At 39.4% G+C, this 288,358-nt stretch overlaps 4 protein-coding genes across 7 annotated transcripts in view; 2 read left to right on the top strand and 2 right to left on the bottom strand.

Moving 5' to 3' along the window:
- The first annotated feature begins 5,004 nt into the window (after positions 1 to 5,004).
- itga2.2 (integrin, alpha 2 (CD49B, alpha 2 subunit of VLA-2 receptor), tandem duplicate 2) lies at positions 5,005 to 110,361 on the top strand. 3 transcript variants are annotated; one of them, XM_052010335.1, is made up of 31 exons: positions 5,029 to 5,302; positions 33,548 to 33,668; positions 52,832 to 52,941; positions 57,202 to 57,293; positions 60,083 to 60,197; positions 64,131 to 64,258; positions 65,357 to 65,505; positions 67,056 to 67,206; positions 70,429 to 70,594; positions 73,274 to 73,353; positions 73,998 to 74,136; positions 75,580 to 75,725; positions 77,000 to 77,143; positions 77,900 to 78,106; positions 79,443 to 79,573; positions 82,228 to 82,391; positions 85,309 to 85,460; positions 86,073 to 86,183; positions 86,277 to 86,362; positions 90,124 to 90,253; positions 91,689 to 91,778; positions 92,618 to 92,694; positions 92,798 to 92,887; positions 95,412 to 95,514; positions 98,056 to 98,166; positions 99,691 to 99,801; positions 102,199 to 102,312; positions 104,418 to 104,504; positions 107,942 to 108,058; positions 108,525 to 108,619; positions 108,967 to 110,361. In XM_052010335.1, the coding sequence occupies exons 1-30, from the start codon at positions 5,254 to 5,256 to the stop codon at positions 108,609 to 108,611; spliced, it is 3,558 nt and encodes a 1,185-aa protein (XP_051866295.1). In that variant the 5' UTR covers positions 5,029 to 5,253; the 3' UTR covers positions 108,612 to 108,619; positions 108,967 to 110,361. The 3 variants fall into 3 exon arrangements, with proteins under 3 accessions (XP_051866296.1, XP_051866295.1, XP_051866294.1); XM_052010336.1 differs by having other exon boundaries at positions 5,005 to 5,302; positions 77,903 to 78,106; positions 108,525 to 110,361; XM_052010334.1 differs by having other exon boundaries at positions 108,525 to 110,361.
- A 2,691-nt stretch (positions 110,362 to 113,052) lies between these two features.
- Positions 113,053 to 138,142, bottom strand: LOC127582750 (molybdopterin synthase catalytic subunit). Its single transcript, XM_052038322.1, has 4 exons — positions 138,022 to 138,142; positions 121,281 to 121,434; positions 118,597 to 118,720; positions 113,053 to 115,897 (listed from the first exon to the last, which is right to left on the bottom strand). Exons 1-4 carry the CDS (start codon positions 138,140 to 138,142, stop codon positions 115,823 to 115,825), a joined length of 474 nt encoding a protein of 157 aa, XP_051894282.1. The 3' UTR covers positions 113,053 to 115,822.
- LOC127582756 (molybdopterin synthase sulfur carrier subunit) lies at positions 121,294 to 149,578 on the bottom strand. Of its 2 annotated transcripts, XM_052038332.1 has the most exons (4): positions 149,435 to 149,578; positions 146,109 to 146,230; positions 142,589 to 142,735; positions 121,294 to 121,434 (listed from the first exon to the last, which is right to left on the bottom strand). In XM_052038332.1, exons 1-3 carry the CDS (start codon positions 149,450 to 149,452, stop codon positions 142,609 to 142,611), a joined length of 267 nt encoding a protein of 88 aa, XP_051894292.1. In that variant the 5' UTR covers positions 149,453 to 149,578; the 3' UTR covers positions 121,294 to 121,434; positions 142,589 to 142,608. The 2 variants fall into 2 exon arrangements, with proteins under 2 accessions (XP_051894292.1, XP_051894299.1); XM_052038339.1 differs by lacking the exon at positions 121,294 to 121,434 and having other exon boundaries at positions 142,590 to 142,735; positions 149,345 to 149,492.
- Positions 149,579 to 165,045: 15,467 nt separating this feature from the next.
- The window catches only part of LOC127580705 (sodium channel protein para-like), a 135,207-nt gene continuing 11,894 nt past the window's right edge, over positions 165,046 to 288,358 (top strand). Inside the window, exons 1-20 of the mRNA XM_052034476.1 lie at positions 165,046 to 165,050; positions 166,717 to 166,845; positions 176,005 to 176,090; positions 176,727 to 176,930; positions 181,056 to 181,116; positions 184,010 to 184,154; positions 185,822 to 186,010; positions 196,294 to 196,425; positions 204,352 to 204,473; positions 213,330 to 213,432; positions 214,516 to 214,683; positions 222,725 to 222,980; positions 223,965 to 224,137; positions 229,178 to 229,549; positions 238,869 to 239,042; positions 241,132 to 241,248; positions 252,984 to 253,256; positions 261,064 to 261,117; positions 263,773 to 263,914; positions 269,096 to 269,199. Of these exons, the coding sequence (XP_051890436.1) occupies positions 165,046 to 165,050; positions 166,717 to 166,845; positions 176,005 to 176,090; positions 176,727 to 176,930; positions 181,056 to 181,116; positions 184,010 to 184,154; positions 185,822 to 186,010; positions 196,294 to 196,425; positions 204,352 to 204,473; positions 213,330 to 213,432; positions 214,516 to 214,683; positions 222,725 to 222,980; positions 223,965 to 224,137; positions 229,178 to 229,549; positions 238,869 to 239,042; positions 241,132 to 241,248; positions 252,984 to 253,256; positions 261,064 to 261,117; positions 263,773 to 263,914; positions 269,096 to 269,199 (3,009 nt within the window). The remainder of the gene's footprint in view (positions 165,051 to 166,716; positions 166,846 to 176,004; positions 176,091 to 176,726; positions 176,931 to 181,055; positions 181,117 to 184,009; positions 184,155 to 185,821; positions 186,011 to 196,293; positions 196,426 to 204,351; positions 204,474 to 213,329; positions 213,433 to 214,515; positions 214,684 to 222,724; positions 222,981 to 223,964; positions 224,138 to 229,177; positions 229,550 to 238,868; positions 239,043 to 241,131; positions 241,249 to 252,983; positions 253,257 to 261,063; positions 261,118 to 263,772; positions 263,915 to 269,095; positions 269,200 to 288,358) is intronic.

Genomic DNA, 288,358 nt, shown 5'->3' on the forward strand with positions numbered 1-288,358 from the left:
CACATAACCCTTTGTATATGGAATGAGTTGCTAGAGGAAGTAGTGGAGGCAAGTATATTAACAATATTTAAAAGTACATGGATAGGAAGGGCTTAGGGATATGGGCCAAACATGGGCAAATGGACAAACTTGGTGGGTACCACGGTCGACATGGACAAGTTGGGCCAGGGGGCCTGCTTTCATGCTGTATTACTCTATGACTATAATCCCTGAAAAAAAACACAAATATTCATAAAATCATAGCAACAGGCAGTATAAATACTACTTAACCTGCAAGAAGTAAATGATTCCTTCATAGAGGATAGTAGGAGGGTCTTTCATGGTGTTGGATATGTGTTTGTGGGGGGGGGGGGGGGGGGGATGTCAATCCAGCCAGCATGGATGAGCATCTCTGCATTTAAAAAAAGGAAGAACTTTACCCCACCTCCACTTCACCACCACCACTGGTTAGTCAATATCATGCAGGTTTATTTGTGGTTGATAAGAAGGATTCATTGCAGATTTGTTTACCATGGAAATCTTAGAAAACGTGAGGGAGTGCCATGATTTGGTGTAGAATTTCACTTGAGCCTACTTTAGTTATGCCAGGCTAGTTATGGTGGTTTTGATGGCTGTGCCCTGGGCCTTTCAACATGGCAATGAGGTCTGGTAGAAGAATGGCAGAGAATCATGAAATGATTAAGGAGGGCATTCAGCCCCAGTCCGCGCCAGCTCCTTATACAGCAATCTAGTCAGCCCTAGCCCACATCCCCCACGTCTTGCAGCTGTGCTTCTTTCTTTGTAGCAGGCAAAAGGGATCAGCTTAGATGGGCATCTTAGTCAGCATGGATGAGTTGGGCTGAAGGGCCTGTTTCCTTGCTGTATGACTGTATGACTCTATTTTCCCTCAACTACAGATCCACTTCCTTTTTGAAAGCCCTGATTGATTCTGTTCTGTTTCTAACAGTTTTTTGAGGGAACAATTCCCAGATATATCCTCTGGATACCACACCAGAAGAGGAAAGGAGGGTGAGAAGGGATCTGTGCAGAAGGCTCTCAGTTTTTTTTGGGAGCAAATGACTTCACAGAAGCCACTTTTCACAAGATTGCACATAACCAAGCAGGTCCTCACAGATATCTGACACACCTACAACTGTGAAGCCAGAACTACATTGGTCATTGCCATCGAAGCAACAATTACGCTGAAATGTTTTGCCTCTGGCTCTTTCCGGGCAGGTTGGAGACTTAATTAATATGTAGAAATTTGCTTTGTTCTGCTAGTCAAGATCATCCTCTGCTTCTTGGGTAGAGAACAACAGAACCCTCAGTTGCTCATGAACCATGAGGAATACTGGTGCATTCATCATAGAGGTTATTAAGTCATAATATACAGAAGCAGGCCACTTGGCACACCAAGTCTGAGCTGACCATCAAGCACCCACTTACTCTAATCTGATTTTATTCTTCAAACATTCCCATCAGTTCCCCACAGAGTCTGCTACTCACCTACACACTTAGGTCAATTGAGAGTAGCCAATAAACCTACCAACCTGTACATGTCCGTGTGAGAAAACTGGAGTAACTGGGGAAACCCACATGGTCACAAGGAGAACATGCAAACTCCACACAGACAGCACCGAAGGTAAGGATTGAACCCAGGTAGCTGGTTGCCCTACTCCACTACCCCAAACAGAAGTTGAAGAAGACGATGCATAGTGGCTGATGATATTTTTCTTGGAATTGTTGCATGGTGAAGCTCATGTCCACTGTGTCCCATTTACATTTGGTCCATTGTCTTCTATGCCAAGGCAACTCAATGTCTAGATGTTTCTTAAATGTTCTGAGAGTATCTGCCTCTACTACCTCTTCACATAGTGCACAATGCATTCCAGACTCCAACTACCCTCTATGTAAAGAAACTTATCCCCTCTAAACCTCCTGCCTCTCACCTTAAACCTACTAGCCACTATGCACTGCCTTCTTCGGCTATCATTCTAGGCCACTCAAAGGGTCAACTAGTGGAGCTGCTACCTCACAGTTCCAGCGACCCAGGTTCAATCCTGACCTCCAGTTTGTCTATATGGAGTTTGTACATTCTCCCTGAAACTCCTTGGGTTTCCTCTGGGTATTCTGGTTTCCTCCAACATCCATGTGGGTTAGTAGGTTAATTAACCACTGTAAATTGCCTCTGTGTGTAGGTGAGTGGTAGAGTCTGTGGGTATTCGTATTGGTTTATTATTGTCACTTGTACTGAGGTACAGTGAAAAGCTTGTCTTACAAACCGATCGTACAGGTCAATTCATTACACAGTGCAGTTACATTGAATTGAGGACAATGTGAAAAGATTAAAATAGAATGATGTAGAATTAATGTAAAATGGATGGTTTATGGTTGACGCAGACTTGGTAGGCTGGAGGGCCTGCTTCCATGCTATAAGACTCTTTGACTCACTGAAGCCCTCCAGCAATTAGTAGGGATGACCAAACACTCTCCTCAAATTGGGCTGCTCACAGAAATTCCTCTCCATCTTACGTTTGCTTCAGTGGATTACAGTGAGGACGGGCAAGTAGTGGAAGTGTCTGTAGAGGAACCCTTTGGAAACAACCATAGCTTCATAAGTTTCAAGGTAGTAATGAAAAAAGATAGGGTTGGTCCTCGAGTTAAAGTCTTAAATTGGAAGAGGGCTGATTTCAACAGACAAAGACAGCTGGCGAAAGTAGCTTGGGAGAAGCTGCTGGAGGGAAAAACAATATCCAATAAGTGGGAAGTGTGTAAAGGCAAGATAGTAAGAGTCAGCATCTAAGGGTAAGAAGCAAAGATAGTAAGAATAGAGAACCTTGGTTAACAAAAGAAATTGGAGGTTTGAAATGACAAGGAAACAGATACAGGCATTTGATATCAAGTGAGTCCTTTGAGGTTTATCCAGGATGAAGCAGAAATTAGAAGGGAAAAAGAGGTACATGAAATGGCCTTGGCAAGTAGGTTTAATACCAAAATACCAAAAGTTTATATTAGAAGCAAGAGAATAGTTAGGGAAAAAGAGGTCCCTTCAGGAGCTAAAAGGGAAATCTATGTGTGGAGCCAGAGGTTATGAATGGGGTCCTAAATGGATACTTTAATTGATACTCACCAGGAAGAAGAATGTGGAGGATAAAAAGTTGAGGGAGGGATACGCTGATATTCTGAAACATGTCTGTGTCAGGAAGGAGAAAGTGGATGTGGATAAATCCCCAGGGCCTGATGAGATCTATCCCAGGATGCCATGGGAAGCAAGAGAGGAGACTGCTGGGGCTCTAATGAAGATTCTTGCATATTCATCAGCCACAGGTGAGGTACCAGAAAACCGGAGGGGAGCTAAGTCAGGAAAGTATGGCTGGAGAGCCTTGCATCAATAATACAAAAATTATCGGAAAAATTTCGAAGGGACAGAATTTATGTTCGCTTGGAAAGGCAGGGACTGATTCGAAGGATTCAACATAGTTTTGTACAAAGAAAATCCTGTCTCACAAATGTGGCTGCATTTTTTGAAGAGGTAACTAAGAAAATTGAAGGCGGCTGGGTGGTAGATGTAGTTTACATTGACTTTAGCAAGGCTTTTGACAAAGTCCAGCATTGTACACTGATCCGGAAAGTTAGGGTACTTAGGATCCAAGGTGTGTTGGCAAATTGGATGCAAAATTAGCTTGGTGACAGGAGGCAGAGGGTAGTGATTGAAGGGCGTTTTACTGACTGAAAGTCTGTAACCGGTGCTGTTTGACAGGGATCGTTGCTGGGACCATTGTTGTATGCAACATATATAAATGACTTAATGACTTGAACAAGAATATGGGTGAACTGATTAGTAAGTTTGCTGATGAGACAACAATTGGTGGAGTCATAGATAACAAAAAAGGTTGTGAAAGGATAGAGGGACACAGATCAGTTGGAAAGTTGGGCAGAATGATGGAAGATGGAATTTAATCCAGACAAGTGTGAGGTAATGCATTTTGGTACATCAAATACTAACAGGACATGTACATAAGGGGCATCTGGAACGTTAATGTCTGGGGTGCAAGTTCATAGCTCCCTGAAAATGGTCACACAGATGTACAGAGGAGTCAAGAAGGCATTCAGCATGCATGCCTTCATAGGCCGAGGCATTGAGCATAACAGTTAGGATGTCAATATTGCAGATGTACAAAACAGTGGTCTGGCCACACTTGGGCATTTTGTACAATTCTGGTCACCACACTACAGGAAGGATGTGGTAGAAAAAGTGCAGAAGAGATTCACAAGGATGTTGCTTGGAATGGAAGGTTTTACTTATAAGGAGAGATTGGATAGTCTAGGTTTATTCTCACTGCAATGTTGGAGCCTGAAGGGTAACATTATAGAGGTTTATACAATTATGAGAAGCATAGGGTAGATAGTCAGAGTCTCTTTCCTCAGGTAGAGGAGTCTAAAACTAGAGGGCACAGGTTTAAGGTGAGAGGGGAAAGAGTTAAAGTGGACCTGAGGAGGATGTTTTTCACACAGAGGGTTGTGGGTATATGGAATGAGCTGGTAGAGGCAGGAACAATTACAACATCTGAAAGACATTTGGACAGGTACGTGGATGGGAAATATTTAGAGGAATGTGGGTCAAATGCAGGCAAATATTGACTAGTTCAGGGAGATGCCTTAGTTGGCATGGATAAATTGGGCTGAAGGGTCTGTTTCTGTGCTGTATGACTCTATGACTGCTCAAGGTAGAGAAGGAAGATTTGGACTGGTAATGAGAGCCTCAAGGTCATCAGAAGCACACAAAAGCCCTGCATAATCAGTGAAAGGAATGCATGACCTCACAAACTGCCCACATTCCTTACCCTGTCAACCAACCCCTGCCTGATGAGTTCCCACAATTTCTTCATTAGCCACCTTGGAACACACAACAGCTGAACGGAAGCAAGTCATCCTTGATCGTTAAGAAAGGACAAATAAGTTTATTTGTGCCAGAAGATGGCGTTACAGTCTGGACAGAGTTAATAAATTTCAGTGGGAGGGGTTAGCTAACAGCCTGGATTTCAGATATTTAATGCTATGGTTTCTCAGTTCTTTTTGGAAGGTGTGGCTCTGACTCAAAAAGTAGATTCATGGCAGAGTAATAAACACTGACGTTCAAGACAGTAGCTGATTAAGGTGAACAGGCAGAGAGACTGAGAATAACTGCTAACAGCAGTCAGAAAGAGTGCAAGTAATCACTTCTGATCTTTAGAGCCGGAGAGGATTTGAAGTTGAGTGAATTCACAGCCAGTAATGGGTCTCAATACACGAGGAATTGTTTCTTTCTTACTCCTTGCCCAAGGTAGGAACATTATAAGCCTAATAATGTTTTTCAATTTTGTTCAAACCTTTGAATTATGAAAGTAATTGAGAAAGAATTAATCTTGCATTAAATATAACAGATAAAACCTGTGTCTAGTATAATGTTTGTTTTTCTTTAGTTCAGGCTTCTGCTACTTTTGTGGATTTTTGTTTTTGTTTAAATTGCTCCTCATTTTTAAATTGTTTGTTGAGAAGATGGTGCCTGTGTGCATGTGTAATGTTGCTACATTTGAGTCAGCTTCATTGTCTGCTCTCCCAACTCCAGCACTATTGATAAAAGCAAGTAACCTTTTGCTTCCCAAAAAGTAACTCTTGTTTGTGTTTTAATGCATTTTAACTGTATTCAAATTGGTCACTGCAAATTGATATTTTATGGATATCCCAAAAGTAAAATATCCAGCAACGAATTATGCATTCTTAAAAGATGGTGGCAACAGTTTCAGTAAGATTTCACTTCTTAGAGTGAAATGGTAACACAGAGCTCTAAGATGGAAACATGTCTTATTTTGAATCTTTCAGTGATTTCTCTCAAGGTCGACAACTGACAAACTTAGTACATGGACTTAAAACAAAGTTTGTGAAGTTGCCTCTTCTGCTATTGTTTCTGTGAGTTCTTTTCTGTAAGATTTGAACATAGAAAACAAATTACATATAGTTTTAAACGCTCTAAACTGTATGTGCACCATTGTATAAAGTCATGTTCTGTAACCTAATCCTGCACATTTACCAATGAACAATCCTTTTACATTTGTTAGCTGAACCTGAATTAATAGGAGGCACCCAGGGTACGGCAGAGCCACTGGCTTATAGCCTAAAGTCATGTTTGTTCGTGTTTCACATAGGCGTGTTACTAAAAGTTTCAGTCATTTGTTTACCTTCAGGCATTATACTGTTTGCAATGTTTGTTAAGAAGTTGAGTGTATTGGATAGTGGTGGCTGTGTTATTAGTTCCACAGTAATCCATTTGTTTGAGCTAATGATTCATTGAATGTGAGTTCAAATCTAACATCAGCAGTTTGAGAACTTGATTTCAGTTTATAAAATTTGAAGGTTACACAATACGAATACAGCAGTACCAATAAAGATCACTGTAAATCGTCGGAGTACAATGAAAATCCTACCCGTTAACTAATGTCCACGGGAGAAGGAAATTTTACTTTCAATTCCACATTAACATAAGTGAACCTTTATTGTCTTGTGAAGTTACACACTGCCCCCCCCCCCCCCCCCGTCTAAAAGCACTGGCAGAGTGCCTTCAACTACAAGCAGTGCAAAGAGTCATGAAATCCATGAACGGGTGTGCGGGGCAGGTTTTTTTACACAGAGAGTGGTGGATGCCTGGAATGCGCTGCCTGGGGTGGTGGTGGAGGCAAATACGATAGGGACATTCAAGAAGCTCTTAGATAGGCACAAGAATGTGAGGGAAATGGAGGGATATACACATTGTGTAGGCAGAAGGGATTAGTTTAGTTGGGCATTTTATAACTAATGTAATTTGTTTGGCACAACATTGTGGGATGAAGGGCCTGTTCCTGTGCTGTGCTGTTCTATGTTCTATGTTTTTTATCTATGGGAGATAAAAAAATCCTGCCGGAAATGCCTACACATAAACAATGTTCACATTCCGAGAATGAATAAAATAATTAGTGAAGTAGGAAATTCTTTGTGATACAAATCATTTTACTTTACCTACATCTCTCCTGGGGAAAGTGCAATGGACCAAACAAAGCTGATTGTGGTCAGTGGCTGCGAAGGGACCTGCAGGCACTCAGCTGCTCGGAAGGAATGAAGTGTGATGAACCCCTGGTATGGAGTGTAAAACACTCACAGAATAACACAAAAACACACTAAAATGGCCAAAAACACACTAAAGCTGACAGAAACGCAGAATAACACAAAAACACACTAAAACGGCCAAAAACACACTGTATGAGTATGGAGTGACAGTTGTCACTCCTCTCCATCACTACACTGCACATGAGGTCCAGTAACACGCTGGGATTCAGCGATTTTATAACTTGGAGTAGGATTGAAATCTCCATCATTTGCATAGGGGTTCCCAACCTGGAGATTGAGGAAGTGCAAAATGTTCTTTATTTAACTGCTTTAATTGGTTGCTACAGCATAATGCCATTTGTGCATCAGATTATCTCCCAGTCTATCCTTCCTTCTAACAGCCTCCTAATTCCCGCCACTCCTTTTCATTCATCCTTTCTGAAGCCCGAATGAAACTCTGGTCTCCTTTGAATTGAATCGGCAAGTTTAGGGTGACGACTTTGCACCAGGTGTTTCAGACCACAGGCAGCTCCCGAGCAGGCGAGTTCAGGCCAGCCACCTTTAAATTGTTTCCCTGCCCTGTTCTTGAGCAGCCTCAGGCTACCTCTTTAGGAGCTGCAGGTGACGCCTCTCAAGATCTGGCTGGGTGGAGATTGATCTGCACGCGATCCAACCATTCTCACACACATTTCAATTAGCATCTTGCGACTGGGTTTCACGCCCTGATTTACATATGCAAATAGGGACCCACAGACAATTGAAAAAGCGCTCAATTCTAATAGGGATCTGCTCAGTTGTCTCTCAGATTGGGCCAGGTAGATTGTCACTAGTAATTTTTAGGATCAGAGCCTTCCTGTCAAAGTTGAGTTTATTGTCATATGCACAAGTACATTTATGCACAGGTGCAATGAAAAACTTACTTGCAGCAGCATCACAGGCACATGGCATCACATACACAACACTCACAAGGGAAACATAAATTACCATCATAATTAATGCAAGAAAGAACACAATTAGAACAAAAAAAACGAAGTCCATTATCATGCGAAAAGTGTCATAGTGTTCAATACTGAGGTAATGATTAGGGTTGTTCAGGTTGGTTTAAGAACCAAATTGTTGAAGGGAAGTAGCTGTTCTTGAACCCGATGGTCTGGGACTTCAGGCTTTCAGTGCCTCCTCTTCTTTTTTTTCCAGATGTGTTTTCTAGGGAAGCATGCCTTTAATCTTCATCTTCTTTCACAGCTATCTTACTGCTAAGATGTTGTAGCTGTTTTAAGGTTCTGTATACATTCTACATCATGACCTGTCTCCTGTGCATTTCCATACAAATTGTCCCATTTCTGTCCAAAACAACAAATCAAACAAAATCCAGTGAGTTCTTTGACGCTGTCACAGAAAACACTGCAAGAACTTTACAAGTATGTGAAAGATAAGCACCAGCAAATTGAAATGTATGTGAGTTTATAGCTCTTAATGTTTATTCCACCAATCAAGGAAACAATGATTTTCTTGTGCTGACATTTCCAGGCACCCGCATACATACCGTCAACCATCCAAACTTCTGTAAATGTACATACTCATTTATCAATGCTGTATCCTATTCCCTGTCTGTCAAGATAAAGTTTCCTTTGTCACTCTTGGCCAACCATCATGAATGTGGATGAATACAGACTTGACTGTCTTACAGAAATAGTCCTAAGAGACCGATTCTGGGGGAAGGAATCAAACAAAAGACTTTTACTGTTTGCGATTTCCACAGCAGAAAAAATGCTTTGTTTCTTCTTCAGGCATTGGTATTCAATCAAGAATACTGCAAATTATAGCAGTACTATAAAACAAATTCTGATTTTGTTTTTTTTTGCATATAGTGTATTGCTAGAACCCAAGTCTTTTGATCATCATTCTCTTTTCCCTGTAGACTAATCATTAAAATTTAGTTATTATGGGTTTGGTGCAATGACTTCATCCCACCCAGTGTTGACGTGCAGTGAACCAGACATGTAGGAGTAGATTCTTCAACTGTAAAGTGGATTGATCAATGGGGTGGCTGACGAAGACATAATGTCTTACCTCAAGAGAAAATCCACTTCCGTTGCCACACATCTATGACATCACATCCTCACTGATAAAGGACATAACAATATTGACCTTCAAGTTGCATTGAAACTCACAATTCTCTTCTCTGCCAGAGCACAAGGAAAATTCATAAAAAAATATAATGAGAGGGATTTAAATTTGAAGAATCATTTTAAGATAATTTTACATCTAAGTGAACTAAAAGAAAAGAAACACGAGACTGCAGATGCTGGAATCTGGAGCAACAAACAATCTGCTGGAGGAACTCAGGGGGTTGAACAGCGTCTGTCGAAGGAGAGGAATTGTCAACATTTCAGGTCCTGCTGCAGGGTTTCAGCCCATAACATCGACAATTCCTTTCCTCCCACAGATGCTGCTCGACCTGCTGAGTTCCTTCAGCAGATTGTTGCTGAAAGAAAGAAAGCATGCCTTTCACTAACTAAAGACATCTCAAAATGCTTTCCAGCTAAGTACTTTAAAACTGGAATTTGTATTGTAAGTATCTGGATCTGAAAATCAGGAATAACAATTCTTCTGTCTTTGATTTGAACCACAAATCTAGCTCACAAGCCAACAGTACCTTTGCTCTCACTGGCCACTATCAGAGACAAATCAAATTGTTTGCAACCTTGACATTCTACTTTAACCTGAATTGAACTTCTGACCCCGTATCTCTCCATCACGCAAACCTTCTACTTCCATCCCATTTCCTCCAGCTCTACAGCCTTGCAACAGCTCTGTGCTTCTCCAATATCCTGCTGCTCATCCATAATTTTAATCACTCCACTGTTGATTGTAATTTCTTCAGTTGCCTAGATCCTGTCAGTGGAATCCCCTCCTTAAATGGCTCCACTTCTACACATCCCAATCCTCTTTAAGTCGCTACTTAAAATTTGCTTGTTCTGTTATTTCTTAAATTGCATATATCTGTGAGACACCTTGGAATAATACACTATGTTAAAGGTGTTGCATAAACAGTAGTTGTGGTTGTAATATAGAAAATGAGGCTGTCAATTTGAATGTAGTAATATCCCACAAGTATCAATGTGATGTGACCAGATAATCTGTTGCTTAGTAATGGTGATTTGTGTTGATTGAGGAACAAATGTTGGCCAACACACTGGAGAAAGTTTCTCTTTGCCTCTTCAAATTAGTTTCATTGCGATCCTTTAAAACCCATCTGAGAGGCAGATATGACATCAGATTAACACCTCACTTGAAAAGTAACACCTTCCATAGGTGAAGTACACCGAAGGCCAGATTACATGCTGAACTCTCGAGAGTTCATATAAGAATCACAGATGAGAGTGCTGATGAAATGACAACTAATAGTGTCTATCATATTTTGTAAGTTTGTGATTACCATCAAAGGATCTGTGAATTTTATTATGTTACGCCTGAACCAAACCAGCTACTTGCATTTTGGAGTTTTATTAAATCTGCTGCGGTGTGCCCAGAGGGAAGGGAATGCAGGGACATGAGCCGCCCCAATTGTTATCCGCATGTTAAAGAGATAAATACATACATATGTGCATTTAATGTGATCTTCCAAGAACAATCAACGTTAAATTCCTGCACACACCCTTTTACATGTTTAATCATGTGCTTGCAATGATATGATACAGTTTCGCTGGGGTTTAGTCTGAAATTATCTTTTGGAATAATGAGCTGGTACTGCTGATCTGTTCTGCAGATGTTGCTTTTTAGCCAGGCATTCAGAATTCTACTCATGTCAGTGAGCATGCATAGGTACAATAGCCCTGTGACTCTAGCACTGATGTGGTAAATCCTAGCTTGGCACACCAAGAAATTGAGAGATATGACCAAATAAATGGCAATGTAATTCCAGATGACTTACCAATCTTCAGCAACATGAACCTTTATTCTGCCTAGCCTGCACATAGTTCCACAGCCACAATTTTCAAACAACTTTTACTGTCTTCTTAAAATGATTTTTTTAAATCCACTCAGTGACAAAGTAATTGCCATAGAAGAGAACAATTATCATACTGACCCATAATAACTTAAGCAGTCCCATTCTGGTTAATGATGTAAAGTGTAATAGATATCCATCAGATTATTTATTTTTCCAAGCATTTTCCCCGCCTCAAAGGAGAAATTAGCCTAGAAGTTTCCAGTGAATTTCCTAAAAGAAGTTAGAGGGATAGAATTAATATTTCAGGTCAATGAACTTTCATGAGGTGACTTTTGCAACAGAATGCATTAGATTGGCTGAACATTTCCAGTATTTTCTGTCTCTGACAATCTGCAGTATCTTGCTTTGTAGAGGAAGGCCATTTGACCAGTACAATTTACTACTCTTAGTAACTAGAGAAGGTCTGTTATACTATTAATTAATTGAATTGTTAACTTTACTTACTTAATAAATTATCTATTTTCAAGTGCGTCTCTGAATCTTTTCTCCACACACACAGTTAATGATTAGCAGAGGATACTTGCTGCCAGATTTGTGTGTTGCTGCTTCAACCATTTCACTTAAGATTAGTCATTGTTAGATTAATTGGTAGCTCCCAGTGGAATTCACATTTCCAAGTACCCTTCATACCTCACAAGTGCCAGGCAATGATGATATCCAACAAGGATAGGTCCAGCTATCACCCCTGACATTCAATGGCATTACCATCACTGGAGGCCCGCAACTAGTGGTGTTCCCCAGGGATCAGTGCAAGGTCCATTACTATTTGTCATCTATATCAATGATTTGGATGAGAATGGTTAGTAAGTATGCAAATGACACTAAAATGGATGGTGTTGTGGCAGTGAAGATGGTTATCAGGATTTACAGAGGGATCTTGATCCGCTGGATAAATGTGCCAAGGAATGGCAAATGGAGTTTAATTCGGATAAGTGGGAGGTGTTGCATTTTGGGAGGACAAATGAGGGTAGGACTTTCACAGAGAACAGTAGGGCCCTGGGTAGTGTTGTAGAACAGAGGCATCTAGAAGTACAAGTACATTGTTCCCTGAAGGTGGCATCACAGGTAGACAGGGTGGTGAAGAAAGCTTTTGGCATGGTAGCCTTCATCAGACAGGGCATTGAGTACAGAAGTTGGGATGTTATGTTGCAGTTGTACATGACGTTGGTGAGGCCACATTTGGAATATTGTGTTCAGTTTTGGTCACCCTGCCATAGGAAAGATGCCATTAAGCTGGAAAGAGTGCAGAGGAGATTTACAACGATGTTGCCAGGACTCAAGGTTCTGACTTATGGAGAGAGTTTGAGCAGGTTGGGACTTTTTTAGTGGAGCATAGGAGAATGAGGGGTGATGTTAGAGAGGTGTATAAAATCATGAGGGGCATAGATAGGATTAATGCACATAGTCTTTTTCTCAGGGTTGGGGAATCAAGAACTAGAGGGCATAGGATTAAAGTGAGAGGGGAGAGATTTAATAGGAACCTGAGGAGCAACTTTTTCACCCAGAGGGTGGTCAGTATATGGAATGAGTTGTCAGAGGAGGTACATTAACAACATTTAAAAGGTACTTGGACAGGTACATGGATAAGAAAGGTTTAGAGGTAAATGGGCCAAACGCAGGCAAATTGGACTAGCTTAGATGGGAATCTTGGTTGGCATGGACCATTTGGGCTGAAGGACCCATTTCCATGCTGTATGAGTCTATGACCACCACTTGGAAGTTGCCCTCCAAGCCACACACCGTCCTGAATTGGAAATATATCGCTGTTCCTTCACTGTTACTGGGTCGAAATCTTGGAACTCCCTCCCTAGCAGCATTGTGAGTATAGCCACACCTCAATGAATGCAGCTTCTCAAGGGCAATTCAGGACTGGCAATTGGTATTGGTTTATTATTGTCACTTGTACCGAGGTACAGTGAAAAGCTTGTCTTACAAACCGATTGTACAGGTCAATTCATTACACAGTGCAGTTACATTGAGTTAGTACAGAGTGCATTGATGCAGTACAGGTAAAAAATCAATAATAGTATAAAGTGTCACAGCTACAGAGAAAGTGCAGTGCAATAAGGTGCAAGGTCACAACAAGGTAGATCATGAGGTCATAGTCCATTTCATGGCATAAGGGAACCGTTCAATAGTCTTATCACAGTGGGGTAGAAGCTGTCCTTGAGTCTGGTGGTACGTGCCCTCAGGCTCCTGTATCTTAAACCCGATGGAAGAGGAGAGAAGAGAGAATGTCCCGGATGGGTGGGGTCTTTGATTATGCTGGCTGCTACACCAAGACAACGAGAGGTAAGGACAGAATCCAAGGAGGGGAGGCTGGTGTCCATGATGCACTGGGCTGTGACCACAACTCTCTGAAGCTTCTTGCGGTCTTGGGCAGAGCAGTTGCCGTACCAAGCCGTGATACATCCAGATAGGATGCCTTCTATGGTAAATGCTGGTTCAGCCTGTGAAGCCCACAGCCCTTGAATGAATAAAAAAGAGTTACTAAGTGTTGCTTGCAAATCAGGAACGACTGAAATATCAAGTAGTACATTACACTGCAGTATCTTCTGATAATCATCCAAATGCAAATTTAAAAAAGCACTTTAGCTACTCGCAGGTTTTGTCAAATTCAACTCAAAAAGCTACTTCTAGTGAAATAAAACAAAATTATTTTATTTTATTCTCACCTATCTTAAGGTATTGTAATAAAAATAAATATATCAACTAAACTTTTCTTAAACTGCAAACCAATTCTAACCGAGCAAATTTTATAATATTTCTTAACTACAAGTATAATGTAACCTTGGGTCAGTGAAAGACACTCTTGCCTTTCAGTCAAGACTTTTGAGTTCAAAGCTAAGTTCAGAACTTAACCTAAGTCGGCACTTCGGTAGAGCACTGAAGGAATACAACTCATGAAAGTCTATCACACAGTGCAGTGTTTCTGTGTGCCATTTAACAAATTTTACCTCAGTCCTTTTGCAAAATGTGGTTAGGCATTTTATGTGTCAGTAAAAGCACTTTCAGAGTTTCAGAGTATATGACATACATATACATGAAGGCTACTGGCCATGCATTTTGATGTCAAACAACGTGCAACATGGCTTTTGATGTCACCTGTGCAACATTGGTCTACATATTCAAGGGGTACCATGGCATATCTTCCACACTGAAGAAGACTACCCACCAGTCTCATCTCCTGATTTCAACTGACCCCAACTCCCTGATCACCCATTCATCCTCCTTTGAAGGTCCAAGATCAATGATTCAACTGCCTCAGCCTTGACTCTCCAATCCAACAAAGCCCTGACTTCCCAATTCCCCCCAACCACCTCTGGTCCCGATCCTCCAATCAAACCCTTACTGGGGTTCAACTGCTCCTCTCAGGAGTCAGATCAGGCAGCTGGCTGTGAAGCCCCCAATGGACCCTTAACTTAGACAGTGATCCAAACCCTGGCCCTTGACCAGCAGTCCTCTCTTTGCTGCAAACATCCATAGCTGTTCCCGCTTCTGGATTTACTTGAGACTTCCATTCTTAGCTCCATAATAGTGCAGCACATGAAGGGAAGTATACACAGGCCATTCAATAACTTTGGGCCTCAGGTGTCATTGGATTTTTATGTGTCTGGCCCATGACCAAAAGAGCTGTTGATATGCCACATAATGACTGTTTTATAAGTCTCTCCCAACACCGATAAATTTCTAGGTCAAAGTACTTCAGAATGCACTGAGGAGTTGAAATGTGCTTTTGTTATATCTCTGAATTTTTGAAATAATCATGAAGTGCCTGCTTGTGTTTCAGGAATGGAAATCAAGAACAAATCAATCTATCTCTGTTTTGGGAAGTTATTTTATCTGTCTCATACCTTTCTGTTAATTTATCCTTCCTATATAGAATTGCAGTAATGTACAGTTGGCCAATAGATGTGAAACATGTCAAGACTCATGTGCAAGTCATGTTGTTATAGCTTAACTATGGGGAGCTACAATATAGTCAAATACCAGACATTGCATTGTCTCATCACAGATGTATTTAAATGATAAGAAAAGTCAAGTCTACCTCTGCCATGTACAGTCCCTATTTTTTTAAACTGTCCAGGTACATAGCAAGATAAGATATCTTTTATTAGTCACATGTGCATTGAAACATACAGTGAAATGTATCTTTTGTGCAGAGTGTTCTGGGGGCAGCCCGCAAACATGAGTGAAGCTCAGTAAAAGAAAAAAGAATTTAAGATTTACCAGGAGGATACGAAGGATAAGGTGGTGTGGCTGTGAGGAGAAACTGGAGATGATGGAAATACCATAAGTATTTTACTAAAGACAGAAGCTGAAAGGAGATTTAACATTGTGAATGATTTTTGAATGAGGGAATGAATTAATTAATAAAGAAAGATTATTTCTTCTGGTTGGGAAGTCATTGATGAATCAATTGCCAATTCTGAATAATCACCAATGACCAGAATTTGAAATGCACTATCTTTATAGCTTTTAGGAGGGGTGCTACAGGTGTTGCTGGCCTGAAGTTTAGGAAAGAGCTAAAGAATCAGGACCTCAAAGATAGGAATGCCTCTAGAATATTCTTGGTGCCATACAGAAATGTGTACAGAAATAAGAGGGTGGTACAGATAAATGAATACCTCAAGAGATGTTGCAGGCAGGAACACTTTAGATCTCTAGGCAGTTTGTCAAATGTAGGGCCTATATCTCAGATTAGTTGCCAGGATCAATATCCTTGTGGGCACATTTGCTGGTGCTATTGTATTGGTTTGAATGGGCTTGGCAGAGAACAGTAAACGGACCATAGATTCAGTAGGGGATAAAGCAAATCAGGGAATGGAAGGCAGAAAATTAGTGAAAGAGTTTCGAAGGCAGAGCAGCCAAAGTGGTAAAAAGGACTCTTGTACTTAATGCTAAGTATCTAGATGCAGAGAGTATAGTGAATAAGGCAGATACATTTCCAGGCTCAGATGAGATTTTTTTCAGATTTTTAAGGAATTAAAGGAAGAAATTACAGACCTTCATTTTTCAGTCCTCTCTGGTGATAGGACGGTGTCAAAGTATTGGAGAACTGTTCATGTGGTACTGTTGTTTAAACAGGGAGGAAGGGATAAGCCGAGTAATTACATGCCATTAATTTAACTTCATTGGTGGGTGGGAAAATTATTAGAATGAATTCTAAAGGGCAGCATAAACCTTCATTTAGAAAGACACAGATTACTCAAGAACAGTTATCATGGATTTGTTAACTTGATTGAGTTTTCTGAAGAGGTAACAAGTAGGGCTGATAAGGGCAAATAGATTTTGGAAGGTTTTTTATAAGTTCCCACAAGGCAGATGGTCAAAGAAGTAAAAGCTATCGGATCCAAGGAAAAGTGGTTAATTGGACCCAAAACTGGTTTAATGATAAGAAGCACAGTGTATTGTAAATGGAAGGCTTTACTTTTAGGGTTCCAAAGGGCTCAGTATTTGGTACATTGTGTTTTGTAGAATGTAAAAAAGAATGTAATAGTTAGGAGCACAATAAAGAAATTTTCAGGTTGTTCCAACATTGTCCGTCTGATCAGCAGAACAAAGGAAAGCTTTAAATTGCCAGAAGAAGTAGAAGGTCCAATCAGCTGGGCAGAAAAGCAACAAATGGAATTTAGTTCAGTAGAAGGATCAAAAACCAGGGGGCATAGATTGGTGGAAGAATTAGAGAGGAGATGTGGGATAACTTTTGCAGCCAGAACGTGGTAGAGCCAGAAGCTGCCATCATATTTAGAAAGTACTGAGATGTGCACTTGAAAATCGGTGACTGTAGGACCACAAGACATTATTCTGAAGAACAATGAAGGTCAAATTTTAGTTAAAATTATGATCAGGGAGTGGGATTATTTTAGGCATTAGCATGATATTGATCAGCTGGAAAGTTGGGCAGAGCAATGACAGAAGAAATTCAATCCTGACAAGTGTAAAGTGATGTATTTTGAAACATCAAATAAGGGTAGGACATGCATAGCAAGTGGTTAAAGCCCCAGGGAATGTTGATGAGCAGACAGATTCTGGGGTACAAGTCCATAGATCTTGAAAGTGGCAAAGAAGGTAGTGAAGAAGGCATATGAGATGCTTGCCTTCATCAGTCATGACATAGGTCATAAGTGTTGGGACATGATGTTACATACTTATAAAGCATTCGTTAGGCCATACCTGCAGTATTGTGGTGCAGTTCTGGTCACCACACCATAGGAAGGATGTGATTGAGCAAGAGAGGGTGTAGAGCAAATTCACCAGGATGTTGCCTGGATTAGAGTATATCAGTTATAAGGAGGCATTGGATAAACTGGGTCCGTTTTCCCTGGAGGGGCAGAGACTGTGGGGTGGCCTGGTAGAGGTATACAAACTTGTGAGGGGAATACATAGGATAGATAGTAAGAATCTTTTCCCCTTGGTAGAAATATCCAAAACCTGAAGACATGGGTATTAGATGAGAGTAGGAAGTATAGAGGGGATCTGAGGGGCATTTTTTTCACACAACAGGTGGCTGGAATCTGGAAAGTGCTGCCTGAAGAGATTGTGGAGGCAGGTAATCTCATAACATTTAAAAAGCATCTAGACAAGTATTGAATTGCTAAGGCATGCAAGGCTACAGACTTAATGTGAGAAAATGGGACTAGTAAAGATAAGTATAATGGCCGGCATGGACATGGTGGGCCGAAGGGCCTATTTTGGTTGTCCAATTCTATGAGCCCATGACAGCAGTAGGAGATGGTTGGTCGAATGGTCTATATCTGTGCCATATATTCTGTGTACAGTAAATCTGTGTAATAACATGGGGAAACAAAATGCTCTTCCAAAGAGTGGAAGTGGATTCAACCATAAATGATGCACATATATTAGATCTCTGCTACCTTTACCCACCACAAAGTGTGGAGCAGATACCAGTATAGACCACTGGGCTGAATGAACTGTTTCAGTGCTATACATTCTGTGCCTCCCTGAACAAGTCCAGCCATAATACCACTGAGGCAGAACAATGCTAGAGAGCATTTTATCTCCAAATGTGTTTGTCCCCCACACCATGTGCCATTGTCACAGCATCACTTACTGCAAATATAAGCATTCATAACTGTCGTGCTAGGCACAGTGGGACTGCATTTCTTTTCTAGACAGACAGACAGGTTTACCACTGGGTCCATCCCAGATCTCATATTCTTAGCCCGTATGTCTTCCCCAGCCAGCAATAATTGCTGTCTTTACAGCTTTCTATGCACACGGTTATTTTGTGTTCCTACTTATCCTCTGAAATCTACAGCAGTTTCTAGAGAATCAGAAGATAAGCTAAACAAATACTTATGTTTGGAATAGCGTTTTACAATACGAACCATAACAGGCATCACCCTGCAGATCTTTTTGCCAGTAAGGCTTAATAGCCCCTGAACAAGCAGAACCACGGCAACACCACTTCACCTGTGACCAATATAGAGTAAAATTAGTATTATATTGAACCAAACACATTCGGAGTCAAGTAAGGTCATGATCAAACGGGACAGTGATCTGGTCAGACTGAAGCTTAAACACAGCAGCCAGTTCTGGATCTAATTGCATAGCCCAGTGCTGGAGGTAGGGAGACTGAGCCTTGTGTCGGGTTAACGATATATTCCTTTGGAATGCTGCAGGAACCAAGTTAATGCAGCTTTGCTGGGAAGCCAGTCTAGTTGTGACTTGTTTCTCATTGCTGTGAAGCCATTAACAAACATATTTTACCAAACTCTCACAGCAGATTATTTGGTAAATAAAAAATAATGAAAACACGTTGCTATCTTTATGCCCATGCTTGATCTGTTTTTATATATAGTTAGACAAAACAAATTTATTTAGCTTTCTGTGTTAATCATTAATGCAATGAATCATCATGGGGTTGCAATCTCAAGGAGAAAAGCAATTCCGACAGTGAAAAGAACTGTTCTAATTGTAATCTACCACAATTATTTTTCCCACTATGCCTCTTATAGTCTTCAACTTCCACTTGCCTGGTTAAAAATTTAATTACTTCTTCAGTCATTGCATACAGGTTGCTTCAATTGCTTTTCCTGATAACTAATTTACAGGTCACAGCCTCTTAAGTGAAAAGGATGTTTTGGTATTTGATATCAGCAACAACAACCTGCATTTACACAGCAACTCTAATGTAGTTTCTGAGACATTTAATAATGGCATAATAAGATTTTTTTTAAAAAATCACAATGCTGTACACCTAATGATAGAAGGGTATTCAGGACAGGTTTCCAAAGGCGCACAAAGAAAGATACATTAAGCTAGTGAAGTGTGATGGGCACACCACTGCAAGATCTTGTACAAGAATCTCAAGGCACACCTGTAATAGATCAAGCATTGCACGATTGAGTACGCAGAAAGATTTTCAGGTTGCAGGGTAGGGTCCCCATTAAGAATGGCCCAGGACTGGATGGAGGATTGGAGCTTCACCAAGTAGGCAATGGGGATTTTGGGGGATGAGGGAAGGGTTGCCATTGGAACGTGGGCATGCTGTTGGAGTCCTAATGGACTTGTACTCCATGGCCTCAGACCTGATCAGGTAGGTCTCCTATAAGCTGCACTGAAGAAGACCTCATGTCTTTTATGAAGGTCTTTTGCATGAGCATCTTTTGCTGTTAATCTGCCATGGATATATGAATGAATTAAGCAAGAAGCAAAACATGCATTTTATGTCATTTAATGTCACTGAGCATGTTCAGATGCTTCTGTACATGTAAATCAAATACAACAAGGATCCCAAACCAACTTAACATCCTATGGGAGCAGTGAGCTTTCAGTTTAATTCTCTCATAGTGGAAAAACTTGGAAGAAAGCTGGGGCATTGGGGTGCAAGGTGTAGATTGTGTGGGTGGGATGTTGAAGGCCATGCAGGAAATGAGAATAAGAATGTAGAGTGAGGCAAGGACAAGCTCATGAAGGGCAGAAAATGGGATACAGCAATGAGAGCAACTGAAAAGTCAAGTTTACAGTGAGAAAAGTAAAAGTGGATGAGAGTTTCAGCAAGACATCTGAATCAGGAAAAGAGCCATACCATGTGCCAGACATGGTGACTTTAATGATGGAGGAAATACGTGGTGAAAAGTTCAGCTCTGTGTTTAAAAACACCAAAGGTGCAAACCCTCTGGCCAACAGAATGAGAGATTCAGTAATATAGTAACCAGCAGTGCTCTGCTTTTGGAATGCAGAGAACAATTTGCTTGCAAGAATTCTGTAATTCCCCTCCACAGAATCAGAGAAAGGATGCACCACAGAAGGGAGCTATTCAGTCCTTCAAACCTCTGCTGGCTCTATGCAAGAGCAATTCCACTAGATTAACTACTCTTTCCTCTCTGCAAAGCCCTGCAACATTTTTTTCTCTTCAAGTGCTTAGACAGCCCCCTTTTGAATGTTATGATTGAGCCTACCTCCACTACTCCCATCAGCATCACTCCCTGCACCCCACTGGCAATCATTCCAGATCCTAGGCAATCACTGCTTAAAAAAAGTATTTTTTTTATGTCACTTTTGCCAAGTTCTTTAACTATAAGTCCCTTGGCTTTTGATCCTTTTAACAACTGGAACAATTAAATCCTTCCTTATTTTTGAAAGCCTTTGTCAGATCCCTTTGCAAGATACTCTTTTCCAGTATATCTACATAACAGAAGTCTCTCATCCCTGAAAAGTTTCTAATAAATCTCTTCTGTACAAATTCTGAAGCTGTCATATCTTTCCTAAAATATGGTGTCCATAACTGACACCATACCAAAGCTGTAACTAAACAAATGATTTTAAATAGGCTCATTCGACTTCCTTGCTTTTGTACTTCATGCCTGCAAACTTGGAAATTTCAAATGAGGAATGTAAATAAATTAGTATCAGTGAAGAGATACTACCAGAGTACCTAATGAGCCTGAAAGCTGTTAAATCCCAATAACCTGATGGCCTTCATCCCAGAGTTTCGGAAGAGGTGGCTATGGAAGATATTGGCTGCTCTGGTTATAATCTTCCAAAATTTGATGGATTCTGGAATGATTCCTGCTGATTAGAGGAATGTAATTGCACTAATTAGGTGAGGATTAAGAGAGAAAACAAGGAACTACTGACCTGTTATCTTTACATTGATCATAGAGTCATAGAGAGATACAGCACAGAAATGGGCCCTTTGGCCCAGCAAGTCCATGCCAACTATCAACCACCCACTTACCCTCGAGGTCAGGATTGAACTTGGGACTCTGGTGCTGTGAGGTAGCGATTACTGTGTCCCCCTATTTGGTATTTGGGAAATGTTTCAATCTATAATAAAGGATGTGTTATCAAGTCACACAGAAAATAACAATATCATTGAGCAGAGTCAATATAGGTTTATAAAGAGGATATCATGTTTGACTTATCTTCTGGAGTTCTTTGAGGAGGTATCTGTTGGCATAGATGATGGGGAACCAGTAGAAATGGTGCATCGGTACATTGATGCAATCACACAGGCATGCCAGGCACTTCGTTAGCAGTTTGAGGAGATTTGGTATGTCACCAAAGACCCTTACAAATTTCTATAGATGTACGGTGGAGAGCATTCTGACTGGTTGCATCACAGCCTGGTATGGAGGCTCCAATGCACAGGATTTCAAGAAGCTGCAGAGGGTTGTAGATTCAGCCAGCTCCATCACGGGCACAACCTTCCCCACCATTGAGGACATGTTCAAGAGGTGGTGCCTCAAGAAGGCGGCATCCATCACTAAGGTCCTTCACCATTGGAGACATGTCTCTTCTCGTTACTACCATTGGGGAGGAGGTACAGGAGTCTGAATACCCTCACTTAATGATTTAGGTACAGTTTCTTCCCCTCTGCCATCAGATTTCTGAATGGCCCATGCACACTACTTCATTATTCCTTTTTTTTGCACTGTTTATTTATTTTGTACTTTATAGTAATTTTATGTCTTTGCTCCGTACTGCTGCTACAAAACAACAAATTTCACATTATGTATGTCAGTGATAATAAACCTGATTCTGATTCAGATTTGGATTTTCAGAAGATCTTTGGAAAGGACCCACTACCGTGAACTCATGCACATAGAGCTGAAGGGTCACCTACTAGCATGAGTTGTGAGTTGGTTAACAGATAGAGAATGGGTGGAGTCTATTTTTGTCTTAGCAGGCTGTGGCTCGCGGGGATCAAGAGGAATCGGTGCTTGGAACCAACTATTCACAATCTATATCAACGATTTGGCTGATGCGACCAAATGTAACAATTTCAAGCTGATTGATGGCACAAAATTAAGTGAGAATGTAACTAGTGATAAGGATGCAAAGAGACTTCAACAGGATGTAGAAAAGCTGAGTGGGTGGCTAACAACATGGCAGAGTGAGTACAATGTGGTATATGTAAGGTTATCAACTTAGATAGAAAGAACAGAATTGCTGACTACTTTCTAAATGGTGAAAGATGTTCAAAGGGACCTGGGCACCCTTGTACCCAAGTCTCTGAAAGCTATCATTCAGGTTCAGCAAGCAATTAGGAGAGCAAATAGTACATTGGCCTTTATTGCTAAAGGATTTGAGTGCAAGAACAAAGATATATTACTGCAATTATGTAGGGCCTAGCTGAGACCACACCTCAAGTATTGTGTACAATTTTGGTTCCTTAGCAATAAAAAGACAGATATCATTATAGGGCATGCAGCGAGGGCTTATCAGACAGATTTTGCGGTGGCAATGTCATACGAGGAAAGATTGAATAGCCTAAGCCTCCATTTTTTTTTATAGTTTAGAAGAATGAGAAGTGCTCTCATTGGAACATATAGATTTTTTAGAGGGCTCAACAGGGTAGATGTGGGGAGAATGTTTCCCTCAGCTGAGATGACTAGATCTAGGAGTTGCAATCTCAAAGTGTCTTCACTCAGACGGTGGTGAATCTTTGGAATTCCCTACCCTGGAGACCAGTGGAAGCTTAGTTATTGATTTCATTCAAAACTGCACTCTAGATATTGGAGGAATTGAGGGACATGGGAAAGGGCAGGAAGATTGTGTTGAGGTATATGATCAGTCATGATCTCATTGAATGGCAGAGCAGGCTCAAAGGACCAAATGTCTTCCTCTTGCTCCTATTCCTTATGTTCTTAATTTCTTGTGTTCCCTAGACACCAAATTCCAGGTCATTAATTTCTATTAAGAAAAATAAGTGTCCTGGTACCTGCTTCTCATCAGACCAAAAAGAACTTTCACTTCTACTCCAATTTTCTATCCATGCTACTACTGTCTTATTGCATTGATTTCAATCTTTCTGTCAAGCTTGTTATGTGTTATCTTATCAACTGTTTTTTGAAAGTTCATATACAGCACATCAAACGTATTATTTCTCATCAATCCTGTACCTCCATGAAAAAAAAACTACCAAGTTAGTCAAACATGATTTGTCGTTAACACATTCATACAGGCTTTCCCTTCTCAATCCACACTTGTCCAAATGACTGTTAATTCTGTCTCTGATTATCATTTCTAAAAGGTTCCTTGCCATTCAGGTTAAACTCAGTTTACCATTGAATTTAAACTGAATATCCCATAGTTGTTGGATTTATCCTTGTACTCTTTCTTGAATAAAGGTGTAATATTTGCAAATTTCAGTTTTCCATTCTTCAGGTAGCACACTAACTTCTACAGATGTCTGGAAGTTTATGGCCAATATCTCTGCCTTCAGCACCCTTGAATTCATCCCATTTGGACTGAGTGATTTATTCATCAAGTTCAGTTAGCCTTTGCAGTGCCTCGTCATTATTAATTTTTAATCAATCTGGTATCACAACCAAATCTTCCTGTGCTGAGCATCATTTGTTTCCTTGGTAAAGAACATAGAACACAGACTGGTGTAAAGACCGGTGTAAATTAAACATTCAGTATCTTGGCCATGCGTTATACTTTCATGAGTAGAAGTCCTTTTTGGTCCTTGAATAGCTTCCAAGTTTACTGTTCGCTTACTTACAGGGGATTTTTGAATTCTGCCAATCTTTTCTCATCCTAACCCTTTGCTCATATTTTTGCTCATATTTGCTCAGTTTTACTTCCCCTCTGTACTTTATCCTGTATCTTATTACAGCGCCAGAGACCCATGTTCAATTCTAGCCACTGTCTGTAAGGAGGTTGTACGTTCTCCCTGTGTCTGCATGGGTTTCCTCTGGGTGCTCTGATTTCCTCCCACATTCCAAAGACATACGGGTTCGGAAGTTGTGGGCATGCTATGTTGGCGCCAGAAGCATGGCGACACTTGTGGCCTGCCCCCTGAACACTACGCAGTAGATGCATTTCACTGTGTGTTTTGATGTACATGTGACTAACAAAGATATCTTGTCTTGTCTTAACTTTGTTTTAATCTTGTAATTTTTAATCTTGTCATCTGGAAAAGACAAAAGCCAAACTTCCTTCACCTGTCTTCTTATATCCTCAAGAAAAGGTTTAAAATTACTAGTTGTTTTGAATTTGTAATCTGTGGAAAAGGCCAACAGTCAGAAACTTAAAGTAAATGAAACTTTTAAACAGGCAGCTTCATACCCCCACCAAGCAGGTGGGTTTCAGCATATAAGCAGTCATGACAACAGTACCAATATTGTTTGAAACAGTTCTGTTAAATACCAGTAGATTATTAACTGAAAAACAAAATAACTATACATGCTAGAAACATGAATACAAAAAGCAAATGAATGAAGCACTTCAGCGGGTCAGGCAGCATCTTGTTCTAAGAGAAAAGGGGTGAACATTTCAAGTCAGTGTCGCTTCATCAGAGCTTGAGAAGTGAGAAAGCAAACATATTTTAAATTTCAGAGAGGGGGGAAGGGTGAAGGGAACAAAGGGAACACCTGTGATAGGGTGGAGACCAAGGTTGTCCAGGTGACAAAATGCCTTTGGAGCCATCTAATTTAATAGATGAATAAGAGAAGTTAGATCATTAAAAAAAATTCTGGAATGAGAGAGGTTAGATAATAAAAAAACATGCTGGAACTGGGCAACCTTGATCATCATTCTCTCACAGACAGTTTACTGTTTACATACTTCTCCAGTCCTTCTGCTCTCTGCAACCTTAATACACTTGGTTTCTCACTGCTATCATGCATATGAAGGAGAATTAACGATAAATGTTAACTTTGTTTCTCTCTCCACTGTAGGATATCAATGTTCCTTTCACAGATTCAAATGAAATTCAGATTACTGCTATCTTTCTATTTGTGTATTGTTCCTACTGCCCACCCCTTCCATGAACAAACATTATTAACAAATCATTCATCAACAAGGACTTTGGTCCTTGAGCTAGAGGTTGCTAGAGTATATCTTAATGACTAACAATTTCTGAAGAGTTATGCCTAACTTTTATTAAAGGGTATAAATAAAAAGTAGTTTACCGCATCTCATGATCAAAGAATAATCACAATCCATTGCAATGTATGACATTATTAAAAACTGAACTCTTAAAATTTTACCATTAAATTCCATTCGCAAAAACATAAGAAATAAAAAAAGAATCAGATGAATGGGTAAAGTTTCCCTAGGCAGAGATGATACAGTTAGCCAAAAGATTATCTGTTCCAATTGAATCACTTTCATGATCATGTAAGTTGTGTTCTACTTGATTTTTCACAAATGTTACTCACAATTTGCCTGTAAATAGTTTGAGATTGGGCACATGTAACACAAGAAATGAGAAGTAATTAAAATGATCAGTTTCAGAACTTAAATTTTGCTTCTGGAAATCGTAATGCACAATCATAAACATGTATTTAATGAAAGTTAATTAGAATATCATCACAATTTATTAGCCTCTCTAATCCTTAGCTAACATTTAATGGTATTCCACAATGAAGTCGTAATTCAAGTAGGGTGTGTAGGGATGGGCAAAAATGCAAAGTCAGGTTCCAGGTTCATTTCAATTCAGATCCCTTTCTTTAGAGGAGGAGGAAAAAGTATCCCATGGGCAAGAAAGGAACCAAAGAATTTGGCCTTGTCTTCTTCTATTGCCTGTGGTGTTTAGTCTGAACTGAATATACCTCAGTGTATTTGAACTTGGCTTCATTTGTTTAAAAGCAGTGCTTCTCTTGAGAGGAGAGCAGGGACTGGATGGAGTTGGTGAAGTTGATCTTATAGGTGGGAAATATTTTTAGCTTCTATTCTTGCAAATACAGAAAATGGAAACTTTCTAAAAATAATGCCACAAATGCTGGACGTAAAAACAAAAAGGTTGGAAAAAAAACAGCAGGCTGATGAACATTTGAAGACAAAGGTGGAATAACATGTGTGATGCATATCTCATCCAAAATCAGCTACTTTCTTGTTATGTGAAATGAAATAAATGTCAGTACAACAGTAGTTTGATAAAGCTGTAGTTTTACATCTCACAGTAGAAAAATAACCCCACTGAAATCAGACAGCAGTACTTCAAGTAATGTGAACATTTGGTTCACTGTTGCACACACTGGTACCCAATGAATTATAAAAATTATGAAATGGAAACAGACTTTACCCCAGGTTAGTTCTGATACTTACATGATTCTAAGCATCTACCCTGACTCCATATCTCTTCATTACAACTCCTCTGCTAATCTATCACAAATAAAATATGCTTCATATTTGCCTGTTGCTAACTGACACTGGATATCCCTTTTTTTTAAATAAACACCTGGTAGCAATTTTACTCCTGCTTGTTTGACTTGTCTATATTATATTGCAGACTCCCCTCACCTCACATACAACCTCACTTTGTATCATCAATAAACTTGGATATGTTATATTCCAGGGCTGCACACCATATCTTGAGGCACGGACAGCCCATTAGATATTTCCAGCCAACCCATCCAAGTGAACAGCAACCGCCTTGCACTTGTTGCTTTCCTTTCCATACTTGCCTACAATGACAACATGGTTCCTGAAGCCCAGTCCTGATTGGCAAGGCCCTCTTGAGCTGTAATCAGCAAGCTCCACCTCCAGAAATACTTTCCCACCAATGCCCAATACTCTCTGGCTGTCAAAACTGCCAAAAACAGTTGCCGCCTTCTCTCAGCCAGTACCACCATCACGAGTATCACACAACCTCTCCAAGTTTCCACACTGCCACAAGCATTTCCATCCATTCTCTCCTCAATTTAAATTTTGTTTTATCAAAACTGTGGAAATTTAGAAATGAAACATCATGAATCCCATTTCTCCCTTAACAGATGCTGGCTGACTTGCTGACTATTCCCAGCATTTGCTGTTTTGATTAAAAAAAAGTGAAGCGTAGGGCCTAATAGAAGTCAAAAATGTAACTGACCCATTGTGCAAACCAGATCTAGCCAGTTAGTTCCACTCAGAGCTCTTTTCTTCCAGGTATCTATCCATTTGGAAAGTTAGTGATAAATATGTTTCCACCATCCTTGCATTCAGTGCAGTCCAGATCATAATACATCATTACTGCAGTGATTATTTCTTATGATTTACAAATGTGATTTGGCAAGGAGTAAAAATCCACTTAGTTGCATGGAATACCTCACAACCTATAAAAGATCTTTCAATCATATACAATGGGAAGAATCCAGGAGAAGCATGTAATAAATATGGTGCTATCTGGGTGAAGCTATGAAACAAAGCTTTATGCACGGTAAACAGTAAAGCAGCATGATATGGACAGGGTAAGATCCACTCATAAAATGAGGATTGACAATTAAACAGCAAATGGGAGGAGAAGGCTTCATAATGGGCAGGCACGGTAGTGTAGCAGTGTAATGTTATTACAGCACCAGCAACCCGGGTTCAATTCCCGCCGCTGTCTGTAAGGAGTTTGTACGTTCTCCCTGTGTCTGCGTGGGTTTCCTCCGGGTGTTCTGGTTTCCTCCCACATTCCAAAGACATACTGGTTAGGAAGTTGTGGGCATGCTATGTTGGTGCCTGAAATGTAGTGAAACTTGCCGGCTGCCCCCAGAGCACTCGACGCAAAAGATGCATTTCACAGTGTGTTGTGATGTACATGTGACTAATAAAGATATTTTTTTTAAAAAAAGTCCCCATTCTCAAAAACTGAGGAGACCAACATAATGACTTAGGTGAAGCATTTGTAACCATCTTCAGCCAGATCTGTATATCTCAGCCTCCTTCTGTGGTCCCAGCCATTTCAGATGTCAGTCTTCAGTCAATTTAGTTTGTTCCATATAATCTCAAGAAATGGCTGATCAGGCCAGTGGTGTATCACAGGGACCCCCATTGTTTGTTATACACTTTATTGATCTGGACATGAATTCACGATGTATGATTAGTAAACTTGCAGGTGGCACAAATATTGGCAGTGTTATTTATAGAGAGGAGGGTAGTGTTCAGCTACAAAGCAATATTAGTCAATTGGTAACACAAGCAGAGAAAATGACAATTGAATTTTCTCCTGAAAAATGTGAGATGATGCATTTTGGGAGGACTAGAAAGGCTAGGACATACAGAATGAATGGTAGGCCCTAAGGAAGTACAGAGAACCTTGGTGTTCTGTCCAAGGGTCCCTGAAGAGCAGATAAGGTCGTTAAGAAGGCATAAGGGATACTTGCCTTCATTAGCTGGGGGATATGATGTAAAAGCAGGGAGTTTATGGTAGAACTATAGAACAATACAGCACAATACAGGCCCTTCGGCCCACAGTGTTGTGCTGACCTTTAAACCATGCCTAAGACTATCTAACCCCTTCCTCCCACATATTCCCCTATTTTAAATTCCTCCATATGCTTATCTAACAATTTCTTGAATTTGACCAATGTGTCTGCCTCCACCACCACCCCAGGCAGCACATTCCATGCACTAACCACTCTCTGGGTGAAAAACCTCCCTCTGATATTTCCCTTGAACTTCCCACCCATTACCTTAAAGCCATGCCCTCTTGTATTGAGCATTAGTGCCCTGGGAAAGAGGTACTGGCTGTCCACTCTATCTATTCCTTTTAATATTTTGTATACCTCTATCATGTCTCCCCTCATCCTCCTCCTCTCCAACAAGTAGAGCCCCAGCTCCCTTAGTCTATCCTCATAATCCATACTCTCCAATCCAGGCAGCATCCTGGTAAATCTCCTCTGCACCCTTTCCAACGCTTCCACATCCTTCCTATAATGAGGCAACCAGAACTGGACACAGTACTCTAAGTGTGGTCTAACCAGAATTTTGTAAAGCTGCATCATTACTTCGCGGCTCTTAAACTCGATCCCATGACTTATGAAAGCTAACATCCCATAAGCTTTCTTAACTACCCTATCCACCTGCAAGGCAACTTTCAGTGATCAGTGGATATGAACTCCCAGATCCCTCTGCTCCTCCACACGCCCCAGAATCCTGCCATTAACCTTGTAGTCTGCCATAGAGTTAGTCCTTCCAAAGTGTACTACCTCACACTTCTCTGGATTGAACTCCATCTGCTACTTCTCAGCCCAGCTCTGCATCCTGTCAATACCCCTCTGTAAGCTTCGACAGCCCTCCACACTATCCACAACACCACCGACCCTTGTGTCATCTGCAAACTTGCTAACCCACCCTTCCACCTCCTCATCCAAGTCATTAATAAATATCACAACAAGTAGAGGTCCCAGAACCGATCCTTGTGGGACACCACTAGTCACAGCCCTCCAATCTGAATGCACTCCCTCCACCACAACCCTCTGCTTTCTACAGGCAAGCCAATTCTGAATCCACATGGCCAAGCCTCCCTGGATCCCTTGCCCTCTCTTCTAAAGAAGCCTACCATGTGGAACCTTGTCAAATGCCTTACTAAAAACCACATAGGCCACATCTACTGCACTACCCTCATCAATCTTCCTGGTCACCTCCTCAAAAAACCCTATCAGGCTTGTGAGGCAAGATCTTCCCTTCACAAAGCCATGCTGGCAGTCCCTAATCAGTCCATGATTCTCTAAATGTTCATAGATCCTATCTCTTAGAATCCTTTCCAACAGCTTGCCCACCACAGACGCAAGGCTCACCAGTCTGTAATTCCCTGGACTATCCCTACTACCTTTTTTGAATAAGGGGACAACATTTGCCACCCTCCAGTCCTCCAGTACCATTCCCGTGGACAACAAGGACTCAAAGATCCTAGCCAACAGTTCAAAAAAATTGAAGGGCTCAAAGATCCTAGCCAACTATATAAAACATTGGTTACACAAGAGACTGCAGATGCTGGAATCTGGAGCAACACACAGAAAGCTTGAGAAACTCAGTGGGTCAGGCAGCATCTATAGAGCGAAATGGACAGTCGATGTTTCAGGTTGAGATCCTCCATCTGGACTGAGGTAGATAACCTAAAATGTTAACTATCCATTTCCCTCCATAAGACATTGGTTAGTCCACAGCTGGAGTTCTGTATGCAGATTTGGTCATCACGCTATAGGAAGGGTGTGTTTGCACAAGAGAGGACACAGAGGTTCACCAGGGTGTAGACTGGAATAGAGTGTTTCAGGTATGAGAAGAGACTAGAGTTGTTTTCCTTGGAGCGGGGAAGGCTGAGATGGGACCCGAATGAGATATTTTTAAAAAATGAGGTTATAGATAGAGAGTAACTTTCCCCTCAGTGAATGTACCGAAAACCAGAGAGCCTAATTTTAAGGTAAGGTGTCATAGATTTAGAACAACTTAAGAAAGATTTTTTTCACTCAGAGAATAGTTGAAACCTGAAACACACTGCCTGAAGGGATGGTGGAATCAGGCAGTGTGTTTCAGATTTCAACTATCCTCTGAGCTGTTGAAAAAGGAAATCTCCTCTGCGCTTCTTAGATGTTGTAAACATTCAAGAAGTACAGAGGAGATTCAACAGAGCTTTAGTTATAAGGACAGATTGGATAGACTGGGTTTGTTTTCTCTGGAGCAAAGGAGGCTGAGGGGTAAACTGACAGAAGTGTAGAAAATTATGAGAGGCATACATAGGGTAGATAGATTACTTTCCCCTGATGTAGGTGTCCAAAACAAAAGGGCAATGGTTTAAGATGAGAGGGAGGATGTTTAGAGGCCATCTGAGAGGAAAGGTTTTCACACAGAGAGTGGTTGATATCTGAAACATTCTGTCAGAGGAAGTGGTAGAGGCAAATACAACCACATTTAACAGGAACCTGAATAGCCAAAGCATCGAGGGATATGGTTCTAATGTGGGCGAATGGAATTAGTATAGATAGGTACAATGGTTCGTATGAACCTGGTAAGCCAAAGAGACCATTTCTGTGCTGTACAGGCCTTAAGTACTTAGAGAAATAAATGACTGCAGATGCTGGAATCTAGATCAAAAACACAATGATGCTGGAGGAACTCAGCAGGCCAGGCAGCATCCGTGGAGAAAAGCAGGCAGTCAACGTTTCAGGTCAGGACCCTTCTTCGGGACTTAGATGAGCATATGTAGGCCAAAAGGCATGTTTCCATTCTCTGTACTCTTTGACTCCAGGCCAGATACAGCAAAGGTTTTGGGCTCTGACAACATTCCTACTGTAGTGTAGGAGGAAAATACTTCAGTAGTTGCACGTCGAGTCAAGCTGTTCTACATGCGTGATGTTGGAAGGTTGTTCAGCTGTTTTCTTTCCAAAATAAACAAGTAGGAATAATCCTATCAACTAATTACCTATCTATGAGTCTACTCTTGATCATCACTGTGAAGTAAGGAGTCATCATCAGTGGTCCTAATTGTGCATTTGCTCACTACTGTTGATGGGTTTGGGTTCCACTAGGAGCACTCAGCTCCATTCCTCTTGATCCCAACATGGTGATTGGTAATTGGTTTATTATTGTCACATGTACTGAGATACAGTGAAAGGCTTTTGTTTGCATGCCATCCAGACAGATCATTCCATACGTAAGTACATCAAAGTTGTACAAAAGGAAAAAAACAGCTTAGACTTCAGATTTAAAAGAGTAGGGCAGTTAGAGTAAATATAATGAATAGATCTGCTGTGAGCAGCTTGCAAAGAGCTTGCATCCTGAAACGAACCAAATTCCCGAGATGAAAGGAAATGACTTCCTTTGCCATCCAGGCAACATGGCATCAAAACAAATTGAAAGAATTAGCAAACGAGGAGACAACATTCACCAGCACAAAACTAGCACAGTTGTGTTGCAAGAAGTCAGTCAGCTCAGCCCCAGCAAATGGATATGTGAGTTTCTCAGGACTTTGGCCTAGAACCAATCATCTTCAGCCATTTTAATCAAAGCCTTCCATCCTTCACCACATTAGAGATGGGGATGTTTGTGCTGTTTAATTCTGTTTAGAACTCTTCAGATAAACAGAAGTAGAGCAAAACCCAGATAATTTCTGGGCTTGGGCTGATAAGTGATGAGTAACATTCAGAACATGTAAATACCTAGCCATGACCAAATCGGACAGGAAAGACTCGAACCATCTCAACTTGAAATTCAATGCTTTTTTAAAAAAATATTGGAGCATCTCCTACAATGAACGTACTGACAATTACCACTGAAACTTAGCCAGTGTTCAAGAACGCAGCTCACACGTTGAGGACACCTGGAGTTATATATTAGGAATTGGCCTTGTCACTTGGCTGACATCTCATGTACAAAATGATCACTTTATAACACACTGTTATTAAGCAAGAAGTGATAGTAAGGAGATGCACAATAAATATTCTGCTGTTGGAAATAAATCATGAGATTTAACATAGCCTACAGTTGGATATTTCTGAAAATCTAATTATTAAACCTCAGAATGTTAAACATAGGCACTAAACAATACAATATATATATAAACAACTGGGTCCTAAGAAAAGTTCAAGCATTTTATATTCCATATTCCAATATACTGATATGTCTAATGAAAAATATTTGAGAAAACTTGCTCAATTTTTAATGTAGCTCTTCCTGATTACAGAAAAATGCGTTGAAAGATTCAGGACTTACAGTGCAGGTTTGTGTGAGCAGAAATAAAAATGCCTCTTAAAAATTCTTCATAAAACCCAGGTCCCACAGTGTCTAAAGGTTATGCCCTTCCCAACCCAATGTAAATGCAGGACACTCACATTTCATGGACTTTTGTATGTGGGGACCCAATTATATTAATGACAGTTTCAGCAGAAGCTTTACTGAATCAATGGAGAAATGTGAAGTGGGATGAGCCCAAGTAGCTTATTATTGCAGGCATGGACATAAAAGGCTGAATGCCTAAATCAAGATATTGGGAGTAGCATAGCATTGAGTGGAATCCTACCTCTGAGCTTCTTTGATTCTTTCCTTGGAATTCATTTAATCCATGAAAAAACCTTTAAGGTCAATTCCATCAGGTGGAAATGGAAAGGGACAACAGAGATTTTAAAATAAAAATGCTGCATATTAAAATAATAACCTAGTTGGATTATCATTACTCATTTATAGAGTATAGAATTACTTAATATTACAGCAATCATTCTCAATTACTTCCTTAATGCTGATTCACAGATTGATATTGTTTTTGCCTTTTTATAGGTCTTCTTCAAGCATCCCAAGCATTTAATGTCGATGTGATGAAAGCCAAAACATTTTCAGGCCCACCAGATGTTCTCTTTGGCACCTCCATTCAGCAGTTCTCAAACCCAGATGGTCAATGGTAAGGCAGAGATTACTCTGTAATTTATTTTGAGAAGAAAAACAATAGGATGCAGTTCACTGTGTGTTAAATGCTGAGAGACTGCTTCTATTGGCTGCACAGACTGTAACTGTGAGATAAAATTTCAGTGTAAGAGATTAATCATTCAGAATTGAGAAACAGATTGAGAGTCCTTGGAATTCCTTCCCTCAAAGGGTTAAGGTTGTTCAGTGGTTTAACATATCCAAGGTTAAGATTGATAGATGTTTTGGACACTAAAAGAGTAAAGAGATACAACTATCAGATAGAAGCCTGGACTTGAGGTACAGGAACAAGTGTTGAATGGCAGAGCAGGCTCAAGGGGCTGTACAGCCTTTTTGTGGTTCTATTAAGTGTCTTCTTATCTTTGACCTAGTTATGTCTATTGTACCACCTAGAATGATAAAGTGAATGAAAATGCATGACCAGTACAATTTTCAATTTGGGCAGTATGAAGATAAAAGTGGAATGCATGACTTGCCCTCCTTGTTTATTCATTTTGGAATGATGTTAAGATGCCAGCTTCGTGATAATTAAGTGAAGTGTAAATTGTAGGTCTATTATTCATAGCATTTTAATGTGAAACTTTGGAGAGAAAGTGTTATTGAACAAAGAAAATAGTCAGTATTGAAATAAGCAAAGGTTGAAAGAAAACTTTGCTAGATTGAAAAAAAAATTATAGTAAGTTGTTCTCCATGCAAAGAAATAATAGAACTGATGAATGATTACTTTAAATCTATCTTTACCAATAGACAGGGTGTGTAGTAAAAAGTAGACACAAGAGAGACTGCAGATGCTGGAAATCTGGAGCAAATCGAAGCAAATCCCGACAATTTCAAAGCTGTTACTTGGCTGGTCCGTGGGACAGCTCTCCCAGTAAATGTTATTGCCATGTCTGAATCTGATGACTATGTTGATGCCCAGGTGGTCAATGTGATTTTACTCTTATTACATTTGTCAGTAGTGGTTTGCTCCAATTTCAGACAGTGGTTAAGAGTAAACCACAGTGCTGTAGGATTTGGAGTCACACATTAGTCAAAGCAGGTCAACTAGCAAGTTTCATTCCTGAAAGAAAAATAAAACATGTTTTTCTTTCAGTTTTGTAATCACCATGACTAATTTTTCTTTCAAATTACAGATTAATTTAATTAACTGCATTAAATTTTATTTGAATTCATGTCATTGCATCATTAATCTAGCTCAGTGGATTTCAGAAATAAAAACAGAAAACACTCAGCAGGCTAGGCAGCATCTGGGGAAAGAGAAAATGATTTAATGTGTCAAGCCAAAGACCCTTTGTCAGAACAGGGGAAGAAAGGAAAACAAGTTAGTTTTAAATTACAGAGAAAGGTCAGGTATCAGACATGCAATAGGTGGGCATCATCACTTCAACAATGAGATGGCCTAGAAGGTTGGGGGGGAGTAATGGGTTTTGGCAGGTGGGGTATACTTCAGGATCTCAAAGATTGGTGTGCTCTCCTAATTCATTGGTGCAGGCTACACTCCCCTTGAATTGGGATCTTTCTTACACAATTGTATTTCTCTGCAGTATTCCAGTTTTCAGACACATAACTTACTTTTTGTTCCTTTGCATAAACTTTGCATTGCTATTTCAAGTGTCTGAAGAAACCTGGTCAGGTTGCCAAGTATTTCTACTTGTATACACTTGATTCCTGGATAGAACTAGAACTATTTGTTGAGAGAGTCATCTGCAAATAGGTATCCCTTCTTTCTCATAACACAAGGTATCTGCATTGCATCATATAGCACAGAAAGATGATATTATGTGGTTGGTGGTGGCATGTCCTCTTTGGGGAAAAAAGGATTCTTATTATCATTCCTCTGTTCTTTTTATGCAATGCTGTTAATTTACCTTTTACAAGCGTATATTCAATTCTCTTTTTGCAAAGTTACAACTGAATCTACTTTCACCTGCATTGCTGTCAATTCTTCTGAAATTATAACAAATCATTGCTTAAAAAAGATTATTCTTAATTTACTCTCAGTACTTCTTAAATCTGAGTCTTCTGGTTACTATCACTTCTCAGTGAAAATGTCCTACTAAACCATAAATAATTTTGAACAGTTCTATACCTCTCATAACCTCTTCTGATCCAACAATCTCAACTTCCCAGTCTCTTCACATAACTCAGCTCCCTCACCCTTAGTACCATCAGTAATTCTCTTACGCATCCTCTCCAAATTTTTTAACGGCTCTTGTATCAGATTGCTATAAACACAATATTACTGATGCTGGAGCATAACTCTATGGATAGTAAAGTATGGCATTTACAAAAATTATTTACATTTATATAGCAATTTTAAACATATAAAAATGCTTCATAGATGGGGGATAAATAATATGGAGCCAAGCAGGAGATATAACAAAGGGTAACTAGGACCCACTCAAACTCATCTCTAAACTCCTAGACCAAGGACTCTGCAGCCCCTTCTGCAACTGGATCCTTGACTTTCTGACCAACAGACTACAATCAGTAATGATAGGCAACAACACCTCTTCCACAATTACCCCTCAACATCAATGCCCTGTAAGGTTGCATCCTCAGCCCCTTACTAAGGGCCCTATATACTCACAGCTGTATGGCCAGATTCCACTCTAACTCCATGAATGACACCACTGTAGTGGGACGGATCTCAAACAGCAATGAGACGTAGTACAGGAAGGAGATAGAGAATTTAGTGGCATTGTGTCAAGACAACATTTCCCTCAATGTCAGCAAAATGAAGGAGCTGGTCATTGACTTGAGGAAGCGGAGTGGAGTACGTGGCCCTGTCCGTATCAGTGGTGTTGAGGTGAAAATGGTTGAAAGCTTCAAGTTCCTAGGTGTGAATATCACCAATAATTTGTCCTGGTCCAGCCACTTTGATGCTACACACCAACGCTTCTACTTCCTCAAAAGGCAAAGGAAATTCGGCATGTTCCTGATGACTTTTACCAGTTTTTATAGATGCACCGTAGAAAGCATCATAACTTAGTATGACAACTGCTCTGCCCAAGACCGCAAGAAATTCCAGAGAGCAAACACAGGCCAGACCATCACGCAAATCAGGCTCCCCTCCATTGACTTCATCTACACTTCCCGATATCTCAGGAAAGCAGCCAACGTAATCAAAGACTCCTCCCACCCCGGACATTCTCTCTCCTTCCCCCTCCCACTGGGTAGAAGATACAAAAGCCTTAGAGTACAAACCAGCAGACTTCTATCCTACTGTTATCAGACTCTTGAATGGACCTCTCATAGGCTAAAAGTTGAACTCCTGATCTCCCAATCTACATTGTTGTGTCCTTTACACTTTATCCTCTACCTGAACTGCACTTTCTCTGTAACTGCAACATTATTTTCTACATTCTGTTTGATTTTCACTACCTCAGTATATTCATGTATGCCATGATCTGTCTGGATGGCACAAAAAACAAAAGCTTTTCACTGTATCTAGGTACATGTGACAATAATAAACCAACAACAATACCAGTATCAACCTACCACTTAGGTACTGCCATTTAGCCAGACACCTGCTATTGTGCAACATGGAAATTGATCATAACTACAAAGGTTAAATATTATCTCACCAAGGTAATGGCAGGTTTTCATTATTCATTTACGGGACCATTGACAAGGCCAATATTTATTGCTCATTACTCATTGTTCTTGAAGTGGTGGAGGTAAGCTGCCTTCTTGCACTGCAGTCATCTTTTTGGAGAAGGTACTCCCATGGTGTGATTGAATAGCGAACTCCAGGATTTGGATCCAGTTTCAATAAGGGAAAAACAATATATTTCCAAGTCCAGATTGTATGTGATCGGAAGAAGAATTTGCAATTTGTAGTGTTCCCTTGTTCGTCTTGATGACAGGAATTACAGGTTGTGAGGTACTGTCAGTGCATCCTAGGCAAAAAAAGTGCAGTGCATTTTAAATTAATTTCTTAAATCACTTCATAAAAGACAGTCAGAATGGAATTTTCAATCTTATCCATTTCATCTGACAAGCAGAAGAAATGCCCTTTCAGCTGAGATATAAACATACCTAAAAAAATTTCACAAATTTTCGCTGGCTCTGGAATATATTCTTTAAATCTGAAAAATGAGAAAATGCAATTCCAGATATCTGATTGTGAAGTTCCTTCTGTTTCAAAAAGACCATGATTTTCTTTACATTGGATTTTCCATTGTTAGATTATTGAAGGGAGGACATTTTGACCTGTAATTGAACACCAATATCTTGACTGACATTGCCTTTATTGTTAACTTCATTTAATGCATACAGCCACTAGTGCAGATAAATTGGTTGAAAATCAAATGTAATGACTTGCTTCCTGTTGCTATTCTTTTAAAACAGAATGTGAGCGATTCATTGAACAAAGAGAGATGCCTGTTCATGGTCTTGGATCGCAATCTGGATCATGGTCCATATTTATAATGTCCTTTGATCTCATTCCTCAAATGTACACATTTCTGCATACTGTAATTTTAGAAGTGGTTTTCACACAATCATTAGCGCTGTTCCATGATCTGTCTCCATTTTGCAATTGGTCTTGAAGATTGACTTATTTGATATCATTGAAAAGGATTGTTCAAAGTTAAGCTTTACAAATTCGCATGCAAAATTGTATTCTTCAAATTAGCCATGAGAAAACATCTTCCAACCTTCTCTGCCATACTCCATAACATAGATCCAAGTTAATTTGACTGCTATATACTTAAGTATAAGTTTTTGCAGCAATGGTATACAAGGTAAGGAAATTCTTCTTTCAGTGTCAGAATGCACAAAGTTGTTCTTTGTTCATTACTCTTATCTCCTCATAGACCGCAATAAATTAACTAAACTATTTGTGCCCTATCTTTAGCACCCAGTTGCAGAAACACATTCTCCTGAGATAGATAGACTACACACAAAAGGCAAAATAGAATGCCAGTCTGAATTTTTTTGAGGCAGAAGTTCTAATCAATTGCTTAAAGTGGAACATTAAAGTTTTATTTTCTATAAAAATGGATTATGTATGCCCCAATATAATGCCCTTAGGTCAGTATAGTAATCTGTACAGGGTAGTTGTTGGTTAACCAACGTCTTCCTGCTACTTTTTGTTTTTCTTTACAAAGCAACAAATCCTAAATTGAGTGTTTCAGCACTGCAGATGTGGTCATCCATATTTTTGGAAGATTGCTTAATATTTCCAGTGATTGTTAATTCCACACAAGTTATGACCACTTACTTTAACATGAAACTTTGTTGATATGTGTTGCTGCAAATATTTCCCTTTTATGTAAAGCTGCCATTTATATAAAAGTTTTATTTATCTGCAAAAAATAACTTGAAGAAAATGTTCTCAAACAGGTAACACAAAAGATCCTTATGTAATAAAAACATTTGGTGAAGTTTGCATACCACAAATGCTCTGAAACAGGTACTGGATAGATGCACAGAGTGGACAGTAAAACTTGGGACCCTCAAATAAAATCTACACCCAGAAATCTGGGTGTGGCATGATCCATCTGCACATGATTATCCTTTTGCAGCTTTCAATAAGTGAGACTCTGTAGTGGAATCTTACAGCCTCAAGATTTGTAAATTATAGTAGATTCAGGCCAGTTCATTTATTGCGACATAATAATTCAGTCTCATGGGAAATTTTTGAGCCTTTACAACTTAGATTGTGCAAACAAAATTAAATGTAATGCTTTTAGCTCCAAAGCCAGCTACTCCAATAAGTTAAAGCTGGACGTTATTACAATTTTCAAAATGCCTGTCTTTTTTTTATGCAGGAATTTTCAGACAAGGACAAACAGGCCTTAGGATTTGCAAGGAATTACAAGATTCTACATAGTGGCACTAGGCAGATCTCATGAAATATATAGACTAATTCTTAGAGCAACTGGTCTGGGCAGAGGCCTTGAAGTCAGCAATGTCTATCTGTATCTGCCCCACCATTCCCCATAGACCTCAGCTACTTTAACTACAGAAAACATTCAACATGGTTACAAGTGAAGCATAAGTGTAGCATTTCCTTCAGGAAGAATGGTGAACAGTATCTACAATATAGGAGCTGTGTGGTATTGGAATGGCTGTGCAGGTGGCAGTAGAGGAGCAAGTTTGTGCTCTGCAGTCCTAGAGATGGACCAAAAGTGTTTATCCCATTCAAGCTCTGAAAGAACCAAGGCTCTGTGAAATTCACAAGCTGTGTACTTGCACAGCTCCTAAAGTTACCATGCAAGCTTTGGTGAGGTCATGAGTGTGCCTCACAAGCACAACTTGGGTAATGCCGTGGGATGACAGAGAAAACTAATAATTAACTCAGTGAAAAAAATATAATCTCTCCCTTCCTTCAAAGTATAGGTTCTATCTCGCAAGTTATTCTGGGCAAGATCATAAAAGTCATAACATTGTTTAAACTTCAAAAATTGCTGTCCTAAACAAACAGAGCTCCTTTTCTCTGAATTTGCTCTATGATACTATTTGTTTATTTCAGCCTTCCTCTCTCTCTGTAAATTATTCAGAAGTAAATGCTGTATGACCTTTCAACCAACACAGACTCAAACAATTTCTGTCTCCATGCATCGCAATTCTAGAAAGACTTTAAATTGTTATATTGAGGGTGGGGAAAGGAAATGATCAACTTCAGGAGCAATTTGACTTGGACATGTTTTCACTCTGCTGTTATGCCATGCAATGCCAGCTCTTTGTTATTGTAACAGGCATTCCTACTTTGGGGTTCATGAGAGGAAATAAACATGTGGCTACAGGAAGCAAATTAGGATGGCAAATAATAATATAGCCTTTAATACAAGGAGTATAAGAGTGAGGAAGTCTTTTGAGACTGTACAAGGATTTGGAGAAATCAAATTTAAAGTAATGCGTGAAGTTTTCTGTTCAGTGCCTAAAGCAGGATATACTTTTGGATCAGTGCATTGTAGTTTCACCAGATGGATCAATGGGATGAAAAGATTGTACCAGAAAAAGAAATTGACAATTAGCCTATTATCACTAGAATTTGGAAGAATATGAGAGGCAACCTCTTTGAGATAGAAGGTTTCGAAAGGGACTGACAAGATAGATGTGAAGATATTGCTTCCTTCGGCTGGTGAGCTGGGATCAAGGACAGCCCATTAAGATATGCCTGGGGTGCTGAGGAATTCCTTCATGGAGAGCGCTCTGAATCTTTCAAATTCTGTGCCTCAGAGGTCTGTGGATGCTTATTTGTTGAGTATATTCAACAACAAAATCAAAAGGTTTTTGGTCACTGAGGAAATCAGAGGATATGAAATCAGACAACATGAAGTATAGGATGGTACACAATTTTATTAATTGTAAGTTTGGCTTGAGGGGCTGCATGTCCTGGAGTCGTAGGGTTACACGGCATGGAAACAGGTTCTTTGGCCCAACTCATTCATGCTGACAAAGTTTCCTACCTCAGGTAGTCCCATTTGCCTGCATTTGGTCCACATTCCTCCTAAACATTTCCTAACCTGTCTAAATCCTTTTAAATGTTGTAATTGTACCTACCTCTACGACTTCCACTCGGAGCTCATTCCACGTACCCACCACACTCTGTGTGAAAAAATTGCCCCTCAGATCCCCTCTAAATTTTTCCCCTCTCACCTTAAATCTATGCCCTCTAGTTTTAGACTCCCCTACCTTGGGAAAAAGATTGTGACCATTCACTTATCTATACCCTTCATGATCTTATATACCTCTATAAGTTCACCCCTCAGTCTTCAATGCTCCAAGGAAAAAAGCCCCTGCCTATCCAATCTCTTCCTATAACTCAATCCCTCCAGTCCCAGCAATATCCTTGTGAATCACTTCTACATCCTTTCAAGCTGAATGACACCCTCCCTGTAGCTAGGCGACCAGAACTGCACACAATATTCTCAAGTATGGTCTTACGAACATCTTGTACAGTTGTAACATGACATTCCAACTCTTGTACTCCATGCCCTGACTGATGAAGGCAAGCTTGCCAAACACTTTCTTCACCATCCTGTCTACCTGTGTCACCACTTTCAGGAAGATATGGACTTGTACCCCTAGGTCCCTCTGTTCTACAATACTCTCTAGCGCCCTGCCATTTATCGTGCAAGTCCTGCCCTAGTTTAACTTAACAAAATGAAACACTTGTTGCACTTGTCTGAGTTAAATTCCATCTGCCATTCCTTGGCCCAGCTGATCTAGATCCTGCTGTAATCTTAGACAACCTTCTTCCCTGTCCACTATACCACCAATTTTTGTGTCATCCGCAAACTTACTAACCATGCCAACTACATTCTCATCCAAATAGTTACTATAAATGATGAACAACAGTGAACCCAGCACCGATCCCTGTGGCACGTTGCTGGTCACAGGCCTCCAATCTGAAAAACAGCCCTCCACTTCCACCTTCTGACTCCTACCATCAAGCTAATTTTGTATCCAATTGGCTAGCTCACCCTGGATCCCTTGCAATCAAATTTCTGTACCAGTCAACTATGTAGGTCATTGTCAAAGGCCTTGATAAAGTCCATGCAGACAATGTCCACTGCCCTGCTCATGTCAATCTTCTGGATCACCTCTTCAAAAAACTCAAACAAATTTGTGAGACAGAATTTCCCATGCATGAAGCCATGCTGACTATCCCTAATCAATCCTTGCCTTTCCAACTGCAGATAGATCCTGCCTCTCAGAATCCTCTCCAGTATCTTTCCCATCGAAGCAAAACCCCCTGAAAAGAAGCAACCATCATCAAAAAGTAAATATTTTGATAAAATGTAGTTCAGGACAATAGAGACAGGAATAAAATGGAAGTTCCTCCTCTCTCCATAGCACTTCTGATTGGCTCCTCCAACAGTGGTCCATTGTTGCCCAGCTCTATTTGAGGCCCACTAATGGTTAGCAAATATCTTTCCCACCCCGCATCTGTTCTTATGTTCTTATTCTTGCCCTGTTAACAGTGGTTAATGCCAAGTTAAAATTAACCCCAGAGAAAAGAGGTCAGATGTGGTTTTTATCCAAGAAAAGCGGGCAAGAGAGATAATTGACTTGGTCTAAGAATTGAAGGGGCCAACGGGTGCATGCAAGATGAATAGGGGAGAGATAATGCAAGGAGAACAAGGATGCAGAAATAAAGAGAAACAAGGATGTAAAAGTGGGAGAATAGAGGAGAGGAAGGAATCAGGAAGGATGAAGAATAACATTGCCAAACATGTTAAATCACAGTGGGATCTCCCAGAATTGGAGGGAGAGAGACGGAGATAAGAAGGAGGGAGAAAAGAGATTATTGGACCTGGGTTAGCAATGGTCATTGAGAGAGAGAGAGAAGGTTATTATGCTCACTCAAGATGCTGGATTTCATTCATCTTAACAGCTTCTATCCCACTGTGATAAGACTATTGAACGGTTCCCTTATATGATGAGGTGGACTCTTGACCTCACAATCTACCTTGTTTGACCTTGCGCCTTATTGTCTACGTGCAATGCACTTCCCTGTAGCTGTGACTCTTTATTCTGTATTCTGTTATTGTTTTTACCCTGTACTACCTCAATGCACTATGTAATGAATTGATCTGCATGAACGGTATGCAAGACAAGTTTTTCACTGTATCTCGGTACAAGTCACAATAATAAACCAATACCCAAATGGTAGAAAGCACATTTTATTTGATGCAAAGTTAAGAAAACAAGCCCAACCTCAGGGACCAAAGATTTGCCTAAAACAGGTATTAAGTCCTTTGTTCGTGTAAATAATGGGTTTAATATTTAGTTGTATGACTTCTCTGACAAGTTGGGCTGATCCTGAGTAAAGAAGGTGTCAGGCCTGCACTTTTGAGGATTTTCAGGCATGGATTTGAAGCAGCCAGCAGCCAACTTCAAAAATATAGTGACTTCTTATAGTCGGAAGAGCAGAGGTAGGAAATAAAAGGAAAGTTCCTCCTCTCTCCATGGCACTTCTGATTGGCTCTTCCAACTGAGGTCCCAGAACTATTGGAGGGCCATATACTAGTTAGCAAATAATCCAAAATGAACTGAAATTGAGATGGACCAGTTCTGTTAATCTGCCATATTCCCTGGAAGTTCTCCTGAGTGCAGAGGGATTGTGGGTTTGTGGTTCTACTTTGGAATGTTTGTTCAGAAGCGCTGGGGGAAAGGAAACCATTGGGTCCTGCTCTTCAGGTCCGGATTCTTCTAGTCATCTGGGCATTGAGTTATTTTCTGAATAGATTTTCTTTCACTGGCTTCATTTTCTTTTCTGAGGGTGGAGTTTGAGGGGATGTGATACATTTCTTTTTATAGTCAGGAGGTTTCATTTAGTGTCACATTTTTTTTCCCTGCACAGTGACATGCTGTGGGGTTGTTAATTGTGCTTTTCATTTGTGCTTTTGGATATTCTCGTTAATGGCTGTCACATGGAGTCACAAGAGACTGCAGATGCTGGAATCTGGAGCAATACACAAAATGCTGGAGGAACTCAGCAAGCCAGGCAGCATCTATGGATGGAAACGAACAGTCAACGAACAGTCAATGTTTCGGGTTTGGGCCCCTACATCTGGATTCAGATGAAGAGTCTCAACCCAAAATGTCGACTGTCCATTTCCCTCCATTGATGCTGCCTGACTCGCCTAGTTCCTCCAGCATTTTGTGTATTGCTATTGTCAATGGTTGTGTTGGTCCTGGGAATGGTAGAAAAGATTTTTGGTGGAGAAAACTCCAAGGTGGTTGTTTTTCTGATCTTTGTTTTCTGTAGACATTTATACATTGACTTTCTTCACAGCAGCACTTAAAGAGCATATCTGTTTGCTTGCCAGTTGGGATCTTGTTGGGTAGCAGCATCCTTCTGTACTTAAACAACTGGACAGTTTCTTCAGACTTCCAGTATCCTGCTAGTTAGTGTCTCCAATACATCAGGCACCCAATGGGCAATGTCCAATTGATTTGTTTCTGTCTTGTATTATGGCAAATAATTGCATCCTCAATGCAGATAGATTCCACTTCTTCTTGTGTGTGTATCATGATCTTTTTGTGGTGTTTCTGATTTTAGTGCTGGTAGCTTTTGCCAGCCTATCTGACCAATGTTCACCTCTCAAACTACAGTGCTGTGAATGGAATTTCACTCTGCACAAACTGGCTGATGAAATGCCCAAATTATGACTGTCAATGCATACTTCATGAGTTCTAAAGCAATTTGGAATGTTCTGTGGCGATGAATGACACCCATCAAATTGAAAGTTCTTCTTTGTGTATCTGCCATCCAGTGGGTAAAGTTAGGAATCACGCTGATATTTGACGAACACTTTGAAAGATATGTTCAAAGGTAATGCAATGTCCTTCAATAAATGAGTCATGTCATACAATGGCCATGTAATACAACTTTGACAATGTCACCTAGCACCTAGCACTTCCTCTGTAGCTGTGACACTTTACGTTGTATTCCGTTATTGTTTTTACCCTGTACTGCCTCAATGCACTGTGTAATGAATTGATCTGTACCAATGGTATGCAAGACAAGTTCTTACTGTACCTCGGTGCAAGTGACAATAATAAACCAATACCAAGTCAATTTTTGTTTCATAGCAATTCAATTTTTGAGGCCCTCAATGAACTAAGTAGTACATTTACCACCATAGACCAACAATAGGAACAATGAAAGATTCTATTATTATTGAAGTGCTAACACTCAGAAGATAATAGGAAGAAGATTGGGTAGAGTCAACATGGATGTGTGACAAATCTGTTACTTTTTTGAGGATGTAACTAGCAGAATGAATAAAGGGAAACCAACCGATGTGGTAAAGTTGGACTTTCAGAAGGCCTTTGATAAGGTGACAGATAAAATTTAGAGCACACGGCATTAGGGGTTACATACTGGCATGGATTGAGGATAGGTTAATGGAAGAAAACAGAGAAGGAGTAAGCAGTTTAGAAGGCTGCGACCACAGGGGTGCCACAGCTGTTCACAATCCATATCAATGATTTGAATGAGGGAATCAAGTGCAATATATCCTTATTTACTAATGACACCAGGCTGGTTGGCAGAATGAGTTATGAAGTGAATGCAGAGAAACTTCAAGGGAATATAGACTGGCTATCTGAATGGGAAAGGACAGGGTAAATGGAAAAGAATGAGGAAAAACATGAAGTTGTCCACTCTGAGAGATAAAGGAAATGTATTTTTTAAATGTTGAGATATTGAAAAGTTTTGGTGTTTGGAGAAACCTTCGGCATCCTTGCACATGAACCATTGAAAGTTAACCTGCAGATACAGGAAGCAATTAGAACATAGAACACTACAGCACAGTACAGGCCCCTCGGCCCATAATGTCATGCCGACATTTTATCCTGCTCTAAGATCTATCTAACCCTTCCCTCCCACAAATCTCCCCCATTTCTCTATCATTCATGTGGCTATCTAATTAGAAAGGCAACCTGTTTAGATACTTCACTTGTTAAAGAATTTCAGTACAGAAGTAAAGACATCTTACAGCAGTTATTTAGAGCCCTGGTGAGACTGCTCCCAGAATATTATGTTCAGGTATTTTCCCCAATCAAAGGAAGAGTATACTTGTGACAGAGGGAGTGGAACAAAGATTCACCAGATTGATTCTGGCATGAGAACGTTGTCTGATGAGGAGAAGGTAAGCAGACATGCCTGTACTCTCCAGAGTTTAGAAAAATGTAAGGTGATCTCATTCAAATGTAAAAAATTCTGAAATGAATAAAAATATCTTCACCAACAAGGTAGTGAATCTTCGGGATTCTCTCCACAAAAGGGCTATGGAGGCTTAGTTGAAGGCAGAGATTGATAGGTTTTTGGATATTAAGGGAAACAAGGAATTTGGAGTTAGTGTTAGAAATTGGTGTGAAAGTTTGATCATGGCCTTGTTGAATGGTGCAACAGATGCAAGGGACCGGATGGCCTACTCTTACTTATATTTCTTACTTACTAATGACCAAGGATAGATTTCTATTAATATGATCATTAGTATTTGGGTTGCATTGTTGCAAGAATTAAAGATCTACATTGTTATGGATGCAACCATATGATGCATACTTATTACTGAATCACTTACTGGGGGAGTAATATAGACATCACAAATTGAAGCACATGGCCTTTAGTCTGACAATATGAGTCATCTTCTTAGGCAGTTTCTCAGGATCTGTGGGTTCTGAAATGACTGATGAAGCTAAAGTGGAACCTGCAGACTCTGTCAAGGTGGGGTCAGAAGTACTTAATGGATTGGGTGGGTGGGTAGTTTGGAAGGCAATATGATCCTTCCTGCCATTTTCATTGGGTTTCAGTGGGTTCCCAAATCAGAGACTTAAGGTACTCAATGCCATCTCAAATACTACTGCTCCAATTGCAACAGTCAGGGACTTGGACATTGTGAGCCAAAGAGCCTTTTTCAGTGCTGTATGAACTTATAATTCTATGACTCTTTTTCTTTGACTCTCTTCATCTGTCTGCCGGGTAACATCTCCTCTGAGATGGTATAGAGTTTACTTCCGGAGTTAGCATGCGAGTAAATGGGCCTGTCCTTCAGAGACTCTTAGCAGTGTGGAGGAACAGAGGGATCTTGGGGTCCACATTCATAGATCCCTCAAGGTTGCCACGCAGGTTGATAGGGCTGTTAAGAATATGTATGGTGTGTTGGCCTTCAGTCAGGGTATTGAGTTCAAGAGCTGCAAGGTACTATTGCAGCTCTATAGAACTCTGGTTAGACCGCACATGGAGTATTATGTTCGGTTCTGGTCACTTCATTATAGGAAGGATGTGGAAACTTTAGAAAGGGTGCAGAGGAGATCTACCAGGAGGCTGCCTGGATTGAAGAGCATGTCTTATGAGGATAGGTTGACAGGTGACTTGGTAGAGGTGTACAAGACAATAAGAGGCATGGATCAAGTGGATAGTCAGAGACTTTTTCCCAGGGCAAAAATTGCTAACATGAGGGTGCATAATTTTAAGGTGATGGGAGGAAGGTATAAGGGGGATGTCAGAGGTCAGTTTTTACACAGAGAATGTTGAGTACGTAAAACGCATTGCCAGCAGAGGTTGTGGGGGCAGATACATTAGGGACATTTAAGAGATTCTTAGATAGCCACATGAATGACAGAAAAATGGAGGACTATGTGGGAGGAAAGAGTTAGATAGATCTTAGAGCAGGATAAAATGTTGGTACAACATCATAGGCCGAAGGGCCTGTACTGTGCTGTAATGTTCTACGTTCCATATTCTAATCAATTGTAATTGGTGTTTCAATGCTAGGGAAACTGATAGAGGATTCTCATGTTGGTTTGCTTATCCTTCCAGTGGATTTGTACGATGTTGCAGAAATAGCATTGGTGTTACCTCTTTATGTTACCTCTCCAGGACTTTGAGATAGCTGCTGTAGGTAATCCTTTTCTCAAAAGTTAACAGTATGACAGGGATCACTGCTGCCCAGTAGACCATTGGGATGCCAGGCTTCATATTTTGACTGTCAAGTTATTTTTTTTATGAGACTGCCAAAGGTTGTGCTGGCACACTAAAGAGTTTCACCATGGATGTCTGCACTTGCTGAGTGTTGGCTCCTGAGATGTAGGAAGTGGTTCATGTTTCTCAGGGTCCTGTCACAGATCATTATATTTTAGGACAGGTTGTTAGAGGACCTTTGTTTCACGAACATTCATTGTTTGCCTAGTGAATGAATCAACAATGACTTGGAGCTTGGCTTCCAGACTTGTGCATACACAAGCGTCATCTGGTGAGTGCATCTCTGACAGAAGTTGTGATAGGTTTGAAACAATTTAGAAACAGAACAACCCATAACAATTAGTATTTGTCAATGACTAATTTACACAAATCAAAATGGTTATACATTTAAAATAGATCAATTGTGGTTAATAGAATTAATCCAGATCAACTGATGCTGATGATAAACGCCTATCATTCTTTGCACCCACCATTCTGTGTTGATCGCAAAGACTCCTGGCTTTTCTGACTGCTTCTGTAACCCTGACCCACTTCATTCCACCTGTGACTGAATCTCTCATTATGGACATTGTCATTTCTATGCTTAGGTACCTTAGTGCTCCCACATATCATACCCAGTATCTGCCATTTTTCTGATCTCAAGATACATGATCTTTTCCCAACACATCTAATTATTAAACACAAAATTGAGCATAAATCATCAAAAGCAATAATAGGACCTGGGAAAATGCTAAATTAACTTTCCTTATTGGCAAATTAAATGTTTGATTCAATCAGTCAGCTGAGGCACACATATTTAAGCCCTTGCAACAGATAAGATAAGATACCTTAATTAGTCACATGTACATCAAAACACAGACTCATCTTTTGCATAGAGTGTTCTGGAGGCAGCCCGCAAGTGTCGCCACGCTTCCGGCGCCAACATAGCAAGCCGACAACTTCCTAACCCCCACGTCTTTGGAATGTGGGAGGAAACCGGAGGAAACCCACACAGTCGCGGGGAGAATGTACAAACTCCTTACAGACAGCGGCCGGAATTGAACCTGGGTCACTAGCGCTGTAACAGTGTTACGCTAATTGGTCAGCCTTTCCATTTGTTATAAAGTCATACAGCATAGAAACAGGTCATTCAGTCAACTGTCTGCACTGACCATCAAGCACCCATTTACACTCATCCCATCTTATTTTCCCCACATTTCCATCAACTTCCCCCATTTTCTACCACTCACTAACACCCTAAGTACAATTTACGGTACCCACTCAACTTAACACCCTGCATGTCTGCTGGTTGTGGGAGGAAGCTGGAACACCCAGGGGAGACCCACACAGTTATAGGGAGAACAGCACCAGAGATCAGGATTGAACCCAGGTCACTGGAGCTGGAAGGCAGCAGCTCTACTAGCTTGAACCACAGTGTCACCTGTCATTAGACTACAGTTAGCTAATGGCTGAGATATGGATTTCTGCAGTTGGGATGATGACTTTGTGTCCCATTTGGGCTGAACTTGGTTTTAAATAATTTTTGGGTCAAGGTTTGAAAATGATCCAACTTGCCTCTGGGTGTGCTGTGAGTTTCTCTGATTCTCCACGTATACCATGAAAATGTATCGGGACATAGAGATTATAGCGCAGATCTCAGAGATTAGATATTTTTGAATAAAACACTCAAATTTGTAATTACCGTGTTTTTTGCTGTGCCTGAAAATGTGGAAGTGAGTTTAGGAGAGTCTCTGACTAGGGAGAATAACTGGTTTTATTGACAGAAGTGTCCTGGGCAGAATAATAAATGGACAGCTATAAAAGTTCAAGGCAATTGGGTAATATTGAACCTATCGGTGTAAATTACTTACATTAAGCTTGGATACCACCAAAATGGTTTACACTCTGGTTATGTGTATCCTTGACTATTAAAATAGTGGAAATTAAAGTACATTTACACTACTTCTGCACTATAGTGCAACTTTTTTTGCCTCATGTATTTGTGGTAATTTTATGGTATATGTGATGTTAAAAAGAATATAAATTAACTTTTCGGCAATATTTAGGAAGCAAATCTGTCCATTTACATTGTCCAGATACAAAAAGGTTTGAGTGAAGAATAAGAAAAGTTGCCTTACACTAACTTTTCAATTTTAAAGCAAATCTTTAAAAGAGAGAAGGAAGAGACTGATATTTAGGCTGTTGAAGATTCCCTGCCCGAGGCTGCTGACTGTAACCAATAATGTCTAATTTGATTGATCAGCTACTTCATAGTAGATTATTAGTTTCTCATTTGTGGTTGAACTCGATTGCTGCCACCACCAGTTCTGTCAAGGAACATCTTTATGAGAAGCAGTGTAGCTCAGCCAGTCACAACCCACAATACTTCCTTCCAGGATATCAGCTGTGCCTATCCACAGAACAGCTGCTCAGTACAGGGTTTTTAAACACTGCATCTACTCAAGAGAAGTTGGTAGAAGAAGCAAGATACATGGCACGCCAGCGGCTCTATCTTGTTAGGAGTTTGAGGAGATTCGGTATGTCACCAAAGACTCTTGCAAATTTCTACAGATGTACGGTGGAGAGCATTCTGACTGGTTGCATCACAGCCTGTTATGGAGGCTCCAATGCACAGGATCGCAAGGGGCTGCAAAGGGTACTCAGCCAGCTCCATCACGGCACAACCCTCCCCACCATCGAGGACATCTTGAAGAGGCAGTGCCTTAAGAAGACAGCATCCATCACTAAGGACCCTCACCATCCAGGACATGCCCTCTTCTCATTACTACCATCGAGGAGGAGGTACAGAGGAGCCTGATGACCCACACGCAACAATTCAGAAACAGCTTCTTCCCCTCCGCCATCAGATTTCTGGATGATCCATGAACCCATGAACACTACCTCATTATTCCTTTTTTATCACACTATTTTTTAATTTAATTTATCACAATTTTATGTCTTTGCGCTGTACTGCTGCCACAAAACAAAGAATTTCATGTCATATAAATCAGTGATAATAAATCTGATTCTGATTCCGGTACCAACAATTGCTGCCTCCAGAAAATGAGCATAATGATGCCAGTGGACAATTAACCAGTGATCATTCACTATACTGAGCCAGTACATCAACTTCATGTTGCCAGCTCATATCATATCCTGCCCAGTGAGAATTGCACTGCTTATTGGCTAGAAACTTCAGCACTTCGGTCATGCAGCTTGAACGTTTAAAAACCAATTAAGGAAAGCCTACACTGCTTGAAGCTAGCATACTCCTCTTAAAAGACTGATCTTATGTGGTTGGATTAGACATAAGCAAGAATTTTATAAATGAATTTAAACTGGAATAGTAGGTATTATTAGAAATATTATATGATATTAGGAAAAGAGTGCAAAAAATATACTTTGTTTCTACAGTTACCTTAATGTTAATACTTGATTACACACTAATTAAAAGAAAAAAATCACTCAGAAAGAAAAGCACAGAAAAACTTAATAGATGCCCGAGAATTCTTGTGTACCATTAGGGCTTGCAAGGTCATCAGGTACCGACAAGAAAGACCATCGACTGCCCTGATCAAGTCTCACACCGTGAGTGGGTCTAGCACACAATGAAATGCAGAGCGGACAATGAGGCATGTAGCTCTGATCTGCAAAGTTAGAGATCATTGATGGAATGGAAGGTCTTAATGATTTCAGCTTGATATAGTTTTATTGAGAGTGTCCAACAAAGGTCATATATTTGGACCCATTAGCTTCAATTTATGCTGGACGGGAGGAAACATACAGGGAATGACGTGACATCACCAGGTGTGCAATTGACACCAGAAAAACGTTAGACACACTCAGCTGAATTGCATATGTTTTATCTGGTCCATTTTCTCAATGGGTGTAATTTTGACCAGAGTAATTGCCAGCATGATCCAATCCTGGATAATTCGCTGTGATACGCAATTTGTGCTTGAAAATAAGCAATGATGGATATAATGTCTCAAGTCGTTTTCACTGCAGCTTTTCAATTGCAGCCAATGATTAAGTGTTGAAATACAGTGATTCTAAAATTCCACTGCAGTTTTCTCAGTCCCATCTCCACAAAAGTGATAGTGGGAAAAATGCAGATTTGTGGTGTGCAGATTTTTACTTCATTTTAAGTAAGTCAATGTCTGTATAATAAAAAGAAATGTAGTTCTTGAATATGAATGAAGTATTACTGTTTCTATAAAGTATGGTGAAGCTGTCAGCATCATTAGAACAATCTTGGCAGGCACGGTAGTGTAACGGTTACCATAACGCTATTACAACACCAGCAACCCGGGTTCAATTCCAGCCACTGTCTGTAAGGGGTTTGTACATTCTTCCCGTGTCTGCATGGGTTTCCTCCAGGTGCTCCAGTTTCCTCCCACATTCCAAAGATGTACGGGTTAAGAAGTCGTGGGCACGCTATGTTGGCGCCGGAAGTGTGGCGACACTTGCGGGCTGCCCCCAGAACAATCTGCGTAAAAGATGCATTTCACTGTGCGTTTCGATGTACATGTGACTAATAAAGGTATCTCAATTTCCCACCATAGATTAGAGTTCAAGATAGGCTAGATTAAAGTTTAAAAAAATTAAGATTGAGTTAAATCCTGCTGCCATTGAATTAGATGAATACACTTTGATGTGGTGCTACATTTTCTGAATATTAAGCTTTGAATTTCCATTTCACACTATAGGTTGCTAGTAGGATCTCCATGGAATGGGTTTCCAAAGAATCGTATGGGAGATGTCTACAAATGTCCCATCAGTGGCAGCAGTGCAAATTGTGAGAAACTTAACTTGGGAGGTAAGTTTGACAGCATAAGACAGATCTAAAGCACTTACTTGGTGACATATCCCAGTAACGTGGCCTATTCTTTCTCCTCACCACCTGGCTCATTCTCGTCAGGCATTGTACGATATCTGTTCCTTGTCATTTGCTGGCTCCTCCCATTTCTCTGACCTACGCCCAGCCTTGTGTGATCTACTGGCACATGTGTAGGCTGTATTTTTCACTTGTATAAGAATCAGCTAAACATATTATCTGACAAAAATTTCAATGATGGTCCTCTTTGAACACTGAGCATAGGGGTAAAAACAGAAATTGCTGGAAACACTCAGCAGGTCAGGCAGCATCTATGTAAAGAGAAACAAGTGTTAACGTTTCAGGTCTGAGACCCTTCATCAGAATAAAGAAATAGAAAACAAGTTAGTTTTCAGTAGCAGAGAAGGTGGGGGAAGGAGAGTAGAATTAAGGGACATCTCTGAGAGGGTGAGTCCAAAGGAGTTAATGTCTCAGCTGGAACCAGATTATGTTTCTTTGTGGTATGTGTTGCTAATAACGGGAATGTGGTACATGCCAAGTAGGCCAGGCTATACTAATGGAGGGAGAAAAACTGAGACAAGACCACAGAAGGTTGACTGGCAGAAATGGACAGCTCTAAAATGGAGAGAAAACAAGAGCAAATTACCTAACACTGGAGACTTGATATGGAGTCCAGAGCCCTGGACATAGGGACTTGCCTGTTCAGCCGAAGAATTCATCAATCTCCTTAATCACCAATGTTCCTGAAGTTATTTTCTGATATCTGAACCTGTGAAAGCAGCGAGCAACTGTGATCTTGTGTATGATGATAAGAATGTCCCTTACCTTTTGAAAGTTAGCTTTGGAGTAATTGGTTCCATTCCTCCAACCTTGAACATTTTTTACAGTTAAATGTTGTTCCTGAGTAAACATCAGATGGGCCACCTCATATTATTTAAATAGTCTTGGGACTAGAAAGACAACCAAGGTCAAGGGTTTATCTCTATGGCAAGGAAGAATTATGCCTCATTGGGAGATATAAGGAAGATAAAGTTATCTGCAGTGCTTCACTGGATTGCCATGTCATTTACAATTTCTTTCCAAGAAAATAATTTGACTGGAGGGCAGTGCAAGGCCAATGACATTGATACATCTCTATTGATTTTGCTGTGCAACATTTCATTGTTATTCTTCCTTGACTAATCCAACAAAAGTTGTCTTTATTCATTACATTTCATAATATGCTATGTTACCAAGGGATGAGTGAATGCTTTGATAACTATAAAGAGCTTAAGAATACTCTTAAAAAGGAAATCAGGAAGGCAAAGACAGGGTGTGAGATGGATCTGGCAGGTAAGATTAAGGAAAATCCCAAGAGGTTCTACAGCTATATTAAGAGTAAGAAGGTGGCTAAGGAGAGAGTAGGTCCCCTTAGAGATCATCAGGGCTACCTGTGTCTCAAGCCACAGGAGATGGTGGGGATTTTTAACAAATATTTCTCCTCGGTGTTTACTGATGGGAAAATCATGGTTGCCTAAGAGACAAGGGAAACAAGTGGAGATGTTTTGGAGGACAGTCATGTTACAAGGGAGGAGGCCTTTGCAGCCCTGCAGCACATTAAGGTGGATAAATCCCCACGACCTGACTGTGTGCATCTTCAGACTTTGTGGGAGGCTAGAGAAGAAATTGCAGAGGCCCTTGCGGAGACACTTGCTTCATCGTTAGCCACTGGTGAAATTCCCAAAGACTAGAAAGTGGCTACTGTTCTGTTGTTTAAGAAGGATAACAAGGACAAATCAGGGAACTGCAAGCCAGTCAACCTGACATCAGTAGTGGGTAAGTTACTGGAGGAAATTCTGATGGGCACGATCTACCAGTATTTGAATAGACAGAGTCTGATTAGGAGGAGTCAGCATGGCTTTGTGCGTGGAAAGTCATGCTTGACGAACCTTTTAGAGTTTTTTGAAGATGTAACCAAAAAGGTAGACGAGGGTAGGGCAGTGGATGTTGTCTATTTGGACTTTAGCAAGGCCTTCGACAAGGTGCCTCATGGTAGGCTGCTCTGGAACATTAGGGTCCCATGGAATCCAGGGAGAGCTAGTTAGGTGGATTCAAAATTGGCTCAGAGGTAGTAAGTAGAGGGCGGTGGTTGAAAGTTGTTTCTTGGAATGGAGGTTGGTGACTAGTGGTGTGCCGCAGGGGTCGGTGTTGGGACCCTTGTTATTCATTATTTATATAAATGATTTGGACATGAATGCATAAAGTTTGATCAGTAAGTTTGCGGATGACATGAAATTAGAGGTGTTATTGATAGTGAAAAAGGTTATCGTAGATTGCAGAGGGATCTTGATCAGTTAGGGAAGTGGACCAAGGAGTGGCAAATGGATTTCAATACAGATAAGTGTGAGGCGATGCATTTTGAAAAGTCAAACCAGTGTAGGACTTATACTATGAATGGTAGGGCACAAGGGAGTGTAATGGAACAGAAGGACCTAGGAGTACAAGTGCATAGTTCATTGAAAGCGGCGTCACAGAAGTAGACAGGGTGGTGAAAAGGGCATTTAGCATGCTGGCCTTCATTAGTCAGGGCACTGAGTATAGGAGTTGGGACATTATGTTGCAGCTGTATAAGACGTTAGTGGCTGCACTTGGAGTATTATGTACAGTTTTGGTCACCCTGTTATAGGAAAGATGTGGTTAAACTGGGAAGAGTGCAGAAAAGATTTACGAGGATGTTGTCAGGACTAGAGGGCTTAAGTTACAGGGAGAAGTTGGCCAGGCTAGGTCTTTATTCTTTGGAATGTAGGAGAATGAGGCGCAACCTTATAGAAATGTTTAAAATTATGAGAGGCATAGGTAAGGTGGATGGTATCAGTCTTTTCCCCAGGGTAGGGGAGTCCAAAACTAGGGGCATGGTTTGAGGGTGAGAGGGAAAAGATTTAAAAGGGACCTGAGGGGCAACTTTATCACGCAGAGGGTGGTGAGTATATGGAACAAGCTACCAGATAAAGTGGTTGAGGGAGGTACAATAGTGTCATTTAAGAAGCACTTGGATAAGTACATGCAGGGGCGAGGCTTGGAGGGATATGTGCCAATCACAGGAAATTGGGACTAGCTGGGTAGACACTGTGGTCGTCATGGACTCGTTGGGCCAAAGAGCCTGTGTCCATGCTGTATTGCTCTATAAATCTGTGACTCTATGTTGGATTTGAGCTGAATTGCTAGTTCAATACCAGAACCATTGGGCTACAAGATCCACAATTAGCAAAAGAGAAGGATTGGCTCCTTGAAGTGACAACAGAGATTTATGAGGATAGAAAAAGTAATTTAATTGGGCTACATCAATACAGACTGGGAAAACCTAATTGTCCCTTCAAAGAGCAAACTCTTCACTTTTGCTAATATCGAGAGCTATGTAGCCCAGTGGTTATAGCATTGAAGCTATGGCATATGGTAAATGTAATCGTAAATCTAAGCATTTGTGACCAGATCAGGAAAAATAATAATGAAAGCCACAAAGTCAAACAAGCTGGCTGTTTCACTAATATATTCAGGAAAGGGAGACATCACTTCTACCCAACTTGACTTATATGTGACTTTTGTCTCATACATTTTGACACGACAAACATTGCTTTGACTTTATTTAAATACCACAGATGAATAAAAGTGACCACCATAGAGTTGGTGTGGAATCTTTTCATGAGGGTTATCTAACTGGAGTAGTTCAATTCGACAGATTGTACAAATGGCAGATTCTGTGCTCTGACCATTCACTAACCACAAAAATTTACTTCCTAATACATCAGTATGCTATCTTTATTTCCGTCTTCTGAATTTGAACCATTTCTGATGCTCTCACCACACTTTGGAGATCTAATGCCCCAAAAAACCTTCAGTTCCAGCATTCTGGTTCCAAGGTTTCCTCCTTCATCCAGTCCTTTTATCTCTTCCACTCTTTCTCACTCTTTTCTTTCTCCTGAATAAAGGATGAATATTAGGATTGTTTTCTACAAACACCTCAGTTTTAAATTAACGAATATGCAAAGGTTTTCTTGTTCCATGTCCTTCTGATAATGCTATTTAATTTGTTCAACTGATTGACTATTATTCTGTCAAGTGGCATTTAACACACTAAGTATTTATTCTTGTTGACTCGCATATTGATATTTCCCTGTATTACTGACAACTACAAAGTGTGACTTGGACTGTACAAATGTATTACTAAAATATATTATTTCTGCTGTTGTTCTGCTGATCTTTCAGATAAAATGAATTTTCCAAATGTGACAGAGGTCAAACAGAACATGAGTGCTGGTGCAACACTTGTCAGGAACGATGAAACTGGTGGATTTTTGGTAATTACAAAATTTTCAAACTAAAGAGCTATAAGTAAGATAATTTTATACTATTTCTGCAGATTGTGAATGTTGCTGAATTTTAGTAACAAGTGAAGATTATTTTTCAGAACTTGACCTAATGAATCAGTTTAAGGAAAATGATTTTCAATCAGAAGTTTTTACAATAGGTTTAAAAATGCTACTTGGTATTAAGAATCTCCAGAGAATTGTCATTGAATGGTTTGAATTCATGGCACACAATGTTCCATACAGTCATTGCTGAAGTTAATCACTTGCTGGGTAATTTGTAATTGGTTTATTATTGTCACATGTACTGAGATACAGTGAAAAAGTTTGTTTTGCATACCACCCAGACAGATCATTCCAAAACATATGTACATCAAGGTAGTACAAAGGGAAGAGCAGTAACAGAATGCAGAATGTGGTGTTACAGTTACAGATAAAGTGCAGTGCAAGTAGACAAATAAGGTGCAATGGCCATGACGAGGTAGACTGAGAGATCAAGAGTTCATACAAGAGTTTATCACACAAGAGGTCCATTCAAGAGTCTTATAACAGCGGCTTAAAAGCTGTCCTTGAGCCTGGTGGTGTGTGTTTTCAAGCTTTTGTACCTTCTGCCTGATGGAAGGGGGAATAGAGACCTTGCACTCTTCCTCTAATCCTACCTACTACATGGCACAACAATGCCTTAAAGAAGGGAATGCTGCCTTTTCCTCTAAATAAAATGGATTAGCCAAACTGTTGAACTAAATGTTGAATGTGATTTCAGCTTCCTATGGAACATCATTTGAAGGAACATTGGAAATCCGCCACATTTACTGTTACAATAATTTATTGTTACAACATTTACAGAAATTTTGGGATGATTTCCTCTATATTATGAGACTGTAAACCTGCTCTTTACTGCACAGAACATACAATGACAATCTTCTCACGTTATGGAAAGATATTTAAGGAAAGGATGTGATAATATCCCAAGAGGAATGAATATCACTTGATTGGTCATCAACCCTGAAGCATGCCAGTTTCTTAATGGCAGTCAATCCACTTAAGATCTTTCATCATTTGAAACAATGTAGGCTCCCACTTATAGTTGTTTGGACTTATGTTTGACCTGGTCACACTTGCTGTTGGCTTATGCATTGGAGTAAAGAGGTGGAATTTCAAAGGGAGCCCACTATTCCATTAATCCTGTCCCCTGGTCTGATCAGGTCCAAACAGGAAAAGCTGGATAAAAAAAAGCTTCAGTTAAGTACTATCCATTTTATCATTTAATTATTTCTGTGCTCTGTTTGTTCATTCCTCTCAATACACCTCCTCTTACTTGCTAAACAATGGTACACTTTAACTGTGACAAGATAAGATATCTTTATTAATCACATGTACATCAAAACACACAGTGAAATGCATCTTTTGTGCAGTGTTCTGGGGAGAGCCCCACAAGTATCACCACGCTTCCGGTGCCAACATACCATACCCACAACTTGCTAACCCAAACGTTTTTGGAATGTGGGAGGAAACCGGAGCACCCGGAGGAAACCCACATAGACACGGGGAGAACATACAAACTTCTTACAGCCAATGGCCAGAATTGAACCAGGGTCACTTGCACTGTAATAGCATTGTGCTAACCACTACACTACCAGTAGGCCATAGATAACTGTTAACCACTAAACAAGATAAGGGCCCATGATGTTAGAGGCAAGCTACTAGCATGGATAGACTGGTAGAAGGCATTGAGTGGGGAGAAAGGGGTGCTTTACAGGATATTCCCCAGGTTAACCGTCTGGATGGAGAGCAGAGAATAGATGGAGGCAAGGATTTAACAAGAAGTCCCAACAACTCCTTGCCATTTACTGCCAATTTGGGGATAATCTAGGATTATCAAGGATCCTTTTCTTCTGCATTGCATCTCACTCTGCTATTTTAGGAAGGTTAAAAAAAAGAATTTTAGAGTTATTAATCATTTTCTCTATTAATTCTATTCTAAAATTATCTACTTACATGTTTCTATAATCTCTTTACATTGAAATTATTTCACCTTTATCACTAAGACTATTCTCCCCCATTTTCCCTTTTTCCCTGTGTACCTGATTTACTTTCCAGTCTGAACAGTCTTTCAGCCAAATCTGATTAATGGCCACATGTCATGTCAATTTGCCTGCATTTTACTTTTCTTGTTCCTTTCAATCAAAGCAATTGTACAACGGACAATTGGTACCTCAAAGGCAAAAAAAATTCCAATTTCACCATGCAATGGGAGCATATTTGCTATAACATCATTAAGTAAATTTTGTTAGTTGTGCCCAATAATACAGCTGGGTTTTTAAGTCAAGTTTGACATATTTTACAGTTCAAGAGATTTTCTTTCTGCAATGTTGCAGTTCATGCTATATAGCTAAATGTTTGGATGGAATTTATATGAAATCACTCCAGTCCTCTGATAATTATTCTGAAGTTACATTTGCTCTATCCTTTGTTTCCAAATTTCACTGTCTTCCTGTTTGCACTTTCAACTCTTTTGTTCACTAATCCCTCCCACCTTTCATCCTATCATAAATCCTCCCTTTTATCCTCTCCTTCCTCCTTCCCTTTTTCTGAATCTTCAAATCTGTTTTATCTTGATTTCCAGATATAGTGACAGGTATCATCAACTTGAAGTAATATTTTTATTTCTTTCTCCACAGATGCTGCCTGAACTATTGAGTATTTGCAATAATAACCTCCTACATATTTTGTATTGATGCTGTTGGCAAAATTTGTTTATTTTTATTTTCTTCTTTCAGGTTTGTGCTCCATTATGGGCACAGGAGTGTGGCAAGCAGTATTATCCAACAGGATTGTGCGTAGATGTAAATTCAAATTTCCAAATATCAAAAACCTTCTCTCCTGCAATTCAATGTAAGTTTTTCATGTCAGATCTTTTGAATTCATTGAGATATTGTGGTCAATATATTGTACCAACATGACTGGAAGATATCAACTTTTCTGAAGAGAATTTTACAATTCATCTTACAAGCTTTAAACTCTTTTTTTTTAAACGAAGAATGTTCTTTGATTAAACACCACTGCCAAACAACTGCAGGCAGTCTGATTAGGACAGAAAAAGAGTGGGAAAAAAAAACTGTTTTACTTTACTGAGCCTTTTTTTCCCTGACTACCTCATGGTAATGCCATTTGGATTTCCTCAGTTGCTTCCGTCAGATCCTCATACTGGATGATAATCTTTAAAAAATGGTTAAAAAAAGAAATGTACATCACCCTGTGACTACCAATTATGTGAGCCAAACTTCTCTGCTACTGCTCCAGCATTGCTGCACGCTCTTCAGCTGTACCGGGTTTCTTCAAAGCTCTGACTCCCTAGCACCTGACATAGAATTAACAGCACAGAATCCACAGTTAGGTAAACTGACCCTGCTTTCTGTGGCAGGGTTCAGTGGACACAGGCCCTGGCTCACAGATGCAAAACTGACACATTTGTCGCTTTGACATTTCAGGACCACTGGGGAGAAATTTGCTTCTGGTCTCTGGTACTAAACACATGCAAAGGTTTAGGTCACCAGAGCTACTTATCTCCACATATCCAGTTCCATTGATCTCTGTAACTAGCAACCAATATGAATTTCTCTCTCATTATCAGTTACTATAGATTTTGAAGCTTTGGCCTTTCCTTTGCTGTTTAATTTGATACTTGGTGCTGCTATTATGATCTGTCTGCATGCGACTTCTGTCCTCCCTGCCTTTTGGGTCGCTCTAATCATGTATCTCATGATATCTACTCTCATTGCTGTCAGCCTGCTTCACACATGCAATAATATTCCACTCACTTTTCACCGCTTGATCAGTATCAGAACCTATCAGTTCTCCCTGAATAATGTAAAACAGCTTTACGGAAGCGGCTACTTAGTTTTTACCAAATTTGAGGCAGGCAAACTTTGTTTGACAGTGACAAACATCAGCCGAATGGGTCTTCCACAGATTACAGTGGAAAGTAAGGTTGTATTAATTTTTATGTCTTGCATTCTACTGCTACTGCAAAACAACAAATTTCATGACATATGTCAGTGATAATAAACCTGACTGACTCTGTATAGAAAGCCCTGATTAGCTGAGCTAAATAAGAGAGGTGCTATAAATGCATACAGGAACAGGCCCTTATGTCCACCTTGTCAATGATAACAATCGACTACCTACCGATACTAATCCCATTACCAGTACTTGGTCCAGAGCCTACTGTGCCTTGGTGATTCAAGTGATCATCTAGATACTTTTCAAATGCTGTGAGAGTCTCTTCCCCCACTATTTCCTCAGGCAATATATTCCAAACTCCAATCACTCCCTGGGTGAAAAAGTTCTTCATCAGGTCCCCTCCAAATCTCTTACACCTCACCCTAAGCTTGTGCAATCTAGTTTTAGATATGGGGAAAAGTTTCTTAATATCTACCCTATCTATGCCTCTCATAATTTAGTATACATCTATCAGATCACCCCCCTCAGGCTCCTCCACTCCAAGGAAAACAAGCGCAGCCTATTCAGTCTCTCTCCATAAGTGAGACACTCCATCCCAGGCAACAGCCCAGTGAATCTCCTCGGCATGCTCTCTAGTGCAATCACGTTCTTCCCATCATGTGATGAGCAGAACTGCACACAGTACTCCAGCTGTAGCTTGACCAACGATTTATAAATGGTACCATAAACTCCCTTCTCTTATATTCTATGCCTCAGCTAATGAAATCAAGTATCCCATATACTTTCTTCATTTTCTTCATCACTTATGTACCTGTGCTGCCATCTTCAGGAACCATTAAACTTGTGTACTGAGGTCCCTGCATTCCTAAATACCCTCCAGGGCCCTACTATTTATTGTGTATGTCTTGCCCTTATTAGAATTCCCAAAGTGATCATCTCACACGAATCAGGATTAAATTCCCTCTGTCATTGCTCTGTCCATCAATGAATGGTTAACCTGTAACCTACAACTATCTTTCTCACTGCCAACAATACTACTGATTTGCATGTCATCTGTAAACCTACAAGCCATATTTCCTATATTCCCATTCAAGTCATTAATGTACACATCAAACAGTTAAGGGTCACAGCACTGCTCATGGGCTTCCAATTACAAAAGCAACCCTCTACCATCACCTTTGCTTCCTATTACCAATCCAATTTTGGAAAATGCCTTAGGATTTTCCTTAATAATGTCCACCAGTGATATTTTATGCCCCCTCTTGATTCTCCAAATTTCTTTTTTAAGTACCCCCTAAATTTTCTGTACTCCAGATAGAGTCTCCTATGTTTTCAGTTCTCTATACTTGCCATATGCTTCCTTCATTTCTTTACCCAGCCCTCAGTATCACAGGAACATGCTGGCTCTCATTATTTTACTTTTGGATGACCCCCACTTGTCTGATGTGGACTTATCTGCAAATGGCAAATATCCCTATCTTATGATAGTGAAATCAGCCTTCCCCCAACAATTCAGGGACTTAATTTATCCTCATCCTTTTCCATAATTACCTTGAAATTTACAGAGTTGAGGTCACTATCTCCAAAATGCTCTAATATACTTGCCCAGCTACATTACCTAGGATTAATTCCAGAACTGCCCTTTCACTAGTAGGACAATCTATGCACTGGCTCAAAAAGCTCTCCTGGATGCACTTTAAAAACTCCACCCTCTCTACACCATTCACATTAAAATGATCCTAGTTAATATTGAGAAGTTGAAATACCCTATTACTGTAAATCTATTCCTCATACACCCCACTGCGATTTTTCTACATATGTTCTTCTATCTCCCACTGACTATTAGGAGGCTTGTAGTAGACCCCTTTAAAGTAATTGCCTCTTTTCTGTTTGTAAGCTTTTCCTATAATGGCCTCATTGAAGAGCCTTCGAGGACATTCTCCTTCATTACCACAGTAATGGATTCCTTCATTAATATTGCAATGCCACCTCATCTCATGCATGACCCTCATCATGTCTTTAGATTCTATTCCCTGGAATGCTGGGTTGCCAGTCCTGCCCTTCTTTCAACCACGTTTCTGTGAAGGTAACAATATGACATCCTCATCTGATCAGTGCTCTAAGTTTGTCTTACTAGTCAGACTCCTTGCAATAAAGTAGGCACAATTTAGCCATGTATTCCTCCCATGTGCCTTAACGTACCCATGGCAGCTCTGCCCACTAGACTTATTTAGTTTTACTTCGACATTAGAATGCACCTCCCCCTCAACTTTACATCTACACTGTGTCCCATTGCCTTGTCAAGTTAGTCTAAACCCTTCCCATAAACACTGACAAAACTCCCTACGAAGAGGTTGGACTTAGTCCAGCTCAGAAATCATACAACTACTTCTAAATTTTTGCTCTAAAATTGCATGAGAATGAGACCATGTTTCATCCTACTACAGATCTCTAAGACAATTTGGGGAAAGAAAGAAATATCCAAAACTTATTAAACATTTTATCTTAAGTAACTCGGGTCCTTCCTCTGGCTTGGGAGACCTGAATATTTAAGGTGACTTGTTATTTCGTGAACCCCTTTCAAAGCCCCTTCGTATACTTTCAGGATAGTGGGCGTTGAATTTCTCAGCTTCTATTCTATAAGCAAAAAAATTCCCTATGTCAACAAATATCTGTATTCATTAGCTTTAACAACCAGAGGAACTCTATCCAGTATGTATTAGCATAACTGAGGTTGCTGACCAGGCAACACATTGTACTGTCTATATAGATTCATGCAATGCAAACAGACAGTTCTATTGAATGAGTGAAAATAACACTAATAAGGCATCACAATTAACACTATTGAATTTATTATTTTTATAGCCTGTGCATCCGCCATGGATCTTGTAATAGTGTTGGATGGATCCAACAGTATATGGCCATGGGAACCAGTCCAACATTTCCTTAAAAAATTAACAGGAAGCTTAGACATAGGTCCTAAGAAAACTCAGGTAACTGCATTTTTTTTCAATTTTGCCTCAGCAGCAAATTTTCTTTAATAATCCAAAATAAAATATAAGAAATTGAAGCAGGAGTAGTAGACACAAGAGACTGCAGATGCTGGAATATAGAGCAACAAACAAACTGCTGGAGGAACTCAGCGGGTTGAGCAGCATCTGTGGGGGGAAAGGAATTGTGACTCAATAAGATCATGGCTAATTGTCCTTTCACTACTTTCCTCCCTAATCCTTTGATTCCTGTAATGTCCAAAAATCTATCCACCTCTGTCTTGAATTTACTCACCAAGCCTCGGCAGCCATCATAGACAGAGAATTTCAAAGAGTCATCACCACCTAGTTGAAGAAATTTCTGGATATCTCAGTTCTGAATGGCCAATCCTCACTAATACTGTGACTTAGACAGCCCAAACAGGGGAAACTTCATCCCTACATCCACCCTGTCAAATCCTGAAAGAATGTTGTATATTTCAATGAGCTCACCTTTAATCCTTCTAAACTCTGGAGACCATAGACCCAGTCTGTTAATCTCTTCTAATAGGGCAAAATTCCATTCCAGATTACTGTAGAATGACTGAGATATTTCAATTTATTAAAAGCATTTCATTAATACAAGTCATTCTTGTTGTTCTTATTTTATCTGAAATAACTTTATTCAGATGTTTGGTTTTGAATGGAATGGCCTTCAAAGGGGCATAAACTCAAGAGAAGTGAAAGAATTTGTAGAAATTTGACAGAAGAATATAGTGTTTTGTAAAATAAAAATAGAAAATGCTGGTTACACTCAGCACTCAGATATCACCCGGGAAAAAGAGAAACAGAGTTAACGGAAATGTTAACATCTTCTCTCCACAGATGTTGCCTAACCTGCTGAGTGCTTCTAATAATTGCTGGTTTTGTTTCAAATTTCCGGCATCTGCATTTTTTCTGCTTTTGTGTTATTGTTGTATTCATAATGGCTGAATTTCCTGTCAATGATCTTCTGCCAATGACCTGAAGTTGCCATAGTTTTAGAGTAGGTCATCGTACCCATATCAGAAATAGTCTTCTGTGTTAAGCTGCTGAGGTAATTGTACGATTTTGATCCAAAAGGTGTCCATTGTACAATATGGTGAAAATGCAAGAATTGATTTCAAGTTGAATGCTTACAAAACAACAGCTGAAGTTGAAAAGATTGCTGCGAATATTGTTCAAAAGCAAGGACAAGAAACAAACACTGCTGGTGGAATTGAGTTCGCAAGGTAATTCATGTCTTGAGATAACTTGTAATTGCTTCTGGAAGGGTATCTATTAACTGCATTGTCAACATGGACTTGGTGAGCCAAAGAACCAGCTTCCATGCTGCATGGCTCTGCGTCTCTGTCTACATTTCCTAGAAATTCAAAGCAGGGCCTCCCACATGTAAAAAGAGCAATGACAAGGCTAGGATAGTGATGATGCTCTTTCCTCACAACCATCCTTCAACCTCTACTGTGGTGAAGTATTAGATTCTGGCACAAGATGCAGATTTAGGATCTTTTATTCTTTGTTAGTGTTTACAAATAATGTACTTTTTTTTACATTTTTATGCCAAACTTTTATCAGATCTACTGTTATTTTATCTGCACTTTAATTCCTTTGAACACTTCTAATTCTCATGATGCACTTGGACCCCATGAGGCAGCTAGAAACATTTTCACATTTAAACATTAAGATAAGATATCTTTATTAGTCACATGTACACCAAAACACACGGTGAAATGCATCTTTTGCGTAGAGTGTTCTGGGGGGGCAGCCTGCAAGTGTCGCCACACTTCCAGCGCCAACATAGCATGCCCATAACTTCCTAACCCGTACATCTTTGGAATATGGGAGAAAACCGGAGCACTAGCATCTTGGGAATTTCACCATTAACTGTAAACTTAATTGAACCAACCATATAAACACTGTAGCTACAAAAGCAGGTTAGAGGCTGGTGTCCTGTGATGAGCAACTCACCCTCTGACTGCCCAAAGCCTTTACACCATCTAAAGGCACAGGTTAACAGTATGGTGGAATACTCTCCACTTGCCTGGATGATGCAGCTCCAACACTACTTAAGAAGATCAATATCATTTAGAATAAAGCAGCCTGCTTGATTGACTCCCCATTCACCACTCCAAATATTCATTCCCACCTGCAGTGCAGTAACTCATCTAGGCTACTCTGACAGGACCTCCCAAACCCACCAAGAAATACAAAGACAGGAGGCTCATCTCTGCGTCGCACCATTTCCTGCCTTGGAAATGTATCAGCATTCCTTCATTGTTGCTGGCTCTCAATCCTAGAACTTCCTACTTGACAGCACTTCACCATTAGGACATCTGTGGTTCAAGGAGGTGGCACACCACCACTTTCTCAAGGGCAATTAGGGGCAGGCATTAAGCAAAGTCAGCATCCCTAAAAATGATGAAATCCACCAAAAATCTCATAAGAAAGAGCTTTAAAAAGGTCTGCCACTTCATGTACATTTTATTGAACCGATTTATGATGTTAACAGTGATACTCAGTATATTTGGTCGAGGTGAAAATGCACATTTGTGTGCTCTTCTCCATTTTTTGTTAATAATTGAAATGCAAGTTCATAATTTTCTACAAACTACATGACGTTTTAACTTCAGGTTAAGTGAAAGGGTTGTACATTGCTGTGTAAATATAGCCAAGTTATGGAATTCACTGAACTAGCTTACATTGGTATGTTTGCAGCTTTGTGTTTGAAAGTTTAACTGTTTTGTTTTCTTTGTAATTTGGCATATTGTTTGTCATATTTCAGGAAATATGCATTCTCGCCTGAAAATGGTGGAAGACCAACAGCAACAAAGGTCATGGTTGTTGTAACTGATGGCGAATCTCATGACAGTGCCAGGTTACCTGAAGTGATAGCTCAATGTGAAGAAGAACGAATAATCAGATTTGGGATTGCTGTAAGTAAATGTCAAATGTATTTTGTAGCCCATCAAATATTCACAGTCTAACAGAAGTTGTGAACTATTTATTTTTATACAAGGGAATCTGCATCAATTCTTGCATTAAAATCTCCAAGAAGGAATAATTACTCAGTTGATCGTAATACTTTATTAAGTTGATGCAGAGTATTGTGATGATTTTTCTTCAATAAAGGTTTGGAATTGAATGTTTGTGTATACTGTAAGCACTGAATGTGTTTAGAGAAACAGTGGTCTTTCCAAGAAAGATGAACCATTCTGATGTGATTTTCATTTTGGCTGTGATGAAATGAGATAATGTGCTCTGACTTCCCTCTGGATATTTCAGTAACCTTTACCAATTTGCTGGTCAAAGCAAAGATGACACCACACAGACAAGTGTCTTCAGAAACTGTTAACCACAGCAAGAAAGACTCTCTCAAGAGTTATCTTGGTGTGTTTCCACATGTTTATTCTGATTCTCAGCATAGATTCAGGGCTGGAAGATCAACTATAGATATTTTCCATGTGTCAATTTCAAGATTGATGCAGGAAGAAAAATTGACCATTGTACATCATTTTCAAGGCATTCAACAACTCCAGTAGTCCTGTCATATTTGCTGTTTTAGAAAAGAAAGGATGACCACCAATCCTGTTAAATCTTAAATGCTCTTCCCACAACAACAAAACAATTTTGGACAATTACGAGGTGAAAAGTGGTATGAAGCAAGGATATGCTCATATCCCCACACTCTTGGAATGCCCTTGGTGATCCTGAACTGCACATTTAAAGGCATGAAATGTGAAGACCAGACAAGATTTCTTTATTAGTCATACGTACATCGAAACATACAGTGAAATGCATCTTTTGCGTAGAGTGTTCTGGGGGCAGCCCACAAGTGTTGCCACTCTTCCGGCGCCAACATAGCCTGCCCACAACTTCTTAACCCGTACATCTTTGGAATGTGGGAGGAAACCAGAGCACCCGGAGGAAACCCATGCAGACACACAGGGAGAACGTACAAACTCCTTACAGAAGTTGGCCAGAATTGAATCGGGCCTCTGGCGCTGTAACAGTGTTACGCTAACCGCCATGCCTACAAGACGATTGAAGGGAAAATTTCTGAACCTGTTGCATCTTAAGGCCAACACTAAAATCAGGAGGGTGTTATTGGGGAGCTTTTATCCATTGATGACACTGCCCTTATAACCCACAATGACAATCTGCTACAATAACTTATGGATCACTTTCCAAGAGGTTTTCAGGTATTTGCTCTCACCATCGGCATAAAGAAAGCAGATCTTTCAGCAAGATCTGTTAATCACCCTGAATGAGAACCCAGTTGGAAGTAGTTCAGAAGTTTAGCTACCTGGGTCCTGCAGTGATAACCAATCTTTCACTGGATGATGAACTCAGTGTCCACATCAGAAAAGCTGTTAGGGTGTTCAGCAGACTAATAAAGAACATGGAACAAATCCAAGCTCATCACCAAGACCACATGAGTGTACAAAATCTGTTCACTTAACACTCATATATGTCAGGGAAACATAGACAACTTACATACACCAAGAGCAAAGGTCAAACAACATCTATCCACCCTGCTTATGCCATGTATTCAATATCAAATAGCAAGATAGTGCATTAATTTCAAATATACCACGCCTGGCACGGTAGTGTAGCGGTTAGGGTGACGCTTTACAGTGCTAGCGACCCGGGTTCAATTCCCACCGCTGTCTGTAAGGAGTTTATACGTTCTCACCGTGTCTGCGTGGGTTTCCTCCGGGTGCTCTGGTTTCCTCCCACATTCCAAAGATATACAGGTTAGGAAGTTGAGGGCATGCTATGTTGGTGCTGGAAGCGTGGCGACACTTGCGGGCTGCCCCCAGAACACTCTACACAAAAGATGCATTTCACTGTGTTTTTCGATGTACGTGTGACTAATAAAGATCTGATCTGATCTGATCTTATCTTATCTGACAGCCCCTATTCAAGCAGAGATGAGTGAGCTATTTAGAGCATCTGAGCAGACTGATTGCATATCCAAAGACATTTCCATAGCAACAAACAATCTGCTGGAGGAACTCAGTGGGGTGAGCAGTATCTGTGGGGGGGAAGGAATCGTCGATGTTTTGGGTTGAAACCCTGCATCATCCTGGACTGCTGCAGGGTTTTGACCCGAAACATCGACAATTCCTTCTCCCCCGCAGATGTTACTCAACTCACTGAGTTCCTCCAGCAGATTGTTGCTCCAGATTCCAGCATCTGCAGTCTCTCGTGTCTCTGTGATGTAGAAAGAAACCATTCAGCCCATTGAATCTAAACTGACTGTTGACCCCTGACCAATGTGACCCACAAAGTAATCCCATTCCTGCACTAATTTTCCCTGTAATTTATTCTCCCACCTTCTCATTAAACCATCCAGATAATGCCACCCATCTATACTAGGGGCAAGTTACAGTGGCCAATTAATTTATCAAACTGCACATCTTTAGGACATGGGAGGAAACTGGAATGCTTGGAGGAAACATGCAATCTCAGGGAGAAGGTGTGAACTCCACACAGACAGTACCAGAAGTCAGGATTGAAATGGGTCACTGGAACAATGAGGCAACAGCTCTACTTGCTGCAACACTGTGCTGCTGTGCAGGGAATTACTGGAGGAACAAGCATAATAGGAAGCCTCAAGCTCTGCTCTAAAGATGCATGCAAGTGAGATGTAAGGGAATTTGGAATTGATCCTGACCAGTTGGAAACCTTTGGAAATGATCAGAACAAAAGGTGTTCTCTCAAACATGGTATCAAAGCTTTTGACTGGAATTGGCTCTAATATCTCAAAGTGAAAGAAGCCCAAATGAAGCATGCAGCTTCTGAACTATACATTTGCAAGCACTGCTGTAGATTATGGAAATGTTGAATTAAACTATTTAGTTAAGAGTCACTTCAAGCCACCTATGTACCCATCTTCTTCCATAGATAAAGAACGCCAACAAAAATATACAATAAATATTGACACACTGTACAAAAAATCTCTTTAAAAATATATTTCTGAAATTCATTATTTCAGAGTTCATTTCAGAAATTAGTGTTGGCTGTGGTAGCAGACAAGTGCTAAGCAGTATTTACTGGGACATTTATATTCATATTCATTAATTGTAAAAATGTATTGTTAATTAAAACAGTTGATAAAAAATATTTTGATGATTTTTTTAAATTTTTCATAGGTTCTTGGTTATTACAACAGAGAAGGGATAAACCCAGACAACCTAATCAAGGAAATCAAGTCTATTGCAAGTGTTCCAATAGACAAACATTTTTTCAATGTATCCTCAGAAGCTGCCTTGATAGAAATAGCTGGTGCGCTCAAAGAACGAATCTTTAGTATTGAAGGTAAAGTGTTCTTTGTGCTTTCTTCCATTTTAAGTCCTTAGGTTTTTTATATAGCAAATTGGGAAATTTCTATCAAATAATCCATTTCAAAGCCTCACAAAGTGCAGCTTCAAAGAGTAGGAAGCATGCTAAGGCAATAGTGGAGGTAAACCACAGGTTCAGTAAGATACAGCTCATATGGAAGAATTACATGAAAAAAGAAAGAAAACCTAAGCTCTTTACATTAGAGTAGGAGATGTTCCAGGGGAATTTGGTTTAAGTGTTTAAAATTATGAAGGATGGGGCAGAAGAAATCAGAATAAAGGGTTCCTTAAGGCAGCAGTGACAGGGCAATTACCGATTCTCTCACGGGCCCATGGCTGCTAGTTTCATGTGTTATGAAAGAACGTTGTATATTCTTGCTAGTAAAGGTGTGCTACCCAACATCAGGTTCCAGGCAAAATGCTCAGCAGTCATAAACCCTACTGGGGCCTGGAATAGATTCGGCAATCAGATAGGGGCATATAGGGTGGTGTTAGCAAGATTAGGAGCTGGTAGTTGGGGAGGGGATGGTGTGGTGTTGGCAATAAGTAGGTGGCTAAAATTAGCGGGTGGGGATCAAGGATTAAGAGGCCTTTATCTCTAATTCCCCGGGATGTGGGGGTTAGAGTTTAGCGACTCCCATTGTAAATCTGGGGTGATTCAGGTTATATGCCTCAATAGATTGGAGGATGGAAGTTGGGGTTGGTTGGAGAGGCAGGGTGAGATCAGTGGGTAAGGAGATGGAACTGGAATTGGTTTATTATTGTCACTTGTACCAAGGTACAGTGAAAAACTTGTCTTGCAAACCGTTCATACAGATCAATTCATTACACAGTGCATTAAGGTAGTACAAGGAAAAACAATGCAGAATAAAGTGTCGCAGCTACAGGGAAAATGCAGTGCAGGTAGACAATAAGGTGCAAGGTCATAACAAGGTAGATTGTGAGGTCAAGATTTCATCTTATCATACTAGGGAACCGTTCAATAGTCTTATAACAGCAGGTTAAAGCTGTCCTTGAGCCTGGTGGTATGTGCTTTCAGGCTTTTGTATCTTTTGCCTAATGGAAGAGGGAGAAGAGAAAATGTCCGGGGTGGGTGGGGTCTTTGATTATGCTGGCTGCTTTACCGAGGCAGTGAGAAGTATAGACAGAGTCCATGGAGGGGAGGCTGGTTTCTGTGATGTGCTGAGCTGTGTCCACAACTCTCTGAAGTTCCTTGCAGTCCTGGGAAGAGCAGTTGCTATACCAAGCCATGATGCATCCAGATAGGATGCTTTCTATGGTGCATAAATAAAAATCAGTGAATGTCAAAGGGGACATGCCAAATTTCTTTAGCCTCCTGAGGAAGAAGAGACACTGGTGAGTTTTCTTAGCCATGGCGTCTACGTGGTTGAACCAGGACAGGCTATTGGTGATGTTCACTCCTAGGAACTTAAAGGTCTCAACCCTCTCGACCTCAATACCATTGATGTAGACAGGAGCATATGCACCGCCCCCCTTCCTGAAGTCAATGAGCAGCTCTTTTGTTTTGCTGACAGTGAGGGAAAGGTTGTTGTTATGACACCATGTCACTAAGTTGGTAACATTTGGTGGTATTGGAAGTTTGGGCGTAAAGAATGGGAGAAAAGTGTGTGACTTATTTTAGTGAGGTCCCAATCCAGTGCTGTGCTGTAAAAATATAATTGTCACAGAAGTGTCCAACAGTGTTTTCTCTTGAATTACATTTCCAATACTGAAAAAGAAGCTCTGCACAGGAAATTACATAATTAGATGTACATTGGATGTGGAAATTGCAATAGACATTCTAGCCTGAATAAGTGTCCAGTCAAATTTCCAAAGGGATGTGATCCAGCCCATAAATGACAGTTATGGCATATCATGTAATTAGTACATTCTAATCCCATGGTTAAAATAAATAGCACTATAATAACTAATTTGTTAGGTAACATCTAGATCAAGGGAACATGTATTCATAGCAAATAAAAGTAAATTAAGGCAACGTGGAAAATATTTTTTGGATTGTGAGGCAGTGTAAGTCTGTACTGGAGTTGGTGACTAAAACAGAGATCATATCAACGTTTATATATAGTGTAGGTATCTGGCTGAAGGAAAAAGGGGTAAGGGAAATTGGGTTCACCATGGGTACCTAGGATTAAAACTTCTGCATACGCTGAAGATGACCACCAAGGTAAATTGATTGGATCAAATGATCTGTTTCTGTCTACCTCAATTCTGGAATGTAGAAATGATGTTATGAAGTAATGTAATCAAGTCTCCTACACAGTGCTGAAGTTGATGATAAAGAGAGGTGAGGTCATAATATCAGGGACTTCAAACTTGTGGTGAGCAGGTGCTATACTTGTTCCATGAAGGTCATGGTTTCTTTGCTGTGTTTTCCAAACAAGACCTGCTCAGAGCTTTTGAACCTGCTTGCTACCTGACCAGAGATTCTGTATCCAGAAACAGAGATTCACACCATCCTGTCACTGTCCATGACCTTTTCATCTTAACTTAGACCATGGTCCCAGTATTAATGTACAAGGAAGACATGATTTATTGGTTCAGGTTGACCAAACACATGTGACAGAGATAACTTATATGATGTTTCTGTGAATATAATGCTTAAAAACCTTATACCTTACTGTTTTAAATCCACAAGGCACCAGCAATAAGAATGAAGATACCTTCCTGTTGGAAATGGCACAAGTAGGATTCAGTGCACACATTGTACCTAGCCAGGTTTGAACCTTTCTTGTGTGACTTTCATTATATCTGTCATAATTATCACAGTGGAGAACTGTTTATTTCCATTCCATGATACTTAGAGCATAAAAGCCATTTTCTGCACCAACAATGTCTTCGATAGGATTGGTTAGTTTCACCATCTGGGTCTGAATTTCCAAAAGTGCTGTAAAAGCAGCCAAATGTTTAAGAACATTGGAATGATTGGGAAGTGTAGAGATGTTTTATGTTGATCTTTCATTTTGGACCTGAACTTAATCTGAAAAACAGAATGAAAGTTTTCTTGTGGGTTGCAAATTAAATTTCCACAAACTCAAACCAGTTTTTAGTGGTTACGTAGCAGATTTGGCTCCTTATAAAATGTTTGGCATTGGTCTGCAAAACCCACTCATGAAGGTTAAACAATAGCTTGTGAAAATAGTGATGCAATTGGGGTTTGCTTCCAAATTTGAGATAAAGGAAACTTCACTCTGCAATAGCTGTCCTGGACATGATCAATACTACCTCTGGGGGCCGAAAACAAGGTGGAGTTCCATTTTTCACCTGTAGTATCCATTAATTTGATGAGCACAACTTTTAAAAATCCATTGCAACACCTTTTGAAAAATATGACAATTGAAGATAAACATCCTTTTTTTCAGGACTTACTGATACTGGGAGCAGTAGGAGCTTATGATTGGTCAGGCACAACTGTCCATAAATCATCTACCAACACTATTATATTTTCCAAGAAAATCTTTCAGGACATTCTGCAAGATAGAAATGACAGTACATACTTGGGTAAGCCTCAATTTTAATCCCATTTGTTCTAAACCGATGTTGTGTTCAGCTTCTGATTTATTAATTCACCTTTAAAACAAACAAGAGCAGAGGTGAAAATTTTAAGATGTTATAAAGAGCAAACAAAATTTCCAGTATAGCCATAAACGTCCTTTATCACAGCCAATAATGAATAGGACAACAATCAACATCAATATGCTACACCATGCGGCAGTGGATTGCAGTATATATGCACTTCCTAATCTCTGCTGAGCTGCCATGGATTGTTGCTCACTGGAGAAAAAAGAGACAGGCAAAGGCATTCCCATACGTTTTATAATGTACCCTCTAGCAGCTTAATTTAAGGGTATATTTTGTTGTAGCAGTCAGTGTAATGCTATTACAGCACCATCGACCCGGGTTCAATTCCGGCCGCTGTCTGTAAGGACTTTGTATGTTCTCCCCGTGTCTGCGTGGGTTTCCTCTGAGTGCTCCAGTTTCCTCCCACATTCGAAAGATGTATGGGTTAGGAAGTTGTGTGCATGCTATGTTGGCGCTGGAAGTGTGGCAACATTTGCGGGCTGCTCACAGAACACTCTACACAAAAGATGCATTTCACTGTGTGTTTCGATGTACATGTGACTAATAAAGATATCTTATTTATCTTAATGTTTTGAAGTGTGAAGAAGGAAAGGGGGAAGATAACCATAATCGCTAACTTTATCCCTTTATATTACCCAATACATTCTAGGGTTACTGCTCATCCTGAAGTCAGGGTCTTGAGTGTTGAGTGATCTTGCTCACCAAGATGCGGAGAATGGCAAGGTCCAAACATCCTTCTCTTATCCCCAACAATCCCCTCCTCTCCCCCCACCCCCCCACAGCTTGCTTACAGATTCTTATTTTGCAAGATCACAGAAGAATCAGGCCTGTACCAAGGCCCTCTCATATTATAGGATCAAGTGGCAATATACAGCAAAGGCGAGAAACTAAATAAGTTAATTTCCCCTAACCTAGGAGGTCAGTATTGAAGTCTTAAGGCTGAGTCTGAGACATGATTCATAGGATAGAAGCCATTGTCATTGCTTTCTAAGTTTCTTAGTCTACAACGGTTGCATATCCATGTATCCATGTATAAGCAAGGAGCAGCATCCGCCTGGAATAATAATCCAAATCTGCAGCAATGCATGGATTCTGTTCAAAGCACACTGAGGATGCTTGAAGTAATCTCAACCTAATTAGTGCCAAAACTCCAGGAGGAAAAGGAAGCAATCCAAATGCTTGTCAAACCAGGCGAGGCTTATTCTTGTCACTAGGCAAATCTAGGAGATAGGTTTTACAATATGGAATATATTAACCATTTAAAACTCATGCATTTAAAATATATATTTTACATTTGGAAAATCAATACTAATGATTTAATATCACCTTCACTGATATAGTATTTATATTTTTCATTCACAGGCTACGCTGTGACATCAATAGTAACACCAGATTCTGTGCTCTATGTTGCCGGAGCACCACGCTTCCAACACACTGGCCAAATAGTTATTTATGCAGTTGGCTTAAATGACAAAGTGCTGATTAAGCAGACACAAAAAGGAGAACAGGTATGAACATTACTAAACCAGCTTTTGCTTTTAGCTACTAATTGTTTTGGTATACAATTCCATTGCTTTCTTCTTTTGTTCGAAAAAATAAGGATGATGTTATTGCAACATAACCAAACCTGTTTTTGAAGGAAGGGTTATCAATTTATTAGCGACCAATAATGTTGAATTCAAATTGCTAAGAAAATTATAATAGTCAATTTTTATCACTAAATTACATGTATATCCCAAACCCCTGCTCATTTACTAAAGTAACATTTCACTACATGTGGAACAGTCACCTGCCCAGTCCCTTATATAGTTGTTCCCGTGGTTGAATAAATATAGGGAACATTTTCTCTACAGGTGCCTAAAGGGTATTTGAAAGGCAGTTTTTGTTTAATTTTACGTAGGCCATTTAGAAAGATTGGATGGACTTGAGGCACTAGGTTCACCTTGTGGTTTCACTGTGCGCTTGGGTGCAGTCCAAAATGAAGCAGAAATTCCTTATTTGCATCCATATTTTTAGGCTGTCTCAGAACACCAGGGAATCCTCCCACCTGTGCAGATCTAAAGCAAGTTTCAGTGTCATTTTTTTCATTGAAAACATTCTGCAGAGACATCCAGCAAGAATGTCACAGGATAAGGAATGTCATCATCCATATTTCATTACAATCTAGGCAAAGATACCACCTACATAACACAGGAAGGGATTTTTTCCCCTCCTTCCTCCACATCATGTCAAAGGATGTCATTACAATACAGGCAGGAAGTGCCTCTCCTGCCTCCACTCCCCAGTGACATCAGAATACAAATAGGAAAATGATACCCATCCTCCCTGAAATTAAGGAGAAAATGCCCTCAACCCTCCCTCCACAATAAAGGCTGAAAATTCCTCTTCCCTCATCTTGTTACAAGTACAAGCAGGAAATTCGTCATCTCACTTCATTATCATTCACACACTGGGCCTGGGTCTATCTGGGCCTGGGTCTAACACAAGCAGTCATATTATGGAAACATCCCAGGAAGTCCCAGAATAATGAAGTGAGACCCAATGCTCTTCTTTGCCCTTTTTACCACTGCCGTGTATGTTCTCCAATACAGAGGGAAATGCAGGATAATGCAGAAATCATTATTATAGTGTTGATGGAGAACATACAAGGTTTCATTGCAAAAGAGGGAAAATAGGGTGTATGTATGGTAGAGACTTTGTAACATGAAGTTCCAATATTAACCAACAAATGTATAATTGAAATATTCAAATGAATGGCATCATTTGATTCATTTTTTTGCAGCTTGGCTCATATTTTGGCAGCGTACTATGCTCTATGGATGTTAACCAAGACTCACTGACGGATGTACTATTAGTTGGGTCCCCCATGTTTATGGGTCGCCATAAAAATGAGGAAGGAAGAGTGTATGTGTTCTCTGTCAATAAGGTAAAAGATCTTTTGACTCGATTTTTATACCTATTTGACCATTTGAACAGTAGTTTCTCAGTGGGAACACACCTTGTGCCAACTTCAATTTATCCTAATTAAGTACTCATTGGATTGCTGATAGTAAATATCACCCCCATCATTACACAGCTATTCCATTTGTACTTCCACGCATAACAGCAACACACTTGCGACACAGCAGCAATGTAATACTTGTTCTCAGTGTATTTCGGTGCAATAAATTTAATTTTCTGTCACTCAAGAGCATTGGATCTATTAATACTTGAAGATAGTTAATTGACTCATAATTATAGGACCAAGAGTGAACAGTAGAGGCTCAAACTGAAATGTAAAATCTGTCAAATGATATTTATCCTGTCAAGAAAAGCAATTCAGTGCACAACAGTTTTTTAAACCAAAGAAATTAAATGGCTGGTGATTCATTCTAAAATAATACATACTGTATAGGTAGTTCTGCTATAACACAATAGTTACGTTCCTAAGAAAGTCATTCACAGAAAGTCGTGTTATAGCAGAACATGCTGTAGTGCCTTCAAAGCACAAATTTAAGCAGGTTTTCTCGATCACCATCGCGCTATAACCAGTTCAGCCAGCATAATGCAAGTAGTGTTCCCTAATCCATCGACCGTGTTATAACCAATTCTTGTTATGGAAACACATGTTATAACAGAGCTATTATTTATTTGTGGAATGCATCATCATCAATCTAGCCTAAAACTGGAATTTGTGATTCAGCAGGGTAATCTGGAAAAGAATGGCATCTTAGAAGGACCAGATAATGGAAGGAACAATCGATTTGGAGCTGCTATTGCTGCCATCTCCGATATCAATCTAGATGGTTACCATGATGTGGCAGTCGGTGCACCTGTAGAAGATGACAACCGTGGCGTTGTTTACATTTACAATGGCTACCAAAAATCAATCAAACCAAAACATACACAAGTAAGAGCTTCCTGATATTTCCAAAGGAATTGCAGGCTAAATATTTAAGATGTAACATTCTGTTGTATTAAGTAGCTAGCTGCAATCCTTACTTTTGTTATTTTCCAGAAACTGGTTAAAGCAGAATGTGTTTCATTCCACAGGACAAAAAATACTTAGAAACAAACCATTCTGTCTCTATAACAATCACCCATAAGTTGGATGTAGTAAGTCAGCCATGAGTCAGTGATGGCAATCTTTTCTCTGAATTAAAAAGAAAGATTTACATTTATATAGAGCCTTTAATGACATCCCAAACCTCAATCAACAAAGGAATTTTGAAGTCTGGTCACTGTTGTAAGCTAGGAAATGTGATAGGTAATTTGTGCACAGTGAGATCCCACAAATAATAATGAATAGATAGCCTGTTTCAGTGATATTAACTGAGGAATAAACATTGACCAGGAGAATGTGGATAACTCCTTTTGGACTTCATTGAAATATGGCCATGAAATGTGTTATACCCATCTGAAAAAGCAGAATGGGCCACAGTTTTAACTACACACCTGGAGGGCACTGCTTTGATAGTGTGGCACTCGATCAGTACCGTACTGAATTGTCAAGCTAGACTGTTTCCTTTTCTCTAGAATGGGACCTGTATGCACATCCTTCTAACTCAGTGGTAAGATTGCTACCAACTGAACCATAGCTGACATTAACCCCTACCTAGGACTCTTGTTGCAGTCTCATTTTAGAGATCAATGCACAAAATCTCAACGTACAGTATATCCTTGTTCAGCACTGACAGACTGTGGGTTGATATCATTTTCCTAACCCCACAGGAGAACGTTAAAAAATACAGGGCATTATTTTGGAGAAAAGCATGGGATATCTACATGGTGCCCTGGGCAAAATTTATACTTCAAATTATAATCTGTTTATTATTGCATTACTCTTCCTGGCACACTGTTGCATAGAAATTATCTGGTGTATTTCACACATCACCCAACAACAACAATTTTTCAGGTGATCACTGTTGATAAAATTCTTCTTCAGAAGCAAACTCCTTTGAAAGTCTTGTGGCCATGAAAAGTAGGGAGTAATTGGAAGTTCTTTTTTTACCTCAGTACAATTTAATCCATTTCAAAAGGTATCCTTCAATTCACTAGCATTATGAGTTAACTAAACGTCATAATTTGCACTAAAATCTTACAGGTTGGAGATCAAAAAGACCTTTGAAAATTTAATCTATGCCCAGGTTTAACCTAGGCCAGCTAGAGGTTTTAATCAAAATTGACACTTTATTTTACATCAGAATAAATTAACATTCTATATCTATTTTGATTTTTTTTCCCAGAAAATACAAGCTTCAAAAATCAGCTCACAATTGCAATATTTTGGGCTCTCTATTGATGGACAGAAAGATTTGAATGGCGATTCTATCACAGATCTGTCAATTGGATCCATTGGGAATGTTGTGCAACTTTGGTAGGAGAAGATAATTCTTTCTGGTTTCTGAAATGTTACGGTAAATCTGCAGCTGAATTGTACCTTGTAGTCTGGGACCTGGAGTGTGGTTTTTAATGTTTGCATACTCTGCTGCAGCTTGAATGCAATAGTGTTCATTTTCTACATTGTATTGGTTACATAAATTGGGTATTTGCTGGGATAAAAGGAGAAGACTGGGAATTTATGACATATTATTAAAGGTACTAAGTCATATTGAGCACTACAAATTACTTCATCTCATTGAACGGCAGATGCCAGAATCTGGAGCAAAAAATAAACCACTCAAAGAATTCAGCAGGTTGAGCAGCATATGTGGAGGCAAAGGGATGGAATTATTTCATCTTACCCAGCAGAGTTAAAGTAGAGGACACAGTCAACACTTGAAGGGAAATAAAATCAAAAACAACTTGTAGAAATGAAGAGAGTAAATTTAACATTGTCAAAATGCTTTTGATCCCTCCTCTGTCATGGTTTTGCAGTGCTTACTTGAGATGTCTGTGTGTGCTTTTCCTCCCCTCCTCATAAAGCTGCCCAGTTCCGTCTACATAATATCTGCAGATAAAATCTTCATGCCCTTTACTAACTCTAGACTTGACTGCTCCAACAAATTCTGAGTTGGCCTTTCTCCTTCTTCTCTCCATGAGTTTGCCCAACAATCTACTGCTTGTGTTCTAACCTATACCAAATCCACACCCATCAGCCCTCTGCTTGCTGACCTATAACAGTTTCTTGTTAACATTCTTAAGTTGATTTAAGAATTCTCATCCTTTTTTTATAATCTCTATATAGTCTCCTTATCTCTGCACTCTTCACCATCCCTATAAGCTACTGAGCCAATAAGCCTCTCCACCAGCCTTCTTCCAATTCCGGCTTCCAAGCACCCCCAAATTTGATCTCTTCACTAATGGAAACCAACTGTTCAGCTACCAAGGCCCTTAGCTCTAGAATACTTCGAGCCATAGCCATGGAGTCATAGAGCTGTACAGCACAGAAATGAGCCCTTCAGTCCACAACGTCCATTCCACCCTTCTTGCCCATCTATGTTAATCCCATTTGCCCACATCCGGTCCATATCCTTCTATGCCTTGTCTATTTAAGTGCCTGTCTAAAGGTAGTCCAAATATAATGATAGTATCTGACTCCACCACCTCTGCTGGCAGTGAGTTCCAGATATCAACCACTCTCTGTGTAAGAAGACTTTTCCCTCAAATCCCCTTTAAAATTCCTTCCTTTCTCCTTAAACTTTTGCCTTCTTGTTTTTGATACCCCTTCCATGGGAAAAAAGCTTCTGACCGTCTGCCTCTTATAATATTATATACCTCTATCAGGTTATCCCCCAGTGTCTTGTAAAGTTGCAATATAACGTCCCAACTTTTACATTCTATACCTCAACCTATGAAAACAAGTACATTATGCCATACACTTTCTTCACCACCCTGTCCACCTGTGTTGCCACCTTCAGGGATCAATAGACTTGAACCCCAAGGTCTCTCAGTTCTTTCATATTCCTTAGCACACTACCATTTACTGTATGTCCTACCCCCATTTGACTTCCCAAAATGTTTCGCCTCACACTCATCAGGATTAAATTCCATCTGCCAAATGCTCTTCACCTCTGTACCTCTCTTTAATCTTTTTTTGGATGTTCCTTATAATATCATTTTTTTACCAGGTCAACTGCCCAAACATCTCCTTATGTGGGTAGGCATCACTATTTTGTTTGATAATGCTCCTAGGAAGTACCTTGTAATGTTTATGCCACATAATCCACACAATATAAATAGAAGATATTGTTGTTCCTAATAATCACATGCTTTGTTTCTTGATTGTTTACATCATTATAAGAAAATATCCATACTTACCCTAATTGGGGATCTTTAAATCAAGTACAAAGGGGAGCTCAATAGGCTATCTCTGACTGAATGAGCTAAGTTCTGAAGGGTACAGCTGCCAGACTGAGCCAGCAGTGAAGGAAACCAATGGAATCCAATGTCTATAACCCTGAATATAACTATGGAGATGCCAGCCTGTAATAGCATTAGTAGAAATTCCACCACACTGCCTTGTGAAGATGAATTCAGTCTACAAGTAGAAACTATTGAAGATTAATTCAACAAAATTCCTGAGTCCTACAATCTCATAAGAACAAGAGTAAAATAGGTCAAGTATCCCACCATATCACACACCATCCGCACAGCAGATATATGTCACAACACCTTTAATGTGACTGGGTCAATATCCCGAAATACCACTCCCTAATGCCACTGTGGAAAGAACATCATCACAAGGAGCACAGGATTGCAAGGTGGAAGCACAAACACACTATCTGGGGTACTCGGGAATATTTTTGCGAGATTGGCCTTACTAATGCTGCCCAGAACCAGAGAGCAAATGTGCAAAATTTTTTAGGTGCAATATTTCATCATCCTTCTGTAACCATGCCTTGTTGATAAATTGTGTGATGACCAAGTTCTATTCCCATAGTATGTGGTCAATGCATTTAGGATAAGATGGAACCTATCCCATAGATTGATGTTTTAGCTTTCATAATGTGCTAACTGCACTTGCTTTAATTTAATTAGTGCTTTGCTAAACACAACATATAACAACAGAGCTTTTATTACTTTCTTCAGGTCACGAAGCATTGCAAATGTAAGTGTTACAGTGATGTTTGAACCAACAAAACTCTACATTTTGAACAAATCTTGCATAATCAATGGAAATAATCAAATTTGTGACAAAATCAAAATATGCTTCCGAGCTACAATTAAACCTGAAAAACCTGGATCATCAATTGGTAAGGGTTATCTGATTTTGTTTTTATTTTGCAGATCAAATATTTTATGCAGTGTGAACATCAGTAGTATCATTTAATGTTACCAAATGTACATTAAGAAGCAAAATCTGAATGACCCTGAATATCCTTTAAAGTCAACCCAATCTCAAGTCACCACCTCCAACATGATTCCACTATCAAACACATAGTCATTGAGAGATACAGCACTGAAACAGGCTCTCCAGCCCCAATCCAGCATCCTTTCTTTTTACACTACTCCTACCCTAATCCACTTTATCCTTCCTAAGTTCTTATAAATGCTGACACCCACCCCCCCCCGCCAAATTCTACTTCTCACCTACACATTCGGGGCAATTTACTGTACCCAATTGGGTGGAACGTACCAAGTCTGCACATTATTGGAACATGAGAAGGAACCAAAGCATCCGGAAGAAACCCATGTGGTCACAGGGAGAACATGCAAACTCTACCCAGACAGCACCAGAGGTCAGGATTGAACCTGGATCACTGGAGCTGTGAGGTAACAGCTCCACCAGTTGTGCCACTGTTCCACCCCAAATCGTTCCCTCATTTCTTCATTCAGCATTTCTGAGCAATCAGTCCCCTTTGCTTTCTTTAAATTATGCCCATAAAAATCTACTCTCCCGTGCCACTTCCCATTGTAAGAGCAGAGGATGCATCTTGTACTCATTTTATCTCCTTTCTTCCCACCATTTGACCAGCCAACATTTTTAATATAGAATAAAAACCAAAATTGTTGAAAACACTCAGGCAGCACCCATGGAAAGAGAAACCGTTAATGTTTCAGAACTGGAATCTTTCATCAGAATTGGGAAAGAGAAAAAAAAACAGTTTTAAGTAGCAGAGAAGGTGGAGGAAGGATGGGAGTATCTTTGATAGGATGGGTCCAAATTAGTTAATGGGGATATTTACAAACACATTAAGCTTTCTGTGTAATGTGTTGAGAAACTGTGGGACGTGTTGAGCAAGCCAGGCTATATGAATAGAATAAGAAATACTGAGCCAAAATGATGCAGAAATGACCAGTTCTAATATAGACAAAAAGAAAGAGTGCGCTACGTAAAGTTGGAGAATTTGATATTAAGCCCAGCAGGCTGCAACGTGCCCTGACAGAAGGTATAAAGTTGTTCCTCAAGCTTGCATTGGACTTCATTATAACATTGCAGAAGGCCACAGAGAGTGAGAGTAGGATGGTGAATTGAAGCGACGGGCAACTAGAAGTTCCTGTAGACTGAATGCAGGTGTTCCACAAAGTGATCTCCCAATCTGCATTTCATTTCCTCAGTGTAGTGGAGGCCATATTGTGAATACCAAATGTAGTACAGTGGATTGGAAGAAGTATAAGTGAATCAATGCTTCACCTGGAAGAACTGCTTGGGTCAAACAGGTTTCTAGCACCTGTGTTTTTTTTATTTTCTGCAAAGAATTTTTGCAGATAAGACAGTAAGTTAGGTGTACTTTATCCAATTCAGTGCACTGTACACACTGCTCATGATGCATTCTCCTTACTACAACATTTTCTAGTCTCAAACCATTTAAATAATAATGTTTTTAATCCTTCCATTTAAAGTAGATAATCTCACATTTTCCCATGTTATGCTCCTTCAGCTAAATTCTAACCCACTCACCTAACCTATTGATGTTCCTTTGTAGCTCACAACTTTATCAGCAAATTTGGCTGCAGTACACTCAGTCCCTCCACTGAGGCCACAATATTGATCCTTCCAACATCCTGTGATTACTGATTGCCAATCCAAAAATTACCCACTTAGCATGACTCAGATAAGACAGTTATCTGTCTATCCATGGCAATAAGTTACTTCCAAACCTGAGCACTCCTGTTATACGCAGTAACCTTTTGTATGGCACCTACACACTACATCTACAGTTCCCCTTTATCCACCCTGTTTGTTGCTAGCTCAAGGAACTCTAACAAATTTGCCAAATACAATTTCACTTTCATAAAACTATGTTGACTTTGCTTGATTGTCTTTTGATTTTCTGAATATCCTGCTATTCCCTCTGTACAGCATTTTCCCAACAACAGATGTTCAGCTAACTGGTTGAAGTTTTCCTATTTCTAATGAGATTCAATGGATGTTTAAGGAATGGTATCTCATCATTCAATCGTAAACATTGCAACCTTCTGGACTCAACAAAGTGTTTAACAATTGCATATCATTGCCATAATTCTCATTTTTAGACAGGGATTTGTGGTAATGTTCTGAATTGGTCATTTTCAGCTTCACTAAACTCATTTTGGCTCTTTAATTCTCCCATTCCTACCCATTTTTGCCAAGCACCATCAACCCTTCTGTCATCTAGTCACTCCCAATCACAGAGCTATCTTTCATCTTTTCCCTTCCCACCCCACCACCACCGCATGACACACTGTCCCAGCCTCTCTCCCTTTGCCTGGTACCACATTTCATTAAAGCATGATACAGTCCTAACTTTTTCCACTTCTTATAGAAGGTCATTGACCTGAAATAGTAATCCTGATCAGTCTCTACAATTGTGGCCTAACTTGCTGTGCATTTTTGTTTGGTTTCCTGTTTTTATTACCCTTTCTGGCTGTTCACTGACTTTCTCCATCAACAAACAGCTTGTATTTTTACCCAAACCAGCAAGAAGCAGAGCTAGCAATCGAAGTTTTGTATTTAGTTTTCATTTCTTATCACAGCACAGTTATACTAATTAATCATACTTAGACTTTTCTTTCCATTGCAAGAAAATGTGATAAATTTATTTGATACCTTTCTGCATTAAAATTCCTAATAAGTTATTAGTCTTGTGGAAGTAATCTACTAAATAGTTGCATAATTTTGGTAATAAAATAGATGTAAACTTTCAAAAGGAAATGTCTTATTAAGGAAATCTTTCTCAAAATCACCAGATATTAGATACAGACTAACATTGGATGCAGATCTCAAGTCATCTCGTGTTAGTTCACGAGGATTGTTTCAAGAAAACCATGACCGAACAATAAAGAAGGACATTACAGTTGGGAACTCACTAAAATGCAATGAACTTACCTTTTATGTCCAAGTAAGTACGTTCCTAAATTATTTTTTTATAAATGCTCATTCTTGATTACTATAACTGTTTTGATAGCTTATATGAGGACTATGCATGACTACAATACAGAAAGAATTATAAAGGCTATAGATAGATTCATAAAGATATACAGCATGGAAACAGATCCTTCAGCACATTGAGTCTGTGTTCACCATCACCTGCCCTTTTACACTAATTCTACATTAATCCCATTTTATTAAATTTTGTTCTCACCACATGCTCATCAACAACCCCCTCCTCCCACAGATTCCACCACTTAACTACACACTAGAGACTAGGCCAATTAATCTAGCAACCTGCATATTTTTTGGAAGTGGGAGGAAACTGGAGCATCCAGAGGAAACCCATGAGGTCTCTGAAAGAATGTGCAAACCCTACACAGCCAGCACCTGAGGTCAGGTTTGAACCTGAGTCTCTGGTACTGTGAGGCAATGGTTCTATCAGCTGTGCCACTATTCTGCACTATAATTCTACTAAGAATTACAATTCTTTATTATTAGTCATGTATTTCTGCATATTTAGAGAATATTTCACACAATGCTAGATGTATTCTAACTATGACTGTCAATCTTTTTAAATGAGGATGCTGGAGATATTGTTAACCCAATTGATCTACGGTTAGACTTCGATCCACAAAAACTTGAAGCTGGGCCCACTCTTGATGTCTACACAGCAAGATCCAGGGAGTATTTTGTAAGTTCAAAGAAACACCTCACTTTGATTTAGTAGATAATAAATTGTTTACGTAATACAAAATTTAGTATTTCATTTATACTGTTGATGTAGGTTCCATTCTCCAAAGACTGTGGTGAAGATGAAGAATGCATAACCGATCTTGCAATTAAAGTTCATGTTATTAACCCCAGCATCAGGTGAGAATATGTATCTATATGCAATTCATTGAAATTGCTCACCTACTTCTTTTAGTATTTATTGAGAAACAAAAATGTCAATATTAATTTGGGAAGACCAACATGTTCTTTTGCATTGATAGCTTTGAAGTTCCCTTGTATTCTTAAATTTTTAAGAATAAGCACTCCGATGATGACAAGTTTGATTTTCCTGTGGATGATAGCCAGAGATGATGCCCTCAAATGGCATTAAACATGTCCAGACTTCACATTCAAAGTTTCACACCATTTGCATTTCCCAGACAGTCTCACAAGGTGGGCCAGCCTCATGGCTGATCAACACCAGAAGCATTGTTATCCATTGCTGCAAGCCTAGAAGCATTCTTCACAACAATGGAATATTTGTCTACCTTCCAAAAACAATACTAGGAGATCCACAGTGTTGGTCCATGACTCCGTGTCCTAATGAAATAAAACATCTTTTATTTCTGGGGCCTTCTCTACTTCTACCTGCCCCCTGCCAATGATCAATCACTTGAGCATCCATTAAAGTAAATACTTAAATTGACATTAAAATTATTTTTTTGATGGATTTGCTGTTAAAATATCATTTATTTTGAGACGATGCAAAATCACAATTGGGGATCTGGGTCTGGAACGGTACTTCAAAATCTATTCAATATGAAGTTATTCAACACTTAGGACAAAAAGGTATATGCATGTTTGCCTTTAGTCAAAACATTCAGTTCAAGAGTCAGGAAGTTATGTTGCAGACTTATAAAAATCTGGTTAGGTTGTATCTGGAGTATTGCATTCAGTTCTGGTCACCCCATTATACGAAGGACGTGGAGGCTTTGGAGAGGGTGCAGAAGAGGATTACCAGGATGCTAGCTGAATTAAAGGGTGTGTGCTATAAGGAGAGGTTGGACAAACTAGGGTTGTGTTCTCTGGAGCAGTGAAGGCTGAGCGGAGATCTGATAGAAGTTTATAAAATCATGAGAGGCATAGATAGAGTAGACAGCTGGTATCTTTTTTCCAGGGTGAAAATGTCTAATACTAGCAGGCATGCATTTAAGGAGAGAGGGGGAAAGTTCAAAGGAGATGTACAGAGCAAGTTTTTTTTACACAAGGAGTGGGGGAATGCGCTGCCAGGTGTGGTAAGTGGAGGCAGATATGATTGAGGCATTTAAGAGGCTCTTGGATACACACGTGAATGTGCAGAGAATGGATGGATATTGACCACGTGCAGGCAGAAGGGATTAGTTTAATTAGGCATCATTAGTTTAATTAGTTTGTCACAACCTTGTGAGCCAAAGGGCCTATTCCTGTTCTATGTTCTAAAAATGAATACAACAAATATAAAACCTAATTGCTTATAAACTAATAGGATATAGGAGGTTTGGTATTGGCTTCACAACCCAGAGACTGTTTAAATTCCACAGTGGCAAATTGTGAATTTAAAATCCATTCATCTAGTTATTTTGTGGGCTAATCCTAGAAAGATTACCATACTGTTGGAATAATGAACTTTGGTTCATTAATTTTCTTCACTTCTTTTGAAAACTAGTCTCAGGGCCAGGGCCAAGGCCAATAAACAGGATATCAACAAGGTAGTGAAACAATATTCTAAAGAGGGAAGGGTGAGCAGCCAGAAGTAGTGGTCCACATTGGTACCAACAACATAGATCAGAAAAAGGATGAGGTCCTGAAAAGTGAATATGGGGAACTAGGTGGGAAGCTGAAAAGCAGGGTAATAAGCTCTGGATTGCTGCCTGTGCCACATGCCAGTAAGGGTAAGAATAGGATGAATGCATGGCTGAGAAATTGGTGCAGGGGGCAAGGTTTCAGATTTGTTCATCATTGAGATCTCTTTCGGGGAAGGTATGACCTGGACAAAAGGGACAGGGTACACCTGAACTGGAGGAGGACCAATATCTTTGCGGGCAGGTTTGCTGGAGCTGTTATGGAGGGTTTAAACTAGTTTAGCAGGGGGAAGGGAACCCGAGTGATAGGTCAGAGGATGGGGCAGTTGGTGTACAGGTTGATGCAGCTTGTAGAGAGACTGTGAGGAAGGATAGGCATTTGATTGGGCAAAATTGCAGTCAGTTGGATGGATTGAAGTGTGTCTATTTTAATGCAAGAAGTATCAGAAACAAGGGTGATGAACTGATGGGTCAGTACATGGAACCACGATGTGGTGGCCATTACAGAGACTTGGCTGTCACAAGAGCAGGAATGGCTGCTGGATGTTCCAGGGTTTAGATGTTTCAAAAGGGACAGGGAGGGAGGTAAAAGAGGTGGGGGAGCGGTATTGCTAATCAGGGATAGTATCACAGCTGCAGAAAGGCGTCCTGGAGGGATCGTCTACTGACTCAGTGTGGGTGGAAGTCAGAAACAGGAAGAGAGCAATCACTCTATTAGGAGTATTCTACAGACCCCCCCCCCCCCCCCAATAGCAACACAGACACCAAGGAACAGATTGAGAGGCAGATTTTGGAAAGGTGCAAAAATAACAAGGTTGTTGTCATGGGTGACTTCAACTTTCCTAATATTGATTGGCACTTCCTTAGTGCAAAAGGTTTGGATGGGACAGAATTTGTTAGGTGTGTCCAGGAAGGATTCCTGACACAATATGTAGACAAGCCGACTAGAGGAGAGGCCATTCTGGATCTGGTACTAGGCAATGAACCTGGTCAGGTGTCAGATCTCTCGGTGGGTGACAATTTCGGAGACAGTGACCACAACTCCCTGACCTTTACCCTTGCCTTGGAGAGGGATAGGAGCAGACAGTATGGGAAAGTAATTAATTGGGGGAGGGGGAATTATTATGCTATTAGGCAGGAATTTGGGAGTGTAAATTGGGAGCAGATGTACTCAGGGAAATGCACAATGGAAATGTGGAGGTTGTTTAGAAACCACTTGCAGAGGGATCTGGATATGTTTGACCCTATAGGAAACTTTAGAAAGGGTGCAGAGATTTACCAGGATGCTACCTGGGTCGGAGAGCATGTCTTATGATGCACAAGAGCAGGAATGGCTGCTGGATGTTCCAGGGTTTAGATGTTTCAAAAGGGACAGGGAGGGAGGTAAAAGAGGTGGGAGAGTGGTATTGCTAATCAGGGACAGTATCACAGCTGCAGAAAGGCATCCTGCAGGTTGAGCGAGCTAGGGCTTTTCTCTTCGGAGTGAAGGAGGATGAGAGGTGACCTGATAGGCATACAAGAGGCATAGATCAAGTGGACAGCCAGGACTTTGTCCCAGGGTGGAAATGGCTAACATGGGGGACATAATTTTAAGGTGACTGGAAGAAAGCACAGTGGGGATATCAGGGGTAAGTTTTTTTTTACACAGAGAGTGGTGGGTGCATGGAATGCGCAGTCAGGGGTGCTGGTAGAGGCACATACATTAGGGACATTTAAGAGACTCTTAGATAGGCACATGGATGATAGAAAAATGAAGTATGTGGGAGGGAATGGTTAGATTGATCTTAGAGTAGGCTAAAAGGTCAGCACAACATTATGGGCTGAAGGGTCTGTACTGTGCTGTTATGTTCTATGTTCTAATATTTTCTTTATATACATGGCTGTGAATTTGTGACTTTGTTAAGATGTATTTATTGGTGTAACTCTGGGATACAATAAGGAAAGCCAATTATCACTTCTCTGAATAATAATTATTGTTGAACTTTCTGTGTATTTATTTGAATATAATTTACATTTTGCACTGGACATCCCTGAATGTATACTAAAATTAAATGAATACATTCTTATTCTTACCAACAGAACAGTACCATATATAGTTAGCAACAAGAACAAACGGATAACAATTAATGTAGAGACAGTGAACAAGAAGGAAAATGCATTTAATGCTAAAGTCAACATACAGTTTTCTGAAAACATCTTCTTTGCATCAGTGAGTAGAACATTTACTTTATATAGTACTTTAAATCTGCAATAAAAATGCCAGGGTAGATGTCTGTCCTTTCCGCTTGAGCTTCGAGTCATAGAGTCATAGAGAATGGAAACAAGCCCTTCAGCCCAACTGGTCCATGCCGACCAAGATTCCAGTCTAAGCTAGTCCCATTTGCCCGCGTTTGGCCCGTATCCCTCTAAACCTTTCCTATCCATGTTCCTGTTCAAGTACCTTTTTAATGCTATTAATGTACCTGCCTCAACCACTTCCCCTGGCAGCTCATTCCATATACTGACCACCCTCTGGGTGAAAACGTTGCCCCTCAGGTTCCTATTAAACCTCTCCCCTTTCACCCTAACCCTACGTTCTCTAGTTCTTGACTCCTCAACCCTGGGGATTAAGACTATGCATATTCACCCTATCTATGCCCCTCATGATTTTACACAATTCTATAAGATCGCCCCTCATTCTCCTACACTCCAAGGAAAAATGTCCCAACCTGCTCAGCCTCTCTCCATAACTCAGTTCAGTGAGCTTGATGAATCATCTGAAAGGAAGATAGAGTGGAGAGCTGGACAGAGAGGCTGGCACATCTGTAACAACTAACATTGTTGAGAATAATCGTGCTGGAGGTGTTGCTGCCTGTCCTCACTGATTGCGGTTTGTTGGTCAGAAAGTCAAGGATCCAATTACAGAGGGAAGTGTTGAGCCCCAGGTCTCAGAGTTTGGTGATGAGTTTTCTTGGAATTATAGTATTGAAGGCAGAGCTGTGGTCAATAAACAGTAGTCTAATGATAAACAATAGTCTAACCAATACCAATAACTGCCACATGACTGTTACGAAAAGGCCATCTCCAGTGAGGAAATGCCCACCCTCCTCTCCATCCATGCTGAGATCTGCACTCACATAGAAGGTGAACAATCAGCCTCCAACCTAACTACATTTCTTTGGTGTCCCTCCTACAACGTTATCTCCAGCTACTCAGTATCAACAGTGCTTTCCACATGCTTCCACTGTGCAATTGTGGAACTTGTGAAGATTTGTCGACTTCTCTGCCAAGAACACCAAATAAGTTAAATAGATGGACCCCTTTAAGGGAAACCATCTGATCAAACATTCTGTCCCCAGCTATTTTTGGTTGTCTGGATTGCAGTGTGCCTGAAGAGCACTCAGATAAGGATGTGTAAAATGTGACAGAGACCTGTCCTGAACTGCTGGCAAAGTTCTATTCTTTTCCAAATTTGCCCTGTTATCTATAGTGAAGTAATTTCCATGAAAAATAGTGAAATCTAGACAGAAGTAGAGTTTATAGCTGTTCAAAATAGATATAGACAGTATTAGATAACTATTTTGTATATGTCAAATGAGAGAGAGAGAGAGACAAGTGCATATACTTAAACTTTATGAAGTGCATTTAACTTTTTGTTTTCACAGGTTGATAATGCTGAAGTTTCATGTCTAATTGTAGACCCTCAGTCAGTATCTTGTGACATTGGGCACCCATTCTTGCCAGGAGGAGATAAGGTGATTTTCTTTCCTTATTTATTTAAAATATTTATAAATTCTTTAGTACCACATACATGAAATTAAATGATGTAATATATGATTTTTGTGCAAATCGAGGATCATAGGATTGAGCTGCTAAGTCTACACAGATTGCATTGCACACCAAACTAACCAAACCGATGGAAAATCTATATTGATAAAGCTTCAATCTCTTAATATTCAGGTGCCAAGATAAAAAGGCACTCCCAAACAGAAGGACATTAGAAAGACTTAAAAAAGTGAGAAATAAAGAAGTATTGAATGATAAAAGATTTTGGTTGGGTTGGTCCTGGGAGATTTCACTCATCTTCTCTAACACTGGCTAATCACATCCTATTGTCCTCCCAACCCAAATGAGTTTAGCTGTGACCAGGTGCACCAAGCTGGACAATGAAAAACCAGCTTGTCCCAGAATAAAATTTTAAATTAACAATGAGCGTGGTATGCTTTGCAATAACCTTAAAGAAAGGATTTGAATTTGAAGGGAGTGAGGAACATGAGAAGCATCAGAACGTACAGCAGGACAGAAGGTACAACAAACCAGCTCCATATCAGCAAGTCTTCCTGGAAAAATAATCCTCAGGGAGCAAACTGAAAACTTTTTAACCAAACAGCAATATTTAGAATTCAGTACCAATGTGCTAGCCTTGCTCAATTCATGAAATTTTCTCAAGCCTTAAACTGTCCCAATGTCTAGTCTTCACTTTTACTGTTATTCTTGAGTCAAAATTTGTTTCAAGATTGCATTTTCCTGTGATTAAACATGTCAGAGAAAAGCTAGAATTAAATATATGGTCTCACTTTTCTTCCTTTCATAGGTCTCTTTTGATATCAATTTTGATTTTAACTTTAATGAACCAAAGAGGGATACATATGTGATCTTCCATGCTGTGAGGTATACACAGTGTATAATAATACAAAAAAGTTCACAATTTTTTAAAAAAGTATTATTGCTTCTATTTTTCTATTTTTAATAATACAGCTGCTTTACTTTATAGCGAAAGTATTGAACAACCAGAAACCGATTTTGACAATAATGCAAGAGTTGAATTTACCGTCCAATATGATGTTGAAATTCTCTTCTCAAGGTATGGAGCTTGAAGAGCTGTTCAGAAATGCTAATTGCATTCTTTTCCATTATCATTTAATTACATTTTTAACGGTTTGTGGTCATCAAAATTAAGAGTATCAGGTTAGAATATTTTTTTCCATTGTTAACCCAGCCTACATCCCATCTCATCATCTCCATTCTTAATTCTGTTGTCAATTTTTAAATCTGGATTTATTTTTCCCGCTACTTCCACTTTCAATCTTTTTAATCAGGTTACGCTAACAGTAAAATACACCAACCTAAAGTCTTGCCTACAATTGTGGCTGCAATTCATCACACTATTCCCATCTAACATTCTGCTCTGTTACTTCAATGGTTCTGCATCCACCTTTTTCCAGAACAATGCCAAACAGTTGCCAAAATTATCTACATAATAATGAAAAACAAACAATTTTATTGCTCCACCATTTCTCTCAAACCTTCCACATCTTCTGAGCAGTTAGGTCATTTATTTGACATCTGGTCTAAAAGAAATATAAATTTTCTTCGGCTAAATATTGTGAAACCAAAGTTCTCTTTGGTGGCATTCGTACAGGAAAAGTGGAAATCATTGGCAAAACCAGCATCTAAATATGCATAATTATTGTTACTTGATTTTTACTTGACTCTTATCTGCTCAGGCCTGAATATTGTCCAGGTCTTGCCGCACATGGGTACAGGTTGATTCATTAGCTGACAAGTTGTGAATGGAATTGAACACACGTGACATTATCAGAAAGCATCTTATTTTCTAGCTTTATGATGGAGGGCAAGTCATTGCTGAAGTAACTGAAGAATGTCAGGTGGAGGATATTTCCCTAATGATTGCTCATAATAACATATTGAGGCTGAGATATTCAGTTTGTCCAACAGCCACAAACATTAAAAGAAACACTCTCACATTTAAAAACAATTAAATACATTTAAACTAATTGTATTAAATCAAATAAAAAGGTCAGCTTACAGTTTACTGCCAGGCCTTTTCTGCCCATTCATTTCAATGGGCCTGAGAGCTGGGACAGGTCCATGAGTATTCCACAGTCCTGAACAAAGGCAACCAACACATACCAACAGAACAGGTGATGCTGCTACCAACTTAAGCCATCATTGGTGTGGGACTTCTCAATTTCTTGAAGGACCACAGGGAAGCCCGATAGAAGTGCTGACAATGAGGTAGAAAATCTGCCCCAAAAAACAAACAGTTGGAGGTACTCAGTGGGTCCAATAGCATCAGTGAGGGTAAAGCAATTGTCGATGTTTCAGGTCGAGACCCTGCATCAGCATCACGTTCTTACTAAGACTCGCTAAGTAGTAGAGTCTACTTTACCAACACATGCCAGCTTTGAAGACGTTTTCCTCCTCACTCTGACAGGAGGTCTGTGAGACCGTCTATAACTGCTCTCCCTTTGTGGTTTCTACTGCTGTCCTGCTCTTCATGTTCTTACTAAGACTCACTCCTACAGCCATGTGTCCTTCCACTCCTGACGGACCCAAAATGTCAACAATTCCTTTCCACCCACAGATGCTGTTTGACCCACTGAGTTCCTTCAGCAGTTTATTTTTTGCTCCAGATTTCAGCACCTCCATTCTCTTGTGCCTCCAATTTAAATTGCTAACCCACATCTTGAATGTAGGTTCGCTACACACCCATAGACAAACCCAGAAATGGACAGTTTGGAGCTTGATTTGAGATTCAACATGTTAAATTCTAATACACCCCAAGCCACTTGTGTTTGACTGTTGAAATCTCATAAGTTTCTATACTAATGAATTATCTATTATGACTTAAACAGCATAACATCAAATTGGCTTATTCAGCCCACTCTTTTGATTTAAGTTAGGCATGTGCTTTAATTGTAGATACACATTTGAAAAGAAAACATTTGTGTGATAATAGAATGCAGTCTGTGTTATCTGATTAGACACAAATGTCATGAAGTGGTAAGGCAAGAGAGTGTGAGTATGGTATTGAGACAGGGGACCGGCCATGATCATATTAAAATGCAAAACAGGCTTGAAGGGCTGAATGGCCTACTCCTGTTATTTTCTGTATTTCTCTATTTCTTTGAAATAATTGATCAGAAAATGAAAACTGAATGAGGGTGGCACAATTGCATAGCTGGTAGAGCTGCTGCCTCTCACTTCTGGAGATCTGGGTTCAATCTTGACCTCAAGGTACATTCCCCTATAACCGCATGGGTTTCCTCCAGGCATACTGGTTTTCTCCCACTTCCCAAACATATGCAGGTTCTGATGTTAATTGGCCATTGTAAATTTCCCCTTGCGGTAGAGTCTGGGGGGAGTTGATGCGAAAGTGGGGCAAATAAAATAATGGGATTAATGTAGGATTAGTCCAAATGGGTGGTTGATGGTCAGCACAGATTTGGTGGGCTGAAGGGCCTGTTTCCGTGCTGCATCTCTCCATGACTATATCAGAATTTAAGTCATGAATTTAAGTTTATTTTTTGTAACATGGCTTTATGTCCCAGTCTTTACAATTTTAAATGTTTTTATTTTTACAGATCCACCAACATAAATTTCTATGAAATCCATCCTGATAAACAGGTTCCAAAAATAATCAAAGACTTTAAGGATATTGGTCCAGAATATGTTATTACACTCAAAGTAAGTTTTGTTGTTCCTTGTACCCTATTGCACATTGAATGGCTCTTTCACTTCAAACTTCAACAAGTTCCCTTCTTTTCATTCGGGATGGAATATACCTGGCAGTTCAACAGTTACTCACTCAAGTGACCTTTCAAATACTTCTATTTAGATACAGGCCATCCCTGGGGTACGAACGCTTGACTTATGGACACCCCTACATACGAACGAGCTCCCATAACATTATTAAATTCAAAAATCCGACGTATGTATATATGTTCATTCCTACGAACAGCAGAGCTAGTTTCCTCTGTTTCTCCGCTTTCAGTAATTGTTCTTTATTTTCAGTCTGATATGCTTTTGATGCCATTCATTACAATACTAAAGATATGGATACTATATCAAGTGGCTTCTGTGTATTTTCTGACTTACGGACAAAATTGACTTATCAACAGCTGCAAAAATGGAATCCATTCATTACCCAGGGACAGCCTGCAGTACCTTCTAATATTCTAAGGTGCTTCATGAAGGAAACAAGCAGGTGTCAACCTGTAGTGGAAGATAATCAACAATACTGCTGAAATGTAAGCCCTTACAAAGGCATTGAGAAGCTGAAACAGAAGCTGCAAGTTATGAAGGTTAGGGTCTGGGCAACAGAAACATCTGCCATCAGAATTAAAGAGAAAGGTCCATGAGAGTTAAAGGGAAAAGCATGGAGGGCAAAGTTCAAGATAGGTCAGAGAGCTGGAGAAAGCCTGCATGGAGAATCTGGAAGAGGTGTGGAAGGTTATGGAAGGATTTGCAGAACCAGTGAAGTTCACCAGAACAGGTACAATTAGAGACTAGCACTTAATACAGGACAGAGTGCAGATGGCAGAGGTTTGACATGGGAAATTTGGTGTATAATGAGCAACCTGGTGGAAAACACAAAAAATGAAACATTTCAAATACCTTGATCAAGGGCCATAGGATTTTAAAAAGATTAAAGTAAGAACTTGCAGTTTTATTATACTTGCCACATTTTCAGGGAATCCAACTGTGCCTTATAAGTAATGAATTACTAGTGAATCAAAACTGTAATGTAGGCAGACATGAAAGCCAATGTCCAAAGGTTAAGGTCCCATAAATAACATGGCAGCCATATCTCATTAGGAAGACTATAGTACAGCAATCCTTCTACTGCACTGAGATGTCAACACAGGTTATCCTCCCTGGAGTGGGATTTGAACCCATGACCTTCTAAGATTTCCACCACCGAACCAAGGCACAGCACATAACATTGAGCAACACTCTTGTGTGTTGCTCCAGATTCTAGCATCTGCAGTCACTTATGTCTCCACATAACGTTGAGGCCTGGTGAAAGCTATATTTCCCTTCTATCAATCAGAAGATCTCTTTAACAAGATGTTTTCCTTTATTGTGGGAGATATTGCATCTCCTAAGTTTATTATCATCCCTACATAAGTGAACCGTCTCCTTGAACCACTATAATATTTCTCATAGTGGTGCTCTTGTTGTGGTATTCTAGAGAATTTCATAGGATGATATAAAATTTTCTGCAGAATAATATTGTTTAGTCCAGCTAATCCTTATTCATTATCTATCACATGAACAGTAATCTTAATTCGTGTTCCATGTCTTCTAATATATCCCTTTATTCCACTTTCCCACAACAATCTATTAGACTACAATAATGAGGAATTATGCAGGCTGAGCAATTACAAGGGGACAGTAATTTCACATGAGTGAGGCCTCTGTCATTGCTCAGTGGTGGAGATACTGGGGAGGTAGCAGCTGAATTAATTTGGATAAATTGCTGCAATGTATCCAGTTGATAGGGCATACTGTAGTTGTAGCATGTCACTGACGCAGAGGCTAATTGTTGAATTCAATGGGACAGACAAAGATCATTTATTTCTCCATCAGGGTTAGCACCGAACATCTTGTGCTTCTTTGTAGCTCTGGCAATCCAGGTGTTGGATGAGTATTCCATCAAACTTTTCAGCTGAACCATACAGATAGTGGATATGATACATTTAAGAGGCAATCAGACAGACACTTAAATAGGCAAGACATGAAAAATATGGTCCTAATGCAGACAAATGGGATTAATGTAGATGGGCAAAAAAGTCAGCATGGACATGGTGGGCAAAAGGGTGTGTTTCTGTGCCATACAATGCTTATGGGCTCTATGCTGAGATTTAGTGATTAAGATTTTTTGCAGTATACTGCTGTTGTAGCTGTGATGTTGAAGTGGCTGGACTAGTTAAACCACTTGGATGAGTGGTTAACCCCAAGATGTTCCAATGGATACTACTTGGACTGAAAAATCTGTTCCCCTCTGATGACTTCTAGCTAATTCCATTAAATTGATAATTAGAGAAACAGAAAATCAGTCTAGTCGGGCAACAAATGAAATTGTTTTATGTGATAATAGTATTGTACAAAAGGCATTCAAGTGACTATTAATTCAGTGATGAAGCAAGACTATTTATAAAGGTTCACATGATGGAAACCTTACAACTGAGGACACAACTAATCCACAAACATTATATTTTATAGGTCAATACTGGACATTTCCCTATTCAGACTGCCTATGTTACCGTTAAGATACCAGTAACCACAAAAGGCAAAAGTCAACTTTTGTACCTCACTGGAGTAAACACAATTCCGGTACGTCATGCTCATACTTCTCATGTAAAAAGTAATAATTATCTATCAGTTTTTCAACACCATTAAACTCCTTCCTGTAACAGCTTCAACTTAAGTTTGTATGAAGAACAAAACAAAGGGAAGAAAATCCAATCGCTACCCATTTTAGTAATGAAATTCCTTGTGCTTTGAGGAAAAAATGTATTGTCGATAATAATAATATTTGACCAGTGGGAATGCAGTTGGGGTAAATGTACAGTGAGGAGGTGAATCAACTTTTCTGTTTTACTTCATCATCCCAAATCAAAATTAACTCCATCGTATAACAGATTGATTCCTGACAAAGTAGATGCAGTAAGATTCACTTGGGATGGGGGGAGTGGGACACCTAGGACCAGCACAATCTTGATGATATTTGATGATCTGACAGAACAAACTTTACACAGATAAGATCCAATAGATCATGAGCCATATTGTTCCATTAATCTTCAATCACTCTGACAACTCTTCTCATTGGATAAATTTGCTTTCCAGTTATGTCCAGTCAGATGTATGCACAGTTGCCATACATAAAACTTATATAAATAAATTATTGACTACTTTCATCAATGGAATAAATGCTTGTCTGTGCATTTAATAGTTTTCTGTAGTTTTTGTCACTGAAAACATCTATTTCTCACACTGCCCCAATGTGTATACAATAAGAGAGTTGAGAGAGAGTGATGAATGAAGGGGGAACTGTCAGGGTGAGGTTGGTGAAGGAAGATGTAAGTGAGGGGGTGGAGGGAGGCAGTAAGGAGAGCAGGAACTAAAGAAGAGAGAAGGTTAGGGTAGAGGAGTGTGAGAGAGGAGGGCCAAGGAAGAGGATATAGACAAGAACATACGCGTATGTGTCCGTATGTCTCCATGTCTGCAAGTATGTATGCAAAATCTGTGTAAGTTTGTTCAGTGGAGCCAGTCACCAATCATTTTAGGCCCCCCTGACACAGGACTAAAACCTCACTCCTATAAAGTCAGTGTGGTAGCTGGTGTGAAATGATCAACCCATGTTAAAAGAATACAAGCATGGGGTATTTTAAACTCCTCAGAACAGAGTGACAGCAAGTTTTCCTCAAACCTGAGGGAATGCCCAAAAAGAATGCCCTATCTTAGTTTTCTGGTTGAAGGTGACTTGTCCAATGTAATCAATTGGATTGCTCATGGAGAATGCTGTAAGAGCCCTTGATATTTAGTTGGGTGGGATCAAAGTGAACTTATGTCTGATGGCAGACATTACTTTGTGCTGGGAATACAAATTCATAATCACATCTGCTTAAGAAAGTTTAGCAATAGAATAGAATGGGTGATCAGAAAGGATCTAAACAGTTTTCTTTATACCATTATTGCAACAATGCAACAACTAAACCATAGGTCCCAGAAAAAAGCCATCACTTTTTATTTATTTTATGAATTACCTTTCACATTAGAGGCTAACATAGAGTAAATAAGGATAATTACCGGTATTTGATCATTCATTTCAGAGATCTCTTTTCAAAATAATTGCAGGAAAACAACTTCATTTGTGACTTAAGAGAAAAAGTAGATAAACTGAATATCAAACGCTCTCCTTATTCTGCAAGTTTTATAAAGGAACGTCTCGAGAATGTGAAAGATTTGGTAAGTTAGCATCTTATTACTAAACATACTATTCTTTGGCTGACATTTGGCAGGATGTAAAACTACTGGTCTGAAATACACTGATGATTAGTGCAGTTCTGTCGAGAACTACCTGCTATTCGCAGAGGACATGGCTGCACATACCAGAATTTCATGCCTGAACACCCCCGGGACATTTCATGAGGTGCTAAGCCAAGGGTCAGATATACCTTATCTGTCTTCTCAGTTTTACACTGACCAGAGTTGGCCCATCTAGCCTGTCCCCTTTTATTTGGATAGGGTCACCAAGCTTCATTTGAAAGATAAATTTAGTTAAATCTTTTGTTTATTTTTCATTTCACAACATATTTATGTATTCAATAAAGTAATGGCAGTTTTGAGTATTTTTAAAGATATATATATAATTAAATTATTATATTAAATAAATTGCAAACTCTTTAATTTCTTCAACTGTTTTGACATGTGGCTGGGGTCTTAGGTCTTGCTACCTGTGGTCAAGGTGCAGTTTGCACCACTGCAACTCATGGAAAGGCAGCGGTGATGATGCCATCAGTGCATTGGTAGCTGTGCATCCACACAAATGTGGTATGGTCATGCGAATGACAGAAGTGGCAACTGGGAGACAGTCCCTGGGATCAGCACCAAATTGCCCCATTTGCTTAGTTTATTCAACAAGTCATTTTTTTTCTGGTGATTAAGCAAATATATTTGTCAATTTACACATTTTTGCTCTACTAATTGATATTTGCATGATTTAGTAAGTAATTTTTGTTAGAAAAGAAGACAACATTAGAAAACAAAGAATTTGCAGAAGAATTTAGAATAAAAACTAAAAATGACAAAAAGAACTCAGCAAGTCTGGCAGAAAAGAACACAGTGGATGGTTTCTCATCAGAAGAATTTAGATTGCAATCTAGCATATGGGAAGATTAACACTGAATTTAATTTGGAGATTTTACTATCTTCAAGTAATCAGCTGATTTATTCACATCATGTATACCTTACACTCCCCATCACCAAAGGTCACAAGCATAGCAATGGAACTTTGGGCTTCTACTCAAAGACAATTAGGATACTTTCAAGAAAGTGAGAGATTCAATCAGCTTGAGTAACAAACCACTGAATTATAGAAAGCCTAGACTCATAGGATGTCATTGGGTCCAGGTACTAACCATGAGGAGATCCTCTGACATGTCTACCTAACCCCCACCACTCATAGTCTAAGATCTGGAGTGTTGGACTGAAGCAGAGTCCAAGATTAATGGAAGAGGAGTTGCGAGTTCCCACAATTAGCAAAATGTGTAATACAGTCTTGTCCAGGTCACAACAGTTATAGCGAGGCAAGGAGTTCATAAGATAATTGAAAAAAACAGGTATCCAATAGTGCAAAGGGAAACTACTCCATAGTGAGCCCTCCACTTTAGACCACTGCAAGGTGGCATCAGGATGGAAGAAAAGGCAATGAAGTGGACACAGCACAGCAAGAGTCCATAAGGGAACTCCCTCCACATAAGGCAGAAAGACATGGAGGTAATATCTGAGAGGTAGTTCAAGTTGTCATTCCCCAGTTCCCAAGGAAGGAACCGAAGTCATGCAGTAATGAGAAAATCTGCCTTCTCAACACACTTGATGGAATCAGGGTTGAACGCAACAATTAGTCAGTGAATAGGATTTGCTGTGGACCTAAGGATATGTGAGCCACCGGTGATGACATTCAAAGCTCTTCTTTATTGCTCCATATGGATGCGCATCAGCATTTTACAATTAATCAGGAATGTGGAAGGCAGGGTAAGTGTTTGGAAATGGGCAGGGATACATCTGTATAATATTCTTCTGTCAGCTGCTAACCAACAGCTTGAATGTAGCCGGTAAATGGACCACATCTGGTTCTTCCATGTAACTGGCATATGTCTCATAAAGTTTAAAGCACTCCTCCAGTGATAGTTCCCTGTTAAGTCCTTGTTGCAAAATAGCTTTTATGCAGCACAATTTGATACTGGGTATATTCTCCATGTGGTACTGCAGGAAGTAACCAGAGCCATTCAGGCATCAGAATCAGTGCTAAAGAATCCAATGATTGAAGCAGAGTTGATTGTATCTGCAACCCACTGCTCAGCATGAATTTCTTACAAGAGTCGGTTGCCTGATCTTCATGGGAGACCCCTAATCTCCAGGGTGCCAACTTGTAGCTTTCGGGACAGGATCAATGGAGAGAAATAAAACATTGGTGAAAATAATTGATACCCTACATTTTTATTCAAATAGAGCAGTAAGCAGACCAATATTAATGATGTTACATCTGGGGAAATGATAACAATTATTTTACACTAATAGAAAGAATCATTGCTGAAAATGTCATTGTTTAACCTTACTGGGATAATTTTATTTTTCTTGTAGAACTGTGAAAATGCCAATTGTGAGAATTTTGTTTGTACAATGAACAATCTTGCAAAGAACAAAGAATATCTAATCTATATTACTACAAGAATCTGGGAGGGCACATTTATAAATGTAAGTATCAATTATCATGGCATTGCTACAGTTTTATCCTGAATGTGTTTATATAATGGGATAGTATTTCTGTCGAACTCTCTTGATCTCCCTTTGTTACTTCTGTTGAAAGTCAATGAAAATCCCTGAAAATGTTGCAAATGGTTAATATAAGTACTTCCCTGAAGACACAATGGGAGATCAGGAGGACCCAAGCAGACTTTAAGCCATTATATCTAATTCAGCGAGTTGACCAGTACGATTTTAAAGCTATGATAAAATTAGTTTATTAAGCTGCACTTCCTGTGGCATTTTAAAAGTAGTTGTGTAAAGCATACAGTATCTACAATGCCTTCCCCAATAAAAAGTTTTTAAAAATGGTACTGTTCAAACTCTGAAGCAATGCGGAAACTATAATATCTGAAGTTAGTCCTGCTCATGATTATAATAAAAGGTATATAAATCTCTCTCTAACAATGTACATTAATTTTCTTCCAAGAAATTATAATTCATACAGGAAACAAGAATGTTATCTTTGTTCATAAAATGAATCTTGTATATGGTTATTAGTTCTTTTCTTTATAATTACTTTACCAAATATTTTCCCACTCCCTGGACGCTGTGGAGATATGTAATTGGAGAAGGGTTGTTGCATAGCAATCAGGACTGAGAATGTCAACTAATTTTCTTCCCCATAACCTATGCCATTGATACTAGATGAACAATTCTGCCACCTCATCAGCTGGCAAAGATTCAGCAGTAAATGTGGTTCAGCTTCACACTGCCTTTTTCATATGAGCATGGCTCGAGAATAAAAATCAACTTAGTGGAACATTGTGATCTATACAACAAAAAAGAAACCAGATAAGGAATGTTGCTGAATCCACCACTTTGTACGTTTAATAAAAGTATAAATTCAAGCTATCAATAAAGGTACTCATACCATAGGTTGTTTTTATTCATGTTTCAGGATGTGAGCTTCACTGGCGAGGCAGGCATTTATTGCCCACCCATAACTGTGAAGGTGGTGATATTCTACCTTCTTTAACTGCTACAGTCTTTTGGTGAGGGTACACTGACAGTGCTGTTGGGTGGGGAGTTCCAGGATTTAGATCCACTGATGATGAAAGAACACTGATACATTTCCAAGGTAGGATGACATATGACTTGGATGAGAACCTGCAAACCATGGTCTTCTCACGTATCTGCTGTCCTTGGTTGTAGAGGTCACAATTTTGGAGGCACATTTGGAGTAGCCCAGTTGAACAACTGCAATGCACTTTGTAGCTGGTACATTCAACAGCAACTTCGCAGTCATGATGTAAGGAATGGATGTTTCGGCTGGGGGATTGGATGCAAATCAGATGGGCTGCTTTGTCTTGGAAAGTGTTAAGCTTCTTGAGCATGTTGTTGCACGCATCCAAGCAAGTGGAGCATATTTCTTTACACTCTTGTTTTCTGCCTTGTAGAACCATTAATGTCTTTTGACTTCAATTTTACTAGGGCTACTTGATTATTGGTCAAATGCTGCCTTGGTGTGAAGGGGAGTCACCTTCACCTCACCTGACCTCTAGAATGTGGTTGTTTGGTCTATATTGGAGTCAAGGTTGTCATGAGGTCAGGAGATCTGTGGCATCCATGAGCAGATTACTGGAGTGTATGTTCCATTTGATAGTGCTGTTGACAGGACCTTTTAACTAATGGGAGAGAGTAGACTAATTAGGCATTAATTAGTTGGATTGAATTTGTCCTACTTTTCACCAACTATACATAAATGGGCAATTTTTCACATTGTGATCCAGATGCCAATGTTGTAACTGTACCGGAACAACTTGGCTGGCGGCAAGGCCTGTGCTGGTGTGCAATTCTTCACTACTATAGTCAGGACCTACAGTCCTTATAATTTTAAATGTCCTCAGTCATTTCATGACATCACATGAAGTTATTCTAAATGGCTGAAAGAATGGTTTCTTTTACACTGGGGCATATCAGAATGAAGCCAAGATGGATTGCATATGCATTTACCTTTGTCTTAATTAATTACATTTTTTCCACATATTTCTGTCAGGTGAAATGATTACAGTTTTAAAAACCTTTACTAACAATCTCTTCACTCTTTATTTTAGGCTGACTTTCAAAGTATAGCATTGACTCCATCTGCACAGATTGCAACAAACAAGCAATTATTGGTCATCAAAAACGATACATTAACAGTGAGTGTCCTAAACTTTGCTACTGTAATATTACCCTTTGCAACTTTTCTAATTCTATATTGATTCAAAATTCTTATTGGAATTGACTTCAGATAAGATAAACAGAAATTTAAACATTATTGAAGGAGAATAGAAAAGTAAAAGATACTTCTGGGCAAAGCAGAAACAATGACTTTAAAATGATATATGAAGTTAAGCATTCTTGAACCTCAATGGCATCATTTTAATTTCTGTGCTTCCGCTGTTTAATCAAATGTTGGGTCTGGTTTTCCATCCAAACGGTTGTGCTTATACTGGGGCGTACTCAGGTTTCCCTGCAGAATATGAATTTCCACATACATCCCAGCTCCTGGGCTGGGAAATCTGTCTGCAGAAACCATGCCAGCTTAAACTTCATGCACCTCAGAGGTCCCCATTCATTTGAATGGGGAAAATTGGCAGTTGGGAGAAAGCTGAGTTTTTTCAGTCTATATAAATAATTTTCATGGAGACGTAAGAGACTGCAGATGCTGTATTCCAGAGCAAAAAACAAACTGCAGGAGGAAGTTAGCACATCAGGCAGCATCTGTGGAGGCAAAGGGATAGTCAATGTTTTGGATCAAGATTTTGCACCCTAAAATTATTTTCATTACCTTTCAGTTTAATTCAATATAAAATTTCAGTGTGAATATTTTATGTGATAAAAGTTAAAAGAAATATTTTAAGTGATATATTTGAAATTTCCACAGCCCCCCCCCCCCCCCCCCACAAGCATTGAATGTTTGTGAGTTTCAAAAACATTCACAGCCATTCAATTGCCTTAGTAAAACTGACAGCTACCACACCTGGTGAGTGTTGGGGCAGGACTTCATCAGCTGTCCAAGATGTTTGCACTTACAGCAGCTTGCAGAGGAGGACCATCTCGGACCACATCAGAAGAAACAGCAATTTTGGAGCAAGAGCAGATCTTTTCCATTAATTATTTTATTTCAATGTTAAACATCTGTACAGCAAAACAATAATCCATTGTCTGACTATTCAGAAATCCCAATGGTCACCATTTGGCTCACCAGGTGCTGGTTCCCACAGTCCCTTTAAATTTACTGGGAACATGTTTCCCACTCTCTTGTTAACATATCGGGGCCTCAGTTTCCACTCTCCCTTTAACACACGAAGCCCCGGTTCCCACTCTCCCTTTAACATATCATGACCCTGGTTCCCACTCTCCCTTTAACATATCATGACCCTGGTTCCCACTCTCCCTTTAACATTACAGGTCTTCAATTTCAATACTCCTTTTAAATTTCCTGGGACCACAGTTCCCAGGCTCCCTAATTCCTGTCCTCCCTTTATCACACCAAGGTTCCAATTCCTACGCTTGCTCTCAACTCACTGGGGACCCAGTTCTTAACACGTTTTAAACAGTTTGCATTCCTTCTATATATTCAATTACAAAATGCTTTGTAATCACTTTTGTATGCCCCATGTGGGCACAAATGAAAAGCAAATTAGGTGATACATAATTGATCAAATGAGCTGTTTCTGTATCGTACAGTGAGATTCTATGTGGAACTGATGAAGGACACCTACAAAAACTTCCTTTCCTCCTCTGCAACCCTTGCTACTCACACAGACTGGATCAGTTTATCTGGATCCAGTAGAAAAAGACCTCAGCTATCTGGGCTATTTAGTTCAACAACAGCTTCTTCCCCACTGCCATCAGGTTCTTGAGCTGACCTGAAAATTTTGCCTTGGACTATATTTCTCTCAACTTGCACTAACGTCATTATGTTTATTTTTGTTTATTCTGCCATGTAAATTATGTATGTTAATTTAAGTTGATGTAATTTATGTTTGTTGTGTTTGTAGTGTATTGTGCTGCTGCTGCACAAAGCTAATTTTCATGGCAGCCATACCCTGGGTATGTATGCCCATGAAAATAAAATTGAACTTGAACTACTTCATCCCCAAAACATCTACCCTAACCTTGCCACATCATTGATTTTTAAGGGAAAATTATTTCACTGCTCTTCTTGCTGATATCCTGCACTCCATCCTCATATCTGGTTAAATTTCTGCTGCCTATACCCTGCCTCAGTCAATGCCTACCTCACCCATGAGCCCTTTCTAACTCATTCCACTGACAATTCAACACACTGGATTCTTTTTTTCTTGTCCTTCAAGTCTCTTCAAGGTGTTACACTGTCAATGCTCTACAACCTTTATAAACATTCTATCCCAGGACACCACCTTGCATTTTTAGCCCCATGACCTATCACCTGCTAGGCACCACCTATTCCTTCTCTGCTTCAGCCACTGGCATATCTTTCAGTGACATTGGGCTCTACTTATCTGCAGCCCTTCCTTGAAGCTACTTCCCTTGATCATTCTTTCTTCACCTTTAAAGTGTCCTCAAAAACTCATCCTAAGATATATCGTTGCTTTGCCCATGAAATTGCCACAAACAGGATTCAATGAACAAAGGGTAAGAAAGAATTCAAGAACAACCCACCCTGCCCCGAACAAAAAAACTGCTGGAAACACTCAGCAGGAGTAGCAGCGTCCATGGGGAGAGAAACAGAGTCGATATTTTAGGTCAAGGACATGTTACCATCACTTCTCTCCCTGCCCTGCCACTGCAAAGGCGTAGTGTGCAGTTGGGAGGAATGGGGTGAGGTGGGGTGTTGGTGGAAGGAATTTTTTCTGAGAAATATGCTGCGTTGTCTTGTTGTGATTAAAACCAGAATCATTGGATGGGTTTCACCTGATGGAATACTGCAGAAGTGAGGCCCAGGCTATTTAACTATGGGATCTCTTTCATGTGGAGTGGCGACCAGGTGACAGAAAACTAAGCAACTTGTACAGTGACCGTGGCCCCTCCCACCCCCCCTACCATAAGTGGGGACCAGGTACCTGTATCTTCTTGCATTCAAGAGGGGAGATATGCAGGGGTTAAGCTCTCCCTATAGGCAGTTCTACTTCTCCTGGAGCAACATAAAGGAATGAAAGAAACTTCTTTACCTGTCTTTGGCTAGATCATTTCTACATTGGTTTAACTTGGCAAGAAAAAGATAATTTAAATTTAAATTGCAGTAGTTGTTTTGAAATTATTACTGTGGGCCAATACTAACATACAAAAAAATGTCCCCACTGCCATTTTCAGCTATCCTATGCACAGCAGTATAAAATTGCTGACCATTTAAGTCTGGCAGCTTTCCTTAAGTAATCTAGATAATTTTAACTTTTCCTGATATGATTTGCTTTTAAAATAATTAACTGTACCAACAAACAAACTCCAATTATGCCCTGTGTATTGTTTACAATTAGAAAATGTAAGTCTTCTAGCATGACTACCTACTAGGACCATGAGATTGATCAACTTATGCATTTTTTTGTTCCAAGTTTAATGAATGTTTGAATCTGATTGACACTTGACTGCATTTCATTTTGACTTTTAGATCCCAATTACATTAATCAAACCTGTGGAAAAAGAAAAAGTTCCCATAGGAGTGATTGTGGGGAGCATTATAGGTGGATTACTTGTACTTTTAGCTCTCGTTGCTGCCCTATGGAAAGTAAGTGACTTCTCCGGTTTTCAAATAATCACAAGGCTTAGAAAGTGAGAGAGACGCTAGCTGATTATTAATTTGCCTTTATGGTTTTGAGTCCTCAGGAAATTGTCTGATAGATAACATGCTCTTGAAAACTGATAACCTATTTAATAATATATTCACATATGAAAATGTTCATCAAATGTTCTGATAGATAGGCACAATCTCATGGTGTTTATTTCCAGGCATAATGTTCAGGTGGAGACTGCTTGACCAATAATGTCTTTACTGGCTCTCTGCAAGAGCTATGCTTATGCCAGTGGTCAATGTCCAAATAGTGAGCAAGAAGCTTATTCTACATTGTAGCCAGAGCAGAAGATATACCCCAATATCATCAATGATGCAAATATAATTCTAAATAGCAGTATGTCTTTATGTGGCAATTTGATTTTTATCAACAATGAATGAACACTTATTTTATTTTAAACAGCTTGGATTCTTTAAAAGAAAGTACAATAAACTGGCAAAGGACGAAGAGGACGATGACAATGGCAATGATAAGGCTGCTGAAGAATAATGAATAATGATTAATTTCACTGTGAATTTTACAGCTTCTACTTAGACTGAACTGTTGAATATGACTGGTAGCAGGTGATATGGTAGATGTATTCATATTGTCATGACGAAATGGGTGTTGTTACAGAATAAGACATGAATGTTTGATAGATTCAGTGTTTACATCTTAAGAGGTGAAATTTTCACTTTTGAAGGAAAGCAAAAATGATTGCTTTTCTTTGTATTTACACTAACTAAAATGTGGGTCTATGTCACTTTAAATTGTGCCATTTCATTCATAAGTTGTAGATTATAAAGAAAAATGGTCAATGTCCCATGTTAATTTTCAGGAATTTCATTCTTGATTCCTTCTTTCAGATTTCAGAATCATCGGTGTCAATGAGGCAGATGGGCCACAAAGTTGGATTTTTTCAAAATATTCTGGAATTTGACATAAATGTGATGAGAGTTGATTATGGTATTTTGTGAAAATTTTGGTAATGAGAAACTTTTCATCACTGAACTCAATTGAATTTTTTTGAGAGGTCCCTGAATTGATAAAGAAACACAACCTCCATTTTAAGATGCTCCATATTCTTCCTACCCAAAACACAAAAGGCAAATAATTATTTTATACCACGTGATGCTGTACTACCTGTCATTGAGATATTGAGGGCACCTTTTCTATATTTTTAAACATACATTTAGCTGGCAGGAAACTTCCTTACTATGAGAAAATTTCAAAGGATTGCGGGCAATCCTTCTGTAGGTTTCCAAAGTGCACTGCTGGTGACCAAGGTTCCCTGATCCCTGATGCTAGTACATCTTCAGAATATTGTCCCCAGTGACTTCTTTTGCACCCAGATCAATCAGATAAATATTGGTTCTCATCCACGAACTCTGTGGTAATAACTAGAACTGATACTTCTATTCAGCCAACAATAGTACCTAACAGGGCATATTGCAACATTGAATGTTACCTTCAGATTTAAAGTTGTATTGCCATTTAAAACATGCTTTCTAAAATAAATTTAATATTTACTTTCCCATTGTAAAATATTTATATTTCATTTGAAAACACTCCAATTTCACTGCACTCTGCCACATGCTCCGTTTCAATATTTCTACTTTCCTCAGAGCAATATTCCATTGAAAACTAATTAGGGTGTTGGTAGCATTCAATCTCTTTTCACCCATGACAGTTACATGGGTTTATTAAAACCAACATTATGATATGTGCAAATTTCAGGTCAGTAATACATTATGTTGTAAATAAAACTTACAAAATATCTTTTAAATACTATTAAAGATTTTTTTTACAAAGTTATGGGATGTGGTTAATATTACAAGAATTTTCTTTACTGCGAAAAAGATTCTTCAAGTCTGGTATGTTTTAAATAATGTGATTAGTACATTTTATATGCATCAACTTTTCTGCCACCAACATTTATAGTTGATTTTTTTGTTTCTCAAAGTGTTTTAAAAGAACACTGCCAAAAAAAACTAAAAACTAACGTGCTGAGCACTCTGGTCATCTATATGAATCCAATGCAAAAGCCGGTCATGGTGCACTGTTGGGACTTTACATATTGCACTGACGGATGTATGCTTCTAATATTTATTAGGTGGTTTTCTTCCCAAACTGTATACTACTATTTTTTATTTTGGATTGTAAATTGAAAGGGTTGTCTTGCTATACATTGCCTCCTTTTTATGTGAAATGTCTGTATCTCTGTAACTCATAGCCTTTATTAAAAAATGAACAAGTACAATTTATTGAGTATTTTCACTTATTCCCAATATTATTTCCATTGTACATTTGTGAACATTTTATCTGGTTATCTTCTCCATGAGTTTAACTGTCTGCAGCTTCTTCTCATAATTCTGAACTAGGTGCAAAAAGAATCTTGCAATCTGATGGAGGTGTTTCCTAATATAATTTTGCTTTCCTTTCTTTTGACACCAGAAGTATGATTGGTATTTCTCCTTGTCTCTTAAAATAAATTCTCACAATCCAATCTGATCCTTCATTTTCCTCCTCTCTACATTTTTGCAGTTTTAAATGAAAAGCAGAGAGACTCTACTAGGAATAGATAGCTATGGAAAGCGTTGCCAAAAGCCTAGCCCCAAGGATCTCAATGCAATGTAGCCATCTTTTAGTCTGCTGTGGTTCCACAAATGCAGATAGTAAAGCAGACTCTGACACAAAAAGGGATTATGCTTACTTCCTGATAATAAATTGCTTGATTCACTACCTATGATCCACACGCCTGCTGCTCCCTGAGGAAGTAGAATCCTTTTCAGTTTGCATATGGAGCTGAGTTGAGCAGCACTCGCAAAGTGATGGAGATGCAGCCAAAAAACACTCTGCACCAGGCCATGTGATCGTTCTGCTTGCTGCTCTCTTGAAACTGGGGAAGAGTTATAGTCTGCACTCTAACTAAAGAACAATAACTACCATTATGCACAGCAGACAGCAAATTGACAGAAGTTGCTTTCATCTCCAGCTCTTACCTGGAAGAAACCAGCCATAACAGTTTATTGCCATAGTCACCTGACATCTGCTAGAAACTACATATAAAAACAGAATATACTGTAAATATTCAACAAGTTAGGTAACATCTGTGGAGAGTAAAATAGAATTTCATATTTCCAGCAGCTACAGTGTTTTGCTTGATGATTACTGGAAATGGGGTCCTTCCCTTGATCTGGATTTGTAGTTGCAACATAAAGCAGGCAACAAATTTCAGTGAGGTCATTCTTAAGCATAAAAAATCCCACGCACTCTTCCATGTTGAGGTTTAAGAAGGACATTTGCTCCCTGGGTAACGCTTTTTACAGTGCCAGCGACCCAGGTTCAATTCCCGCCGCTGTCTGTAAGGAGTTTGTACGTTCTCACCATGTCTGCATGGGTTTCCTCTGGGTGCTCCAGTTTCCTCCCACATTCCAAAGACGTGTACAGGTTAGGAAGTTGTGGGCATGCTATGTTGGCACCGAAAGTGTGGTGACACTTGAGGGCTGCCCCCAGAACACTCTATGCAAAGATGCATTTCACTGTGTGTTTCGATGTACATGTGACTAATTAAAATTTCTTATCTGAAAGCCCTTCTAACCTTCTCCCTTCCATCAGGTTTTCTTGATCTTCGTGTCCTCTGCTGACATTCCCAGCTACAGTGTATTCCAGAGAAACTTCTACTAGGGTAACTGGCTGCAACTGCTTTCTGCAAAAGCATCCAACTCAGCAAAATGTCCTTTGACAGTTGCCATACCAATCCCTGCAGACTTGTGCACCTAGAAACAACTATATGAAACACCAATGGAAAACAAATAAAACTGCAGATCAAATCTGAAACAAAAACAGAAATGCTGGAGGGACTCAAACATTCACTACCTGCAGGAAGAGAAACCAATTAATGTTTCAGATCAATGGCACGTCCTCAGAACTGGGGGAAGTGGATTGTTGACTGTACTCTGGTGCTCTGAAAATCCTCCTTCCTAAAACATGGCTTCCCCTCTGCCATAGCGGATGGAGCTCTCAACTACATTTCCTCTATTTCATGCTCATCTGCCCTCACCCCCTCTCCTGCAGAACAGAACAAGGTACATGTAAATCAAAACCACTAGAGGTCAGAATTTATCTACTTTACAGCAATGCCCAAATAACAGAGGGGCTTTTTAAATTTATGATAGACTTTACTTATTTAACTCTTTCCAAATGAAGAAGCAAAATCACTGCAGAAAACCTTGATTTGCAATTGCCTGTTACAACATCACTGACTCTTCAGGTATGACTCTTCAATTTACGAAGCTACTTTTTTACTACAATGAATAATGTGTCACTCCCTGTAGTACCAAAATTCCCAGAATGCACTTCACTCAACCATAGTTAATGTTAAGTGCAAAAATGATAAATCCTTAGCCATTCAGAGGCAGGTGGTGAATTTTTATCTTTGGATAACTAGGTTGATTGAGGCTAATAAGTGATCCATCCATGGTTTACCAAGGTGGTTAAATATATTATGAGATTAGAAGAGGCATACAATGTTATTAAGGAAATGTACTAAAGAAATGGCATAAACATTACACTTATTTTGTATCATATTGATGATGACTAGATGTGGCAAAAATAATGAGGAAATAAGGATTCAGTGACAATGTGGAACTTTAACATCGTTAAAGGGAAATGCTGGAAATATTAAAGGTTCTCAGGACCTCATGCCCTGGATTGCAAGGTTCTAAAAGAGGCAACTGCAAAGACTGGTTACATTAATAATGATTTTTCAAATTTCTAGATTCTTCAGCAATGCCAGCCAGGTAGGTAGAAAACAGAACTTTGCTTTTCATGAAAGGAGAGGGAGGAAAATAGGGAACTACAGGTGAGTTAGTCTGACATCAGTTATCAGCAAGATATTGTCGTGGATTACCGAGATTCAAGAAATGCCAGGAGGCGCAGAGGATTCCTCAAGAATTTAAACTTTTATTTGCGAACAAAAGCTGTGACAGTCAGAGAGTCAATCACCGATCGTGCTAGATTGCCCACCGACTGCCCGCTGAAGACAGCGCGCAGTCCCCCTTTATAGTACAAGAGTACGTGATTCCAAACATCCAAGCCCAAATAGCAGAAATTAAAAAACAAAACCAAATGGGCAAAAAAACAGAACCAAATGGCTGCACAAAGTAAAATTAGATGCCTAGCGGACATCAGATCTCACCATTTTGAACAACATCACCCCATCACCATATACGGTCAGCCCTTAGTTATCGACAGAACATTACCATATTCGGATACAATAGAACATTAGTTACCCAGAAGAATGTTCTCAATTAGCTTTTTAGTCATCTTATACAGAGCCATTTTGAAAAACAGAACCAAAGTTATCTAGCCATTTTGTATCAATCAATTTAAGCAAATACCAAGCAATTTAAGCATGCTTTCCATATATTTTCCAATAAATCTCCTATAATATCAGAATCCATTATTGAGGATGTGGTAAAATGGCTTTAAAATGATTGCAACATGATTAAGCAGAATCAAAATGGCATCATAAATCTAATAATTCTTATGAGAATGTAACTACCAGGGTGACTAAGGGGGAACTTGTGGAATTCATATATCTGAATTTCAAGAGACTTTTGAAAAGGTACCTTAGAACAGGTTTGCTACATAAAATAAAGGTTCACTGACTTGGCATAATATACTAGCCTGGGCAGAAGTCTAGTTCAAGGACTGAGGCATGTTCTTCCTGTTCCAGAATCTTCCACCAAAGTTACAGAAAAGTGAAACCCCATGGAAACTCTGCTCCACTATTTTCCACTCTTTCCTCCCTCAGCAGGATTTTTCAACAGAAGCAGGAATTCTACTGGGAACTCAATAGCATTATTTACATTAGCCTTTGCCTAGCAAAAATCAGGCCCACAGAGCATTCCGACAAATCTAAAATATCTTCTTAAAAAAGACATCCTGTAAGCAATTCCAGATCATAGACAAATACATAAATCACAAACTCTGAAATAAATTCTGATTTCATCCTAAGTATACTACTCCTTCATTCAACTAATATTTTAGTTTTCGATGTGCTAGTCAAATTGTTGCTCATTCACAAAATTTTCAAACAGGTTAAGATTCTGGGCAACTGCCACAAAACTCTTTTTCTAATAATAGTATTCTGCTGGATTGAACTTTCATTGTGATTTTTGCAAGCTGACTACCATTATACACCTCAAATGTAATTTTTATTACAGCTTGATAATGTAGAGCATATTACCTAATGTTTGTAGGCAAACATCATTTAGAGTCAAGCAAATACTTCTTTACCTTGGGCAGTTCCAATCAATCAAGGATCAGTGTAAAGGACTATCAGTATAAAGGACTATCAAAGAATGCAGTGGGATTTAGATCAGTTACATATATGGGCAGAGATGTGGCTGATAGAGTTTAATCTGGTCAAGTGTAAGGTGTTGCACTTTGGGAGGTCAAATGAAAGAAGCAAGCATACAGTTAATAGGCCCCTTAATAACATTGAGGTACAAAGGGATCTTGGGGTCCAGGTCCATAGTTCACTGAAAGAGACTACGCAAGTGGATAAGGTGGTAAAGAAGGCGTATGGAATGCATGCCTTCATCTGTAGGGGTGTTGCGTATAATAGGGAAGTTATGCTGCAGCTATATAAAACTTTAGTCAGACCATACTTGGAGTATTGTGGGCAGTTCTAGTTGCCCCATTATAGAAAGGATGTGGAGACTGTGGAAAGGGTGCAAAGGAGGTTCATCAAGATGCTGCCTGGATTAGAGGGTGTGAGCTAGAAGGAAAGGTTGGACAAACTTCAGTTGTTCTCCCTAGACCATTGGAGGCTGAGGGGAGACATGATAGAGACTTCTTAAAATTATGAGGCACAGATAGGGTAGATAGACAGAATCCTTTCCCAGGGTAGCAATGTCATACACCAGAGGATATGCTTTTAAGGTTGGGGGGGCAGGGGGGAGGTGGGGAGTATACAGGCGACATGAGAGGCAATTATTTTTCTTAACTCAGAGAGTGGTAAGTGCCTGGAATGGGTTACCAGGGGTAGGAGTGGAAGCAGGTAGTTTGGTGGAGTTTAAGAGGCTTTTAGGTAGACACATGAATATGAAGGGAATGGAGGGATACGAGTGATACACAGAAGGACATTTAGTATAAATTAGCATCAAGATCGTGGGCCGAATGGCCTGTCCAGTACTGTACTGTTCTATGTTCTATGCTCTAATGTACTTGTAGTTCTTAATATGCATTGAGAACAATCCAGTACCATACTTTTAACCGGCAAAACAAAATTCACTTTTACAACCAAATGAAGTACAACCCAAGGAAAAAAGGTGACAGCTTTCATATTAAAACTGATATAGCATTCTCTTCAATCTAACAGGAAGGTCAAAATTAAATTGAAGAATAAGATTGCTGAACAGGTTTATTTATAAATATAAATTAACATAAATGCTGGTAATTAGTATGAAGTTAAGTGGCATCAACAAGTTTCAGATCAAGAAGTTATCCACCATGGAAATATTACATATGCTTTATATAATTCTATACAAAAGTGTATGCATCACAGTCTCTACTTATACATAAAAGTATAGTGCAAAAGCAAATCATCAGTTTCAATTAATGCACAATTATCCAATTTCAATTCATGATACTAAATTCTTTGACAACAGAGAGACTGATAATACTTCCTTCAAGATTACATTGAGATCTAATTATTTCTGGTTATCTTTCGCCCACTGACACTCCTTATTTTCCTTCCAGGTATATTCTTCATTTTCATAGATCTCCTAATTTAAAAAGAATTAAAGTAAGTTACAACATGTGAAACATTCTTAGAGATAATATGTGGATACATAAATTTAAATTTTGAAAACTAAACTTCAAAACCTTAAAATTAAAATCATTAAAATATATAATAAAGGTGGTCTTAATCTTTAATTAGTCGATCCTTTTAGTGGTGGAGGCGGTGGGAGTGTTGTTTCTCCAGTCAATGGAGTTTGGAGTAGAGTGCCATCATCTGCTGTCAGGCACAGAAAGAATGTGCCCACACATTAGAGCCTGCTGCGTGTGATGAGAGTCGCAGTGCTGGGGACATTGGCCATGGAGAGGACACTGGCATTCATTTTTTTTGTGCTGCCAATGGATTTAGAGGATTTTCCAAAACAGTGTTGGCGGTTCTCACCGGCATTTGACTTGCCTGTTGTAGGTAGTCCATGCATTGTTTTCATTATTTGTTCATGGTTTATGCTGGGGCATTTATCATCAATCCATAATTACTCTAAACTAAGGTACCAGCTCTTAGTTGCCACTTAACTGTGTACTGGAGATACAGAGGCCATATGGGCCATTGAACCAGCTGGGGTTTAAGACAATCTAGTAGTTTCGTGATTACCATTTTGAGACTAGCTTTCTTTACAAATTCCGTATTTAGTAAATTACTGAAATACCCAAAGATGCATGGTAGTATTCAATCTCACGTATCCATTGTCTAGTAGTCTGACCGCTAGTCCAGTAATTTAATCAACACACTATCATAGCATTACATACAGTATACTGGAGTGTGGGGGTCATTGTTGCCTGGTAAACCATAAACTTAGTGTTAGATTTGAGGTTTTCATCTTCAGACACACTTTTCCCCAGAAGGCCCAAGGTGTGCTGACACCCTGAAGGCAAAGGGACATTTCATCATCCTTCACTGACATGGCTCCCAAGATACGGAATTGATCCACGTTTTCTAAGGTCGTGAATCTTCATCTATGGGATGGGGGCAAGACTGAAGGATTTGTAGTACAATGCGAGTAGGTTGGCAGAGGAGCTCTGACTTATGGATATTTAATACAAGGTTCATCCTCTCATACACTTCCAAGAATAAGGTCAATGATGAATTAGAGCTCGGCTCCAAGCATGCACATGTGTAAGCATCACCTTAACCCTGCAGTTGGATGACCACGTTCAGGATGACCTTAGTTCTGCAGGGGAACCAAAGGCTGAACAGCAAACCCCTCCACCCACCACCCCACCCTCCATTTATCCTATAGATTAGCTCTACTCCAATTGGAAGTTTTACAGGGGCATGGTTCAAAATTGCAGTCAGGAAGATTAAGATGAGGACTCAAGCCTTACTTGACCCAGTTGGCATTAGGTCCATATGGATGAGTTGGTTTGAATCACACTTCATTCTCTATCCCTCACAGAATGGCATACCAAGTGGGCATCCCAATTTAAAAAGATAGACTATAATCCGTGATAGTTGAATGTCATAAAGGAGGTTAACGTGGTCAGGCATAGCAGTCAATGCTGCTCTTAGCACTTTCCTTGGAGTTATCATGTGGTGACAATCATGTTCATTCTATCTTTTGATGGCTCGAATTCATAATGCAATTCAGGAAGGAGCTTTTCAGCCACTGGGAGAGGTGGCTGAGGAGAACCTTTGTAATGTCTTTTTCCTGTGACAAGCAGTAGGAAGGTCCCTCAGTTGGATCTGTCACCCTCTTGAAGATGGTCACAATTGTAGTATGTCTGGCATACAATCCTTTTCCTCAAAGGTCAAGGATTTGACTTGCATTTGGTTTTTGGTTAGGAATAAATGGTGGGACCACAGGAACCACTATAAACTAAAGGGCTTACAAATGCAGTTCAAGTAGTAGGCATTATCCTTTGCAGGCAGCCATCAACAAGCTATGCATGCAACTCTGTTGTGTGCAGGCATATAACCATATCAGGATTCTGATAAATCCTGAGATCTGGAAGATTTTGAGAATCACTTTACCATGGTCATACCCAAATAATTAAGATGTGGCCAACAGTTGGATTTAGCTGAGCAATGGTGGGCAGAAGTCCTTCTTTGGTAACGCATTTTGCTCAAGAGGGCATCGATGTTTTCTCTGTTATTCCCTTTTACCATAGGTAAAACATTTAAATTGGGGTAGCTAGAGAGACATTCACTATATTAAAAAGAATGGTGGGAGTACCAATGAATAAGCTTAAAATAGTCCTACAATGTCCTGTGATCCGTGAAGCACTTCAAAAATGAAAGAAATACTGAAAAGCACTCTTGAACACTTGTAGAAACATCTCCATTATAATGGCAAGCCATGTTAATCCCATGTCAATATGATGTAAATCCCCTATCTAAAATAAGTACTGCTGGAAATATATATGTATAATAAGCAAAGGGACGGACCTTGCCTTAAAAGTCTTTGCCTCTTTTTCCTTTTAGTTAGGTCTCTCGAACCAGCATACACTGGATGTTAATTGCACAAAAACATCTTCCTCACCTTCACAGGTAGTTAGTTATACAAGCTGAGAATAAATGTGAGCTTCAATTATGGTTAGCCTTAGAGTAAAAATATAAGGTAAATGAAAACGAAACATAGAATAAAAATATAAAATAACCGGGTAAGTAAAATTTGCTGCCAATTTCCTTTTGCTCCTTTTGTACAAGTGCCCCATTTGAATTTCACCTCCCTGATGTCAAAGCTCATACCTTCTTCCATATGGGCACTGTGGCTTTCAAAGTGTCAATGCAATATTTCACGGCTTCAAGGGACTCATTTCTATGTGGACTGGAGATGGCAATGATCACACTTGCTTCAGTCACATTAACTAATCTGCAGAATTACATTAGACAAAATGGAATCTGAAGCAATTAAAAAATAAGAACAATCAACTTAAACTCTAAAATAAAAGTTCACTTTTTTAGAAATACATACAGAGCTAAATAATATTAATCTAGTAAATCCCTGTGGCTGTTTAAAGGGCACCACATTCTGGAAAAATCCAATGTAATATAAAGTGCTTTAACATGCTTTCTTTTCCATTGAAGTCATGGATTCCTGCTATCTAGTACCTGAAAATCTGACCTTTGCTGTCCTAATTAATTATTAGGGCTGTAAATTAATCTGCATTAATACAAGCATAAATAAAAACATTAAGTTAAGGAAGACAAAAGGCAGAACTCCCTGGATGACAAAGGAGATAGAGAATAAATAAGTTGAAGCAAAAGCAAAAAACCAGTGTGTATGCACAAGTAAAATCAGTAATCAGAGGGAGAACCAGGCTTAATATGGTTAACTGGGAGAGAGAGAGTGAAAAGGAAAATAAGACCAAAAAAAAGAGAATTTGTGAAGAGAAAGGCAGTTAATATAAAAAGAGAATGTTTAAGACACCCACAGGCATTTAAATAGTAAGAAGGTGGTGGGTAGGGGTGGGTCTAATTTAGGATCAAGATGTGATCCATGCTTTGAGATGGAATATGTAACAGGGTCACCTAAACTTTTCTGCAAGTCTTTGCTGAAGAAGAAGATGCTGTGAAAATCTTATAAGGCAAGAATATTGAGATAATGGTGTGAAAATTGAAAAGGGGTAGATGCTAGAATGACTGGCTATGTTTGCAGTAAATGTCACCTGGTCTGAATCAAATTCATCCTCATTTGCTGAAATAAAGGGAGACTAAGACTGAAAAATGCTTCCAATAATCTCCTAATCCTCTCCAGATACAATACTGGACAAAAGGCAAATGTGATATGCTTGTTTAGTAACAGTGCAAGCACATGACAGTGACAACAAGCTCGTCAGTTTAACCTTGGGAAAGAAGCGCTTAAAAACAGTTTGCAAAAACAAAACACTAAGAATCTGGAGAAGTTTGGATTAATAAAGGAGAACCAGTGTGGAGTTATTAAAGATGAATCACGTTTAACTTTATTTTTTTAATTTAATTTTTTTTAAATGAGGTGTCAGAGAAGGTTGATGAAGGAAATGTAGCAGAAGTTCTTAATGTGGATTTTCAAAAGGCATTTGGCAAAGCCCCACCTAAGAGGCTGGTTTGCAAATTTAGAGGCCATGGATTAAAAGCATCAGTAACAGCAGAGATGTAAGAAAGACTTGACAGAAAGCAGACAGGCATGGTAATGGTTGTTGTTCAGACTGAAGGCTGGTAAACAGCAGTGCTCGCCAAGGTCAGTCCTGGGACCATTGTTTTTCTTTATTTATATTAATGACTTGGATGTGGACATGCAGGGCAAAACTTCAAAACTGGCAGATGACAGATGGAGCTGTGGTACTCAGGGAGGAGGACAGTAATTGATGCAAGAAGACATGGGCTGGCAGATGAATTTCAGTACAAAACAGCATAAATGATACATTTTAGTTTAAAAAAAGAGAAAGACAATGTAGACTAAATGGCACAGTTCGAAATTGTGTAGGAGTGGGGGTTTTGGATGTGTTTGCACAGATCTCTGAAAGTGACCAGGACATGTTGAGAGAGCAGTTAGTAAAGCATATGGATTTGTCAGCTTCATAAACAGAGCCAGAGAATACAAATGCAGGAAAAATATGTTGAACTTTTAGAAACCAGCGGTTTAGCCACAACAGAGAAAAAGGGCAGTTAAAGGAACAAGGAAAAACAGAAGATGAAAGCCACTAATAATTGACTAAAAACTCCAAACCATCATATATTTTAATTTAAATACATGAAATAAACTACCCAACGACAAGATGAACCTGGGTGATTATTAGTAATCAGCTTAACATGATTTCACACTCTTAAGTTTAATAATGGCACTTTCCATAAAAATTAATCTGAAATATAAATCACGTAACATGACGTGAAAATATTCCTAAATGAAGAGGATAAAGACAGTTTCTTCCAGGGAGACTCATTTACCTTTGTCTGGTGTCAGGTCAAGTCCTGATGTCAGTTTCAAGCTAAATCTACTTCATTAATTTCAATGCAAAGAACATAGCCAAAAACTGAGCTCCAATGAATTCACTACTTAAACTAAACTGTTATATTTTAACATGGGCATGAAGATCTCATCACCAAAAAAATTATTCTTCATCACATTGAACTGTCCTAATTGGCGAAGGATGTTTTTTTACAATCGAAACTTAAGACATAAAGTAGCACAAATTCTTAAGTGTATTTGTTGTAAAATCCCAACTATTGTTTACATATTAAACATTAAACTTAGTATGCACTAAAATACGAAATAGTTAAATCTCACATTTGCTTTAATAAATGCCACAGCTTTAATACAAATCTGCATCATGTTCTGTACGAACAGCAAAGTAGAATAGAAATGTATAATCCTTTCATATTAGTTGCCTGTTCCCTTTCATTCTAACAATTCTCTTCCCAAAGCCACAACGTATTCAGTACCAGTAACTTACCCAAGCCTGTGATGAACACTGATGTGCTGAACTGTTGGCCATTGATTTCTAATATTTCTGCAGATCTTCTTTATTTCAGCTTCAGCCATTGGAATATAAGCTTCATATTCAAGTTGGACAACTTTCTTTCCTTCAAAATGGTTTCTGGTTGTACCTAATAAATGAAATGTATAGCTTAGTCGACTGTTAAAGAGCTATAAAATTATTTACTAAACAGCTCTGAGCACTTCAGACCTCCTGATTCAGGAGACTATCGAACTTCCCTCACCAATCGCTATAGTAGAAGATTTTATGAATGTTTCCTTCTGAAGTGCCAGCTCTGCAACCTTTAACTATCATTCTCTTCTTCTCAACTTCACTCTCTAAGCCCGAAGCATAGTCAATTCTTGGCTTCCAACCTGATGATTTTAATTCCTCTTATTCTTCACATCCCCTTCCATTTGACCACTTGATTATACTAATTTTGTCCTTTGCCCCACAATACTCAACATTTCCTTCTTCCCATGTATTGGTATTGATATTGGTTTATTATTGTCACTTGCACCAAGGTACAGTGAAAAACCTGTCTTGCATACTGTTCATACAGATCAACTCATTACACAGTGCATTGAGGTAGTACAGGGTAAAAACAATTATAGAATACAGAGTAAAGTGTCACAGTTACAGAGGAAGTGCAGTGCAGGTAGACAATAAGATACAAGGTCAAAACAAAGTAGATTGTGAGGTCAAGAGTCCATCTCATCGTTTAAGGGAACCGTTCAACAGTCTTATAACAGTGGGATAGAAGCTGTCCTTGAGCCTGGTGGTATATGCCCTCAGGCTCCTGTATCTTCTGCCTGATGGGAGAGGGGAAAAGAGAGAATGTCTTCACCTTGACCCCAAAAAGGATGATTCCCCATAGGCAATTGCAACTAACATCAGATGTTACAAAAAAGATTTATTCTTGGATATTCTAAATATACAGAAAAATAACTACAAAACAAATGAAACTGACTTGTTTAAACACTTTCTTTGTGATTTATTAATATAAAAGTGCAAGTTCCTTACAGTGCTGATTGTGTATCTGGAAATCTCACATAAATTTGCTTTATTTCAACCATGATGTAGCTTCCAGACTTAATATCACTTTACTCAAATTTGATATTCTTGCTTATCAAACCTATTTACAGTATATACGGTACTTAAAAAACAATGCAGGGCTGTATCAAAGCTATAATAAATTTTGCCCAACTCCATACAATGTTATTAGAATAACTTTAAAACAGAAATTTCATTAATGATAAAAAGATTTGCTTCAATGTAGAAGTTGCAGACTTCTCCCCCTTTCCTGGATATTAGAAAGAACTCCACTGAAACATAAACAAACACTTACTAATAAATATAGACATAAAAATGACAAAGTAGTTTTACAACTGCTTGCTGCAGCTGATAAGATAAATTAAATTTAATCAAGCATTTGAGCTAAAGGAAGCAACATTAAAATCACTGTCATTAGTTTCAATTTCATCTGGAGTCTCACAATGGATTTTAAATTAACGATTATAAAAATACACCTACAAAATATTTTCCACATAAAAAGAATTCTTTAATCAGAACTAATCATTAAGAGATGTTGTTACGCATTAGGCAGTGTGGTTACAGAAATAAGTTAAATAAAACACTTCATTGTATAAATCAAGTTCAGGCTATGGTAGAGATCATTGTTCATTAATATTAAACTGTCATTGCTATGGCAACTGTTTTGTAATCAGGGCAAACATTGGAGAAAGTTGGATCAAAGTAATTCTGATTGGCTGCATTATTAACAGTTCAAAACTATTATTTAACCCTATTACTTTTTTTTAAGGTTCTGCACAGAAACTTGGATCATGGTTAAAATCTTTTGACAAACTTTGTAACTCTACAAAATAAATGTATAATTATTCTGTTATGCACCATCTTCATCTTAATTCCAAATGTGATTTCAGCAAAGTTGTTAACTATGCTTGTTAATTCATGGTTTCTGCATATACCAACATAATTAACATTTTTTATAGTATCAATGCTACAAACAGAGCAAGAGAATGATTTCTGCTGATCAATGTTGTCACGTTCAATTGGTTCCTTAGAAGCAATGCAATCTGGTTACAAGCAGCAAGTTATCCAATATTCATAATAAAATATTCATAAACAGTAACTGCTCACAACTTGGTACATCACACTGTTCTGTAATGCGTTCCAATGACAAGATTTTAAAACAACTGTGAGATTAATACTTTGGGCACTATCTTCATGTTGGAAAACAACTGTAAAGGTAAGAATAATCATACAATGCATTTTAAAGAGAGAAACTATGTTTTTATAGATTGAAAGATAATTTTTTTGGGTTAGACAACTTCTCAAAGCAATTGTCACACTTGTTACATCAATGATAAGGAAATTTTAATGACAGTCATTTATTTGTTGTGAAGCATCAAACCTGAAATGTAAATTTAATTATGTTAACTGTAAGGTACACTGGATATGAAGACTTAACGGCTTAGAATCAGCACCTTTAAATACACATACAAGTTGTTTTAAGTGGAAAAAGTACTTGTACGAAAACAGCATATTAAATAACTGCTGGTGTGAACTTAGAAGTAGATCTTCCTTACGATAGTTAAGACTATTTTGAGGATATTACATCAGAATTGCTTTCACTTGACAATGAACTGTGGGAGACTCTGACATTACTACATATATTGCCAGTCCCTCATTGCCTTAAAAAGCTTGTGAAAGACTGCATTCTTGCATTCCATACAGTGTTGGTGGTCTCACAGTAATATTAGGGAATAAATTCTAAGTTTCTGATCTAATGACATACTTAAGTCAAGATCATGTGCAACTTAGGCTTCTTAAAGGTGATGGCATTTTCATTATATTGTTCTAGTTCTTCTTAAAGGGCAAGCATGGTAGTGTAGCAGTTAGCATAATGCTGTTACAGTGCAAGCGACCCGGGTTCAATTCTGGCCACTGTCTGTAAGGACTTTGTACATGATCCCAGTGACTGCGTGGGTTTCCTCCAGGTGCTCCAGTTTCCTCCCACATTCCAAAGATATACAGATTAGGAAGTTGTGGGCATGCTGTTGGTGCCAGAAACATGGCGACAGTTGCGGGCTGCCCCCAGAACACTCCATGCAAAAGATGCATTTCACTGTGTGTTTCAATATACATGTGACTAATAAAGAAATCTTATCTTATTGGTAAACAAGTCATAGAGGCACTGTTGAAGCAAGCATGGTGAATTGCTGGAGTGCACACCATAAATAAAACAAACCTTAGCCACAGTTTCCATAGTACTGAATATTGATCTGGTTTACTGCTCTCCTTTGAATTGAATCAGGCTTTTTAAATATTGTTGCACTTCATTTATCCATATATTTATCTCCTCGAAAAACTTTCAAGTCAGGAGGTACATCCCTCATGGAAGTAATGGAAGTTCAAAGTTCCAACCTGGCCCATTCAGCCCTACGCATTCATACCGTTTACTCTACGTGCAAGCAAAGAGCTTTCATCACATTTACCCAGTCCATTCTCACATCAGTAGCTTGTCCCTTTATTTAAATTAGTCAACCTTAACGGATATAAGTAAGTTACTAGGAGGTATCAAAGGGCAGAAAACTTGGAAAATTTCGTGCCATTTACAGAGAGTAATCTGGGATTTGTAATGAGAAGGTCAAGTCTGACCAATAAATTTGAATTTCCTTGAGGACATCACTGCAGGGTGCAGAATAGTCTCAATAGATTGTGACTATACGAGATTTATGACCAGGTTCTGCTCTAACAAAAGACAATTGGCAATAATAAGTGTACAGACTTGGAGCTAACCTTGCATTATAGGCCAAGAGGAAGAAAACAGAGCACATGAAATGAATGTGCTCTATTTGAGAGCTGTAACATGATATCACCAGGGATCAGTACTGGAGATTCATACTTAAATGACTTGGATAAAATAGAATGGTAGATCTAAAACTGCAGATGAGAAGTACAGTAAATTCTAAAGTCAGAACATGAAGCTAAAAGAGGATTGACACTGATTAAATGAACAAAACCAAAACACAGTTCAACATGTAAAATGAGAAGCTTTCTAAAAACAAAAGAACTTTCTGAATATCTGTGATGTATAAAGACTACTTAAAAACCTCAGAACTTTGGCAGAAACATAAGCGCCTCCCTCAGCTTCTCATCTTCTGTTTGGACCTCTGGAAGTACGGCATCAACATTTCACCACCCAAGGTCTACTCGCCACCATTGTGCATTAAATCTGCAACATGCTCAAACGTTTGTGGAAATATCTACTCTCACACATTTAAGAACTATTTAGATGAGTACTTGATAGGCCTTGGTATAGAACACTGCAGGCTGAGTGCTGGAAAATGGAATTAATATAGATAGATATTTGATGGCCAACATAGATATGGTGGGATGAAGGGCCTGTTTCTGTGCTGTGTGAATCAATACAATATTTCACTGCATTACAATACTAAATTATTTTTGGATAAAGCTGCATACAGAAAGTAAAATGCATGGGCTACAATTTGCTGGGAAATCCCAGCAGCCCAACACAAACTACCAGGATTTACCTCCTGTAAGCCTCACAAATTTTGGGACTCCTACGTGAACAAAGATGTTCTAAACATGCTGGCTGATTGCTGCCAGTGTTATCCTGGCTACACACCAATGTCAGAGTCCTCAGGAATCTGGCGATGGAATATAAACTTCTGACCATTTCCCAGCAGTCACAATAGGCATCCTGCCTGCTGAACCTGTGCCACACAAGACACAGTATGGGCACAACGAGCATATTTATCTGAATTATGAAGCAGAAAGCAAAAGACTATTTACACCTTTTTGAAATAATTAAATACACTTAAGCAAATTCAACTAAAAAAACGCCTTTCAGCTTTTTAAGATATTTAAATATTACACTTTTAAACATTGTTAATGATTCTTTAAATGTTTTTAAATTAGTTACTTTTTAAGTATATAATTGAATATTTCTAACATGCAGAAGCTTTCTAAGTCATTGAAAGTTCTGACAACCAAAGCGTTGCTTAGCTGGGTATTAGATTTCCCCCCCCCCCCCCCCCCCCCCCAAGGGCAGGGCTTATTCTCATTCCTCACCCCTCACCCCTCATGAGGTGTCCCATAATACTGAATCTGAACAGTTTCAGACAGCAGGTCAATGAAAATGCTGCCACATATGTCCATTACAAGCATGGTTAACTTACCACTTGCTGAAGTTCTAACCATGATATTGGTTAGAAATTAGTAGCAACAAACACATTTCTGGGAGTATGACATTAGCATGTTTATGATAACAATAACATTAGCTAGCTGTTTTAGGAGAAAGTATTTAAACAGTATCTTAGTCCATCTGTGACAAAGTGCTGAATGCTTCACGTCCAGTGGACTAACTTTAGTGTAGTTACTGTTGTCAGATACGCAAACATACAATCAACTTTTGCATAACTTAGATCACACTAAAAACAACAATTGTAATGAATGATAAATTAATCTTGATAGTGCTGGTTGAGGAAGGCATGCTGGCATGGAAACTGAATACGTCAATGGACCTCAGTTTACTTCACCTGAATATGTTAATGGACCTCAGTTTACTTTCCCATCTGAAAAGGTTGGCACTTTTAATGCTGAACTGCCTAAGTTTGCAATAGTATAGAAAACAACACAGTTTCTCTTGTGAAATATTAGTGCACAAACAATAAAATAATTTCTTCAATGAGTTGACAGGTGGTGAAGATTATGAAAATGCTTTAAGCAACAGTAAAGTGCATTGTTTGGCAACCTTGCAGAGAAAAATGTTATTTTCATCCAAGCCAGAGGAAAACCACTTCAATATATTTGTGAAGTACTTAAATAAATGAAATATCACACATCCTTGCATTAACTTTAAATTCATACATGTCTGATTGATAAATAACAAAGAAAAATATTTATGTTTCATTTTAGTGCATGAAGTAACTTTAAATATATGGATAGAGACATATTCAACTGAGTTGCTGAGATCTTCATTTGATTCATACAACAAGAAGATGCTGTACAAGAGCTGCAGCAGGCAGTGGGGAGAGAAAAATCAGTAGACAGACATGTCTGAACAAATATGGGAACGTGCTACACTGGCCACTGTAAAAGGACTGAAAACAAATCATATGCCTGCTCTCTCCTCTGATCATAGCATGTGCAAAGTAAAGAGATTAAAATATGCCCCCATCCTGTTTTCTTCATGCATACATAATCAGTTTTTGGCCAGCCTTTATGCCTCCTTCCAAGTAAGCAACCAATGCAAGTTTCTATGTGATTTATCTCTCTAATGTTTTGCCAGAATACTGTTGGCAGTGCACACCCTGCTTTTCCATTGGGCCGCCATTTCAGTGTTTAGCATTACATTCTGGAATCTTGCATCTAAAAACCATGACCCAGCCAAGTGACGAATTTTTGCTTCACAAGTTGGCTTAGTGGCAGCTGCTTTGTACTTAACCCCAATTACTTTCTTCTCAATTTATCTTTCCAGCTGATACTCAGAATCCTGGAAAGACTTTTGAGGATCTAAATTATTCTGTTATTTTCAGTCTACCATTTGCATTAAATTTCTGAGTGCAATTAGCAATCATTAACCTATTGCTGTTTGCGGTCAGTTTTGGCTAAATAACAGTACTTTCTCTTCTGGGTTCACACTACAATTCGGACTTGAACACCTACTCAGCAATGATACTCCAGTCAAGTATTGAGAAAATGCTGAATCACTGAGGGTGACACCTTTCAAACAAGTTGACATACCAGGGACCCGCATGCTGCCCTTTCAAGCAAACGTGAAATCATGACCCAATATCCTCTAACCAAGCAAAATAAAAGATTATCTGGTCAGTTTTATTTCATTAAAATGTGTGTCCATGATGTACATCATGGGACAGTAGTGACTACACTTCCAAAATACTTCACTGACTATGAAGCACTGTAGGACATTAGAAGTCATAAAAAGGCAGTATCTACAAATGTTGCAAGACCATTAAGTACTTCAATTCGTATGTTTAGCAATGACATACTGGATTCCCCAACTCCTCTTCTGTCTATATGAATCATCAGCTTCACTGGCAATCAAAGTAATGATATTACCAGTCTGTTTTGAACATCCACCACACTCTTGTTATTTTACAAATATGCCATGAATGATTTTATGTTCATAAGATCATGGTCAGAAATGTCCTTCCAGTTGTTCCAGCCACTGATGGAAATCACGGGAAGTGCAATATTACCACTACAGACAGGGATAAAGCAGTATTTGCCAATATTAGTGGAAAATCTCGGCACTAAAAGCAGCAGCTCCCAGGTTAAATATTTGAGGGAGTGTATAATACAGTGAATTTTCTGAAAATAAATTTATCTAGGATGGCAAAACAAAATTTTGAAAATTCACAGTTAATAACAAAACTGGCATATACTGTACATTTATAAATTTCTCTAAAATGTTCCAAATATTTGATGACTTTAAACTCCAGGTTCCACACTTTCGCTTCTGTACAATATATTAATCCTATCCAGCAAGAAAACATCAAATGGTTTTTGTCCATCTGATTATAAAGGCACCATACATTTTTTTTTATTATTTCTGTTACACCTTTGGTACTTTCGAGATCTTCCCTCTACTCAGTGGGATTCTTTCCTTATCCCACTATAAAATTTCAGATGCATTATATCTCAATGTCATTGACCAATTCTGCTGCTGCTGTTAATTTGTAGTGTCTTACTGAGTTTCAGATTGATTGGTTTATTCTTGACCGAATTCAAATAAGCTCACTTTAATCTCATATTCTTCAGTTTTCTTGTTCAGAACTTCTTAAAAGTGTTTGATTTAGTTTTAAGCCTTGCCTTCTGCGGTCAAATTCAAAACTCTTAGTTTGCCTTTATCCAACAAAAATCATCATTGCAGACCTCCCTACCAGCCACCAGCTTTGCTTTGTTGGATTATTTATTCAATTCTCTTAGGACTTACAGCACAATCCTTGATTTCTTTACAGTAAAAAGTTTAGTCTTTAGTTCTTCCCGCTATTTGTATGTAACAAGATAATACTAATAGGTTTCCAAAGATCATCCTCTATTCATAAGTGTTATGTCTCTCCATTTTAAAACCAAAGCCCAACATTTTCAATTTCTGATTAACAAACTGGCATTTGTTAGGTCAATTCCATCTACACACATTGCACTTTATTTATGGCTTGTAAATTATTGGTTCATCATCCTCTTCTATTTCTCCATCATTGTTTTACATGCATTCGTTATTTTCACCCCACTAATGTTTACCAACGTGTTCAATCTAATGCTTAATGGGGCCATCTCCATATGTAGATAGTGTTATTACTACTGCGAGGTTGTAATCATTTTGGTTTACAAGTCAGCAAGAATCCAGAAGATGTAAATGTATCTTCCAATGCAATAATTCTATCCCAGTTTCTCTAAAGTTGAATACCCATCTAAAAATGATGATGTGAATTCTAAGGAACTTGTGTGCATTTATAATGTTTAAGATATTGCTCCCCTTCATGTAAAAAACAAAGACAGAAAATGCTGGAGATACTCAGCAGGTCAGGCAGTGCGTCTGGAGAAACACTATTAATGCTTCAGAGCATCTGAAAGGTGAAAAGACCTGTAATATTAATTCTGATTCTCTCTCCACAGATCCTGCCTGACCTGCTGAGTACCTCCAGCAATTTCAGTTTTTATTTTAGATTTCCAGTATGTGCAATTTTTTTTTGTTTTTAAATCACAATATCAAACGCATTTTGATCATATCAGTTTGAAGATACTACATTTCAACGTTTCACACTAAGAACAGAATTAAATTAAAATGTCACCAGATTTAACTAAATTATCTTTTCTACAGATTCTGAATATTCTGTTGCATATCAATAAGTAAGCTAGCATTGGAAGAAGTAAAATCAAAAAGATTTAAGGATTGGAAAAAATAGAGGAAGCAGGAGGCACAACTGGTGTCATATTGGAAAGACAAAGACAACAAAGTGCATCTTGCGTTAGTTTTAGGATGGAATTGTTTCCAGTCAATTAACAATATGAAAGTTGGCTAAATTAATGTGTGACCATAAACTGGAGAAATAAAAATTGTTTTCTAATACATAAAGCAAGAAATTGGGTAAGATGGAAGTAGCTGAAATGTGGAAAATTCCCACTGCCAAATCTGCACTAATTTTGGCAAAACTAAACAGACCATGTCATTTCCTGCTTTACCCATCACAGCCAAATTTAAATAATTTAAACCAATGTAAAATATTTATAAGCTATCCCCACTGTAAAATACCCTTACTCTTGGTCACACATTGTCAAAATAAATTTTTAATGGCTTACTAAGCCATAATTACTGCTAAGCAAACTATCTGATCATAAGATTAAATTTATGCAATTCTCTCAATGAATATAACAAATATTTAATTGAGCTTCGACTTGTATCATACAAGTGTGTTCTAATCTTTATTCAAAATTCTGTAAAATGTAAAGTAAATTATAAATTATTCCCTAGTTTCCTGTCTGTGAGAAGTATTGACAGCTCACCCAATTTGAAGGCAACATAACTGCTGACTCGTTGAATTCCCCAACGTGAAACCCAGTGCACTTTCTGTGGTGGTGTCTTTCAAATGAGCCTGTGCCTACCTTCTCAGGTGACAGTTTGAAAGAGACCAGGGGAGTTCCCTGTCACCTGGCCAGTACTTGGTGCACTATCACAGAAAGAGAGCCCACTCATTATCACATTGCTCCTTATGGAATCTTGCTGTAATTTTTGAAATTAAAAAAATTGCAATATGTAAATCGTTCATAAATTCATTAGAACTAGGGGCTCCTCCAGTGTAGAAATAATCCATCCTCTTCTACAGACCTTATTTTTAATCCTTTCAGCACTGGTAGCTGTGCCATCAGGTGATAAGGCTCTAAGCTCTGGAACCTTCTTTCCAAAATTTTCTGACTCACTGCTTTTCTCTCCTCCATTAATTTTCTCCTTAAGACCCACCTCTTCAATCAAACTTTTGATCACTTGTCCAAATATATCCTTAAATGATTGAGTATCAAAATCTGTTTTTCGCTAACACTCATGTGAAGTGCCATCAGACATTGCACTACATTTGAAGTGCAATATCAAGACAGTTGTTATGCCCAAACCAACATTTCATTTTCTTTTCCTTAATTTCATTAGCTTCTTTTAATGCTGTCACTTAAAGCTTTTGCTATGAGTCATATAACATACCATCACCACCCGCAAAATCAGCTATTTAGATAGCAGTCTGATGAACAGTGAAGGGTAGCATCGTATTACAGGAAGGGTGGATGAGGTCACTTTTTTGCAGCTCCTATCACATATGAGGAATGTCGTCCTTTTTCTAGGGATGCAACTGTGACAAATAGGGAATCTTCTAGAGTAATTAAACTGTATATAAATTAAATAATGAATTTTGCATTTAACCCAAACTAAAAAAAACTATGGCTTCAAGGCTGTTGATGTGTTAACATCCCATAATATCCTGGTGTCAAAAACACTACATGTCTTCTTATGAATAATTTAAACCCAGTCCAAACAAGTTCAAACCATAAATGAAATTTTATATTTTATCATAGAGACATGATCTGAGAAAGCATTCAATGGAAATATGTAAATAATTAATGTGTTAGCACACACTGAAGAGGAAGCCAATTGTTACAATTCCAGATTTAAAGAACAATGACTAAACATCGACATTCAATAACTGTATTGTTATTATCAATCAGATAGTGCAGACAAACAGTACTCAGAAATTGAACTAGCTGAATGAGTTATTTTCCAACTGACAGAATGGAAATCAAGAGCAATTTCCTTGAAGCAGCGGTTACCTGGACCTATGGTGAAATACCAAAAACAAGCAGAAACTGATCTGTTTTGAATATCAACTGTTCACTTGGGAATCCACAATCATACTTTTACATCACTGCTGTTTACCATTTAAAAGTTAAAGCAATAATATTTCAAACTGTCACAAAGCAAGATCCTCCCGAAGCTCATGAATCCAAGAATCTGATTGTTAATCATGGAAAAAAACAGTTCCTGCTATTTCTAGAAAAGTGGGATAATTAAATCATTGGAACAAACAGGAAAAAAAACTATTTCTACAGCACGTCTCTTTAGACGGATTTGTACAAAATAAGATTTTCCAAATTTGACGCAAATCACTAAACAATGTTATGCTTCTTTTCACCATTCACAGATGTTCTACATGTTTATTGCAATCTGCCTTTACCCTTACAAAATCTACTAAATAACATAGGACACCCAGCAAGACCAGTAAAACTCAAAAGTAATCAGAGCTTGAGGAAATGGTAGCTTCACAAAAGAAATACACAATAACTAACTAGTAACTACATAGGTGTTAGCCTTTACATTATAAGAATATATTAAGCAAGGGACAAGCAATTCCCAAAGTAAGTAGAGAAAAAAATATAGTTATCCTATTACACAGTGGCAAAGGCAGAAGCCTGGGGCAGGGCCACAGGTTTACCAGATCAATTTCTAAATCACAGATGGTACCTGGTACAGAAATATCAGCATGCTCTAAAGGTAGAAGATGAAAGACTAGGACGATTGCCAATTCCCAATTCTAATGTTAAGAACATGAAATTCTGAAAACATCTGCGGAGAAGGGAAGGCCTTAAACTTGCCTTCCCTTCTCCGCAGTTTAAGGCTTCAGAGCTAAAAAAGTAGTCAGAAATATAGAATTCAAAAAAATCTCAAGTAAAAAGGATAAAAGGAACACCAAAAAAAGCCAATATCCGCTACTTGTCAAACAAATCTACTGCCTAGATATCTTTAGAAGTGATTCATTGAATCAAAAATGCTATAGGCAAAATACTAAATTAGACATGTAGACAGGAAACTTCAATCTACAATGGATTAAAGAAAGTTATTTACAGAACTGGAAGTTTCTTGGATGACCGCACATTCCTTTTCAAAATATTTGTGAGCCCCCATCTCTGCAACTTCATGTATTCCCAAGAAAATTATTTCTCATTGAAGATTTCATATCGCTGATAATTATTTCTATTACTTTTTTTTAAATTAGGCAATGGCTGATCTCTATTTTGAACAATTAGGTTTATTCTGTCTTTATTATAGATTATTGCAAACTATTTAGCAATACATAGATTTTCAGCAATGCATTTAAGACATTGTCAGGACCAATAACCTTTACTACATATACCATTTTCAGTGGCATCTTAATGTCGAGCAGAATAAATCAATTTTTTTTGGATACTGACATCAGTGATGAGGACTTCAGAATGAAACAGTTTAGAATCATCCACTCAACATTTTAGGTTAAGTCACTTGCACATTTCAAGTCTCTTATAATCAGTACACTAGATTTTATTGGTTGCAGTAACCCTCCAAGTTCACAAATCACATTCACAAAGCAATGTTATTGGAGTCAATGGTATCCTACACCGTGGGAAGCCAGCAATCCTTTCAAAGCCACATCTACATGTTGCTCCCTAGCAAGAGAGAATACCATGTATTCAGCTTCATTGAAATGGCATCTGTAATTTTAATTCAACAAAATGTGTGAGAAAAATGCGAGATGGTGCAGATTTTTCCAGCCTGGTGCAAGCCTGATACAGAAAAGCTAATGGCCACTCTGATATGAACAGCAAAATCATTTCTTATCTTGTTCTGATATTCAAGTTATCGTTGGAGTATGTGGCTTCTCAAAGAGAAGACATTCTTATTGATTCACAGGCATCTCCCATATCATTCTTTAATGGGGTACACAGCAAATTGCTCCCTGAACCATGTTTGTAACATGGCCTGCGACAGAGAGCATTCAACCCCTCCCACCCCAACCTCTTCAAGTGAGCTGATGCTGGTCTGCCTGCCTCTGGCTCATTCTCCTTATTCTATTACCCTCAGAGCAACAGCTACTGAAGCACCAGGGTCACGAATGGTTACTGCTGAAACCTTGAAGTCAAGACAAACTACATTAGCTCCAGCCCACCACTCCCATAGATTTAACCAATTAAAAAGCAGCACTAAACAGAAATCAGAAATAAGACAGAAAAATGCTGGGACCAACCTGATGAATATTTCCAGCATTTTGTTTTATTTCACATTCCCAGCATTCTGCTTAAAGTATAAATAAATCAGCAATTAATCCAGAAACACTTGATGATCCCTTTAAACAAGTGTAGTGGGAGTTGGGATGGGAGGAACATTTTTCTTCCCATTACTAAATGCTAGATTCTCCTTACATGCTTAATACATTAATCCTCCAGTTACAGTTAACATTAAAGTAGCATGACACAGATTGATGTCACAATCTGCATACTCTGCATATATTCAGGTGGACTGATAGCACACACATCACATACTACAAATATGCATCGACATCAGATGTCAAACTGGAAGCAAATCAACACCCAAGATACCCCAACAGGTGGATGTTGATGCTATATGCCTTCCTCTAAGTTATGTCCAAAATCAAAATGTCTAGGTTCATCAGTTATAGCAGGAAGATGGTAGAGATCAGTTGGAGCTTTCTTTGATCTCATTTGACCTGAAACCATAAAACTTGATTAGGATTAGAGACAACACTGAAGATTTTGTACCTATTTTCAGTTGATTATACACCAAACTGCCTTACCTGTGTTTAGCCTCTCCAGCTAGTGATACATACACAAGGAAATGGTAATCATATAGTCATACAGCACATTAACAGGCCTTTCAGACCATTGATTCCACTTCAACCATCAAGCAAACATTCAAACTAATCCTACTCCAATCTCATGTTATTTTCACCAAAATTCCATCAACTCCCCCAGATTCTATCACTTGTCTACATATTAGGGACAATTTACAGTGGCCTAGTAACCAACAAACCTGCACACATTTGGAATGTCTGAGGAAACTGAAGAACCTGGGAGAAACCCATGCGGACTTCACACAGACAGCACCAGAGGTCAGGATTAACCAGGTCATTGAAGCCGTGAGGCACCAGCTGTACGAGTGCTATATGTTTACAGGTGAATTTGATTCCACAACTACTACAAAAATCAGGCTGCTTCTTGACTAGCATCTTAGAAGGTTTTATCAATTTGGCATTAGATCCTGAATATAGAAGGAGGAATTTGAGATAATGCCCAAGTTGTCCTTGTTAAAGAAAGAAATTGAACAGATCAATGAATTCATGTCAAGGTTACTGGTCCAGTATTGAAATCAATTGATTAGCATACCCAGAGATATTGTCAACTGAAATACTTACTGAAACTGAAAATTAAATAAGTTGCAGATACTGGAAATCTGAAATAAAAAACAGAAAATGCTGGAAATACTCAGTAGATCAGACCACATCTGTGGGAAGAGAAACGGAGTTATTTTTTCTGGTCAAAGACGCTTCATCAGAACTGGGAAGGAGAAAAGAAGCTTATTAAGCAGCAGAAGGGTGGGAGAGGCAGGATGTCTCTGAAAGGGTAAAATCGAGCTAACCATGGGGATAAGCTGTAAACAAGGTTATCTGGTCAATGAGTGAACGAGAGCAGTTAAAGAGTGAGAACATAAACAAAAGTTGTAGAAATTGCAAAATGCAGAATCAGTCATAGAGTCAGAGAGTTACACAGCACTGAAACAGGCCCTTCAGCCCAACCAGTCCATGCCAACCAAGATATCCATCTAAGCTAGTCCCATATGCCCGCATTTGGCCCATATCCTTCTAAACTTTTCCAATCCATGTACCTGCCCAAATGCCTTTTAAATGCTGTTAATGTTCCTGCTTCAACCACTTCCTCTGGCAGCTCATTCCATATACAGACCACCCTCAGGGTGATTAAGTAGGCCCTCAGATTCCTATTAAATCTCTCCTCTCTCACCTTATACCTATGCCCTCTACTTCGTGATTCCCCAACCCTGGGAAAAAAAGACTGTGTGTATTCACCCTATCTATGCACCTCATGATTTTTACGCCTCAATAAGTTTACCTCTCATTCTCCTATGCTCCAATGAATAAAGTCCTAGCCTGCTCAATCTCTCTCTATAACTCAGTCCCTCGAGTCCCTCATAAATCTTTTCTGAACTCTTTCTAGCTTAATGACATCTTTCCTACAGTAGTGACCAAAACTGAACGTCTTGTACAATTGTAATGTATCATCCCAATTTCAGTACTCAATGTCCTGACTGAAGGCCAGCATCCCAAAATCCTTTTGCACCACCCTGCCTACCTGTGACGCCACTTCCTGAGAACCATGTACTTGTACTCCTAGGTCCCTCTGTTCTACAGCACTTCCCAGGGCCCTACTGTTCACTGTGAAAATCCTACCCTGATTTGTCTTCCCAAAATGCAACACCTCACATTTATCCAAATTAAACTCTATTTGCCATTCCTAGGCCCACTTACCCAGCTGATCAAGATCCCTCTGTAAATCCTGATAACCATCTTCACTGACAACAACAGCAGCTATTTTAGTGTCATGTCTAAACTTACTAACCATGCCTTGTATGTTCTCATCCAAATCATTTATATAGATGGGCCTAGCACGACCCAAGGCACACACTAGTCATGGGCCTCCAGTCCAAAAAAACAACCTTCCATCATCACCCTCTGCTTTGTACCAACAAGCTAATTGTGTATCCAATTAGCTAGCTCTCCATGGATCCCATGCAATCTAACTTTCCATAGCAGCCTACCATGCAGAACGTCAATAAAGGCCGTACTGAAGTCCAAATAGACTATGTCTACCACCCTGCCTTCATCGACCTTCTTGGTTACTTCTTCAAAAAACTCAAATTCGTGAGACATGATCTCCCATACACAAAGCTGTGCTGACTATCCCTAATCAACCCCTATCTTTCCAAGTGCATTTATATCTTATCCCTCAGAATCCCCTCCAGTGACTTACCTACCATAGATGTTAGGTTTACTGGTCTATAATTCCGAGGTTTTTCTTTGCAGCCCTTCTTAAAGAGCAGGAAGATGTGCCTGGAAGGTAAGATTGGGCAAACAGGGGGAAAAAAAAGGGAAAAAAAAACAAACAAGCTGATCCAACATCACAGACGGATGAATGATACAAATACAGAAATCAAGTTAGTTGAGGTGGTAGAATTCAATATTTAGTCCAGAAGGCTGCAATGTGCCCAGACAGAAGATGGGCTGCTGTTACTCAAGCTAGCAAAGGGCCTCATTGCAACATTTCCCCACTTTTTTCTCTTTTTCCTCTAGAAGTGGAGGACTTGCCCAGCCTGACCTGCCAGGCACATCTTCCAACTCTGCATTTCACAACTCCTACATCCCTTTGTCTATGTTCTCACTCTCTAACTGCTCCCATTCACTCATTGAACAGATAACCTTGTTCGGAACTTATCTCCATAGTCACCCAGTTTTACCTAATTGGAGACATCCCTCCTCTCCCAGCTTCCCTGTAGTTTAATAAGCTTCTTCTGTCTCCTTCCCAGTTCTGGCGACACGTCTTCAACTTGAAATATTAACTCTATTCCCACAGATGCAGCCTGACCTACTCAATATTTCCAGCATTTTCTGCATTTATTTTACTTACTTAAAGTTCAAGTTCAGACTACTGCATCCATTCAGTAAATATCTATAACTACAGATTCAGCTGACACCTAGGAAAATAAAGTTACCCTATTGATCACACTGTGCTCAAATTCAAGTGAGACAACTCTACAGCTTACCCATAAACAAAGATACCGCTCCACAAGATGGAGATTTTATTGATTCTGCCACTTCATCTATGGAAAGCTTCTCAAAAGTCACTTTTATCAGATCCCTGGGTTCATCTTCCAGTTCGCCCATGGTAACTGGAGGAAAGAGAGACATCATTTAATGAGCTGTAAATTTACCTGCTTCTGTTGACTACCCATCGGACTGACTTTTGAGCAAAGTTGTCCTTATATACACTTCAGTATCAAGTTACTTCAGCAATTCAGAATCCTTTTGAAATTATTAATAAATTAATTAAAAATTTCCTTGCATCTGTTCTGCATCAGTAATAAACTTAAATGATGCTCTATTCCTTGGATATCATCATCCAAAAAATGCTTCTGTTTCCAAACTGTTTAATGCATTGCTTGGCAACTTAACTTGCTGAGAGAGAACAAGAACATGTGTAGAAATACCTTCAGGGGAAATTGATAAAAATTGATAAGTACTTCATGCTATATATCAACACACCCAACATAAATGGCTGGTGCACAAGATAAGAGCTCTGGTATTGGGGATGTGTGCTAAAATGAATTGAAGACTAGCTATCACACAGAAGACAAAGAGGCAGAGTAACTGGGCTTTTTTCAGGCTGGAAGGATGTAACTAGGAGTTCCATAAGGATCAGTCTTGGCTCTCAATTCTCTACTATCTATATTAATGATTTGGAGGAGGAGGAAGAAGGGGGTAAGGTATCCAACTTTGCTGATGACACAAAAATAGGCAGGAGGGCATGCTGTGTTAAAGATATTTGCACTGCACAACAGGATATTGTTAGTTTGAAAGAGTGGGTAAAACCTTGGCAAATGGAATTTAATGTGGGAAAGTATGAACTCATGTACTTTGGTAAGATGAACCAAAATGCAGACTTAATCTAATAGAGAGAGTACAGAGGGATCTGGATGTTCTTACGCATGAAACCAAAAAGTTAACATACAAAGTGCAGCAAGTAGGGAAGCAAATTGCACATTGGTCTTTATTGCAAAGGGGTTGGAGTTTAGAAATAGAGAAGTATTGTTGCTTTTATACAGAATGTTGGTGGGGCCATACCTGGAGGACTACATAAAGTTTGGTCACCTAATTTGAGAAAGGATACAGTAGCATTGAAGACAGTCCAGAAAAGATTCACAAGGCTAATTATTGGGATGAAAAGGTTGTCCTATCATGAACAAAAAATAGACATTTTTTGGAGTTTGGAAGAATCGGGGTGATCTTATTTTAACATATGAGAAGCAGTATTGCACCTAAAATTTAGTATTGCTCAAATATCAAGGATGCCCAAATGTGAAATAGAACTATTATGTTATTTTGGAAAAATGGGTTATTTGTTTTGAGAGAAAAGTAACACAGAGTGCTTTCTTTGTAATCTGACATATCTTTTCACATTGATTGCAGATGAATTTATTTGACATTGACCAAAAAGTAAATTTACTAAGTAAGAACAAATAATTTACTTTATCCTGTGCTAAGTTTCTGAGAGGCTCGAGTTGAAACTGATATTATTGCACTATGCAAGTGAAAAAGGGGATAAATATTTAGCAATGACAATGGCTTAGATTCTTATGGGAGTTCTAAACATTATCTAGTCATTATTCAGATATACAAATTCTTCTATAAAATTTGGATTAGTGGGGTATGGTCCGAAAAGCAAAGTTCTAGATAGGCATACTTTTCACAATCATTTGAACAGATCTTATTTCTGTGGTGATCTTCTAAAATTATTACTGTAGAAATAATTAATGTGATGCAACAAAAAACACAGCAGTCATGGTAAAAATTGTGAAAATTATACAAATACTGGGAGTTGTCTATTTTATTATGTGGTTGTAAGAGACCTTCTCTCCTTATAGCTGACTTGTAGTTCTGGTGATCTACATTCCTCTCTATCAATGTATGAAGGTGCTCTCATATCTGTCATTGCTCTACTCACCAATACTATTTACAATTAGATCTGAATGAAAGTGATGGTGAGCACATTTGAATGTTTCCAAAAGTTAAACAAAATAACCATTATTTTGAAAAGCCAAACACTGCTGATTGTAAAACCAGTACTAGATGTATATTTTGAATTTAAACAAATGAAACAAGAACTTTAAAATATACTGCTGATTAAAATTAACAATGCATGAATACACTGACTGGGGAAATTGCCTAAGAAAATAAGAATCATGCAATGTCAATGTGATATTAAATTAATGGCAAATATAATCAATTGGATAACTTTATTAATACAGTCTTGTCTTCATTTATCTCCAGTTTAATTCAAATTTCCACTGTGCATGCTTTTCATCTGCATCTCTAAATCTGCTTCCCATCTTTTCTATTTGCCTCTAATTTTCTATTTGCCTTTTCTTCTACATGCTTCTTACTTCTGTTGGTCTCCTCCATATGTATTCCTATCCCTTTGCACTATATACACTTCTTTTTCATTCACCTAAAAGGAATCTGTACCAGCTATCATATACCATTAAAATTATAGAACAGAAGTTAGAATATGCACCACCTTTTTGCTTTTACGTAGGGAGTAGGAGACTGGACTTGTAGCAGAAGGGAGTGAGCAATTGAAACTGTGGGTCATGTTTAAAGATGCAATGCTGTTTACATTAACTATTATTATTTTGGGATGTGCAAGTTGTGTATTATTATTACTACTACTACTACTACTACTACAGGTATGCTCTCCTTCATAATGGCACATCTTCTAGCAGGTTAATTATGGTGCCTCCTGGTTAATTTTTTAAACCCATAGAAATGTAACAACACATAATACAACATTCTGCCATCATATTTGAAGAAAAAAAACTGAGTTACTAATTCTCTGCTCATTTCCCACTCTTTATCTTTTGGTCTACTCTTCCTGTGCGATAGTTTTTACTCCTTCTATTAAATTGTGATCCCTAAACCTATTAATCTCATAGTCTTTTACTTAAATGATCCACCAGCAGAGATTAAATAATTCTAAAATATTTGTTAATTCATATAATTCCAGTGAAGATACTCAGAATGAGTTCCTGGTTTGTCAGAAAATGACTGTGATATACGTACTTAAAACTACTCAGAGTTAAAGTGTCTCAAAGAATTGACAATGACAATAACAGGATTCTGATACTTTTAAAACAAAGTCATTCTGAGTTTGTAACTTCAAAGTTTGCAAAATAAAAAGAAAATAAATCTTGGTTATAACATTATAGTACTGACAAAGATATCGTAATTCATCAGAAATACTCCAAAGTAAAGAACTAAGGAAAAACAGAAAAAATATTTCAGTTTCACAATTAAGACCAAGGCGAATTGAACAATCATATACTAATGATGCCATGTCAACAGCTTTATCATAATTCGGCATTTTTGCACTCGATGGCAGCAGTCTCACACAAAAAGACTTCTGTGGGAAATACAAGTACATGCCACAACATCGGTGGTTATTCTTTGCCACATTAGCCAGCAACTTCTAATTGAAGTGCTAAAGGGCACACTCATCCTCCCAATAACACCTTGTCATATTTAAGGTCATGATCATTATCAAAACAGTGTGGGTCTATTTACCCCTTCTACAACTTCAAATTATAAGACCATAAAATACAGGAACAGAATTAGGCCATTTACCCATCAATCATGGCTGATTTTTTTAACCCCATTTTCCCACCTTCTTTGCATAACCCTTAGTCCCCTTACCCATCGAGAACCTATCAATTTCCACCTTAAATACACCCAATGACTTGGCATCCACAGCCCTCTATGGCAATGAATTCCACAGATTCACCATCCTCTGGCTGAAGAAATTCCTCCTCATCTCAGTTTTAAAGGGACGCCCCTCTATTCCCAGGCTGTGCCCTCTGATCCTAGACTCTCCCACTAATAGAAACATCTTCTCCATGTGCACTCTATCCAGGTGGTTTCATTGAGATCCCCCCTCATCCTTCTGAACTCCATCAAGTACAGGCCCAGAGACATCAAACACTCTTCATATGTTAAACCTTTCATTCCTGGGATCATTCTTGCAAACCTCCTCTGGACCATCTCCAGGGCCAGCACATCCTTCCTTAGATATGGTGCCCAAAATTACTCACAATTATCTTTTTTTTCTCCTTTCCAGTTCTAATGAAGGGTCTTCAACCAGAAATATTAACTCCGTTTCTCTTTCCATAGGTGCTGTGTGACCTGCTGAATGTTTCCAGATTTTTCTGTTTTTATTTTGGGTCTATTTAATATGGTGGTACAAAATGCTTCAGGCTCTGGAAAGATTAATCTGATCAAATCCCTTTCCCCAATAAAATACTAAATATTCCTCAACTACTGCTTTTGTGTTACAAGCTCATACTCATATTAGTCATGGTTGTTTACAGTGACATCTACATAAAAATACTATGGCTCCATATAATAAGGACACAAAGCCAAGTGGAAACAGACGAAAGGGAAAGGTCAAAAGATGCGGATCAACTGAGTCATTGGATCTGGCCAAAATTAAAGAATCAATCAGGAATTTTAACATACGCCCTCCTGCACCTGAAGTTATATTTGAAGAGAAGTTGGAAATACCTGCGTATGTATCCCAGGAACTAGCCCCCACTGATAGGGGGGATGACAGCAATCTCGTCGCCTGGCTCGAGGAACAAAAGCTGATCTCCCAGGACGATGTATTCTTGACGAACAGCAAGAATGATGTGATCTCTTATGGTACCAAGCCTGTGGATGAGGTAAGAAAGGAAAAACATGCTACATATTTGTGTTGTTTAATATTTGGGACTTAATTTTATTGATTTCAACTGGATCTTTCAGGTTCTCCCCATTAATGGTCTACAATGCTCTCCAAACATGGTTTCAGGTTTCTAAACAAAAATATCACGGTTTTGTGTTTCTCCAATCTGTTATCATCTCTTGGGAAAATGTAGTCAATTCTTGACTGACTACACTGAAATGTTGCATCTCACCAACGAATTCCATCTACTGGGGGAGCGACTGGATATAGTACTGTCAATTTGCATTGCAAAATTAAGAGTTTAGTATCACTAACGCTTTCCATATGTACTCCATAGCCAAAACAAATTGTCTTCTCATGTCAAGTGTGTAGATCATTTTGCAAAAAGGAATATGACAGTTTTTAAAAAATGTGTAACCTTCAATATTTCAGAAAATAGCGGTCCTAATGAAAGATGGAGGAGAACCTGGTTACTTTCTGGTATTTATCTGTATGCACAATATAACGTGACCATTGCCAAAGAAAGAATGTGTACCAAAGATTCTTTTAACCAAAAAAAGTGATGCTCATCATTGCATTAATTATAGCCAGGCCAGAACATGCCCCATCCTGAAACGAGCTGAAAGAAGTTTCTACAGATGGCCAAGACACACATGCCAGCTTCGCCAACTGTCAAAACTGATATTCAAAAATATTCAATAACAGTTTAAAAACTATTAAAACTTAGGGGAACAATTTAAAAATATCAAACAATAAAAATAATGACACTTAAAACTAAAAATTAATTCAAAAAAATCCACATGATGTAATACCCTTTCTCCCTCAAAGCCCTTCCTCTCCATTTAAATGAATAGGCTTGCTACTCCAATGCTTGGTCTAATCTGTTCAGTTGAAAAATTCAGCAGTGCAAGTATGAAGGAAGTGCCACTAGTCTGAATTCCATGAGGAGTCCAATGTGGGATGAAATCTGGAAAAACCCAGCTCACAGCAACCAAAATGTTCAGGGCTTCCTAATTTGCATGGGATCCCAAATACTGTGGCATCCACTTGGAGAAATGCTGGCTATTCAGCAATGAAATGCCAGCATTTCCCAAAAAGTTCCAGGTCAATATATCCAATATTAATCATGGCTGAATATTCCTCAGATTTTTATTCTGCTTCCTGTGGAAAAGCATAAACAAGTGTCTTTCCCGTGACAAGTGGATGAGGACCATAACTATGTATGCAGATTTTGAGGTGCAAACACTTAGTTTACTATGGTGCTTTGTAACAATATGACCCTGTTGCAGCATTAGAAGAAATAAATACAAACTTTACAATCTCAAGCAAGTTAGAAACAAGAAAAATATTTTCCCCTCCACTCACCCAGAACAGCGAACATGCCTGAATGAAAAGAGCTGATTCAGGATCAAGTGATATCTTTAAAAAGGCATTGAATCAGTTGTACTGAGATGGGAAATTGAAGGTTACAGTAGTAATTCTGCTCAATTTCTTTCAAGGAAAAAAGCAGAAGTAACATAGTATTCTTAAGCACAAGAATAAACAATTAATAAGGGGAGGACACAGGATGGCAGTTCAAAACAAAATAAAATATGGACTCTATAGAATTAGAGCAGAGAACCCAACCGTCTTTTCTCAGACCTTTATATAATTACTTACATTTGCTTCATGCATTATACTGTTCCGAGAACTCTGCTCATATTACACTTAAACAGATCAAGTGTACAGAGATACAAGCCCCAGTGCAACAAAATTAAAGACTTATCATGACACTGTTATCTTTAATTTTGCTATGGTACTTGAGAAGTTAAAAATTAGCTTTATTGTCAAAGACATTAGTCTATGGTGATACAAATTTTATTTTAGCCAACAGTGCAAATGCAGGCAAATAGAATTTTTCATTCATTTTAAATGCAAACTTCTAATGAGGATCATTCCAAGCTGTAATCGACTGGCAACACTTGTAAATTTAAGGGCATTAGGTCCTAGTAGATTTGTGGAAAATATTTCTCAGTCTAATGAATTATGGTCAAGCTAAATAGCTTTTGATAAGAAAAGAAGCAAAAAATTGTTATTTGAAGTTTAGCACAGAAGTATTAATAGCTTTTTCGTACATGAGGACAAAAGTTTAATAACCAGAATATAAAAAACAGGCAGTTATGCTACACCAAAATAAAACTTTAATTTTGTTTCATTGGATAGCTACTTCTAATTCAGGGCTCCACAAGAACATGAAAGTTTTAAAGAGGGTATGGAAGAGATTTATTAAAATGGATCCAGACAGCAGGGATAAAGATTACATGGTAAAACTAAAGATGCTGCAATTGCTCTCCTTAAAGAAGGGAACGCTAAGAGGAAATTTGATAAAGGTGTTAAAATTATGTAGGTTTAGATATAGGAAATAAAGAAAAACAGATGGCTGAAGTATTGATAACCAGAAGACAGATTGAAGGTACTTACCAAAAAACCCACAAGCAACACGAGGAAAAACTATATGTGCAACGTGGTTAGGATTTCAAATTCACAGCTTCAATACTAGCCTCAAAAGGGAACTAGTAAATAAGCAAATATGAACACTTTGCAGCAGGCAAAGAATGGGGAGAGAATAGTGATGTGAGATTACTTGGATGACTCTTCGAAAATTGCTGGGGCAATTCAATAAACCAAGATGACCTTTTTCCTTCACTGTACTGTTCTCTGATTCCACGAGCTTCCATGTATATAGTTTCATTGGCATAGAAAAACATCTCTAACGAGTTTCATAAGCATGTAATCGATTGAAAATGAGATTCAAGGTCTTGTAGAATGAAATCAGCAGGGTAGATCAAGTTGAATCAATAGACAAAGTGTGTTTAGATTTTCAAAAAGTATTTGATAAGCTACTACTTAAAAGGTTGCTGAATAAGAGCAGAGTACATAGAGGAAGGGGGCTAACATATCAGCAAGGATAGAGAATTGATTAACTGATAGAAAACAATCAGAAATAAATGGGTAATTTTTAAGGTGGTAAGTTATAACAAATTGAGTGCCACAGGAATCAATAGGGAGGTCTTGTTATGGCTGTACAGAACATCGATGACACCACACTTGAAGTAATGTGTACGGATTTGGTTTCCTTATTTGAGGAGGGATATACTTGCATTGGAGGTAATTCAAACATATTTCACAAGGTTAATTCTTGAGTTGCAGAGGATGTCTTATGGGGAACAACCAAGCTAGTTGGGCCAACACTTACTGGAATTTAGAAGAATGTGGTGTGATCTTATTGGATTATATAAGATTTTCAAATTCAAGATCAGGATTAGTAACACTTCCTGGAGAAAAAAAAATCTTTCTCATGAAAATATCTAATTGCAGTACCTTGGATGTCTCTTAACAATTTCCTGCCATAGTTGCAAAGAAGTTAGCTGCTGTGGTACAGAAAGCACCTCAGAATGAATTCCCGAGAGTTCAGCACTCTTGGCAAAATATAGCACTGTGACCTGTTGTAAAAAGATAAATATTTAATGCTGCAAAACCATAGATACTCAGAGAATGATGAAGTACTTATTTACCTATTTTCACATAAAAAGAGCTCAATGAAGAATAAGCACTCGTTTATCAAATCAAGTGTGGACTTCTCCAATCATTTTTATACTGTAAAATACATTTCAAAATATGTACTTTATCAAAAACATGTTTTCAACATTTTATACAAGACTCCTAATAAAAGCTATGTGCAAGGTTACTGGCCCCGTAATGCACCTGCCATTCTCTTAGTATATATTAGCTGTGAGTTGCAAGTTTCTACCAAAGTTAAAGTATTAAAGGTCCACATAAATGTACTTAACCACACGATCAGAGCTCCATACAAAAATAGGTTCAAACTTTATGCGAACAGGTGAACATATCTGCATTTTCAAGAGAATTTGAAGGCTTCCAGTCTAAATCATGTTGCAGAAATCAGAAAGCCATTTTAATCTTGCAAAAACAGCAAAGTAAAAGCATTTATTAATATCATTAATTTTTCTATTGAAACACTAATCAAATAAAAATCTACTGAGCATTAACTAGCAGTACGAAAGCAACATTTTATGTTTGTTTATATCCACATTCTCTAGGGGGTAAAAAGTTACAACCTCAACTGTAAAAAGTCAAGCATTTCTTTTAATGATTAACTATTTTCCATAGGACCCCCAGTCATTGCCCTCTCTAGCACCTTCTCTTCCAAACATCCAAGATATCTATTCCTCCACTTCTGGCCACTTATTCATTAGCAAATGGAACTGCTTTATTATTGTCACCTGTGGCTTCGGCTGCCAAGGCCAGGCCCTAAGCTCTGGCTTTCCCTCACTAAACTTCTCTGCCTACCAATCTTTCTCTTTGAAGAAATTCCATTAAACCTACCTTGATGACCAAGCTTTCAATACCTGTCCAAATACCCTCATCTTCTTGAAGTGAATCAATTTTGATTTTGTCTTATTACATTCCTGTAAAGTATCTTGGGGGAGTTTACCACATCTGTTACACAAATATAAATTGCTGTTTACAAGGAAAAGTCAGTGCCTATGTATCGCTTAGATGTAAGCAATACAGCGTGTATTTTAAAGCTGACAGGTTGTAGGCAACTTTTTGACAAGGGGGGTCCCACACAGTAGGCTGGTCTAGAAGGCTAACGCAAAAGGGATTCAGATGCTAGTTGGCAAACTGGATACAAAACTGGCTTGGAGATAAGAGGCAGCGGGTCGTGGTGGATGGGTGTTTTTCTGATTGGAAATCTGTAACAAGTCGTGTGTTGCAGAGGTTGGTGCTGGGATCTTTGTTTGTAATATATATAAATGACGGATGAAAAGGTAGGTGGTATGATTAGTAAGTCTGCATATAACACAAAAATTGGTGGAGTTGCAGATAGCAAAGAAGCTTGTCTAAGAATGTAACAGGACATAGATCAGCTGGAAAGTTGTGTGGAGCAGTGGCATGTGGAATTTAATCCCAACAGGTGTGAGGTAATGCACTTTGGCAGTCAAATTCTGGCAGGGCACATACAGTAAATGGCAAGGACCCTAGGAGTGTTGATGTACAGAGAGACCTTGGGGTGCACGTCCATAGCTCAATGAAAGTGGCGACACAGGTGAATAGGGTAGTGAGAAAGGCATTACCTTCATAAGTAGAGGCATTGAGTATAAGAGGTGGGACATCACATTGCAGTCATACAAAACATTGGTTAAACTGATTTGGAGTATTGTGTACAGTTCTGGTAGCCTCACTGCAGGAAAAATGTGGTAGCAATAGAGAGAGTGCAGAAGAGATTCACCAGGATGGTGCCTGGAATGGATGGCTGTAGTTATGAGAGATTGGATAGGATGGGTTTATTCTCACTAGAATGCAGGAGGCTGAGGGGTGACCTTTTACAAAATTACGAGGGGCATGCTCAGAATTTTTTTTTCCCAGGGCAAGGGAGTATAGAACTAGAGGACATAGGTTTAAGATGAAAGGGGAGAGGGGAGATGTGAGGGGTAAGTTTTTCCACATAGAGGGTGGTGAATATCTGGATTGAGCTGCCAGAGAAGGTGGTAGAGGTAAATACAATGTTTAAAAGGCATTTGGATGAGTACTTGGATAAGAAAGTGGAGAGGGATGCAGGCAAATGGAATTAGTATTGAAAGGCATCACCATCAGCATGGACAAGGTGGGCTGAAATGGTCTGTTTCAGTGCTGTATATTTCTATGATTCTATACCTATATTTATTTAGTGAATGACAAGGTACAGTAAAACATTCTAAATCGTGGTGGTGTGCAGCCAACAGTGAGAAGGATTAATTATCCCGTAAAGGTTGTTCAATGCATTTCTGAATCAATGATTTATTCCTGATCATTCCAAAGACCAGGTTATTGCTGAAACTTATTTACAACTTTCACAATAAGCTATCTCATTGCTTCATGTTTTGTCCACCCCCAACAGTAATTTCTAAATCGGGCTGCCCCCAGCAAATAAAGACAATTGAAAATTCGGCAGTAATTTAAAGGACTACCGTATAACAGTTACTAACTCTATAACATTTTCTTTGAGGAACACTAACCAGGATAGCGGGAATCACAAGAACTGTTACACCCCAATAATGGGCCTATACTTCTGCAATGTGAAATCTTAAATTGTTGCCCAGGACACAGCTTACACGTGGTCAAAATATTTAGTAATCGAGTGGGAGCCCCCTGGATATTCCTGGCGGGGTAATATATTAAATACCGACTGCAAGTTAGCCTGGACGCCAAAGCTCAGCGGCGGTGATGCTGGAGGAGTCCCGGGAAATTCATTCACTCCCCAGAGGTCCCCAGCCGCACAGCTCACCTGCCCCATGTCCTCCACAGACTCGCCCAGGGTTTAGTCGGGGAGCCTTTAAGTGCTGTGAAGTCGAAGCGCCTTGGAGGCCGCGGGGGAGGAGGAGGAGGATACGGGGGCTTGGTTTTGACCCGGGACGGCGTGGGCCAGCTCCGTGCGGCTCACGAATCGAGCGCCAGGCTGCGCAGGCCGCAACAAGGAGCGGCTCCGGGGAGGGGAAGGAGGCGGCGGCTGTAAGCCGGTGTCTGTGGACGGGTGCCGGGGTCCCAGGGCCTACCTGGGCGGTCATCGGGAGGCCGGGAGACCGCAGCTCTTGCCGGGGTCACTGCGGCGGACAACCGACCTCAGGCTCGTTCAGTCCTCGTACCTCTTCCCGTAAATTCATGCACAGGGAAACACTCTTCCGTCCGCTCTGAGATGTCACGACATTAAGAAAAGAACATTTTAAAAAAGATTAGATTTCATCACAGTCAGAAGGAACCAACCCCAGATCAAAGGGTGTGTTTATGGACACGCCTCCTGCATAGGGTGCACATTATTTGTGGGAAGTGGAGGCTTGCCAACCCTGGGATGAGAGTCTGTGGAAGGGCTGTGTGGTGGTGCTGTTATCAAGTCAGTCCTGAGGCTGCTGCGAAAGTGGGGGTACAACAACATTCCTTTTTTTCCTCCCCATGCTGACTTTTGCCCTGTCAGTTGAAGCTCTTTTGCTTCAGATGGAGGGCACAGGAGACATAGCAACCAGACGCCAGCCATGGTGTGCGTAGATTCTGCAACACAGGATCTGCAGCCCAAACATCGTTGGGGTCATCCACAAAGAGGTAAAGAGCAAAGGAGAACTCATCAGTCAACTACCTGCCATCAACCTAGGCACTGTGTTTGGACACAGCATAGTAGATGTCAGGCCAGTTGACCTTGCAAGGTCCTCATCGCAAACATCTGGGACATCTAAATTGTGGGAGCTATCCCACAGACTGGTTGAGCAATAGGCTAGCATAATCATACTCACAGAATCTTACCTTAAAGTGTGTCAGATGCTCCATCACAATCCCTCAGTACCTGTTATTCCATTGGCAGCACAGACCTACCAGTAGTGATGTACAAGTGAGAGGGAATACCCCTTGGAGTCCTCAACATTGACCCAGACCTCATGGGAATCCCTGATTCAAGACCACTCAAATGGAGATGGACATGGGAAAGTGTTAAAAGATTGAGAGTCTCCAATGGAGCACATGGAGGCCAAGTAGCAGAAGGAGTACAGTGTTCCAATCCACCCACCCAATCACCCCATCGAGCTCCACCTGCTTACCTGTGGTGGATTCTGCAGATTCCATATAGGATGCATTGGTCATCTCAGAGCCCACAGAATGGCAGTGAAAATAAGTCATTACCAAACCCAGGGAGCTGCCTCAGAAAACGATTTACTCCACAACACACTGCATGATGGTGCTGACTAGTTTTCTGGCCTTCTTGTGATATGTCCGAACAACTGCGGCCTTCTTTATTGCGTGACCTTTAACAATGATTCATGGGTTCCAGTTTATTGCAAGATTTGCTGCTGCTTGAAGTATTCATTATCTGATGCTTGGTATATGAGCCATGCAACAGTCTACTATTTCAACACATTTCAAACTCTCTTCTCTGAGTATCTGTTAAACATAAAGCATTGTAAAGATGACCACAACATGCAGTAGTTATAAATACCATTAGTGAAATAATGCTGCATGTCCAAACACTCAATAGCTTTAATCTTTACCTGGTGGCAGTGATAATTCTGGTTGACTGCCATTTTTTATGTTAAAGTCTTCTGTGAAAACTAGCCTCCAGATTTTTAAAATGTATTATCTTTTCCAGTCTTTCATGCTAATCTATTGGTTAGGGTGTTTTCCTCAGCGATTATTTTCATTCTATAGCTCTTTTTAGTTTTGTCTAACATTGCTTTAAGTTCTTAAAATACTTCAGGCATTATTAGATCAAAGGGCAGGTTGATGATCTTCGTACCTTCATTGCTATCACCACCCCCTCCCCAACCTCTCCCGTGAAATTCTTTAAGGTGCTGACATGATTTGTTCAAGGAAGAAATTGAAAATGTGTGGTGAAAACAGACACAAGGTGTGTGAAAACACACACAAGAACACAAAAGGAAATAGGAGCAAGATGAAGCCATATATCCCCTCTAGCCTATCGCACCATTCAATAAGATCATGGCTGATATTCCCAAACCTCAACTCCTGTGCCAATTCCACATAGTTTTCAAATCCCCAAACTTTCAAAATTTAATCTACCTTTTTAAAAACTTTGAGTGATCTAGCCTCCACAATCCTTGGGTAGAGAATTCCAGAAATTCGCCACCCTCTGTGAAGAAATTCACACAGCTCAGTTTTAAATGACTGCCCCCTTATCTTGAAACTATGCTCCCTCATTTGAAGCTCTCCCACTTGTGAAAACATTCAACATCTACCTTGCCATGCCCCTGTCTGAACTTGTATGTTTCAATTAGATCACCTGTCATTCCCCCCATTCTTCTAAACTCCAAAGAATGAGGGTCTAACTTTATGAGCTGCTCATGATAGAAAACTCTATCGTCTTAGTAATTAGCCTGGTAACTGCCTCTAATGCTAATATTGCCTTTGTTACTAAGAGGAATAAAACTATTCACATTGCTCCAAGTGCGGTCTCACCAACACCCTATACAATTGTAATAATACTTCTCTATTTTTAAACCATCCACGTAGCAATGCATAGCATCTAGATAAGCATATAGAGAAATTTAAGTTGGAGGGATATGTGGGAGGAAGGGGTTAGATAGTCTTAGGTGTGGTTTGAAGGGTGACACAACATGGTGGGCCAAAGGGCCTGTATTGTGCTGTATGGTTCTATGGTTCTATTATGCTATCTGTTTTCATAGTTACTTACTGCACTTGCATGCTAAGTTTTTGTGTTTCATGCATTTCCTTCTGTAATCTACTCTTTTGCAGTCTCTCTGCCTTTTAATTCCTCCTACCAAAGTGCATGGCATTTTCCTGCATTAAATTTCATTTGCCAGATTTTTGTCCATTCACTCAGCCTTTCTATATCCTGTTGCAAAGTCCAAATACCCTCATCACAGCATGCTCTCCACTTATCTTTGTGGTATCAGCAAACTTGGATCTCTTGCAGTCAGCCCTTCCTCCAAATTATTAATATAGATAGTAAATAAGAATCTTGAAGCACTGCAGTCATTACATTTTTCCAGAGTGAAAAGACCAATTTATTCTGACTCTCTGTGTTCTGTGAGTTAACCAGTGGTCAATTCATGTTAATGTATCTCCCCTCTCGTGCACTAGTATTTTATATTTTGCCTTATCAAGTGCTGTCTGGAAATCCAAACACATTACATCTATAGGATATCCTCCATCGATTTTGTTTCTTATATCCTTGACTTTATTATTCACATTGCTCCAAGTTTAACAATGGCATTAAGCTTTTCTGAATGACTGACTATTTCTTCCTTGATGCTCCAGCATCTTCCCAACAACAAATGTTAAGTTAACTGACCCACAGTTTCCCTCTTTTTGTCTCCCTCCCTTCCTAAACAAAGGCCTCACATCCGTGGTTTTCCAATTTATTGACAACCTCTCAGAATTTAGTGGGTTTTGAAAAACTTCAACCAATGGCTCTACTATTTCTGCATACAGTTTGCTTAAAAACCTTGGTTGCAGGCCATCAGGACCTAGCCAATTGCCTGCCTTTGGTTCCATTACTTTTCCCAATTTATTGACCTCATGTTTTATTAATTCCACCTCATTACACATGACCAAATGCAGAATAGCCTGTTTGTAGATAGGTTCCATAACATAGTGCACCAAGAAATAATCGCTGATTCACTTCACAGATTTCTTTTCCACAGCATCCTTGCTAATTTTACTACTCAAATCAATATGCAGATTAAAACCACCCATGATAATTGGAGTTCCCTTCTTACATGCCTTCTTCATTTCCCAGTTTATGTTTTGTCCTGATGTGAGGCAACACTCAGGTGAACCCTCCCACACATGTCTTCTTTCCCCTGCTATTCCTTATTTCCAAACTGATTCTATATCATGATCCACTGCACCTTTATCACTACTCACCACTGCACCAATACCTTCCTTGATTAGCAACACTACCCGACTTCCTTTTTCTTTTTGCATATCCCTTTGGAACATGGAATAACCCAGAATATTGAGTTACCAGTCCTATTCATCTTGCAATCTAATCTCTGCAATAGCCATTAAATCAAATACATTTATTTTTATTTGTGCTGTCAGCTCATCTATCTTGTTATAAATGTTGTGTGCATGCAGATAAAGAGCCTGAAGCTTTGACTTCTTATAGTTGTTACTTATTCTGGCTTCAATTTCCGCAGCACACTTTTGCTTACATTTTTTGCCTCTGTCATACTCCAACAGAAGTTGCAAACAACTGACTGCTACTTGCATCACTAAAGATCTTTTCGTGCTAGTGGTATACTTCTTCCTTGTGAGTCAAAGTCTTTCACAGAAAGTTGTACCAAGACCTTTCTTGTACTCCAGAAATTTACTGTAAACATTTTATACAGGAATTTCATGTTCGATATTTGCTCTGTGGCATTTTTTCTTGCTCTAATTCTAGATGCATTGCACTTTGGTAACACACCCTGTCTATTTCTTGTATGTGTTATCTTCTGTAAACAGTTTTCCATCCTTATCATCTATTGTAATTATTCTTGCCTTGCATTTTAGTTATTTTCTTCAAGCCCTCATATATATTTTTATGCTGTTATTGCTTTTAATTTCTTCATATCTATCCAAAATATAACTTCTTTGCCTTATTCCATTACACACAATGCTGATTTCTGGCATTGAGTTTGCAAAATTCTGAACATAACATGTAGCTTTCAGTGTTTATCACGCATCAAGTATTTCCACAGTATTGTTGTTCATTCTTGTTGTTTCTCTTCTTGGATCTCATAAGCACATCATCTGCTCTTTCTTTGATCACCCGAGTGAATCCAGAAGTAATGTTTTGTAACTCTATTAGCCTAAGAAGTGGTTCATATTTAAGTTGAAATTGGGATCCTTGAACTTGTTCATGTTTAACTCATGGTGTATTATTGTTTGCAATTTTCCTCAGTTTCATCTTTTTGTCATCATTATTAGTTTGTGTTCATTGCCAATATCAGCAAGTGATCTGACCTTATTCAAATGAATAATTGGGCATAGCTGATTAGACATGAGAATGTGGCCTATTTGATCCTGGTAGATGTCATCGGGAGACATCCATGTCATTCTTTTTGCTGGTTCATGTGGGTAAACCAATTTGCCCATACAAGGGTAATATAAATTCTGGCAATCTCAGGCCACTATCATTGGTTTCATTCCATCCATTGTTCCCAATGTCTAAGCGCTTAGGTACCAACTTTCACATTCCAGTCACCTTGTAAGGCAAGCATACCTTTCTTTGACGTCTGGGTTAGTTTTTTTAGGTTTACTGTAAAATTATTTGATTTCTTTAATAGTGTAGTCGCTGGTTGGTGCATTTACTTAGTCGATGGTGATTTTTTGTTGAGATAGATATTTGGATAGAAATGATTTGAATTATAATTGTCTTGCATGCAAAGAAAAAATTGATCAGGTGTTTTAATATCCGGAACCAAACACCTCTTGTGACCTTTCTCATCTTCGCTATACAAAAACTTGTTTCCCCTCATCTGTTAGCAGCCCCCTGAAATTCTATGCAAGCCCTGAAAATTCCATTTGTAAAGATCAAATCAACAGCAGGTTCTTCAAGTTCACCTGTTGTGTACGGTGTTCTCAGGCTCTTGGGTTCTCATTTGGTGAATTTGGTTCTTGACTCAGTAGCATCTGTGACCTGTGGATATGGTCAGCAGAGGAGGACAGCTCAAGAGTGGAATATCTTCAACTCCACCATGCTCAGAAACAAGAAAGAATGGAGTCATTATTCACCCAAAGCCTTGACCGGTCTCATATGAGGTTCGATGTGTTTCAGTATGGAGTACTTTGAGAAGGTCTTGTTTTTTGTCTTGGTGATGTCCAAACTCCATCCTCACACAGTGCATGTCCAGTTACTGATATTCTGACATTCACATCATACCAAGTAAAAAAATCAAGAGTTGCTTGGCACGTTAATGTTGGTGACTTGAGAAAAACAGTCACTCTTTGCAATGGTTACACATGCACAGAGTCCTAGCTGGTGGCAAAGTTGGTAGTGTGAGCACTACTGCCCAAGACAAACTATTGATGGTGGCAGTGGAGCCAGCGAAAGATGCATGAAGACTCCATGTGTCTGAGAAGGCGGCAGAGGAGAGGGAAGAAACAGAATCTCGCTGAGAAGAAGGGGATAGAGAAATGCACAGAAGAAAGTGCAAACTGAGAGGGAGAGGAAAACAAAACAGGGAAGGGAGAGGGAGAAGGAACCACAAATGAGGAGAGGAACATGGAAACAAATTGGAGGGAACGGAAAATAAGGGAGAGGGTGGATTGATGAATGTGGCACGCACCATCTCCAAGATCATCCTTTCATGGTCAATGCCAGGGCAGGGAGACAAATGGATCCCTCCCAAGGTCTCCAGGATTGTCTTTTCCTTATGGCTAATCCATGGCAACTAAGATCAACTTCCTGATGTATCTTGTCTAACCACATTAAATTTTAGAAGGAGGGTAAGAGATTTTCAATTTTGTTTTGTCATGTCATGGGTTTTTAATTGGGATGAAGATTGGAAAAAAAGGATAGCCAAAGTGGCAGCCCCCTTTCCAACCACCCCCCCCCAGCCCCCTGTTACCCAGTTTCTTTCCCCCACCTGGTTCCATCTGCCTATTGCCCACACACTCTACCCACTCGGTCCCCTATCCTCTCCTTCCCCCCCCCCATTCACATCTGCCCAGTGTCCTACCTTTATCCGGTTTCACACATTATCTTACTTTCTTATCAGATTCCATTATCTGCAGCCCTTTGTTGTCTCCACTAATCACCTTCTAGCCTCTGTCACTATCTCGACCTCTCCATCCCCCACCCAGCTCAATCTGCCCATCAACCCCTCCTAACCTGGATCCCCCTCACTTTCCCACTCCACTTTATACTGGCTATCTCACCTTTACACTCTCACTCCTGATGCAAGGTCTTGACATGAAATTTCGACTATCCCTTTGCCTCCACAGATGCTGCCTGACCTTCTGAGTTCCGCCAGCAGTTTATTTTTTGTTCCAAGTCTAAGTATCTGCAGTCTCAATAAGACCATAAGATATAGGAGCAGAATTAGGCCATTCAGCCCATCAAGTCTGCTCCACCATTCAGTCGTGGCTGACTTTTGCAACCCCATTGTCCCACCATCTTCCCGTAACCCTTAACCCCCTTATCAATCAAGAACCTATCAATCTTTGCCTTGAATACACCCAATGACTTGGCCTCCACAGCCCTCAGTGGGAATGAATTCCAGAGATCCACCACCCTCTGGCTGAGGAAATCCTAGAATCTCCCACTAATGGAAACATCCTCAACACATCCACTCTATCCAGGCCTTTCAGCATCTGGTAATTTTCAATGAGATCCTCCCTCATCCTTCTGAACTCCATTGAGTTCAGACCCAGAGACATCAAACACTCCTCATATATCAAGTCTTTCATTCCTGAGATCATTCTTGTGAACCTCCTCTGGACCCTCTCCAGGGCCAGCACATGCCTCCTTAGATATGGGGCACAACATTGCTCACAATATTCCAAATATGGTCTGACCAATGCCTTGTAAAGCCTCAGCAGTATATCCTTGCTTTTTATATTCAAGTCCCCTCGAAATGAATGCTAACATTGCACTTACCTTCTTTACTCCTGACTCAACCTGCAAGTTAACCTTGAGGGAATTCTGAACTAGGACTCCCAAGTCCCTTTGTCTGCATATGCCTTTTGCTGTTCTTGTATATCTTGCTGCTAGAGAGAATTGTGTTTATGTTCCTGTGATTGGTTGCTCTTTATGTGGTCTCCCTTCTTTATCAGTAAGAAATGATTCATGAAAGAGTTTGTCCGTAGGTGCTCACCACTTCCTAGCACATTAAATATTCTTGCATGATAACAGTCAGAAGGGTATGATATTATGGGGCATCACTGCAGATTTGCTGTATCCCACCAAACAAGAAGAGGGAAAGTGTATTGCAGCAAGAAGCAAGTGAAAGAGAAAAACCGAATAGGAAAAATACAAAGTGGAATAGGGAAACATGAAAGTAAATTTTGAAAAATAATCAAAACTGATGTTGGAAAAATAGGAACAGTTAAGTAGGAGGGGAAAACAGAGAATTAGAGCAACATATGAATGGAAAACAGCCATCCAATACATTGAGCCCAACCCATCCAAAACCAATGTAATTACACGTGCCATTAATATCCAAACCCAACAAATGCAAATTCCTAAAAACTTGATGCCTGATCAGTAGGACTAAACATGCAATGGTATTAATTTTGGAGACAGAATATAAAATGTTGCCACCAGTATATTGTGTGTTTGGCTCAGCTGACCAGGAATGAAATTGCAAGGAGCAATCTACTGAAAGACACAAAACTTCCATGTTAACTCTTGGAAATTTATCTGCCAACCCAAAATCAAACTAACAAGCTCCAAGTAACCAATCTGACTCACTATTTCCAGCTGCCCGGCAACTCAGACTTCATAATTTCAGTCTTGGCTCAGTAGTGGAAGGGTACAAGCTGAAATTCCATTCTTGATATCTGATGTTATAAATTAGCCTAACCCCTCAATGCAGTACTGCTAGAATGCTTTACTGTCAGTTGTCTTTTGAGAGAGACATAGTGTTAAGGTCCTGTGTTCCTTTTCAATTGGACTTAACGGATCCCATAATGTTATTCAAGGAAAAGTAGTTAGCTTTTTTCAGTCTTAGGCAATAGTTGTCCTTCAACCATCACTACAATAAACAAATTATCTAATCATTAATTAATTGCTGAAGGTGCACACAGATTGACCGCTACATTCCCAAGCGTAGCAACAATACATCAAAAGTTCTTCATTGGCTATGAAGTTCTTGGATTTGTCTTAAGGTTGTGAAATGTAATTATTGATGCAAATTCTTTCTTCGTTCATTGAAAAACTTTCCTCTATTATTATTCCATCTGCTTCTATTTTAGAGTATTGGAGGGAATCCATATTCACAGTACACTTCCAAATTCTGTTCCAGAGGATGGTAATTCTCTGAGAAGAAATAGGTCCACTCACATACCCTTCTCTTTATTTTTGTATTTTAAATGCCTGTGTTTTACAATAAGACAGAATCTGTAACCTTTATAATTGAGGAACCTCAATCAATCTCTCTTGGGCTATGGTTCTCAACTTAAAATAGCTCCAATCCTTGGAATAGTAATAAATATTCTTGAAACTGAGTATTATTTTGATCATAGTCCTCTGAATCATCTCTGCTATTGATGGAAAACAAACTGGACACAATACACTAAATATATTGTTACCAAATAGTTTTAAATCTTATACAACCTAACACTACCTTTCAAAAGGCCATGTCAAACTCTAGGAGCAAATGTAGCAGATGTTGGAACTCTGAAATGAAAAAAGAAATTGCTAGAAATACACAGCAGGTTAGGCAGCATCTGTGGAGAGATAAATTGATTTAATGTTTCAAGCTGATGACCTTTCATCAAGCTCCATTGGACCATCATAATATTATCAACTATGGCTCCCAACGTTGATATATCTTGCACATAGATAGAATTAGGTTCTAATTCTGACAGCCTCACGGGGTTGAATCATTTACTCCAGCTTCTGCATTCCTATGTTCATAATCTTTGAAGAATATCACAGCACAGTGCATAGATGATCAGAGATTTCATCTGCAACATCAACATGTCTCATCCAAATCTTCTTTGAAGGTGACAAATAACAATCATCCTGACACAAAACCCTGAAGGTCCATACATATCTATTTACATTAGTGATGTTCCTCTGTTTATGTAATTGTTTACAGTTTACATGACCTCTGATCTCCCATGATAAAATAGATGCTGAGAGCATTTCATCTAAGGTTGTGTATCCCAGAAGTTAGGGTGCACAGTATCCATGGTCTACCAATATCCATTAATTTGTTCAAAAATCTCATTCGTCTAGTGACTGCAGGAGCTCCATTCTTAGGATAGGATTCTTGAGTACATGCTAACTTCTCAAAATGGCAGTTAAAATTCTGTATGATGCCTCTCAGTGACTCATTTGTTTCTATCTGATTCCTGTAATATTGAAGATTTGATTTCTTCTCAAATATTGGCATGATGACAGATTCCCTACCATACATTTAGAATAAGCTCTTTCTACAAAGATCCATTAAGTACATAATCCAGTAGCTGATATAAAACTTTTCTTATTCCACTGTTCCACCAAATTTTTAAAATATTCTCCTTGAACCTTACACCATTTTGGTATAAACAGGACATGCTGTTACATTAGATGGAAAAGACAGAAGGGGGTGGGAAGGAAACAATTTCAATGAGAGGAATGATGTGATTATTTATGCTCTGGAGCCCAGAGGAAGCGTGTGGAATCAGTGTCCAAAACATTCCCAATACTGCATGTGGACAAGGATAAAACTTAAAGGAGTGGCAATCGTAGCAAATCCAACAAACATATCAACAGCAAAAACAATTTTCATTTATATAAGGACTTTAATGCAAGAAACCAATTAAAATCATTTAGCAGAGGCCTAGACAACAGATGTTGTGCTAAAGAAGAAGGCATGGATGGATTGAAAACCACCTCCCTTGTTAACAATTGGGCAGGTTTTTACTTGTATTATCTATTAATACCATCTGAAATCTTCCTTTCAGAACCAGGTTATTTTTATGATATATTTAAGGTAGATGCCTTGTGTCTATCATTGGTGCATGTACTAGAATCTCAAACCTCCAAAATATCATAATCAAACCTAGGATTATGCACCCTTCCCACCATACTATAGATGTAGGCCAGCAAGTAGTAGATCCGCAGAAATAGATATGGTTCATGCAGAATAAAAGGATGGAAGGAAGAGAGAGAGGGAGAGGGTGAGCAAGTGAGAGAGAGAGAGAGAGAGTTGGTTAGTTAGCTGATACTTGGGTCTAAGCAATAGAAAAGGGAGGAAGTTTTGAAAAAGATGATTACAGAACACAGCAAAACAATAACTGTATTTTACCATCTTTGGAAGCCATTAAACAATCCCAATACATTGTTGTTATCATGGGGGAAGTTTCTGTTTCCTATTTATATTAAAATTAGGAGCTTATTTAAAAACTCAATAAATTATTTGCATTGGGCGATGGTTCAAGGATCAATTATGCACAGAAGACATGGGATGGGAGGTCATTGTCTGAGAGTGTTTATGATCTCTCCCATATTTCACTACCTATAAGGAAACAAGAGTCAATCAGGGCTTTCTAAAAGGATTTGCATAGGCACTTGAGCAAAAATAATGTGCCGGGCCATGGGGAGAGAGCAGAGAAATGGTCTGACTGGATTGCTCTATGAGGATCCAACATGTGTTTGGCAACTTAATTCGGTATCATGATTCTATGATTAAATATTTTCTTCAACAGTGATTGAGGAAACTGATAAAGGGAAGGCTGCAGACATGAGGATGAAGTTTTAAGCCAGCCTGAATTACAGAACAGAAAACCATAAAGTTGTTATTTACTTTCCCCTAGCCCGCATTTGTCAGAAATCCACTGCTACACTTCCACTGCCGCCCGATGGCAAGCTAACTTCTGAATCTGGATTGACTTCCTTCTGATAGCAAAATCAGCTTAAAACTTGCTACTGCTGCAGCTCAAACCTTAGCACCTCTGGATCAGGCATTGTTTTGATTATCAGATTGTTAAATCCTAATTGGACAGGACTTCAGAAATGACTCTTTCAACAAAGACAACAAACTCTTTAATTTCTTTAGACTGGCCCATACATTGAAATAGAAATGACTAAATATTAACAGTTAAAACAGTAAATATATTTAAATGCACTGACTGTTAAGGTACTCTGGGCACAATACAAGTTTTTTCTGACTGTCATTATTGGATTTATATGGCATAGTTTTTATTTTCCCTCATGCACTATGTGGATGTACTGCAGGGTATTGATAAGTATCCATCGTCTTGAATACAAGTTTGAGAACTAGGGATCATTTAAACATCTGGATAATACTCTTTGTTAAATCAAGACAATGGCTAAATAAAACAAAATCCTTTATAGCAGGGTGAATATGAGATTCAGATATCAATTGCAATGTTATAAATTGCATATAATTGAAACTCCTCAGGACACCTAAGCCCTTTGTCTTTAACAACTTGTAATAACCAGAGAATGACAGTTAAAAGTTCCCCAGGAGCTCCATTACCTGTATCTCTAGATATGCTTAATTGTATCCTCTTAATATAATACCAAAGTGTGAACGTGCTCTAACTACAACTAGTTAATCTACCTTCAGCAAGTCTGCACAATAGGATCTGTTAGCTCTGTAATGAGAAACCATGAGTAACAATTATGACCTTCCGTAACACCTCTGAGTACATCAACAAGACTACATATGTTAGATTACCTTTACTGCAACTTTGACTAATTTACTATATTCCTTCATCTTTTCTTATGGATGGTCGATAAACGAATATCCCTAGTGTTCCAAACCTAGTCTTTCATTGGCATTACATGATGAATACCCACTTGGGCTTATCTTCAAAGCCTTTCAAGCTGTTGTGCCTGATACACCTGCAGGTATATCAAGGTATACCTTCCTCCTTGGGACTGATTGTGTTTCTAAATGCAACTGTCATTTTGTTCCCTGGTCAAAAATGGCTATTAGAAAAAAATCAAATTAAGTAAATTGCTGTATTAAATTTCAAGCACACTTGTAATTGCTTGATCATCAAAGTAATTGGTGATGCTCCACTGAAGTTAACACTGAAGTTAAGTGGTATCATATGATCCTAAAAACTTTATCACCCACTCACCTCTACTTATCATGTCAGAACTACCATGCTTGGCACTTTCATCACTGCAAGATTTTTACTAAACCTAATAAATCTTCCTCAGTGTGTTTGGAGATAATCTGATCACATTATAATTATGGATGAAGACCACTTGGCTGATGTTAATTATTCTATCCAGAAAGATTCTACAGTTCCCCCTTTGCGATATCTAATTATGTCTTAAATGATTCCAGGGTTTAGCCTTCACCATTCCAGATGTTTCCCAACTGCAACATAAAAGAATATTACAAATTTTACTGGTACTGAAATTTTACAAAATATGTGGATAAATTATTCATTATGTTATTTTCCTATTACTTTAGAAGTTTACTTAAGCAACAATTTTGTTCATCCTTTTCCATTGCTTTTTAACATGTGTTTAAGTGCCATGTACTTTTAATTGATTATTTTTGGCTTCATCATCCCTAGATCCATTTGTGCCATTTCCTACATCTGATCTACATCAGATTACCAAAATTCAACTGTCACAAGTTAGCAGTCATATTTTATATAACTACAATAACAGCTAATGTTTTTTGATATTCTTAATGTTTTTTCTGAACTTGTGTTACCTAGCTATTCCCAAAGTGTACAAGCAGCTGTACATCCACAGAAAATCCAACAGCAACAATCTTTGGAGTCTAATTATTCTGTACATGCATGAAACTTTATAATATGATGCACTTTTTTATGAATGTTTAGAAGCTTCAACTATATAAGAGTATGTACAGGTTTAAAATTTACAAGCTATGAAGAACTTCTATGATGGGATGTTCTACTGATAATTTACTATAACATAAGAAATGTTTGTTTAAACCGTTTTATCTTGTGCCAGCAATCTACTACTAATACCAAACAGCTGTTGAAGTTTCCTCTAATTTTTATTCTTATGTTCTCAGACATTCTGTGTGCTGTCCACGAGATTCGGTGCCCAGTACTTATTTCGCTTCAGCTGTCAGAAATCTCTCTTTTTGTTTGCACATAACCATCTAGTGAGAAGGGTGGCAATTCGCGCAATGACTCATCAATATCCTTTTTTAAATGCTTTCTTGAAAGGATTTGGATTTCTGCATGCTAATGTTATATCATTTAAAAAATACAAATCATGATGTCTGTATAATAAGTTTTAATATAGGTAGTGGATGAGTTGTTTGATGGATGTCCTCGTTGTCATTTAGGCATCCAGTTTGAGAACACGCAGAACATACATGTACATTGATTGCCAGAAATGCATCACATGGATATTGATAATGACAGAGAAAAGGCAATCCAGGGCCATTACCTGAAACCATTATTAGTTCCTTAGGCTATGAAAATTTTAAAACCATTCCACCTCTTTACAAAAGCAAGAAGTCTGGAACACAGTTTTGAAGACCATCCCCAAATCAAAACAATTTCTAAAATATATTGAACTGAATGAAGGGAATGGAAGTGGAAGACCATTCTTCTCAGCTCCACTGAATTGCCAAGACTATTACTAGTAACAGCTCAAACCCCTCCCAATTGCCCTCAGCCCTTTCAATGTCATACCCCTGTCGTAATGCTTCCCCTAAGCCCCGTCCACCACTCAATTCATCCCTTTTTTTCCTTCTCCCAGGATTTATCTGAAATAGAAATGGTCTCAGTTGGTGAGCTGCCACATGATGCCCAGCAGGCTCCTTCAGTTCACTGGCCTCATGTAAACGAGAACAGAAGTCCATTATCAAGTTTGACACATGCCTACCGATTCCCATGAAGGGTTTGATTCCTAGACCAATTTTGTGACAGCCTACCGGCCTGAATCAATTTTTAGGTCTTTGTCTTCTAATAGTACACATATGTTCAAGAACTGGTTCTTCAGTATTGCCTCAGGATTCAATTGCTGTGGAAAAAGGCCAAACTTTTTGTTGTAGCTTGCATTCCATGCCAGATCAAAAAAAAAGCACTAGATGTAACAGTTTGAACATAAGAAGTTTTTTAAATGGGATTCAGGATTTTTCTTCTACTTCTTACATTTGCTCAGATGTTCAGGGTATGTACAGACAGGTTAACACCAAAAATCTCCTTGTACTGATGATCTGCCTCTACCACAGACTAGCAGGTTTTGCCATCTCCCCACATCTCTGCCATCTACAATGACTAGGCCTACATTCATTTAGGACAGCACTACCTTTTGAGAGATTCAGGGAAACCCATTACCTTCGTAGACAGAAGCGTCACTTTGTTTACTGTGCCATTCTGGAACTGCTTTTTGCAATTCTACTTTGTTTTATAAGAATAATATATATAACAGAGAAACATTAATGTTACAATGCACATCTACCATTACAACATTACATTCAATTTATAGCAAGTGTTCTATCAATAAACAACCACAGTGAACACTTATATTCTCACAACTATCAGATGTTCAGATAACTTTAAGTGGCATGCTCTCCGATTGATTAAATTGTCTTTTGACATAAATTTTTCCAAGTTTGGTTGAATGTTTTTTCCGCATTTCTTTTTTTAAGAGTTCTGATCATTTTCCTTAGCATGTGAATACATATTTTAATTTAGTTATCATTGGAACAATCTTTGTGAATATGCTACTGCTGGCAATGAATAAAAATTTTGTCATTATTGAGTGAGTATATGTTGTGTAGCATGTAGTTTATATAATTCTGTAGCATATATATTAAAGATAATTTACTTTAGTGTCTACTCATGATGCGGGGTTGCACCGAGTTGGATTGCATGTCACACAAACAAAATGTTCCTTATCTCTGATTTGTGTTCCTATAAAAGGCACAGACTGGAGGAGACTTTTACTTGGTTACCTTTACATAAGGAAAAAACAGGTCTGGCAGCATGCTTTATTATTTATAACAAGCCCTCTTCTGAGAGAATGATGAGAACTCACTGCCACATGGAGTAGCTGAGGCAAATAGAATATCTGCCTTTAAGTGTTTGAAGGAGAAAGGCGTGGAAGTATTAATTGATAAGTCGGATGAAGTAAGGTGGGGGGAGGCTCCTGTGGAGTTTATAGATCTGATGGGCCAAGTGGCCTCTTTCTGTGCTTTAATTTTGTTTTGTCATTCTTTGTCATAATCTGACAAAATCAATGAACTTGTGTATCAAACATAATTTATAACAGATACATTCAAATTATTGCCCATGCAGTGAAAATGCAGATTTTGTCACTCAATAAATCTGTAATCATTACAGTCATCAGATGTGATCATCATTGATCACCTGGCTGAAGCAATCTGGATCTGCTGGTATGTGAAATGACTGGTTAGAAACACAATGACCACAGATTTCCAGTTTTTGTGAATCAAGGAGAAAATACTCTCTTCTCTCCACAGCCAGGTAGTAGTTTGAAGTCAGTTCTGTTTTTCGGTATTATCTGAATCACTAAACTTGTGTGGCTGTTATTGATTTATATCAACTCTCTCTCTCTCTCTCTCTCTCTCTCTCTCTCTCTTCCTCTCCAAGCTTTCAATTCATGATTACTGCTTTAATGAACATTCTTCCATTCTCCCCTTTTATAAGGAAAAGAAGGAATGCAAATCAAGGTAGCAAGAGACAGCTAGATAAACTTGCCTCTTCTGTGCTTTTAAAATTTCTGTGCTCCAGTGCTTCCACAGGAGAAAGGGTTGTAGGCTGAGATGCAGTATTCTAGCACCTGTCAACTATTTTGTGTTTCCTTCACATGTGTCACACTGGAACTGTTGGATCTGTGCATTTGCCCTAAGAATAAGAAAGAGAGAATCAAGAGAGATGGGGTGGGAGTGGTGGTGGGTTTGGTGGAAGGGGAGTAGCTGAGTATGGTAACACAAAGAGGAGGGAAGAGAATCAAAGCACAAACACACAAAAAGGAAATTGTAATGATAACTAAACAAAAATGGAAATGGAAATCTAGGAGATTATTTTCCTTCATCTAGTTCAGGGCTGATAAGATTATTGACTAACATTCAAAATTAGGCCTGACTACACTGAGTGGTTTAGTTCCATCTAATGGAATAGTAGTGGATAGGTCAAGAAATCTTTATAATGAAACAAAATAGGTTGAGCTATGGATCAGAATTACATAAGCAAAAAGTTATATTTTTGTCAAAGAGCAACATCTCTTAACTCACTTAAAAATTCATCCTTTACTCCATCAGAGAAGCATAATTGCTCACATTCAAATATTTCATCCCGCCTTCACATTCCATTTCCACCCTTAAAGCAAAGAAGCGTAAAAGAATTTAACTTTGTCTGCTTTTGGGGAGGCACAGTATATACATATATATACGTGCCCATCTTGAATGTGTTTGATGATTATTGGGATTTGGGCTCATATCCCTGGTGCACACCACTAGTACTCTCATTGCCCCCATTTCCAACCCCTTCCACCCACCACCTTTACTGCATATGCCCCTATTCAATGGTACTTTTTCCCTTGTGTAATAATACAAATCAGAGTGTTGAAACTGTACTGTTTTGTGTTGCCTTTAATTTGATTTTCTTCTTCTTTTCAACAATTACTAACTGCTGAACCCTTCCCCTGAGACACAGCTCAAGTTAATTGCAACCAGGACTTTGAAAAATAGTAAATCAGATTTATTCATGAAGATTATTAAAGCAAAACTACTTGCATATATATATTCCTAATATTCTATTTATCTTTGTTTAGTCTCCTTTTTACAGCTATATATACGTTGGAAGTTATTATTAAGGTATTGGCTCGAGGCTTTGCCCTACACACATTTTCATACCTCCGGAACCCTTGGAACTGGTTGGACTTTACGGTAGTTTTGTTGGCGTAAGTTAAACTTTCTTATCATTATAAAGAAACTGACTTCAGAACGCTTAATGTTTGCTTTGTACCTGCAATTTTTAATAGCATTTAGCTGTAAGTGATTGTTCAAGGTTGATTCCTGAACAGTGATTTTGGCAAGATTTAGTGGTTAAATGACTTCAGAATCAGTTGCACGCCATTAAATGTAAAATTATATGAAAATAAAGTAAACTGAAAATGCATGCCAAAGGATCAAACAGTTCAAAGAATAAAATGGTGAACCTTTATATATCACTCTTCTTGGAGGCTTATTTTGGAAAATAATAAGTAGATCTTTATCAACCATCTAGTTGGTACATCAGTAAAATAACATTTATCCTCCCAAGTTTAAATTATTTATATTTTCCTAATTTTTATTATTTTTTTCTTCTCCATGTCACTGAAGGGGAAAACATTTACATTAAAAGCAAAAGTGTTTGGATTGTTCTGATGGTTGAATTGGAACTGATTGGTGTAATGCACATATCTCTCACATTGATTATAAGCACAATCTGGGCTTTCACCTTTGCCAATTCATATTTGGCTGTTGGCAGCTGTGTGAGAGCAACTGAGGTGACTCACATTTACAATTTCTCTTCCCTGTTAATTGAAAAGAGATGTGAGCAACGGATTCCAAAATTATGTCATGATAGATGAAAGGTTGTGTTTTTGTTCAAAATACTTCTCTCATTAAATAGTGAAAATATGCTTATGAGAATGGTTTTGAAACTGTACAGAGAATTGCCTGGACGAATTTCCTACCATGGTTGGTCACCCCATGTTTCACCAAGAGAAAGATGGACAAGGTTAAGAGAATTAAAGAAGAGGCAGAGCAAGTGATGGACCTACATTGTCTTGCAAAATCTCTTAATTAGTATAGTATTCTATATTCCAGGAAATAGCATAATTGATACAAAGCTGGAGGGGAAAGTGAGCAATGAGAAGAATACATAAGAGTTTGCAAAGGGATTTTGGACAGATTAAGCAACTGCATAAGAGGATGGCAGATGGAGTATTCATCGAATCATACAGCTGTACAGTTTGGAAACAGGACCCTCGATCACCAAGTCCATGCCAACCATCAAGTACCCATTTATACCAATCCTGCACTAACTCATATTAATCTCCCCACATTCCCATCAACTTCCCCCAAATTCTACCACTCACCTACACACAAGGAGCAATGTACAGTGGCTAATTAACCTATGCACCAACACATTTTTGGGATGTGGAGCTAAACTGAAGGACCTGGAGGAAACCCATGTGGTGATAGGGAGAACATGCAAACTCCACAGACACCAGCTGGAGCTGTGAGGCACCAGCTTAAGTAGTTGTGGGAAGGGTAGAAAAAAAACAAATACCTGCTAAATAGTAAGAAAATAATGAATATTTAAAAACAGAGAGATTTTTATGTGCCAAACACAAGAAATAAACTTGCTTGTACTAGAAAGGCAAATGATGTGTTGGCCTTTATTGCAAGGAGTTTGGAGTTCAAAAGTAGGGAAGTTTTGCTGAGATTGTGCAGGGTTTCTGTGAGACATCAATTGAAGTATTTGTACAGTTTGGTCTCCTTATCTAAAGAAGGGTATACTGGGAGCACAGTCAATACAGAATAGATTCACAAAGTGCATTTCCAGAGGTGTTTGTCCAATGAGGTGAGATTACATAAAACTGGCTACGCTCACTGGACCTTCGGAAAATGAGAGTTGATCTCATTCAGACATAAAAAGTTCTTGACTAAATCTGAAGCACAATCCTGGCAGAGCTCCAACACAGGACAATATGTGTGCTAAACAACAAAAGCAGTATACAATAGATGGAGTTAGGTGTCCACATAGTTAAAAGGGCATATTTTGGCTTTACAGGCCTGCCACATTCAATTATGATTGGTGTGGACAATTAAAGTATTGGCCTCCAGGAACATCCACAATTTTGAAGGATCCCTCCTTACGAGAGTCAAAGGCTAAAGCATTTACAAACATCTTTAGCTGGTCCTGAGTTGGTGCTTCGTCTCAGCTTTCTTCCGAAGTGCCCACCATCGCAGAGGCCAGACTTCAGCCAATTAAATTTTCTCTAGCCATATCAAAAAATGGCTGAGAGCCAGCTTTTTATCAAGTGAGTTTTGTTTTCACTGAAAATGCTTGGAAATTTTCCTCCTCATTGGAATTTCGTAGAGGACCCTAACGCACAGTGGAGCCTCCATAAAATTCAAAATTTGCCAAACTGCTGAACAAATTCACATATGCAAAATTAACATAATCCGTTGTAGGAAGGATATTCAGCCAATGCTATTTAAAGAGATTTTCAACAACTTAGATGTCATCATTCAGTTGATTTCTTCTGGTTTTTCTCATTTGTATTCGATGCTTTCCCTAGTTCTTTCAAGCTGCAGGAATTTGCAGATTGCAAGTGTTGCTAACTTGAAGATTTCCACACAAACCATTTGTCCCCAGTATTAGTGTGTTAGGATTTTCCTGAGAGGTAGCAAGACTGGGATAACGAACAGGGTCACCCAAAGCAGGACAAGCTGCTTTAAGTGGTTTCAACAGGACACTATATCCACCAGGATATTAGGAAGCAATTATCCCACTAGAACTTCAACAGGAAACAATGGACAAGATGCCACTTGAATCTCTCCATTCGTTTCTTTTCTCCAGGGACTACTGAGTGGACTATATATGCAGGTTTTCTGGGTTTGACGGCATCGTTGTAATGCAGTTCTACAATCACTTTGTAGGAGACATTTGTCAACTTCAGCATATATTGGAACTACCTTGATGTTTAGCTGTTGCATGGCCACACATTGTCAATCATGTCAGTCGATGCTTGACATCCTGGCAGTGCCTCAGTCCCTTCATTCTGCAGTGCTCTGCTTCAGCTACGTTTGACCCAGTAAGGCAAACGAAAGGAAAGCTAATGGGTGATCGGGGCTATCAGTTAATACATGGCTGATAATGTTCACATACAATCCATGTTCACAGCATATATACAATGAAACATTTGCTGGTGGCACACAAAATCTGATAGAGCAGACCATCTGATACAATAGAGCATTTCGGTCTCCACTCCCACAGCCTGATCTGTCAGGCAGTTCCTACAGCTCCGGCCTGCCTTTTACAGCTTAGACATGTCCCTTTGTTTGCTTTCCCTCTTTTCTTTTCATCTGGACACATTGCAGCCTTTGGCACTCAACACTGAAAAAAACAAGTTCAGATAACTGTCTTTCTCTGTTTGCCTTATGACAAGACAGTTCCGCTATAGGTTATCCAGCTTTAATATTAACTCAGTTTCACTCTCTCCATTGACACTGCCTGATCTGCAGAGCCTTTCCTACAGTTCTAAGCTGTATTTTACAGCTTTTATATGTCCCTTTATTTTTCTTTCTCTCTTTTTCTTTCTCTATCTATTGTCCTTTCCATTCCTCCCCCACCTTCTCTGCAACTTAAAACTAACTTATTTTCTCTCTTTCCCAGTTCTGATGAAGGGTCTTTGGCCTGAAATGTTATTACTTCCTACAGATGCTGCCTGACCTGTTGAGTCTTTCCAACATTTTCTGTTTTTGACTTCTGTTTTGACTCTCCTAAGCTTGGGTAAGACTAGACCTAGAGGACAAAGATTTAGGGTGAAGGGTGAAATATATAAGGGGAATCTGAGGAGGAACTTCTTCACTGGGTGGTGTGAGTGTGGAACAAGCTGCCAGCAGATGTGGTAGATGCAGGTTCAATTGTAACATTTAAGAGAGGTTTGGATAGATACATGGATGGGAGGGGTTTGGAGGGATGTGGTCTGGGTGCAGGTAGATGGGATTAGGCAGAAGATCAGGTTGGCATGGACTAGATGGGCCAAAAGGCCCCTTTCTGTGCTGTAGTACTCTATGACTTTATGACATATTTTAGTTGTATGGACAGCTCCAAAGAGGTTCTGCAGTAGCTGCAGAATAGGCTTCAAGATCTGTGGTGGTCTGATGCATATTGCTCAACGTCACTACACAGCTTGAAAGGGGTATGGAAAGACAGATGCTTTGTCTGGCTGATAAGTCTAGAACCAGAGTTCACAGTTTCAAAATAAGGATCAGACATTGAAAACAGTGATGAGAATTCTCTGCCCTAGAGGGTGTGGAGGTTTAGTCCCTGGATATATTCAAGACAAAGGCTAGCAGATTTTTGGATTTCTGTTATTTCTTGTATTGTATATCCATGCCTCATGCCCTATAGAGTGATGACTTCAACATAACTTTATGGAAGATTCATTGGAAGCGACAGTGGGACGACCTCAATCACCTGGGCATGGACAAGAGAAGTCTGGGTTTGCTGGCAGACAGCATGCATAAGAACAAGGACAGAATAGCAGGAGTAGGAGAATCAATGTTGAAATCCTGAGAGAATTAACATGTCTGTGCTGCATGGAGCCATTGGTATTCTCCAGGACAGCACCTCAGCCATCAGAGTACTGGAGAATAGATTTACAACATAGAAGAGTACAGCACAATACAGGCCCTTCGGCCCACAATGTTGTGCCAACCTTTAAACCTCGCCTAAGACTATCTAACCCCTTACTCCCACATATCCCTCTATCTTAAATTCCTCCATATGCTTATCTAGTAATCTCTTGAATTTGACCAATGTACCTGCCTCCACCACTGCCCCAGGCAGCGCATTCCATGCCCCAACCACTCTTTGGGTAAAAAAAAACCTTCCTCTGATATCTCCCTTGAACTTCCCGCCCATTACTTTAAAGCCATGCCCTCTTGTATTGAGCATTGGTGCCCTGGGAAAGAGGTGCTGGCTGTCCACTCTATCTATTCCTCTTAATATTTTGTACACCTCCATCATGTGTCCTCTCATCCTCCTTATCTCCAAAGAGTAAAGCTCCAGCTCCCTTAGTCTCTCCTCATAATGCATACTCTCTAAACCAGACAACATCCTGGTAAATCTCCTCTGCACTCTTTCCAACGTTTCCACATCCTTCCTATAATGAAGTGACCAGAACTGGACACAGTACTCTCAATGTGGTCTAACCAGAGTTTTATAGAACTGCATTATTACCTCACGGCTCTTAAGCTTGATCCCTCGACTTATGAAAGCTAACATCCCATAAGCTTTCTTAACTACCCTATCCACCTGTGAGGAAAATTTCAGGGATCTGTGGATATGGACCCCCAGATCCCTCTGCTCCTCCACACTACCCAGAATCCTGCCATTAACTTTGTACTCTGCCTTGGAGTTAGTCCTTCCAAAGTGTACCACCTCACACTTCTCTGGATTGAACTCCATCTGCCACTTCTTGGCCCAGCTCTGTATCCTATCAATGTCCCTCTGCACTCTTCGACAATCCTCCACACTATCCACAACACCACCAACCTTTGTGTCGACTGCAAACTTGCCAACCCACCCTTCTACCCCCCTCATCCAAGTCATTAATAAAAATCACGAAAAGCAGAGGTCCCAGAACTTATCCTTGTGGGACACCGCTAGTCACAGCCCTCCAATCTGAATGCACTCCCTCCACCACAACCCTTTGCTTTCTATAGGCAAGCCAATTCTGAATCCACATGGCCAAGCTTCCCTGGATCCCCTGCCATCTGAGCTTCTGAAGAAGCCTACCATGTGGAACCTTGTGAAATGCCTTACTAAAATCCATGTAGACCACATCTACTGCACTACCCTCATCAATCTGTCTGGTCATCTCCTCAAAGAACACATGATCTGCCCTTCACAAAGCCATGCTGCCTGTCCCTGATCAGTCCATGATTCTCCAAATGCCCATAGATCCTATCTGTAAGAATCCTTTCCAACAGCTTGCCCACCACAGATGTAAGGCTCACTGGTCTATAATCCCCTGGGCTATCCCTACTACCTTTTTTGAATAAGGGGACAACATTTGCCACCCTCCAATCCTCCAGTGCCATTCCCATGGACAACGAGGACTCAAAGATCATAACCAAAGGCTCAGCAATCTTCTCCCTCGCCTTGCAGAGCAGCCTGAGGAATATTCCATCAGGACGCGGGGACTTATCTGTCCAAAGATTTTCTAACAGCTCCAACACATCCTCTCTCTTAATATCTACATACTCTAGAACATTACCCTTACCAACACTGTCCTCAGCGTCATCAAGACCCCTTTCCTTGGTGAATACTGAAGAGAAGTATTCATTGAGGACCTTACCCACTTCCACAGCTTCCAGGCACATCTTCCCACTTTCATCCCTAATTGGTCCTACCTTTACTCCCATCATCCTTCTGCTCTTCACATAAGTGAAAAATGCCTTGGGGTTTTCCTTAACCCTACTCGCCAAGGCCTTTTCACGTCCCCTTCTCGCTCTCCTCAACCCCTTCTTAAGTTCCTTCCTTGGTACCCTATATTCCTCAAGATACCTATCTGATCCTTGCTGCCTAAACCTTATGTATGCTGCCTTCTTCCTCCTAACTGGATATCCCACCTCTCTTGTCAACCATGGTTCCTTCACCCTGCCATTCTTTCTCTGCCTCACCAGGACAAATTTATCCCTAACATCCTGGAAGAGGTCCCTGAACAATGACCACATCCCCATAGTACATTTCCCTTCAAAAATGTCATCCCAGTGATACTTAATGAACCTGACTAAATGTGATACTTGTTGAATACTGGAATTTACAGCTACAGCAAACACAAGTTGACCTTAGATAACAGAACTCTGAGTTTCTACAGCAGCACCCAAAGGTTGGGTGTTTTCTGCTTGGACCATTGAGACATTGGCCGTTAGCATCAGGTTTAGGTCTATATTTCGCCCACACTGCTTTGCTGGAAAGTATGGGCTCCAAGATCTATACTGGACTCAACTAAGACATAAAATGGCAGTTTTCTGACAGCTGCTAAATACACAAAGAATTTCGTTATGTATTCCTATTGACATATTTCTGTTGCTACCCCACCAAAGTACTTGTCTGAATGCCCTACAGTGGAATACATGTGCAACTGCACCTTCTAGAAACTGGTGCTTTAGCAGGCTTTGCTTTCTGCCCTGATAGTGGCTGATTTGTGTCCAATGTTTCACCTCACACAGATCCTGCCAAGATCTATCCTCTAAGATATGCACCATGTTATCTGAGCCAGCTCCTACAAGTGGGAAATAGTGAAGCTATTGTATCTTCATCATCATTTTCCTGGTGTTTTCTATTTCCTCTAAGCTGGTTAAGATATGCAGGCTCATCTGTGCTTCCCTGGTTAGGCCTGTTAACTCTAGCTGTGTGTCATCTTGTCCTGCAGGAGAGAGAGAAAAGTTTATGAATAAGTATCATGCATTTTGTTTGGGTGATGTGGCAATCATGGTTGAACAAGCTGGAAGTGTATGCAAGTATGGTAGTGAGGCTTACAGAAATGCTAAACATGTGAGACTGAGTTCAAACATTAGGTTTGAGCGCTGGCTGATAGAAGATAATAATGTATGAGTGATTCACTGCACTGATTTGCGTATAAGGTTAATGGTGCAGTTGGTGACATGTGACATTTGTAGATATATAATATAGAACAGCAGAGCACAGGAATAGGCCCTTCGGCGCACCATGTCTGCACCTACCATGATGGTTTCAGATCTGACCACGGTGGCTATATCACAATGGTACCTCTTTGGCTGTGAAGCATCTTGAGGTTGTGTAAAGTGGGTTAATCTGAAAGATGACACCCCTATCAGTACAGCAGTCCTTTAACAATACACTGAAGTGTCACTGACCCACACATATATTCACTGACCTTGACTAAACATGCAAAGTTATTGAGCTTTTTAAACTGTATCCAGGTACTCAATGCTTGATTTCTTATATTCACTCTTATTGCTCCCTCTCATCCCAAGGTCTCTTAGCATATCTCTAGAATGTCTCAAGTTCAGGAGATGTAGTACTGGTCTCCTTTGTGCTATTTCCCTCACCAAGTCTTCCAGTGCGGTTAACAAAACTGATGGAGCCGCATCCTTATGTTTGGTGCCATGTTTTCTTACAAATTACAATCACCTCCAAAATGACCTGCTGAAGCAACAGATTAGAGGGCAAGCTTGAAATGGTGCAATCCATTAGTGAAACTGCACGTCCTGTTTATCCTGTAAAGGAATTCACACTCAGTTTGTGCTGAATGGACACTGAAATCATGATTGACAGGCAGAACGAATTTGAGGCCCTGCTTACACCAAGTTGAGTTAATCACCCAGTATAATCCATATGCACATTTTTCTGTCTCTTTACAATTTAGTTCTCCCCCCTTCCCCTACTCCCCTCCCACTCCTGGTAGCCAAGAGCGCCATATTCAGGTTTCATATTAAATCTGTCAAAGGGCGTAAGACTTCATGGGATGTGGGAGTAAGATGTTATATGTAACTCTGTTGATTTTATAACAACATTTTACATGCAGACCTTTCAACCACCTTTCTCTAGACCACTTCACTCCTGAAAAAGTAAATGACAGCCATGCCATAGAAAGCTAATTCTGGCAAATTCAAATTTTAATTGATGAGTACTTTCATCAAAATTCACTTGGCCCACAATATTACTTCTACCTGCAAAGATAATCATAATCCAAAGGTACTTTCAGAAGGAGTTATTTTTGGACTGTGAATAGTTCCAGGGAATGACCACAGTAATCAGCTGACCTGATATTTTCTGAATATATATCTGTCATTTGAAACTCTATTGAGTTAGTAAAACAAAAAGAAGAAATATCTGAGTCTAATTATGGGTTAGTTGATAGCACTGTTGTTTCTGAGGCAGAAGGTTGTGGGTTTGAGACCCACTCGAGGGATTCAGTGTTAAATGGTGATTGTACCTTGTGGAAAACATGACACCACATAATTCCATGACTTTTGTTAGCTTAGCTGCAATGGTTTATAATGCACAGATTAATAAAAGTGAGGCCTTTACTCAAGCCATAGCCTGAAGCAAGATAGTAATCCCTGTTGTGATAGATCATTTATTTACCCACTTTACCAAGATGGATTATCTGATCATGTAGTTATTTGTGGGAGTTTTCTGTGGAAGCTGTTTCCTTCATCACCATGGTGACTTCGTTTCCAACATCATAAAGGTTATTATGTAAATAAAATTCTTACTTTTCCTTATTACTGATGCCTAACAAAGTACCATGATGTTGCTGTTCATGTCATTATTTGTTTGTTTTCAGTTATTTGACGTTGGCATTTCCAATGATTCCTGGATTATCTGCATTAAGAGCCTTCCGAGCTCTTAAGATGATTGCTATTTTACCTGGTAAGGACAGTGGAGCAATTTAGCATTGTAAGATTCATTCTGATTCCATACCTGGTATCAACAATTCAATAGTATACTCTTCTGAGCCTCTTTCAGCTCTGTTGAATACATTACAAGTAGTTCATCTGGAAATTTGAATTAAAACAAAAATGTTGGCATTGGTCAACAAGTCAAGCTGCTCCTGTGCAGAGTGAAATAGAGCTAATATTTTGGGTCCAAAATAAAGACAGAAAATACTGAGAACTCTCAGCAGGTTAGGCAGCACTGGGGGAAAGAAAAACAGAGTTAACATCTCAGGTTAGATATGCTTTGTTAGAGCCATACTTAGCATCCACGAGTTCCAGCAGATCTTCCAGGCATTTTGATAGATTCCTGCCAATATAATATACCAGAGGATAAAATAGCCTCTGCAAAAAAAAAGGTTAAAAAAAGTTTATCTTTCACTTGGCTGGCTTTAAACAAACAATCAGTGTGTTCAGAAATTGAGCATTAGCTGTACAGTAGTAATTGAATGTGGTTAACTCCCACTAACCACCAGAATTCTTATTATTTCCACAAACCTAAATATAAGCCAACTGTTATTTATATTGTAACTGTGACCTAGTCTCAGTCAAAGGAAAATTTATATTTCTGCAGGACTAAAGACGATCATTGGTGCTATATTCAAGTCTGCCAGGCTATTAATGGAGGTCCTCCTTCTCATGATGTTTGTTCTTCTAATTATTGCATTGTTTGGACTTCAAATTTTCAAAGGTGTTCTGACACATAAGTGTATAAAAAATATGGAGCAAGGAATAAATATTACTCATAAAGAATGGGATGATTATATTCAAAACAAATGTAAGTATTGATTCATACATTTATAACCATGAAAGACAACTGTTATCTGTATATATTAGTAACAGACACTGTTGAAATCTGAGACTATAACCTGTTTACAGTTTTCACCTTTCAATTAAAATCTATTAAATTCAAATAATTTAAATTGAATTAAATGAAATTCAATTAAAAGCCTAGAGTTCTGACTCACCTTCTGTTAGATCGAACATTACCAACCAAGTTGCAAAAACAAGTACAAAATGCATCCATGGTTGTTTTTCTTAAGCAATCCGATAAATCACCTCTGTGACTTTGGCAAATAAGATTAACAGCAAGAAGTAATCACTATGGCTTGGCCTTGTCTTGGAATAACAGTGTGTGGCAATTGTTTCTTCTCCATTTTTCTCTTTGCCCTATTTAAGATCATCTAACCTCACCTAGCTACTGTTCCACTGACACACTTTCTCATTAAATTTCCTTTTTATTGATATTTCAGCCAAAGTTGTAAATATTTCCCTATAATTTTTAGAAAGTTATACCACAGAAGGCAACCCATTAAATCCATGTCGGTCAAAAATGGAGGTATATAAGTTATTACCAGTTCCTACCTCTCAGTCTGTAGCCTTGTAGGTCATGGCTTCACATATAATTTTTAAATGCAGTGAGTTCTTGTGTCTCCAGCACCTTTTCAGCCAGTGAATTCTAGATCCTCACTACCCTTTGGGTGAACATAGTCTTCCTCCATTTCCTTTTAGTTCTTTGATGAATTAACTTAAATCTTTGTCCCCAAATCACTGACTTCTTGGCTGAGGTGAATATGTCCTTCCCGTTCACCTGTTCATGCCTTTCACAAATTTTTATGCTTAATTAAATTTCCACTCAGCCTCCATTTAATCCAAAGAAATCAAGCCCACACTAGTAAATTTCTCCTCATAATAATAATTCTCCAACCCCAGCAACATCCCTGCGAATCTCCTCTGCATCCTCTCTAATGGTATTACATCCTTCCTGCAGTATGGTGGCCAAACTGAATTTAGCAGAGCAGGGATGTCATGCTAAAACTATATCCAACATAAGTTAGGCCTAAGCAGCTTCAGGGATCTATACACCAGCACTCTGAGGTCCTGTGGGTCTTCGACAGGATGGTTTAGTATCCTACCATTTCTCACATCTTTTCTTGCCTTGTTTGTCCTCCCCAAATGCATTACCTCACATTTCTTGGGATTAAATTCCAGTGTCACTTTTGTGCTCCTCTAACCAGTCCTTTGCTGCCTTCCTGCAGACTAAAATTTTTTCCTCAATATCAACAACATTGTGAATTTTGGCATTCATCAACAAATTTTTAGATCATGCTTAAAGGAAGGCACCTAGCATTGAGCTCCACAGAACCCCACTGTACACAGATTTCCAGTCACTTAGACTTATAATTGCTTTAGCACACTGAGCCAAATTTTAATACAATCTGCTACATTCCTTTGAATTCCAAGGACTTTAACTTTTGTGATTGACCTGCCATTTGAGGCTTTGTTAGGTACCTTGGTAAAATCCACGTTGAATACATCAAATGAACTACCCTCATCTACCCTCCTCAAAAATTCAATGGATTCGATCCAACCTGTCGCCCTTGCTTATCCCACAGGCACAATTACTTTCTGCATCAGCCATTCTCTTGGAAGCTGCACTCTGTAGCCATAAAGTGCAGTGGACTATGAGTGGTCACCAGGCCTCAGGCAGCAAAACCTAAAGACCAGTCCCCAGACCTCCCTCTATTTTTAAATGTCCCTGATAGTCAAAAACATTTAAAAAGAATTGAAATGGAATTGAATAATATCACAAAAGAAAAGTATTTATTAAAATAATTCAAAGTAAAATAAAATGAAAGAAGGATATAGAAATTAGATTCAGGTTTGGATGACCAAAAATATGGAGAGTGAAATAAGGAAGGAAGAAAGGAAATATTACAGATGCCAGGTTGTTAACACAAATAAGAACCAAGGTGACACAGAAAGTTCAATGGGAAATAAAACATGGAATAAGAATGGCAAAGAAAGAGCATAAGACTGGCAACAAACATAAAAGGGAATCCAAAAACATTCAATAGTCATGTGGAGTGAAAGACTGGTAGGAGGTGGGGCAGATCAGAGCTCCTTATCCTGTCACATTTCACCATAGTTTTAGACTCTGCTTCCAAGCTCATCCCTGTTACCTAAAACCAGCTTTTCTAAATTGTGGGTCACAACCAAAATTAGGATTGTGACATCGGCTGATGGGATGTTGAACCAGGAGTCACATTCAACCAACCATGTTAAGTCAGATGCTTCCATTCAAACCGCACACCATTCTGATGTGGAAATCTAGTTTTAAATTGTCACTAGATCTAAGTTTCCCAAATTCCTCCCCAGTAATTTTATGGGAATACCTTTACCAATCAGACTATTAAGGTACAAAATGGCTGTTCTCAAGTGCAGTTGAGTATGAGCAATAATTGACAACCTTGCCTATAGTGCTCACATCTTGTATGTCACGGAAATTTTTCAGAAATTTTTATGTATCACCCTGCCAACCAGCCTTTATCCTTGAGTGAACCTTTGACACAGACTGTCCCCAGGTAACAATGGGTTCCATTTTTACAGACATCCATAAATCAATTTTGTTTGTAAGTCAGAAAGTACACTAAAATCACTTGATATGGTATCCATACCTCCACAGTATTGTAATGAATAGCATCAAAAGCACATAAGACTGATAAGAAAGAACAATTTCTAAAAGTGAAGAGAGAGAGGAAACTAGTTCTGCCATTTGTAAGAGTGAATGTATGTACCTACATCGTACTTTTGAATTTAATAACATTATGGGAGTTCGTACTTCTGCAGGGTTTGGGCATTCATAACCTGGGAACAGCCTGTAGTTTATTTTGACAAATCACTGGACAGTATCAGAGCTGAGTATGACTCTGATTGTACCAAATTTTAGACTTAGAGTGGACATCATTAAGCATTGATCAAGTGCTGGAACACTGGGCAATGTTTGCTTTCCTAAAATACAATTGTTAAGACTAATTGTAGCTCCTAGGCTGACAGCAGTAAATTCAATACAGGTATAGAAGAAGGAACTTCCTAATTAGTATGGCTCAGTAACTCATCAAGTGAACTAATGAACACATTAGGCAAGCTGATAAATAAGAACTCAGGCTGATTTACCATTAACTATTTTTCCCAATTCAGAGACAGGAAACTAGTTTTAATGCTCCTCTAATGTCAGGATCACCTAAATTAGCACAGGAATTCTCCTGCTCTGTACAGCTCAATTCAACACTAAATGTTGCCAGATATGACAAATAACTGGGTATTACTATAGAACCATAGAACCATACAGCACAAAACAGGCCCTTCGGCCCACCATGTTGTACCGTCCATCAAATCACCCTCACACTATCTAACCCTTTCCTCCTGCATATCCCTCTATCTCACATTCCTCCATGTGCCTATCCAACAAACTCTTGAACCTGTCCAATGTATCTGCCTCCACCACCACCCCAGGCAGTGCATTCCATGCACCAACCACTCTCTGGGTGAAAAACCTCCCCCTGACATCTCCCCTGAGCCTCCCACCCATAACCTTAAAGCCATGCCCTCTCGTCTCGAGCATTGGTGCCCTGGGAAGGAGGCGCTGGCTGTCTACTCTATCTATTCCTCTCAATATTTTATGTACCTCTATCATGTCTCCTCTCATCCTCCTCCTTCCCAGTGAATAAAGACCTAGCACCTTAAGCCTTGCCTCATATTCCATATGCTCTAATCCAGGCAGCATCCCGGTAAATCTCCTCTGCACCCTCTCCAACGCTTCCACATCCTTCCTATAATGCGGCGACCAGAACTGAACACAGTACTCTAAGTGTGGTCTAACTAGAGTTTTGTAAAGCTGCATCATCACTTCGCAGCTCTTAAACTCAATCCCACGACTTATGAAAGCTAACATCCCATAGGCCTTCTTAACTGCTCTATCCACCTGTGAGGCTTGGTACATGTAGTGTGAAAAGAGGAGAAAATAGTTTTGCAAAATTGAAATATTGTGCATGGATTGATGTAATAGCTTTTCCTTTCAGCCCATATTCCCTTTTTAAATAGAATCCATTGTTTTTTACAGCTAACTGGCTTGTGACTGAAGATATTGACATAATGGTTTGTGGAAATGGAACAGGCACTGGGTAAGTATTGACTTTGCTAACCGTAAGCAATGAAAGAAGACTATTGCTAAGAAAACAGCACAATTAATGTGTAATAGATAAACATTAAATTATACCAGCTCTGATTACTATGAAAATAAGCTAATGCATATTCCTTATGAACGGCATTCTCCCAATTATAGATATAAAGATTGACATCTTTGATATCTTCTTCTCCTCGCTCTGAAGTATTATGGTAGTTTTGTCAGCTATAACACTGACAACTGCTTCCTTCAGCTTTCCAAATATCAGAACTGTTATTGGCCATTAAAAACAGGGCCCAGTTCCTTGACCATATGAAAAGAGACACAAGTAACTGACAAACTATGATTAACTAACCATTATTCTTAATTTAAGTCAAAGACCTAATAGCTTTACCTTTAAGCTATTTAAACAGACTTAAAGACTAGTTTCTGCCTTAATCACTCAAGAGGTGAATCCTCTTCATCAATGAGGTAAAGAGGTTTAGATGATCAAACCGTAGTAATGAAGAGTTTAACGGTGGGTTGCTGACTTTATTAAACACAATGGAAACCTCAGTTCAAAAAGAAAAATATTGCAGATGCTGGAAACACCCATCAAGACTTGTAGCATTTATGAAGAGATAAAGGTAGGATTAATATTTTAGGTCAGTATCTCTTGTCAGAATTGGAAGATGTGGCAGATAAGAAGGAAGAGAAGCAAGGGCAACTGGTGGTGAGGAGGCAGGGAGTATGGAAGGAACAGCTGTAGCAGGCACGGTAGTTCTGAGCTGATTGGAATTAGCGCTCCCATGTCCTGCTATTTATGACAGCAAGCCCTGCAGAAACTTCTTCTGTTCTGAATGTTATGATTATATATGAGGGAGCAATATAACACAATGCTAACACAATTCAGGTGTACTCATAGGAAAGGTGTTCCATGGGAAAGGTATTACCTGCTATAATAAACAGCATGCTTTTCACCTGATTAATGCTACAAATGGAAAAATAATACCAACTTACTAATGAACAATAATGTGAAAGTTGTCAGTAATATGTTCCCTGTTAACACAGTTGCCTAGAAATTAATCCCCAAGTCAATGGAATGAATTTTGATACAGAATACAAAGTACTGACATTATTATATAATTTATTAAGCACAACTGACTAGGGATGAATTTCCAGGCAACAATATTTTTTGTCATGTGTGTTCCTTGGGCTCCCATATACATGTCATGCAGACACTAACCATGGAATGTACTGCTGCTGGTATTGACCCTTGGGATCTCCATCCTTCAGGATTCTTAAACTTTTGTTTTGTTCTCCTTGACTGGCCATATTTGAAAGACCTGTTAATGATCATATTCAGTGCAAAAATGTGTAATTTGCAGTCAAATACAAGGCCTCGGTGCCATGCAATGCTACAGGCAGCTGCAATGTCTCGAAAAAACAAATATTTTTCTCGCATAACTTGAAATCCAGAACTGTGTACAGGGACAGACCACCAATGTCTTGAGCTGAGGGGTCTGGATACATTTCACAGGACCCTCAGACTTACACCAGCTGTGGCTGGAGCATGTGGTGTTGCCCCCTCTTTGAACTGGACCATTCACATTGTTTAAAGAGATATGATCAAATAAGTAGTCTGCTTTTCCATTTTATTCGATCTATGTTTTTTAATTCTATGTACTTAGATCTGTCTTCTATACATTTATTATTTTTGCTTCTTTTAATTTTGAGAATTTGTTTTATCTTTTGAATCCATTTGAACATCAAAGACATTTAAAAATTGTTCAAAGGCCTTTGACAATTTTGACATGTCAAAAATCCATCAGATCAGTCTGAAGGCTGGGCCTCAGGATCCACTGCTTGAGGCCTTGTCAACACTCAAGGCCAGCTCTGGCTTTTGGGATGGCAAAGGCAACTGGACTTAAAGGATGATTGGACACATGAGATCATAAAAGTAAATAGGAAAAGCGAGCATGGGCAGCAAGTTAAAATTGTGCTCAGTCTGGCTTGTGCATTTGGCAACTGGGAGTTAATGATGCCTTCTATTGATGGTCATGCATGAATGAGATAGGTCATTAATCACTTTAGAACCTCTGGTGATTAGCTATGTTCGAAGATGGCAATGTCATCAGCTTGTTTTCCAGATTTATTTATTTTATTATTTTGTTCTAGTCTATTTCTTTCTAGACATTCAATCACAAATTGTTGGAGCCAATTTTTCATTGTTATACCAAGTTTAGTAACAAATTCCAGAACTAATTGTCTGGTCCTCTAATCTTGCCAGTCTTCGTCACTTTAATAGCCCTTGTTGGCAGGATGTGGTTAGTTAAATTGACACTGGGTGGTTTAAGTTGCTCTTGAACTTGTTGTCTGACCTTCTCTATGTATTGCTTGCTCAAGTTACTGTAAGTTGATGTTTTTGCATCAGATTTTCACTTTGAAGTCTGCTGAAGTTAGACATTACTATTTTTTGGTGCATTTGTCTGAAGAAGGTTAAGACTACGCTAGTCTTCATATCCAGTCCTACTACAACAAAAAGTCATATCTCCTTTATGATGTTGCTTAAGGTATTTTATGTCAGCTTTTGCAACTTGATGTTATTAAAGATCTGCTTGCAATGCTTTTTCCACCATGGAATCCTGAATAGAACATGGCAGTTGAAAAGGATTAATTGGATACAGTAGGTTGATGGAAGAACTAACACTAGTATTGATGATCTGCTGCTCTGTATCATTCCACAATTCTATAAGTGAATACTCTAGTCAAACTTCAATGCTGAGGAAACATTACAGTACTGGAGATGCTATATTTTTGAAAGAGGTGCAAAATATGTTCATAAACTCTTAAATTGATAGCTGTAGATCATTATGCTAAAGTGATTCTATATTTTGCTACTTTATTTACAGGAGGTGTCCCAAAAACTTTACATGTATCGCTGGCATTGGAATCAATCCAAATAATGGATATACAAATTTTGATAATATTGGATGGGCATTAATTACGGCATTTCAACTCATCACACTTGACTTCTGGGAAAACACATATAACTTGGTACGAATTCTAATGATAAAACAGGAGATTGCAGTAAATGATCATACACAAAACAAAGCAGCCATATTTACTCATTGCACTAAATCCTATATTTTTCTGCTGTCCTTAGCAGTAATGATTCTTCACAATCCTTAACAGTAAGGAATTATATAGCATTTGGATATAAGTTACTAGACAGACAATAAATGAGAACTGAATATTGGTTTGATGTTTATGGGAGTTTTCTACACAAACTGGCTACCAGGCTTTCTCTAATACCACAGTCATTATATTTCAAGTAGTACTTCGCTAGCTGCAAAGAACTTTAGCACATTACGAAAGGCATATGAACAACTTTTAAAAAAATTGAAGTAAGAGGTGAAACAACAGAATTAGACACCGATTATAATTGTCCTCACATGATTTGAAGCATTAGAGAAGAACGTATATAGAAGACTTTGTTCTTCACATTTTGTGGTCATGGTGAAAAATTTGAACCCTGTAGAAATTTAATGCCGCAAGGCATCAAAAAATTCAGCAATTCTCCTCTGGATCCAGAGCTGTGGCACTCATGCACATTCACATCGTGTCTCTGTTAGCCTTCAGCAGAGGCCAGATGTGGGCCTTCCTCCTAACTGCTGCTCTTCAAGTCATAACATTAAGTGGCTCAGCATGAACAATGTTGTAGTAGTCTGTTCACACGAGTGTCCAACCACTGTCTTCAAAGTGGCCTACAAGTGGCCTTCAATTGGTAAATCCAACTGTCCCTTTAATGTGCAAAACAGAATCTTTGAACTCCATGTCAGGGGAATATAAAACTCAGCTGATAGCCTAGCAAAAGAGCATCCCAAGAATGCTTTATGTTTATGTTTATAAGCCAGGTCGTCCCAGTGCACTAAAATCTGCAGGGCCACTGCTGCACTTCGTTCCCTCCGTCTCCCCATGAATCGGCCCCATACCTATGAGCCCCATGTTCAGGTCCAGGCCATCCTCTGGCCTTCCAATATGTGGGCAGTAACTCACAATCTGCAGGAAATGTGCCCTTTATCATTGAATGAGCTATGGAACATCGGATAGACCTCCTGTCTGACTGGCAGCTGACTAACTCAGTCTGCCAGCAGGTCACCACTGCCCCCACCCCCCCCCCCCCCAGTTAAAATCAAACAGAGGATGACTTAATTTGAGAAACTATCATGTTGAAGGAGAATCTTTGAATCCATTGTTAGTTCAGACCACAAAAAAAGGGCAATTTGGAACATGCAGCCACCCCCAACTTAAAAAGTAATTATCATCAAAGTTCTTGTGGTAAATCCAAAATTAACCAAGAAAACAGAAGAGTGCATAGTAACAGCACACCAAATCTCAACATCCCTATCTTAAACTACACAATGAAGTTTATTTAGTATACAATATAATGTGGATATAATGTATACAAGACTGTATTAATTCTCTACAACAAGAGTAATGTTTCAACGTACCTTAGTCATAACTACAATTAAAAACTACGTAAGCATATATTTAGAGTGTACATTATGCTAAACCATTGTGTAACCACAGGAAAATCCCTACAGTACCAGCAATATGCAGTGGTGATTAAATTATTTGTGTTTATATTTTATTCATTTCACCTTGCTTTTTCCCGATATTTATTTCATTGATAAATCCTCTTTACACTATTTTTATTCCAGGTGCTTCGCGCTAGTGGAGCCTACTATATAGTATTCTTTATAGTCGTTGTCATGTTTGGTGCTCACTATATCGTAAACCTGGTGCTGGCCGTCGTGGCTGCTTCTTATGAAAAGGAAGCAAAGAGGAAACAGGAAGCAAAAGAGGAGGAAGAAAGAATTTTGGAACTAAGGCGACAAAAGGAATTACTGGTATATCACAGATTGCATTAAAAAAATTAGATTAGATAGCAAGACAGTAAAGGCTTGGTAGCCTGGTGTGTGGTGGACTGGATGGGTGCCATTCAATCAAGTAAGCCAGTAAATCAAGATTTGTGCTGGCTGTTTATTGATGATGCCGTGATGTTAGTCTAACTGCTCCAAAAGATAACATAAGACATATGATAACAGAAGAAACAGAAGCAGGAGTGGACCATTCAGCCCCTTATCCTTGCTCTGCTATTCAATGAGATTATGGCTGATCTTTTACCCCGTCATCTCTTTCCTGCACTATCCCCATATCCCTTGATTTCCTAAAAATCTATCCCTCTCTCTTGAATATACTCAATGACTTAGCCTCCACAGCTCTCTTAGGTAGAGAATTCTAAAAATTCACCAGTCTCGGAATGAAGACACTTCACCTCAGTCCTGAATGGCCAAACCTCAATTCAGGGGAACGTAAACTCCTAATGCATTTTGCTGAGCTCTGTAAGAATCTTGTACATCTCAATGAGATCACCTCTCATTCTTCTGAACACCAGAGAGTAAAGCAGTAGTCTGCCTAATCGCTCTGCATTTGACATATCAGTCATCCCAGGAATCAGTCCAGTGAATCTTTATTGCACTCCCTCAATTGCAAGTATATGCTACCTTAGGTAGGGAGACCAGACCTGTACATTATATTACTGATGCAGTCTCACCAGAGCCATTTAGTTTTGGAGTAAGATACCTTTATTCTTGTACTTAAATCTTCTTGCATGAAGGCCAACATTTCGTTTGCCTTCCTAATTGCTTGCTGAACCTGTATATTAAATTTCAGTGATTCATACACAATGACACCTAGGTCGTTCTGAACACCAACACCTTTTAGTCTTTCCCTTCACACAAGGTAAGGATACTTACAGCACTTTCTGATGAACAGCTACCTTCCACCCTGTAGGTGGTAGAATGCCTTACAGCCCCAATGTCAGCTAAGGTACTCCCACAGAAATGTGAAGTGCTAAACCATGTTATAGAGTTATACAGCACGGAAACAGGGTTTTTTGCCCAACTCATCCATGCCAACCAAGATGCCCATCTAAGCTAGTCCCATTTGTTTGCATTTGACCCATATGCCTCTAAACCATTCCTATCCATTTACCTGTCCTAGTGTCTTTTAACTGCTCTTATTACCCCTGCCTCAACCACTTCCTCTGGCAGCTTGTTCCATATACGTACCACCCTCTGGATGAAAAAGTTGCCCTTCAAGTTCCTATTTTATCTCACGCCTCTCACCTTAAACCTATGCCCCCCAGTCCTTGATTCCCAACCCTGGGAAAAAGATTGTGTGCATTTAACCTATCTATGCCCCTCATGATTTTATACACCTCAATGAGATCACCCTCCAGTCTCCTATACTCCAAAGGATAATGTTCTAGCCAGCCCAACCTTTCCCTTAAACCCAGTCCCCTTGAGTCCTGGCAACATCCTCGTAAATCTTTTCAGAACACTTACCAGCTTATTGGCATCTTTCCTTTAGCAGGGTGACCAAAACTGAACCAAACACTCCAAGTGCGGCCTCTTCAACTACAACACAACACCCCAATATCCTATACTCAGTGCCCTGACTGATGAAGGCCAGAATGCCAAAAGCCTTTTACACCACCCTGTCTACCTGTGACACCAATGGTTGGTTTGTAAAGTGCTTGAACTTAAAAAGCACCTTTAAGATAATAAAATGATCCAAAACACTTCACAGCTTCCCGGCAGCAGAGAATTCCAGAAATTCACTACCCTCTAAGGGAAGAAATTTCTATGCGCCTCTCCTTATTAAGTAGCTATGTCCCTTTATTTGAGACTCTCCCACTAGTGAGAACATCTCTACATCTACTCTGCCAAGCCCCCTTAAGATCTTACGTGTTTGAATAAGGTCACCCTGTATTCTTCTAGGAAGACAGATCCAATCTGTTTAGCCTCTCTTCATTGGACAACCCTCTCATCCCAGGAATTAGCCTGGTGAATCTCCATTGGACTACTGTCAATGCTACTATATCCTTTTGTAGGTAAGGAGACCAAGACTGTGCACAGTATTCCAGGTGTGGCCCCACCAACATCCTTTAAAACTGTAACAAAACCTCTCTAAAACTCTAACCCCTTTGCTATAAAGGCCAAAATGCAGTTTGCCTTCTTAACTACTTGTTGGACCTGCCTGCTAACCTTTTGTGATTCATGCACTAGAGCATCTAGATCCCTCTGAATTTCACTCACGCATCTGTCCATTTAGATAATAATCCACCTTTTTATTCCTCTTACCGATGTACATGACCTCTCCCTTCCCCACATTAAAATCCATTTCCCAGATTTTCACACAATCTCTCAATTTATCTATATCCTAATGTAGAATCACCAAGTCCTCATTACACTTACTTCCACCTACTTTTGTATCATCTGCAAACTTGAAGACCTTTCATTTTGTTTCTTCCCCCAGGTCATTAATGTAAATAGTAAACAATGAGGGCCAAGAACTGATCCCTGGAGTACTTCACTCGCTATGTCCCTCCAGCCTGAAAAGGACCCATTTACTCCAACTCAATGTTTTCTATGTGACAGCCAATTTTCAATCCGTACTCACACACTTCTTCGAATATCTTGGGCTCTTAACTTATGCACTAGCCTCTTATGTAGCACCTTGTCATAGAGTCATAGAATTGCATGACACAGAACTGTGCCCTTCGGTCCAAAACGTGTCCATGCCGACCAAATTGCCTACCTGAACTTGCCCCATTTGCCTGCATTTGGCCCCTATCCCTCTAAATCTTTCCTATCCATATACAGTACTTGTCCAAATGTCTTTTAAACATTGTAATTATACCTGCCTCTACCATTTCCTCAGGCAGCTCATTCCACATACCCACAACCCACTGTGTGAAAAACTTGCACCTCAAGTTTCCTTTAAATCTTTCTCCTCTCACCTTACACCTATGCTCTCTAGTTTTAGACTTCCCTACCCTGGTAAAAAGACCATCCACCTAATCTTTGTGCATGATTTTATAAACCTCTGTAAGGTCACCTCTCAGCCTCCTTCATTCCAGGGAAAATAGTCCCAGCCTCTCCAGTCTCTCCTTGTAACTCAAGCCCTACAATCCCAGCAACATCCTTGTGAATCTTCGCTGTACCCTTTCTAGTTTAATCACTTCCTTCTTATAGTGTGGCGACCAGAAATGCACACAATACTCCAAGTGCAGTCTCAGCAATGACCTTTACGGCTGTAACATGATGTCCCGATTCCTGTACTCAATGCTCAAATGTCTTTTTGACATATAAATACACAACACCTACATGTTCCTCTCTATGAACTGTCCCTGCCACAGCCTCAAAGAACTCGAGCAAAATTTGTCAAACATGACTTGTCCTTCATAAAACCATGTTGACTAGGCCTGATTACATTCAGCTTTCATAAATGATGAGTTATTTCCTCCTTGATTATTGATTCTAGCATCTTGCCAACGATAGATGTTAATCTAACTGCCCTATAGTTCCCTGCCTTCTGTCTTCCTCACTTTTTGAACAAGTGAGTCACATTGGCTGTCTTCCAATGTCCTGGTACCCTTCTGGAATTTAGCAAGTTTTGAAAAATTAACCCAATGGACCCACTATCTCTACAGCCACTTCCTTTAAAATTCTTGGGTGCAAGCCATCAGGTCCCAGTGATTTGTCCACCTTTAGCCTCATAAGTTTCTATAATGCTTTATCCCTTGTGATGGGATTTTTTTTACAAGTTCCTCCATGTTATTTGAAATTAGCCCATCTATTATCTTGGAGATATTTGCCATGTCATCCATGGTGAAGACTAATGCAAAATTTTGTAACATATCTGCCATTTCTTTGTTTCCTGTTATTAACTCACCAGCCTCATTCTCCTGATGTCTCACACTTACCTTAGCTATCTTCTCACTACTTACACACCCATAGAAACTTTTTCTGTTTGTTTTGATACAACACACACATTTTCTCTCTAAATCAATATTCTCCTTTGTTATGAGCTTTTTCGTCTTTTGTTGCTGGATCCTAGAGAAAAGATAGTCAGATATTTAAAGGAGTCCAAACATCAAGAAACTACCACCTTATGGGCTGAGCAGAGATTCACGCAGCTGGATAGCTGAGATCTCATTGAATAACAGAGCCAACTACAAAGCCCTCATCTTAAAGTGAGGGTCCTTACTTTCTGATGAACTGCTATCCTCAGTCTGGTGATATTTGGAGGCAGCAGACAGATGACAAACAAATGAACTGTGGAACCAGGCTCCTCCCATCCATCCACATTTGTCTGTAATAAGTAAGAAGGGGTGACCAGCAGCATTCTCCATGGATGGTAGAACTCCTCAACACCTAATTTTGCCCTCTTTCACTCTTTGGTCCAATCCATTTTTCCTTAACTTAGTTAAATGTATGATAGTCAGTGCCCCCTCCCCAATCCCCGCATGCTGCAATTTTCATCTAAATTCAAATGTCTTGGAAAATTGATGAACTTAGTGTGTCATCAATAAGATTTTGTAAAAGGTATATAAGCTTGATGAACTTGACTATGAACTTGATGGATTTTTTTATACATGTGACTAAAATACTGTACAAGGAAACATCTATGGATTCCATTATGTAAACTTCCAGAAGTCTTTGATAAGGTCCATTGTAATTCTGAAACTCATGGAATTGAAGCAATTGACCTGGATAAGATATAATTGTGCAGCAAAAGACAAACTGTAGGGATAAAACGCAGTTACTCAAAGTGGAAGGACACAATTTGTGGGGTTTCATGATCTGTGTTGAGCCTCAACTATTCACTGTATTTATGAATGGCTGAGGTGAAACCACATTTCCAAGTTTGCCAATGACACCAAGGTAGGCAATGCTACAAGTAGTACAGATGGATGTATTATAGTATTATCTTATTTGATAAGTGATGAACCTTACCCAAAACCTTCTGCAAGTTTAAATAACTAACATCCACAGATGTTCTCTGGTGCACTACTTTAATTATACATTGAGTGATTGTAGCAGTTTGAACAAATGGTCAAAACTGTGGCAAATGGATGACAACACAGGAAAATGGGAAGCCTCCCCTTTTGATCTTAAAAGGGCAGAACAGGTGTTTTTTTTTAAATAAAACTAGAAGTAATCCATGTCCATAGATTCTTTGGTGGTCCATGTGCATATCATTAAAATAATTAATGATACACGAGGAGCCATCATTGCCTGTGAGTTGCCTTCTTGAACTATTGAAGTTTTTGTGGTGATGTTCATTCAATGCAGGGATCAATGTTCACAATCTATATCAATGATTTAGATGGTGAGACCAAACGTAGTACATTTGCTGATGATACTAAACAAAAGATAATCAAAAAGACTGAAAAAACACATAGGACTCTTGTCTAGAAAACTAGAGTGCAAGGAGATAGAAGTAATACTATAATAATGCAAAGCCCAGATTGGACCACATTGAGGAGAAATGTGAGCAGTTCCATGCACCATCTTTTGGAAAGGTATATTGGTCATAGAGGGACAGCATCATGGATTAACCAAAATGATGCTTGGATTCTACAGGTTAATTTAGAGAGATTACAGAAGCAAGGTTGTATTGCCTGAAATTTAGAAGGATGTACAATTAAAAATGAAAGGATTTGGGATAAACAGAGAGAAACTCTTTCCAAATATTCAGAATCTAGATTTGAAGGGTACGATGAGCAGGCCTTTCAGAAGTAGTGAGCACATTTATCTCTGCAGGGGGGCTAAAAATTTGGAATTCTTTTCTACAACAGCATTTGATACTAGAGCAGTCAAGAGGTATTGAATGATACGGGAGAAAGGTGGGTTTATAATGCTGGGTCAGTGATCTTATTAATGTTGAAACAAGCTGAAGGGCAGAAATGCCCTATCCTGTTTCTATCTCCTTGAAAGGAATGAGAAAATCTATGAATGCTACTCTCATGCACCAAGTGGTTAATATTTCATTAACTAAAGATTGCCTCCACAAGATGGCAGCAAAAGAGCTATTACCTTTCACCTGTTTATTGAACAATATTGCTTAATTTACATGGAACCTTTGACATGAAAATTCCAAAACACTAACAAAAGCAATTATGAAAGAAAACTTGACATAGACCCATATTGCAAGGTGTAGGAGGACATATAAGAACATAAAATAAGCAGGATGAGGCCCTGTATGCCTATTTATCCCTACTGTTTTCCGTCTGTTAACCAATCTTCAATCCATGTCAATATATTACTCCCAATACCCCCACATTGTTTTCTTTTGTTTAATAATCTCTTGTGTGATAGCTTATTGAAGTTCTTCTGAAAGTTCATATATTACATCTGACTAACAACTAATACAAAGTAGTAGCTTTTGTGTGTTTTACATTGCCAGCTATGGTAAGGTTGATGACATTCTTGGCTGTGAGTCAGAAGGCTGTGAGTTCAAGTCTTTGGTGATGAGCTAAATAATGATGCCATTTCAGCAATGAAAAGTGCTGTCAAATCAGGGATGTCTTCCATTCAATCCATTGTTAAATCCACTCAAGTGGGTATAACATTTCCCATGGAAGTATTCTGAAGAAAAGTAGGAAAGTGTTCTGCCCACTGTTTGTCACAATAACAGATAATCTGCTCATTATCACATTGTTTTTTTGGGGAGCTTGCTGTGCACAAATTGCCTGCTTCATTCCTCTCATTATGGCAGTGAAAACTCAGAAAAAGTATTACCTTCATTGCAAAGCTTAGATAGGTGCTATGTAAATAAATATCTTACTTGAAGGAGAGGGGGTGGCTGAGAGGATTAGCAAGGGAATTCAAGTGTTTAAGGCCAAAGCAGCTGAAGATATTGACTATCAATGACAGGGCAAAAATAATTAATGATACACAAGGAGTCATCATTGCCCAAGAGTTGCCTTCTTGAACTGTTGAAGTTCTTGTAGTGATGTTCATTCAAGATTGCTGCAGGGATTGATGATTTAGATGGAGAGACCACATCCAATTTGCTAATAATTCTAAGATAGTTTGAAGTGTAACTTGTAGGGAGGATGCCAAGAGGTTTCAAATGGTTATAGGAATATTAAGTGAACAGGCAAAAAAATGGTAGATTGAATGTAATGTGGAAAAATCTGACGTTATTGACTTTGCTAGAAAAAAAATAAAGAGTCTGACTATTATCTTATATGGTGAGAGAGTGAAAGATGTTGCTATTTAGAAGGATCTGGGTGTCTGTGTATATAAATCACTGAAAGTTAAGGTGCAGGTACAGTAAAAGTTAGGGAGGCAAACAGTATGAAGGCTGTTTTTGCGAGAGAACTTGAGTGCAATGGTAGAAACATTTCAATGCAGCTAAATAGGGCCCCAGGGAGATCATATCTGGAATATTGTGTACAGGTCTTGAAGAAAGAATAAATTTATGACAGAGGGAGTGCAATGGAAGTTCACCAGATTGATTCCTGGAAAAGTTTGTCCTACAAGAAGAGATTAAGCAGACAGAGCCTGTATTCCAAAATGAAAACAAAAAAAATGTTGAAAACACTCAGCAGCTCAGGCAGCATCAGTAGAAAGTGAACATTTAAGGTTAAAGACCCTTCTTCAAAACTGGGAAAGAAAGAAAAACAAGTTTTGTTTTGAGATACAGAGAAGGTGGGGTAATGGATGGATTGGACAAAGGGAGCATCTGTGACAGGGTGAGGCCAGTGTTGCCATGGAGATAAGATGTAGAGATTTCCAGACGATGAGTTAATGGAGGCAATTAGAGAATGATAATACATACAAAGGAACAAAAAAATGCAGGTCAGCTGTGCTGATGGGGAGAGAAAATTTGAGTCAATGTCACAACTGATGAATTACAGCAGAGATGGCCAGATCTGATAAAGACAGAGAAAGCACCTGAAGTTGTAGAATTTGATATTGAGTCTGGAAGACATGTTCAGAGGTGGTCTCAATATAACAGTGCAGGAGGCTGTGCACAGAAAGGTCAAAGTGGGAGGTGGACGGAGAATTAAAGTGACAGGCAACAGGGTTGTTCCTGTGAACTAAGTGCAGGTGTGCTGCAAAACGGTGGCCCGGTCTGAATTTTTTTCTCCAATGTAGAGGAGACCACATTGAATGCTGTACACTGAAATGGAAGAGGTGCAAGTGAATTACTGTTTCATCTGGAAAGACTGTTTGGGTCCCTGATGGTGCAAAGGGATGAGGTGAAGGGACAGTTACCTCATGCAGTGACATGGGAAAGTACATTAGACATGGACTGGTGGATTGGAATGGAAAAGAGGGTCAGGGAGTTGTGCAGAGAGCGATCCTTTCGAGCTGCTGAAAGGGAAGGGGAAGGAAGCACATGTGTCATGGTGGAACCTTGTTGGAGCTGGCAGAAATTGAGATTGGACAATCCGTTAAATGTGGCTGCTGGTGTGGTGGAAGGTGAGAGCCAGGGTAACTATCCTTGCTCTGTCCAGGAGGAGAGAGGGTAGGAGCAGATTGTTGGACAAAAAAAATGACATGTGATCAAAGGCCCTGTTCACTAAATTAGAGAGGAAGCCATAGTTCAGAAAGAAGGAAGATATTTAAGGGGTACCTGTGCAGAATGTCCATAATCAGAGCAAATACAACAGAGATGGAGGAGCTGGGAGAATAAAATGGATCCCTACAAGAAGCAAGGTGGGTGTAAGTATAATTAAGATAGCTGTGGGGGTCTGTAAGGTTGTAATGGATGTTTTTGGCCAGTCTAACCCTTCAGATGGAGGTGGAGAGACCTAAAAAGGAAAGGGAAGAGTTTGAAGTGGACTACGTGAAAGTGGTAGCAAAAGTATGATATTTACCAGTTCTGTATGAATGGTAAAAGCAGCACCAATGCAGTTGCCAATGTACTGGGAAAGAAGTTGAAGGAGGGGACCCGAGTAGAACTTAAACAAAGTCTGTTCCATGTATCCTGTATAGAATATAAATACCTAAGTCCCCAGCATTGGAACAGTCAATTCTATGGTAATAAAGCCACAAATGAGGATTTCAGTAGCAGGTAAATAAAAGCAGAGGAGGCAATGAGTAATGTTATGGAGCTGAAGTAAACCATGTTAATCCTGTTTCTCCCAAATCCATGACTTTATTCAATGCTTATGAACCTATATCTCTGATGACATCACTTCTGTAACTGCACATTCTTCTAAAATCTCAGAGCAATATTGCAGGTCTGTAAACTATGTTGTAAGAGAGTTACCTAGCACACCTTCCCTGTCCATCACAGTTCAAATGTCACTCAAATTTCTGTATCATATTTCAAAAATTATAAAGAAACAATGGAACTTTCCAGTAGCACATGATACTTGTCCTGAAATATTTATAACCTCTTGCTCAACCAGTGAACAAACTCACTCAATGCTTATTTAACAGTAACAGGACTTCTGTGGCCTTAAAGAATAGAAGGATAACACATTGGATCTGAATATGTATGATCTTGCTTCGCTTATGAAACAAGATGAATGGGATTATACAGTGCCAGTGGAAAGAGAGATGGATTTTCCATAAAGTTGCTGATATCAACATGGGGTTAAGCACTTAAGCAAATAAACATGGGTGTGTGTATTGGTAGGGATTTGTTACTTTTGCCACTTCCTCAAAGAGATAACTTTTTCCCAAAAGTGATTTTTTTTAAGTAGTTCACATATTCTCTTTTTTAGGTCTTGCTGCAACATACACCATACACCACTGAAAAAAATGGGTTGATGCCCTACCCCTTGTCCTCTGTAGCTCTATTACAAACTACATGGAAGTCTAAATGAATGACCTCTGTGTGAAGTACCCAGCCTTTGTTTTTGTCTCTTCCTAATGACATGAACAAGTTAAAAACTGACTGCAGGATTTAAAAAATAATTCCAATATCCTATGCACACTACAAATGCAATTCATTACATTTGTCTGACATTTACATCAACATCGTTTATAAATGTAGTCCTTACTTACCTGCTATATTTCAACAGTAATTTAATTGATAACCAACAACATACAAGTAAGTTAGATTTTTATCGTCAGCATTCCCAGTATAAACCTTTAAAAACCAGAAGTACACGTTGTCATGGGAGGGAATACATCCAAATTCTGCTGGGTACTTCTGGCTTAGGGAACACAGAGAACCTTGAAAACAGAATTTTAGTAACCCTTGATTTGCCCACTTTGATGCTGGTTCTACACGTTATTATTGTCGCTGAATATCAAAAAGTATTCTTCTATCTTTTATAAATGTAATCACACTTGTTAAATTATTCTTTTATAAGCATATCAAAAGTGGTGGTCAAAATCCAAAAGACCGTTTTCGTAAATGTGGACTAAAGCTGGTTCGAGGTTTCTCAATGGATTCTGCCTCGTCCAATGTAACACAACTTTCACAGTTCGGTGAGTTCACTTTGGTATGCTTGTAAATCAATTGCTTTTTAATTATTATTGGCGTTTCAACATGTGTGCCGCAAAACATAGAAGTACTTTCCATATTTTTCCCATCTCATACTTTGGAGAAAAATAATATTGGAATTTTCCAGATTGAGGTAAGAGCTTTATATTCTATTGATCATAAAGTTTGAGAAAGCATTTTTCTCCATAGCTAACTGGAATATTGAAACATGAGAATTCATTTGTCAAAGTGTAAAGCAGGTAGTAGCTCTGGTTTTAACAACAGCCACTTCGTGTGTCAACATTTCACTCCAAAATCAATGCCAGTTCCAACAGGTCCAAAAAGAACTGTTTAGTCATGAGGTCAAAGTAACAGCTAGCTGTTATATATTTTCACAAATATCAAGGGTATTAATGAAATGAACTTTTCTTTGAATTTAAGGAATGGTAGCCTAATAGTTATGATACCACACTAGGCAACCAATATTCCAGCATAGTGAGTTTTGAAATTCAATTCAATAAAACTGGGTTAAAGTGGACTAACTAATTAAACAATTAATTAAGAGACTCTATTAGGTCAACTTGGGATGGACAATAAATGCAGCCTTGCCTAAATCTGCAAACTGAGAAAAAGGCTACATTTCTTCACTGCTGATGCTGATAGAGATGTGAAAAACAACTTAGTTAGCTGTTGTAAGTTAGGTTATTTGCCTGCTACACTATCAGTAACAGGAACAGAAGTTATTAGTTTTTGTTTCCATGTGACATGTTGTCTCTCATTTAATCTGTGACAACACCACGGAAGTGTAAAGACTCCAATTTGGTGAACTTTACAAACCTTCATAACCAATGTGTTTCCTGTATAAAAAAAATGCACACATTCTGACATAAACAGGAAGTTTAAGGTCATCACTAGAGCAAAAAATGACTGATTAAATGAAGTAACAGGCGAGTATCATAACTATAATTGTGTAAAGGTAATATTACAGGGTTAGAAATCCAGAGTTCTGGACTAATAATCCAAATTGAAAATGAATTTGAAACTTGGAAATTTCAGTTCACAGAAAAAGGACATTTGGCCCATTATACTCAAGCCAGCTCTCTACCAGAGCAACTCTTCACTTCTACCCACTTGTCCTTTATCTGTAGCCTTGCAAATTTTTCATGTATTTATCTAATTCCTGTTTGAAGGCCACAATGAAACCTGCCTTTACCACATCCACAGGCAAAGAATTTCAGATTCCAGGCACATGCTGCGTTAAAAGGTTTTTCCTCATTCACTCTTAATTCTCTTCTTCTAAATTTTATACCTGTGACCTCTAGTCCTCGATCCCTCCACCAAATGGAACAGCCTCCCACTATCCACTCTGTCCAGACCCATCATCATTTTACATACTTCTTTCAATTCTCCCCTCAGTCTTCACTAAAGAAAACAGTTTCATCCTCTCTAATATACCCTTGTAAATGTAGTCCTTCATCCATTTTCAATTTTTTTCAATATTGTCTCTAAAGCCTTCACATCCTTCCTATAATGTGATAACTGGAAATGGAATGCAATATTCTAGCATAACCTCCCTTCTTCAGTACTTTATCCTTTTATTGATAAAGCCCATTATTGTGTATGCCTTATTACTGTTTTCTCAACCTACTCTGCCACTATCAATGATTTGTGCAACCATACCCCCAGGTTTTTTGCTTCTCTGCCCCTTTTAAAACAGTATCCTTTATTCTATAGTGCATTTCCTCATTCTTCCTACCAAAATGCAAGACCTCATATTTCCCTACATTAAACTTCATTTGCTAAACTTCTGCCTGTTCCAATAACCTGCTTCAATCCTGCTCTGATGTATTACTATCCTCTTCAAAGTTCACAATACTGCCAAGTTTTGTGTCACTGCAAATTTAAAAATTGTAGTTTGCGCACTCAGTTTAAGTCACTAATAAAGATTTTTTTTAAATCACTGGTCCTAACATCAATCCCTACGGAACACCATTATTCAGCTTTCTCCCATCCAAAAAAGCAACAATTTGCCATGATCCCCTATTGTCTATTACTTAGCCAGTCTTGTATTGACACAATCAATGTCCCTCTTATGCCTTGCACTTCAGTTTCGCTGGTAAGCCTGTTATGCAGCGTCATAGCAAAAGCCTTCCAAAGTACAGGTACATCATGTCAACTGCATTACCCTTATCAATTCTATCAGTTACCTCAATAAAAAAATTCTATCAGATTGATTGAATACACATTTCTCTTGACGAATCTGTGCTGGTTTGCCTTAATTCCTTTTTCATCCAGGCAGTCAATAATCCTGCCCAGGCTTAATGTTTCTAAAAGCTTTTCCATGACTGACATTTAACTGATAGGCCTGCAATTGCTACTCTCATCCTAATTCCCCTCATTTTTGCACAAGTCTGTTTTTTTTTGCAAAAGAAATGGGAAAAAAAGCTGGTACCATTGAAATTAGTGGCTTGCTACCATTACTTTGCAGACAAATAATTAATAATTAATTAGAGTTGAATTTTCACTCTCATTGCAAGGGGCATTTGTTTCTAACAAATGTTAGCTAACAATGGGGAAAGTCTTCTCAACAAAAATATATTGCTTTCTTAGCTCACCTCTGCACTGCTGCTAGACAGGTGCAAGACATTCATACCAGCATAGGTTTGATCATATCCAAGCCTACCACCCTCAAATGGGAAATACAGCCAGATATTCTTCAGCCTAAAGGTCATTTATTGAAATGCAATTTGATTGTCCAGAATTCATGCTGTCCTATGAATCCATTTCCTATTTTCTTTGGAGAACATTGCACTGGAACACATCATGGACCAATCTGAAGGAAAATTAAACTTGATGTCGGCAATGCTCTCTGCGATCTCATTCCTGTTTCTGATAGCTCTGTAGCTGTTAGTGGTAAAGCATTGAAAGAGTCTGTAACCCTCATTTCTCAAGCAGTATCACACATTTCCAAGGAGTACATTCACAAAAATCAGCTGCCTTGATTCAAGTGGACCAAGTGCAATGCAAGAGTGAAGCACTTCAAATGCAGGACATAAAGTACATGTGATCAGTGGGTCAGTGAGTTCTTACAAAGTCCATTGCTGAGTGGATGACTGAGATACTTGAGGCATCGGTAGATGTAGTTTATTCAGTGGTTCATTACAGGCTGTTTCTATATACAGAGATATATAGCACATGGTTAGAGTTAGACCACACACCGAGGAAGATGGCTATGGTTGCTGGAGATCAATCATCCCTGGACTTCACTGCAGGAGTTCCTCAGAGCAGTGTCCTAGGCCTAACGTTCTCAGCTGTTTCATCAATGATCTTCCTTCCATCATAAGGTCAAAAATGGGGATATTGCTGATGACTACACAATTGGCAACTCCTCAGGAAGTGAAGCAGTTCATGCCTGCATGCAGCAAGACCTAGACAACATTCTGGCAAAGGCTGATGAGTGGCATTAACATTCATGCTGCAAAAGTACCAGGCAATGACAACCCCAGCAAGAGAGAATTTGCCACCTACCCTTGATATTCATTAGTGTTACCATCACTGAATCCCTCACCATCCTAGGGCATTACCAATGAGCAGAAATTAAATAGGATCAGCCACATGAATATCATAGCTATAAGAGCAAGTCTGAGACTCATCCTGTGGCAAATAACACCCCTAGGTTTTTCTACTGTCTACAAGGCACAGGTCAGAGGTGTAATGGAATACTATCCACTTGTCTGGATGTGTGCAGCACCCATAACATTGATACTCTCCAGGACAAAGCAGCCCACTTGATTTGTATTCCATCAGCCACTCTAAGTATACATTTCCTCCACCAATGGTGCGCAGTGGCTACAATGTGTACCACCTACAAAATGCACCATGGTTATTCAACTAGGCTACTCCAGTTGCATCTTCCAAATCCACAACCTCCTCCGCCAAGGAGGACAAAAGCAACAGACAAATGGGAATACACCTTCTGAAGGATCCCCTCCAGTCTACATATTATCCTGACTTGGAAGTACATCATCAGTCCCTCATCATTGCTGCATCTAAATCCTGGAACTCCCTACCCAAAGGCACTGTGGAGTATCTTCACCAACAGGAATGCAGCGAATTAAGAAGGCCACTCACCACCATGCTCTCGAGCAATAGGGATTTGCGGTAAATGCTGACCTTGCCCACAATACCCATAAAAACAAAACGAATTTAAAAGAATCCAGGGAGCACTCTGCCACATGAGGCAATCCTTGAAGGGATGATAAACTTAAAACAACAAGCAGTATTACATATATCATACTGCTTCCTCTTTTTCTAGACAGAAAACGTAAACTGATTTAAAATATTTACGAATTTTCCCCATTTAACCAAGTCACAGGTTTCTGCTCTCTCTGCGATTTTTGCAGTGGTACTCGTGTTACTTGTTTTGAACTCATAGATTCATCAGGTGTTGTTGCAGTATCATCCACCTCTGGACTGAATGATGTTGTCACATTTTGACTGTGCTCAGAGAGATGATAAGCTGGCTCCTCTTGAACAACTGTGGTATTTACTTCAGGAAGATTTTCAATCTTCACAATCTTTTTTGCTATTCCCCAGACACAAATGGTTTATGTGAAATTTTCTGAATTACCCACCAATATTTGGGAGGTAAGGCCTACGATCATACACCTCCACTATTTCCTCAGTATCCCATCTTTCCATCTCCTATCTTTCAGGAGCTGAACACATAAACTCTATTCTGCAGGCTAAACACCTTCTCTAGCAGCTTGTGACATGATACTTAGTCTTTGAACTGCCTTTCATCACTTTTGCTTCCAAATTAGGCTGAACAAGACTCAACCATGTCCAGAGATGCTGTTTATCAGCAGCTCCATTCTATAATTTAGAAGTAATGTTGCAAGTCAATGTTTCATAGTGATCTCTGATTGACCTTCCATGGCCTATTTCTTTGACATCTTCTTTATCATACAAACTGGCCTTCCCCTTCTCCATTTGAAGCTGGGTGGTATGAAGAAGTGATGCTTTATTTCATTGCTCTTCATAAATTTTTCAAATTGAAGTGACTTTATAGAGTCATAGAGTCTTACAGCATAAAAATAGGCCCTTCGGCCCAGCTCGTCCATGCCGACTGTTTTACCCAGAGAGCTAGTCCCATCTGTCTGTACTTAGCCCATAAACCTCTAAACCTCTCCTATCCATGTACTTATCTAGATGGCTTTTAAACATTGCTAATGTGCCTGCCTCAACCAGTATTTCTGGCAGCTCCTTTCAAATACACACCATCTTTTGCGTGAAAAAGCTGCCCCTGATGTCCCTTTTAAATCTCTTGCCTCTTATCTTAAACTTAAACCCTCTTGTTTTTATCCAATACAAAGAAGACTGTGTGTGGCAGAGATGGATCTGAATTCTGCATAATTGAAAATTAAAGATTGACAGATGCTGGAAATCTGGTATAAATTCTGATGAAGGGCCTAGGATCTGAAATGGTAACCCTGTTTCTCTTTCCACAGATGCTACCTGACCTGCTGAGTGTTTCCAGCATTTTCTGTTTTTATTTCTGAATTCCTTTATGTGGGTTCTCTGGTGGTGCATGATTCCTCATGTTTTACTTTAAATGGCTTTGAAGAGTCGTTGATTAATGCTGAAAAGTTATCTGCACTCTTATCGCAATAATCTAAATGGATTCATGTGAGTGGTCTCCTGGGTCACCTCCACAGCTGGAGTGACAATTTAGGAGGTTGTATTTGGCAATTTGGCAGGCCTATTGGTAGAAAAACCAATGAATGTTTCAATGTGTAAAATTTGTAAATACATTATATCAGTTTTCTGTTTTGGAAAAGGGGAAACAATGTGATACATGTCATATTGCTTGTTTCAAAACTGTAATCCCTTCAAAGATTTCCTCATGTGGATAACTGTCCCCTGGATTTTTATTTTCATTTCACCGTACCCATAGATTCTGCAGGGAGTTCTTCCATAATCTTGCTTTGCAACTCCTTTGGGATCACTACCCTGAATTCCTATTTTATGCAGCCTTGTTGGTGAACAATTCATGTTGTCTGAGATGGAACAGCTTCATGCCTTTATTAAGTTTTGTGTCTGAATCAATCCATTCATTTAACAACTGTTCATATACTTGCCTCAAAGTCTTCTTGCATGGTGCTAACTATTTTCCCTGCTGATGCAGGGAATTGTGCCTTCTTCACTAGATTGTCTCAACAAAGCATTTTTCCTTACATGCTCTGCATTCACTGTCGCACTCATCTTGAGAGAGTAGAGTGGCCCACCTCTTCATCCTTAATGCTGCTCTCGTAGGCCAACAGAAACTACTGGTTAGTATATAGTTTTCCAGCAAGAAGCGATGAAATCTTGTCATTTCAAACCTAACCACCAAAATCTCCTATTCTATCTGAGCCTATTTTTTTATTCACCTTTGGTCAGTGTACAAGATAAAAAGCAATAAGGATCTGAAACCACTGTTCATGGTAAGATTAATCACTGCTCCAACTCCACTGTTAGAAACATCACAAGCAAACTTTAGCACGTATTTGGTGTAGCACTGCACCAAAAAGGACTTCCTACTAAGACTTTTCTTGCACAGATCGTATGTCTTTTGCTGATCTTTTCCCACTGAGTTAGTGGAGTCAGCTCTGTGGGCTGGATTGAGTAGAAAGTTCAGAGTATTGAATCATACCCGAGAAGTAACTGAAGCTCAGTAATATTTGTGAATTTTCTGTTCTGATGATAGCCACAACTTTCTCTTTAATTGGCTGCAGCCAGTTTTCAGCTATTGGCAAACCTAAATAAATCACTTACTTCTGTACAAAGGCACATTTGCTTTTTTCTTACAGCTCAGTTTGATGAAGTCTTCCAAATTGGGATTGGTTTATTATTGTCACTTGTGCCAAGGTACGGAGAAAAACTCGTCTTGCATACTGTTCATACAGATCAATTCATTACACAATGCGTTAAGGTAGTACAAGGTAAAACAATGCAGAATAAAGTGTCACAGCTACAGAGAAAGTGCAATGCAGGTAGACAATAAGGTACAAGGTCACAACGAGGTAGATTGTGAGGTCAAGAGTCCATCTTACCATACTAGGGAACCATTGAATAGTCTTATAACAGCAGGATAGAAACTGTCCTTGAGCCTGGTGGTACGTGCTTTCAAACTTTTGCATCTTCTGCCTGATGGGAGGGGGGAGAAGAGAGAATGTCCCGGGTGGGTGGGGTCTTTGATTATGCTGGCTGCTTTACCGAGGCAGCGAGAAGTATATACAGAGTACATGCTTTTTAAGGATGTAAAGGTTTTTTTACCTCCAGTGGTAGCTGCAGTTAGAATGTGATCCTGATTGTACAAACAATGCTGGAGACTGGGCATCTCGTATATGAAGCTACCATATGGAGAATATCATCACCATATTCTAAATGATGAAGACAAAAGGTACTACAGATGCTGGAATTGTCACACTCCTTTACGTTGACGTACACCTTTTACCTCCACAGTTGCCGTTTGACTCGCTGAGTTCTTCCAGTGTGCTGTTTTTTGTTCTAGATTCCAGCATCTGCGGTATCTTTTGTCTTCATCACTTAGAATATGGTGATGATATTCTCCATATGGTAGCTTCATATACGGGTATAATCCCTTGTGGATATTAATTGTCATGTAGTGTTGCCTTTTTCACCTACATTAAACTAAGTGTAGACATCAGAAAGGTCTAATTTGATAAAGATTCTAGCTGCTGATGATTTAATGTACAATTCTTAAGAGGGGTGCAAAAGATATCATGTGTTATCATCTGTTCTGTTAAAATCTCTGCAGAGACAGAGATTGCTCTTTGCCTTGAGTATCACCATGATAGATACACTGCAAGAAAGCACTGCAGTTGCAATCCTACAACAGTTATTTTGGAATAAGTGTACAGTTGCTAATTGTCTGTTGTAGCTCAGGAATATCTGTCCCAAACTTGTAATTCTCCACAATCCCCGACAGCGCTACATTGAAATAGCTTTGCAGCTTTTCTATAACTTCCTTAAATGGGATGTCGATCATCCAATGGGATGCAGGTATGTTTGCCAGTGCTAAATCAGTACCTGGCACCATTAGTACTAAAAGGAATCCTTCTTTCTTATGTCTATGGCTTCATTATGAGCATATTCATCATTTACATCAGCTATGTTATTCACTCTGCAAAACATCTCCATTTGGTGGATGTGTGAACTGAAGGGCTCCCACAATTTGTCACAAGTACTGAAATTTCCAATATGCTCAGTCTAGGACTGGACCATTATGTTGGACAGTGTTCCATTAAAACAGTAAATAGTCTTGCCTTTTTACTCATAACTACTTTTGCAGGTGATAATATTTTTCTCTTACTCAGGCCTGCACCTCAAAGACTTGCCGCATTTAACTGTGTGCTTCATAGGCACGCTACCAACACACAACTGTAGTCACCAAATATCCTCAGTACTGTCGTCAGTTTTAATGGCTGTGATTCTTCACCACCCTATTCTTGCCAGTAGTGTGAATTATCTATGCTTAGAGGGTTCCAAACCTCCAAAAGTGTACATTGCAAAGTGTACATACACATGAAGTATGAGGAACTCAAATAAGGTATTTGTAATCTATTCAAGGGCTCGTCACAGACTGCCTCTGGAGTTTTCAATGCATGTTACTGTAGTGCAATTTGTCACATGACACAATCCTTAAAGGGTGATGGTCTTAAAGAAGTAAATTATTGTTTGCAATCAAGATTATCTATGCTGCAATGGAAATCTGAAATAAGGACAGAAAAAAACTGGAAGCCCTCAGCGAGTCAGTCAGCAACTGTGTGGGAGAAATAGACATATCTAAGGTTAATGATATTTTATCTAGCAGAAAGTTAAAGTATTTTGAATTAAAATGCTGCACCCAAATTATCGAATATGTGTTAATTAACCTTACATAAGTGCTGCACGTGAGTACAAAACTGGTTAACAACTGATTCTGAGTTGTAGCCCAATGACACTGTTTACACCTTCTAATATTTTATGCATTTTCTGCAGATAAAGAGGAAGAAACTGAAAACCAAAGGAACTCAAAATGTAATTCCTTGAAAAAAAGGTTGAGGCAAATGTTTTGTTCTTGGACCTGTTGCCCAGGATTTCTAAGACTGCAGGAATGTCTATTACTGGTTGTTTCACACCCAATTTTTGAAGGAGTGATTACTATCTGCATCCTAATAAATACTCTTTTGCTGTCAATAGACTACCATCAGGCACCGTATACTCATTCATTAGAAAGTGGGAACACTGTAAGTATTGTATAAAGATAAGCACATAGACAAGATATGTTATATGATCAAACTATTCAATAAAAGCCAGGAGTGTCTGCATTCTTTCAGCATATTCCTGCTTTCATGGAAACCTGCAAGAATGTCACAAAACTAAGCCAGCACCCAGATAACCAGAAACCAAGATGGAATGATGCTCTCTGCTTTTTCTCTGGTGTTGCCACTGTCATAAGGGTGTCAAGGCTTCCTACTCCAGAAGTCCTGCATCATACAGTATCATGGAGATCTAATATATATGCTAGGTGGAGAATAGATGTATCATACCTATTCTCTGGTAGAGACGTGAAACCCACCTTGGAGGTCCAGGTCAAAATTGGTACCTGAAACTCTGAGGAATATAAAAGTGTGATTTTCTTTCAAATGTACTCCACCTAAAAGTTGGACATACTGGCTGCACTAAATTATTTCCAGTTATTTTCCCTGGCCTAGTCACACCTCTTCCACCATCTATACAATAGCAGGCACCCAGATGCATCCCAAGAAGTAGGCAATTTAGAGGCCATCGCTAAGCCTGGAGTGTCCTCCAGGATTATTGGCAATAATTCTCAGTAGAACATTTACAGTACTTCACCAAAATAAGACCAATTTTATATTTTTAAAAACTTTTCTTCAGTTCCCATATTAAAAAGTTGGCCTTTTTTTTAGCTTCTTTTCAAAATGGATGGCCACCCTAAGCCGAGAGGGCAAAGGCATCATCAAGTTCCAGCCTTGTCAGCATCATCTTGGCAAGCTGCCACGTGCTCCCTAAACAAAGGCAGATAGAACATAGAACAGTACAGCACTGGATAGGCTATTCAGCCCACAATGTTGTGCTGATCTTGATGCCAAATGTCCTCTTACTATATATCATCCATTCCCTTCATATTCATGTGTCTATCTAAAAGCATCTGAAACTCCACCAAACTGCCTGCTTGCACTACTACCCCTAGTAACCCATTCCAGGCACCTACAACTCTCTGCATAAAAAATTTGCCCTTCACATTGCCTTTAAACTTCCCTCCTCTAAACTTAAAAACATGTCCTCTGGCGTTTGACATTTCTACCCTGGGGAAAAGATTCTGACTGTGTACCCCATCTATGCCTCTCATAATTTAGAAAACCTCCATCAGGTGTCCCCTCACCCTCTGACGCTCTAAGGAGAACAACCCAAGTTTGTCCAACCTTTCCTTATAGCTCATGCCCTCTAACCCTCTATTCCTGGTGAACCTCTTCTGCACCCTTTCCACAATCTCCACATAGACACAAAACATTCTGCAGATGCTGGAACGGAGACACAGTGTGTGCTCCTCCCCCTCCTCCCCACCTTCTTATTCTGGCTTCTGCCCTTTCCAGTCCTGATGAAGGGTCTCGGCCCGAAATGTCGATTGATTAGAACATAGAACACTACAGCACAGTACAGGCCCTTCGGCCCACAATGTTGTGCCGACATTTTATCCTGCTCTAAGATCTATCTAACCCTTCCCTCCCACATAGCCCCCTATTTTTCTATCATCCATGTGTCTATCTAAGAGTCTCTCAAATGTCCCTAATGTATCTGCCCCCACAACCTCTGCCGGCAGTGCGTTCCACGCACCCACCACTCTCTGTGTAAAAAACTTACCCCTGACGTCCCCCTTATACCTTCCTCCAATCACCTTAAAATTATGTCCCCTCGTGTTAGCCATTGTCGCCCTGGGAAAAAGTCTCTGACTGTCCACTCGATCTATGCCTCTTATCATCTTGTTTATTTCCCTCCATGGATGCTGCCTGACCTGCTGAGTTCCTCCAGCACTTTTTGTGTTTTTTGCACAATCTCCACATCCTTCCTACAATAGGTTGAGTGAGCTCGGGCTTTTCTCTTTGGAGTGAAAGAGGATGAGAGGTGACTTGATAGAGGTGTACAAGAGGAGAGCAATTGACCAGCAGTGGACAATATTTTTATGGATCCAGGATGAGAAAGTCAGGAGAAGTTCCTCCTGACACGAAAGAATTCCCCAAAATAGTCATGGGCTCTTTTGAGACAGCCAACGGCAGTCCATTGACAGAATGCTTTTATACTACCTAGCGATATGTACAAATATGGCAGAGTGCACATGCTGCATGGCCAAGCTACTTACACCTGCAATCAAGTTTTCTAGAATCGAATAGGACTCAATATGTAAATGCATGTAGTCTCCAGTCTGTTTTACGTGAACATGCTGAAAATAGTGTTAGCTGCCAGATGAGTGACGATATGCCTATTCCCAATAAGTCCACACCCCTACCACTCCAACCTGTTCCCATGTTCTAATTTTTATCTGCCCCCCCATCCATCTTTTAGATGAGAAAAGCTAGGGGGAACTTGATAATTACACAGGTATTGCTGTGAATATAATACATCAGGCTAGCCTGACAGTTCAAAGTAAGCCATACATGATTTTGTCTTGCATAGCCATCCATTTATCAGAAGAGCCTTTGCAGCAAAATACAAATTGTAAAAAAACTGGTGGCAAAAATTAAACAGCCCTAAGATCTCCATCAACATTTCATATATTATTATAAGACAAGATGGAATGTTTTTCAAAATGCCATTGCAGAGTTTTGCTTTGATGATAAAGATTTTGAGCTTTAGGCATAAGGTTTATCATAAAGTCTGGGCAGGATGACACTTATAAACATTACTGCCTCATACATGCTCCACCTTATGTTGTTATTGGCTTGAATTGTTCACACGCACATGTCAAAGCTTATCATACAGCCATGCCACAGATTAAAAATGTTGATATTTTTGACATTGTGAATTTATGAGCAAAATTTATGCTGAAAGGATTCTACATTAAATTGATAATATTATAAAGGTAAAAAAGATATATTTCTGTCAATGGACTGAAAATATAAAGTTATAAATTGAGTAATGGGATGGATTTTGTTGGAGAAAAACATCTTGAAGCAGTTCTCATTAGTGACAATATTTTCTCCACCTTTCAGTCCAAATTTTTTCAACCATAACTTTCTGGATTTGTCAGCTGAAAACAATGCAAGAGTGATGGGGCCACAGTTGACAATGGGAGCAACAGTCACAGGAAAGAATTAAGTCAGACAGAGATAACAAGTTAGAAAAATGAAGATGGAAGAAAAGAATGAATTAAGAGAGAGAGTAAGCAAAGGCTGAAGAGAAGAGGAAAAATATTTTAAAAATTGAAATTGTTAATATTAAATTTTTTTATAAATTAAATTTTATTTACAGCATGGTAACAGGCCCTTTTGGCCCAACGAGTCCGCGCCGCCCATTTTAAACCCAAATTAACCTACCCATATGTCTTTAGAATGTGGGAGGAAACCGGAGCACCCGGAAGAAACCCACGCAGACACGGGAGAACGTACAAACTCCTTACAGACAGCGACGGGAATCGAACCCCGATCGCTGGCACTGTAATAGCATCGCGCTAACCGCTACGCTACTGTGCCGCCCTCTCCAAGAACCTGAATGAATGAGGCTTCAGAGTTATTTAATTTCAGGATAAAGTGCTTTATTGGCAATTAATTAACAATTATCATGTTATTAAAACATCCACATCCTTGCATTCCTAACAACCATACATTAACATTTTATGGACATATAATATACTAATACAGTAAGATACTAAAAACAACCAGGAGCTGAAAGGCAAGTTGCCCTATGTGTAAGGTAGTGTAAATTGGTTAGCAGGTTCAAGAGACTAGTAACTCTTAATCACTTGATTTTCTTGGGCTATTTGTACTTTATTGACACATTGTTATTTTTCTGCAAGATCTGGCCAATTAATTTTAAATGGGCTTTCAGTCCACAAAATATTTAGATATAACAAGGTACAAATCAGTAAATACATATTTCGGTCAAGGATATAAAGAGTTATGAAAACAGCTATTTATAATATTCCTTTCTTAATAAACCTTTATCAAAATAGTGCAGGGAGGGATTTGGCATAAATAGTATTTTTCAAATTACTTGTTCATTGAAGTATGATTATACTTTATTGCATCTAATATTTCTAGATTTGTCACTAATTGTTAACAACTGTTTTTCATTTGATTTTAGGTTTTATCAATTATTTTTATAATAGAAGCTATTTTAAAGGTGACTGCACTAAATCCTCTACCCTATGTAAGAAATGGATGGAATGCATTTGATTTTATCATTGTTCTACTGACTTGCTTAGAATGGGTACTTTCCACAATAAATATTCCAACACTTAAACTTTCCATGATACGATCACTAAGGATGGTAGGTATTTATTATTTTATTTGTTGCTATAAAATGAACTGTAAAAGTAGCAAATCTTATGCTGCTGCATTTTAAAAAGGGTACTTTTAAAAGCTATATTTCTAGTGCATGCATTTCATTACGTAATGATTGATTATTTAAATAAAATGTGGCAGTGCCATTATTTGATGCAATACTTGCAAACTAGATTGTTAATAAATTACTCATAGAAAATGGCAGTAAACACTTTTCACACCCTCAGAGTTCTCTCCCCTCCTGAAGGTGTTGGCTAATACTTCAATTGCAAAGGCTGTCAAACCACATTAGGATATTCTTTATTCAAGTTACACAATACGACTTCAAAATCCTTTGCCAGGCTTACCTCAGCTTTTGCCAGTGATGTTCAATGCTATCCCCATGAATAGGCAGGGGAATGAGCTGGAGGAGTAGGTGTTTGGTAGTGTGTTGAGGAGGCACAAAATTCTAACTAAAGCTGACTGGCAAGACGGGCTTGGTGTTGGGATCCTCTCAGAATTGTGATCAGACAAGCACCCTCTGTGTCAATGCTGTGCCAGAAGGGCTAGAAAGCAGGAACTCTTGAGTCTTCACTCTTTTCCCATATCAAAGGCATTTATTATTGATTCAGGTGATGATTTGCCCCATCAAGACCTTGGAAGAATCACCAAATTCAGGTTGAAATATGGAATATCTGGATCTTATCCAAATTGTTGCTGTTCTGGTGGAATCCCTCTGGAATTATTGCAGAACTCCACTGTTACAGCAATGGATTATTGGAAACTGGATGTGTGCAAACTACTCATCATTCAGGATATTACCTTTGAACCTTATCTACTGTCCATGTGAACATATTGTATATCATCAGATGTCATTGGTTAGTGATAAACAGCAGAACCCTTAAATTATTTATCTCCTCCACCAAGGAAAGCAACCATCTCCACATTTGCTCATTCAGCAAAATGGGATCAACCAAGTGTCCCAACGTGTCTTTCTGCTTCTGTTCCATAGCATGGAATGCACCAAGTAACTGATTCCGCACCGGAGTAATTTTTCTTGATCAGCCAGGCTCCTGTATTCAGTATTTTTATAATCTACCATTTAAGTTAATGTTTTATTAACTGCACCTCTTTACCTGTGGCAGCAAACCTGCACACCCACAAACTGAAGAGCAAAACTTACGTTGGTTGGCAAATGCCAAAATATAGTGTTTGCAGGAATAGTGCTGAAGTTCACCAGGTGAGCAGCTCAGCAGTAAATACCTCATATATACCTGACCAATGGAGTTCCAGCTCACAGATCTATCTAATGCAAAACAAAGAAAAAAATCATGGTCCTCACTGGAAGTACTGTATATGCCTCTGGTTCAATCATCAAAAATACTGCTGATCTGCCAGGTTCAAGTTTTCTTCACAGAAATAACTCAGTGTCAGTTGCTCCTTTAATAAAATGTATCATTTTGGAGCAACAACTCTAGAAGATCCATTTATCTTTTTCCCCGCCCTGCAAATCCTTTCCCACCAATTCTAAAGGAAAAATAATGTCATTGGTGCTGCCAGTCCAGTTGCCATCTCTTGTGAGGTTAGTACAAGTGGTGATTGTGTGTGATTGGAAGGAGAAGCAGAGTTGGTAAGACATCTGCTTGTGTATGCTGGAGAACATTGTGGCGCAGAGGAAGGTTTCCTGAAGTGAGTGGGTGCAGTTGCGTGGGTGAAAATGTAGTCACTAAGTCAAGTGGGGAGGTCATGGTAGGAGGGCGTAATTCTCCACCTTACTCTTTGGAGTGAGTTTTTGAAATGTTTACAGCACTACACGTAAAATCTATGTTAACCACCTTCCTCCTGGCTAACTGCAATATCAAAAATAGATCTAGACAGATCTGCTGCCATGCAAAGAGGATGGGGCTTAGCAGTGTGCCCTTGCCTGTGCTTCAAACATCTCCTCTGCTCTGGCTGAGACTGAAGTGTTTTTCTCTGCAATGTGTTCCTCATCAGGAGGGTCCCAGTAGCAGCATAAATTTGTAGCTGCATGTCACTTTGCCTTCAGAGAAGTATTCACTCTTTTCTGGAACACCCTCTGTCCCCTTTAATTCAATAAGCTGTCCATCACCACTACCAATACATGAGCTTTCAGCAATGAAATGCAAATGAGGACTGACCATCAGGCCTCAGATTGACAGCCAAGAGGACCACCCACCTGCATACCACCCATAGTGAAAATGTATTCAGATTGCACATTCTGCCAAACTTTCAAGTTATCAACATGCCATCAGATTTTAGAAAACTCTATTTTTATTTTCAATGCACACCACAGAGAAAACATTATTTTGAAAGTAGCTAAAATGGCTCAATTGTCATGCTTAATCAGAATAACCCTGAAGATTTGCAAAATCTTCACTCTCATTGTCCAAGATCTTGCAAAATTAAACTTTTGTGGAACAGGAAATATAGTATTCTGAAGAGTTCATCAAATCTATCATGTGGTCCAAAATGGTCAATATATTTAAGCCTAATGTCATGTAGTAGGATTTCAATACTTCCTCTAAAACTCCAGCAAAACAAAACTGTATGAATAATTCAAAGATTTGTAGATGAGATTACACAATACTTCCTCAGTAGTGTTGAAAAAAATTGAAAGATAGTAAATAAATAATTAATGAAAGGACCCGTTTTTGACAATAACACAGCACATAACAGAACACTCTGTTGTTCAAATTTAAGGGAATGAATCATCAGTCATTTTGCATGAAAAATATAACTATTAAAATGGATGTGAGAGGTGGCAGTAGGATTGAGGTCCGTACTGAACTTTTTGGGGCCTGACAAAACCTTCTAAAATTCAGAAGTGATATCTGTGATGTTCAGGTGCACTTCTGTTGCAAGGTGTGCCAAGTGACAATGAATATTAAAGTTCTGATGTTTATCTCTGACCTGCTTCAAATCGGTGGTGAACATGGTGAAATGGTGAACACTCAAAAATGCCCTGGAAGTGTCAAAAAGTAATATTATAATTAAAAACATCACAATTATTGGTAAAAATAAAAAGTATATAAAGCATTTACACACACAAAAACAACTAAATACATTTATAATAATCGAATTAAATCAAATAAAAATAGTCTATTCAAAATGTTCTCCAGCTAACTGTTCTTCCCATTGGATTCACGGTACTTGTGTGCATTCAGAAGGTAGATTTCCCAACCCAAGAGCTGGAAAATCTGAGCAAGTCAGTCCTGCCTGAATGGATTCCATGAGGAGTCCACTTGCACAGAGCAAATGTCCTGCGACCAGCAGTTAACTGAGACATAAGTCTTCACATCAGTCTTCATTGAAGAATCCCCAGCTATTGTTCAATTAAGTTCTTAACGACCAACAGATCAGCAAATCCAAATAGATCTGTCAGCTCCATCATCTCAGCCCAGACTGCAGTTGTCTGGATTGTCTGGCAGACAGACAATAGCAAGGGCACTGACAGAGTGGTAATGATAGGAATATGAATGTAGCCAACGTGAGAAAACTGCTTTGTACACACAAACCTCTTGCCACCTCCTAGCATGGTGCCTCAGCAATCCTGATAATATGTTGGTATTCAGGAGACCCCTTTGAAAACAGCCATGATGACAAATGAGTGAACTTCCATGGAGAGAAGCTGATCTTAAGTAACATCATCTGAGTTTCCATGATAGCACTCAGAAGTTTTCTGAAAGTTGCCACTGCTAATATAGTTTGAGGCGTTGGCCATGAGAGGCACCAAAGTATTTGGCTCCATAGGTGACCTGATGGAGGTGACCAACCATTCAATGTTGGAACAATGGACTTCAAATTCTGCTGGTTTGGATGCTCAAATCCCAATACCAAGAGGCGGGAAAGATACGCTATTAGTACCAGGCTCAAGGACGGCTTCCATCCCGCTGTTAGACTCTTGAATGGGCCTCTTGTACATTAAAGATGAACTCTTGACCTCATAATCTACCTAGTCATGGCCCTTGCATCTTATTGTCTACCAGCACTGCACTTTCTCTGCAACTTTAACTGTAACACTATATTCTGCATTCTGTTATTGCTTTTCCCTTGTACTACCTCAGTGTACTCTTGTTTTGAAATGATCTGTATGGATGGCTCGCAAAACTAAGTGTTTCACTGTATCTTGGTACATGTTGCAATAATAAACCAATTCCATTTCCAATTCCAAACTCCCACCAGCATCCTGTTTGTGTAGTATTCCAATTTATTTTCTGTGCCTGGGTTGCAAGTTCTGTGGACCCAACACAGGATGATGCCGCCATCCCAGTTATGCTGAAGAATGTAGAAAAATCCTTGGAAATATAACTTATTCTTATGAACCAGCACAAAGATAAGGATGTAATTTCTATTGTATTTTGAGGATTTAATGTTGCAATGCAACATGCATACCTTGCAGATTCTCCAATGAATACTGAAAAGTTATAAACATCCAACCTGGAGAATTTGCTTGATAGATAAACTTAGAAACTAATGTCATCAATTGCCTTTTCTCTTAAAATGTTGAATGTTTCATGTTTGTTGTTTTCTTTTTAAAACAGCTTAGAGTTTTTAAATTAGCAAAGAATTGGAAAACGCTAAACACATTAATCAACATCATATTCAAATCATTGAAGGAGATGGGAAATCTGACACTTATCGTCATCATTGTCATTTATATATTCACTGTAATAGGAATGCAGCTTGTTGGGCATGATTATGAAAATAAAGTAAGTATATTACAAAGTCTTAGTTCTTTTGATTGTTTTTGAACAAGGTAATTATTTTGATTCTGATTGTATAAATTTATCTATTTCATTGCTTTATGCTACAAATTAATTCAAGATTTAAAGAAGATATAATTTTGTGATATGCAATGGTAGGTATTACTGCTCTGGCAATGCTGCTCCGTGTTGCTGAGCTGTCTGGTCATTGCATCCTCAAGTGAACATCTCGCGTTATCCTGTATTAGAACATAGAACATAGAGCAGTACAGCACAGAACAGGCCCTTCGGCCCACAATGTTGTGCAGACATAGCTAATCCCTCCTACCTACAGAATGCCCATATCCCTCTATTTTCCTCTCATTCATGTGCCCATCCAAGCCCCTCTTAAAAGCCCCCAATGAATTTGCCTCCACCACCCTATCGGGCAATGCATTCCAGGCATCCACCATTCTCTCAGTAAAAAACGTACCCCTCACATCTGTTCTGAACCTACCCCCTCTCACCTTAAATGCATGCCCTCTGGTATTGGATTGCTCAAAAATGGGAAAATGATATTGCTTGTCCACCCTATCTATGTCCCTCATAATTTTATACCCTTCCAAAAGATCACCCCTCAGCCTCCGCCGCTCCAGAGAAAAGAGCCCAAGTTTGTCCAGCCTCTCCTGATAGCACATGCCCTCTAATCCAGGCAGCGTGCTAGTACACCTTCTCTGCACCCTCTCTAACGCCTCCACATCCTTCCTATAGTGAGGTGACCAGAACTACACGCAATACTCTAAATGCAGCCTAACCAGAGTTCTATAGAGATGCATCATAACTTCTTGACTCCTATACTCAATACCTCGATTAATAAATGCAAGCATTCCATAAGCCTTCTTAACCACCCTATCTACCTGTGTAGCCATTTTCAATGAATCATGGACTTGCACCCCAAGGTCTCTCTGCTCTTCAACACTGTTAAGGGTCTTGCCCTTAAGAGTGTACTGCCTCTTGACATTAGTCCTACCAAGGTGTAACACCTCACATTTATCCAGGTTAAACTCCATCTGCCATTTCACTGCCCACATCTGCAACTGATCTATATCACGCTGTATCCGTCGCCAGTCTTCTACACTATTCACAACTCCACCAATCTTGGTATCGTCTGCAAACTTACTAACCCATCCAGCAACATACTCATCCAGGTCATTTATGTACATCACAAACAGCAGAGGTCCCAGTACAGATTTCTGTGGAACACCACTACTCACAGGCCTCCAGCCTGAATAAGTCCCTTCAACCACCACCCTCTGTTTTCTATGGGCAAGCCAGTTCTGGATCCACACAGCCAATTCTCCACTGACCCCATGCATCAAATGCCTTACTGAAGTCCATATAGATGACATCCACAGCTCTACCTTCATCAATCTCTCTTGTCACCTTGTGTCAAAATACTCAACTAGGTTAGTAAGACACGATTTGCCCCACACAATGCCATGCTGGCTTTCCCTAATCAAACCATTGGATTCCAGATGCTCGTATATCCTATCTCTAAGAACTTTCTCCAGCAATTTCCCAACAACTAACATGAGACTCACCGGTCTATAGTTCCCCGGATTTTCCCTTGTTCCTTTCTTAAATGGAGGAACAACATTATCCACTCGCCAGTCCTCCAAGACCTCACCCATGGTCAAAGAGGATGCAAAGATACTGGTCAAGGCCCCAGCAATTTCCTCTCTCACCTCCTTCAGTAACCTGGGGTATATCCCATTGGGCCCCAGGGACTTATCCACCTTAATACTGTTTAGGAGGCCTAACACTACCTCCTCTTTGACCTCTAAATGCTCTAACATTTTCCCGCCCTCAGTTCCAATTTCTACGTCCTGCATGTCCCTTTCCTGAGTAAATACTGAAGAGAAATACTCATTCAGAACCTCACCCACATCCTCTGCATCCAAACATAGATTCCCTTCTTTATCCTTAAGTGGTCCTACCCTTTCCCTCGTTATCCTCTTATTCCTGACATAGGCACAGAATGCTTTGGATTTTCCTTGATCCTACTTGTTAATGAGTTTCATGGCTCCTCCTGGCTTTTCTAATTCCTTTCTTGAGTTCATTTCTAGCTTCTTTATAGTCCTCACGTGCTCTGTCTGATCCTAACTTCCGAAGCTCTACATACTTGTCCTGTTCCTTCTTGACTAAGTCCATTACTTCTCTGGACATCAAAGGTTCCCTTATTTTGCCATTCATGTCCTTCCTTATAATCAAGATATACCTATCCTGTATTCTATGTATTTGATCCTTATACACTTCCCACGTGCTCGACGTGGACTTGCCAGCAAAAAGGTGTTCCCAGTTTACTCTACCTCATTGCTGCCTTATGCCATAATTAGCCCTGCTCCAATTTAAAACCTTCCTGCTAGCCCCATACCTATCCTTATCTATAGCTATACAGAAAGTTAATGAGCTGTGGTCCATTTTGTCCATAATGTATTGGCCTAATGTATTGTCCATATCTGAACAGATTCATCTATTCGGGGGCATAGTTAAAGAGTTAGAGGAGGTAAAGCTCAGAGCATGATAGAAGATATTTGATATCAAGGCTTAGAGGGTTAAATTATGTAGTCAGCTTGGATAAATATTTATATTAATTTGAGTATAGAAGCCTGAAGGATGACATTGCTCCTGCAGTGATGTCCTCTGGCTGGGATCATTGACCTCTGACAACAACAACCATCTTCCTTTGTGTGAGTTATGATTTGAACCACTGGAATGTTTTCCTTTGATGTCTCGACCAATTTTACCAGGGCGCCTTGATTCAGTCAATTGCTGCGTTGATGTCAAGGGCAGTCATTCTCATCTCACCTCTGAAGTTCAGCTCTTTGGACCCAGTTGGATCTATCACTGCTGGTCCTTCCTTCACCACCCATACCACCCACCCACTCCCAACATTCCACTGTATGCAAAGGAAATTGTGTAACATTGGTTCAGTATTGCCCTTGGTCTCAGGACCACAATCAAAATGATCATCAGCGAGCCATGTAGGCACAATACAATAACATACAACAAAAAAAATGACAAGTTCTATCCTCTTGTGTCTGTTTCTCCCCCATTTTTTAGTTCTCTTCTTCTGTCACTGGTTTGTACTGCATACAATTCCACAAGAGTCAGCAACTGTCCTCTCAGGTCTTTGCACTCCTTATGTGTTAACCTAAACAGCATCAGTTGGATAGCTGACTGCAGATAGACTGATAATAAATTAGAAAGTGTGCAAAAAAATTTAAATGATTGTACCATATTGTATGTCAACGATTCATACTAGTTCAGTTACTCTTAGAAAACAAAGAATATTGGAAGTAGAGAGAGTCTCACAAAACTTAATGCTCTTAAAGAGGATTTTCAAAGCAGCATCCCACTAACAAGCCCAAGCTGTAATTTCAGATCACTTGTAGCAATTCTTATGAAAAAAAAGATAGTACATTCATCACCTTAAAATTACTCTTGATGTTATTAGTGATGAATGCAGAACAATTGCATAGATTCTTTTAACAAGGTCCGACACGGTCATCTGGTCTAGCAGGTTAGGGCACATGGAATACAACATATTTTGGCAAAAAGAATCCAAAATTGGCTTGGTGATGGGAGGCAAAGGGTAGTGGTGGAGGGTTGTTTTCCTGACTGGAAATTTGTATCCAGTGGTGTACCGCAGGGAGCAGTGCTGGGACCATTTTTGTTTGTCATATATATGAATGACTTGGATGAGAGTGTGGTCTAATAAGTAAGTTTGCTGACAACACAAAGATTGGCGGAGCTGTAGATAGTGAGGATACGGAGGGACATACAGAAGGACATAGATCAGCAAAAAAGTTGGGCAGAGCAGTGGCAGATGAAATTTAATCCAAACAAGTATGAGGTGATGCATTTTGGGTCATCCAGGTGGATAGGGTAGTGAAGAAGGTGTTTAGCTTGCTTGCCTTCATAGGTAGGAGTATTGAGTATAAGAATTGGAACATCACGTTGCAGCTGTACAAGGTATTGGTTAGATCACACTTGGAAAATTGTGTGCGATTCAGATCACCACATTATAGAAAGGATGTGTAAAGCATGAAAAAGTTAGGAAAAGTGCAAAAGAGATTCAGCAAGATGTTGCCTGTAATGGAGGGCTTTAGTTACAAGAAGATATTGAATAGGCCGGGATTGTTCTCATTGGAGTGAAGGGCTCACTTGAAAGAGGTTAATAAAATTATATGGGGCATAGATAGTGTAGATAGTCACAGTCTTTTCCCAAGGGTAGAGGAGTCTAAAACAAGAGGACATAGGTATAAGGAGAGAGGGGAAATATTTAAAGGATCTGGGGGGCAAGTTTTTCCACACAGGGTAGTGGAAGCTTGTTTCCACAAGCTGCCAGAGGAGGTGGAGGGGGTAGGTAGAAACACAGTGTTTAAAAATTATTTGGACAGGTACATGGATAGGAAAGGAATAGAGGGATATGGGCCAAATGCAGGAAAATGGGGTAAGTGTAGATGGGCATCTCAGTCGTCATGGACAAGTCAGGCTGAAGGACCTATTTCTGAGCTACATGGCTTTATGACTCTATACTGTAAAAGTCTTTAGACAATTTAATCAAGTTAATACCTCTATTAAATAGAAAACACAGTGATAAATGTGCTAATTGTTTACCCATTTGTAGTACCAAGAGTAATTCCCATACTAATGACAATTGTTAACAGAATATAAAATGGGAAACAACAATGCCTCTTTAATTTCCAAAGGTGATAAAGTTCATCTTTGTAGATTCAATAGACTATTATATATAATCTGTATGCAATAAGATGAACATTTTACTTTTCCTCATCACCTTTCATTCATCTGCTTTGTTTTACATCATCAGATCTTTTTCATGTGATTATGTTACAGGAAGCATTTGCTGGAAATAAAATACCAAGATGGAATTTCAGAGGCTTTTACAATTCCTTTATTATGGTGTTTCGAATTTTATGTGGAGAATGGATAGAACCATTATATGATTGTATGCGTTGTTCAAAGATGTACTTTTGTCTCCCTCTGTTCTTGCTGACATATATAGCTGGAAATTTTCTGGTAAGAGCAGACTATACATGCCTTCAGCTGGTATCAAAGCCATTGTTTATTTGTATGATATTTTTAACGTGTTAGTACTTTTAAAAAGAATGGGAAGTATGTTAAAAAGAATGCAATGTAAATTATTTACTTTCCGTTTAGTAAACTAACCACAGCTAACCGTGGATCAAATTTTTCATTAGCATTTTCCAAACCACCAAGGGACTCGGTATAAGTTACAAGACTGAGATTACTACAATATTTCTATAGCCAGCAAACTAGCTACAACCAAGGCTCATCCAAAGGTGATGCTTCTTCTAGCCTATAATTTTCATGAGGTTCAATATCATTGATAGTTTTTATTAAAGGTTGTGACATGGGAAAAGCTTCAGAACATAAGAAATAAGAACATAAGAAAATAGGAGCAGGCTGAGGCCACATAGCCCCTCAAGTCCGCCCACCATCCATATGGATCATGGCTTATCTGCTCCAGGCTTCAACTCCTCTTCTGTGCCAGTAACCCACAGCCTTTAATTCCCTGATCTTCCAAAAACTTATCTACTTCCTCCAGTGTATATTCCTACTGATCTAGCACAACCCGCCATGATCTTGCCTTCACAACCCTCTGTTGAGAATTCTTGAGGTTCAAGAGTCTCTGCAAGCAGAAGTTCCTGTGCACCTCAGTTTCAATTCTTGTAACTATGTCCCCTCATTCAAGATTCTCCCATTAGTGGAATCATTTTGACATCTCTCAATAAGATCACTCTTCATGCTTTTAAACTTCAAAGAATATAGATCGAATTCCTTTGGCCACGTGAGAGGACAACTCTTTCATCCCAGGAATTGGCATAATGAATCTCTTTTGGACTGCCTCCAATGCCCGTATATCCTTTATTAAATACGGTGTGGCCTCACTAGCACCCTGTAAAAGTTTGACAATATTTCCCAATTTCTAAGCTCCAACCATCTTGCAGTGAGGGATCAATATGCCATTTGCCTTCCCAACAGTTTGCTGGACCTGCCGGTTAACAGTTTGCAACTTGTGCACAAGAACACCTCGATCCCTCTGCATTTCGTTCATCTGCAATCTTTTTTCCATTTAGACAGCTGTCTGCCTTGAGATTTGAAATGCATAACTTCACACTTTCCCACAATGAATTCCATTTGCCAAGTTTTTTGCTCACTCGTTCTACTTATCAATATCCAGTTACAGAATTCTAATGTCTTCAAGTTAAATGCAAATGTATTGCACCATTCAGGATGTGGTGTGAGTATATTCTTATCATTCCCTAGAATTCATTAATTTCAACCCATAACTTTGATAGGTGTAAAACAGATGATACCTTCTGGCATCCAGTCAATTGGCAGCTGCCTCATGTCTTCCAACCATCTCTCCCCAGTGTGACAGGTTCTTTAGTACCTCAGCTTAAAGTCTGATCATTAAGTTTGTGTTGGTTTTTTTGTGTTTTCCCACATTCCCTTACTCTAGCTTTTTGAGTACATAGCTTAGTCTCAACTTCCTAAGCCTTAAGGAATCTTTTCAGTAAATTTAATATCTGGGTTAGCTCTCAGTAATATACATCAATCGATGACAGAACAAAATAATCTCTATTAACTATTTTAGCTATTGAACATATCCAATGGAATTATATAAGAAAACTAATTTACAAGTTGATCAAGTAATCAAGATATAATAACATCATTGTTATATAAATACAACTGTAAGTCTTCTAGCCAGTCCTTAGAAAGAAAAACACTAATATTTCACGAGCTTTTTGTCAGTTTTGCTCAGAGGGAGCACTTCCTTAAGACTCCAAACTATTACTTTGAATGGCTCTTAACCATCTCTGCAAATAGTTGTTAATGTTCCCTGATCTGAATATCATTCAATTAAGCTCAAAAATAACCAGCCATCCTACACATAACAGAGCTAGTAATACTGACTTCTAAAAAAAAACTCAATTCCTCCCTCATGTGCTATAGACAACTGAACATTATACTAAATTAGCTTCAGGACAAGGTTCTGATTTCTAATGACTAATGACTGAACAAAACTGAAACATTTTCATTTTAGCACAGTCTCCATGAGTTAAATATTATCTAATGGATTTTACATTCCTTTGATGATTGCTGTGTATCAGTCACTTTATGAAAACATGACCATCCATTATCAGATGTACAAGAAATCTTAGGATAAATTGGTTGTATATTTTCACTCCATTGGACACTAGATTCTGACAAACCAGACAACACAAAATATAGAGGATGTTATTGCCATTGACATGTTTGTTGACCATAACTGGTATAACTTGAAATTCTGTGAGCACAGGACACCCCAAGCACTTAGGAACTAATAATGTATTTTTAAAGTGCAGTTACTATATGTGGGAAATGTGGTGGCCTGTTAGCACAGAGCCAACTTTATCAAACAGTATTGTGAAAATTATCAGATAATCTTTTTGTGATCTGTTAATAGTGGGTTAAATATTAGGCAGAACACCAGGCATATCAACCCTGCTTCTCTTTAAAATAGTGCCATGAAATCTCCTAAGTCCACAAGAGGCTGAACTTCTACAGGTGTTAAAATTATGCTATTCTGGAGGTGTTAAACTTCAGTACTTCAATTTTACAGACAATCTGGAGATGGCACTGCCTACTTTGCCACTTTCCTCAATTGTTAGCATGAGTTTTATATTCTAGCTTCTGACGTAGGAATTAGGCCCAGAGCATCTGACCCCGAGTCAAACCCGCTACCAACATAGCCAGGAAGGAAGATTAGATTAAGTTGATGCCATGCTATCAGCACCTATTCTTTGAAATTGCCTTCAAGAGCATCTTCAGCAAACAATATCCAGATAAGCTTGGGCAAATCAAGGATGTGTAGGCATCTTGCCCGAATGATTAGTAAGACATAATTGTGAAATAGTGTTTTTTATCCATTTAACTGCAAATAATGATTATAAACTTCCTTTATGCTATTCTGCAGGTGTTAAACTTGTTCTTGGCTCTTCTCCTCAATTTCTTTTCTGGAGATACACTAACTGCAAACAAAAAAGAAGAAAAGGGATCGCCATATAAAGATTATATCAAGAACTTCCTACTTTTGTTATCATGTCGAAAAACAAATAAACCATTTTTGGGTAAAATACAACCAGAAGAGAAAAACAATGCCTCAGAAGCAGATAGTGCTCATCCTTCCAATGAAATACCTTTAGCAAACTCCAACATGGGACATAACATAAGTAAGAGCCTGAAAGCTTAATATATCATTATTTTATCACAAATCAAATTCCACTCTTTTTATTTTTAATCATCTTCCTGGACCAGCAGAAATATTGCAAAGAAATGTTCAATGTGTTTATTATAATACAAACAGTTAGAAATAATTGTTGGTGATGTTAGTGAATAACTTATTTATTCTGCATTTATTCCTTTCCAATCTAACAGAGATATTAATTAGTATCTAACATAAAATAGCAGAAGGATTTCTCACGATTGTGATCAATAAATTTAACTAGTCCGAAGTGTTAACTCAATAGATTCATACTTAGTAAAGTACCTCTAGTAGGTTATGATGGTAGCTGTGAGGATTATATCATGGTGGTTATGTCAAAAACATGAAATTTTGCAATTCATGCAATCATAGAATAATAAGGCACAGAAGGTTAATGAAGGAAGGCTGAAACGGAGACAGGGTGACTCATCATCTCTCCAAACCTTCAATTTTCTTTCCTGTATCCACCAAGAGTAACAACTGCAGCGTTTGTCCAATCTTCATTCCCTTTCACTGGGATATCTTGAAGTTTCTACTTGGTGCCTCCCAATGATTACATGGCTGAGGCTGAGGACTCATTATATGAGAACCCCAGATACAACCAACCACCAATCTTTCCATGCTACATACAGTACGCATAGCATTAATAATGGTTATTTTGCACCCGTCCTGTGCTCCTTCCCCTCTCCGACCTTTTTATTCTGGTTTCTGCCCTCTTCCTTTCCAGTCCTGATGAAGGGTCTTGACCCAAAACGTCGATTGTTTATTTCCCTCCATAGGTGCTGCCTGACCTACTGAGTTCCTCCAGTACTTTTTGTGTGTTACATTATTAAAATGTGATTTGTCAAATTTGACATGCTATGCATATGTTTGACTTAATGATACTCTACAATATGTAAAGTAAGATGCTGCTTTCCAACCGCATCACCTGAAACTATTTGTTTTCTTATAGACATCCAAAAGGAGACAAACTTGTCAAGTATTGTTGAACCAACAACATTGCAAACATGCTCCGATGCTGGTGTACTCTCTACACCAGTCAGAAATGAAGTGCCAACAGTCAGTGCACTGTGTGACCCAGCCACTGGTGGGCGGAAGTACGAAAATGGATCAGCAGTCTTGATGGTATGGCAATTACATTATATGGACTTAGCACGTAGTCTTATCATCACTGGAGCCAAATTGTCACCATGGCTGCTTCCCCAATGAACAAGTCATGGAGAAGAACTCTCTCCATTTATGCAGTAAGCCATAAACTTCATCTCAGACAACAAGGATGAGATCATTTTCATGGTTGAGGCAGGCCTGGAAGGGTATTTCAATGCCAGGCAAACAATAGAATCTTTGGCTTCCTCCAGGCAGAAGATAATTAATCCCTTTCATGATACCCTTATCCTTGGAAAAGGCTCAAGCCTTTTGAAAATATTTAAAGAGACTCAGCTGGCACCTGTTTAGCTGAGGTTTTCAATGCTAGAGTTTCAAGGGCAGCCCCAGGGCAATCCTTAATATGCAAGCTCAGAGTCCTGACCTCTCCTATTATAGCAAGAAAGGAAGACTCACCCAAGGTCCCTGTCATCTGACTAGAAAATAGCTGGAAAGACAAGCAGGATGGGATCCTTACAGGACTAGATTCTATTCGAAGTTCTTGCTCACAAAACAATCTGCCCTTCATCTGGGCTGAAACTTCAAAGGTCACTTTAATTCAATTAATTTAAATATATTGAAACAGACTCTTAAAAATAATGACTTGCATTTATGAGGAATTCCAACATATTTCTTAGAAATATTCCACAATGCTTCAATCCAGTGAATTACTTAAAAATAAACTTAACATTACATGACAGACGTAACAGATGGCATAAACATGGCAAATTTTGATTTGGTCACTCTTGGCCACCAGTGCTAATTGTGCATTGTAGGAGCAGTTGTGCATTACTTGACATCCAAAATCGTTTCCACTGAATGCAATGCTCTTTCCCTGGACCGGGAGCAAGCCCAGTTCAAGCCAGATGCAAGAGCCATTAAGTTGTTTATCCTAAGCGCAAGAACTGCCGATCACTACATCTCCGGCATACAACTTTGGTGTTGTCCTGTGTTACATTCCCATTAAGTAAATTTAGCATTCTGAGAATTAGGAGTCATACTGGAAGGTGATACAAGATTGCAATCTGTGCTGCTGATATACCCAGCAATTCATCACAAACAGTGAAACATAGAAAAGGACAACCAACGGCATTAATCTTGTAAAAATTACAGATGAATTACAAGTTACAGCTATTACCAAAACACTGAGGAATGGGCAGGACTGGTAGCTCAATGTCCCGGGGTACAGGTGCTATAGGCTTGATAAAGGTGAAGGTAAGAGAGGAGGGGGAGTTGTGATAGTGATCAGGAAGAACATCACGGCAATACTTAGAGAGGATATTCCTAGGGGAACGTTCAGTGAGGCTGAATGGGTGGAACTTAGAAATAAGAATGGTGTGATCACTTTGACGAGATAGGGTCCCCAACAGTCAGCAGGAATTAGAGGAGCAAATATGTAAGGAGATCACAGATAGGTATAAGAATGATAGAGATGTAATAGTAGGGGATTTTAACTTCTCTAGTATTGACTGGGACTGCCAGAGTGCTAAGGGATTAGATGGGGCATAATTTGTTAAGCGAGTCCAGAAAAGTTTTCTGAAGCAATATGTAAATGGACCTGCTAGGGAAGGGGTTACACTCAACCTCCTCTATGCAAGTGGTCGATGTGTCAGTGGGAGAGCACTTTGAGATCAGTGACCAAAATTCTATTAGTTTTGAAATGGTTACGGAATAATATGGGAGTGGTACACAAGTTGAAGTCCTAAATTTGTCAAGGCAAATTTTGATGGCACTAGACAGGAACTTGCAAAGGTTGATTGGGAAAGGCTGTTAGCAGGTAAAGGGACGTCTGGCAAGTGGGAGGCTTTTATAAATGAGAAAAGGAGAGTTCAGGACCAATGCATTCCTGTTAGAGTGAAGGACAAGGCTGGCAGGATTAGGGAATCCTTGTTGATGAGGGATATTGAGGTTCTCGTCAGGAAAAAAAGGAGGCATATGTCAGGTACAGGCATCTGGGATCAAGTGAATTCCTTGAAGAGTATAAGGAATGTGGGAGTACACTTAAGAAGGAAATCTGGTGGGCAAAAGTGGACATGATATATCCTAGGTAGATGAGGTAAAGTAGAATCCTAAAAGATTCTATAACTAGATAAGGAGCAAAACAGTAACTAGAGAGAGAAAAGGTCCCCTTAAGAAGCAGTGTGCTTATCTATGTGTAGACCCACAGAAGATGGTTCTCACGAACGCTAGTGAGTTCAGGAAGAGAACAGTGATGTCCTGAAACATGTCAACATTATGAAAGAGGAGGTGTTGGTGGTCCTGAAGTGCATAAAGGTGGATAAATGCCTGGAGCCTGACCAAGTGTAAACTAGGATACTGTGGGAATAAAGAGAAGAAATTGCAGCGGCCCTGGCAGAGATTTTTCTATCTTCCATTGCTCCTGGTGAGGTACGGGAACACTGGAGGATGGCAAATGTTGTGCCTTTATTTAAGAAGGGCTGCAAGGATAAGTCGGGGCACTACAGGCCAGTGAGTCTAACATCAATGGTGGGAAAGGTACTGGAGGGGATTCTGAGAGGCAGGGTCAATCTGCATTTGGTAAGGCAAGGGCTGATTAGAGATAGACAGCATGGCTTTGAGCATGGGAAACCATGTCTCACGAATTTGACTGAGCTTTTTGAAGAGGTGACCAAAAGGATTGATGAGGGCAAGGAGGTAGACATTGTCTACATGGACTTTAGCATGGCCTTTGCCAAGGTCTTACAGGTAGGCTGGTCTGGAAGGTTAGATCACATGGGATCCAGGGTGAGCTAACCAATTGCATACAAAATTGGCTCAGTGGAAAGAGTCAGAGAGTGGTAGTGGAGGGTTGTTTTTCAGATTGGAAGCCTGTGACCTCAGGGATTAGTGCTGGGTCCCCTGTTGTTTGTCATATATATCAATGATTTGGATGAGTATGTAGGTGGCATGATTAGTAAGTTTGCAGATAACACCTAAATTGCTGACGTAGTACACAGTGAAGAAGGTGGTCTAAGGTTACCACAGGATCTAGATCAACTGGGAAAGTGGGCAAAGGAATGGCAGATGGAATGTAACTTGGATAAGTATAAAGTGATGCATTTTGGGAAGTTAAACCAGGGCAGGACATACACAGTGAATGGCATGGCCCTGGGGAGTGTTGTAAAACAGAGGGACCGAGGAGTACAAGTACATAGTTCCCTGAAAGTGGCCTCACAGGTAGTGAGGGTGGTGAAGAAGGTGTATGTCATGCTTGCTTTCAATGGTTGGGGCACTGATTACAGGAGTTGAGACATCATGTTATAGTTGTACCAGACATTGGTGAGACCTCTCTTGGAATATTGTGTGCAGTTCTGCTCGCCACACTATAGGAAGGATGTGATTAAGCTAGAGAGGGTGCAGAGAAGATCCACAAGGTTGCTACTGGCATTGGAGGGTTTGAGTTATGATAGGAGATTGGATAAACTGGGACTGTTTTCCCTGGAGTGAAGGAGGCAGATGGGTGACCTTACAGAGGTTTATAAGATAAGCATGAGGGGAATAGATAAGGTAGATGTTCACAGTCTTTTTCCCAGGGTAGGGGAATCTAAAAACTGGAGGGCACAGGTTTAAGGTGAGATGGGAAAGGTTGAAAGGAGAACTGAGGCAAGATTTTTACACAGAGGATGGTAGGTATATGGAACAAGCTACCAGAGAAAGTGGTAGAGGCAGGTACAATTACAACATTTTAATAAGATAAGATATCTTTAATAGTCACATGTACATCGAAACACACAATGAAATACATCTTTTGCATAGAGTGTTCTGGGGGCAGCCCGCAAGTGTCGCCACGCTTCCAGCGCCAACATAGCATGCCCACAACTTCCTAACCCGTATGTCTTTGGAATGTGGGAGGAAACCGGAGCACCCAGAGGAAACCCACACAGACACAGGGAGAATGTACAAACTCCTTACAGACAGTGGCCAGAATTGAACCCAGGTCGCTGGCACTGTAATAGCGTTACGCTATCTAGACATTTGGCCAGGAATGTGGATAGGAAAGGTTTAGAGGGATATGGGTCAGCATGGCATGCTGCAAAATTCTGAAACCAAAAGGATTAATTTCCTTCCTTCCATTACTTTATTACCAAGGGATATTCAAACATAAAGGGAACTAAACCAGTAGATGGAAAATTACAAGGGATTTTGAAGATGAGTATTGCGCAGCATTATATGATAACCTGGGGACAGGAAGTCAGACAGGGCGGACTTATTAAGAATATACATGTTGCCATACAATATGTGAACCAGATTTCAAGTTAGGTCCAAGATGTCAGACATTCCTCAAGGTTGAGATCATGGATGAAGCCTTTGTTTGAAAGCACGTGAAAATATTTAAAGAGGGTAGGAGTAATCTTATTTGCATAGTATTGGCCATCATGGGGGCATCTGATCTTGGAAGCATTCCTGTTCCAGAGAGGAGACAGGTTACTGTGGACTGCTGAAAGAAAAGCTCTCAGACTTCTCCAGGTCCACAAACATTGCCAGAATAGGCACCAATCCTTGCCTCCCTTAAGCTGGTTTTGTGATACCTGACCAGCCATTATTAAACTAAAAAATAGATTAAATATGAAACAAATGGCCTCTTTGAAATACCTGACTGTGCAACCCATCCTCTAAGAGTATGTTGGATGCCAAATGGCTCCACTAAAACTGGAAGTGAGTGGACTTGAGGTGATTGAACTCAGATTAGAAATTTTTAAAATGTTTCCTGGACCTACCCTTTTTGGGACTAAGCTCACTCCCAGTGTTTCAGACTGTTAATCCTTTTTGTCATTATTCTTATAAAAGGTTATTGACTTGAAATGTTGGCTCTTTTTCTCTCTTTCCATAGATGCTACATGACCTGCTGAGCACTACCGTTATTTTCAGTCTTTGTCTCAGTATAAACTTATACCTAAATTCCATGAATACAGAATATATTACATCCTATTAATTTGAATAGGCATTTAAGAATTAGCTTGTGGTGTTCAAGGGTTTTCAGTCAGACAAAGATGTTTGACACATTTGTTTTTCTCACATTAGCCAGAGACATTGGAGGAAATGCAGCAAGAAATGGAAAGTGAACAGGCCCATCCATCTTTGAACATGAGTAGCCTAGAAAATGAAAAGCAGGCGAATGATAAGCATATCTGTGAAGATAACAAAACAGCGGATGAAAAATATTCATGCTCTGTGGAGGAAGCTGAGGACGAGGAACCCAAAGCAGAGACAAAGATAATGCAACCTTGCTTGCCAGCCATTTGCAATGAAAAGTGCGATTGTTGCAATGTAGTTAGGACTACGTTCTTGGCAGAACTCTTTCTGAAACTGAGGACACTAATGTTCAAAGTGGTGAATAATCGAGTGTTTGATGGAAGTGTATTATTTGTCATACTTTTGAGTACAATGACCCTGGTAAGTACTAATATATTGAAAGAAAATTCTATTATGATGCTCATCTTCAACATTCACCAACAAGAGGTCACAAAACCATCATAAAGCAATGCCCTTGTTTGGATCTGATGTTGTTTTATGTTTGAATTTTCTGCCAATCTATTCCGCTTTTATCTGTCATCTAATCAAATACTTACTCATATCTTAAATGCAAACATTTATCTGATTTTAAAATGCCGAGGAATCATAATTGTTACCCAGAAATCTTAGCACCTTGCTTATTCAAGTCAGATAATAACTATAGGTTGTTCTTTTGGAAAGAGCAAAGAAAATCAAGTCATTCACTCACAAGCTATTGCTGATGTGTTGATGACTCAATGTTCTCCCTTGATGTTCCATTGGTAACTGTAGTGCTGAAATGAAACTGAGCAATATGAATTATATGGGTGTTTGCGGTTGTGTGTAGAGTTTGCTCATCATGGCTGAGGCAATCATAGTGGCATCACAATCAGCCCCTGTACCCCTAGGCTCTGTCTGATTATTCATGGTGGAAAGAATCTGTGTGGACATCAGATGAGGGCACAGGTTTTGTTTTATTACCCCAGTATCAAATACCTTTTCAATATTCACTGTGAAATAATTGCCCTTTGTATTTGATACCAGAATGTGTCCCTGACTTAAGGAATATAGGGAACAAAAATATTGAATGTATAGATATTAAAAAGGAATGTATATATCAATAAAAAATACATGGGGGAGAAGGGAAGAGAGTAATTATTAGTAAAGTGGCGAAAGAATTTATTAGTGGTTTGAGGTATTTGCGGAGTGTTCCAGAACAGACCAACTGGGCAGAAGAGCCTGTTTCTGTGCTGTGGATTCCCCACCAGTATTTAAGGTTCCAACAGAAAGAAGTCGGTAGGTTGTCATTTGGAGTTGACCTGTTCTGTAGCAGAAAAGACGCACTGAACAGGTGATGCATGGTGCACCACTGCATATCTTGTACAAGGACCTGCTGCTACAAAATTCTTTTGCATAAAAAGCCCAAGGCCTTTTCTCCCTCATTGTGGGGTGATTGAAGGATCTCAGGTAGCTCACAGGTTGAGGGGATGGAATCACAAATGGACCAAGGCCTGGGGTTAGGTTTAAGGTACCACTTAGAGAAAATTAGGTCCACAAATATTGGATAAGCACATCAGGTGAGAGTCATGATCAGATGGGTAGGGGTTGGGGATTCAAGAATGTAGCCATGATGAGGATATAGTAGTAGTGGGCCCAAAAGGGACCCACACATGGAGCAAGTTTCAAACTTAAGGGTCACCCACTGGCAGCCAGTTCCCTTTCAGTAATGCAAAGCAGGACTCACATTCAGAACGAAGGCTTGTTTCTGCATGTCTAACTCACGCAGTCTACAGACCATGGGGGCACGATTAAATTTTGCCGAAGTAGCACTCAAACATGCATTGCCTGTTGCTGAATGCTACCGTACATGTCTGGATAATTACATGCATCAGTTCCTCAAACACATGGAGGACCTGGAATTAATTTTTGCAAATGTTATTAAAGATGCAGTAAGTACCTGATCACATTCATAAGAGTGATTTTCAGATAAAATTCTATCATGGAGCACACAAAAACATTTTGCCACATGATCATATTTCCAGCCCAAGCTGTTTTTGTCATTAGTTGGCTGAATTGCTGAAATACAATCAGTCGTACCTGGCTGTTTTCAAAATGCACATCAAAGCAACATTTTTCTACAAAGATTACAAACAGATTCTTCAAATTGTATTGTCCTTACAGGCATAACTATTCATACACATGTCTGTTGGCTCCTTGCAGGCAGCCTTGCCATTGTATTTGTATCTTTGAGGAAGACAAACAATGTGCAGCTGCTTGGTATCTGACAGCCAATCACTGTTGGTAGCAAATGAACATGAGCAGCCTTTGAACAATACCCAGTTTGTGCTGGTATTTGGAAACTGGATTGCATCCTGGGCCAACTGTGCATTGACCTCTTTTTCACAATATAGACCAGCCAAACTGTATGGATTTTAACAAGAGCTGCAACAATACATTTCATGCTGGTGTCAATTCAAATTCACATGAGCCAAGACTGTAAATTAATTCCCCATTAAATCAGAGACTTAAGCCTGTTTTACACAGTTCTATTTATGTAAACCATACACTTAAATTAAAAGACATTTTCTGCTCCTTTCATGACATTGTTCCTAATTGGTCCATTACGTTGCTGCAAGACTTCTTTTTAGAAATGTTTTTTTAAATCCTATTAAACCAGCTTGGAGTATATTTCCAAAACTTCCAATATAACATGAATTTCTAATGAAGGACTTTGTTATCTTTTGCATTGTAACTTTCCACAATTTCTCCTTCCAAAACTGAAAAATTAATTTGTTAGAAAATACTTGAATTCAAATATTAGTCCTAAATAGAATTCTTTATTTTATTGTATTTTCCCTAATTTTATCTCCTTTCTAAATTCTAAATTTCATTATAATAAAATTCTATGTAATAAAATTCAATAAAATTCTAAATTTAATTCTAATTCCACCTTTTCTAAATTCTAAAATGTCAGCCATCATATGACACGGACCCCAATGATGTGAGCCACATTCACTGGAAGCATCTTTTCAAAGCATGTAAAATATTTAGGTTTATTTTGGCAACAAGTTGTCCACAAAACTAGAAAATATAGCTAGGGCAATTCTTTGTTCAATGTTTCCTTGTCTTTCTCCCACTCTTTTCTGGCTGAATAGTCTACAGTTTGTAAATTAAATATTCCATTAACTTATTCCCGTCTTTTCAATGTTATTTTAGATTTCCTATTCCCTTCTTTAGTAATTCATAATCGACTTAATGGTTCACACTTTCATGATGGAAATTCTAGAAGTATGTGGTTGAAAGCTGGCCTCTGGTCTGAACTGTATCTGAGAGACTGATGCATGAATTTACAAAGATATTAATGCTGTATAAATTCACTACAAATTTCATAAAAAAACATTTACATAGGAAACAATAAAAAAGATTATCAAAACATATCAAAACTCTAAAAGACAGCAGCTATCATTTTTTTAAAATGATTTGAGTCAATAATTAGTTGTCAAAATCCAAACCTGGTAGTATCACTGAGTTGCATCTGCATCAGAACCATCTTTCAATTTTGTTTTGTCATTTATTTTTGCACATGCGTTGTTGAAGTCTACTGTATTTCTCTACTTTCACTGCTAGCCTCATAACTCCCTCTGTATCTTTTTTTCTGTTCCACTGTCCTCAAAATTGATGTGAAGAAGGGTTTAATGTCAGGAATAGGATTTCTTGGCAAAATGTGAAAGGCAAATAGTGTGCAAGATTTCCAGTTTCAATTAAATTGAGGCAATAATGTATGATGCACATTTCACAATGCCAAACTGCATAAGATGACTCAATCTCAACTATATTTAACAAGACAATATAGGAAGGGAATTTAGAGGACAGGAATTGTTAAGCACGAATTCACAGAGAGCACCCCATTATTTATGCTACCCAACACCCTCCTCAATTTCTTATCCTTTCTAATCAAAATATCCCATTGTTTCATTCCTCACATCCATTCAAATTTCAGCAGCAAACAGCCTTCCTTTACTACGTATCTTATCCCTTTCCCATTAATCCATCATTAAAACTCACCCCAGTTATTGTAACCTCCCAGGAGAAAGAGGAGGAGGAAGGAGAAAGAAGCACTTAGAAGGAGACCTTATCTAGCAGAGGTGCTCTCAGTAAGAATCAATACCTTAGAAGTTTCCTCTTCACCAAGGGCTACTGGTGGAGATTCTCCACATTCTGCACCTACAAAGCAGGATCAGGAATGTACTTCCAGTGGCATTATCTTTATGCACCTGTACCCTTCTAACCTGATGCAGGGTTATCAGCAACATGTTAGAAGCTCAGCACACCATTGCATTCAGATGGTTACATATTACCTCTCCTTCAGAAAGTGGAACTCTTTTCCTTTTCCCTTGACAGAGAGCAACAAGAACATGATGGTTCACCAGAATGCAGACTCCCAATGGAACAGGATGCCATTGACACAACTCACATTGCTTTGAAGGTGCCACGTGATTTTTTTTCATGTTCTTTCACTTACTGGATGTGAGCATTACTCAAAGGCCAGCCTTCATTCGCCAATCTCTTGAACCACTGAAGTTTGCCTGGTGAAGATCATTCCACAGTACTGTTGTGTCAGCAGTTCCAGTGTTTAGATCCAGGGGCAATAGATGTCCAAGTGAAGATCATGTAAGACTTGGGGAGGAATTAGTGCCGTTGTCCTTCTAATTGGTAGAGTTTGCGAGTCTGGGAGACACTTCCAAAAAAAGCCTTGGCTAGTTGTTGCGGAAAGAGTTGTAGATGGTATGCACTGCAGTGGTGAGGAACTGAACATTCAAGCTGAAGTAACTTTTCCAGTGACTCCCTGGAACTAAAATGTCAGAACTTCAAAAGCTTCTACTCCCTGATTGTGCAGCTACTGTGCAATCCAAAGCACAGTGTCCAGGTATCAGATGCTTTTGTTCTTCCCCTGTTATTGTGCCCTTTGTGTCTGAGCCCCATACACAATCAAACGGCATCTACTGAAAAACAAGGGCTAACCTCTGACCACTTGGTCTTGACTCAGATTCAGATTATTCAGTTTATTGTCATATATACCAGGGTGCAATGAAATTCCTTGCTCATATGAAGCTCACAGAGTAAACAGTATACATGGTACTAATAAATGCAACAATAAATACAATGACAAGTGCAAGCCAACAGAATGTTGCAAAGATTGCAGTGCAATCTGAAGTAGTGCAAAACAAATGCTGAAGTGATAATAATGGAATAACCTAGAGAGGTAGAATTAAGAGTACAAGAACATGGCAGCACCACCAGGAAGGAGGTGTGAAAGAGGTGATTGATTTAGCAGTGGGGAAGAAGCTGTTCTTATGTCTGCATATCTGGGCTTTCAAGCTCTTGTATCATCTCCCAGAAAGTAAGAGAAAAGGGAATGGCTAGGGTAGTAGGCACCCTTGACAATACTGTTAGCCTTCCTGAAGCAGCACACAGTGAAGGTGGACTGGATGGAAGGAAGTGATGAGCCTGTGATGGACTAGGCTGTGGTTACCACTCTCTGCAGCTTCCGTCGATCCAGAGCATAGCAGTTGCCATACCAGGATGAGGTGTAACCCATCAGGATACTTTCTATAGCTCATCTGTAGAAGTTCAAAAGAATACTCATGGACATGCCGAATCTTCTCAGATGCCCAAAGTAAATCCACTTTGAAACCAAGGAAAAGAGCAGAACATATCTACACTGAGAACTATCCTGTCTACCTCAGCTACCTCAAGCAGATCATTTGTAACTCAAATCATTCACTGTTTGCACCCTTCTGGAGAAGGCATGCAGTGTGTAGTTGAGTGAATCTCCAGATTTGTTCTCTTACGTCACACACTGTATAAACTGAGGAACAGAAAGAACAGGAAAAAGATTAAGAAAAGGAAGGGAGGACACCATATCTGGTACCCCTTTCTAGCTGATTGCCCATGACCTGTTGATCAGGCTGAGATTTCAGTGACCACAATCTCAGTACCCCATTATATTACTGTTTCCACCTCATCTTCCCTCTGGATATTGTGGCATATACAGGCTGTAAAAAGCTCTAAAGAGAAACTTATTATAAGTGCCAGGAGCTCAGCCCTCCAGAAATCCATGAGAAATTTTGGAAATAATTGAAGTTTCTTTTCCTTTATCCTGCTAATCTATGGGCCTTAAAATCCCTTAAAATCAATGGGATTTCAGATCCAGTGCAATGTCTGACCTGGTGCCATACCTGAGAGGCAATTCCCAACAAGCATATAACTATGCCAATAGATAAGCATCAGTGGTTCCAAATGATGATGATGATGATGATATCTTTATTAGTCACATGTACATCAAACAATAATTTGGTCCACACAAGTGCACGGGTGAAATTAAAAAGAAAATTCGTAAGGTGGATGAGTTTCATAAGAATACATTGGCAAGTAAAACCAGAGAGAACCCCTACATTTACAAACATAAACTGGAAAAAGATAAAGGTAGGATTAAGGCCTATTAGAGAGAAAAAGATAGCCTGAATGAAGTGATGAAAGACACAGGTATACCTCTAAATGAATACTTTGCATCTCCATCACAAAATAAGGGGACAGTACAGACAATGATATTAATAAGATACTGTGCAAAATAAGAACATATTCTGTATAAGCATAAGAAGTAGGATTTATGGCATTCCATTCATGCCTAGTCCTTATTCAATAACATCATAGGTGATCTTTTACTTCAGCACCACCTTCCTATACCAACCCCATATTCCTTGACTACCTCAGCAACAGAACCTTCACAATGCCAGTGGGTAGAGTATTCACAGATTTACCACCGTCTGGTTGAAATGATGCCTTTTTACCTCAGTCTAGAATGGCTGTCTTCTTATTTTGAGGCTGTGATCCTGGTTTTGGACACACAATCCAGGGGAAACATAATGATCGCATCTATTCTTTCAAACCCCTTAATAACTTGTATCTTTCAATAGTATCACTGCTCATTCTTCTGGAGAGTGCAGAGGCCTAGTCTACCTAATGTCTCCTCAGGACAATTCTCCCATTCCGGGAATGAATCTGCTGAACTTCCACTAAACTCCTTCTGCCACAGACATATCTTTCCACACAATATTTCAGGTAGGGATCTCTCCAGGGCACTGCATAATTGCAGCATTCTTGTACTTAATTCCTTCTGAAATAATGGCCAGCCTACTGTTTGCCTTCCTAATTGCTTGTTTTGCCTGTACATTAACTTTCCGGTGTTTAGTGTGTGAGGATACTCAGGTCCCTCTGACCACCAATATTTCTCTGTTTCTCATCAAGTTAAAAAAAATGCTCTGCTTTTTTTATTTTCTGTCAAAGTAGGTAACACTATATTCTACATGTCTTCACCCATTTACTTAACCTGCCCATATACCCCTTGGAACATCTCTGCATCCTTCTCACAACTCACACTGCCACCCCTCTTTGCATCAGCTAACATAGATGAATGCACAATAAACATTGAGAGAAAGCAGAAATATTTAAGGGGTCTAAAATTTTTTAAGAGTAGGTAAAACATCAGGTGAGATTAATAATTATCCTAAGGTCTTAGGCAAAGCAAGGGGAGAAATAACAGGCTCCAAATATCAGTTACCAGTCCTCTTTAGCTGCTGACATGGTGCTCAAGGGCATGAAGTCTACTGTATTACTGTTAATTAAAAAGGGAGAAAGGTATAAAGCATGCAGATATAGGCCAGTCAACTGAACATCAGTGGTTAGTAAATATTGAAAGAAAAATCTGAGTAATCAGCATGTTAAGGGAAGGTTGTGTCTGACTGACAATTGAACATTTTCAGAAGGTAATAAGGCTTGACGAGGGCAGTGCTTGTGATGCATTTCGCATGGAAAAATCCCATATGGCGCACCAACCAGAAAAGTGCAAGGCCGGTGATCCAAATTGAACCTAAAATTGGCTCCGTGGCAGGAAAAATAATGACCAGAACACAGAACATAGAACAGTACAGCACAGAACAGGCCCTTCGGCCCACAATGTTGTGCCGACATAGCTATTCCTCCTACCTACAGAATGCCCATATCCCTCTATTTTCCTCACATTCATGTGCCCATCCAAGCCCCTCATAAAAGCCCCCAATGAATTTGCCTTCCCCACCCTACCAGGCAACCCATTCCAAGCATCCACCACTCTCTCAGTAAAAAACGTACCCCTCACGTCTGTTCTGAAGCAGTGGGTTTCTGCAGCATGCAGTGCTTGGTCCCTTGATTTTCATGGTATACATCTAAAAGATAGTAGGACTGAAATTTGTAGGCTGCAGTAAAACATCAATGGCCTGGAAAATTGTTTGGTAATCATTTAGGAGAGAGCAAGCAAGCCAATGGAATCACCTAAGATCCGCTGGTATTGAGGAAGCACTGGAGATCTCAGCAGGACAGTGGGTTTCTCACATTTCAAACATGCATCATTCTGCCCCTTGCTTAATGTGGAATATGTTAGTATGCCAACAAATTAACTAATAAAAGGTAATAAAACAAGTACTAATAGTTAAAAACAAAAAAAATCTAAAACATTTTAAACAACTTACATTAAAACTAACTTAATAAGTTAAAACTAAATCTGCTTACCCCCACCATCTCACAGCTGTTTATTTCCAGTTAAATAAATGGACATGCTGTTCTTACACTAGGTTTAATCTGGCACAAGTCTAGCAGGCAGATTTTCCCAGTTGGACTCCAGTAATGGAATGCAACAGGGTATATCCAACAAGATCAGAACATATGCATTAGCTGACACTTACAGATGTAAATGCCGGCATTGTAGCGTGGAACATTTCTCAGCAAGTTCCAGCCCAATATATTGAGGGTTAACATTGATTACTGAAACTTTGGGCCAAAGCTTCTACTGACTAGTGAGCCACCTGAACTCACTGGCCACCTGCTCACAGCGTTTCCACCAGTGTGCTCATGAGCATATTCTTCGTAGGAGGCTAGCTCCCACCTGATGAGCCAGGCCCAGCAGAATGCAGAGTGTCTCTGAGCACATGACCAACTCCACCTTTAGAATGCCATTGATAGCCATAGAGATTGCATCCCCAACTCACCAGATGTCAAAGCTGTCACTAACATATTTTTGACATTCTCAAATATTCAAAAGGAGTCAGGAACTATTAAAAAATGAAAAGCATTTTAAAGATTAGAACGATTAAGAAACACTCTTAAAAATAAATAATGTTTCGAAACATTTTTAAACTAAGTGAATTAAATCAGATTTAAAAAAGTCAACATCATTCTCGCAGCAGCCATCTCTTCCCATTAACTTTCAATGGGACCACTGTAACTTGCACCAGAACTAATCTGGCATGGGTTCAGCAGACAGATATCCTAGTCTAAAATGGAAATCTGAGGAAGTCTGTGTTGCCCTGTTTGACTCTAGGTGGAGCCCACTGGCACAGGGCAGGTGTTCCAGAGCCAGCACTCAAAGGAGCAGAACCCTACACCTCACCCTGTGCTATCACACTTCCTGCCCATTAAGATTTGAGTAGATCTGCCATCTTCTAAGCATTGATGATGTTTCTCATTCTACAGATGCTGCCAAATGTGTGCTGGATATTTCCAGTATCTTCCGCTTTTATTTCAGATTTCCAGAATTCTTTTGACTTTTGAATTAAAAGGTCCTAACAAACTTTGTATTTTATTGATAAAGTTAAAATGTTTAAGAATATCTTCTTTATCCTTATAGACATTAGATGACAAATATTTGCAAAAAGATGCAAAGGTCCAGCTGGCACTGAAGTATCTGGATTACTTTTACGCCTTCTTTTTCAATTTTGAAATGATTGTTAAGGTACTGGGACTTGGCTTATCAAACTATTTTACAAATGTCTGGACATTACTGGATTTCTTTCTTGTAGTGGTAAGTTTTCTCTATTGGTTTTACATTAACACTATGCTCTTTCAGGAGTAATTTTTCACATGTTAGTCTTACTTTGATTACTTTACAAATTGTTAGTAAAGAATAGGATTTTGATTCTGTTCTCAGGCTTGTAATAATTAGTGAACATCTGCACACCATTTTTCAATATGTAGCATGGTTGTTTATTCAGATGATATTAGTGTTCAAAGAACAATGTGTGTTTTTTAACAAATGTAAGATGTATGGAAACTGCCTGGAGAAACATCTTCTTATAAACACCTGATACACATCTGTGGATTAGTCGTGTAGCTACAGCAGTGAATTATCTCATTACAAACAGATGTTTTATTCAAAGTAAACAGAATTGTAAACACCAGACAAATTATTTTGATTGGAAACATATTTTTAAAAAAGCTTTTGTCACTTAATTTAGCTGTAACACTCCTATTGTGGCAACTATCACTTTGCCTTTTTGAAAATATCTCAGTGGTATGCATTATTTCCTGACTGAGGGCAGCTCCTGTCACCCAGGAACTGAATAATATAACTTATTCACCAATTTCATCTCTGTCCCTGAAGAGGGCTGTTTGCTCTGATTGGCACCACTCTCCTCTCTCCACCAGACCAAACAACATCAAATATTCATTGCACTGGAATCACAGCAGTGAAGTCCAGGACCATGTGTTTCATGGTACCGAGCAAAAGTGCATCAGCTCACTCTAACCCAGCTTCCAGCAAAAACATTCTATCTTGTCTATCATACAGTTTGTTTGTTTAAGTCCATCTGTTCCATTTCTAGGAGAGATTGCTTTAAATTATTAAATATAATAGTTTCCTTAATGGATGCTTTGAATTATATTTAGTATGAGAACATTTTTTAACAGGCACGGTAGTGTAGCGTTTAGCGTAACGCTATTACAGCGCCAGCAACCCAGGTTCAATTCAGGCCACTGTGTGTAAGGAGTTTGTACGTTCTCCCCGTGACTGCGTGGGTTTCCTTCGGGTGCTCCGGTTTCCTCCCACATTCCAAAGACGTACAGGTTAGGAGGTTATGGACATGCTACGTTGGCGCCGGAAGCGTGGTGACAATTGCAGGCTGACCCCAGAACACTATATGCAAAAGATGCATTTCACTGTGTGTTTTGATGAACATGTGACTAATAAAGATATCTTACCTTATCTTATCTTAAATGGTAGGATCCCTTAGAAATATTGATGTACAGACGGATCTTGGTGTTGCCACTTTCAAGGTCCATAACTCCCTGAAAGTGGCAACACAAGTAGATAGTGTGGTAAAGAAGGCGTACGGCATGCTTGCCTTCATCAGTCAGGGTGCTGAGTATTAAAGTTGGCAAATCATGTTGCAGCTGTATAAAGCTTTGGTTAGGCCACATTTGGAGCATTGTGTGTAGTTCTGGTTATCATATTACAAGAAGGATGTGGAGGATGCAAAAGAGGTTCATCAGGATGCTGCCTGTTTTAGAGAGGATTAGCTGTTGGACAAATTTGGATTGTTTTCTCTGGAGTCAGAGGCTCAGAGGCGACCTGATAGAACTATATAAAATTATGAGAGGCATAAATAGAGTAGATGGTAGATCCTTTTTCCCCGGGTGGAAATGTTAAATATTAGAGGGCATACATTTAAGGTGAGAGGGGGCAAGGTTAAAAGAGATTTGTGAGGCAAGTTTTTTTACACAGAGAGTGGTGCCTGAAACAAGCTACCAGGGAAGATGGTGGAATTAGAAATAATAGCAACATTTAAGAAACATTTAGATAGGCACTTGAAGGGATATAGACCATGTGCAGACAAATGGCATTAGTTTAAATTGGCATCATGGTCAGCATAGACATCATGGGATAAAGAGCCTGCTCCTACGCTATATGTTCTATATATTGGACTTCATTACTCTGATCCTTTTACATTTACTTTATGTATGAAGAATTGCACCCAAAGAAATTCAAAAAAACCTTAAAAATGAGAAATAAGTTACAAAATAACAGCTGACTTAGTTTTAGTAAGCTGGTTTTATGTAATCATACAAAATCATGTAAATAGCCAACTATATTTTCATTAATTTCTTCCTTGCAGATTGGGTGGCTCAGTATGTTGGGCAGCAGCATTCAAGCCTTCAAATCACTGCGATCCCTGAGAACATTGCGTGCTTTGAGGCCTTTGCGAGCCATTTCACGTTGGGAAGGAATGAGGGTTGGTAGTGGTTATTTTTATACTATTTAATCATGTGCAGATTTTCAATAATTCTAAGTAATAACTAAAGTTATAAAGCTCTGGCTGGCATAATGGTGTAAACACACTGAGGCCGAAATTCCTTTGAGGTGATAGCACAAAAAAGGTATGATCATATTGACTGTCTGTTATGCTCAAGCCTGACATTCAGTTCCTCTGAAACTGAGCTACTACATTGAAGCATTAACGTGGATAATATCATAAAATTGATGAAGTATGACTTGAACCAATGACTTCCAGCCTCAAAGATTAGAGAACTACCACTGAGCTAAGGCCAATTTCTCTAGTCTTGCCTACTGACTTAACACTGGTACAATTTCTGGTGTAATTTTCTTCCCTTCTTAAAGAAGGGCCCAGTTTGAAATTGCAGCTTGACTCATACTTTTATAAATTTGGTATTATCTCTCTGTTTTCTGTGATGTATGCATTTCCTTACCAGTTAAACTCAGGATCCCATATATGCTCCCCACATATACAGTTAAAGGACTCTGCATGAAAAATCCTCTTTGATCCTTTCAATTATCCAGTTATCTTTTCCTCATTGTGCACAGATCGAGCTACTGGTGTGGAAAATATTACCTGTAGATGTAACCTTTGATCTGAAGTGTCATTTTCCTGTTTTGCACCATTCTCACCATGATTATCCCAACAAATATCCCTCACTAGAGAAACAAAGGACTGCAGGTGCTGGAATCTAGATGAAAGACACTATGATGCTGGAGGAACTCAGCAGGCCAGGCAGCATCCATGGAGAAAAGCAAGCAGTCAATGTTTCGGGTCAGAACCGTTCTTCAAGGACCGTCCTAAAGAAGGGTCCTGACCCGAAACATTGACAACCTGCTTTTCTCCATTGATACTGCCTGGCCTGCTGAGTTCCTCCAGCATCATAGTGTTTTTCAAATATCCCATGATTAAGCAATAGTCTTTTACTGTGCACCATTCATGCAAGTTGACCACTTTCTAGCACCATGAGTTTCCTGCAATTATTAAGTCAGTAGCCCTGACGTTCATAATCTGCAGCTGTATCACTAGGAATGCATCAGAATGGAAACACTGGTCAACAGTGTGCCCAAAATTACAGAGATAAAATTTATTTAAATAAAATTAGAGGCATCTGTGCCACTTACAGAGCATTTGAGGGCACTGCAATTTCAGTGAAGCAATTTAGACGGGTGTTATGAAGGACAGAAATAATATTATTTATTTCTTTGAGTGTACTTTATGACATTAGTGTACATTATATTCAACTTATGCAATTGATGTGCAAGAATGATACAAAAGCATTATATCATGGATAGTGGATATCTGAAATAAAATCAGGAAGTGATAGAAATACTTAGCAGATCGAGTATCATCTGGGAGATCATTGACCTGAACTATTACGAGCTTCTCTCTCCACATATGCTGCCTAACCTTGCTGTTAATTTATACATTTTGTGCTTTAATTTAGGTGCTTTGAATCTTTTATACTTAACAAAAAATCTTTACTGTGAATTCTTGGCTTTCTACATACCTTATGTTTACAATGATTCCAGAAGATTTTTATATATGATAAGAAAATTTGAGTATCAATAGATATCCCAATAATGATAAACTTATCACCTCAATTTAGTATGTAACTTCCTGATTACCCACCGATAAAAAGTCCCATCCCATGGTCTACGTGAGCAGAGCCAATTACTTTTATTTCAATCAAGGTTTTGAAGAAAACATTTAGCTACCCATGCATGTTATCCTAATTCTACCAATGTTATCCAAAGTGACCCTTCAATAAGAGTACTGTCCAGTCATTCCTCCGATCTCTTCCCCTGCTTTTTCATTAACATTGGATTGACTTGGTTTGATATTACTCCTGATTTCCTTACCTCCCTGTAATTAAGCCACCTATGCACCATTCTGACAATGAAGTGGTTGAAATTAGTGATTCAGGCTAAAAGAAGATTTTGTCCTTTTGTTATTTGTAGCAAAATAATAAATGCATTCTTTATACATGTGTTTATAATTACACTAACAATAGCAAAATCTTCTTCCCACATGTGGAGAATCATGGTCAAATGTCAGCATTCTGTCATTCCGCAGCTCAGGGTAATGATGCTCAAACACTTAGTACAACCACAATGCCTCTCACTTTTACAAGTATTTCTTCCTTTTGTCTGACCACAAATTACTATTGACTCATAATTAGTGCACATTCAGAGCAGCAGATGCAATCTATTGAGATTTATGACCTGTTTGTGCAGTTGGTTTTAGGTTAGAAAAACTACATTCTCATTTCTTAGTCAGAAAGTTGAACTTCAAAGCCATACACAAAATCCAGTGCCATATCAAGGGAGTGCCTCACTGCCTGAGCTGCTGCATCTTAAGAGGAATACTTAACAAGAAATCTTTACTGTGAATTCTAGGTTTTCTACATACCTTATGTTTACAATGATTCCAACCCATTCCAACCCAAGGTTGGCAGAAAATTTGAGTATGGCACCCATTCAGAGAAGAGTGAATGATTTCATCTTGACATCAGTACTTAACCCTCAGCTAGCTTCATTAAAACAAACGTTCTGGTGGCTATCACATTGCCCCTTGCAGTACCATGCCCACACTGAGCATTAACTTGTTTCTTGCATAACCACTTCAAATTAGGTAACTGACTTTCGGACATTCCGAGGTCAGGAAAGGTCCTTTATGAAAACAAGTATTTATTTCAACTTTTTTTTAAAATCATGACATCCCAAAGCATTATCGCCATTTAATTATTGTTATTGTTGTAAAAGCATATATTGCAGCCGGTTTCTGGACACCAGATTCCATGAACAACAGTAAGGTAAGTGACAAGTGTTTTCTGATGAATGTAAAGACAATCAAGTGGGCTGTATATTTACCATTTGAAACATAATGATGCATTTTGAAGAAAAACAGGGATTCTCTCCCATTGTCCTAGACAATATCTGTTCCTAATCAAAGTCATTCGTTTGTCATTGAATTTTCCAGTTTCACTTAAACCACACCATCCAGTGTTCTCCTCCCACACCACTAACCCATCCACCTCATCTTCTTTTTCCTTTGTTCACCTCTCCCAACCCTTTCCCCCCATCTGGTTCCATTTGCCCATCATCCCTTCCCCATCTGGCTCTACCTATCACTTACCAGCCTCTGATCCACCCCCCACCTGGCTCCAGCTGCCCATCAACCCCTCCCCATCTGGCTCCACCTATCACCTACCAGCCTCTATCCCACCTCCAACCCTCACGTACTACTTTATACTGGCAACTTTTCTTTCCTCTCATTCCTGATGCCGTTCCTTGACCTGAAACATTGGCTTATGTCAACATCTTTTACCACCACAGATGCTGCTTGACCTGCATTCTTCCAATGTTCTGTTTCTTTTTTGTTCCAGATTTCAGGACCTGTGGTCTCTTTTGGCCCCATCTCTTAGTGAGGGCAAGAGCTCATCTAAACAGTACAGTCTGATAAACCTCAAAGTGATACTACCTGACACACTCATTTCTTAAAGATTCATTTACACTTATACACACCACACAGCTTCCCCCTTTAAAAGGTAACAACCTCATACAAACTATTAACTGTCTTCATACATGAAATTTTGCTGTTAAGTACTTGCATTAACATAGGCTTGTAAATTCAACCAACTATTAATTCACTCAATCTTTGGTTTCTTTTCTCTTCACTGCAAGCTACACATTACATCCTTGAAATATCCACTCCAGGCACTACAAACCCCAGTGGATCAGTGGACCTCATACACATATTCTCTCACATTTGTTATACAGTTGTTGCTTCAATAGAAATGTCTTTATAATTGTGAATATATTACAATATATATTCTTGACCACTATCTTCTTAGATCTTCACCTGTACACACCAAACTGTTCACATAAAGCTTAACACATGCTGATAACTCTTGGCAGTAACAATTATACATTGTACTTGGTACATTACTGGATACCAAGAACTCATTTTGACAGTTCCTATTAGTTATGTTCTTAAGGCTCTCCGTCTTTGTTCCTCTGCATCCTCACTCCCACACTAACTTTTTCTGTTTCCTGCTGTCCCTTTTAAAGTCACAAAATCACCTTCTCCGATTTTTCTTTTCTGGATCATCTCCATTGCTTTCAACTTCAATGCCACGACTGTTTTCAGTCCAGCTTGCTGCAAACTGGCTGTAGACTACTGGGCTGAGACTAGTAAGTACATACCAATCTGACATCCTTCCTCAGATTTTCAAAGGTTTTAAGCCGCCTCCTTATGGTAATCCAGTTCTCTGTTAAATCTCCTGCTCAATGCTTGATTTGGGCAATAAAGCTCTTTTTATTAATTTCTCTTGGTCTGGTCCCTGGTATGGCTAGTAATTAATGCCGGTTTCTAATTGCCTCTGAGAAGGTGCTAGTGAGCTGTTTTCTTGAATAACTGTAGTCATTCTGGTGAAGGTATTCCCATACTACTGCTGGGCAGAGAGTTCTAGGTGTAGGATCTAGCAACAATGAAGAAATGTGATATTCTTCCAAATCAGGATGATGTGTGATTTGAAGGGGGACATGCAGATGATGGTATTCCCACATACTTCAGGCCCTTGACGTTAGTGGTAGAGGTAAAGGGTTGGGGACGTACAGCTGGAATAGCCTAGGGAAGTAATCGCAGTGTATTTGCAACTGCAGCCACTATGTGCTTATGGTGGAGGAAGTTAATGTTTGGCTTGGTGGATGGAGTATGAATCAAACAGTAGCTTTATGCTAGATGGTGTTAAGCTTCAAGGGATAGATAGGGTAGGCAGTCAGACTCCTTTTCCCAAGGTAGAAGTGTCAAATACTGAAGTACAGGCATTTAAGGTGAGGGGGGGAAGTTTACCGGAGATATGTGGAGCAAATCTTTTACACAGAGAGTGGTAGGTGCCTGGAACGGGCTGCCAAGTGTAGTAGTGCAAGCAGATACAATAGTAATGTTTAAGAGCCTTTTAGACAGACACATGAATATGTGGGGAATGGAGGAATATGGATCATGTACAGGCAAAAGAGACTTAGTTTAATTTGGCATCGTATTCAGCACAGACATTATGGGCCAAAGGGTCTGTTCCTGTGCTGTACTGTTCTATGTTTCATATTCTATGTTCTTGAGTGTTATTGGATCTTCACTCATCAAGGCAAATGGTGAGTATTTCCTCACACACCTGACTTGTGCCTTGTAGATGGTGGAAAGGATTGGAGTCAGGAGACACATGCTGCAGGATACCCAGCCACTGATCCATCCTTGTAAACACAATATTTATGTGGCTGGTCCAGCTGAGTTTTTACGCAATAGTGACTGTGGGATGTTGATGGTATTGACATTGAATGTGAAGGATAGGTGGTTAGATTCTCTCTTGTTGGGTCTGGTCATTGCCTGGTACTTTTGTTGGATGAATATTGCTTCCATTTAATCAGCTCATGCTTGAATGTTGTCTGGGACTTGCTGCATGCAACCATGGGCTGCTTCATTTGCTGAGGAGTTGCAAATTGAATTTAACATTGTGCATTTATCAGCAAACATCCCTACTTCCTGCCTTACAATAGAATGAAGGTCATTGATGAAGAAGTTAAAGATGTTGGACTAAGGAGGAACAAATGCAATGGTGTCCTGGGGTTGGGATGATTTGCCTCCAACAGCCACAACCTCCACAACCTTCCTTATTGCAAATTATGAGTTCAGCCATTCTGATATGTTCTCCAATATTAATTGACCAGAGCTTGTTTTCATTCTTGACCAAATGCTGTTTTCATGTTAAATGTAATCACTCTCATCCCACCTCTGGAACTGAGATCTTCCATCCATTTTTGTACCAAGGCTGTGATGAGGTCTGGAGCTGAATGGTCCTGGGGAAATACACATCAGACATCAGTGCTCAGGGTTATTGTTGAGTAGTGCCACTCAGTACCAATCTCAACAACACCTTGCATCCCTCTGCTGATAACTGAGAGTAGACCAAATGGGTGGCAATTAGTGAGGTGCAGTCGGTTTCTGGAGTGCAGGTCTTCAATACTACAACGATTATGTGCCATAGCCTTTGCTGTAATCAATGCTGATATCTTGATATCATGTGCAATGGATCAAAGTTGGTTGAAGACTGACTTCTGAGATGGTGGGGATCGCAGGAGAAAGCTGAAAAAGATCTGCCATGTGTTGCTGAACATATCTCCTCCATGTTAAACAACACTTAAAAGAAGACTTGATTCATCAGCTAGGGAAAGACCAGAAGCTTGTAGATACTTCTTCCTCAGAACTCATTCATTCTCTTCTTCTCTATCGCTATCATCTCTGCCAGACTCATTCAATATTACCTCAGTATTCACCTTGATTGCAAGCTCTTGTAATGGCCCAGTCAAGAGATTTTAATTAAATATCTTAATTGCAAGATATTTTAATGTCTTAAACTATCTTTGAACTGACTCTGTCAAACTATTCAAGCAGATTTTGGGCTTCCCCTTAGACCACTTGCCATCGAGATTTGTGAATATTCCCATTGTTTTGTGGGAATTGGCCAAGTCACTATCCAAATGATGCCTTTGACACAGGCTGCTCATAATGGACAGACATTCATTGACTCCAAACACAGCCTATTTCCCTTGAATAGGCATCCTAGTCTAATTCTCTGAACCAGCTTATTTCTTTGCTTTTGCAGTTCTTTTCCTCAGTTTCATAGTGGCCTCCACAGGTGCTTCATAGCCAACAACTTCAGCCCTAGAATTTCACTGGCATCATAAACAATGTCAGTTTCACTTGTTGAGCCAGGCTATTTACTTCACAGTAGATAACTGTCCTGCTATTCCTTCAAGCAGCAACATCCCAAACTCAACACTAACATAGTTTTTATAGACTCTTTACTGTTGCTACTTGCATAACAAACTACAGAGACAGAGCTATCAATGGCACAGTAACACGACTAGTAGAGCTGCTGATTCAGCTCCAACAACTCGGGTTCGATCCTGATCTCCAGTACTCTCTGCATGCATGGGCTTCCCCTGGGTGCTCCAGTTTCCTCCCACACCCCAAAGACATGTGGGTTAGTAGGTTAATCAGCCACTGTGAATTGCTCCTATTGTGTAGGTGAGTGGTAGAATCTAGGGGGATTTGATGAGTGTGACTAGAATAAAATGGGTCACTGTAGGATTAGTGTAATTGGTTGCTTGATGGTCAGGACAGACTTGGTGGGCCTTGGACTCATTTCCTTTATAGTAAAGGCAATAACTCTCAACAAACAGCAAGTCCTCAAACAATCATGCGTCACTTGATACATTTATACTGATATGCAGTACACTTCGTGCATTAACCAGAATACTTCGACATAGCTGACCTTGGGTGTGTGCTCTGCAATAAGTTCCAAAAATTGATAGTTCAACACTTGCTTAAACAACAGCATACGTTAGGGTTGAAGGTTAACAAATTCTAGCTCATAAGCACATAAGAAACAACATAATCAAAGGGCAAGAACTGGATGTTACAAAAAGTTAATATGAAGAAAGCTCATCATCTCTAAGGTTCAAGACATAAACTCTGCTCTGGGAATAGGCATTAAGGAATATACAAAATCCAGATGTTGTTGTAGCAGATGTTCTGCCAATGTAAATTCCTAGGAAAACAATTTTAAAAATCTAATTTACAAGGAAATATATCTAGCTCAGGGACATGAAGTAATTTTATTTGTTGGCTGTATAACACTACGCTGAGCTGACATCTGATTTGTGCATGCTTGGCACTGAAGGAGATAGGCATGGGTTTATAGCACTCTTGTGGGTTCTTAAGAATGAAAGTTAAATCATTTCCACTCTAGCTTTATCACATTGCATAGGTGACATCATTAGCCTCAAAATATGGGATTAATCAGAAAAAATATTTTTGGAGTATGGATGAAAAATATAACAGTAGAAATTTTGCTTTGTTTATTATTTATGGAGAAATTGCAAATGTGAGTGAAAGATTGCACATTTTCAATTTCAGAACAAAACAGCAGGGGAAACATTTCCTGCAAATGCTGAAACAGATTCCTAAATTCCATGTCTCATTACATTGATCTTAATTCACATGATCGTCATGAACAGTGAGAGGTTCTTGATCAGCCAGGTTATTGATACACATTAAAACACATTACCATGCTTAAGAATCTCTGAGCCAAACTATCGAGACTCTTCATGCAGAGTTTCTATTTGCATGCTATCAAATGCAGACTTTGACCCCATAAGAATGGATCAGATATGACATGAATAGATATAAAGGCATGCTTACACCAGAGAGAAGGGCACAAAAGATTCATGAGGATGTTGCCTGGATTGGAGGCTTGAGTTATTAGGAGAGATTGCATAGGCTAGGTCTTTTTTGCCTGGAACAAAGGAGGCTGAGGGGTGATGTAGAGGTGATAGAGGTATCTAAAATTGTGAGAAGGATAGATAGGGTAGATAGCCAGTGCCTATTTCCCATGGCAGGAGTTCCTAAACCTAGGGAGAATAGGTTTAAGGTGAGTGGGTGGATGTTAAAGGGGAGCTAAGGGTTAAATTTTTCACACAAAGAATCTGGAAATCTGGAAAGGGCTGCCAGAGGAGGTGGTGCGGGCAGGAACAGTAATCCTGACAGGTACTTGAATGAGCAGGGCATAGAGGGATATAGAATTAATACAGGCAACTGGGTTTGGTATAGATGGGCATGATGGCCAGCATAGATGCAGTGGGCTGAAGGGCCTATTTCTATGCTGTATGACTCAGTGAGTTTATTAACTTGCACAGTTGACACCAACTAAGAGTTAAAGACATTGAACTATGTACAGAGATCTTTTGGGGACTTAAGTCACTTAAGACCAAATGTACAAATATCCAGAACACCAGAAACCCATTTTATGCCACTTTTTGATTAGCTAAGACCACACTATTCATAAGCAAATTGAAAGCCCTTTGTGGGTAGGAATATATCTCTCTCTCCAAGTCCTATTAATGAATCTTCAATGCTACCCCAGAATCCTGCAAAATTGCCTGGACCAATTACAATAAATCTTTTTCTCTTTTCACCAATACTGCCTGAGCTCCTGAGTGTTTCCAGCATTTTCTGTTTTACTGCAGCTATCCACTATCTGCAGTTCTTTTATTTTCAAACCTGACCCAAGTATAAGCTGGTGCCTGGGAAACCCATGTCGTTGCAATGAATCTAAATCATGGTCCTGACTGCACAATGGAAGCTTTATGTTAAATATGTTAATTACAAGGATGGATCTCCGTGGTAGAATATTCAAATATTCCAATGTCTGTTGGTGTAAAAATTAAAGTGAGCACAGATGTGGTGAGTTAGGGTCTCTTTTTCCAAATTCAATAATTTGACATCACTGTCTCCATCGTTCATCCCCAGATGTCAAGAGTTTCATGACTGAGACCTTAGAACATAGACATAGAACACTACAGCACAGGAACAGGCCCTTTGGCCCACAATGTTGTCTTGAACTAATTAAACTAATAATTAAAAGCCTAACTAAACTAATCCCTTCTGCCTATACAAGTCCAAATCCCTCCATTCTCTGCATATTAATGTGCCTACCTAAGAGCCTCTTAAACACCTCCATCGTATTTGCCTCCACCACCACCCTGGCAGCACATTCCAGGCACCCACCACTCACTGTGTAAAAAACTTGCCCCACACATCTCCTTTGAAACTTATCCCCTCTCACCTTAGATGTATGCCTGCTAACATTTTGACCCTGGGAAAAAGATACCAGTTGTCTATTCTATCTAAGCCTCTCATAATCTTATAAACTTCAGATAGGTCTCCCCTCAGCCTCTGCAGCTCCAGAGAAAACAACCCAAGTTTGTCAAACCTCTCCTCATAGCACATGCCCTCTTAATCCAGGCAGCATCCTGGTAAACCTCTTCTGCACCCTCTCCAAAGCTTCCACATCCTTCCTATAATGGGGCAACCAGAATTGAATGCAATACTCCAGATGCGGCCTAACTAGAGTTTTATAAATCTGCAACATAACTTCCTGACTTGAACTCAATACCATGACTAATAAAGGCATGTATGCCGTATGCCTCCTTTGCTACCCTATCAACTTGTGCAGCCACTTTCAGGGAGCTATGGATTTCAACCCCAAGATCCCTCTGTACATCAACATTGTTAAGGGTCCTGTCACTAACTGTGTAACTGTCCTTTTACATTTGATCTCCCAATGTGTAACACCTCATACTCACCCAGATTAAACTCCATCTGCCATTTCTCCACCCATATCTGCAGCTGATCTATACCCCTGCTTTACCCTGTATCCTACTCAACCTTGAAACCCTTTCAAGATTGAGACCACCACTAGATCACCATTTGGAAGAAGTTTCAACAACATCACATAAAGATCTATCAGAATCTTTTATGTAGAGAGAAGGAAAAGCTTTATTACTTAAAACAAGGGATTAGTAATTTGCTTGAGGCTTGAAATTTAAGCCATCTTTTTGGACAAAAGTTTTGCAGGAATTTTTGGCATAAGATAGGCTAATATCTGAATGCAAGCAAAATACTGTGACCTAGGTGCTTGTATGAGATTATGACCCTTAGTTCTGGACATCCCAACCAGGAGAAACATCAACTCTGTACCTACCCTGACAAGCTGTGTAAGAAATTTGTATGAGATTTCTCATTCTTCGAAAGTCAAAAGTCTGCATACCTAGTCTGCTTAACCTCTCCTTATACATCAAACCTGCCATCCCAAGGATTTATATGTCCTAAACATTCTTGCAAAATTCCACATCTTGCCTGTAGAAGAGCCATAATTTACCTGTATGACTTGCGAAATTAGTAGCAATGTAGCCTGCTAAATCCTTCTCAGAAATACGGACAGAATACGGCATTGGATTTTGGTTTGATTCATCCCATCCCTTTCAGCTCTTGTCGTCTGATACTGATTCAACAGACTTTTTCAGAGCAGGAGGGCAGTTTGACATATATTCCAGAGAAATTAGCCTGCAAACACAAAGTGTTGAGGTTGCCTTTTACAAAGCCCTGTCTTTCTTTTACCAATTCCCAGTTTCAACTTTTAACTCAATATGTTCCTACATGTCTCACCCCATAGAAATCATCTATGCCCTGCAACTACCCTTTCCCACAATACAACTTTCTTCATTGCAACTTCCTTCCTAGGTAAGTTTCTGTGTTGCCAAGCGGAATGAATAATGGAATAGTCTGAGGTTGAACGGTTAAATGTCCATGCCAGACCTTTTCCCAAGAGGTCATTAAAATAGCTTCAGGACCCTCAATATAGGAGCCTCAACTGCCAAAAAAACAGCTGCCTTATAATGTCAATAAGTGAGTTTCAGGTCTGTACATTTAACTCCTTTAATTTTAACTCCTGTTCTACCAGTTCCCTCAAGGCAAGTATTTTAAATGCCCTGTTATATCCCTTTTAGATAGTTGGACAAACACAGATATCCACCTGATATTTTAGTCAGTGCTTATATCAAAGTATTTGTGGAAATTATCACAATATCTCCAAATTATTTTTAAGTATATACCTATATTATTGTGACATAAATTTTAACTACAAAAATAGTGATTTATGATATTGCATGGTAAGTAACTTGAATCACATTATTATTACAAACATAATTTTGTACAACAAGAAATTGCTGTCAAACTTGTCTTTTGTATGAGGTTTGCTGGGTCAGCAATTCAATTCTTTTGTCTTACAGCTTGTGGTTAATGCTCTGGTTGCTTCGATCCCATCAATTTCAAACGTGATGTTTGTTTGTCTCATATTCTGGCTGATATTTGGCATTGTTGGAGTTCAGATCTTTGGTGGAACTTTCTTTCAATGCGTGGATGAAAATAATGAGCGTCTTCCCATAAGTGTCGTAAATAATCGATCCGAATGTGAAGCGAATCAGGATATTGGGTATCAATGGGTCAACCCCAAGATTAACTTTGATAATGTATTGGCAGCCTACATGGCTCTCCTGCAGGTGGTAAGTAAACGAGAAGGCATTTGCTAAAGTTCTTCCATTTCTGTCTTAAATTTACAGTGTTTAAATTTAGGAGAGCTTTGTGATAGGAATATACATCAATTGTGATTATGTAACTAGGTTGTTAATCTTTTAGTACAGCAACCCTGGAGCAATGTGAGATCTATTCACATTTATCCCTAATATGAGTGCAATGATTCAGAGAACAGGTGCTCTGATTTCCTCCCACATCCCCAAGACATGTGGGTTGGTCGGTTAATTGGCCAGTGTAAACTGCCCCTAGCGTGCAGGTGAGTGGTAGAGTCTGGGGAGACCTAATGGAAATGGGAAGAGAAATTGTTACAGGGAACATTAGTGGGTTAATGGGATTGCTCTGTAAAATGGTTTAGCCTCAATGAGTCAATTTGGCCTCCTTCTGTGTTGTAAGGAAATGTGAAGTATGAAGCATAAAAAAAATAACAAATAGAAGCAGGTCCTCACGTTCCTATTCCATCATTCAGTAAGATCATGGCTGATCTTTCATCTCAGTGCCACTTTCCTGTACTAGCCCCATACCCCTTGATTAGCTTGTCTTGAATATACTCGAGCCACTGAGCTTCCACAGCTCTCCTGGATAGTGAATTCCAAGGGTTCATCACCCTCTGGGTGAAGACGTTTCTGTCCTGAATGGCTAACCTTTTATTTTAAGTCTGTGACCCCTGGTTCTAGACACCCAGATAGGAGAAACATCAACCCCCTCTCTCCCCTGTCAGAAGAATTTTGTATGCTTCAATGAACATGCCTTTCATTCTTCTGAACTCTGGAGAGCACAGGCTCAGTCTGTTTGATCTGTCCTAATATGACAAAGCTGCCATGCCATGAATCAATCTGATGAACTTTTGCCGCACTCCCTTTATTGTGAGTATATCCTTCCACAGGTAGGCAGACAGACTTGCACAGGTCTTCCCCAGGTTACGAACGCCTGACTTATCAACAGCTCATACATGCAAACAAGCATTTGGGAGACCAGTGGGATAGATGAGGATGGATTTGTCGGCTGCTGCAGGGCTGCAGGCATCCTCCTGCCAGATGAGAACGGGGCACTTGCACGTGCCTTCCCTCCCCACCCACCTCCCCCACACACCGAGCTGCAACAATCAGAAGCTGGGTTGAACCGCGCAGAGCTGAGAACGCTGATCAAACTAATTCGCTCACTAGCTGAGTCTGTGAGGTCGGCTGGCGGCCGCTTTTCCTGCACCTGCTTGCTCTCCAGTCACAGCCGTTTCTGTGACCCTCTCCCACGCACTGCTTTTGTTTATTTTCAACTTGCGCACAGTTCGGGTTACAAACAGTTCTCAGGAACGGAACCCTGTCGTAACCTGAGGACTGCTTGTACACCGCATTCCACATACAGTCCCACCAGTGCTCTGTGTAATCGGATCATGTGTCTCTACTCTTGCACTCAAGTACTCCTGCAATAAAGGCCAACCTACCATTTGCCTTCCTCATTGCCCTTTGAACCTTCATATTAACTTTCAGTGACTTGTGTTCATGGACACCCAGATTCCTCTGAGCATTAATACCATTCAATCCTTCTCCGTCTTTCTATTTCTTTTACCAAAATGGATGATGTCACATTTCTCCACATGATGTTCCATCTACCAGATCCTTGTCCATTCACTTAGCCTACTGTATGTTTCTGAGGCATTCTCTTTCCAACCTGTTCTCTCAGTTACCTTTGTATCATCTGTACATTTGATGTCCTGCACTTTATTCCCCATCCAAATCGTTGATATAGATTTAGCTGGGACCCCAGCGGATGATTCCTCTGAATCCCATTACGCAATCACCCATTTTGAAAATGCCCCATTTATTACTTCTCTCTGTGTTCTATCCATTAACCAATCCTCAACCCATGCCAGTATATTACCCTCAATCCTCTGTGCTCCAGTTTTTGTTTAATAAAATCTATGTGGTGTCTTATCAAATTCCAAATAAACCTCATCAACTGGTTTACCATCATCTATTCTGCTAGTTACAGCCTCAAGAAATTCCAACAGATTTGTTAAACATGATTTTGCTTTCACGAATCCATGCAGGCTCTGCTCAGTCCTATTATTTTGCAAGGGCCACATTGCCATAGAGTCATAAAGTTATACAGCACAGAAACAGGCCGTTTTGCCAACCATTTCTAAACCAATCATTATGCCTATCTATACTAATCCCACTTGCCTGCATTAATTCCATATCCCCCTATGCCCTGCTATTCAGTACCTGTCCAGGCATCCAGAGATTACAAACCTAGAGGTCCTACTTTATAACCTACTGCCTAACTCCCTATATTCAATTTGCAAGACCTCATCTCTCATCCTGTCTGTATCATTAGCACCAATATGGACCACAACCTCTGGCTGCTCACCCACCCCTTTCAGAACGTCCCATGCCCACTCAGAGACATTCTTGACCCTGGCATCAGGGAGACAATGCACTATCCTGGAGTCTTGCTTGTGGCCACAGAAATACCCATCTGTGCCCCTGAATATAGAGTCCCCTATCACTTTTAAAATATCTTCATTAGTCACGTGTACATCGAAACACACAGTGAAATGCATCTTTTGTGTAGAGTGTTCTGGGGGCAGCCCGCAAGTGTCGCCACACCTCCGGCGCCAACATAGCATGCCCACAACTTCCTAACCCATAGGTCTTTGGAATGTGGGAGGAAACCGGAGCACCTGGAGGAAACCCATGCAGTCACGGGAAGAACGTACAAACTCCTTACAGACAGCAGCCAGAATTGAACCCGGGTCGCTGGCGCTATAATAACGTTAAGCTAACTGCTACTCCACTCGCCTACACTTCGACCTTCCCAGTCATAGTCCCACTTATCTGGCTGCTGCTGTTTATTTCCCCTGAGAGGCCATCTCCCCCAATAGTATCCAAAACGGTATACTTGTTAGAGAGGGGGATATCCACGAGGGGCTCCTGTGCTACCTGCCTTCCTCTCCTGGTGGTCACCATCTATCTGAGTGAACCTGTGGTGTGAACCCCTCCATGAAACTCCTATCTATAACACTCTCTGCCTCTTGCATGCATCTGCCACTCCAATTAATCCATGTGGTCTGAGAGGAGCTGCAGCTGGACACACTTACTGCAAAAGTAGTCATCAGGGACATTTGACTTCTCCCTCATCTCCCACATCTCATAAGAGGAGCATACCACTCTGCTGACTGCCATTTCTACCTCTGAAGTTAGTACTGGGTTACAAGAAAGAAGGATAGACCTTACCTTGACTTACCATACCTTGTCTCAGCTCAGCCTCCTTACCGAAGCTTCCCTTGTCAAAGCATCTGCACCTGGACCTCAAGCTCTGCACTTTCACCTCAGGACAGCACTTCTCAAAATGGCCAATCCCGTTAGAGCTTACTTCCCTTTCAAACTGCGTCCTCGACCTCAAATCTAAGCCAGTCGGCAGCAACAAATCAATTGGCTTTAACTTGCACCACCCTTTCAAACTCAGTCCTTGACCTCGACACTAGGCCTGCATGTAGGCCTTGTAATAACTTCCTTATTAATTGATTCCAGCATTTTCTCTACTACTAATCATAAAGCTTGTTGCCCCAGTCAATTAACGATAGTAAAATTATTAATTTCATGAACATTGTCAATAAATAGATTTAACATTAAATAAATAAATGTCAAAAAGTTGGCTCCAACCTCCCGGTGACCAGCAATCCAACTGAGCACACCACTCACCACCCCATTAAACTCTGTCTGACCTGGAGCAATTCTGCCGGAAACTATCTTCCATGGGTGACCCACAGGGAGCTATTGGCGAGGCCCAGAACAGCATCTGAACAAGACTGGCCCACTGAATATTTTGACAGCAGTTAAGCCACACCACTAAGCTTAGAAGCTTTCCAAACAACATCTCTGACATTGATATTCAAAGCTATTAAAGTGTTCCATTAAAACTAGTAAAATGATTATAAATTAAAACACTGAAAAAAACTAGAAAGCCCTGGTCTTCTTCCATGCAGCCATTTCTTCTCATTCAAATGAATACTCTTGCTGTTCTTGCACTGCTCTAACCTGCCGTGTGAACAGTGGGTATATTTGCCAGCATAAGTGCAGGGAAATCTGTAGAAGGCTGTGTTCTTCCACAAGACTCCATGAGGCATGCAGTGGTCCTGTTAGCACCGACCACCTGAGTGAAAGTTCTGAATTTGTGTCAAAAATCTGAATTTCCACATGATTACTTGTGTAAAAACGCAGCAGTTCTGCACAAACAGCTGACTGTTTAACAGAAGATCCAGGCCAGCATCTTTACTCATGATGCACACCAACAATAAAAAATATTCATACACTAATGCAATTTATAGCCAAATTGTACGATAATTGCATAAAGGAAATGTGTTTTTTTCTCTAACATGAATATTGTGATTACTAATAGCACCTGTTGTGTTCAAGTACCACTTTCAACTTGTTCAACTGAGTCATAAGCTGTTAACTGCAAGTTACACTGACAATAATGAGGAAATTACAGGTTTGCAGATGTATATTTAAATCTACGAGTTGTATACATGACATTTTTTTAAGGTTAATGAAGAGTCAATTTTCATAATCTACAGTTGTGCAGATCCTTTCAAATCATCAAATTTTCCTAAGCCTTTCACAGTCAATGAATAACTTTCTTTAGTGAAATCACTGTTATTTAAAAATCTGGGTTCACTTACAATCCAGCTGGTGTAAAGCCTTAGCAGTGTGATAATTCCCTACTTGAGATTTTCTAACACCATTTGCCAAAGGAAAGGTTGTTGAATTAATTTGGATTTTTTCATGATCTTGCACATCCTAAACCACTTCACAACCAATGAATCACTGTTGGTTTGTATGCAAACATGTAGCCAAGGCCCACAGTGAAAGCAAGGTCCCACAGACAGCAAATGGCTACTTAATCTGTTTGATTAGTGTGAGTTTGGGGACAAATGCCAGCCAAGAGTCCAGGAGAATGTCGGGTTCCTTCTTGCAGCAATGTGGTGGTATTTTACCCATCCACCTAAACGGGTAGACAGCACAGCCAACTATGGAGCTCTCCCTAAATACTAAACTAAAATGCTAGCCTAGTAAAACTAAAATTAACTTTAACCTCAACAATTTCTGACTATGGGCAATAAATTCTATCAACTGATGAAGCTGAAAGAAAAAGCTCTCAAATAAGCAGAATCTGTCAGTTAGGATCATAGAGTCAGAGAGTCATACAACATGGAAACAGGCCCTTTGTCCCAACTCATCCGTGCCGACCAATTTTCCTGCATTTAGCCCATATCCCTCTAAACCTCTCCTATCTAGGAACCTGTCCAAATGTCTCTTAAATATTTAAACGTCATCAGCACCAGTTGTATATATTCCTGGAGATGTCTTCGTATAACCTTTTGCTTTTAGCCATCTACTCCCACATTCTTGATGTTAGTTGCCAACACAACCATATTTTGGTCCTCACCTTCCCTTAGCCACTTGGAAACAAAATGGTCTCTTAATTGTCTAATTAATTCATGATAATCTGCCCAACAATCTTTTTAACCCCCATGTCCAATAAAATTTATAATTACAAAACTTTCAAAAGGTAAAACAAATCATTACCCTTATTTTTTTCTTCAAGTGTTCACAGGACTTTAGAGATTGGTCATTAATTCCTGCAGATTTTGGGGAAATTTACACAACATTAAGAATTCAGTGTTAATGGAGCAAGAGGAAATTTTAAATATTACATTGTTTTGAAATAATGATCACTTATTAATGAGCTAATTTAGCCATTTCTCAAATGATAATCAAATTCAAAGAACAATTCATTTCATGTGTTGTCATCCGTGGTTTAGCTGCCAGCTAATTTGCTTCTAAATCAGAAGTTTGTAGGTTCAAGTCCCACTCCGGAGACTGAAGACAAAAATCCAAATTGACCTCTTGGTTCTGGAGTCCCATCCAATGTCAGGTTTGCTATCCTTCAGGCCCAAGTTTGCTATCCTAGGTCCCATCTCCTACCTTAAGTGCATGTAAATAATGCCAAGGGACCAAGCTGAAGAAGAGCCAGTGAAATATTCCTGGTGTGCTAGCTGATAGCTATCCCTCAATCAATGTCATTGAAAAGGAATATTATCAGCTCATTGCTGTTTGTTGGAATTGGTTGCTGTATTTCCTACAGTGCAATGATGAAAAACACTTAGACAGTAAAGCATTTTGCACACCTTTTTTTCTTCTCAGTGCCTTGGTTAAAATTACTGAGGCATTGTGTTCCCCTTGTAAGTCCTGTCTCCAAAAGTAAAATTTGTAATGTGGGAAGGGTATTTCTAAATAAGATGCAAAGTGTTGCTGTCAGGTAATGGAACTTTTTCTAATTTTGTCGCCTCACTTCAAAACCCGAACTCTTCTAGGTATGAATATGCCCCAATTAATTTTGCAATGAACAATGCAGATTTTGAGTGGCTTGTCTGAAAATCTGCAAAATGTAAACAGGATACATATTTGAAGTTTGTGGGAGTTGCCACATTTAACATCTTCCCAGGAAGCCTCTTTGAAGACTCTTTGAAGTATGCTATTGAGAGGCCACAACTAGGATTCTGTCAAACTGTATCTTTGCATTGGTCATTAGGTCCTTAACCCAGCTTTAAAACTAGATTAACTTTCTGAAAAATGACTAAAGAGCCATTAACTTAATAGATTTCTCTTAACTGTGTAGTTGGGGCATTAGCTTTCCTTTCAAGTCAGCAAATATTGTAAAACAGACAACAATCAGCACACAGCTATTAAAATGAGAAAAGTCACAGTAAGTTAACCTGGTGAGCATAAGTATCTGTGTTGTGATCAACACTAAAGGAAACAGTCTGCAAAATCAGAATGACTGAAAACAATTAGAGCCAAAGCAAAATACCCCACAAGCTTAAAACATGAAATGGAAATGCTCAGCAAGTCAGGCAGAACCTATAGAAAACGAAACAAAGCTAATGGGCCAGTTTGTACTTTGTTGTGAGCTACCGTTTCCATCCACCCTCTGAACGGTAGCTCAGTCTCCGACTGCTGCATGTGCACACCTCAATGCTGAAATATAGAACACATGGAGGTTAAAGGTTGGCACTTCTGATTGCACTCAGAGGCTCAACACTGAGTCCAGGGTAATCCCAGATCATACTGAAGCAGGGGGCTGGATATACTTTGTATCTGGCCCCTCAGCTTTACGCCAACCTACCTAGTACAGAGTCATTCATTTGAATGAGGTCACCAATCTGGATGGAAAAGGTAGGTGAAGATAAATGGTTAATTATTTTTTCTTGATTTTAATTAATATTTATGTTTTATTAAGTTACACAGTTAAATGCATTTTTAAAGACAGATATTTTTTAAATAATTTTAATTTTCAAATTATTTAAATCTATTTCAATTATTTTAAATGTCTCTGATTTTCAGAGACATTTAGAAATAACTGAACACAGAAGGCCAATGGAAAGAGCCTTGGGTTTCATCATCTAAGGTGCAATCACTGTTGTGGGTGGCCCATTTCATTTTGAGGGATGGCCATAGCAGCAAGGCCTCAAGTGCATGTGGATCTGCAGGACTACAAAAGATTAGTGCAGCCACAGGTATCACGGGGGTGATAACAACAAGGCAAGGGCTGGGTCAAGCATGATCCAGTCCAACATTTCAAGTCAGGATACTTCGTTAGAGAAATTACTACAATACTACAACTTAGTTCTATGACAATGTTCAATTTAAATTATAGTGTTGTCATGCCTACAGTATTCATATTAATTACACTTCTCTGTTATTTTTATATCTACAGGCAACATTTGAGGGTTGGCTAGAAATTATGGCAAATGCTGCTGATACCCGCGGGGTAGGTTTCTTGATTCTTTTTTAGTTTATGAAGAAAGCGCTTCACAAAAAAATCCTATGATCTCCGCAATATAAATTGCTCTTTTTATGATATTAGTATTATGATAATATTTTTGGGTTAACTTACAGCGGGATTAATTCATAAATACTTAAAACTCCAGCCAAATCATCCAATTTCCTTTGACTGCAGTGAAGTCTCGACATGCCACAGTCAGTGGAGGAGGAGTGAATCATTAACAAAATGGGGCTAAATGGTTCAATGGATAAATTATTAGATTAGTAGATAAATTACCAGATTAGTATATGAAAGACTTGGACTAATGATCCAGCAATGAGATAGAATTCCACCTTGCTGGCTAAGGATTTTCATTTGCTAACTGGATTTTTTTTAAAATACTCGACTCTGTGATGATGAATATGAATTAGTCAGGTTGTTGTTAAAACACATCTACTTCACTAATCTGCAGTGCTTTCCTGCTCTTATTTATAAATGATGTGAATTGTATCATACCTGCACCACACAGAAGTGAATCCAGATCCAACATTACTCACAGCCCGGTCAACCTTCCAGAGTCCTCCTCACAAATGTCTGGACAACAGTGTCTAAACTGGGACAGCTGATCTACAGATTAGTCAAGCAAAAATCTGAAATGATCATATTCTCAAAATTATACCTTTCACCCAACTTCCCAGACTGCTCTATCACAATCCCTAAAAATGTCCTGGTCCCACCAACAGGACGGAGCCAGCAGGGTTAGCAGTACAAAGGCATACAGATGGGTAGAATTGGTTCTGGGAGTCCTCAACATTAACTTCAGACTCCATGATGTTTCATTGCATCAGGTCAAACATGAGCAAAGAAGCACCCTCCTGATTTATACCTACCAAACCCCTACTACTCCTGCCACTTCTGTGACCCCAGTCCCTCTGTTTCAACCCCCGAGGACCCCACCACCCTGCTGCAGCCTCTAGAACCCCACTTTCCTTGCATCCATCCCCAGGACACTGTTACCCCTGCAGCTGTGGCCTTCAGAATCCCAGTCCCCCAATATCTATACCCAGGACTTCATTTCCAGTCACCCAATTCCCACTTTGGTGTTTTCCTGCTTCTAGAAAGCTGCAGTAGTGAGGTGCCTGTTAGAGCTCAGGGGACTGCTTACCAAATACTGTTCTACAATCAAGACACATTCACCAGGAATGGATTTCTGTAATTCAGAACTGTCCCGACCAAAAGGGATGGGTGGTCAGTATAGTTCCTGTTCTCTCATAGATCACTGACAGCAGCTTCCGGATTCCAGCGTTCACATACACGTGTCTGGAAACCCTAAAGATGCTTTTAGTTTCAAGAAATAATAATGGGAAGCATCACCAGTTTAGCCATCATCACTCCAAATAGTGATGGTCATCATATCCTGCCACTATATTTGGCTTTGTTAGGTTTACAATAATGGCTACCAGTCAAAATAATCTGTGCAGGTGCCCCAGAGAAACGACTTCTTGCAGCACTGCGAAAACATTAAATTGATTTACATGCTACTGACTTGAGCTGTCATTAGGATCATGCACTAATCTAAACAAGGAGGGAAAATTAGAAGGCCATTCATCACATGTCTCCATCATCCTAGTGTCAGATGACAGCAAGCTACAAGTTACTTATGGCTCACAGAGACAAGAGCCACTGAGGAAAGCAAAGGGGATTTATGATCTGAAGAAAAACATAGATAAAAGAGGTTAATGATAATCTGCACTTCAAAGATCCGCTAATATCTTATATTAGAGGAAAGGAGTTAATGACATTGACAAAAAAAACAGCATTTCTTTATTAGCATCAATGAATGTATTCTTCTAATTTCAAATAGGAGCAGTCTGAATTACTGACTGTTCTGTAAAGATCTTTAGAAACCTATACTACCAGCAGAAGGAGCAGAATTTTGAATACCTATACCAACAATGGTAATCTCCACTATATTTTCAATTTAACCTCCAATTAAAATAAAAAGCTCCTAATTAGGATATGCACAAAGGATAGAAATCCAGCTTTGTATCCCATTGGAGCTGCTTCTATCTGGCATTATCAGAATGTATCCACTTCATATAAGATGCACGACTGTGAGGGATTACCATGCTGCTTATCTTTCAGGAGTAAATTTTTATTTATTCCTTAATTTGAGGCACTGACAATGCTGTTTATTTATTAGTTTAGCATTTAATTGTGTGGTACTTGTATTTAAAGATATCATTTAGTTATAATGGTGATCATGTAATATGATTAATTAATTAATATAAGTTAATTAATGCTACTTCTGCAGAAAGTAACTGTTGCAAACAATGGAGGAAATTGACATAGTTTGCTATTTTAGAAGAACTTATTGGCAGAAAAAAAATCACAGAGAGAATTATAGGGGGCTGGAACTCAAAGCCGAAAAAGGTGGAGACAGAAACACTCATCACATTTAAAAAGTAATTGGATGTGCACTTGAAGAACTGTAACCTACAGGATCATGGATCTAGCACTGGAAGATAGGATTAGGCTGGAGATTTCTTTTTGGACTAGCATATGCATGATGGGCTGAATGGCCTCCTGCTGCTGAATGGAATTTAAATTGTGATGACTCTACTGGACAATGAATACTGACATTTGTAATATCTTCTGCAGATTGACCTTCAACCAGAAATGGGTGCAAATCCATACAGCCTCTTCTACTTTGTAGCTTTTATTGTCATTGGAACATTTTTTACTCTAAATCTTTTCATTGGTATAATTATTGATAATTTCAACACCATGCACAAAAGGGTGAGTACTATACTTCCTTTTTTTCTATATGACGAATAATTGTAGCTGTTCTGTTTGTACATGAATTGATAGAGTGCCAAATTTGTGGTTTTGAATCCACTGACTGTAGTGTCCATAAACATCTACATAATAGTTGAAGTTGTGGTTGGACATCCTACTCTTTCTCTTCCTGCACCATCCTCTCCACATTTAAAAAGTAGTTGAAGAGCTGTAGTACAAGATTTTCCATAATACGAACTTCAGAAATACGAACTTTTTGCAAAGACTTCGGGCCTTAACATTCTATCACTCATGAAGCCCATGGCATTGCAAAGAGTAGAATAGGCCTTGTGCATCTAGACATTTCCTCTGCAAACTTCCACCAAAGGTGATATTGGAGAATGCAAAATAAATGTCTTGGGACCATATTGTGGTGGGGGTGAAGACTGTGGAAAGTTTGAAGAGAAGGTCCTGCTGTAGAGATGATCAATGGGAATGAAAGTCAGAAATGGAGATGATCATTGGCAGTGGAGGCATCGCAAGATGTTGCAATGCTAGTCAGGGGGTTGAATGAGGCGGAGAGCCGGAGGAGACTGGCAGGGAATGGGTGTGGGGAAAAGGGTATAATCAGTAATAATCTAAACCTGAAAGAGAAGCTGCATGAAAGAAAATGGAAGCTTTAGATTCCCCAGCAGCAGCCTACAAAATCAACTCATTAATTTTTGTCACAGAAATCCATCTGGTTTATTACAGAGGAGGAAATATGCCTTCCAAGCAACTCTGGCCTTTTTGTGACTCCAGATATATCAATGTTTCCTAGCTCTAAAGTGGCCCAACAAGCCATTCAGTTCAAGGGCAATTAGTGATGAGCAATAACTGCTGACCTTGCCAACAACACAGAAAATTAAATAAGTAAACATAAAAAAATTCCTGGGCCATTGGGGCTTTTACTGGAGGAAGAAGATAGGAGACCAGAAATGGCAATGATAAAGCAGAAACAATGCGCACAATGTGAGTATTGTAACCAATTCTGGTCACTGCACTAAAGAAAGAATTTGATAGCTCTAGAACTGAGAAGATTTAGTAAAAATATCCCTGTGATGTGAATTACATAGGTAGACAAGAGAAGCTGGGATTATTATCCCTCGGGCAGTCACCACTGAGAGATGATTTTTCAGACAAGTTTAAAATCATGAAGAGTCAGACAAAGTAAATAAGGAGGAATTGTTTCCATTGGCAAAAGGGTTAAGAACCAATGGATTTTAAAGTACTTGGGAAAGTAAATAATGTTGGTATGAGGAAAAGAGTTTGATGAGAAGTCATAATCTGTAAGTCACTGACTGAAAGGATGGAAGAAGCAGAATCAGTTATCAATTTAATAATGGAATTGGATAGATTATTGGAGGAAAACATATGACAGAGTTACTGGGAAGGAGTTGGGAATGGGACTGACTAGATTATTCTTATGGAAAACTAGACTGGGTCAATGGACCAAACAGTTTCTTTGTATGTTATTGTAATTATCATTCCACAATTCACTGGTTCAGTGAAAAGGAAGAGGGTCCTAAAAATAGATTATCAGATTACTTCAGAAGGAATGCCATGGGGATGGGAAGAGATGCTTCTGCAGGTGATTCTCTGTCTGTGACTGTAAAGACAGGAACAGAATCATGTCTTGAGCAGTTAGATGAAGGAAAGGTATTAGAAGATGATGTACTAAATCATATGTACTAATACTATGTACTAAATCATGTTAAAAGGCATAAATAAGTTAAGCAGGAAGAATTCTTTTCGAGTCAAAGGATGTCATTTGCGACTTTGATGGAAGGGTTCAAAAAGGAGCTTGTGGGAAGAGGACAGTAATCTGGAGGAAGATAATAATTAACAGGACTTTGGGGAGAAAACCAAAGGTGGTAAAGGAGTGTGATGCAAGAACAGAGGAGTCAATGATGTTTTATTTGAAGATTCAGTTAATCCCAAAGAGTTACTTGATAGGAGTACAGTAACCGAGGAGAAGTAACTGTTAACAACACAAGCTAATGCACAGGGTAGCAAGTAATGTTGGTTGATCAAAAAATTAGGGTGAATTTAGAATGAATAGGATCAAGGGATTTGATAGTGGGTCTCAAGGATAAGTTCTGAGAAGTCATGAGGGGAGATAGGAGAAACTAGACAAAGATGCAAGCCAAGGGATAGGGAATGGAGAACCTGATTTGTTAGTAAGAGAGGGGAGTGGCAGAGGTTGCTGAATAAATGCTCTAAATCATAGTGACATGGTCATGAACTCCTCAGACTTGAAGCTTTGCATAAGGATTTTAATCATCAATATAATAAACCAGACAAATTGCAAACTGGATTGAATGTTGATAAATTTGAAGTATTGTCCATGAGTTCTGAAAGCATGAATAAGTTAAAACTGAATGGAATTAAACTATCAAGGGGAGATTTAGTGAGAAACATTGAAGTGATGGCAGATTTATCACATTCAATGTCTAGACATATAGGGAAAGCAATTAGAAATCCAATAGTGTAAGGATAATTGAGTGCAGCCTCCAGTGGCAATACTAAAAGGTTTAAGGTGCATTGGTCAGAGCTCTCCTTGATTTTCACACCACATATTTATGTTTTGAAATAGGTGCAAAAATGAGCAGCAAGGTTGAGAACAATTTGGTGAGCACTGCAGAAATACAACAAATTGGAAAGAAAGTATTTAAATGAGGCCTAATTTAAATATGTAACCTAGTAAGTTTGTGTAACTCAATAATATATAAATAGTTATTTCAAATTTAGTCAAGAATATTTATTTAAAGCTGTAATAAGTAACTTTAAAATAGTCATGGAAAACGAACAAATCTTTGATACAATTTCCAAATTAGAATAATTGACAAAGTCATCAGGGATGTTTATATATTTATAGATGGACCAAGAACTGAACCCATTCATTTTTACATTTTTATAATTTTATGTAATAACTGATTGTTCAGTTAATCAGTGGTGTGTTAGTTAGCGCTGCTGCCTTACAGCTCCAGGGACTCCGGTTCGATCCTGATCCTGATCTCTGGTGCTGTCTGTGTGGAGCATGCATGCTCTCCCTGTTTCTGCTAGATGGTTTACTTTCTTCCACATCCCAAAGATGTGCCAATAGGTTAATTGGCTACTATAAATTCCCCCTTAAGTGGCAAAAGAATCAAAGGGATGTTGATGGGAGAGAGAACAACCTGCAGGGCTACATGGGAAAAAGGGAAGGGGACAAATGGTACGTCTCTGCATGGGGCCAGCATGGAACTAATGGTTAAATGGCCTCTTTCTGTGCTATAATAACTATGTGAGTAAATTGTTTACCTTTCAACCAAACCAAATGTGATGCTGGAACACAAATATCACAATATTATAGTTACTGAAAATAAAAATTAGCCCTAACCTACCAAAATAAATACTTTAAACGTATATATTAGCACTGGCAGCTCTTTATATTGCACCTCTTAAGTTTGGTTCCATTGACTTCAGGTGCAATCAAGTAACGCTTACAATAACCTGCCCAGTCTGGACTCCAACAATGGACACTCAGCTTCAGACCTCATTACATTGTTGGACAAAGCATAGACAAAAGAGCTCAGTTTAGATGGATGGAGAGTCACTGCCACACTGAACCAAGTCAGCATTTGACCACATGTGAGATCTAGTAAAATCATAAAATCAAATTTATTGGCTGTCAGGGGTAAACTCTTTACTGACTGGCTGGTTCCATTGTTAACATAAATAAAAGTGACTGTTGCTGCAAATCAGTAATTTCAGATCCAGGCCATCATTACAGGAGTTCAATAATGTAGTGTCCCATGCCCAAACACCTTTAACTCTATCAACAATGACCTGCCCTCCACTATAAAGTCAGAAGTGGGGGCATATGCTCATGACTCCACAGTGTTCATTCCATTTGCAACTCCTCAGTTAGTGAAACAATAAGACATTTACAACATTCAGTATTGTATTGATAAGTGCCAAATAGCTTGCATTCTACATAGGTAGATCTCCAACAGGAATAACAGGAACAAAAACACATTTCATTTAAATAGCTCCTTTAACCCAGAAAGATATCAAAAAGTGCTTCATGTGGATGAACATTCCCAACAGAAAAAAATGTCTGAAATAAAAACAGAAAATTCTGGATATACGCAGAAGGGTAAAGCAGAATCTGCGGAGAGAGAACCAGAGTTAATACTTCAGGTTGATGACCTAATTCTGTAGATGTTGGGTTTGGCTGCAGGTGATTACTGGGGACCGTAAGTATTCGTCAAGCAACTTAACAGCTTGGCATTCATCTGGTATTCCTCATGTCTTCTGAGTAAGTCAACTTGATGAAATTTTTGAGACAAAATCGCTGGTTCATGGTTAAATTAAGATTTAAAAGAACTGGACCTAGCCCCAAAGTCCAAGTACCAGCTGGAAATTTTAAAAAGCAATAATAAGGCCTTTATAAGATCCATTGTGCTTAACCCTTTAAATGCTCCACTGCCTGCAGGTCTTGCCAAGGCCTTTAAATCTGCCAGGTTTTACTGACAAACTGGAGCCTTGGCATCCAGCACACCCACAGGCATGAAAATGGCATACACCATCCCTCAATCCTCACTGAAATACTTCCATGAAAATCAAGTAGGGATTTAAGTGAGCAGGAATCTGGCATAACTGACTGTCTACTGTCCCACTAGCATCCCAGATGAGATGAAAATGACCTCTATCATTCCTCCCCAATCCAAGTCTCAGCCAGTGTGATGCATGCTAATTATTATTAGCCCAATAAGCCAAAAATATAGTTTGTTAGAATCAGACAATATAGTCACACCTATTTATTTATTTTTCATCGAATGTGAACTTTAGCTACAATAATTGAAATTACTGTTATTTAGTTGAGGCTCATAGACTGCATTGTTTGTTTATTTATGTTGAATTTGGGAATAGGGTTGAACTATGGGTTGTCATATATGATTCTAATTGAAAACAGGCATATACTTCTTTGTCACTGATATCCTCAGAGGGAGTACTGCTAAGTCAAAGAAAACACAACAGAAATTGTATGTCTCACTAAAACAGACAGCACTTTGTTAATATGCTGTAATCACAGCTGAAATCTGTGCTGTAATAAGTAAAGATTTTGTCTTAGTTTATGCATTTCTGAATTTCCCTTTGCTTTTGTTGCAGTCACGAAAAGAAGGGGCTTTGGTTACAGTTCTCACTGAAGATCAAAGAAGATTTTATGGCACACTTAAACGTTTATCTAAGACAAAACCAGTTAAGAAAATTCCAACTCCCAAGGTATGCTTTTATAACAGGAATTCGCATCATTAAAAAGGTGTTCAGAATACTCTTACATTACCAACATAATTAACAACTAACAATAAAACCCTAATGACATGGAATAATTGTATTGATATAATAAAACAGTGTTGCAGTTTATATATTTGATGCCCATGAGGGTTTCAGGTCCTTCATCTGTGTACATCTTTTACTCCGATGAACTTTGATGTCCAGCAGGGGACTGCCCGGGACAAGAGCCAATCTCAGGGAGGGTTAAGGAAGAGTGACAGTGGCCCAGGCTGGTTTTGTGCAGAACAGAATGATACTCCAGCTTCCCCCTAACACAAGCTTACTTGCTGCTGGCTCTTCTCCAACTGAGCTTTTAGTTATATGTATACAGCAATCACTGCATCCAGTATATTTGCAAGTCCATGATTTGTATTTTAGTGGGTCAACTGGCTCAGGCAGGTGCTCCAGCTACCAAGGGGTTGATCTGGGTTTTTGAACATTATGGTGTGTTTAGCACACCAGGACTGGAGCACTAAATCCTTCCCCATCATTTTCTATATCCTTCCACCCACATTCTTCCAAGTCTGAAACATGAGCAATTTCCTCCACTTATTTCTTGAGGAAAATTTGCACCATTACGCAGAAACAATGGAATGCTCAAAACAATTGCCCTACCTGAAGCCCTTCCAGTCCCACCTATAGTATCTTTTATGACACTTGCATCTTATTTCTGGGAACTACTCATTGGGGAAAAAATCTAAACTGCTCAGTTACGTTGGCACAAGAACTGATGAAAAATTGTATTCTTCTAACACCAATTTATGAATATTTTCATTGTAAGGTACAAAATAAAAATGTGAACTATTATGTTATATTTACAGGGAAATTATTCCTTTTCCATATGCTTAGCAACACCTCCAGTAGTGAGCACATAAGCATTAACAGCTGTTAGGTGATAATGGAATAGACTTTGTGTAAAACAAGTGTGTACTTTATTACTGAGTGCTTGGAAGAGTCTTTATGTGATGAAGTATAGAACATTTCTTCATCACTTTTTATTTCATTGTAAGGTTATGTGGCTGACCATGTGTGTACTCCATTAAAAAAAAGGAAGAAACTGGCACTTATCCATCCTTTAACCACATTTGCTCAATAGTTTTGTGCATATAACACCTACCGAACTTTTATCGGAAATCGAACCCAAAGCCCACAACACTGACAATGCAGTATAAATTTTGTTCGCACCATCATTTACAACCGTTCCCCACCAGAATTCAAGGATTATGGAGAGTTGTTTAATTTTTTGCCCCTCATCTGTCTCAGCAAAATGCAGCCTGTGCTAGAATGAGCCAAGTCCATGGAGATCAGGAAAAAATTGGCAAGATTTGCTGCCCCATCACTCTCTTTATAAAGTCTGCAAATCTTGCCAATTTGCTCTTTCAGAATCACCACTCAGGTAACTTACTTTCCATCACCATCTTTTTTTGCCTAGTTCTCCAGTTTTCAAAATATTGCAACTATTAAATTATTGTACATGCATATTTTCTGTATATTTATTTTTAGGCACACAACACACAGACAGAAAATAGGATTACTCTTCATGGCTGCCAACCAAAGCATATTTGCATAGACTTGCAGCCATTTTTGCACTTGCTCACAAGAAAGAAGAAACTGTATCTTTTTGCCTTTCCATATCACCAGCCAAACAAAAACAGAAAAAAAAATGTGTGTTGTAGTTCCAAATTAAACAATACATAGCTGCACTTATTTAAATCCGCTTCTGGCAAGATTTTCAGCAGACTTAATTAAAATAAAGAAGGCTCCTATCCAGCTAGGAAACAAGGGAAAACCATCAATATCAATGCTAAATACTGACTACGTCTCAAGGGGATCTTCCTGGCTGATATCACCAGAGTGAGCCAATTGTTCTTAAAAACCGAATGTTTTTTGAGTGTTGCTGAGCAGTACTCCAAATACAGATTTAAAAAGTCAACCAGGTTGGAAAATACCAAAAAATATTTCAAATGCACAAACAATCCTGTGTAACTAAAACAAACAAACAAATAAAATACTGTAAATACTTAACAGGTCAAGCGGAAGGGAAGTTAAAGTTTCAGGTCACTGTCTTTTCATGAGTTTCAATTATTAGTCAAATTCTTGGTCAGAACCCGAACAAAAATCAATTGACTCAGCCAATAAGCAAGCTTGGGTGTTAGTCTCAGAAAGGAGGAAGTGGAGGGGCTGGCAGAGACCTGTGGTAATAATTTGTAGCCAGGAGGAGCTCTGGCATTCAAGTGGTCAAAAAGAAAATGACCAATTCTACTTTCACCTCCAACCATTGGTTGCCCCTGGACGTTGATGGTGGAGCATTTGGCTCTGGAATTTAGTTTGTTTTGACAAAAGTAAAGCCTGGAGTCATGTGGTCCAGGTGAAGGCTAAACTGACCATTGGTGGACAGCTATGCTTGAGCAAGTGCTCTCTGATAGCACATCTTAGAAACATAGAAACATAGAAAAACTACAGCACAATTCAGGCCCTTCGGCCCACAAAGCTGTGCCGAACATGTCCCTACCCTAGAAAATACTAGGCTTACCCATAGCTCTCTATTTTACTCAGCTCCATGTACCTATCCAACAGTCTCTTGAAAGACCCTATCGTATCCGCCTCCACCACCATTTCCAGCAGCCCATTCCACACACTCACCACTCTCTGAGTAAAAAACTTACCCCTGACATCTCCTCTATATCTACTCCCCAGCACCTTAAACCTATGTCCTCTTGTGGCCACCAATTCATCCTTAGGGAAAAGCCTCTGACTATCTACCCAATCAATACCCCTCATCATCTTATACATCTCTATCAGGTCCCCCCTCATCCTCCATCTCTCCAAGGAGAAAAGGCCGAGTTCCCTCAACCTGCTTTCATAAGGCATGCTCCGCATTCCAGGCAGCATCCTTGTAAATCTCCTCTGCACCCTCTCTATGGCTTCCACATTTTTCCTGTAGTGAGGTGACCAGAACTGAGCACAATACTCCAAGTGGGGTCTGACCAGGGACCTATATAGCTGCAAAAATACCTCACGGCTCCTAAATTCAATTCCCCGATTGATGAAGGACAATACACCATATGCCTTCTTCACCACAGAGTCAACCTGGGCAGCTGCTTTGAGCGTCCTATGGACTTGGACCCCAAGATCCCTCTGATCCTCCACACTGCCAAGTGTCCTACCATTAATACTATATTCCGCCAACATATTTGACCTACCAAAATGAACCACTTCACACTTATCTGGGTTGAATTACATCTGCCACTTCTCAGCCCAACTCTGCACCCTATCTATGTCCCTCTGTAACCTCTGACAGCCCTCCAAACTATCCACAACACCCTCAACCTTCGTGTCATCCGCAAACTTACTAACCCACCCCTCCACTTCCTCATCCAGGTCATTTATAAAAATCACAAAGAGCAAGGGTCCCAGCACAGATCCCTGAGGTACACCACTGGTCACCGACCTCCACTCAGAATACGACCCTTCAACAACCACTCTTTGCCTTCTGTGGGCCAGCCAGTTCTGGATCCACACTGCAATGTCCCCTTGGATCCCATGTCTCCTCGCATGGGGTACCTTATCAAACACCTTGCTGAAATCCATATACACTACATCTACTACCCTCCCTTCATCGATGTGCTTCGTCACATCCTCAAAAAATTCAATCAGGCTCGTAAGGCAGGACCTGCCCTTAACAAAGCCATGCTGACTATTCCTAATCATATTATACCTCTTCAAATGTTCATAAATCCTACCTCTCAGGATCTTCTCCATCAGCTTACCAACCACTGAGGTAAGACTCACCGGTCTATAATTTCCTGGGCTATCCCTACTCCCCTTCTTGAATAAGGGAACAACATCCGCAACCCTCCAATTTTCCGGAACCTCTCCCATCTCCATGGACGACACAAAGATCGTCGTCAGAGGCTCCGCGATCTCCTCCCTTGCCTCCCACAGCAACCTGGGATACATCTCATCCGGTCCCGGCGACTTATCTAACTTGATGCTTTCCAAAAGTTTCAGCACCACCTCTTTTCTAATATCTACATGCTCAAGCTTTTCAGGCCACTGCAAGTCCCCACTACAATCCCCCAGATCTTTTTCCGTTGTGAATACTGACGTAAAGTATTCATTAAGTACCTCCGCTATTTCTTCCAGATCCATACACACTTTCCCACTGCTGCACTTGATAGGCCCTATCCTTTCGCATTTCATCCTCTTACTCTTCACGTACTTGTAGAATGCCTTGGGGTTTTCCTTAATCCTGCCCGCCAAGGCCTTCTCATGTCCCCTTCTGGCTCTCCTAATCTCTTTCTTAAGTTCCTTCCTTTTAGCTTTGTACTCCTCCAGATCTCTAACATTACCTAGCTCTCTGTACCTTTTGTAAGCTTTTCTTTTCCTTTTGACTAGATTTATTATAGCCTTCATACACCACGGTTCCTGTATCCTATCATGACTCCCCTGTCTCATCGGAACATGTCTATGCAGAGGTCCACACAAATATCCCCTGAATATTTGCCACATATCTTCCGTACTTTTCCCAGAGAACATCTGTTCCCAATTTAGTCTTCCAATTTCCTGCCTGAGAGCCTCATAATTCCCTTTACTCCAAGTAAACACCTTTCTAGCCTGTCTGTTCCTGTCCCTCTCCAGTGGTAACGTAAAGGAGATAGAATTATGATCACTATCACCAAAATGTTCACCCACTGAGAGATCTGACACCTGACCAGGTTCATTACCCAATATCAAATCAAGCACAGCCTCTCCTCTTGTAGGTCTATCTACATACTGTGTCTAGAACCCTTCCTGAACACATCTAAAAAACTCCACCCCATCTAAACCCATCACATTCTGGAGATGTCAATCGATGTTTGGGAAGTTAAAATCCCCCATCACAACAACTCTGTTATTCTCACACACTTTTAGGATCTGCTTCCCTATCTGCTCCTCAATAACCCTGTCACTATTGGGCGGCCTATAAAAAACACCCAGCACAGTTATCGACCCCTTTCTGCTCCTAACCTCCACCCACAGAGACTCCGTAGACAATCCCTCCACAACGTCTATCTTTTCCGCAGCCGTGACACTATCTCTGATCAACAGTGCCACTCCCCCACCTCTCTTGCCTCCCTCCCTGTCCTTCCTGAAACATCTAAAACCCGGCACTTGAATCAACCATTCCAGCTCCGGAGCCATCCAAGTCTCCGTAATGGCCACCACATCATAACTCCAAGTATCGATCCAAGCTCTAAGCTCATCCACCTTGTTCACAACACTCCTTGCGTTAAAATAGACAAATCTCAAGCCTGTCTGAACACATCCCTTCTCTATCACCTGCCTATGGTGCTTACTCCTAGCCTCCTCTATTTGAGAGCCAAACACCTCTTCCCCAGTCTCTCCAGTACGGATCCCACCCCCCAACGATTCTAGTTAATGAGAACTTGCATTCCTTTGCTTATGATTGAGCATGTACTGAATGCTAATTAGCCAGATTGGATTTGTCCTGCTTTTTGGATACAGGGTTTACCTGGATTCTGTATTCTCGTAGATTCCAGTATTGTGTCTATATAGGAATTGGGAATTGGGAATTGGTAATTGGTTTATTATTGTCACATGGACCAAGATGCAGTGAAAAGCTTTGTTTTCCATGCCATCCAATAAGATCATTCCAAACATAAGTACATCATGGTAGTACAAAAGGAAAGACAACAGAATGCAGAATATAGTGTTATAGATACAGAGAAAGTGCAGTGCAGGTGAGCAAATGAGATTCAAGGGCCATGATGAGGTAAATTGTGAGATCAAGAGTTCATCTTTATCTTACTTAAAGTCATAGAATTGAGATTTAAAAGATTAGAATGATTATAATAAACGTAATGAATAGATCTGCTGAGAGCAGCTTGCAAAGAGTCGCCACGCTCCAGTGCCAACAGTTAATTGGACAAACTATATAACTACTGTGGCTGCAGAAAACTAAGTATCATATGATAACTGAATCACCACCTGATTCCCCAGAGCCTTTCCACCATCTACAAGGCGCAAGTCAGGAGTGTAATGGAATATTCTCTTCTTGCCTGAATGTGGGTAGCTCCAACAACACACATGAAAATCAACACCATCTGGTAAAGTGGCGTCTATCCACCACCATAAACTACCGGTACCATTATCAGTGCTATACAGGCACAGTGTATGCCATCCACAAACCTACTATAATAGCAATCCTAAACCAGTGATCTCTGCCATGGAGAAGTACAAGGGCAGTGGATGCATTGAGATTCCACCATCTGTTAGTTCTCCTCCAGAGTCCACTACCTTGACTTGGAAATAAACTCATTCCTTCATCTTCACTAACTCTAAATCCTGAATCTCCCTATTTAACCACACTACAGGAAGATCTTTCCCAAAAGTACCGCAGCAGTTTAAGAAGGTGGTTGACTACTGCTTTCTCTCCAGCAACTGTGGCTTTTCCAGTGATCCCATATCCCTTTTTTTTAAAAGGCTGAATGCAGCATTTGCAATATAAGCTGAGCCCAATTTCTGCTCAATTTGAGAGCAATGTCCAAACACAAACTTAAAACCCTGAGGAATGTCATCAAAGAGCATCACAAATGATTTAGGCAGACACCCCAAGGTTTCAAACATCACTGGCCGTCGTTTTGGTAACTGTCATATTTCCAGGTTTGAGAAATCTTGCCCACGATATTGTGCCTCAACACCAGTGCCCTCCCAGCTCCTACATTTATCCAAAATTGGATCAGCATCAACTTTTTCACCCATTGTTTGAAGGTTATTTAAGGTTTAAAAAAATGGCTTTTTCACAATTGTCTTCAGAAACGTAATCATTGCCCACCGTAAAATCTTTTGTATGGATACAATTATGAAATACTTTGCATCCACCTACTAGAAGTTAGAAATCTGTCTGCATTTTGGCATCACTGGATTGAGATATGAAACATATCAATTTGTCATCCTGAAAAGGAAATCTTCATGAGTTTGGGAACATTTAAGGATTTCAGCACCAAAGTTTTCTTTACTAAGTAGGGCATTTCTTGAGTGCTATCATTTTCTTTGTTTACTCTTGTGCCATTTGAAATCTTTTCATGAAGATTTTTTTTCATTTTATGGCATCTGAACAAGTAGGACCTAACCTAAATATGCAATACATAACATTGAAGGTTTCTTGTTGCTTGATTTTTCCAGCTGTATAATTACTACATTTTTTTAAATAACGTTGCTGTGACCATGACTTTAACATATTAGGGTAATATTACTTCAGTCTTCCACCTAACATGAGTACATTTTCCATCACAGGTCATGCTTCTGTTGTAATATCCTGACTTAAACAAAGTATCTATTGTAATATCAACTCCTTCAATGTCATGCTGCACCTGTGTTGTGATGTGTTGAATAATTTCCACAGCTGACTTTATCCCAAAGGCCATATCTACCAGGAGACTATTAAACGTGCATAACTTTCAGAAGTCCATCTAATTGAACTTGCCTGTAGCCAAAACATATAGTAAACATGCTAATATAATTTAGCTTTCATAACAGTTAACACTTTTTCAGTGATCTGTTCTGGATAATGACATGCTTGTGGCTCTATATTTTCTGCATTTTCTCATTTTCATTCTGTAAGTTGATTACAACCACTATTCTGTGTTTCTTCTTGAATTGATGTTTCCACATTATGTCTATCTAATTCTGAATTTAATCACAAAGGATAGATGTCACTATCTTTGGTGGGCAAGTGCTCAAGTGTACATTTGCCTCTGCTTTCGTGCCCATGTATTGTAAGCCTCTAAATGTGTTAACACTCTTTTATGTACTTACAACATAGAACATAGAACAGTACAGCACAGTACAGGCCCTTCGGCCCACAACATTGTGCCGACCTATATAAACCTACGCCATGGTCAATCTAAACCTTCCCTTCTACACAGCCCATAACCCTCAATTTTTCTTATATCCATGTGCCTATCTGAGTGTCTTAAATGACCCTATTATATCAGCCTCTACCATCACCTCCAGCAGTGCGTTCCAGGCACCCACCACTCTCTGTGTGAATAAACATTGTCACCCTAGTGAAAAGGTGCTGGCTGACCACTCTATCTATGCCCCTCATAACCTTATACACCTCTATCAAGTCGCCTCTCATCCTGCGTTGCTCCAAAGAGAAAAGCCTTGGTTTGCTCAACCTATCCTTATAAGACATGTTCTCTAATCCAGGCAGCATCCTGGTAAATCTTCTCTGCACCCTCTCTAAAGCTTCCACATCCTTCCTATAATGAGGCAACCATAACTGAACACAATATTCTAAGTGTGGTCTAACCAGAGTTTTATAGAGCTGCAACATTACCTCGCAGCTCTTGAACTCAATCCCCCAACTAATGAAGGCCAGCACACTATATATCTTATTAACCACCCTTTCAACTTGCACAGCAACTTTGAGGGATCTAAGGACTTGGACCCCATGATCCTTCTCTTCTTCCAACTGCCGAGAATCCAGCTATTAACCTTGTACTCTGCCTTCAAGTTCATTCTTCCAAAGTGTATCACTTCACACTTTTCCGGATAGAACTCAGTCTGCCACTTCTCCGCCCAACTCTGCATCCTGTCTATATCCCGTTGTAACCCGTGACAACCTTCTACACTATCCATAACACCTCCAACCCTCATGTCATCTGCAAACTTACTAACCCATCCCTTTACTTCCTCATCCAAGTCACTTATAAAAATCACATAGAGCAGCGATCCCAGAACAGATCCTTGCAGAACACCACTAGTCACTGACCTCCAGGCAGAATACTCTCCATCTACTACCACCCGCTGCCTTCTGTGGGCAAGCCAATTCCGAATCCATGCAGCCAAGTCTCCATGGATCCCATGCCTCATGACTTTCTGGATGAGCCTACCATGGGGAACCATGCTGACTATCCCTAATAAGACTATGCTTCTCCAAATGCTCGTAAATCCTGTCCCAAAGAATCCTCTGCAATAGCTTGCCTACCACTGACTGGTCTATAATTCCCAGGATTATCCCTATTACCTTTCTTGAACAAGGGAACAACATTTGCCATCCTCTAATCCTCCAGCACCACTCCCATGGCCAGGGAGGATGCAAATATCATCGTCAGTGCCCCGGCAATCTCTTCCATCACTTCCTGTAGTAACCTAGGGTATATTCTGTCTGGCCCTGGGGACATCTATCCTAATGTTTTTCAGAAGCTCCAACACTACCTCTTTCTTACCCTCAACGTGCTCCATCACATTAGCCTGTTCTACACTGACCTCATATTCGTTAAAGTCCCTCTCCCTAGTGAACACTGAAACAAGGACCTCCTTTACCTCCTCCGCCTCTAGGCACATTATCCCTCAGCAATCCTCCCCTCACTCTAATCATCCTTCTGTTCTTCACATACGTGTAGAACGCCTTGGGGTTTTCCTAATTCTACTTGCCAAGGCCTTCTTATGTCCCCTTCTAGCTCTCCTAAGTCCCTTCTTAAGCTCCTTCCTGGCTACCTTATAATTCTCAAGAGCCCTGCCTGATTTTTGCTTCCTAAACCTTAAGTATGCTTCCTTCTTCCTCTTGACTAAATGTCTCACCTCTCTTGTCAACCATGCTTCCTTCACCCTACCATCCTTTCCCTGTCTCAGGGAAACTTTACTTACTCTTAACGACGGCAGTATTTTTTAGGTTTGTCTTCCTGTTCACATCTGCAAATGTTCACGGATTGTCCGTACGTGCTGTTCTATAATTGAGATTGTGTACTTGGATATTTTTCTTTGTATTTCACAGGCCACATTACATTATCCTATTGGCTTGACATTGTAAGTAATACATTTCACCAACACTGCAAATGAATTGTTAACTCTTCACCTTGTTTCTTATAACAGTGGCATAATGTAGGAACACAGGAAATAGCAGGGGTTGTCCAAAAGGCCACTCAAGCCCATTCTGCTATTTAATATCATGACTGAGCCTCAGCCTCAGACCACTTTCCTGCCCAATCCTGCACTTCAGTCACTACCCTCCTGCCCCAATCCCTGTAGCTTCTGGCCATTTAGTGTTTAAATGGCTTCCAAACTCAGCACTGTGAGTATAGACAACTCCTGCCCCCGGAAATAGATTTTGGACATTCTGCAGGAGGAAAAATTTCTTTTCATCTTCTTCTCACCTCAGTTTTCAATGACAGAACTCTGAACATAAATCTAGGTCTTGTTCCAGAGTTCCCAGCCAGAGGAAACTGCCTTTCTTCAACTGTGCTATCAATCTCCAGAATCTTAATTGTCTCCATCAGATCACCACTCATTCTTCTAAAATCCAGTGAGTATAAGCCAATCTTATTCAATCTCTCTTCATTGGACAACTATCTTGTGAAAATATGCTGCACTGAACTCAAAGCAAGAATTTCCTGCTGTATGTATGGAGGACAAAAATACACATAGTCCAAGTGAGATCTCACCAAAATTCTGTACAATCTTAGTACGACCTCTCTGCTTTTGTAGTCTAAACCCATTTCAAGAAAGACCATCATGCTATTTGCCTTCCTAACTGCTTACTGTACCTACGTGTTTAATTTTTCTATCTCATGACAAAGCACAGTGAGATCCCTCTTTGCACTAACATTGTCTAGTTTCTCTTTTTTTAATTCTTTCTACTAAAGCACACAATCTTACATTTCACAAGATCACAAGACAAGGGAGCAGAAGTGGGCCATTCGGCCCATCGAGTCTGCTCCATGAGCTAAACTAAACTATTCCCATCTAGCCCCAATTTCCCACCTTATCCCCATATCCTTTGATACCTTGCCTAATTAGATACCTATCAATCTCCTCCTTAAACGCCCCCAATGATCAGGCCTCCACAGCTGTATGTGGCAAAGAGTTCCATAAATTCACTACCCTCTGGCTAAAAAAACTGTTCCTCATTTCTGTTCTAAACGGTTACCCACTAATTCTATGACTGTGTCCTCCAGTCCTGGACTCACCCACCAAGGGAAACAACTTAGCCACATCTACCCTGTCCAGTCCTTTCAACATTCGAAATGTTTCTCATTCTTCTGTACTCTCATTCTTCTGTAGTCCAGTGAGTACAGTCCAAGAGCCGACAAACGATCATCATAAGTAAGCCCTTTCATTCTGGGAATCATCCTCGTAAATCTCTTCTGAACCCTCTCCAACATCAGTACATCCTTCCAAGGATAAGGGGCCCAAAACTGCACACAGTATTCCAAATGAGGTCTCACCAGTGCCCCATAGAGCCTCATCAACACTTCTTTACTTTTATACGTTATACCTCTCGAAATGAATGCCAACATAGCATGTTCCAACATTGTACTTCATCTGCCTGTCTATATCACTTTTTAGACACTTTGCATCCTCCTCACAACTCAAGTTCCCACCTAGCTTGTATCATCAGAAAAGCTGGATTTTTTTTACAATTTTAACCTTTCATCTAACATATCAACATAAACTGTGACCAGCTGAGGACCCAGTACCATTTGCTGTCTCCTAACCTGCAAATATTGGAAGGTCACTATCAGCAGGGAAACACAAGTTAACCGTTTATTCCTACTCTGTTTTCTGTCCTTTATACCAGTACTCAATCCGTACAAGTTTGTTATAATGCCAAATCCATAAAATGGTTGAATTTGAAATAAACGTTTCCATTGTTTAAGTGATCAGTTGTCCATATGACAATATCACCTGCCAGACATCAGTCCACATGACATCATCACCTGCCAGATATCATCATTAGTCCTTTTTTCACTCTTACCTGCTTTTCCAAGCTATATTTTTGTGGTTCCCTGCTATCTGATAAGGCTGGCATTCCGTGGCAAAATGTATTTTTTCTATGTCACATTCACATTCAGCTGTAGGCTGGACGTTGTCCATTTCATGCAATTTCCCTCAATTTCTACAATTCACAATCTGTTTGACCAGCTGGATTGGATTATTTCACTGTATGAAGTGACATCTCTGTTGCATTCATAACTTATAATGATGCTGGTATTGCTTAAGCGCTCTTGCTGTCTTTTCCTGGCTTCTGCTATACTGCAAATATCATAAACCTCCTGGAGATCGGAACTCTTTTTTTCTTAATAATCTGGCTCTAACTTCATTAACTTTTATCCCAGCTATGATTGTCTATCTAATGTGCTCTCAACATGATTTGGCAACAAGTCTGTTGTACATTGGTCAATGCTTTTTCTCTAAGATTGAAACCTAGTATTAAGCAAATATTTTTCATACATAGTATGAAATGTTTCTCAGATGTGCCTATTATTGCCTTCAGGTTCCAGATCTCCTGTTGTTCATTGTAAAACAATACAATACACAGCTTCATTCCTTCTTCATCAGATGAACTGCTTTCTTTGGTGTCCAAGATCTATAGTTTGCCATAAACAAATCAATTATTTTTTTTTAATTTCCTCAACACAGCTGCAATGCTTTCCCTAAAATCAAACGTCTTGGAACTTTAAACCTTCTAATTCCATCCCATTCCAACAGTGTGTTAAGCATTATACCTTATTTGCACAGGAACTGTTAGAAATTGCTGCATGTCTCCGTTCAACCCTCCCCCAGCCACCCCCCCCCCACCCCTCTAAATGTTTGCCTTCTTCTCTAACCACTTTTGCCAGGAATTTCCACAGGGGTTCTCCTGATTTCCTGACATAACTTTGGCAGAAAGTACGCAAGGTCATTGGACAAACAGCATAACTAGCTACAAACTCCCATTCCTGTCATTTCTGCACCATCTCTGATAAAGCTACAGTAGTTCATGGAAAGTCCCTACCATTGGATTGCTTCATTTAAATTTATATGCATTAGGATCATTTTAACCAAATTCAGCTAACAGGAAATTGCTGCTGAAGTCCAATTAAAATAAATTCAAGTGGCGTGTAAAATAGCCATCTGATCCAATCACAGTTTCTCAGTAAGAATTAATTCCTTTATTATGCTTAAAAGTAAAAGGGTATGAGGAAGTGAGGTGGAGGTCAGTTTGAAGAAGAACAACAGTGTCACCCTTGTCAGTAGGTTTGATGACAATTCTGGGATTGATTCTTTGTGAGCAGAGTGTTTCCCTTTCAGATGGGGGTATGTTAGAGCAGGTAAGGCCCATAGAAAAAATTGATCGATCAACCTGTAACATAAAAGGTCATGAGTCTGTAACATTGACTCAGTTTTACTCTTTCCTCAGATTATCTGCCTGAAGGCAAAAAAAAAACAGATGCTGCCTGAGCAGCTGGATATTTCCAGCATCTCTCTAAATTCAGACTTCCAGCATCAACAATGTTCAAAATCTCACAGTTTCAGCACTTCCTTCTCTGTCTCCTCTTATCCTCATTCATCTCCTTCTCCCCAAACAGCTCAGCTGCAAGTAACAGGCCTTCACCATCCTGCCTCGGCCAGCAGCACCAACATTTGCATCTCTTGGTCTCCACTTCACTGATCTCCCTTTTGTTTTCTTCACCCCACCCGCTTCTCTGCAACTTAAAACATGTTTGATTTCTAACTTTTCCCAGTTCCGATGAAAGGTCATCGGCCTGAAACGTTAGTTCTGTTTCCAATGCTGCCCGATCTATGGACTATTTCCAGCATTTTCTGCTTTTATTTCAGATTTCAAGCATCTGCAGTTTTAGCTTTTTGACCTTCTGTACATCAGCAGAATTGGAACACATTGTTGATTGAGGGGATTTCAATGTTCTGTGCTTATCGTCTGGAAATAATCAACTGTTGGATACTTCCAGCTTATATCAGCAGTGCAAAGTTCTCCAAATTGAATTTAAAGGGTGTGAAACCACATGAAGTAATCTAACTAAACCTAGGGAAATTAACTTTAAAATGTCCATCATCTTAGACCAGAAACAGCACACCCATGCCCTCAAATTCAAACACTCCCAGAGCCAATGAATTAACTTAACCTTGACTCCTTCAAACTGCTTACATTTTTATCCTACGTTGCTGTGTCCATTACATCAACTGTAACTTTCACCTCCTTTAAATCATCCACCTCCATAACTGCAAATGTACTTCCGCTGCTAAAATCATCAGCTATGCTTTTTTCAGTCTTTGGAATTCACTCTTACAAATCTATTCTGATTGGAGTCCCTTCTTCCAATATCAATTAATATCAATTCAATTAGACCCGTGTTTTCTACATCCCACCCTCCAGCCTGCTTGCCTGATACGCCTTTCCTTACTGACCCTTATTGGCTTCAGATCTCATTAGGTTCAAATTAAAATTTTCATGTATTTGTTCAATGTTTCCATCTTTGTATTCAATTCCAACTGATAACCCTCACAGAATTTGATTTCTCCAACTTCACCAACTCATGCTTTCCATCCTTGCTCCTCCTTAGCATTGCATTGCACCATGGAATGATACCGCACAGTAGGACGCCATTGTATCCGGAGTGGCTCTTCGGTAGTCAATTAGTAGTCTTTGCTATTCAATTAATCACATTCTCTTGTGCTTTTCTTATTGTCTTGGAATATTTTTCACTTTAAATATATATCTAATTTCCCTTTAACAATTGTTGTTCAATCTGCCTCTACAACCTTTTCAGATTGTACCTTCTAAATCACAAATGACTGTGTACAAAATCACATCCAATAATGCAGATGGAGGCTAAAGTTTAACATAATCTCATCTTTGTAACCAGTGCCTTTTTTAATACAGCCATGGATTGCACATGTATTTTCACTACTGGACTTTTTAATATGTCCTATTACCCTCAAAGGCACCCCCAAAGTAGTTCTGTCCCTTCATGCCACTGAGATTTGTACCATATGCTATAACGATTATCAATAAGAAGTCAAAGGCCAAAGGTATTGCAGGAATGTTGAGATCCCCAGAGAAGAATAGCTCTTCTCACCAAAAGCCAGGCAACATATCCTGATGCTTCTTTACAAAGAAACCAGTTATTTGAATCTAATCGGAGACTGGAGAGAACCTTTGGGAAAATTTGCAGACGTGATCTTAACAATCCAGATGATGAATTCTGAAATATCTTCCCTAAACCCCTTAGCTTTTCCATCTGCCTCACCTCATTTCATATCTTCCCTATATTTTTGGCTAAGTTGTTGGTAGTAATACTGTTCACATTATTCTTGTCTTTCTTTGTCGCTGGGTTAATACTCTGCATTCTATACGAAGCACTTACAGCAACCACAATTTTCAGTGTGTAGAAATTGTGACTTGTGACCAAGGCAGACTACTTTGACCGAGAGCAACAACCTGCTGGAGGAACTCAGCGGGCTGAGCAGCATCTATGGGAGGAAAAGAATTATCAACATTTTGGGTCAAAACTTTGCATCAGGACCTGGATCAGGACAGGTCCTGGTGCAGGTTTTTGACCTGAAATGTGAACGTTTCCTTTCCTCCAGCAGATTGCTTGTTGCTCCAGATTCCAGTATCTGCAATCTCTTATGACTCTGCTTTGACCTAGATGCTGACATAGTTCTTGAATATTGCTCCAGCTGTAAGATAAATGTTTCATCACACTCCCAATTCATTTGATGGTTCATTTGTCACAAATTACCCAGTCTCTGACTTGTCCTTGTTAAAACTAAACTATTGCTCAGAGGTGACCTGTGGATGCTGGGGGCTTGGAATTCAGGTTGTTAGTGAAGGGCGCAGTGAGGCAGTTGGACCTTTCATTGCCTCCCATTTGTTGACTAAATCTTACTATAAGCTATTATCAGCTGTTTCCCTAATAGGGAAAGTTGTGAAAGAAGCTAAGCATTGTGGAGGTTACTTTTTTCCCCAACAAATTACTTCATTGTGATAGGCATATGGAATGGCATGCATACCTCAGCTTTTAATATCTTATAAGGGGGAAATCACCATCCATTCACACAGAATGGCGCCACAAACCAAAGGGCAGTCAGGATCAAGCAAAAAAAAACTGATATTGCCTGTGATTTTCAAAAACCTCAAATAAATGAGCTAGAGATAATATTACTATCGTTGGTCTTAGTACTGATATGCACTCCCTAGTTCTGGTTATTAGCAAAAATCTAACATGCACCCTAGAGAAAAGGGGCTTTGTGGTTGTAAATGGTGCTGGAAATTACTCAACAGATGGCAAAATCTTTTTTTGCAAACTTATACGCACATGCAGGAGGACATTGCACTTGGAATTCCTCAGTCTTTGGTCCAGCCATCTTCTGATGATTCATCATTTCAACCATATGCAGCTGATCTGGACCCAATTTTACTATAGCAGTGTAAACCAAAAATGTCAAACACTGATGAAAGCTATCTGGGCTTCACTGGAATAATTAAGGCAAGTTTGGTTGCAGATCTACATGCAACACATTTGACAGGAAATACCAGCTATAGATCCTCAACTTCATTATTACTATTTGTGGAAGTTCCATGAGGAGAAAGTCAGAGAAGGCTGCAGAGAGCATGGATTGGGGTAAGGGAAAGGGTTCAATCCTGACCACTGTAGAGTCAACAGAACACATTTTCTAGCCTCACATGAAGATGTCTCTTAAAATAATGTTTAGAACCTTCCTCTTGTTTGCCATAGTTGATGAGAGAGTATAATCACAGTTGAAAAATAGAGAAAGACCCAATTGAGGCAACCTATTTGGTTCATTTGGAACACTTGGTTCTAGTAATATGACACTTTAGACTTTTCTCAATATGTTGTGGTCGAATTGCCAATGGGGTTCTGGCAATCATGAGCTATAAATTCACAAGATCACAAGGTCACAAGACAAGGGAGCAGAAGTAGGCCATTTGGCCCATCGAGTCTGCTCCAAGGAAAAGGGAAAAAAGAAAAAGAAATGAGAAATGGGGGGGGAGGGGAAAAAATCCCAATTACTGGCCTTATCACCATATCCCTTGATACTCTGACTATTTAGATATCTATCTATCTCTTCCTTAAATGCCCCCAATGATCTGACCTCCACTGCTGTACCTGGCAAGGAATTCCACAGATGAACCACCCTCTGGCTAAAGAAATTTCTCCTCATCTCTGTTTTGAAACTGTACCCTCTAATTCTAAGATTGTGCCCTCTGGTCCTGCCTCACCCACCAAGGGAAACAGCCTAGCCACATCTACTCTGTCCAGTCCTTTCAACATTTTAAACGTCTCTATGAGGTTCCCTCTCATTCCTCTGTACTCCAGTGAGTACAGTCCAAGAGCCAACAAATGCTCATCATACATAAGCCCTTTCATTCCTGGAATCGTCCTCGTAAATCTCCTCTGAACCCTCTCCAACATCAGCACATCCTTCCTAAGTATAGGGCCCAAAACTGCACACAGTATTCCAAATGAGGCCTCACTGGTGCCCCATACAGCCTCATCAACACTTCCTTACTTTTATACACTATACCTCTTGAAATGAATGCCAACATAGCATTCGCTTTCTTTACCACCGATCCGACCTGGTGGTTAACCTTTAAGGTATCCTGCACGAGTACCCCCAAGTCTCTTTGTACTTCTGTACTTTGAATTTTCTCTCCTTCTAGATAATAATCTGCCCGTTTATTTCTGTACAACTGCACATTTCTCAACATTGAATCTAATCTGCCATTTCCTTGCCCATTCTCCTAAACTATCTAGATCTCTCTGCAAACTTCCTGTCTCCTGTACTCCGTACTCCTCCACCTATCTTGGTGTCATCCGCAAACTTTGCCACAAAACCATTTACTGCATCATCCAAATCATTAATGTACAAGGTAAAAAGAAGCGGCCCCAACACCAACCCCTGCAGAACACCACTAGTAACAGGTAGCCAACCAGAACAAGATCCTTTTATTCCCACCCTTTGCTTCCTGCCAACCAGCCAATGCTCCACCCATTCTGTTATCCTACCTGTAATTCCATGACCTCTCATCTTATTAATCAGTCTCTTATGCGGCACCTTGTCGAAGGCCTTTTGAAGGTCTAAATACACAACATCGACTGCCTCTCCCTTATCCACCCTACCTGTGATTTCTTCAAAAAACTCCAATAGGTTGGTCAGGCAGGATCTTCCCTTCACAAAACCATGTTGGCTAGGACCTATCTTGCCTTTCACCTCTAGGTATTTCATAACCCCATCCTTGAGGATAGATTCCAATAACTTTCCCACCATTGACGTCAGACTGATAGGTCTGTAATTTCCTTTATGCTGCCTCCCTCCTTTCTTATACAGCAGAACTACATTTGCGACCCTCCAGTCCTCCGGAACCATGCCGGAGTCTATCGATTCCTGGAAAATTATCACCAATGCCTCCGCTATCTCTAAAGCCACCTCCTTCAGAACCCGGGGATGCACCTCATCTGGTCCAGGAGACTTATCAGTCTTTAGCCCATTTAGTTTTCCTAGCACTTTATCTCTAGTAATCTTAACTGAACTCAGTTCCATTTCGTGAGACTCCTGACTAACCGGCACATTGCTGATGTCCTCCACAGTGAAGACCAATGAAAAATACTCATTCAGTTCCTCTGCCATCTCTTTATCGTCCATTATAATATCTCCCGCACCGTTATCAAATGGTCCTATGTCGACCCGTGTCTGTCTTTTACTCCTTATGTATTTAAAAAAACTCTTAGTATCCCTTCGAATGTTATCCGCCAACTTCCTTTCATAATTCATCTTTTCTTTCCTAATGACCTTCTTAGTTCCTTTCTGCAGGTTTTTAAAAGTTTCCCAGTCTTCTGTTTTCCCACTAATTTTTGCTTCCTTGTACGCCCTCCCTTTTGCTTTTATTTTAGCCTTCACCTCTCTCATTATCCACATTTGTGCCTTTTTTCCATTCAAAACCTTTTTTCTTGGAATATATCTATCCTGCATTTTCCTTATTACTTGTAGAAATTCTTTCCATTTCTCCTCTGCCATCCCTCCAGCCAGTTTACTCTTCCAATCAATTTGGGCCAACTCCTCTCTCATACCACTGTAATTTCCTTTGTTCCACTGAAATATCGATACACCAGTTATCAGCTTCTCCTTCTCAAACTTGAAACTGAACTCAATCATATTGTGATCACTAGTTCCCAATGGTTCCTTTACCTTTAGTTCCCTAGTCACCTCCGGTTCATTACACAGCACCCAGTCCAAAACAGCCGATCCCCTGGTGGGCTCATCAACAAGTTGCTCCGAAAAACCATCCCGT

Source organism: Pristis pectinata, chromosome 2 (assembly GCF_009764475.1).
Source record: "Pristis pectinata isolate sPriPec2 chromosome 2, sPriPec2.1.pri, whole genome shotgun sequence".
Lineage (NCBI taxonomy): Eukaryota > Metazoa > Chordata > Chondrichthyes > Rhinopristiformes > Pristidae > Pristis > Pristis pectinata.

What these genes read in the sequence shown, in the direction of transcription:
- itga2.2 (XM_052010334.1), top strand. Translation starts at nt 5,254, where the DNA reads ATGGGTCTCAATACACGAGGAATTGTTTCTTTCTTACTCCTTGCCCAA. An exon ending in CACACATTGTACCTAGCCAG is followed by an intron (nt 73,354 to 73,997) that starts GTTTGAACCTTT and finishes CCTTTTTTTCAG; the next exon opens with GACTTACTGATACTGGGAGC. An exon ending in TCGAGAATGTGAAAGATTTG is followed by an intron (nt 99,802 to 102,198) that starts GTAAGTTAGCAT and finishes TTTTTCTTGTAG; the next exon opens with AACTGTGAAAATGCCAATTG.
- LOC127582750 (XM_052038322.1), bottom strand. Translation starts at nt 138,142, where the DNA reads ATGGGCGAACTGGAAGATGAACCCAGGGATCTGATAAAAGTGACTTTT. An exon ending in AGCGGTATCTTTGTTTATGG is followed by an intron (nt 121,435 to 138,021) that starts GTAAGCTGTAGA and finishes TTCATTTATTAG; the next exon opens with GTACAACCAGAAACCATTTT. An exon ending in CAGTGCCCATATGGAAGAAG is followed by an intron (nt 115,898 to 118,596) that starts GTATGAGCTTTG and finishes TTTTTAAATTAG; the next exon opens with GAGATCTATGAAAATGAAGA.
- LOC127582756 (XM_052038332.1), bottom strand. An exon ending in ATTGTTAAGAGACATCCAAG is followed by an intron (nt 142,736 to 146,108) that starts GTACTGCAATTA and finishes CCTCATCCACAG; the next exon opens with GCTTGGTACCATAAGAGATC.